At 45.2% G+C, this 224,656-nt stretch overlaps 12 protein-coding genes across 21 annotated transcripts; 11 read left to right on the forward strand and 1 right to left on the reverse strand.

Annotated features, from left to right (window-relative positions):
• Positions 1–235: 235 nt before the first annotated feature.
• On the forward strand, positions 236–28,116 carry STOX1 (storkhead box 1). Of its 5 annotated transcripts, none has more exons than XM_088059707.1 (4): positions 236–358; positions 22,307–22,459; positions 23,946–26,226; positions 27,250–28,116. In XM_088059707.1, the coding sequence occupies exons 2-4, from the start codon at positions 22,327–22,329 to the stop codon at positions 27,287–27,289; spliced, it is 2,454 nt and encodes an 817-aa protein (XP_087915833.1). In that variant the 5' UTR covers positions 236–358; positions 22,307–22,326; the 3' UTR covers positions 27,290–28,116. The 5 variants fall into 5 exon arrangements, with proteins under 5 accessions (XP_087915833.1, XP_087915830.1, XP_087915834.1 ...); XM_088059704.1 differs by lacking the exon at positions 236–358 and adding an exon at positions 2,285–2,412; XM_088059708.1 differs by lacking the exon at positions 236–358 and adding an exon at positions 8,981–9,100.
• A 372-nt stretch (positions 28,117–28,488) lies between these two features.
• On the forward strand, positions 28,489–39,808 carry LOC102113958 (nucleolar RNA helicase 2). 2 transcript variants are annotated; one of them, XM_005530508.2, is made up of 15 exons: positions 28,489–28,670; positions 29,157–29,426; positions 30,043–30,118; positions 30,831–31,009; positions 32,516–32,633; positions 33,502–33,687; positions 34,172–34,317; positions 34,994–35,143; positions 35,666–35,827; positions 36,546–36,665; positions 37,416–37,489; positions 37,688–37,847; positions 38,154–38,288; positions 38,668–38,712; positions 39,227–39,808. In XM_005530508.2, exons 1-15 carry the CDS (start codon positions 28,566–28,568, stop codon positions 39,452–39,454), a joined length of 2,154 nt encoding a protein of 717 aa, XP_005530565.2. In that variant the 5' UTR covers positions 28,489–28,565; the 3' UTR covers positions 39,455–39,808. The 2 variants fall into 2 exon arrangements, with proteins under 2 accessions (XP_005530565.2, XP_087916003.1); XM_088059877.1 differs by having other exon boundaries at positions 39,192–39,271.
• An 870-nt stretch (positions 39,809–40,678) lies between these two features.
• Positions 40,679–52,568, forward strand: LOC102102155 (nucleolar RNA helicase 2-like). 2 transcript variants are annotated; one of them, XM_014259244.2, is made up of 15 exons: positions 40,679–41,071; positions 41,195–41,479; positions 43,161–43,236; positions 43,971–44,149; positions 45,277–45,394; positions 46,034–46,219; positions 46,907–47,052; positions 47,311–47,460; positions 48,320–48,481; positions 49,067–49,186; positions 49,694–49,767; positions 50,540–50,699; positions 51,291–51,425; positions 51,813–51,857; positions 52,326–52,568. In XM_014259244.2, the coding sequence occupies exons 1-15, from the start codon at positions 40,679–40,681 to the stop codon at positions 52,485–52,487; spliced, it is 2,391 nt and encodes a 796-aa protein (XP_014114719.2). In that variant the 3' UTR covers positions 52,488–52,568. The 2 variants fall into 2 exon arrangements, with proteins under 2 accessions (XP_014114719.2, XP_087916027.1); XM_088059901.1 differs by having other exon boundaries at positions 41,198–41,479.
• Positions 52,569–52,997: 429 nt separating this feature from the next.
• On the forward strand, positions 52,998–64,432 carry KIFBP (kinesin family binding protein). 2 transcript variants are annotated; one of them, XM_005530509.2, is made up of 7 exons: positions 52,998–53,357; positions 55,649–55,747; positions 58,845–58,924; positions 59,045–59,228; positions 60,345–60,429; positions 62,155–62,267; positions 63,005–64,432. In XM_005530509.2, exons 1-7 carry the CDS (start codon positions 53,010–53,012, stop codon positions 63,881–63,883), a joined length of 1,788 nt encoding a protein of 595 aa, XP_005530566.1. In that variant the 5' UTR covers positions 52,998–53,009; the 3' UTR covers positions 63,884–64,432. The 2 variants fall into 2 exon arrangements, with proteins under 2 accessions (XP_005530566.1, XP_005530567.1); XM_005530510.2 differs by having other exon boundaries at positions 62,158–62,267.
• A 10,398-nt stretch (positions 64,433–74,830) lies between these two features.
• SRGN (serglycin) lies at positions 74,831–77,375 on the forward strand. The gene is made up of 3 exons (XM_005530512.3): positions 74,831–74,989; positions 76,746–76,893; positions 77,047–77,375. Exons 1-3 carry the CDS (start codon positions 74,899–74,901, stop codon positions 77,258–77,260), a joined length of 453 nt encoding a protein of 150 aa, XP_005530569.2. The 5' UTR covers positions 74,831–74,898; the 3' UTR covers positions 77,261–77,375.
• Positions 77,376–77,760: 385 nt separating this feature from the next.
• Positions 77,761–88,624, forward strand: VPS26A (VPS26 retromer complex component A). Its single transcript, XM_005530511.2, has 9 exons — positions 77,761–77,863; positions 80,450–80,599; positions 82,254–82,326; positions 84,395–84,551; positions 85,004–85,168; positions 85,598–85,704; positions 86,676–86,744; positions 87,302–87,444; positions 88,308–88,624. Exons 1-9 carry the CDS (start codon positions 77,861–77,863, stop codon positions 88,419–88,421), a joined length of 981 nt encoding a protein of 326 aa, XP_005530568.1. The 5' UTR covers positions 77,761–77,860; the 3' UTR covers positions 88,422–88,624.
• A 1,589-nt stretch (positions 88,625–90,213) lies between these two features.
• On the forward strand, positions 90,214–107,336 carry SUPV3L1 (Suv3 like RNA helicase). Its single transcript, XM_005530513.3, has 15 exons — positions 90,214–90,469; positions 94,786–94,863; positions 95,097–95,204; positions 96,774–96,888; positions 97,449–97,617; positions 99,043–99,154; positions 99,431–99,508; positions 100,569–100,660; positions 101,006–101,186; positions 101,612–101,705; positions 102,362–102,581; positions 102,966–103,046; positions 104,547–104,723; positions 106,283–106,431; positions 106,790–107,336. Exons 1-15 carry the CDS (start codon positions 90,214–90,216, stop codon positions 107,277–107,279), a joined length of 2,400 nt encoding a protein of 799 aa, XP_005530570.3. The 3' UTR covers positions 107,280–107,336.
• Positions 107,337–112,142: 4,806 nt separating this feature from the next.
• On the forward strand, positions 112,143–130,440 carry LOC102099289 (hexokinase HKDC1). Its single transcript, XM_005530514.3, has 19 exons — positions 112,143–112,268; positions 112,488–112,687; positions 116,098–116,260; positions 118,651–118,799; positions 118,879–118,998; positions 119,775–119,870; positions 121,123–121,222; positions 121,848–122,031; positions 122,342–122,497; positions 123,243–123,476; positions 123,928–124,232; positions 124,496–124,644; positions 124,735–124,854; positions 126,369–126,464; positions 126,557–126,656; positions 127,226–127,409; positions 128,095–128,250; positions 128,962–129,195; positions 129,811–130,440. Exons 2-19 carry the CDS (start codon positions 112,625–112,627, stop codon positions 129,953–129,955), a joined length of 2,754 nt encoding a protein of 917 aa, XP_005530571.2. The 5' UTR covers positions 112,143–112,268; positions 112,488–112,624; the 3' UTR covers positions 129,956–130,440.
• Positions 130,441–144,575: 14,135 nt separating this feature from the next.
• On the forward strand, positions 144,576–180,475 carry HK1 (hexokinase 1). The gene is made up of 18 exons (XM_005530515.2): positions 144,576–144,722; positions 151,156–151,318; positions 155,960–156,108; positions 160,839–160,958; positions 163,658–163,753; positions 164,912–165,011; positions 165,094–165,277; positions 165,488–165,643; positions 167,073–167,306; positions 168,948–169,252; positions 169,759–169,907; positions 170,008–170,127; positions 170,959–171,054; positions 171,763–171,862; positions 173,721–173,904; positions 175,659–175,814; positions 176,441–176,674; positions 177,364–180,475. Exons 1-18 carry the CDS (start codon positions 144,660–144,662, stop codon positions 177,506–177,508), a joined length of 2,754 nt encoding a protein of 917 aa, XP_005530572.1. The 5' UTR covers positions 144,576–144,659; the 3' UTR covers positions 177,509–180,475.
• A 1,774-nt stretch (positions 180,476–182,249) lies between these two features.
• On the reverse strand, positions 182,250–192,324 carry TACR2 (tachykinin receptor 2). Its single transcript, XM_005530531.2, has 5 exons — positions 191,706–192,324; positions 188,299–188,493; positions 184,985–185,141; positions 184,113–184,309; positions 182,250–182,937 (listed from the first exon to the last, which is right to left on the reverse strand). The coding sequence occupies exons 1-5, from the start codon at positions 192,107–192,109 to the stop codon at positions 182,742–182,744; spliced, it is 1,149 nt and encodes a 382-aa protein (XP_005530588.2). The 5' UTR covers positions 192,110–192,324; the 3' UTR covers positions 182,250–182,741.
• A 2,874-nt stretch (positions 192,325–195,198) lies between these two features.
• On the forward strand, positions 195,199–212,282 carry TSPAN15 (tetraspanin 15). 3 transcript variants are annotated; one of them, XM_088059975.1, is made up of 8 exons: positions 195,199–195,291; positions 201,101–201,286; positions 203,071–203,145; positions 204,831–204,926; positions 206,548–206,664; positions 209,360–209,407; positions 210,912–211,028; positions 211,306–212,282. In XM_088059975.1, the coding sequence occupies exons 1-8, from the start codon at positions 195,265–195,267 to the stop codon at positions 211,456–211,458; spliced, it is 819 nt and encodes a 272-aa protein (XP_087916101.1). In that variant the 5' UTR covers positions 195,199–195,264; the 3' UTR covers positions 211,459–212,282. The 3 variants fall into 3 exon arrangements, with proteins under 3 accessions (XP_087916101.1, XP_005530573.1, XP_087916100.1); XM_005530516.3 differs by lacking the exon at positions 195,199–195,291 and adding an exon at positions 196,548–196,680; XM_088059974.1 differs by lacking the exon at positions 195,199–195,291 and adding an exon at positions 196,691–196,946.
• A 10,005-nt stretch (positions 212,283–222,287) lies between these two features.
• NEUROG3 (neurogenin 3) lies at positions 222,288–222,975 on the forward strand. Its single transcript, XM_005530532.2, has one exon. It carries the CDS (start codon positions 222,433–222,435, stop codon positions 222,973–222,975), a length of 543 nt encoding a protein of 180 aa, XP_005530589.1. The 5' UTR covers positions 222,288–222,432.
• Positions 222,976–224,656: the final 1,681 nt, after the last annotated feature.

The following is a 224,656-nucleotide window of genomic DNA, read 5'->3' on the forward strand; positions in this document are numbered from 1 at the left end:
GACAAACTGGGTTTGCTGATAGCCTGGTTTGCAGCCGAGTCAGCGGGCACCTGCTGGGTCCACTGCAAGGTAGACTGGGCACTCGGCATTTAGGAAAAATGCGGTAGGAAGCAGGTTGGTTCCGGAGTTTTGTTGCAGGTAATGTTTCCTGGAAGTGGTTGGATATAATGTGTCTGGAGCCTGAGAGTGAAATGGACTGGAAGGTGCGTTCATAACCAGTGGAAAACTGAATTAGTTTCATTCCTCGTGGGAGTTTTAAGCAAAGCGTGGTGCACTGGAAAAAAACGCTGTTATGGATCGAGTCATCCCAAAGATTCCTCAGAGCAGAGAGCTGCAGAACCTGCTGCTGCTGGAGAAGGTAAAGACTCAGGGCACCGTGGGTGGGGTGACGGCTGCCCGCCGGGAAGCACTGTGCCACCTAATGCCGATGTGATCGTCTGAAATCAGCAGCTGCTTTTAGTCTTAGATCCTCTGGAAATGTTCACACACACACGGAAAAAACAAAAACAAAACAAAGAAAACACAAACAAGCCAAAACAGCCCTACAAAGTGATCTTGTAAACCTTTTCTAAAATAAAATTGGACGTGATTAAGTATCTAAAAAGAAATCAGGCTTAGATATATTCAAGTTGCTACCCTAAATAATCTAATTATTCACATTAATTTTAACTACATCATACCGGTGAATATTTATCCAATATTTTCATTTGCTGCAATTAGTACATATGCAATTGACTGTTCCAGTGATCTCTGCAGTCTAAAGAGACCAGGCTGCGATGAAGGGCTTGGTTTACACAGAAAGTGTAAATAATAATATACCCTAAATAATCTAATAATCTAATAATCTAATTATACCCTAAATAATCTAATTATTCACATTAATTTTAACTGCATCATACCGGTGAATATTTATCCAATATTTTCATTTGCTGCAATTAGTACATATGCAATTGACTGTTCCAGTGATCTCTGCAGTCTAAAGAGACCAGGCTGCAATGAAGGGCTTGGTTTACACAGAAAGTACAGCTGGGGGTTATCGAGTGCTCTTAATGCAAGTTTGCCACGAAAAGTCCTCTGAAATGTGATTGCAGAATAAACTCACCAGCATCACAATTGTGGGTCAGATTAAATTTCTGCTCCAGGTACTGACTGCTGCCTCACAGCTCTTCAGTTTTCACTCGGGGCTCTGGTTTTGGTCAGTAAATCCCTTTGCTGTTTGCAGTTGCTGCAGGAGGGCAGAATTCGGTATTCAGGGGTCATTAATCCTGGATTTACTCTTTATCCCGTGGGGCTTGTGTCGGTTTGTCCTGCGGAGCTGCTCTTGTCTCACCGACCTTCAGCAGAGGGAGACAATACCACAGGGCCTCTGTAGTTCCTGCAATTTTCTGTGCGGTTTGGGCATGGTTAATGAGGATTGCTCTCTGTGGAAAGTACTATAGGAGTACCAAATTCTAATTATCGAGCCTAATGCAGGTAAGCGATTCCTGAGCAGCGCAGTCCTTGCTTTGTGACAGCTCAGATATCAGATTTAACGTTTTGATGTGAAGCGCTTTGTGCTTTAACTTGCCCAAGACTAAAAGAAGCATTAAGCATTAATTAAGCATTAATCCAACCAGGAGATGCTGCAGTGGAGACGTTCGGCTCCGTAGTAACTGCTAAGTACTTGGTGATGTGCAAACAAATCTCTTTTCAGTTGTATTTCCAGAGGTTAACAGGGATTTTCATAGCTGTCAGTTGGAGATGTTTATTTTTAATTTTCCCGGACTGTAGCTCTGCAATCCTTTCTGTTCAGGGATTAATTATATCTTAATTCATGTTCTAAATTCATATTTATTCATATATTTGAATTCAGTTATATCCAGAAGTGCATTTTATCTCATTTCAAGCAGGACTGGATATAAGATAGCAAAAGCTTTTTGTTGAAGCTAACTAGCAATTCTTCAAGAAAAAAAATCAAAATTGCACTTTTTGTCAAAGCAAAAGAAATTGCCAGCTTTGGGAAGACCTGAGGAATTCTTAATGATGTGTTAGAAAATGTTTAACAGGAAGATATCTGATGTCTAGCCTGTGTTATCCTTGGCCAGCTCAACCTCTTTATTATTTTTTAACACTGTCTTAACTTAAAACACATCATTCTTTTTTTCCTGTTACTGGTATTTACAGTTCTTTCCCAATAATTTTTACAGAATAGCCACTCCCTGTTGTAGCCCCATTTTCTGACTAGAAAATTTCTCTCTTCATCAGTCATTTATTGGATACTTTGATAACTTTACCGAACTGGTAACACCAGCTGGAGTTCATCTTCCCTAATCACAAATTAACCTGCTGACCTCTTAACTCAAGCCAGGAGAGGTGTTATAGGGAACAAGAGTGGTTTGTTGCTCTCCACCTAAAAAGCAGTAACATCTACAGGTATGTTGGGAATGGTTATCTCTTACTATAGTTAAGTTTTATATCCACAGATGAAAAATTATACATTATTGCTGGTGTCCTGGGGATGATTTAGAGAACTTGACTCCATTGTTTGTTACTTCCTTTTGTTATAAATGCAAAGGCAGATTTGGGTTAAATAAAAACAATTTATTATAAAACAATTTCTATAAAAAAATAAACAATGAGGGAAAACCACAATAAAACAAACAGCGCAGCGCTGGGTGGACAGGGGTCTATACTCAAAGGTATAGGTGTTCCCAAATCCACGAAGGAGGGTAAACTGTCCGGGGTTTTTATAGGGATTTTTAGCCTTGAGGCTGAATTCCAGGCAGGCACCATTCATCAACAGTCCTTGATTGTCGTATGAATTGATTTCCTGGCATTGGAGAATAGAGTCGAATGGACGTCCGGACCGAGTCTCCTCATATGTAAAGAAATTCTGAGTGGCTCTTGTGGTTCAGGCCATCCGGATGGGATGGCTGGATCCGGGTTGGAGCCGATGAATATTTCGGCTGGATTTTTCTTTTTGTTTACTTGATGGCTTCCCCCAACGGTAGCCCGCAAGGCGAGGTGTTCGGGTCCGGTGATGAATATCTCGTCGGTGCCTCTCCGTTTTGGCTTGATGTTTCGTGTCCTGTCTATTCTTCCCCGTTGATGGTCACCGAGCCTGTCCTTGTCAGTTTGAGGAGTTTTTTTTTCTGTCAGCTTGATGGGCCGCGTCCTGTCTATTCTTTTGTTGATGGGCGCCGGCTAGGATCGTTATCCTTTGAGTGGGAATTCGTGGCTAGATCTGGGAAGGGCTTGTGTGTCATACTGTACTTTATATTTTATTTCGTTATTGTTATATACATTTATTTAGATTTTTACGAATTTTTACAAGTTCATTTCTCACAGTCCCCCACCTAATAATTCATTACATTAAAAATTCGTGTTATTTCATCTAATTCTGCAGGGGAGGACTATAATTTTTTTACTCACATTCATCTTCTTCCCAGTCTGTTAACGAATTCTCACTATATGCTTGTGCCAGGTTATATTTATTTTCAAACTTCTTTAAGGCTTTAATCACATTTTCGTTTTCTTTTTCCTCCTCTAATTTCATTAGTTTAGAGAGAGGAGTAGGTCTCCCTTGCGCTTTCTCAGGATCAATTGGAAGTGTGGCAATCTGCATTCCTTGCACAACAGAGTGAATTAGTCTGATGAAGCAAGGAATTAAGCAGGGAAGGAAAATGATTCCGGCAACTGAACAAGTGATGAAAAATACTAGCTTCTTCTACCAAGCCCCTTGCCCGAATATCTGGTCCCACCAGGAGGCTTGTAGGATTGAATTCTATTTTTGGACTGGCACATGAGCTACCTTTTTAATTTCAGCAGCCAATCTTTTTATTGTTTCTCCGTAATCGTCTATTTCCATACAACACTCGGATTCGTTGTATCTGCCACACACTCCTTCCCTCCTCGGCTAGCAGATAATCGAGAGCTAGTCTGTTTTGGTACACAAAAGCTCTCATTTGTGAATGTTGTTTGGCTAGGAGTTCTAGGGCTTCTGAAGTGTGGTTGGAAACTATCTTTACCACCGCTTGCAACTTGATAAGTCTGTTGAGGAGATAAATGGGGGTTCTGTAACCCCAGCTGCCATCATTTGCCTAAGTAGCGGCCCGTAATATTGAATGATCCTTTTGGCAGGTCATTCTTCCTCGTTCCACTTCTGGTTGTCTCCCGCTATTGGTAGTTTCCGTTTTAATTCTTTCCTTTGTCTGTTTAATGTCTCAAAGAGAGGGGCTCAATGATTTACTCTCTGTTTTAGGTAGAGTAAAGAAAAAGGACCGAATTATTCCAAGTGTGCAGGATCCTTTCCATTTTCTGGGTAGCTCGCTGTATGCCTTTTTCCACAAATTCAATGTATACTATTAGGAGCTTCCCAACCCTTGTTCAACTTTGCCGGATCATCTCAATATTCCTTCAATTCTATTAGCTCATGGAAGGGATTGGCCCCAGAGTTTTTGTACCAGTAAAGTTCAATTATTTCCATCTATTCACAGTTATTCCCTCGGGAGCGACTCCAATAGCCCGCGGGTGGTTCAGGTTGCTAGGTTTTTGTTTTGCTTTCCGAATTCACCGTGAGTGTGCTTACACACGGGGTATAGCCTACTAAATTAGTGAATTCTTTTCTCTCCGGTCTTGTTTTTGATATTTTAGAGCCTTCTCATTTTTAGAAGTTACTCTGGGGTTAGTTCCTCTCCCTTCCAAGGCTATCTTTCAGCTGATTTTAAACTGCCACAGATCTAACAGTTAGATAGACCTAATTCTGTGGCTATTTCTTGCATTAGATCTATGAAAAGATTCTGGTTGGGGTTTGGCAACCCCCAATTGCTGTATTGTTTCTCTAATTGCTCATAATGTTCACTAAGAGAGTTAAGCTTCTCCTGTTCTAACTTCTTTTTCCGAGCTTCTGCTTCTCGCCTCTTTAACTCTAGGGTTAGTTGTTTTATATTTTGTTTTCAGGGTCCACCCCTTCCTCATCCCTGGAGAAGCAGAATACTTGGTTGAATTGCAAACATACCCGGTCATCACTACTTTTTAACAAATCAAGGATTATCGGTTCATTATTAAAAAAAAAGCCTTTTTTTTCATGTTTTAAATTTCTACTTTCTCAATATATTTTCCCTCTCATGGTACACATTTTCAAATTCGCTTTATTGTAACATAAAGGGTTAACCGCATAATATGCCAAAAAGGTGGATTGTCTTTTCTCTCCTATCTAGACCGTTTTGTTACATTGACTGCAGATTGGAATTGGGGGAATCATTTCCACTTCTCTCTTATACCTGAAATGGGAATTTTCAGTCTTTCTTTTCATAGGAGTTTTAGACTGCCCGTTCTTAAGCCTTGCCCCTGAGTGGTAACACTGGACCTTCCCCTTTAATTCACAAAGATTATACTGAGTGCCGTTAGACAAACAACGTTCCGGAGGACAGTAGTTAACTATTCGTCTGGTATCTGTGGCAGTCTGACACTGCTCACACTTCCCCAGGAGACGCTCCCCGGAGGTACTTCGGGAATCATTCTCTCGGCCTAAGCCACACGGCTAGACTCTGGACAGTCAGGATTCCCCACCGGTGTATCCCTCTGCCTTGCCCTTCGCCCGTATAGAAATATACGGCGGGGATTACCATCTTCTCGGCAGCAAGGATATTCTTCAGGGGCCCTTGTAGTCCTTATGGCGTATCTCCTTTTAAAGGTAGCCCCCCCGAGACGACTTAATCGTGCCTGTCCTGCACGTTACTTTTACTGTCTTTCGGCACTCAATTTCCAAAGCCTCTGCCTTGGAGTCTAGTTTCCCATCTTATCCCCTTTTGAAAAAGTAGGAACCACTCAGGAGAGTCGAGTTCCAACAATCCCACCCTGGTGGCAAGTATTAAGAAACGGCTAGTCAGCTCCTGTTCTTTAGTCAGACAATTGGTACACAGTCTCTTAGGTTTGTACTCTCCCCAACAGTGGGTTACTCAAATTTGTTTACAACAAGCACATTTAAAATGTATAAATGGAAAACAATCACAGTTTGCGTTGATGTAACTTATCTGGTCTGCAGCTCTACGATTTTAGAACAATCATGTACTAATTTTCTGGAATAGAAACTGAGCAGGATTTTTTGTGCAGTGGTTTTCAATTCTAAAACCGGGTGAGCTGATTAAGATGGCTACATATTTTAGAAGCGTGGAATCAGTCAGCCACTTCTCTGCTTTTTGCTGCAATATGTTTTACACATCGTGGGGAGTGTAAACTACTAGGGGAGGAAAAGTTATTTTCCTTGCTTCTCTTATTAACAAGCCACTGTTACAATTGCTGGTAAACACGTAGGGCTAACCCCGACTGATTGGATCTAAGATCTTTGAAGCCTATAGGCTTCCCTTTGTCTGCCCATTCCTGAGTCAGGACTCCCTGTGCTGTGTGTTTACTCACATTCACGAACAACTGGAATTGTATATTCGTATCCGGGAGAGTTAGTTTAGTACTGGGGCAGTCATAAGAACAGTTTTTAATTTCTGGAAATTAGACTCATTCTGTTCAGTCTACTTCAGCTTGTCAGTGTTTAATCTTTCATACAAAAACTTCACTTTTTCACTGAAACCCTCAATTCACTGCCTGCAATATCTTAAGAGCCCTAGAATTTGTCTAATTTGCCTTTCTGTTTTTGGTGCAGGCAATGCAAGGATGCCTGCTACCCTCTTCGGGTCTAATTTTTTCTTTGAGATATCTAATGTCTGAGGTATTTTATTTTTTATTTCAGGCTCTGTGAATTGCAGCTTGGATTTTGATACTTTCAAACTTTTCTTTCTTAGAAAGTTTAACAAGGCAATCGTGCTTTTCTTCACACTCTCTTCAGTCGGTCCAGCTATTAGCAAGTCCTTTTACATACTGTGAAAGCTTTGTCCTGTCTTCAAGAGCAAATTGGGTTAACATTTGTTCTAAAGCTTGTCCGAAAAGGTTCGGAGACTCCACAAACCCCTGGGGGAGGACCGTCCACCTTAGCTGTTGCTTACGGGTTTTATCTGGGTCCTCCCACTGAAATGCAAAATAATCTCTACTCCTTTCATCTAGAGGGCAAGTCTAAAAAGCATCTTTCAAATTAATCACACTATACCACACATCTTCTGGTGTGAGTCTATTTAGTAAAGTATAGGGGTTGGCCACCACTGGGAATCTAGTCCGGGTCCTAGCGTTTACCGCTCGTAGGTCCTGGACTAATCGGACGCTATCATCCGTCTCTTTTTTTTTTTTTTTTTTTTTTTTTTTACAGCCAGGATGGGGGTGTTGTGTTGAGACATGCAAGGCTCTAAAGTACCCTCGTTTAGGAGGTCATCAATTATTTGTTTCAACTCCCTTCTCTCTTTGAATGCTATACTTCAGGGTTTATTTTCTCTTCATTTTTAGGAGTCAACTTAAATATTTTCACCACTAATTCAGAATTTTTAATCAAGATATTAATTTTTTTTAAAGCAAACAATCATGTCCCTTCCCAGTAAATTGTAATCTGCTTCTTCTACTAATAGCAAATTCCCTAAGCAAATTTTATTTTTAGATTCTCTTTCCACATTTTTTTATTATAGGTACTTCAAAGGGGTCTCCCTTTGCACCGATTACAAAAACTTGTTCTCTGCTAGCCACACATCCGTATGGCAATTTCTGCAGGGTACTTTTCTCTGCCCCAGTATCTACAAGAAAACTTACTTCTTGTCGTTAGGGGCCCACTTTTAATTTTATCAAGGGCTTCTTGGATGTTCTGGTCTCCAAATTAAAGAGCCCCTGACACTCTTAATCTTCTTGAAAAAATTTTCTCAATCTTTTATTCTTTGTTTACAATTCTGCTGAAAACGTGTCCTACTTTTTTACAGTAGTAGCATTCCGGGGGCTCTCTCCGTGGGGCCGGGGCTGCCCAGTGAGAACCTCGACTTTTTTCCGGGTAGTGTTTTTAAACTTACCCTGCATCTGTTCTTGTTTCTGGATTTTCTTTTACTGCAGTTACTAAAACCTTAGCCTGCAATTTCTGCTTCTCATCTTCTCTCCTCATGTATACTTTTTTTGAGCTTCTCTTAGGAGCTCCTGGAGGGCTTTTATCTTGCCACTCCTCGATCTTTTCTAATTTTCTCCTAATGTCCCTCCCAAGATTTAGCAACGAATTGTGTTTTTTAACAGAACCTCCCCCACAGGAGAGTTCGGGTCAGTCTCAGAGTAAATCTGTAAACTTCGCCGTAATCTCTCGATCTATTCAGTGGGTGGTTCCTTTTTTTTTTTCCTTGTCACTCTCTAAAAAAACTTTGCCTAATATTCTGTCCTCTAGGAACCGCTTCTCTTATACCTTGTACAATCATGCTCCTTAAATCCATCATGTTCTATCTGCTTTCCTCTGTTTGTGCATTCTAGCTCGGGCTTGCGCTAGGCCATTTCTGGTTACCTGGCATCCCCTGTGGATTGCGTCTGTCCCAGTCTCTGATCCCGGCTTGTTTAATCATTTCCTTTTCCTCCGGATTAAACAGTGATCTCAGGATTGCCATAAGATCGTCAAAGGTATAAATGCTACTCCTTAAAAATTCATCTAACCTCTCAGCCACTCCGAGAGGGTCATCTAACAACCGCCCCATCTCTTTTTTAAATGTTCTTACATTTCCAGAGTTAAGGGGGACATTCACAAAACTGATCACTCCAGGGGCCGTCGGTACTTCCCTAAGAGGGAACAACCGGTGCCCCTCTTCACTCTCTCCCCATTCATTATCTATCATTTTCGCTCTTAAACGGGTTCTACTTGCGGGAGGGGAATTGGTGATTGTGGGTTGCCTCCCTGTTATTAATTGTGGAATTTCTGCCGCCACCCGGTTGAAGGGAGGAGCCCCCTCCGTTGTATGGGAGGGTCCCGGTAGTGGCGGCTGGATCGGCAGGGACGGATAGGGTGATCCCCAGCCTTGTGCAGGAAAAACCTCCGAGGAGGTTGCTGTGGTTACGGTGTTTACAGGCGGGGAAAGGGGAAGGGCTGCCGGCATTGCTGCTGGCCCCGAGTCTCCCGCTTGAGACACACGTATCTCAGTGGGTTGGTCTCGGGGGCCCAAGGGTGCTGTGGGCATTACTTGATCTGCAGAGGAAGGTCCCGCTGGTCCTCGATACGGGGGTGGTAAGTGATCGAGGGGTTCCCAGGACTCAGTTTTCGACTCACGTTTTTCTTTTTGCTTTATTGGGAATAGCCCTACTCTGACATTTACCAGAGCTTAGCGTATTCCTCTCCTCAGGATCTGAGGGGACTTTGTTCTCCACATAGGAGAACAACTTGTTACACGTCCATTTTTCAAATGTGCCTAACACTGGCCAAGTGAGGTGACTTCTCAACTCCTGTCCTCCCCAAACCTCCATACAATAATGTATTAATTTCTCCTTTGATTTCCCCTTCCTCTGGGGACAATCTTCCCAGTGTTTTTAGCATCCACCCCAAGGGACTTTCCAGTGGGATGTCTGGTGATTCCTCCCCCTGATCGGAGGAATCTTTTCCTGTGCTTCTTCCTTGAAGCTTACTCTTTTTTCTGCCCTATACTTCGCAAATATATTCTTACCTTTCTTCGACTTCTCCGTGAGTCGATATCAGTTTCTGCGTTGTGTACTTAGGAATCAAAATTTGCCGATACTCACCTTTCAGCGAGCTGAGCTGAGGTCTCTTGTAATCGGAACTTTTGATTCTTCCCTGGACCTACCTCCGGGGCCCGTACTAAGAGGGTTTACCAGCCTCGAGCTCGACAAGACGTCCCTTCCCCTCTTAGTACCTTGCGATCAGTTCCCGAGACACCCTTTGGTCTCAGGTTTTACCAGTGTGTGTCGAGGGAAAAAAAAAACTTTCACTCTGTATCGCTTCCTTCGCGGCCGGCCAATTCCCTCGCGGGAGGATGGAAAACGCGACCTTGAAGTCCGCACTCGCTTCGTGATCAGATCACGTCTCACACACTCGCCCGATCGCCCGCTCCAACCAGCAGTACTTACAGCTATTTTCCTGCGTGGGTGTCCTTGTGCGCACTAGACGTTTTACGAGCAAAGTAAGCCGCGGCTCCCGAAGGCTCCGTGCCTTCCGAGCTCTCCGATCCGGATTTATCCTTTTTATGTGGTTTTTACCTCCGCCTAAATTTGGTTCGGATATCGGGACGTACTACGGGGGTTCTCAACTCACCAGGCCGCCAAAATCAGCGGGGGTACCCGTCCTGGGCAGCGAGATTCCCCGCAGTTTCTCCGATCCGAGTCACGGCACCAATCTGTTATAAATGCAAAGGCAGATTTGGGTTAAATAAAAACAATTTATTATAAAACAATTTCTATAAAAAAATAAACAATGAGGGAAAACCACAATAAAACAAACAGCGCAGCGCTGGGTGGACAGGGGTCTATACTCAAAGGTATAGGTGTTCCCAAATCCACGAAGGAGGGTAAACTGTCCGGGGTTTTTATAGGGATTTTTAGCCTTGAGGCTGAATTCCAGGCAGGCACCATTCATCAACAGTCCTTGATTGTCGTATGAATTGATTTCCTGGCATTGGAGAATAGAGTCGAATGGACGTCCGGACCGAGTCTCCTCATATGTAAAGAAATTCTGAGTGGCTCTTGTGGTTCAGGCCATCCGGATGGGATGGCTGGATCCGGGTTGGAGCCGATGAATATTTCGGCTGGATTTTTCTTTTTGTTTACTTGATGGCTTCCCCCAACGGTAGCCCGCAAGGCGAGGTGTTCGGGTCCGGTGATGAATATCTCGTCGGTGCCTCTCCGTTTTGGCTTGATGTTTCGTGTCCTGTCTATTCTTCCCCGTTGATGGTCACCGAGCCTGTCCTTGTCAGTTTGAGGAGTTTTTTTTTCTGTCAGCTTGATGGGCCGCGTCCTGTCTATTCTTTTGTTGATGGGCGCCGGCTAGGATCGTTATCCTTTGAGTGGGAATTCGTGGCTAGATCTGGGAAGGGCTTGTGTGTCATACTGTACTTTATATTTTATTTCGTTATTGTTATATACATTTATTTAGATTTTTACGAATTTTTACAAGTTCATTTCTCACACTTTCTTCCCAGTATCCTCTTTTCTGAGGCACAGGATGTGTGTACAAACGTAAGTTACTTTGGTAAATTAATTAGATTATTTCCCCTCTTGTCCTGTATCTTGCTGTAGTAACAGCCAACGGGGTTTCTTACAAGTTAAAGTGCTCTCACTTGTCTTTGTGAATTTCACTTTTTTGGTCAATTAATGTCAAAGTGACATTTTCATGATTTTACTTGAATTTCTGGAAGCTTAACTGAAAAAAAAAAGTTCTATTTGAACGTCCTTATTTGGGTGATTTTCTGATTTTAAATTACATATTCTATGCCTTCTCTTCTAAAAGGCATGATGATGGCCCTTTCCTGCTCTGCATTTCTCTTCTCCCATTTCTTAGATATATTTTGTACTAGAAAAGCAAGCAGCAACTTCCACAACTAAAATGCAAAAGACAATGTTGTTTTGGTTTTTTTTTTAAAGAAATGACAATGTTTTAAAATGAAGCTCTTGGTATCAGATTTGCTGTCTGTATATATAGAGAGATTTGACTGCATTTTTAATTTATTTGCTCTCTTGCAGCTGTAACAATAATGAGAAATTCAAGCCACTTGGGTTTTTAATGTTTCCTGACTAAATGCTGGGATGTTGGGAACCAAGCAATGTGGTTCTTAAGGAAACATTTCCTGCACGTGTAGCAATAACAGTATCTGCAAATTCCGGCAGCATTTGGTGAAATTTCAGAAATGCCCGGGTGTACCAGGTGTCAGAGATAGGAATCACACAACCTCCACTATCTTTATCCTTGGTTGTGGTACACGAAAAGGGTGGGAAAAGAGTTTTCAGACTCATGAGAATAATGAGCTGACGCTTTTGATGTTTTTCTTTTTAAATCCACAACCACTTGTTTGCTGGGCAATAGATGAGAAGCAAGAGCCGTTCGGCACCGCAGCGTTGATTTTGCCAAGTCACATTTCAGTGGAGAATTATCCAAACCCTGTTCCATGCTGGGTTTAAAGCCCGCGGCACTCAGAACTCCTCCTCTGCTTATCTCAAGGAGCCTTCCTGGCTATTTTTTGTCACCAGAAGACACTGTGGTCCCACAAATCGTTCTTGCTCTTTATCCCAGCAGTTCAAATGAGGTTTGTTCTAGAGAAACACACTGGAGCACTGGACACTCTGACTTTACAGAACAGGCTACACCTTGACTGACAGTAGTCACAGGAAATTTAGTCAAATAAAGGGAAAATTCAATCCCAAAATCTTGTAACTAACACAAACTGCCCTGCTGTGTTTACTCTCAGATAAAATGGAAAATGTCTCTCGTCCCCTCTGATGGGGATCTCATGGGGTGCATGGTACACACAGAACTGGGTAGGAGCTTTTATTTTCTCCCTGAGAGATGGAGGGGAAGAAAAGGGGAAAATCACGGCAATTAAAATTTCCCTCAGTGGGTGAAGCAGGGGCTAATTTTAAAGCCTTTTGATCGGATAACTGAGCAAACACAGCTCTCTGTGGACCATCTCCCGTGCTTAGCTGAGTTGTTCAGCCAATTGTTCACCAAACGAGGGGCAAAGTGCTCCCTCCCTCCTTTCCTGTAAGCCTGGGGGAATGCATGCAGGGAAGCTACTGGGAGGGGAATAGGGGACTCTCAGCTTAGATACAATTACAAATACTCGATTTGAGCGCACTGACCTCCTGAGCCTTCGGAGAGAGAAACTGGGTTTTTTCTGGTGAGAATGCATCTCAGCAGCTGCTTGCTTGTTGTCCTTGCTCGTCACCAGCTCGTTTCTGTCATCCCAGCCTGCCTTCTCTCGTGACAGCAGCATTTTCCATGTGCCTGAGCAGCCCGACTCCTTCTTCGTGATTCCTATCGAGTAGAAGAGAAAATAGCACAATGAAACTTTTTTTTTTTGCTTAGCCTCTAGAGGATGAATTTGCTGTCGGTTCAGCATCTCAGCAGGGTAACAAATCATTCACAAGGAAAGCTAAGAAAGCCCTGTCCTTTCCAGTAAGGCTGAAGCTGGGATGGGCATGCAGACTGTGACTTTTCTGTGGACAGGTAATGTCCTGGTCACCATTTCCAATGACGGCTCTGCCGTAGGCTGGAAATTTATATCTCTCAGGAAATATCCTATTGAAGAGTGACATTGAAAGGGCAGTACACTCTTCTGTGAAGTGTCAAGTTTTATACGTTTTTGCTGGAGGTATTGAATGAACTGGAATGAGATCAGACAGGGAACTGTTTTGTGCTCTTATTTGTGCATTTGTAGAGTAATCTGATAGGTCTAGCTCCTCACTTTCCCTTGTGTGAGTCTCCCACAGAACATAAGGAGAAGAGAAACACTCAGAGAAGCAGCTAAAAATGGGCAGATAGTCCCTGAAGCTGCTTTGATCCTCAAACAGAATCCCCGTGATAGGAGAGGGATGGAATTTGAATCTCCTGAAAATGTTCAGCAACATCTTAAGGAGTGAGGAACAAAACTTCTGCTGTACTTGTGGCTTGCAATAACCTTTCAAAGAGCTGGCACAGCTTTGGGGAGCTATATTATATAGTTATTTAGTGAGCTCAGCAGGCACTGGCTGCCTGGCTGTGGAGATCCTCATGCTCATCTCTGCATGTTTGTACCAGCTTTGGGGAACAGAGGCACCACAGTGGCACTGGTACACCTGGGCTCTATCTGCAGCTGGGTATTTGAGCATTTCCTGCTTATTAGCAATTCTCAACGTTGCTTAAAATGAGAGACAAATTCCTGTCCCCAAGCTACCTGGCAAGCTTTTAGGACAGATTTGTTTTCACTTGAGTAATTTAAATTTGTTCACTATCAGCACGGTTCTGCTGCACATTCATTGAAGCCACAGATGAAACCTTGTGAGTAGCTGATTTCTGTTTGGCCTACAAAAGGTCATGACTCTGGAGTGGATATTGTTTGTCAGGCACTGCAGTTACACACAGGAACAGCACAACCTTAATGAGGATGGCAGCTCAGCAAGAGGCTGGGGATGTGCCTCATGGCATTCCTTTCTTTTGGAGTCCCTTTCTCCCGGTGTCTTTCATCCTGCCCCACAAACAGGGATGTAGGTTTGCAAGTCAAAGGAGAATAATTTTGTACTTCAATGGTGATGGCTTCTGTGAAATGTAACTCACAGCGTGTGGTCATGCTTTGCATTGAACTGGTTAGGATTATTTAGAATTCTGTCTTTTTATTTTTATCAGGCCTGAAAAGAGTGGATGATGGTACTTTATTTTGCACTGCTGTGGATAGGCTGCCAAACACGAAGAACAGTTCGATTTTCTAACCATTTTATTGTCAAACACTAATTATAAAGTTATTTTCAGTAAGGTACTTAATTCAGAACTTACTGACTTGCATATTATGCTGTAATTGGGTTTTACCTGTTATCACAGTTGTTCCAGTGGTGACTGCTGATATATTTTAAGGAGGAAAAAGGGAAGAAAACATTTGTGCTCTTTGAAGGAGCTTTTTCTCTACCTTGCTATTATTTGCTTTTGATCTAATTCTATCTGTGTAATGAGTGTGTAAAACTTACATTATTTCATGATGTTTAGTACCTAATTTTAGCTGACATTTAGCCCTTACCACTGACTTCAGATAACGCTCCTGCACATTCAATGCATTTCCATATAAAATTCTTACGAAGGTGTTAGTCCTATATTATAGAAGCCCTAAATCTCAGTAGAATATGTATTGCACTAAACTCTAACTTAAACTACTGATTGAACTCACAGCAGCAGGGTACAGGGGGCCTGTGATGTTCTTCAGAACCCTGATTCATTTACCAGATCTGCTCAGGTTGAATTACTTGAAAGGTGTAAAAGCATTTGTGCATGCAATTTTTCCACACTACCCCAGCAGTAGTTTCTAATCACACTGTTTAGCATGTAGCACTGAACAGAAATGTATAATTTTTTTATAATAAGCTCCATTCAACTTAATTTACTGGTTTTTTGGTTTTTTAAAATAATCTCTAAGCAGATTAGTTGGAAAGAACTTGGTATGTGTTGTGTATTTCTCGATGCTAAAGACTCAAAAGGAAAAGCTATTGCTTCTGTCTTTTGGGTGAGAAAACAATTTCAAGAAAATAGGCTGAACTGTGCTATCTTGCACCTTGAATCGTGAAAGGCAGATCTTAACTGCCTTAATGCTCTTTTAGAATGAGGGTAATTTGAACAGGCCTAATTTTTTCTGTCTCAGAAAGACAATAGTTTGTGTTAATATCATGAAGTTAATGAAATAAATTGCATTAATTTGTAGTGCTTCTGCTCTGGTCTTTGATGGAATCAGAGACTTCTGTGAAAAATGAAGTTCATTTCAAGGCTACTTTTAGCTTTTTCTGTACTGCCATCTTGCTTTAGCACACGTCCCTTCCATTGCTGTGGAGAACACCAGCCCTAACAGAGAGCCTGTACATATGGAGTTCAGTTACTCAAAAAAAAGTTCTGAATACAGGAGCTGTTTATTTGGAGAGTTGAAGAGAAAACCAATAGTTTTCTCATATGGGTGCTTTTTGGCATGGCTTCATTAGCAGTGTGAGGAAAGTGTAACCTTGTTTGTTTAACTTGGTGTCACTCAAGAAAACTTCACAGCTCCTGGAGGTCAAAAGTGCCCTTGCATTGGGTGGTGAAGGCAGGGGGGTGAGGGTGGCTGTGGGAGGTACAGGTTCAGCTCCGGCTGAACCAGATGACTGCTGTTCTTTTTCATTGCTGTCCTACCTCCTGCTCAAAGCAGGGTCAGCTCTGGGGTCAGACCAGGTTGCTCTGGGCTTTGCTCAGTCGCAGCCTGGGAGCTGCACAAGTTCTCTGGGCACACTGCTCCACAGCTGTGCCGTCCTTAAAGGTGAAAAGGTTTTTGTATAGCAAATCCCAACCTCTGCTCTTGCAGCCTGTTGTGTTTCATTGTCCCTGTGCAGAGCCTGGCTCCATCTTCTCAGGGGGCTGCTGCCAGGTCCCTCCAAAACTACTTCTTCTCCAGGTTCTACAAGAGCCATTCCCTTAGCTGTGCCCCCCACGTGTTCCAGGCCTGCCCATCTTGGTGTTCCTCTGCTGAATTTGCCCCCATTCCATGCCTCATGTGCTTCATAGGCTGTACTATTTATTTTGGCCCTGGAAATTGTTCTACATTTGCAACATCCCACAGACACATCTCTATAATTTCCTTTGGAGGCTTCACTTTGGTCTGTGCGATTCAACAGCCCAGTATCTTCACCCTAAGGGTTCTGCTAAAGTGGCTTTTGAAAAAACATTTTCTAAATCTCCTGTAACACAGTGGAGTTGCTCAGTTGCTCTGTTGGTCTCCTGTGGCATCCTTCATGGCTGAAATTTGGATGAACTGAAACATGGAAAAGGTGTTTTATAGCATTAAAGCCATGGAGACAGGTTTGGGAGCTGCAGACTAAAGTCCTCGAGTTCAGACTAGTGCTGTTTAATCTGCAGTGTCCAAACAACTCCTCTGAGACCTCTTGTGGTGGTAAAGATGATGCTTTTCATTTCTAAACTGGTTTGTTTTATTTTTCCCTGAGGACCATAAATTCCAGTCTAATGAAAGGGTGCAAAAAGTTATTTCCAACAACGAGGACATCCTTAAAGTTGGATATTCATTTAGGAAGAGAGGAAGGACAAGTGGCTGTGCACATCCATCAACATCCCAGGTTTCCCAGGCAGGTGTGAAGCTGCCCCTATACCATTAAAATTTTGAATGAAAAACCTCCCTGCAATGGGATTTGTCCTAAAACAAGATCTGAGGCTGGTTTGGTTCCACTGTGTTGTGCCATGGTGGCTCCTGTCCTCACTCCAAGTGTCCAAGGGAAGCCACCCCTGCAGGAGCTCTCTGCCAGCTCCTGCTCCATGGGTTGGGATTGGTGTTCCCTGGCAGTGAGCTGTCCTGAGCTCTGCCCCTTGATTCATGATTTGCTGGAAAACCTCTGCAGGGAGCTGTGCTCTCTTTGGAAGAGCTCTGTGGGTGCTGCTCCTCTGAAATTCTAGAATGTGACTTCCCTGGGCTGGTGGATTTGTGAGCTGAAGCCAGGGAATGTGCAAAGTCAATTTTGGTTCGTTCTGGGGAGGGCAAACGTGACCATTAGGTGTATCTTACTTCCAAGCATTACATTGTACATTTTTCACGTCTGCATTTTATGTGACAGCACACTTCCAGGCAAAGGAGGCAGCAGGAATTCTGCAGCAGTTGGAGCTGACCTTTAGCTGTACAGGCACAGGAATGTACAACTTCATCCCAATGCTTTTATAGTCAATCTTTCACTCTAGAGGTAATTACCATTGCTGCTTAGAACAAAGGTTTGGACATTCAAGAGCTATTTGAATTTCTGAGATTTATTGCAGAAGAGAGGGCACAGCTGGAAGCAAGGAAAAGGCAGAGCAGTTTAGGTGGGGAAGTGCCAGGGTTGTGAAGGGCATTTTTTAGATGAGGCTGAGTGGAAAAGCTGTGCTTGTGTCAAATTCCTATAGCAGCACCTCAGGACAGTTAAAGACATTGCCAGTGGCTTGTTTATATTCCTGTTCTGTTGTTTGGCTCCATGGTGGTTGTTTTGCAACTTGCTTGGACCTGTTTAATTTTGTTATTTTTTATGTCCTTGCAATGAACGTTTTGAATCAATCTGCCTGACAGATTTTTGAATCAATTTTGAATCAGATTTTGAATCAATTAGTCTGATACTAAATGCTGAAACGGTTAAAGATGATTTTCCTTGCTGTGCTCTGTATGTTCAATGCATACGTGGACTGACTTAAAAGCCATCAGCATGCTACATGATAGGAAAAATAATTATCTGCAGCACTGCTGCTCACAGCTGAATTTTTCTGCCAGTTATGCAGTGAATGCCCCAAACAAAGGTGGGTGTGCTGATGCAGTTTTGCTTGCTGGCTATTGTGCCAGCTGTGGGGGTGAAACACAAACCTCTGGACACCCCTTGGGCTGTGTTCTCTTGAACAGTGCATTTGGAGCTGCATTCTTGCCAGTGTGTTCAGGCAGTACCTCTGGAGATGGGAACCTGCTCCTGAGATGCTCTTGGAGCATCCAAGTGGACACAAGTGGTCTTGCTAAGAGCTGAAGGGGTTAATCTCCTTGAAGGTCAGAGATACACATTTCAGTGGCAAAACCTTACCCACAGTGCTCATTTTGAGGAAAACTGCCACACTGAATGTATTGGTGTCTGCTGTGTGACGTGTTCCTATCCGGGGACTTGGGCAGAGGTTGCAGGAGAGAACTTTTCCTATTCTTCCTGAATCTTGCTTTGTTTTCACCGTATCTGCCTGTGGGGTTTTTTAATAGCTGCTGAAAGAAATGGTGGCTGTGGGTTGCCATTAGCACTAAGATTAGAGTAAGGATTCCATGACATCTCTTGGGTAGGAACCTTTGAAAGCACTTAGAGGTCTTATTCCCAAAAGTTCACAACACTTGAGTTTGGGAATAGGCTTTTATGTGTTGTTGGGAAGGCAGAAAAAGTGCTTGGTTTTTGTTGATTTTGCTTACTTCTTATCAAGTTGTATGGCATCATCCTTTGAAAGATTTAAGGAATAAAAAGTTAATAAGAACTTAATAAGTTAATAATAGAAAAAAAACCCTGAAATTGTGACCAAATGGAGGGCAGTCTTTGCTTAAATGTCCTGATTTGGGAGTGTCTGTCCTGGCAGGAATCAGTAGGTACAGAAATCTGACATTTTCATGTGTTTGCAGCTTCTTTGATGTCAACTGAAGAAGTGTGGGTGACCTTGAACTGGCACTTAATTGTTTCTTTGAGAGTTGGACAAAATAATCAAGTAATAGATATTGCTGGCTGTTCCTGAGAGCTTTTGTTTGTTATAGTAATAGATTGGACACATTACAAGATTTGAGAGTTTCATTTAATTGAACTTTCTACTCTTTGCTTCAGTAAAAGGGTGTTTCTGAAAACAGGACCTAGTGCAGCACTAGTACTGAGTACTTGTGTCAAAATAGAGTTTCTATGTTATATACTTAAAATTGAAAATATTAATCTTAACTGCCTTTCTAATTTACATAGAATTTTTATTATTTAATAAGAACACATCTTGTAAAATCATTAATGTTCAAAAAGGGTTTTGCTAGAGTTCCCAGCTTTCTATGATGTTCTTATTAACATTTCATTTATTAAAATTCTCTAACTATAACATGTGATTTTTGCTGTAAAATGTGATCATGATGCACTCTAGTCCATAGAAAAGCAGAAGCCTTGCAGTTGGTAGCAGTACTGTTCTTGCTTATGATCTTCCTGGTACAATTCTACAGAAAGTGAATTATATCAAACAAGACAAGGCTCTCATGCAGAGAGGCACAGGATCTGTGGCATCTTTTGTATAATCCATTCCATGATAGATAGATGCTCCCAACTACAAAACAGAAACATCAATCCTCTGTTATCACATGCTGTGTCTTCTCTGCCCAACAGATGTTTTGGGTATTTTTCTGGAATGGATTTACTCCTAGCCCTTTATTGTTCTGTAAATAGTTTACCTGAACTTTTAAGAAGTAAATTGAGTGCAGTTGTAATAAATGCCTCTCTGTTCACTTCCCCAGATTTAGCCTGGGTTTCACCCAGATTAACTTGTCTTGTATGTAAGTTTTCTGAAGAGCCCGAAGATGCAAAAACTCTGCCACTGTTAAACAACTCGGTGAAAAATGATAATGCTCACATTACAGAGGTGGAACAAAAATCACTTTGTGCTAGTCAAGAATACCCAGAGGCTTTTCTGTGCGCTGAGTTTTGTTACCCAATGCTCATATTACAGATGACTTCCCACACTGCAATCAGTAAGTGCTCTAAAAAGGGTATTCTTGGGCTTTAGGTGTCCAGGTAATGAGCAGAGTTTGAGCAGACCTGTAAAGCAAACTGAAGGATCAGAACACCTGAACCCTGGCCAGCTGCCGAGATCGGCTTTAGTTAATGTGGTTCTGCAAAGCCTGCAGAGTGTGGAAGGGGGGGAGGCTATATTTAAACCAGCAAGGGAGAAGCTCAGGTCCTTGCTTGACTGCTGGCAGGGTCCCTGCTCAAAGGTGTAAGCAAGGCCCTCCTAAGACTGTGAAGACAGCAGGAAGGTGATTGTCATCAGATTTATGTAGAGTAGGGAAGTGGCCAGGGCATTCTGCAGGGGATTTTTGAGTTGTAGGACAGATACTAAGGAGCTCCAATGAGCATGGTGCTCTGGTGATTTTGCATCAGGCCTATGAGACAGAGCTTGCACAAATTGATAAGTCTTCTCCATGTGCAAATTAAGGGATGCAGCTTTTAAGTATTTCCAACAAGCTTTGGATACTATTTGAAGCACAACAACAGTTATATAGCTATGCAAAGTAAATCTACAAAGTTTTTAATAAGAATTTGATAGACACTTGTAGGGTGCTGCCTGGGTTTTTACCCACATTGCTTATCAGTGTTGCCAATGATCTAATTCTTGCTTTCAGAATTTTAGATTTTATTTCAGAGTCAGGAGAGAATGAGATCTAATATTTATGTTGTTAGCATGTGTGGTCTATTGACTATGCAACATTTTAGACTTGTGTTCAAACATGATTTTAGATTTTTTAATTCCTTAAGTATCAAGATAGCTTTTGCTTAATGCTTTAAATATTATTCTGAAATTATTAGCCTTCCCTGAATGGATTTGATGCTGCAGGACAGATACAGACAACAACAGCAAGATAATAACTATAAAGATAAGGAACAAATTTGAATTAGACTCGGTATTTTACTCCTTAGCAGTCTGGTGCTCTGCAGGAACAAATGTTGAAATTGGCAGCAGCACGGTGCACCCACAGCAGAGACTTCAGAGAGCAAACTATTCACAAGAGTCATTACTGAATGCTGATAGGCTTTCCCATAGAAAAAGAAAGCTTGCAATGGTTTCTGCACCTGCAAGGAGTTTCCTAGCAACACCGCTGAGGAAACTGTATGCCAGGATTTTCTTTTCAGAGTTCTTTTTGTTGAATATAGCAGCAGTTGTAAAACAAAGGTCAAGAGCAACTTCAGCTCTTCAAAGCAATGTTGTGTATTACATTTACTCAGAGAAGTGTTTGTGTTGTAGCTCTCTGGCTAGAGGATAAATATTGGGTTACAGTGTCATCCAATAGACAACTGCAGTTTAGTTAAACGTGAACGTAGCTTAATCTAAAATGTCACTTTTTACTTGTGGGAGAATTCCTGTTAGTGTTTAACACCGGGTTACGGCTTGTGGGGGAACCAGGAGACCCTGCTGCCTGCCCTGGGCACAGCCAGGAGCTTTCTGTGCAGCACGGAGCAGGGGAGCACAGAACATCACCTGCTCGTGGGAATAGACCATTAGTCTAACTAAAAAAAAGGAAGAAAGGTGGGGGTCTTTGGTTTTTTGTTTTGTCTGAGAAGGTGTATGCTGTCATTGTCTCACTGTGTGCACAGACCTCAGGTGAGTCCCTGCTTTGTGCCTTGCCATCAACAGCTTTAGGGAAAAATACTTATTTCAACTACATCATAAACAGGTACAGTATCAGAAGTACGTGCTGGGCTTGTCCTTGCCCACCTTGGGGTGAGGTCAGACTCGATCTGTGTTTTATGGATGGGGGATGTGTTTTATGAGGTGAAGGACTAAGACACTTTTCAGCCCTCTGGGCTGGAGTTGCAGAGTTACTGGGGAAGATGGGCCCCACTGTTGGCCCCTCCAAACTTCTGCTTTTATCATGCACAACAAGAACAATGTTTTTGTCTCTTACCGGGACAGATAGTGAGGTAGCCTAAAAAATGCATCCAGTTGTAATATGAGTTTTTTGCTCTGTACCCAGTATACTAAATAATCTCTAGTTCTAGAACCCAGTCTAAAAGTGGCATTATACCATTTCTATTCAATTTTAAGTGCTAGACAAGGAACAAAGCCTGTTACTTGTATTTTTTTCCCTTGTGTTCTGACTTGGTGAAGACATTTTGTACTTAGATCGTTAGATGTTGACCCCATTAGAAATCTCTGCTTGGAGAAATATAGGTTCTGCATGGTTTAACATGTAAGCAGCCTTCTAAAAAAATCAGAAATAATTCTCTCTCTCAACTCCCTGTTTATTAATCTAAATGATGGCTTTGGCTGAAATTTTATACCAAACAGACTAACGTGCTTAAGGCAACCTTCTATTTCCTTCATTACAAAGGCTCTTGACAAGTGCTAGCACCACTTCCCTCCTCTCAGAAATATTTCCGAGTGATTTGCCAAAGAAAATTAACTGAGGATAAGGGAAGTTTTCAGCGGAAATTTTTCGCAGCTAATAGAAAAAATGAAACGCTATTCCACTCAAATAATTTTCTTTTCTTTTAGGTGATGTGACCCCTGCTGTGATGAATCCTCTCTCGCAGTCACGCTCTGTTCCTTTGGCAGAACGAATCTGCCGGACCATATCAGACATGAATGCAGGTCGTGTGATGGTCACTCAGGAAACTTTAACAGAGCAGCTACTGAAAAATTATCCAGGTAACTTGTTCGTTTCTACCTCCTTTAAAAAGTGGCTGTATCATCAAACTCCAGTATCTGATATTGGACAAGGGATCAGGGAATGTTCACATGCAAAGCTGGCAAGGGCAAGGAGTACAAGTTAAGAGGCAACTGGTAGAATACATGAATGTGCACACTTCTCATCCATCTGTGAGTGTCACTACACTGACTTGGATGCAATCCTTTCCATGGATTTTAATAATTCTGAGAATAAAAGGGAACTGACTGTAGTAGTGTGTTGAGAGTATGCCCTTTCTAGAGGATGGGAAAGCACAGAAGTGGTGTTTAGGTGCTAGGTATGGAACAGCATAAAATAGACTGTTAGATCACAGAGACTCTAAGTCCTCCTCTAAGTGACAGGAACACAGCTGACTTTAACTGCAAAGGGACTGGGTAGGAGTCTACATCTGGTGTTTGCTATCAAAAAATATAACCAGCCTCAAATTCAGGTTTGTTGGTCATATTCTAGCCCTTTCCTTCCTGAAAGTAAATTACTTACACTAAGCCATCTGTAGATCTTCACTTCTAGCCCAGTTGGTTGGAGCATGGTACAAATAACGCCAAGGTTTGTGTTTGATTTCCCATATGGGCCATTCACTTTAGAGTTGGAATTGATGATCCCTGTGGTCCCTTCCAACTTAGAATATTCTGTGATTCTGATGTGGTGGCAGCCTTAAACGTTTTCTGTACATCTGAAAAATATCCCATTTCCCTTAGATCTGCAATACCAAAGTGCTATTGTGTTTGAGACTTTGTGCAGGCTCATTCTGGTCCTCTCAGGAGGCTGCTTTGTCTGATACTGAGCTGCTTCTTTTGAGTCCTCTTAACCTTACAGCTCTGCAAATGTTTTAGGCTGATCTGGTAGGCATTTTAACCAGTGGGAAAATATTCATGCAGCCCCACAAACTGGCACAGAACCATGCCAGGAATGTGTTGCAGTCAGTAACCACAAGGTAGAATTCTTAGATCAGCCAGAAGTAGCATTCTCAAAGTTTGTAGGATCTTGAAGGTATTTCTTGCTGTGTTTTCACACAAGTTTTTAATTTTGTGGGCAGGAGGTCAGCTGTGACTAGACTAAGGACTCTGAGACTGTGACACCTGATGGAAAACAGTAGCTGAGACCAGTCTCAGTGAGGTAATAAAATTGACATCTGACCAAACTACACCAGAAACTTCAGAGTGATGAAGGCCCCTATAAAATAACATGCCAGAAGGGAAATGCTTTGAACAAGACGTTTGGTTTGTACCTGGCAGAAGGTGTCTCTCATGGATATCATATCCTGATAGACTCAAAGACAACACCCTTGCTTCCTCACAGTGGTGCTGCAGTGGCCTTTATCTAAATGCTTTGGGTATTTCATTTTCAGCTGATTTCAGGGCTGTTGTATGAGAGAGATGTTTTGGCCAGCACCCATTTTATTTGAAAACGTATTTCTGATTTGCAATATCTGTCTCTTTGTTGTAGGCATTGCAGTGCCCTCCCACAATATATTATATAATATCCTTGGCACTCTAATTAAGGAAAGAAAAATCTATCATACAGGAGCAGGATATTTCATTGTGACTCCCAACACATACTTTATCACAAATGATGCCATAGAAGACAACAGAAGGATCCTGTTGGAGGAAAGTTGTTGCTGTTCATCACCTTCCATCACTTACCTTGTAAACATTAAGCCCTGTGCAGACTTAGTGAAAAAAAACATTGCTACAGTATCCTGTTACAGATCCTGCCATTGTTTCCCTGACCAAAATATGCTCTGTGAACAAAGACATTGGCAGGTAATGAGCCATGAACCTAATGGAGAGAAAAAGAAAGGCTGCAGTGAATTGAAGCCTTCAAGTCGAACTCAAGGCATCTCTGCATCTGCTGAGAACCATTCCTGGGACACCACCAAATCCCTGACATCTGTGAAAGCAAAACTGAAAAGCAAAATATTTGGCCTTGGCCTTTTCTGGAGAAGTGGTTCTAAAAAAGAAAAACACAAGAAGGAGTACTCCACTTTTTCAGCCCAGTTTCCTCCCCAGGAGTGGCCAGTCAGGGATGAAGATGACTTAGACAATATTCCACGTGATATTGAACATGAAATCATCAAGCGTATTAATCCTACGCTTACAGTTGATAATTTGATTAAACACACAATATTAATGCAGAAGTTTGAGGAGCAGAAAAAATGTAAAGAGAAAAAAATCATCAGTAATGGTACCTCGGCTGAAGTGCCAACAGTCAGGCAAAACCATCTTTCAAAAGATCGTGTTCAAAAGGCACCAAGCAAAACAGCAAAACACGCCAGGAAAACCAAATCAAAGAAAGAAAAGCAGATTAGCAGGAGCAGCAGGAAATCTCACATACAGAAGATAATATCCCAAAACGTGAAACTGGAAGAGAACTTCTCACTCCCCATCAAAAACCAAGAGCCACCTGATGTAGCAGTGGAATCCCATGTGATATATAAGAAGCAGATTACCAATCCTTTTCAGGGTCTGCCATGGAGACCTCGCAGTTTTCCTGCAAGAGGGTACCAAGGTGTTGTTAACGGTCAGCTGAGGTGCCAGACTCGAAAGCGAGGAAGGGCTTTCCAAAGGCCACAGTCCTTGGTCTCCTCAGGCCCCTTTGGCTGTGAAACTGGATGGCTGGATGCAGAAAGTGAGGCTGACAAAGCAAAGCAAAACAACCCACTCCATGCTAATTGGTCTGGCCTTCAATTAAAGAAAGACAGGTTAAGTGAAAATGGTAGTTATCTACAAGGCAGTAATCTGCAAAGAGATCACAGAAGTAAATGCTTCCTGGAGAGTAATATTTCTGAAGAAAATGTCTATAAAAGAACAGCAGAAAACCCATCCCCTTACTCGTACACTGAAGATAATGGTGTGTGCAAAGAAGATGCAAAATTTCCATTCTGCCTGAAAGATGAGTACTGCAGATGCAAAGCTGACACTGCATGTGAGCTGTTAGATCGAACTGCCAGTGAATTTCAAAATGTCCATCTTTCAAATTACATGGCCAGCGTTAAACTGGCCCCAAAAAATGGTGTGAAATACAGACCAAAGACTGACAAAAAGAGTGAACTTCTATTTAACTATGACTGTGCCAGCCATCCTGGATCAATGGAGCTGGAAAGTGAAGGGTGTACTGATAACTTCCACCTTCTGTACCGGCGGGGACATGATGGTGACACCTGTAACTCGTCACATCTGGATGAGAATTCTGAATCCCCTGGCCATGCCTTTTCAGACACACAAGACTGGAGTACAGCTGTGTCCCTAAAAGCCTGTAAGGTTAGCACTCGCCCTGGCCAGCATGACACGACTGTAAATAAATGTGACTCTGGAGAGCACGGATATAAGGGAAGGGCCAGCCTTGCAGAACCAACAGATGGCTCAAAGGAGCATCCAAAACCAGACAGTGCAGAAGAAAGTTGGTTGTGCAGCCAGGTTCTTCTGAAAGGTCACAGAAAGGATGAAGAAACTGGCCTCACTGACTGTGGGGAGGGCTCAGCTGTGGCAGATTTCTGCCGGGCTGCCGAGGCTGACTCTGTTGCTGGCACTTTGCAGAACTTCTCCCATGAGGCAGGAGAAGGAGTAGCACACCGTGCTTTGGGCTCACAGAACAAACAAGTGAGAAACCCTCTAGGAAAAAAAGAGCAGGTTTTAAAGAATACATGCCCTGTGATCCCAGAACAGAAACACTCAGAAGGGACAGAAAACCACAGCATTACAGGAGACAGTGGAATTGACTCCCCAAGGTAAGAAAACATATGACACTAAGTTAGATGCTTTATCTTCAAGTTGAACATCAGATTTAGGCAGAAATGTTGTGGTAAATCACGAAACTCTTCCCCAACAATAAAATTATCTTTTTTTTTTTTTTTTAACTTCAGTGTTATGATCCAGAAATACTCAAACTGTATAGTTCTGCAGTCTTTTTTACATGAGCATTCTACCTAAAATGCTGCTGTTTGTATTTTGCATTTGTTTTCATCAAGAAAACAGTATGAGCTGTGTCCTGCAGGTAGAGATGAGCAAGGACAGAAATGTTAAGAAACATGGTGTTTGATAAACTCAGTGTTAAAACACAATGTTTGATAAGCTCCAGTTAGCAGCCAGGTTCAGCTCACACAGATCTCCCCCACATAACATTAGATATTGTCATAGATTCTCCACTTGTATATAAACAATAGAGATCCAGTAGAAATTTAAAGCAGAAAATACCATTTGACTTGCCCACAACAGACAGGATGTGTACATCTCCTGAGCTTTCACATTGCCTGTAATTACACCTGAAAATCTCTTTATGGAAAATAAATTGTTATGAAACAATCTTTTACACAGTTGTACATTGAGACCTCTGTCACTTAAGTGGCAAGAACCTATGTTAAAAATCACATCAATTTTTTTTTTACAGCAACACATATTCTTAATATCTTAAATAAGTGGTATTTAACTGTAATTAAACCATTGGAGTCCTGATTAGATTTGTACTGTCACTTTGAGAAGTCAGTATATGAAGGAACAAACAATAAACTACAGTTTCTAAGGGAATTCTGCTAATTGTTCATCTTTCCCTTAAGCAGCTCTTGGCTGTGCACTCTTCCAAGCACGTTTCCTGTGTATTACCTGGACATGAAGACTTGCACTCTTTAGCAAAGTGTATTTCAGAGGGTCATTTTGACTGTTTGTGCTGATGCCATCTGTGGCACTAAAAGCTAAGCCAACTCCGTTCATTTTTGGAATGTGAAGTCTGACTTCTAATAATTATATTATTTTAGGTGGACTGAAAAGAAGATGAAGCTTCCTGCCAAATTCTAAAAGTATAAATAACAATGCAAAAAGGAGGGAAAGGACAATTTCAACAGAATTCCTTACTTCATCTAACTCTGGTCATGAATATTTGATTATTTTTTAAATAAGATGGGTAAACTTGCCCCTTGTAACAAGATAACCACACTGTAAATGCAGCCAGTCATATCAGTGAGGCAGTCTCTAAATCAAAGCTGTTAGTTAAAACTTTTGACAGTAGTGTTTGGAGAGGTCATGTGTATTTTGTTTGCCCCCTTTATTTAAAAATTATTTTTTGTGTGTCCCTGTGATAATAAAAGTGAGAACTGGCATTCTTCATTCAGATCACACCGGTGAGCTGGAAAAGGGTTTGTGTTGCTCTAATAGGGACTGCAGTTGGACAGGGCTGTAACTCTGGAAAGTATTTCCTACCTGTGTCACAGAAATTTGCGCATGCTTCACCTTCCCTGCTAGAAAACAAAGCAAATGAAATAGACACGCACCTGGTTACCACAAAAATTCCTTCAATCCCAAGGTTCTCTGTGACTTGCAGCACTCTCAGCTATCCTCAGCCTACTTGGTGTGTATCTGTCAAGCAGAATTTAGTCTTTGGAAATGAAAATGTGCTGGCGGCAGGGTGCCATTGCTGTGGGAGAGGCCCTGCTCTGATCCTGACCTTCCCATTCCATAAGGAATCGACATCCCGGGCAGCTGCCAGGATTGCCTCACACATTTTATTTCCTAGGGCTAATTTTGTCTTATTCCTCTTGATTTATCCCTGTAGCTACAAGCAGATTGTGCTGGGCCCACGCTGCAAATCGCCAGGGAAGGGCTTGCGTTTTTTAAATCTTCAGTCGTTTGGTCATACTGCCCTTTTCTACTTTAGACTTTTCATTACTGAACGCTTCTGTGCGGTAGTGGGGGAGGCTAAAGTCATCAGCTCGTAAAGCTACCGAAGATTTCTTCTGGGGAAGGCGCGCTGGTAACAGCAGCGGGCAGGGCCGGGACAGGGGCGGCGAGACCAGCCGAGCCCTCATGGCGACCCATCATGGCGGCCGCCCCCTCACAGCTTGCGGAGCGTGCTGGGATTTGCAGTCCTCACGTTATCTCCCGGGGCACGCCGGGAATTGTAGTCCCGCGCCGACGGCCGCTGGCGATTGGCTGATGGGCGGCGTGGCCCCGCCTCCACGCTGCCGGATACGCCGTCCATTGGCTGCCGGGCGCCTCGGCCGCTCGGAGCGTGACGCGCGGCGGGCGCGGGGCTGGTGCGGAGCGCGGCGTGGCGGAGCGGCGGCGGCGAGCGGAGATGCCCGAGGCCACCCGGTGCAGCAGCAGCAGCGGGGCCGAGTCGGGCTCCGACTGCTCGATGGACACCGAGGCGGTCCCGGAGAGCGGCCGCCGGCGGCACAAGGTACCAGGGAAGGGCTCCGGGTACGGCCTGGCCTCGCCCGCACGCTGGGGCTGGTGACCGGCGAGTCTGGCCTCGGATGGCGGCCGCCCGCGCCGCCAGTGGCGCGGGCCGGGCGAGGCGTGCGCGGCGCGGCCGCGGGGCGGCCCGGGCCGGGCGGCCACGTGCGCGGGCGGGCCGGGCCGCGGCCTCGCCGCGCGTCGGGGCGGCCCCGCCGGACGTGCCGGGCCTGCCGGGATCCCGGGAAACGCTTTGCTGGCACCCGGAGCGGGGGAGAGCTCCCAAAACGAAGGCCCCAGGTGTCTCGTGGTCGGTAACGTGTCTCCTGTGCGGCGGCGGCCGGCAGGGATCTGTTGCCTTGTGTCGGCCACCGCCCCCGTCAGTAACTAGAACGTGCACTTCAAGCTTTAACTGTTCTGCGCCCTCTTCTCTGTTCCGTGTCGATTGGATCCACGAGCGTGTATTTTCATTTGCTCTGTGCCTTGCCAGAAGGAGAAAAAGGAGAAGAAATCTAAACGTCGGGACAAGTTTCAGAGGGGAAAGACTCAGTCAGATGAAAGCGAGGAATCGGATGAAGAGCGTTATGCCCCGAAACCCAAGAAATCAAAGAGCGTCAGTAAACAGAACGGTCACACGAAAGAGGAAAGCCTGGATAAATCGAGATTGTCCTCCTTTAGCAGCAAATCCTCCCGCAGAAGCCGACAGAGTAGTTCCAGTGAAACGTCAAGTGAGAGCGAAAGCGAGAGCGAGCAGGATCAGGTAAGGCAAATAACTGGTTTTAGTTATAGAGATGTGTTATTAATTCCTGCATTGTAACACGGCCAGATTTAGAAGGGGTTGTATTTCTTTCTAATCAGTCGAAAGTGCTGTAAATTTTCAAGATTTAAAGTTTTTGAATTGTGGTAGTGTTGGATTAGTGCATCATGGTTTCCTCACTTCAGCAGTCTGGTGCTGTGGTAGCTGTTGCTGGACAGACAGGTTGTACTGAGGTGGAACTTTAATATGATTCAGCACCACGAGGTGTATGTGAATTTTGGGGTTGTTCTGTAGAGAGCCAGGAGCTGGACTTGGTGATCCTTGTGCATCCTTTCTAGCTCACGATATTCTAGGATTCTAATTAAGAGTTTTCAGTTTTGGTTTGAGTGTTTTGCATTTACTGTGCTGTTAGCTGTGAAACAGCCTTAACCTACAGATCACTTCTCGTAACTTTGTCCAGCTTTGGAATATGATTGTAAAACAAAGAAGGCTCTTTAGCTGTAGCTGTGACACTGGCACTAGAGAATGACACCAGTGCCTATGCTGAATTTACTTGAATTTACTGACAGTTGTGTGATATTCACGAGGAATCTTACCTGATTTACTGTTTACCTAACAGGAGTTGACTGGAGAACAGAAAGAGGGTGCTTTCTCCAATTTTTCCATTTCCAAAGAAACTGTCCAGCTTCTTCAAGGTAAGCTTCTTGGCAAGGTGTGACCATAGAATGTCAGTGATCTCTGTCGTGTTTTTATGCACCCTGGATCAAGGCATAAGCTTTGAGATGTGCTCTGCTTGTGCCTATACAAGCATGGCTGCTGTGCAGGAGACATCAATTACCTGCTCTAAATACACCTTTGAACACAGATTTTCCTGTTTGCAGTAAAATTCTAAATGACATGAGCCAAAGAAAAATATTGATGTGTGATAAAATTTCAATTAAAGGTTATTTTGGTGTGAATAAAAGAAAACCAATTATATTTAGTATCTTTGACATTCAAATGATTTAGTATCATTTGACATTTATATGTGAATTAGTATGAATTAAAAGAAGAACAGAAGGGGCTTTGAGATATGTATTATTTGAAAGGAGGAGATTTTCACACGTATTTGAGGAGTGTTGCATTAATAAAGGCACAGTACTGAGAGTCTTTCATAAGGGCTAATAACTTCCTCTGTCCTAGCTAGCTGCCACCCACTGTGTCTGGTGGTGTGAAGTGGGAGAATAAAATGGACAGTCCCAGGGCAGTCCTTGCAGATGACTCATCTGATCAAATAAATCAATGGAGGTGATGATACAGTTCTGACTTTAGAGTTGGTAGAAGTTCTTGGAATAATTTCCACGTAAAAGTATGAAAGAACACTTGTAAAATGACCGTAATTAAGGAGATCTCTTGAAATTGTCACAGCTCGAGGAGTGACATACCTGTTCCCTGTGCAAGTGAAGACCTTCAACCCCGTGTATTCTGGCAAAGATGTCATTGCTCAAGCACGAACTGGAACAGGGAAAACATTCTCTTTTGCTATTCCCTTAATTGAAAAGCTTCAGGGAGAGTCACAGGAAAGAAGAAGAGGCCGTCCACCAAAGGTAACTGTGCCTGGCTAGAATCGTAATTTTGCTTTATGTCTCAATGATTCAGGTTTTTCAGCTGCTGGAGAAACTCTTCAGGTCTGTGCCAGGGGTAAGCTAACCCACATTAAAGGTGATTTGAAAGCTGTGTTCACTGGGCTTTGTCTGCATCCTGTGCTGCCTCCCAGCCCCTGATGAAGCATGAAGAGCACGACAGCTCTATTTACTTGTCAGTTCCGTTTTTTGCCACAGGGAGACCAAAACTACAGGTGGTCAACGTGTCCCTATTTAATTTTGGCCAGTCACGTTACCACTTCAGGGCCAGTGGCTACTGGATGCTTGATTTTCTCCTAAATTGCGAACAGATTAGTTACTAATTGTAGCTTGACAGCTTGATAAAAGCTGTCTACTCAAACATGTTTCTTTCTAAAACATGTAAACAGTGGGAGGTTTTAAAAATAGATTTCATTTTCACTAGGAACACCACCAAATGTTGAAGCTTCTGCTCCAGAGAATGCAGATTCATTATGAGCTGTGATCATTCTGCTAAGGCACACCATGTGTGGTTTTCCACTGAATTCTTACCGTGCCTCGAAAAAAAAATAGATAGGCCAAAGCTGAGCGTGTCCTCATTAATAATTTTTGTCAGTTTGTTTCATCTTGTCAGCCATCTCACTGATTACCTGAAGTGCCTTCCAAGACTAGTACTAGCAGTTTTGTGTGCATCTGCCCATCACATTGCTTGGCTGAGTGAGAGTGCTGTCTCTAGATTTGGCACAGCCTTTTGGAGAAGGAAGCGCTTTCTTCAAGGGAGCTGTAAGCCTTATAAAAGATTCCAGACCTCACTCTACCATAATACAGTGCTGTGTGCTTTTTGGTAATAGGTTTTAATGTTGAAAGAGGTGACAGGACAAGGATATTAAGGTTCCTTTTGTGAAGTGACTGACTGCCAGGTTGGAGAGCAGCAATCACGTTTCAAACGCAATTAGTTAACCTGCCTGCAGGGAGGGCTGCATGTTGGGAAGAGAGGATGGTTCCTTGATTGCCTCTGCAGGGATATGGATTAGCACAGTGGCTCTGCAGACTGAACATATGTTTCCCTGAGCCACAGGGAAGCTGAGAGACAGCTGACAGCTCTTTCTTACACCTTCTCACAGGACTGTGAAGCAGTATTGAGCAGGTGCAAAAGCCTTTTGTTACCCATCCTTCAGTCTTGTATTCAAACAGCGTATGTGCATGTAGAAGACAACTTGTAGCTGCTCTGTTCAGGAGCGAAAGTTAAATAAGATTTAAGTCTCTCCTTTCCTGTTTAAAAAGAAGCTAGCCTGTCTTAAATGAATGAGCATATGTTAAAGGAGTTTAATGATGTAACAAGAGACTTGAGTAAGATAATTATTTAAAACAGATTTTTTTTTTTTTTTTAATTTTACAAAGGGTCAGATCTAAATCAACAATCAGAAGTGTAGTGGTTTCTTGGCAGAAGCTATGCTGAGAAAACATCTGTTTTGTCTTTTTTCTGTGCAGGTTCTAGTTCTTTGTCCAACGAGAGAGCTGGCAAATCAGGTTGCCAAAGATTTCAAGGACATCACAAGGAAGCTGACAGTAGCTTGTTTTTATGGAGGAACTCCCTATAATGGACAAAGTAAGTGACTCTTAGGACTAATAGTTGAAATATTGATGGACTGCTATATTTAAGAAATGCATTTGGGTCTTTCCAAGCACACACTTATAGCTCAAGAGCTTGAGACTATTCATGGGAAATTCTGCAGTTCAAAATGTATCTTCTTAAGGAGATAAATAGCTGTGGCTCTCAGTTATATTCTTGGTGTTACTTATCTACTCATGTACCTTAAAGTGAAACAGAGTATATACTGTGTGTATAAACTGTATCTGGGTTTAAGTTCTTGTAAAATCATTTTCTTTAAAAAAGTTTAGCCTTACAGCTGTGACTGGGTATGTGTTTTTTCATGTGATAAGGGGTATATAGAGGATTTGTGAAGTGGAGAAGAAATTGTTGTGACAGCGTAATTTACTCTCTTGGTGGTTGTAAACAAGGAACGAGAATGAGCTCTTTCATTGTGATACATCTTGAGACATTAGGGAGGATTTTTTTCCACTGCAGAACCTCAGGGAGGAGTTGATTTCAGTAATTTGGATAGTTGAATAAATAAATTTGTAGAAGTTTTCCAGTTAAAACAGATAATTTGGGAAGAGCTGACTATTTTTAAAGAATATTAAACAAAGCTCATCCTTGCTACTTTAAATCACAGGCAGAGAAGGGAGGTAGGTTCTATTTTTTTATTACTTTTTTTTTTCCTTCAGGAAGAGCAGTGATTTTCTAAGTGATTTTTTTCCTCCCAGATTTTCTCTTCCAGTTCATCCTTTGTTCTCACTTTCGTAAGGAGAGTTCTTATGGATGCTTTAAGAGCTGTTTTGTTATTACCATGTGTTAACTGCTTTAGAGAGTGCTCCCTGGTTCACTGCTAACTCTTGTTTTCCCTGTTTACCAGTTGACCTCATGAGAAGTGGCATTGACATTTTGGTTGGGACCCCTGGTCGAATCAAAGACCACCTTCAGAATGGCAAGCTGGACCTCACCAAGGTGAAACATGTTGTACTTGATGAAGTGGACCAGATGCTGGACATGGGATTTGCTGAGCAAGTGGAAGACATTTTACGAGTTGCATACAAGAAGGGTAATCTCAATATTTAAACAAATAGCAGGAAATATTAGTATTAATTTCGTTTGGTAAAATTCAGGTGTAAGGTGACTTTGTTTAGAGATGAGGGAATATTATAGGTTGTGAATACATGGTAATCATTCACATAACCTTTGCAAAGCTTGAAGTCCAGTATCTAGAGATCTGTAAATAATTGTCTTTGGCACCTGTCTGAAGTTAGATTTCTTCAAATTGAAAGGAATTAGCTTTTTACCTTTTTCACTGCTTGAAAACAGACTGGATTTTTTGGCCATAGTAATTTTTTCATAATCTTGAAATTATTTAGACTTTCTAGAACATTTTTTACTGCAGACATCAATAATGCATGAATTAAAAAAGCTTGATTGGCTTCTTTACGTTAGGTACTGGTATTTAACCTCGTTTTTAATGATCAATTTGTGTACATCTCTGAGGTGAAATGTATGAACTTTGTGAAGCATTGTTCTGTTTTTTTGTTAAGATTCTGAAGACAATCCTCAGACACTGCTGTTTTCTGCAACTTGCCCACACTGGGTGTATGATGTGGCTAAGAAATACATGAAGTCTAGATATGAACAGATTGACCTTATTGGGAAAAGAACTCAGAAGGCTGCTACAACAGTAGAAGTGAGTAATCTCATGTGAAACGTTTTCAGGCTTTTCCCCCTTTTCTTTCATGCTACAAAAGGTTATCTCTTCCTAAGGTTCATCATCACAGTGATGTTGGAAGTTGTTTTGAGATTATTTTTCTAAGCATAAGGCATGTTAGAGCTAGTCAAGGCTTTTCTGGGTTTAGGATGTATCTTCTCACATGACAGGTAGAGAGAGGATTTTCTTGTCAGTTTTGTGGGTTTTCAGAGAAAAGCAGTGTCCAAATGTATCCAAGTTGTAAGCAAAACGCACACATGAACATCAGCCTGCTCCTTTTAATTCTCCATGGACATCTCAGTTGGCTTCTGGTATTCTGTATACAAGATACTTCTTTTCAAACTTCCTGTAGTATTTCACCTCAGCAGGCCTTTGCTTGCTGTGCTGAGAATACCATATCAAGGAATGTCATACTGCAGGCCTGATTTTCTCTTACTGTAATTATTTTGCTGAACATTAGACTAATTGTGGTGGGCATAAGGAAGAGCCTTATGGATTTTGTATGTTCCAGGATCGTGAGTTAGCACATTTTCCCCATCAGGGAGCTGTGTAATTCTTTACTGTTCCTGTATTTAACAGTTCCAAATGTATTTTAAAGGAATCTTAACTTTACACAAGCTAATCACTGGTTTTGTTTTTTTTTTTTTTCCCATAGCATTTGGCAATAGAGTGTCACTGGTCTCAGAGAGCTGCAGTTATTGGAGATGTCATTCAGGTCTACAGTGGCAGCCACGGGAGGACCATTGTCTTCTGTGAGACCAAAAAGGAGGCAAATGAGCTGGCTCTGAATGCTTCAATCAAACAGGTATTTTATCCTGTGTTTTAAGTAACAAAACCTCTCAGAGATGTATCAACCCTATGTTGATACCAGACCTATGCTGGTTTTAAAGACCTATGCCAAGTTTTAAAGAGTTTCAAAGTGCATTGGCCAAGCTTTTGTGTGTGGTCAGATAGGGTTTTACTCTTTTTTGTGGACATGAAACAAAAATTGTAGATTACTATTTTGAAACAGACAAGCATTGCATAGATGGTGCAAATGGTTAATTAGGGCAGAGTTCTCATATGTCACAGTAATTAAATACAGAGCTTAGCCACACATTGCAGTTCTGTTTTTCTGCCATTGTTAAAGGCTCTTGAGGTATATTAATAAGAATTACTGAGTACATATTGTAAGACACCTAAAATATAAATTCAGGTAATTCAGTTCTTCTTCTGTATCTTGCTACACAGTACCTATCAAATACCGAGATGTTGTACCCAAAACTGACCATAAAATGGAGCACTGTCTTGGATTTTGTTATGGTTCTAAAATAATACTGTTTTTCAGGATTGCCAGTCGTTGCATGGTGACATTCCTCAGAAGCAAAGAGAGATCACACTGAAGGGTTTTAGAAATGGTTCATTTAAAGTTCTGGTTGCAACCAATGTAGCTGCCCGTGGTCTAGATATCCCAGAAGTTGACCTGGTTGTACAAAGCTCACCACCAAAGGTAGGAGACTGTTAGGTAGGATGTCTTGTAATAATCTGTAGTCTTGTTTTCAAGTAGCCTAGGCTGTCAGCTGATGGTATTGACCACACAGAGTTCATTTCATCAGCATTGTGCCTGAGGGACAGAAACCTCCAGATACAAAGAAGCAGTTTCTTAGAGGATTTTTTGGGAGTGTGTCAGTCCCTACTTGTTTCCTTAAAACATCTTCTTACGAGTCTGTTCAAAGCCTTCCCTTGGAAGCTGGGTATGGTGATGGTGAGGCTGGGAGCAGCGGGATGAATGATTCTCTTCAGTGGGGGTAAATGTGAGGTATGGACCACAACCGTGAGAACATTATCAGAATTAAGAGGCTTTAAAAGAAACAATGTAGGTTTTCAGTGAATACACTTGCAGTACTGCAGTAACCACACTCAAGTGGATGTGCAGGAGGGTGAATGGGATTTTTGTGGAGGTACACACACTCTGAATATGTGCAGGTGCATAGAGAAAGGTTGATTCATGCTCATGGCTCTGGTTTTCAAGCCATGATTTTTAGATGATTATGGAAAAGCGTATTTGGTGGATATTAGTGAAACAATGTTTTCTAATCCAGTTCTCTGATACAGTTATTGTGCATTGTTCAGGCTTAGCTGTAGTGGCTTCTCCAAGTTATGTGGATGCACTGAATTGATGAAATTACAGTGAGTTAGGTAACTCATAAGACTCTCTGTTTCTGAAGGATGTGGAGTCCTACATCCATCGTTCTGGGCGCACAGGTCGAGCTGGGCGGACTGGGATCTGCATCTGTTTTTATCAGCGAAAGGAAGAATATCAGTTAAGACACGTGGAACAAAAAGCGGTAAAGTAGAGTTTTCTTCTAATTGCAAAACTCTTAATTTGTTCAATTCTAAAATGCAGTTCGTAAAGCACCCAGAGGATGTTCAGGTACCTTGAGGAGAGTGGGTGCAGTGTCAGTTACTGTGGAGCAGGGAGAGCATTGCAGATCTGCAGATTCTAATGCCCACATGTTTTCAGCAAATGCCAGTAAGGTTGTCCTTGTGGAAATGAAAAAAAAACTTGCAGTATTTTGGTGTAGTGTTCACCCTGGTTATCATCTGATCAGTGATGTGCATAGGTGCAGCTTTCCTGAGAACTGTTACTTGCATTTTTGCACTTTGTGCGGTGTTCCATATGCTAGTTTCCTCAACAATTATGTGGTGATTTATTCCTGGTACATAAAGCAGTGCTGCATTTAGACAAAGGCTCTGTAATTTGTACTTAAATCTAAATCTATCAGACTAAAAGTAGTAATGTTGAATTTGTAGGATTCAAATTTTCCCCAGAAATGTACCAAAATGTTTTCTGTTTTCAGTCTAAGGTCACTGAACCATTTAAACTGTTCTGGTACATAAAAGCCTTCTAAGTGTTACCCATTTTCCTGTAAGCTTAATCTTACAATTTTCACTAGGAAAAATTGGAAATTAAAAGGTGAAAATTAGAAAAATTACAGACTTAAATGCTTTTTCTGTTGGAGTTCAATACTGCTTCTTTAGAACTGAATTATTTATGGCCTGCAATTTTTATTTGTCTTTTGCCTTTTAAATTTCAGGGCATTACATTCAAGCGCGTTGGTGTTCCTACTGCAACAGACATAATAAAGGCTTCCAGCAAAGATGCCATGAGGTGTGTTTGGGGGGCTCAAGCCCTGTTTTACCTTCCTGCCTTCCTATTTCAGAAGGGTTGTTTGAATTATACTTTACTTAGTCTCTTTGAACTTTAGGAGCACTGTTGAAATCTTGGACTACTGGGGTTTATTTTTTTTTCTATTCCAGAGCCTACTGGTGTATAAATTGTTAATTTTTTTTGGCTTTAACTGCTTAGGTGCCTGGATTCTGTTCCTCAGACTGCTATTGAGTATTTCAGAGAATCTGCTCAGTTGCTAATAAAAGAAAAGGGACCAGTTAATGCTCTGGCTGCAGCCCTGGCCCATATTTCGGGTGCTACTTCCATTGAACAGCGCTCACTGCTGAACTCAGATGCGGTAAGGAAGGGGGTATGGCTTAATGCTTCTTTTGAAACTGGGAAGAAACAGCGCGCCTCTGTGTTGTCTGAATAGAGAATTATTTGTCTCATGACCATTTTGTTTGAAAACTATACTTAAGCCACTAGGATCTACTGATTTTGTTAAAAGCAACAGTATAGTGGCTGTAAAGATACTTGATGCCCTGTAACAGTACCTACTTGAAGATTTAGTTAATAAACTGCAAGTTAGCAGGTTTCTCCTTTCTGATATATGTGCTGAAGCTTATTCCTCTGCCCAAGTGGAACATGCCCCATTTCTTTTTAGGGATTTGTTACAATGATTCTACGCTGCTCTGAGGAAATAAGCAACATGAGCTATGCTTGGCGAAGACTGCGAGAGGTGTTGGGTGATGATGTTGATCGGAAAGTGAACAGAATGTGTTTCCTCAAGGGGAAAATGGTAAGTTTTTGTTTTGTTACTTTGATAATGGGCTTTTCTGCTTGCAGCCTTTTCTTAGCAATTGTCAGGGGAGCTATTTGGTCTTTTTCTCTATTCCAGGCACTGTTGGTGATGGGTTTCAATCTGTTTTTGTAGTGCTTAGGGCTCTGCTGACATGCTCAGGAGGTAGGATAATGCACGGCTATGGGGATAGCAGAACAGGTGAAAGGTAGGAAGTGTGTTAACTCTGCCTTAATGACAAAACAGAAAGGCATTCCTTAGGACAGTCAGCTCTGGTAGTGCCTGCCTGTCAGGTGTAGATTTGTGGGCTCTGTTGTTTCTAGTTGCACTCATTTAAAACGCTTACCTTGTATGCATTAAAATTGTTCTTTCTTTTTAGGGTGTGTGCTTTGACGTTCCTGTGGCAGACCAAAAAGAAATTGAGGTATGTTCACTGCAAATTCTGGGTACAGCAGGCTGAAGGTGAAGCTGGCTGGACTGGGTTAGATTGAAAACATTACGTAGCCTTTATCCTGCCTTTCTTAGTGGCAAAAAGGATGGCTTGGAAGGAATTGAAGGACAAAAAAAGCTCACAGTGTTTCTTTTCTAAGGCATTCCCCTGTGACCAAAAGTCTGTAACTTGAACCTTTTGCACTGAGAAAAGTGGTGCTGGATTCATCTTCGTAGGCAGCAAGCTTTATTCCCCTTTTCTCTATTCCCCGCCTCCCATTTTCACCCAGAATTTTCTCCACAGTAAAGTGAATTCAGAAAAAGTGTTTTGCTTTTGCCAATCTTAGTATTACTGTGCCAAAGTTATTGATCCCTTCAGTTAGAAGCTTGAATCCCATATATATTGGCTCACAATTTTTTTCAGTTGAGCAAATTTAATAATTATTATTACATACCCTGTATTTGTATTCCTAGAATCTAGCTTGCTATGTCTGACTTCATTCCGATAGGCAAGGTGGGAAGATTCAAAACACTGGCGTTTGTGTGTGGCGACTGAATTACCAGAGCTGGTAGAATCCATACGAGGAGGAGGAGGAGGAGGAGGAGGAGGAGGGAGTGGTGGAGGAAATGGACGAAGCTTCTCAAGCTCCAGGAACGGTCGGCGTGGTGGCTCTGGTAGAAACAGATTCAGGGCCAGAGGCCAGAAACGAAGTTTCAGCAGAGCGTTTGAACATTAACTTCAACAATCCAGAAGTGAGAAAAAAATGGGACTGAAGTATTTTATATTACATTACACTAGGCTGTTCCTGTGTGTTTGTACCATTGGGGAAAATACTTCATAAAGGTTTTTTTTTGTCAGTACTACTTTGCTCATAAGCAATGTTAATTTTAAAAAACGTGCAAAGCAAAAAAACCCGAAAAATCTGCAAGAAAAATGTTTCTTTTGTTTCTCATATTGCTCTTTGAATCTTTCCATAATATGTCTGTTGCATTCAAAACTGTAGCCTGGTTCACTGTATAATATATAGATCTGAATTGCTGCTCAAACCTGTAAATTTTCTGATAAAACTAAATATTGTTTTACAACTTCATATTTTGTTGTCATGTATTTGAAGCAGTATTTTGCAGGTGGAGATGTAGGAAGGTGGCAGATTGGGGAGCGTGGTAGCAGGAACCCTTGGAAGTTTCAAAAATAAATCCATTTGGTTTTTATTTTGTGGATTTGTAATGAAGCTCTTCTTTCCCTAAAACTTACTAGCTCTTAGTTTCTGTCCCAAATTGGACTCCTTATAAAAAGGGGTAGGAAAGGCAGTTTCCAAAGTTTGAGGGGGGGCCCCCTGAGGAGTGAGAACTGTGAGGGAGACCCATAACCCTTTTAGGGTGTTGCAAAATGTGGAATATGTCAAGATTATTATAGGTAAGGATGTTTTTCAATGTAAAATCTAATCAGCGGAACGGATAGCAGCAGCCCTTGCTCAAGGACATCCTGGAGCTAACAAGCTTTAAGGATGAAGTAAATCAGAATCTTGATCTATGCCTATGTATACGTTGTTGGGTTGGTGAAATAATCGGGATCTATGTGTCCTATGGGTGAACTGTTTTTTTAGTATTCTAACTAAAAATCGCAGCTATGGGTCAGAAAGACGCCTACCTAAAAGGAACCTGGAGGGGCTGTGCTGGGCTCGCTCCTAGCCCTGCATTTCCGTGTATGAACCATGGCGCCCGATGGTGGTGCTGCACTTGTGCAACGCCACCGAGCGCTGAAATCAGCACGGTCTCTCTCGGGTGTGTCATTGTCGGCTTGTGGAACGAGCCGGGCTCCGTGGGCAAGGAGGGGAGGTGCGAGACCGGCGTTCTGTTGCGCGCAGAAGGACGAGAGAGCTCCGTGAGGGGCTCATGGTGGCGGAAGGGGCCGGCGCGGCGGAAGGGGCGGGCCGGGGCGGGCCGGGCGCGGCGGCTGCATGGGGGCCGTGTGGGCTCGGGCGGCGCGGCTCGGGCTGCCCGCGGCGCGGGCGGCGGCGGTCCCGGCGAGCGGCGGCGGGCGGCGGCTGTGTGTGCGGTGCGGGCTGTGCGGGCTGTGCGGCACCAGGGCGGGCCCGCTGCTGCTGCTGGCGGCGGCGCTGCCCCGCGGGCCGGCCCGCCCGCCTCACTTCCTGCGCGCCGGGGCGGGGCGCGCGTCCTGGGGCCGCCGCGCCGAGAGCGGAGCCGCTACTGGCAGCAACGCGGCCGCCGCGCAGCTTCCCCGGGAGCAGCCGGCAGCCAGGCCCCCCGCCGAGCCCGAGCACAGCCCCGCCGAGCCCCAGGCGCCGGCCCCCGCAGAGTCGCTGCGCCGCGGCCGCCGGAGGAAGGTCAAGGTGGGAGCGCCACGTGCGGCCGCGGGTGCGGCCATTTTGTACGGGCTTGCGGGGCTTAAATCGGGCTGGGGGCGGGCAGGGGGAGGAAGGGGCTCCCCCCGTGTGACCGCGGCTTTCCCGCAGCAGGAGGAGACGCCGGAGAAGAAGGTGAAGCGACAGGTGAAGGCGAAGCGGCGCGGTAAGACCGAAGCCGAGCAGGCGCAGCCCGAGGAGAGCGGGCTGGGGGACGGCGAATTCGAGCCCCCCGTGCCCAAGAAGACGAAGAAAGTCAAAGGGAAGAGCAACGGCTTGGTGGGAGAGAACGACGCGTCCCAACACGTGGTGAAATCTTCCTCCGCTCTGAGCGGCAGCGTGACATCCCCGGCTGCTCGGAGCGTGGCTGCCGGAGAGCAGGACAGCGACGCCGAGGTAGGGCTGCTCTGCCAGCAGAGCCTTTGGCTTGGTTAATTAACGTTCTGATAGTAATCGGTGGGCTTAATAACACGCAATGTGCGCTGTGTGGAGACTTGAGCTGCGAGACGCTGTGGGAGCACGAGGCATCTGTGGCTGCCACATTTTGCTGCTGTCCGCCTTGGATGCGCGGCACTTGGTCCTGGGCACCGGGAATGCCGGGCATCCCACCGCTCATCCTGCCCGGCATCCTCTGGAGAGCGAGGCTCGGCACCAGCACCAGGGAGCTGCTCTCCACGTGCTTTCCCCCTGGAGGTAAATGCCAAGCGTTTGGTGCAGCTTGTCCCGCAGGGAAGGCGGCTGGCTAGGGGAGCCGCTTCCGTGTGTGCCACTCTTGGTGTTGTGAAAAGCGAGGTTCGCATATTTTTTATATAGAATTTAAAAGTTTAATAAAAAGACAACTAGGAGATAAAAATAAAGTAAAGTATACACATATGGCTAGATGCCTCTGCATTCAGCCAAGAGAGCACACCTTACTGACAAAGGATTGTCCCTTAAAAACAGAACCCTACTACATATCCATAAATTCTCATACATATTCACACATTCTTCTTAAGTTTTTGATGTTCCTTTGTTTAGTTTTTACCTTGCCCCCTTCCCAATAGATCAATCTTCTTGGCGCCACAGAGTTTTCCACCCTCCCATAAGGATGCAATAAATCCTTCTCTTGGAGGACAAGATAATTTTAAGAATGCAGGGGGGGGTGTCTCTGACTATCTTTTCAGTCCCTGGGTTATATAAACAAAAAGTAGTTTGTGCTTTAATATCATGTTATAGCCTAACATATATGTGTATTATACCACTATTTCTAAATTTCATCAATAACAGAAATAAAATAAACTATATTAGTACAACAGAGTTTTCTAACCTTATGCATAACATTCATTATAATATTTGTGAAAAGCCAATAACATAATATGCACTTACAACAGTGTCACAGCTTGTTTGTGTCTCGCAGCACAAAGCTTTCTCCCTGCTGCCCAGGCAGCCACTGTCCCAGAAAAGTGCTGTGTTTCGTGCAGTGATGGTGCTTTCTCTCTCTGATGAAGTGTTGGCAAAGTGTTCTGTAATGGAGAGCCACAGTTACGTTCATTAATTCCCACTTGTCACACAAAAGTGCAAGGGGGCCCTGTGTAGGACCTTTCTGTTGTGAGTAGTTTTGTGTCTAAGGAACCTGGATCAGGAGAGTGCTTTTTGTACCTCAGGTCTAACAATGTGACCTATTGGATCTCTGAAGTAAAAGCCAAATCTCGTGTTTTAACTATTTACTCATGCGTAAAGTTCAAAGCTCTTTTCATGGTGTACCACATAGGTGTCTTCTGGAGGGAAAATCCTGCTTTGCGCCGTGAATTTTGACACCAGATATGTTTTGTTGTGAAAAACAGTTTTCTCATGGTTTCAGAGGACTCTAATTAAGATTTTTAACAAATAGTTTCCATTTCCCAACTTGCCAAGCATGTATGTACAAGTGCCTACAGCAGAAGAGTTTTCTTTTTCATTAAATTGAACAGAGGTATCTGGTTAAATTGTGGTTGTAAAGCAAATTAACAGCTTTTATTAAGTGACTGTGTAAGGTATGTTCTGTGCTCATCTTGGAGGGCTACTAAGTCTTTTTTCTGTTTGTTTTTTATCCTATTAGGAGTTGACAGAAGAAGCAAAAGAAGGCGCCTTCTCTAATTTTCCTCTCTCAGAAAACACTATCAAACTTCTCACAGGTTAGTTCACATGGTAACAGACATTCCTGTAAACCTCTGTTACCTGCAAAAGCCAAGGGTAAATAGTCCTAAATTGTGTTATATTTGTATGGTAAGGATGACCTCAGCAGTCACTGTGGATTCAGAGATGCTGTTGTTAGTAGAAAAAAGTTTTCTGACTTGTTCAATTTCAGATGCCTTAAGATGAGATTATTCTTCATGGAATGGTTATTCCTAGATAAACATTCTAGAGACAAATTTCTCATCAGCATCATTCTGTATATCTTCTGTTCCTGTGTCTGCTGTCTACAATAGTGCTTCTTAGACGAGCCTAATGGAGTTTTGTATGTGTGGCATTTTCACTTCCACTGTGCAAAATCTCTTTGAAGTTTTAGAGTGTTCTGAAACAAACTCCATCACCTTCTTGCCTTCAAAACCCAGTTACCACAAAATCTTGAGCTGCATCAGAAAAAACATGTTGGGTTTTTTTTCCCTTCCTCTCCTGTTGTCTTAAGCTGTACATCTCAAAGAGGACTGTATTTCATGGTGGATATGTAACACTCACCGTGTGGGTGGAATATCTTTTGATCTAGAGTAGAAATAAAACATAAAGATACGTGGTTTCCTTCTAAGTTGCAATTCCTGTTGTGTACAGGATTTGAGGTGGTGTGCCCTTCATTTTTGGGCAATTTAGATATGAAGGCTTTTAATTGTTTGTTCACCTTTTAGTGAAACCTCTTTCAATTATCTTACAGCTCGAGGTGTAAAATACCTGTTCCCTGTGCAAGTGAAGACTTTCCAGCCCATATATGATGGCAAAGATGTAATTGCTCAAGCTCGAACAGGAACTGGGAAAACCCTTTCCTTTGCTCTTCCACTGATTGAAAAACTTCAGAGTGTCTCACAGGATGGGAGAAGAGGCCGTGCACCAAAAGTAACTTACACTTGGAGGTTTACACCAAAACCTTAGAGCATGGCAGATTTTGAAAGTGGTTTGACTGTTGGTTTGGGGTTTTTTGTTGGGGAATTCTTTGTCCTTTACTGGCTTTTGTGATACCGAATATTTGCTCAGATCAGGAGATAGTGTGACAGAGTTTTGCAGCATCACAGTAATGACACATTTTGTGTTTGGGCAAACAGGGCACTGCAGCAGTGTCAAGGGAAGTCCCAGGCTGCTGTCTTTGGGCATGGAGCATGCAGCTTTGGGGTTCAGTCCCCTGCCTCTTCTGAGATGATGTTTCAGTCACCTGGACTTAGCTGTGTTTGCTGAGGTTGTTTTTCACTAAAAATTCTGTGGCGATAACTGAAAGCTTTTGGGTTTTTTTTTCCCCCCTTCTCATGTCTGCATACTCAAGAGATGCAAGTGGTGTTTACAGAAATGGAATTGGTAACCAGATGCCAGTGATCAGATACCTGTTCCATTCATTGTGGTGTATATATTTATCATTAGACTGCAGACCTGTATATAATCTGCAGATTTGTTGTCTGCTTTATTTTTTTGTTTTATTAACTGTAAAAGCGATGTTAATTTTAAAATCTTATTGTCTGGAAGATTTTTAAGAGATGAATTCAGCTCTTTGTTTTATTGGTGTGTTCTTAAATAAAATGTTGGGGGGAAGGGTAGATCCTGGAGGAAGGCAGGTTGGTAGAGAAAGGGAAGGATGTATGGCTGGAGTGCATCATGCTGTGTATCTTTCAACATCTTACTACACCAGATTTAGTGGCTGTTCCTACCCCTGAATGCTGAGCTGCACCTTTGTTGCCCTTGGTAATGTTGTTGGAGTGTCTTTTATCTGGCTTTAACATAAGAAAGAAAATGTTTGTTCTAGTCTCAGTTATGTTGTAGCACTTCCCCTGACTCCCTCTTGCTGTCTCTGAGGCTCCTTGTGCAGGGTGGCAGGGAATGTTAATATTGCTGGGATGGTGGCAAGCTGTGGGCACCTCTGCAGCAAGTGTAGAATAAAGATGGGAGTGCATGCTGTTTGATATGAAGGAAACTCTTCTCTCCTCTACCTTCTCCCAAGCACAGCTGCAGTTTTGTCTGTTTGTCTCTCCCTTCAGGTGCTGGTTCTTGTTCCAACCAGGGAACTGGCCACTCAGGTAGCCAAAGACTTCAAGAATCTCACAAAGAAACTGTCAATTGCTTGTTTTTATGGAGGAACTCCATATAAAGAACAGCGTAAGTAACTGCTAAGGAATTTCTAATGGATTGGAGCTGGCTTTCTCTGAATGCACTCCATAAGTAAAAATGGGCTTTTTGCTCCCTCAGACTTTGAGTTCAGTCAGGAACTCAAATGGTGTGGCTTTCAAAGGAAGCACACAGCCTGGGTTGAATTATTTTAGTTCCAATAAATCTTTATGGAAAAGAATGGTTGTAGTTCTGTGAAGTGTCTAGTCCTGTTCATTTCTTATTTATTGTGTTTTTGTGTGGACATAGACTGGGACTAGGTGAAAAGGAAAGGGGAGAACTATGTATGTGCCTGTGGCTCTGTATGTCTCCAGAGGTAGCTGTGACAAAGGCTAGGTGGAAAATTGGAGTGTTTCCATGTATTAAAGCTCTGAGGGTTTCTAATGTCTGCTGATTGTTGCTTGGAAATTGATGTCTTGCCCTGTAACTTTAGTGAGGTTTGGCTGGTACTTCTGATAGAGCAGCTAGGACTGCAGTTAACTTCTGTGTCTGTTACCTTTGGATGTTGTGCTTTATTCTGAGGTTAAAGGGCATCAGCTTTTTGCTTCTAAAACGTTGCTGTGTACTGCTTACTTTTTATCATGCTGTCTCTTAGCAGTCTGACACTGTCCTTGTTTCTCTGTCTTCCAGTTGATCTCCTTAAAAGTGGCATTGATATTCTTGTGGGAACTCCTGGCCGGATCAAAGACCACCTTCAGAATAGCAAGCTGGAGCTTTCCAACGTGAAGCATGTTGTTTTGGATGAAGTGGATCATATGTTAGACATGGGCTTTGCTGAACAAGTGGAAGAAATCTTGGGATCGTCCTATAAGAAAGGTGAACTCGGATGTTGGGAGAGGAATAGGGGGAAATGTAGAAAACACAGTTACACTGCTTTAAAAACTTCTGGTGCACCTCTAACTTAAATTCTTTGTGTGATGCTAGAAAAGGACAAGGTAGAATTGGAAAAGATTCAAAGAGAGGTGACAGAAGGCTGAAGGGCTGGAGTGGCATCTCTGGAATGAGTGGAGTTTCAAAAAGGGGAAAAAAGCAGCAAACCAAACTCCCTAAGCCCTAGTGTTCCTTGTCCTGAGAGAGGTGACTTGAGCAGAGGGTTGTGGTTATGGTCTGTGTGTACATTTGTCACCACACAAAGCCGACAACTGCGGAGTGTTTGCTCTTTTCTGATATAGTGGGTGTTCAGCAAAGCTGTCAGGTACCAGGTACAAAGCAGAAGGAGGTTATTTTAATGTGTGAAACTCATTGCCACATTTCACTAATGCCAGAATTTTTGAAAAGGCTTGAATTACTGGAAATAGCAATCTCAATGATTCCTAAGAGCAAGACTTAGCACTATGGCTTTGTAAAGCACAGAAAGCTGATTGCTGGCAGTGTTTCTTCACATCTTGTACAGACTTACTGCACATAGAAATCTGTCAGTGTGTGAGCTACTCTTGCTTTTTTATCAGTTCTCAAGTGTCATGGTCTGTTGAGATGTCTGAAGTCAATGGCCTTTCCTTCCAGGCTCTGAGAACAACCCACAGACACTGCTGTTTTCTGCAACTTGTCCACGATGGGTATATGATGTAGCAAAAAAATACATGAGAGATGAGTATGAACAGATTGACTTGATTGGAAAGAAGACTCAAAGGACAGCCACAACTGTGGAAGTGAGTTGTTCTGCTGCAGAGCAGTGCAGGTCCTGAGAGCAAATGGCCTTGATAAAATGGGTCATGCATTGACTTTATAAATGGGGGTACAGAATGACTTCTCACATAGCTGATACACAGATTTTGTAAGCAAAGCTTTCATGAGGGGGCTGTCATTTGCAAGCTTAAAAAAATAATTAAAATGCTTTTTTTGTTCATTTTGTCTGTCCTTTGCATGGCTTAGGTTTAACATAGGTTTCTTGTTTCTTTCCCAAACAGCACTTGGCTATACAGTGTCGCTCAAATCAGAGAGCAGGAGTTCTTGGGGACATCATTCAGGTCTACAGTGGCAGCTGTGGGCGGACCATTGTCTTTTGTGAGACCAAAAAGGAAGCAAATGAGTTGGCTATGAACGCTTCACTCAAACAGGTACCAGGGCTGAGCAGAGAGCAGAGGTTGGGATAGTCAGGGGTTGAATGCCCTGGAATAAATAGGAGGTTGCAACTGTGTGGAGAAGATTGTTTCTCTGTGTGGTTTTAAGACTTGTGAAAGCTGTTTCTAAAAATTGAACTTTGAAGCTAAAAAAATATCCTCTTGGCAGAGATTACGAATTTAATCCTTTGGCTTTAAAATAGCGCAGAAAATGGATCAATAGGAAATACACAGCCTGTGCTGAATAACCAGGAGATAGTAATAATTGTAAGAAACAGGAGCTAGTGTAGTGGACATGTCCCATCTTAGATTAGTGTACTTTTTGGATTCCCATCTCTTAATGGCATTTGGTCTTTGAAGAGTCATTCAGGAAAATCTAGCTGATATGGTAAAATGAAATGTCTTGTTGTCCTTGGAAGGTTTGCCAAGAGTTTGTTTGGAACACAGGTGATCTATTGAGCAGGTCTCCTGTGCTTGCTTGAATTACTGACCTTTTTCTGAATGTGAGGAAAAATGCTACATATTTTTCAGAGAAAATCGTGTTTGGTACTAGATGCTGATTTATGGGGAGTGAGCAGTGGTGGGAATACATGGTTTGCCTAGTATTAGAGAAACCTCATGTACCATGCACATAAAAAACTTGCAGCAATCATTTCTGCCTGTTGGCCATGCTGCTTTTCACAGTAAATCCCAAAGAAGGATCAAACAAAGTAGGATGTTTTATATTCCTTTGGGATCAGCTATTTAATTATTTTCTGTTGCTCTGCGCAGTGTTTTGGGGTTTGCAGTTAATCTTTAGATGCTGCAGCCTAGACTCAACATTAAATGTCACATTAATTGCTTGTTGCACTGACAGGATGCCCAGTCCTTGCATGGTGACATTCCACAGAAACAGAGAGAAATTACATTAAAAGGCTTCAGAAACGGTGTGTTTGAAGTGCTGATTGCAACAAATGTAGCTGCCCGTGGTTTGGATATTCCTGAGGTTGACCTTGTTATACAGTGCTCACCACCAAAAGTAAGTCATTAGAGGAAACTAAAATTGTATTTACCTTTTTTTTTTTTTTTTTTTTTTTTTTTTGGTGCCAGAATGGTGGATTATTTCTCTGTTTCATCAGAAGTATGTTCTGTTCCAATTCACAAATTAGGTGAATTTTTTGTAAATGCCAGGCCTAAAATTTTGTAGTTATAGCTTTACAGTTTGAGCTTTGATTAAAGTCTTGGGTTTTGTTTACTCTGGAAACTTGTAAGATAGGTTTTGACATTGTACAACTTTTGTAAATTCTTTCTGAATGTTGCTGAGTTTCATAAAAATTCTAAAATATTTTTGCTGCCTTTTTCATCTTTTGAAACTCCAGTGGAGCTTTTTATTTAAAAAAAATTAAAATGTCTGTCAGCAGTGTTGGCTAAAGGTGAGCAGCATACTTTGGGTGGGGGGAGCACATGCAAACCTGAATGGTTTATATGTAGTTACAAGTTTGGGTATAAATACATAATGTGTCACTCCTCAGGCTTCTGAACTTGAATTTAACTTGTGTTTAATATGAAATGTCAGCAGTTTAAATAACATAAGGTTTTCTCATGTTGATGTGAATTTGTGAAGGATGTTGATTCCTACATCCATCGCTCTGGACGCACGGGTCGAGCTGGCCGGACCGGCATCTGCATTTGTTTGTTTCAGAGAAGAGAAGAAGATCTTCTGAAACAAGTCGAGCACAAAGCGGTGAGTCGTACCTCAGACCTCTGCTTAAGGAAATTAATCAGCTCCTGAAAGGACCCTGCCACTCTTAGACTTTGTAATTACGGGTTGCTGAGTCCAGAATGGGACTCTCCAGTCCCATAGACTGGTAGGCCTAAGGTGCTGATATTTGGTATTTGTAAATATAATGTAAATATATATATATATATATATATATATATATGCTTTTGTACTGGTCTGTTCTTGCATTGCCTGAGTTTTCCCGTGCTGGCAGACCTCTGTGGATGTCAGCAGGCAGGCTGGGACAGGAATGCATGAGGCAGACCATGCCCTGCATCACAGTCTGCATGTACACTGGAGTAGCTCCAGATGGGAGCTGGGAACTTACAAGCTTTATTTTAGCTTTAGAAATTACTTAGTAAAGAACATGTTAATCTTGCAAACAGTAAGTAGAGATCTTGGTAATGTGATTTAGACAGGATTGAATTGTAGACTGCTGAAAATACCTTTAATTTGTTCTCTTGATTTCAGGGTATTACCTTTAAGCGTGTAGGCGTTCCCTCTGCTACAGATGTAATTAAAGCTTCAAGTAGCGATGCCAAAAAGTAAGTTTATTTGCCTGTTCTTAAAAAAGGTTTAGAGATTTTGTTGCTCTAGATGCTTAGAGCTTAATGCAAAGTTTTAAGAGCTTAATGCAAAGTTTTAAGGGATCAGGCCTGTATGTGAGCACGGCTTTGCCTATGTTGTAGCAGTCAGCTGCTTTTTGTATAGACAACATAAAATGGTATCAGTAAATCTCTGTGTGCTGAACATAGATCTTTTCATAGAATATGATGGTCTCTAAGTTTTTGCAAAAAAATCACCTTTTTTATAAAATCAGGAATCAGTGACAGAAGAGGGAATTACTGTCACAAGGGGAATCTGATTTTGTCTGCACAGGTGACGTGGTGGAAGCAGCGTGCAAAAAGCAATACTTGGTATAATGAGGAGTTACTCTGCAGAAGTGAGGGTGTTTTAGCCCTGGCTTGTGTTTCTTGGTATTATTTCCGAGGGTTGTGGATTTTATTCCATGCAGCTCTGTTTACATTTGCTCCCCCTGTGGTGGAAATTGCCTTGAAGCAGATTATTTTAATTAGTGAGGATTTGACCAGTATAAAGCAGATGATGGGCATGGTGTTGGGTTCATGGTGTACTGAAAAATGATGGGGAAAGCTGTTGTACCAGAAATAGCATTACAGAAGCAGCTGGTTTTAGTTTCCTATCTTCTATTACCCCCTGTCTTTTTCAGAAATAGCCAGTTTAGGGTATGTCTTAAACATGGCTGCACTTCACATTGGCCCTTTCTTATCTCTTTAAACCCATCTTGTAATTGTGTAGGTTGCTGGAGGCCGTTCCTCCCTCTGCAGTAGACTACTTCAGAAAATCAGCTGAAGAGCTGATCGATGAGAAGGGGGCGGTGGCTGCCCTGGCTGCAGCCCTGGCACACATTTCTGGGGCAGCTCACATCCAGCAGCGCTCCCTGCTCAACTCAACAGCTGTAAGTATTGATGCACCCGTGGTAACAAGGATGGATGCGTGAATTGCTTGTGTTCAGGCCATGTGTGGCATCTCCTTCCCAGGCTTTTTCAGATGGGTTTCTGAATGGCTCTTATCCGCAGGCTCCTGCTGTGTTGCTTTTTCTGTAGCTGAAATCAGCTCTTCCCAGGAGAAACTTGAAATCAGTAAATTCTCTTGTGATGAAAATTGAAAGAATTTCTCCAGAGACTGAAGTGACAGAAGATTTTGATGCTCTAAGAGAGTTTAACTAATGACACTTTACAAGCAAATAGATTGGCTTGTGCTCTTGTAGTTTTCCCCCTTACCAGGAACCTTCTACATTGGTCATATTGCAAGTATAGCATGCGATTGCCTGATCTCAAAGAGATCTTGACTGAAGAAAAGTACAGCACTTCCTTTTTCTAATGCATTTAGGGAGAATGTGGCCCAAGTCACTGTGTGGTAACACAATTTCGGACATACTATGTGATTGAACTGCGGTTTTTGTATCAGTTTGGGGTTTTGTAATGTTTTCTAGCAGTAGGTTGGACCAAGTTTAGCCTCGTTAAACATTTTTCTCTGTTTATTGCAGGGCTTTGTGACCATGGTGTTGAAGTGTTCCATAGAGATGCATACCATGGGCTATGCCTGGCGGGGGCTGAAGGAACAGCTTGGGGAGGAAGTTGATAACAAAGTGTCTGCAATGCGTTTCCTCAAGGGGAAGATGGTACGGTGGCCCAGTCTTGGGAATGAAGGGATTTAGGGCTTTGTGTGTGTTCACACATAGCCAGTTTGTGCAGGGATTGAGGCTGGAGTTCTGAAGTACTGGTACCAAAATGTTGGTACTGCACTATCCCTACTCAATCTCATTTCTCAGGAAATGGTAACCTGTCATGAGTATGCTGTTTATGCATATGCTATTGGGGAAAAAAAAAAGGCATTGATACTAGTTGAGTGCTTTAAAAGGCATTAGAGACATTACTCCTAAATGATAATGCAAGAATTGCCCCCTAAAAAAAAAGGCATCAGACATATATATGTAGTGACATTGGTTATTGAGGCCTTTATTCTTTCATTGTAAATTTGTGCCTCTTTTTTGTTTTGTTTTTATTAGGGCGTGTGCTTTGATATCCCTGTTGGTGAACTGAGTAATATACAGGTATGTTAAAATCTGCAATTGCTATATAAGATTGAGTATGGGGTGGTTTGGGAGGTTTGTGGTTTAGTAAGGATTTTGCATAGGCAACAGAGTGATTAGAAAGAACACAGCATAGTCATTGGAAAATACCCTGGCATGCCTTTTCTCATTTCTGTTCCCATGATATTGCTTGATTTCATTAAACAAAATTCTTTGGTCTTTGGCTAACCTGTCTTTTGGCCTCTCCACTGTATTTGAGAGCTCACCAGTTTTCTTTTGACTTCTTTCTCTCTTGTCCCTTGTGATTGCTCATCCTTTGTCGTGGGACTGTGAGCATCTCCCAAGGGGGATCTAACAGCCTGTTTTGGCAGGGGTGGGATTTGTCTGGAAATGCCTTTTGCATTCAGTGTTGTTTCTGATGCTGCAGGTGCCTTGGACACCCCTGCAGGTGCAGGCACATAAAGTCTGGTTCCATTGGTCTTCTTTCAGGAGCAGTGGAGGGACACGCGGCGCTGGCAGCTGTCGGTGGCAAGTGAGTTGCCCGAGCTGGAAGAAAGTCCCCAGGAGCCAGGACGAGGGTTCTCCAGGTTCGGAAACAGCAGGCAAGGAGACTTCAAAAGAAACAGCTGGTTCAAGAGTGGAAATCGGTGACTTTAATACTCAATTAACCTCTGCTATAGATAATGGGACTGAGCTGAATTTTATGAGACAGTAAAACCCTGTTAGACACTCCTCTTTGTCTTTATTCCTTGATAAACATCCTGACTTTGAGGATGGCGTAAAATCACGTTTGCTGAAATGACTGGGTGTTTTGGGAGATTTTTTTTTTGCTGCCCAGCAAAGTACCTGCTGCCTGTAAGGGTGTCTGTGACCCAGTGGGTGTGCCTGGAAACTCAGCACTGCGAGAGAACAAAATCCATTCAAACACGGACAAGCGACCGCGCCTTGCCTCTTCAGCAGCGTGAAAAAAAATCGGGTTCTAGAATAAATTGTTTTCAGAAAAATTTGACATCAACCCCTGAGCGCCCTTCCTCGAACTCTGATCGCGGGTGTCCCTTGAGGCGCTGCCGTTCGCCGCCTCCCTCACGGCGCCGCCTGAGGGGCGCGGCCATGGCGGCGGGGCGGGGCCGGGGCCGGGCGCGCGCGCGCGGGGCGGGGCGGGCGCGCGGGAAGATGGCGGCGGCGGCGGGCGGAGGATGGCCCGCGGTGTGCGCCAAGTTCCGCGCCGCCCGCACTCTCTCGGCCGTGGAGTCCCTCAAGGACCCCGAGACGGAGCCGTACCGCTCCAAGTACAGCGCTCGGGCGCTGCTGCAGGAGGTGAAGCAGCTGCTGAGCGCCGCCGAGGAGGGCGGCGAGGCGGTGCTGGCCGTGCGGCGGGCCGTGCTGGAGTACGAGCTGGGCGTCAACCACACCGACACGGAGGAGCTGTCGGCCGGCGAGGAGCACCTGCAGCGCTGCACGCAGCTCCTGGAGCCTCACCGCCTCTCCCCGGACTGCGTGTCCCTCTACATCCAGGCCCAGGTGGGCTGGGAGGCCGCACGGCGTGTCCGTGGGGCGGGGGGCTCAGGCGGAGCGGGGCCTTGCGGCTGCGGGCTGTGCCGGGTGCTCTGCAATGGGCTGCCAAGAGATCCAGGGCGCTGCCCTGTCCCGACAGGTGCTGCTCCTTTTACCGTAATAAACACGGCAGCCCTGGCCTTCAGTTCTTGCTGGAAGGAATCATTCACAGGTGCTGGCTGCTGGAGGGGTGCTTTTCTGGTTCTGAGCCTCCTGCTGATGCCTCTGGGCGTGCAGAGCATCTAAAATATATTCTCACTGAAACTGGGTTTTGACAGAGCAGCGTGCTCTTCTGGACAGACTGAGACAAAACTTGTAAGAACTGTGCACGAATAAATTAGTGAAAGACCTCACTACGTCCAGAATTTATTTGTGATTCCTTAGCTCATTGGTTGTCATAGTGATGTTGGGAGATGATTTTATTGATGCATTATCCTGAAACGATAAATTGTTTGCTTTTCAGCATTGCCTGTTATATTTTCAGCTATTACATTTTGTCCCAGATGGGTAAATACAGTTTTGCTGGTGCTTGAAGTAATATTTTCTCTTTATTCTGAAGAAGGGAATGCTGTTACCAAAATTAGTTCTTGCTACATGAAGATTCACAGAAGGGCCTTTACTTGAGCAATCTGTCGTGGTAGTTGGTGTATATTTGGTATCTTAGGTGACTCTAGATGTACATGAAATACAGCAATTATTTAGATATCTCTGTCAAAAATGGTTGCCCTAATTAGAGAAGGCTCCATAAGGGTTCCTCATCAAACTGTCAAGGAATTGTGGGCTGACGTGGAAAGGTGCAAGTGGAACGATGCTTGTTTTACGCTGGTTAAATTAGCTGAGTTGTCTGTAGCAGTGAGGTTACATCTGCTCCTTGTCCTTCAGTGTGAGGGTTTGGACATGCTGCTACAAACCTGTCACCCTTTGTAAGGCAAGGAGATTGCTCCAGCTGAAATAAGATAACATCTTCCCACATGTTCCTGGGAGGATGTGGCTCAGGGGCAGAGGTTCCACTGTGCTTCTGAATTGGTGTGCTGGAAAGCAGCTCTTCTCTCTGTTAGCCCAAAGTCTGCATGGACTTCACTGTTTGGGGGCCTTCAGGAGCAGCAGGATAAAGTTTGTCATGCATATGAAGTGCTGTGCTCCAACAGTGATGGGTCTGCTGTTACCTGGCACTGTCCTGAGGTGTGGAGCTGGGCCCAGTGCTGGGAAATGAACCCTCAGCCCTCAGTCCCAAGGGCTAACAGGTTTGAGTGCTTAATTTAAACCATTTCTGATTTAAAAGCAGTGATTGTCAGTACTTCTCTGCCTTCTGGGATGTCTGGAGTGTGTTGCTGCAGCACTGACTGCTATTTTGTAAGAAGCAGCATTCCTTTTTCCTGCTGGGCCTCTTTCTTCAGCCCCACTTCTGAGCTGATTTCTGAGCTTTTGCATAAGACTGTGTTTCCCAGTCTGTGTCTAATGGAATCTGGTCTGTTCCACTGCTTGGCCTTCGGCAAAGTGTTTCAGTTCATAAGCAGCATGTGATGTGCTTTCTTACAAAAATAGTAGAATGGAATTGAAAGGGACACAGGGCTGGCATTCAGCTACACATTCTAATTATTTTGAAGGTTTTTGGGTTTTTTTTTTTTTAGCCCTCTTGAGTTTTGTAGCAGCACTGCCTAGGATTTAAGTTAGCACATCAGACATAGATTATTATTAACACTTTCATTTTACTAACAAAATTAGATGCACTTTTTGTCCAAGTTGGGTTCACAGATGCAGTAAGTTGCCATGTACATTGCTTGAACTTAAATCTGAAAGCAGTAATCTGTAGCTTTTGGGTCTCAGAGGTGCTTTTCATCTCTTTTCCATTGTTGAAAATATACAAGCATTCATTCCTAGCATATTTTTTTTCCTATTATTTTTTTCTATGGAGTCATGTTAACAAATTTCTGATTTCTTGTCTCTTTTTACGATATCTGTATGAATTGGATGCAGAACACACCCTGTGGAAAAAGCTCATTATTTGAACATTCTAGTCCTTATCTAGCAGTGTAAACAGAGAAGGACTGTGAGGTTTATTTTTAATGTGAAATTTGCTGTGTGAAAACCCCCTTCCTTTTGAGCAGCTCACAGTGAAGTGGGTGGGTACAATTTCTGCTTTTTGAAATCCATTGTATTGGAACACACATATAAGGATAAAGACTGATCAATTGTTTGGGAAAAAAATGTGTAATGTAAATGGAATGTGACTATTTTTTTTCTTCTTTTACCTTTAGAATAATCTGGGGATCCTGTGGTCTCAAAGGGATGAAATTGAAACTGCACAAACTTACTTGGAATCTGCAGAAGCCTTGTATAATCAATACATGAAAGAGGTACTGTGTTAATATCATGGCAGGTCTTGCTTTCACCTGCCACTTGCAGGTTAAGTGATCTTTGAAATAAACATGCAGTGGAATATTGAATTTCTGTGCTTTATACTGCCTGCTCTGATACTTTTGGCAAGTGATACGAATTGTCCTGCAGTATAGGACAAGGCAAATTAGAGCATTGCTTGCTAATTTCAACGTAGAAAATAATTTTGCCCAAAAATACTGGTTCCTTTTGAAAGCCCTTTAATAATCCAAAGTTGACACCTGGTAGAATTTGGATTTTAATGAGGACTATTATTAAATCTTATCTTGGAAATGAAATAAAAATGTCCATTGCTTTCAGTGGGAAAAGGAAACAAAACTAATATTTGCATGGTTTGCTCTGACTGTGCAGTGTTTTGCTGGGGCAAAAAGTAGTTTAGTTCCATATCCAAGAGGACAGTCTCACAGACAGCTAACACTCTCATGCATATTAAACAACCTTTTGCACTGTGGATTCTGCTATGTATCCTACAAAGGCTCCCTTGTGCTATTTTTAAGCTCTTTGCAAAGCTGTTCCTACACTGACTTGCCTCAGGGACAGTTCTGGAGTGAGCTAAAAAACATTTGTGGCCTTCAAGAAGCAGTAGCTGCATCTCAGGACTGCTGAATAGGTTGGGCAGACCTTAGTTTCATGAAATTACAGGTTCAGTTCAGGTTTTACCATGAAATTGGTTTAGAGTCCCAATTACACTTGTGGAGATTATTAGAATGGGTAAATCTTTATTGGTTGGTTACTGTCCTCTTGGCAGCTCTGTAGCCATGCTGGCCTGCAGTGATAGGAGAGGTAATAGATCTAGAAGAAATCCTCACTTGTGCTGAAAAGCTTATTTCCTGCCCTGTGGATCATTTGGGCTAACCAGAGATACTGCATTACTCTACAGACTCACTCTCTAATTAACTCCTGGTGTGCAGCTTTGATATTTATACCCAGCCCCAGCTATCACATGACTGCCAAAAGCTTCTGGCACTTGCTCCAGTGATTATGAAATTAAACTGATGCTATGATATAGTGGATTAAAGTGCTGCCAGATACTTCACATTTGCACTGTAGACTTTTCTGAAACTTTAAATTTTTGTTAGTATTGGTTACTGAATATTTCTTCTGGAGCTTTGCTGCCTGACTAGGGTTATACAAACCTGATGATGGCTTGCTGCACTTTTCCCCCCAGCATTATTTGCCACTTACAGGTCAAGGCATTAGTCACACATAACTATGCTTTTAGAAGAAACTACAGATTTATGCAATGATGTCAACATTTGTCTTTCAGAAATTATAAATATGTGAATATACTTTTCTTAACATTCTCCATTTTTAGGCTGTCAGGAAGCCTTCCTGACAGGGAGTCTTTGGTAAACTGCTGATGATGGAGACATTTTCCTGAGCTGGTGGATTTAGTTGTTTACTGACTGGGTCTAATTAACTTTCAAATTGGATAGGGTGGTTTCCCTCTCTAAAGCAAAACCAAGGCAAGGAGCTTGGGCTAATGAAGTCCACTTAGAAAGGAGAGTTGGAGAGCTCTTTCTGAGGGTAAGTAAAGGCATAAGGCTCGATATCAGAGATAGATCTGTAGATACAGGAAGGAGGCAAGAGTTTTGCTTACTGTGTCATTTCAGTTCTTTCCTTTGCAGGAATAGCTCTAGTCTTGCCAGAATATACTCCAAATCTTGTTAGAACATTTGTATCTAAAGAAAACAATAGAAAGAGTTACAAATTCACCTCTTAAAGACTAATGAGGTGTAAACAGAAACCTACAGATTAAAAGATCATATACAAAAATCTACATGCCTCTGGTAGGTTAAACATGCTTTAGTTTGTCACTACCTGTTTCAGGTACATTTGTTCATTTTTTAGGATGAGTAAAACACTTCTATTAAAAGCAAGTAAACCAGCCCATTCAGGGATTTTCAATGAGAAGCAGTCCAAACACAGCATGTGTTCTTCCCTGTAAAGTGAGTGAATTCTCTGCCCTTGTTCCTGTTCCTGCCTAAGTCTGTATTAACTCATAAAAAGTATTTATTGAGACTGATTTTTATTTGCTGCTTTTCTCTTGGGCTAAGAAAGAAATATGATTAGGAAAGGGCTAGACAAGGTGCACACTAACCTGGGCTTTGGCAGACACGTTGGACACCTCCAGGATGCGCTGTGTAATGGGAGAAAAGCTGTCTTTAAAAGATGGTTTCATTTGAAGTGTTAAAATTGGCACCTGAAGTTATTCACAATTGCAAAGGAAAGGGGATAAGCACAGGCTAATAGAGCTGTGCCATAAGCAGTGTTGATCTGTTGGGGTTGCCTGTGAGCTGTCTGGTAACATTAGTGACAATTGTCTTAAGGCAGATTTGGATACAGCAATGCCAGAAGGTGTATGGTTGTCTGTGTAAGGATTCTGATAAAACTCGTGGTTTAAAGAACAAAAAGTGCTTCTAATGGTGGGAATTACCATGTTTAATAAGTTGCATGTAGGTTATGCCTGATAGGAAGGTTTAGCAGCTTCATCCTTCAGAGATGATGTGTGTTGTCTCATTTGTCTGAGTAAATGATCTTGCCAGCTTGTGGATGCTTTGCAAAAGTTAGTCTTCACAGCAGCTCTGCTGAGCACTCTGCACTTCATGTTCTCTGCAGTACTTCCTGCAGGATGTTTTCTTGCTACTGATCAGTGCAGCTGGGCAAACGAATATTTCACACTTGAAGGCGTGCTTGGTATTAAATTGATGCCTCCAAACCCAGTATGTTATTGTACAAAATAAAGATGCCCAGTAGAGTCCTGTAGAATCCAGGCTGAGTATCTCAGGTGCAGGCAGCATGCATTGCTTTTGAGTACATAAGCAGAAGCCTCCTACAAGCTGTGAACCTTGCCATTCCGTGTGGAATTGTGACTTTCATTCTCTAAATCTCCTGAGTGTTGTGGAATTGCTCCAGAGAAGTGGCACTGAGAATGGGTTAAGCAAAGCTTTGTTAATTAGGGATTGGCAAATGGTAAATGATGTGCAGCCAGGAGAGGGAGCACCGTGCCACAGAATAAGAAATGTAGTTTGATGAATGTATCACGTACCCTTGCAGGATGGAAATCCTCCCCTGGATCCTAGTGAACATTTCATGGCAGAAGAAGAAAAACTCACAGACCAAGAAAGATCCAAAAGGTGAGTGTTAAGCAGCATACTTACATAATTATTACTATTTAAAAAAAAAAAAATTATGAGGGTGTATTTAGGGAGAAAAAAAAATAAAAAAATCTAAAGAGACTGTTGGTTTTTTCCCAGATTTGAAAAAGCCTACACGCATACTCTGTATTACCTGGCACAAGTCTACCAGCACCTGGACATGATTGAGAAGGCTGCTCAGTATTGCCACACTACTCTGAAACGACAGCTCGAGTACTGTGGCTACTACCCAGTGGAATGGGCACGTAATGCTGCCACTTTGTCACAGTACTATCTCTCCAAGGTAATATATCCAGTGCTTTTCTGCTGTAATTGTACCATTAATGTAACTGCCAACTAAAACAGTTGTTTAAACAGCTGTTTGAGACAGGGCTCCCTGATGAAGTAAAAATGTGCTCCTGTAAAACCACAAGTTTAGCACAAGATGCTTCTGACAGTTTTTTTCTGAAGGGGACATGGTGCATTTCCTCTGGTGTTGCAATGGCAGTGGGGAAGATTAACAGGGGTGTAGACATGAGAAAAGCTCTATAGCTAATGAAATATTAGCAGTGATGTGATGTCATGTTCATAAGTAAACTTTAGGGTTATAATAATTTAAGATTCTTTCTTATATTGTTCTCTTAACAAAAAGCATCTGAGGGCTAAGGTATGGCTTATTGTTTACAATAAATTATTGTCCTTTGTACCTTAGCATGTGCTCAAGAGTTGTTTGGACCTATGTGAACATTAAAGTGAACATGTGAGTTGGTAGCTGCTTGCCACGTGTGTGTTGATTCTAAACAATCTACTGTTAGGAAGTGCTTCAGCTTTATTTAGGAATTTCTATATTCCAGGCTATTTAGATGCTCTTTTCCGATGCTTAAAAAGATTCCTGCCCTTCCTAAGGCAGTTAATGCTAATTTCAGTAGTAACTCCTCTCGTTTCCATCTCTTTCTGATGCATTGATAGCACTTATTATTTAACACTGCACTGCCAAATATGGGTAAAGGAATCTAGATCTGACTCACAGTGTTGACTTGTATGTCCGGCTGGTTCCCACCAACATCCCGTGATGGTGTTTGCCACAAGGCATCACTTCCTTCACCTCAGGGCAGCCAGAGTAGCAGAGAACACAACAGTCAGAATGTTCAGTGTGCATAGCCAATATTCCAGGCAAGGCTTGGTGTTGTGGCTGTGCTACAGAAAAAAAAAAAAACAATTAGAAATTATTGTATTCGGCAGTAGGTGTGGAAAAATTGTGTTTTCTTCCAGTGCCTGGGGAATATGCTTCAGAGCCTCTCAGTTCTGTCATTTCCCTTGTGGTCATGTATGCTCACTCTTTGAGGTGAGGGGTTTGGCCAAGTGACAGCAGTGCTTGAGCTGCTCTCACCAGTGCTAAATGCTGCTCTGTTTCTCTCAGGAATGCTTTATGGAGGCTCGACACTGTCTAGCAGCAGCCAGCGTCATCTTTAGCCAAGCTGGACAGGTGCCATCTGCTGAAGATGGTAAGTTTATAAAAATGATGCTTATTGTGGATTAAGCATCATTATGTGTTAGTGTTTAAAACTGAAGCTTAACAACGTGTACAAAACTTACCCCAGTGTTAATTTCCTAAAATTCTATCCAATAAAGTTGAATGTTTCTGAAAAGCGACTGCTACTACAGCTACTACAGCTCAAGATTTCTGTAGAGCCTGTGAGAAAAACTCAAGTGCTTGTTTCTGGTGTTTCAGAAAGCATACCAGAATAAAGCTGGAATTTGAAACAATATCCACTTCAACAGTGGCAGTGTCTCTGTTCACCCATTTGGCTTTTGTACATGTGCTAAAAATGCATTTTACCTCAGTGATCAGAGGGCAGTCATTCAGTGAACCAAACCAGATGCTTCCTGGGAATAGCTTTAAAAGGGGGAGCAAAATTGTAGCTTTTAAAACCCCAAATCCAGAAGGTACTTGTATTGTCTTTGTTGCTGGATGCTGCAGCCTCATCAGTGGCTGTTTTTGTAGCTGCCCTCCTTGTTGTCTGGGCACTGATGCAAAGGAACAACTTGGCAGTCCAGTGTGAATAGCAGTAGAAGGAACTTTTAGAGAACTGACCTTAGCTTTAAGGACCTGTGGTTCCATGATAGTGTCAGTGCTCTGTTTTAGGCCTAGTCTTTAATTACAGCACAACCTTTTATGTCTGTCTTGGGCAAGTGGAAGCTTCCAGTTGATAGAGCTTTAATTTGTGGATAGGGTGCAAGTCTGAGTCAACTAAGTTCTGTTTGTTTTGGTGAATAATTGCTTATCCTACCTTCCCTTCCTTTTCATGGAACAGAGAGCTGGGCTGTGAACTTGCAGAAGGTTATAACTTACAGACAGACCAGTACACAGTCAGCATTGGCCATTCTCAAGCACATTCATTTTATCATGTTAATAGGAATATGAACTAACGCAGACATAATTAATAAATGTGCCTTTTCTTAGATTAGCAACAATTTGTAATTCCTTAATAAGAAATTGATTTGCTCTAATGAAAAATAACGAGTGCAGTGGGTCTGAGTCTGAAGTTGGCTTTTTATTTGCTGAACAGAAGTGCTGCTGTCCTGTAGGAATGTCCTCTCATTGTTCAGATAACTCACTGCTTTCTGCATAGACACTGGGAAATGAGTTTTCATTGAAATCTGGTTTATGAAAATGTTATCTTGAGACATCAGCAGCGCTGCTATTTATGATAGTGGGGAGGCTTCAGGGAGAAAAATACAGAAGTTGTAGGGCTAATAAATTTTATGTTTGTACCAGGTAGCTTAGCCAAAGGCAGTTTCCCCTATTTTGTTCCCTTTTTTGGTAGCAAGTCTGGGCCCATTGCAATACAAATGCCCTTATCCTCAGAAACAATTACTGGGCAGACAGCTGAATCTCAGAAAATAAATTATCCTGATTTCTTCCTCTTACGACAAAGAGACCTGGAAACCTTTTCCAGTAAAACACCTTGAAGATGAAAAGTCTTTTTAAAGATAGATTATGATCTATTTATTTTCAGATTCATATGTGACAGATCCATGTTAATCTATACAGGTTTCCACCAGAAATGACAGTTTACGGAACAATTACATAAACTAACATGGGGAGCATGTTTCTGTCTAACCATGAGGAAAATTAAATACAAGTATATTCTTTGCATGTAACGTTTGAGGGTCTTCCTGGAGTGCTGGACTTCTCTTAAAGTTTTTATGTGTTTATGTCCATTCAGCAGATGAAACAGAGCCAGACCAACAGGACCTTCCAGAGAGGAAAGCTGAAATTGCAAGGTGTTGGATTAAGTATTGCCTGAATCTTCTGCAAAGCGCTCGAAAGTTGCTTGAGGTAACAGAAAATCTGTTCTGTAGCTGTCATTGTCTAACAGCAAGCTAAGCCTGCATTGATTGCAAGAGGAATCAATTTGCAGTTGGTAACAAGGAATAAGCAATTTCCCAGTGAACAAAGCAACAAATGTGTTGCAGTTTCATGTGTTTTATGGTATGCTTTGACTTAAATGTTGCACTTAAGAGTAATCACAGATAGGGGATCAGCTCTGTACAGAGTGATCAGTGCATTGCTTTTACAGCAGCTTCACAAATCTTCCTCCTCTCTGCTGCATTTTCTTGCAGCTTGATTTGACAGATTCCTGCTTATTTAACTGCTAGTAAGAACATTGTCTTAATATGCAACAGTTTTCTGTGCTGATGTTCTCATTCATTCAAGCATTTGATTAATTCAGATTTGATTCAGTTCACTTAATTCATTTAAGTATTTCTTCAGATGTTTAAACCAACATTTGCTGAAGCACTTTGTGAAGCAGAGCCTTTGGGCTTAACATTTATTCCTTTGGCTATTTTGTCACACAGGGTAGGGAGACTGAACCACCTTAATTTTATGTCTTTTCAGAATTGATAATATAATTTACATGATTCCTTTGTTAATATAAGGCCTCATATATAGATGATTTCTCTTTTGTCTTGTTGCTTACTAGTTTATATTTCAAAGGTGGCTCAAAATGATTCAGTGTAAGTGTCTCTTTATAAGCCAGATCAGTTTTTAATTAGCATGCTTTCTCATTTCAGGATAACATAGGAGAGCTGGATCCAGACAGGCAATTGGAACTTAAAGCCCAAAGGAAAAAAGAAGAGGATGAAAAAGAGAAGGGCAGGAAAAAAGCTGTCCTTTTTGGGACAAGTGATATATGTGACTCTGTCTTAGCCATGGAGGAGAAAGTGAGCAGCGTATACCCTTTAGATTTTCAAGAAGCCAGAGAAATCTTCCTGGTTGGTCAGAACTATGTTCAGGAAGCAAAAGAGTTTTTTCAGGTTGATGGTTATGTTACTGACCATATTGAAATTGTTCAGGATCACAGTGCTTTGTTTAAAGTACTTGCTTTCTTTGAAGAAGACTATGAGAGGCGCTGCAAAATGCACAAGCGTAGAATAGACATGCTGGAGCCAATCTATGCAGACCTGAACCCCCAGTACTACCTGTTGATCTGTAGGCAGCTTCAGTGTGAACTAGCTGACACCTATTATGAGATGATGGATTTAAAAGTGGCTATTGGTAACAGGTTAGAGAAACTAGACTCGCACACAGTTAAAAAGATTAATTCTCTGGCTCAGTTTTCAATCAAGTATTATGAACTCTTCTTGGATTCTTTGAGGAACCCTGATAAGGTGTTTCCTGAAAAACTCGAGGAAGATGTTCTTCGCCCTGCAATGGTGGCTAAATTTCATATTGCACGACTGTATGGTAAGCTTATTACTTCAGATAGCAAAAAGCAACTGGAAAATATGCAGACATCATTGGAATATTACACATTTCTGGTAGACTATTGTGAGAAGTATCCAGATGCTGTCCCTGCCATTGAAACTGAACTAGAACTCAGTAAGGAGATGGTGAATCTTCTTCCAGCAAGCATGGAGAGGCTAAGAACAAAGCTGTCTTCATTTGTATAAATACTTGCCTTGGAGGCAATGGGCACTGTCAGAGCAGTTACCTGTCCAAGCCAGTGCTGTGGCACAGTACTGATTGATAGAAGTAAGGTGTCTGCAGGGACATCCACCTAGAGCCTGCATTAGTGTAACCCTGTGGAAAACTCCGAGCTCTCCTGGTCCATAGCTCACCCTCACTAACGGTGTAAACTCTAAATGTAAAGTATAAGTCCAGCTAATGCTTTGTACTGTGTGTCCTATTTGTAAATATCAACGTTTTCTCCCTCACAGCTTTTTCTTTGGTGTATGATTCAGTTTTTAAGTATAGTGCTGTATGAAAATAGTTTAAGAGAATCTTCTTCTCTAAGAAATTTTTTTCTAATAAACCTGAGGCACGTTCTTCCAACTAGAATGCATTTTATCTCTTCTAATGTCGGTCCCCAGGAAACTTTATCAATGTGAAGGGAACTTGTTTTCAGTATTTATTTTGTATGTTGCTTGTTGTTCTTTTCCCTTGTTAATCAAAACTTAGTTGATAGAAGCTCAATAAATGGATTAGCTTGGCTAAATGTTTCTTCAGGGTCCTTGGAATTCTGTTTCCTGTGTCTTGCTAAGAAACAATATACATTTTAACTTCGGCCAAAATAAAAAGTTGTGAAAGTGTTTCCATATGAGTGTCCTCAGTAAAAAACACATGAGCAATTGTAGTGCCAGAAGCCAGAGCAAGAAAGCAGCAAGCTTTCTTTGTGGTGGGAGGAGATACTCTGCTCTTAATACACTGTAGAGTATTGACAGGTTACAGGTCTCGTGCTCTAGTGCTGCAGACGTTTGCCTAACACAGCTTGATACCATGGGCGGCTTCTTACTTTGTGCTGCTCTGGGAGCCCAGGTGCTGTTTGAGCAGAAGCTGCAGTTGGGACCTCCCTGAAGTTGTTTTAGATGAAATGCAGGCAGAGCACATGGTCCAGCTGCATGGTAAGAGATGATGGCCAGAGATGCCAGGGGACATGAGGCAAGTGAAGGCACGGTGTGACTTTGTGCAGGAGTTCACCGGCAGTCTTACCACTGGCACGGTGACAGGGTGGGAAGATGTTCACAGCACTAGAGGGCATTGAAGGAGAATAGTCAAAACAACTGGATTCTCCTGGAAATTGAGGGGGAGGAAGCATCCCATTTGCTTAAAGGGTGTGAGGGGAAAGGGGGAAAACATGTATGTCTGAAATGTGTGGTAAAAATCTCTTCTGCAAAGAATTCTGCAGGGTAGACTGCTAACCACAAACAAACAGGCCAACAAATGGGTGCTGGAAATGAGCAGCAGCAAAACTCAAAACTAGACCAGCTACTTGTGTGTCTGTAGAATCAGGGAGAGAGTGAGTGCATGTGCCTGTGTGTGTTCTTTCTATTTTACTAAATAAATGTCTAGTCAGCCTCTAGGAGTTTCATTTCTGCAGGCAGATCTTTAATTCAGATTTTCCTGTGGCCTGAAAGTAAGACAGCCCTAGTTTCTCAGTGAAACATTTCTCAGCAGGCTGTATTGCACATTGTTTTTGTCTGATTTCAGTTAAAGCTAGTGTGCACTTTTACCACAAAATAAAAGCTTAAGTTTTTTCCTACTAACTTTTAGTTTCATATTCAAATAGAAGGCAGCAAAACATGTTTGGAGTAGTAGTTAGGTTTTTTTTCCTTCCGTATGTTTGCCTTTGAGCAAATTTTGTAAAGCATGGATTGTCTGCCTCATCATTAGTTTTCTTTTAATTTGGAGGAGTATAGTTTGTGGGCTATCCTAGCATAAAAAAAAACCTGGGGTTTTTTTGCCCCCTTCAAATACTGGTCTAGTTCCAGTCTTTGTGGAATAGTCTAATAGTAGTCTAATACTAGTCTTAGTTCCAATGAACTAAGTGTGAAAAGTTACCTGCAAGTAACTGCAAAGATGAACAAAGTGCAGGGTGATGTATCCTTTTTAACCGTCAGATAGATCCCTTTTAATCATTGGATACATCCATTTAACCATCATCAGGTGTGCAGAGAAACACCCTGAGTCCAGGGAAACCACAGAGAGAGCAGACAGGTAGGAGAAGGTCCATAGTTAAGAAGGGCTGATACAAGAGGGATCAGAGCTTTTTCAGCACAATCAGTGTGATTGGCACTGTGGCTTGGAGAGCTCTCTCCTCTGAAAATACCCAGAACATTTTGGCTTTCCAGCTTTTTTTTAAAAAATATATTTCATATAAATGCATTTGAAGTTACAGAAACCAATTATGCCATTTCATCTCCTAGACTAAATGTTCAGGGCTTCTGCCAGTTAATTATATTTTATTACTGGAGACTACATCATGCCAGATGCTTAGCACAAAGTACTGTGCTGTGCTTCTTTTAAGACATGTCTTTTTAAGCAAACCCTTTGAATAATTCCTGTTTGTTAAATGATTTGAGAGAATGAACTTATGTAAGATTGTGTATTTAGTTAAAAAAAAAAAAAAAAGGAGGTGGGGAGCTTGTTGGATTAGGCAGCAAAACTCCCTTCAGGAATGTTGAGTTTTAACTGTAAAGTATGTGTGAGGTCAGGCATTTGTTTCAAAGATTAATTGAAGATTAGGTTTCTGTGAACTCTGTTTAACCTGCATTTCTATTCCTTTCTGTACAGCAAAAAAGTCTTACAAGTGAAACCTCCTTTTTATTGTTCTAGTTCTTTCTCCTTAGCCAGCATAAAGCAGCAAGATTTACAAGAAATCCAAGTTTGTGCAGAATTCCTGTCAAGTGTGACATCAGAGCCATAACCTCAGTGTACTTCAAATAGCATGCAACACTCGTGAGAAGTGATTTGATTAAAACCAGTTTTGCTGTAATTGAAGCACTCTTAATTCTTATGCTGGCTAGAGTGTTATAAATGGAGTGATGGGGATGGTTGTGCTGTGCTTCAGTATTTTGTGAGAGAAAGAAACCAGTGCCTTGTTCTGTCTCCCTACAAGGCTGTCAGAGCAAGTTCTTTGTGGTTTTTTTCTCTCGAGGGGCCTGGAGGAGAGTGGCAGGGGGTGACTGCTGTGACCTCTGTTGCTCTTAAGACATCTGAAGCACCGGGGCAGTGGTCAGAAGCCAGCCCTCACTTCCCCTTAGCAGCAGGAAAGCAGCTCCCCTGTGTTGCAAGGGTTGCTGCCTTCTGTGTGGCAAAAGCTTCCCGGGCTGGTTCGCTTCATTCGTGCTCCTGAAAGCTCCCAGGTGGGGAGTTTTGGTCCTGCCCCAGCACAGGTTGGTGTGGATGGTGTCCTTCTCTGTGTGCACAGTGTAATGGTGCAGTGCTCACACTGGGTGTGATTACTGCTGCTCTTCCACGTCCAGAAATGCTGTGGGAGCCAGATTAGCCTTGGCACCAGACAATGACGAACACGTGGCTTTACCCATCTCACTTTTGTTTGGGCTCTCCTTTTCACTCAGCACTCAGAGAGCAAAGATGACCATTACTTGCGTGTTTCTATAAAAACACTGAGATAGTTTGGTGTTACCTGGATGATTTCTGTGGAACTTTTCATTATAAGATGCCCAGATGTAGTCCTGCAAAGGAGGACACAGCTAGTCTGGCAGCTCATGAGGCAAACCCTTCTGTAGTCTTGAAATTACAGAACTAAAGACAGTTACGATAAAGCCACCAAGTGCATAAAACTCTGGTGAGAAGCATTTGTCAACTTTCTTTCCTCTTGTATTGCAACATCTGTGGCTATTTTAGAGCTTGCTACGAATGATTAATTTTTGGTTTGAAAAGTGCTTTTACGTATTTCCCAGGAACTCAGTCCAAAGTGCCTCCTAGTGCTTTTTCATTTTTCATTTTGGTGGTTTCTAACTCTTCCTTGTCAAGGGTAGATGAAAAACCAGCGGTTTCCTGATGAGGATGACTTGCCTGGCTGCCTTTTTTCCAAAACCATTGTTTGGTTGTGCTTTTGCAGCTGAAGAGCCAGGCAGACTGTTGGGATATGAAACACAGCACCTTTGGAAAATGTGTTGCTTCCATTCAGAACAGAAAATGTCTGTGATACTGACTGTTTGTTTAGAGAGAGGTGGCTGATAAAGTGGTACCTTAACACCAAAGGTTTTAATTATATGGATGTTTATGGCAATATTTTAAATATCTAGTGCTTGAATTTTTGGCATCTGGTGTGCACAAAATACAGCAAAATTTTTTTACATGCTCATTGTTGCGGTTAAAGAGATTTATTGGACCAGGATACAAGGATTTCTCCGTCTGAGTTTTTTAATGCAATTTTCTGCATAAACAAAGAGGAATTGGATGAGTGATCAGTGAAAGACTAGGACAGGCATGCAATGAGTGAGCTGGTGTTAGTCACTGAATACTGTAAGAGGAGTACAAACTGCTTGTGTCAGAGTTACTATGAAATTTGTGGGTGAAATGCATGAGGTAAACAAAAAAATGAATGAACAAGATGATTTTCTGCATGTTTAAGTATCCTGGAGCAGAGTAAGAGCAAGAAGCTCCCAGGCAGGGTCTCAAACCTCTCTGAGGCCATCTCTGGATTGCTGAGTGGGTTCAGCTAACACCAGAGAAGTTTCACAGCAGCCCATGAGAGAATGCAGTCAGGTGGGCCCAGTGCCTCCTTCCACCAGAATGCCAGGACTTTTTAAACAATTGAGGCAGTGATACCCTAGAAGTAATTTCTAGTGCAGACAAGGAGACAGAAATTGAGATACTGCATCTGATTGCCAGCATGTGGTCTGCAAACAAGGAGGGGACAAAAACCCCAACATAATCCCCCGCTAGCAAAGTTTATTTTGAAATCAAATATTTGCCAGTGGCTTGTGCATGACTCCTGGGAAGTATCAGATACTGCTATCCATCTTGCCTGTCCACATCTGGAACTTTTGGCAAACAGGTGTCAAATAATTTTTAATGTCTACATGTGCTCTGCCTTAATGTTTTCTTATGGTACTGAGCAGCCAAGTTACATAGGGCTCATGGAAAGACATATTTTGCTTCTCTCCACAAAGGCACAAGGTAGTGCAAGTGCAAGGGTCTTGAGACTCTTACCTCCCTGGCCAGCCTGTCCTGTCCTCCCTGCTGCACCCTTTGTTGGAAATGTTGGATGAGGTGAATCTTTCTCTGGGCTTCAGCTTTCCCCACTGACTGACCCCTGAGTCCTTGAAGTAAGAAAAGACAAAAAATCATTTTTTCCTAGTTAATGCAAATTATGTTTTCAAAAGGGATGTGCTCATCTTGAAAGGGGGAAGAGCAGCTTTGTCAGCACTGCAGTTTCTGAACCTGAGGAACAGCAGTTTGGAGACTGTTGCTTCGTGCTGCAGCAGCATCCACCCAGAGAGCATGGAGCAGACCCTTTTGAGATTGGAGAAGGATTGAAGAACAGCTTGGAGGCCTGGGGAGTGCCAGTCCTCCTGGGGAGAGCCTCCTGTGGCAGGTCTGACTTTCCTGCTTTTCCCCTTTTTCTCTTCTGTCACATTTTGAAACAAAAGGATGTTTCTCCTAAATCAAATGTGCTTAAAACTAGCTAAGAAATGCCCAGCTCCTTTGGTTGATAGGAAAAAAAAAATCCTGTTCTCTTTTAATGTAAACATAATTTCACATCTTTCCCCAACAATTCAGTGAAGATCACAAAACTACGACTCCAGGCTGGTTAACTGGAGCCCAAACATCAGCTCTGCTCCACTTTACACACAGGATGGGAGAAACGGGTCTGGCTCATGGAGAGACCTCCAAAGGAGAAGCACTGCTTCCTGTTCCTCTTCATCTTCCCAAATCTATTGATGTCCTTTCTCCTTACACTGGTGTGAAGTTTGTCTGTGTCACCCATGGTGCTTGTACATAGAAATAAGTATGCACTTGTGCAGACAGTGCTTGGGGTGGATCTATGGGCAAGAGCCCCGGGCTGACAAAAAGCATCTAAAAGCTGCTGAGTAGCTCACTCATGTGAGGTTGTCCTGTGCTGGAGAAACCATCTGATTGAAAAGTAGCTGGATCTAGTTCCTGGGTAGCTGAGCTTGAGCAAATACCACATGCAGTAATGCCAATTGGTTCACAGTGAAAACATTCCCTGAGAAGCAGTGGAGGAACAGGGCACCAGGCTTTGCCTTGAAAACATCTTTGTCCCACCATCTTTCTCTCCCTTGTTAATTCCTTCTGGGTTTAGGGGCCTTTTCCCAACAAATCCTGCATGACCCCTGGCTCCACTGTGCAGGTCTTGCTTGCACTGCAGGGCTGGTGCTGCTCTGGATGGAGTTGTAAAGGACAGTCAGCCGCTGAAATTGCCTCCCTAATCAGTAACCAGAGCTTGGCTTCTGTGTCATGTCTTAACAAACTATTGCTTTTAAACTATTGCTTTTAAACTGTTGCTTTTAAACTGTAGTCTTGAAATTGCCAGCCAAAAACCTCCTGCTGCACTGTGCTTCAGCAGGTGGAAGCAGAAAGCATCAGCACTCAGGGAAAGCTGCTTTTTCCACCTGAAGGACAGGCCTGTTGCTTGTTAAAGCTTCTGGGAGAGAGGGGAGATGGCTGATCTCCTTTCTCCTTGGGGAAGGTCGTTGGCAGTTTCTTGCCTGTCAGCAGTTGTGCTCGATCTTGATGCAGCTATGACTTTCCACAAAGAAAAGATCTCCAGCAAAGATCTCCCCCTGCACTTGTTAACCTTCACCATGGGAAGAAAGGAGTTGTTCTTCTGTGAGATCTAGATGGCAGTGAGTGCCTCATTTCTACGTGATGAATGTCAGTGCTTTCTTACAAGATGTGAATCTTATCTGCGTGGACCAGGCCCTGATACTGCCCTCGGAGGAGAGAGGCAGTGGCACAAGAGGCCAAGGGATGCCATGTGCTTCCTGGGCTGTGGTGCTCTGGGGGCAGGGGTGAACACGGGTCAGGTGCTGAGCTCAGATGTGACCCAGGTTAAGAATTAATTTTTACTCAAGGCTGGATTTAGAAATTCCCCCAGCTGGACCCAAACCTCTCCCTCTGGGTTGCCAGCTCTCTGCTATTTTGAAGCAATGGAGATTTTTGTTTTCAGTCCCCAAAGATTGGTTGGTTGAACATGAGCTGGTGGCAAAAGGCATCCTTAAATTTAGCTGGACTGCCTGCCTGGAGGGGAGCTCACTTCTGTAGGGCATCAAGGGTGATTTTGGGCATTTACCAGGGCAACTCATGGGTACTCCCTGAGATGGACCAATGTGCTCAGGGCCCACTGGATGTCCAGGTGTCATGAATCTCATCCCACTTCAGCAGTGAGTATCAGGGGGAGAAAACTATTCTGCCTGCCCAAAGGCAAGATGGGCAGAACAAATGCTCCTTGTGATGAACCCAGCAGCCATTCAGACACTCTCCCCTGTGCTCTGTCTGACCCTATTTCATCCTGTTGCCATCATTCTCTCTTCACTCTGGTTTCCAGCTCTGCTTGTAGCAGATGTACGCATTTCTGTACCAGCTGCTTCCCAGAGCAGTGACCTGTACAAAATATGTATTTCTACTTTCTCAGCAGAGCAAATAAAGAGATGAGCATCACAGGCAGGGCCCAGTGCTTCAGGACCCCCCAGCTCCTCCAGCTGTCTGCTGGCTTTGCTGTTCCATGGAGATGAGTGTTTGAGGGGTGCAGGGGTCAGCTTGGATTCCCATGGAAGCCAGGGCCAAGCTCCCATCAGCTCAGGCAAGGGGAAACCTGACCCTGAGAGCAGAAGGACCCCACAGCAGTTAGGGTTTATCTGATTTCTGAGCAGTTGTCAATAAGAAACTTCTTTATCAGGACCTGCCTGGACAGATAATGCCTTGCCTGCAAGCCCTGCTGACAAGCACCAGGACTGTGGGTGCCCCTGCACCCATGGGAGTCCATCTGTCCATCTGGCTGCCTGTCAGGAAAACAGGCTGCAAAGTAAACCTGTGCTGCCTTCTGAGGAAAAGCAGCAGAGGGAATGACCTGACACTGCTGTGCCAGACCATCCTCTGGATCAACCTGTTCCATCAGCACTTACCTGGGCTAGAGCAGAGAAGGGGTTGCTGTCCAAAGAATTTGCTGGAACACCCCTGTGATGCCCCTCTGGGTTACTGCTGGGATTTACTTTTGCCCAATATTCTGCCCTTGTCAGCAGAGTGGATGTCCTCGTGCCAGGCACTCCTGCAGCGTGCTCCACATTTAGTGATGTTACTAAACTACTGATTACTCCTGAGGCCAGTTGGGAGACATGACAGCCCTGAAAGCTACTACTAAGGAGCAGCTCAACACTTGAGATTTTGAAGTGTTTATTGTAGTTTAAGACTACTCCCAGATTTTTCAGGCACATAGTGGAAAGTGCTGGGTGCCTGCTCAGGGGTCTGAGTGCACAGTGTCAAGGCAGCCTTCTCCCTCCACCTGCTCCCCACTCCCCAAATTAATGCCTTGCACAAATGAAAAGCAAGAGCTTTACACCTTAAGAAATCTGCTTTGCATGTGATTTGAAAATAATGGCAGCACTTCAGTGCAGGAGCTGTGAGCAAGGCTCCAGGAGCAAACTGTACTCTCAAATACCTGCTCCTCATCTATTTGCTTCTTTTTGTAGGCCTGCTCTGCTTGGATATTTAATCTTTCAGTTTACATACAAAGGATCTATGCAGGAAGAACATTATCCTATGAATCCTCCTCACAATTGATGGAAGGCAAGTTTGAGGTAGCTGACCTTGGTATGGTGACTGTGCTCTCCTCTGTGGATTTAAAATATTTCACTTAAAATCCTGTTTCTCTTAAACTCTGATAATCATGCCATGGCACATTTCAAGGTTAGTGTTCCAATATAGTTTAGCTCATGTGCTGTTCTCTATTTAAAAAAAGAAAGTTTGTTAACTTTCAGCAGTTTGTGGCTCTAGCCCAAGGTGAGATTTTTAAAAATCAGAGCTTATTATTTTCTTTGTATGTCTTGAGTGGTTTACAGATGGTGTTCCTTGGGCACCCCACAACACTCCACAAAGGGCACACTTTACTTTTAACACCTGCACATCCCAGACTGTTTCAGATCTAGGTCTCCAATCACTTCCATGTTTGTAGGAAGGTGTAAAACTCTTTACTTGCCAAGCACAGAGGGGTGTGGGCACTGGCAGAGCGCAGCAGGGCAGGAGATAGGCACAGGCTGACCCTCCTTGCAGGCTTCAGGGCCCTGTTACATAGATGTACGTGAGATAGGGGTGAAACATTTGCTTTGGATTTCCCACAGCTACCAATTGTAAAGCAATCTCATTTCCTGAGGTGTGCTGCAGACACAGAGGAAAATAACAGAACTGTGTGGCAAAACTGCCGGCACTACAAGTTCCCCCACCAGCTGATGGTACAAGACAGATAACTTGGCTCTGAGAGATCCCCCTCCAGATACAGGGAATTTGCTCCCCCAGCTGCTGCAAAATCCCCAGTTGCCCATGACTGTGCCCACTGGTCCCACTGGACTTCCAGTGCCATGGTGGAAAATGCCCTGGGCTGGTGGGAAGGGCAAAAATAGCCAGTGGAGTTTTGCTTTCTCACACTGGGGATGTTTGTGCACAGTGGAGGGGTGTGGAATGGGTCAGTGTGTACCCGTGATGAATGGAAAGTGAGAGGTGCTCTTGCAGGGACAGTTTCCACAGCCTCCAGCAAGTGGAGGTTGATCATCTCCCTCACGTGTTTGCCCAGCTTCCTATTGATGCTGAGCATTGCCTTAAACAAAAAGAAAAGAAAAAAGAGCTGATGCTAAAAATACAAAGTAGAAATGAGGGTGGTAAGAATAACCACTGCACACGAGTCCTTCTGCACCTGCTTGGTTTGAGTCTCCTCTTCTTCCCATGCCAAAGAAAAAAAAACCCTGTGCAGAGGCTCATAAAGCTGGACATGCAACTCAGTCCCTCAGCTGGGTGATAAATCCCAGCCTGGAGAGGTGAGGGAGCTGCTGGAGTCTTTTCTGCTGCTTCATGGGGTTTGGGTGGAACACCATGCCCTGGGGAAAGTCACTGCTCAGCCTAGATCCCCGCTGGGGGCCTCTGTGGACTTTCCACCACATAAAAATAGAGCTACCACAGACAACTTGCACTATCAGCCCCAGGACCGACAAGATGCTGCAGCACGTCAGGCCCACACGTCAGTGCCCCAGTTAATCCAGCAGCGCTCTGTACGACTGGGGAAAACCTCCACAGCTTTGATAACCTCGTTGTTTGTCATTTCTTCTTAAGTGAAATCAAGCCTGGTTTAATCACAGCCAAAAGGCAAGCAAAAAGGTATGAGCCAGCTGAAAGGCAGCTTCTATTTATCTGTAATATAAGAGCTTTCATGGCTTTTCAGATGCGCTCCTTGTGGAGCCACATGTGATCCAAACCCTTTGCCACATTCCCTGGGGCATTTGCACCACACAATGATGATCTGGCCAAACAAATTGGCTATGCCCTTCTAGAAAGGAGTTGATATATTTCTACCAGAATATATTGTCTAACTTAATACTTTTTATTTTTTTACTTCTACTGTAAACATCTGTGATTCTGCTTTCAAAAAAAACCCCAAGCCTGGCATGAGATTCCACAGACAATTTACTTCTGTGGAAAAAGATGATTCCCCAGTCGGTGAAACATGTACTGACTGTGAGTAGCTGGCTTCTAACCCATCTGGTGGACTGGTGTGGGCTCGAGGCAGGGGAAAGCAGTGCCAGTGCCAATGCAAATTTGCAGCTGACCAAAAATCAAGGAACGTTAAGCACTGCTTTTTCACTCTGGAGGCCTCTCAACATTGGGCAGAACTGGCTGGGATGCATGCCTTGACCACAAGCTGCCGGCAGCACCACCTTCGGTCCAGCTGGTGGGTCCTGGGTTTGCTTTCCTCCTCGGGCAAAACAGGAGATGAAGGCAGAGCAACTTTTAATTTGGATTGATGAAGGCAGGAAGGCCACAGTGCTGGGCTTTTCTGTTCATGTCTCACTCCCGTCAATCAGGAAGTGGTGACGCAGGTTATGGGTTGGGTTTGAGGTTTTGGAAACTTTTTCTAAAAGTTGATCTCCTCGCTCCGTCTTATTTCTGAAGTGTGAAGCTGTGGTGAAGGCTGGTTGAGAGCAGAGGGATGCCAGCCAAAATGCAGCTCCTTATCAGATGTAACGGGAGGATTTTCCTGGCTATTTGTTTAATCCTCTTTGTGGGATACACGGCACAAGGTAAAACGGGGCGGTTGTTTTCTTGGTAATCCTCTTTCTGGGCTATGCAGTGGAGGCCAAGTAAGCAGCCTCTGAATTTTACAAACTGGCCTTCTTTTGGGGGTAATGAGATGTACCCAGAAAGTCTGCTTTGCTAACATTTCCTTCTCTGGAGGGGGAATGGCAAGAAAATGTGCTTTTTGCAAGTGGAGCATTTCAATTTCTGAGAAAAGACTTCATAAAATATGTTGCTGCATGTGTGTATGCTTTCAGTCTAGGTATCTCAATATGTATTTTTCTAAATGTCCCTTTCACAATGGTCTGGTTACTGCTGTTAGTTACAGACATAGTATGTAACAGTTCTCATGTCATAACTCCTAGGGTCTGCTTTCTGGGGGGAGCAGGAAAAGAAGCTAGTTGTAAGTATGAGGAAACTAAACGGTTTATTCCGTAAAATATTGCAACATACACCAGTAAAATGACAAAAGGGAAATATTGATTCATGATGCCGTGCCTGGTGGACTTGTTTCTTGTGAGAGAAAAACTGCTCTTCAAGCATGTAGAGAGCATAATTTGTCCACAAACCAAAGCTGTGATAGTGATAGGTTCTCATTATGCCTTACCACTCTGAGGCTGATCTTTGAGGGATTATGGCCTGCCTGTTCCATGTTGCTTATTTTCAAATTTTTCAGCTGCAGCTGTTTATTTTGTTGCCACTGTTATTATTAAAAACCTTCTTAATAATAGGTGAGGAGAAGAAAATAAGCATGAAAAAGGAGTATACTGTAGAAGCAGCAGGAAATTACACCCGTGAGATCTTTTTTCTTTTACAGAAGAGTGTAGGAGGTAGCTGAAAGTCATCCAGTACATTATGGAAATATATAGGGCAATAGAGAAGTGTAATTACAGAAAGATATTCCCAAGAAACTGAGAAAAAAAAATAGATAAAATGCCAACAGGTTGAGAATGCACCAGGAGGTTTCTGAACAAAGTAATTACATGAGACCAAGAGGAAGGATGAAATGTCACTGCTCTTATCTTTATTATGTGATCCTTATTTTGTCGTTTTGGTATTTTTCGAAGACCCACATTTTCAGTGACAGCCCCAGTCAGGCACCTAGGGAGCCCCAGAACGGAAAACCTGGGTTTTGTTGTGTCTAGGAGACACCTACCTGAACTGTCTGTCCTCAGGCGAGTGCTCCCAGAGCCTCCATAAACCCCAAACCTACTCCCGTGGCACACCTTGAGTTTCTCACCTCCCCACCAGAGCTCATTGAATTTGAAGGGGGCAGAGCTGGAGCCAGCAGAGGAAGGAGAGCACAGGAGCCAGCTCTCTGAGGGTGCCTTGTCCCCAGAGGTTTCCACATTATTTTCACATACCTCCACCTTCAAGGAGAGCTGCAGGAGGCTGAAGCCCCAGGTCCCCCATGGTCGTGCCATACTGTGAGCTGGGCATGAGCCTTGCTGTGACGGCAGTGGTTTCCCATGGACTTCCTGGAGCTGGGTGTGAGGGGATCCCCTGGGGATTTTTCATGGATTTCCTGGTGCTGTGTGCGAGATGTGCCTGATGACTCCAATGACAAAAATATCTCTTAGAATGTCAGTAGCCGTTTTAAAAAAAAAGGCTTCAGGGTTACTTTCATGGAGGTTGAGCAATCAGGGCCACACAAATTACTTTCATCCCCTCCTTTAAGCCTTATTAGGTGCTCATAAAGTTCATAGGATCTGGTGAATAACGTTCTGGTCCTCGTGGACGGTGTGTGGCTGATTCCATCAGGTGCTCCGATGCAGAGGGCGAGGTACAAGAGGGTGAGGTGCCGGCCTGTCGCCTGGTCCGCTAACTGCATCGAAGAGAAGGGGCCCTGGTTTTACATGCCCACCGGTGGGGCCAACAGGATCCTTCCTCCCATGGCAGACCCGTCCTTGTAAGTTCATTTGCCACGTGGTTGTCATTAATGCTAGCACCCCAAAACGTATTATTCCTGCCTTGACAGTCCTGTCACAGCGTGGCTCGCCCACGGTAACGTGAGGCTTTGATGTGTTCACCTAAGAGAAAAAATTGCCACTCTGCATTTCAGGATGAAGAGATACCAGGAGCTGAGCGACGTATTCCCTCTCTCGGATGAGGACGCCGGCTCTGGGTCCAACACCGTGATGGAAGCAGAGCCAGCCTCAGGGTCGGGGCTTGGTGACAATGACAGCTTCTCTGAGGCGAAGCTGCCTGTCTTCCTGGAGAGCCTGCGAGGCACCGAGCTGAAGGAAGAGCTGTCGGAGGAGGATTTGCTCCTGTAGGGTTGGAGACGTCGTCCTCAGGTGCCGCTCCCTCGCCTCTTCCCCAGAGCCTGACCCGACAGCCATGAAGCGGTTTTAAACCAGCATCAATAAAAACTTTGCCTTAAGATCTTTACCCCTTTCGCTTTCTCAAAGCGCTGTTGTTCAGTCTGAACTGCCTTTTTACGTGTGTGCGTGCAGCAGCCATCCCAATGAGGGGAACAATAGTGACGGGTGCGCAGCCAGCTCTGTGGGAAAGTCGTCGTGCCCTGAGGGGATAAATTCCAACCCTTTGTGCGCTGGGAGCCGCCTGCACTTTTCCAGCAGTCAGCCAGTCGCGTATCCCGAAAAAGAGCCCGAAATCCTGCCGAAAGGAAACGTTTATTCCCGCGGTTATGTCCTGAGGGGAGCCCCCGCAGCGCTGCCGCCTCCCGGCCGCCAGGCGGCGCCCTCCCAGGGCGGGCAAGGAGCTGGAGGTCACGTGCAGCGGGGCGTGGTCCCGGCGCGGGGGTGGGCGTGGCCTGGGGGGCCGTAAGGTCACATGACCAGGGGCGCGCGGCCGGGGACGGCTGGTGCTGGTGCGCGCGGGGCCGGTGTCGGGCCGCGGAGGGGGCGCGTACCATGGTGAGTGCGGGGGGGGTGGGGCGCGGTGGTGGTGGTTATGAGGGGTGGGCAGGGGGGCGCGGAGGGGCGCGTACCATAGCGAGTGCGGCGCGGGGGGGGCGGGGGGAGGCAGCGCCGATCCGCCATCGCCTGAGGCGGCGGCGGCGGCGGCGGCCTGGGCAGGGCGGTGCCTCCTCTTCCACTCCTTCCTTCCAAAAGCCGAGGGTTTAGGGGGTTGTTAATTTTATTTGCGGGTTAAAAGTGCCCGCGTGACCTCGGTAGGGCGGGGTTTGGTCGTGAAACTCGGGTTCCGTGTGTTGCCGTCGGGGAGAGCGCACGGACGGACCTGGGGCTGTCGGTGGATCTTCCGGCAGTGCCGTGAGGCAGCGCTGGCAGCTGCGGGCTGCGATCCTCAAGGAGCACACCCTCCAGGAAACCGCGGCCGGGCTGGGCGAAGTGCTCGGTGTGCTCTGATGAAGAGGTTAAAAAAACATACAAAACATTGTAAAGAGTGGTCTGGATCGATGGCTTTGTGGTTCTGGGGTGTTCGGGGTTCCTTAGCTTGTGTCTCTGTGTTGCGCGGGCAGAAGCCGCTCAGGGCTCCGTGAGGAGCTGGGATTTCTGTGCCCTCTATCAGCCGCTGGCATTCCCACAAGTCCTTTAGTGCAGCTATTACACTTCAGGGCTGAACGCAGCTTGATTTTGGTCCTGATGTAGCAGAATCTCCAGAGTCTGTCTTTTGCACAAAAACAAGAGCGTAGCCTGGCATTTGGCCAGTTTCTGGAAACCCCAGTTCTCTGTGCATTCCCTTCAACTGTAACGTAATAAAGCCCTATGATGGCTATCTAAAATACTTCTTGTTTTGCATAGTTTTCCCACAGCAGTATCTTCGATAGCAGCTGGAGGAGATACCAGCTGTTGACTTCTTTATTTCATGTTCTTGTTCTCTCTGGAGGAGATCGTGGCTAATCTCGAAGGAGTGCAGTTGAAATATTTATGTGCAGTCTCCTGAGAAGTGGTGTGTTACCAATGTTTGGTCTGGTTGGCCATTTAAATAGTCAGCTTGTAATTCAGAAGGTACTGTGAGAGCATCCTGTATAGTTTGCTTAAACGTAATGTGCTTCCTTGTTTCATTAGAGGGGAGTATAAGACTAATCTGGAAAACAAGTATAGTTTCAAGGAAAAAATGTGACCATGCTCAAAAGTATCTTGTGTTTAAAACAGTCTACAATTTAGAATTCTTGTTGAAACTATTCTTTTTCTCTTGCCCTTCCCCAGAAGCCAAGAATCAGTAATGTTTCTAGTGTGCCCTGTTTAAAAAAACAAAAATATTTTTTCGGTGGTTCATACAAATCTGCGCTTGGCAGAGACTTGGGAGACATTTTGGTCTTCTGTCTGATGGTCTTGCTGGGTCATCTGCTGCTGCTTTCCCCTCAGAATGTGTAGTAGATATAACAGGTTTTCAGAGTTAAATACATCTTTATGGATTGCAGTGGGGCCGATTGGTGAAGGTTTGGAATATCCCTTTGGCTGGTTTGGGTCACCTGTCCTGGCCGTGCTCCCTCCCAGCTCTTTGGTGTACCTCCTCACTGGCAGAGTATAAAGCACAAAAAAGTCCTTGACTTCACAACAACTAAAACATCAGTGTGTTATCAATGTTATTCTCAGACTGAATCCAAAATCCAGCACTGTATCAGCTACTGAGAAGAAATTAAAAGAACTTATATCTTGAAGAAGTCAACTCCAGCCAAAACCAGGACAGACTGTTTTGTATATACCAAATTCATCTGGTTGAAGCAGATGTTCTCATGGAGAACATAGTGTAATTTCTCAAAAAACCACAAAAATCACACTGAATTAGTGAAGTGTCATCTGCTTTAGTACATCAAAGCAGATTAGTGCCTAAATCTTTGGAGGAAAATGTTGGCTTTTGCACTAATCTCACTGAGTTTCCCATAGAGCCACTAACTTGTTTTGCAGCTTCTTGTAAGAAGTGTTTGTGTAAGATCAAAGGATGATCTCTCGTGTTCTTGTGTTTGGTGCCGGTCAAAAGTTCGAGCATAGGGAATGCTGAGGAAAGGTGAGGACAAACATGCCTGAAGCAGTGTTACAGGTAAACTTGTGACACCCCCCTCTCTGATGGCAGCCTTGTGCAGCTGAGGTGGGCTGTGTGAAGAACTGCTGCCTCTCAAAGTTGCTAAGACAACTGTGGTCTGTAGGCAGAGGCAGCAAATAAAATCCCTATACTCCTTCCCCAGCGGGGGGGATGCTTTGGGCTTTACATTTTGTCCCCTGTTATTGTTTCCATTCTACTTTTCTCTAGTGTTTGGGTTTATTTAGAAGTAGTAATGGTAATTATGCTGTGTGCTTTTTATAAATATGGTATTTTTTAAGAGCTGTCACTGTGTGTTACTGACCTGACTTCAGTTATTTGCAAGATGAACAGCTGTCCTTTCTCATCACTGTTTCTTTGGTCTCTGATACATAAAGGCTTTGTTACTTCGTGGAAGCACAAATGTTTCTTCCCATTTTTTTTTTTCCTCCCAGCTACACAGTTAAAATGGAGTGTCCACTGTGTAGTAATTTGTCCTGTTCTTGTAATTCCAGAGTTTTCTTGGAAACCTTTTCGTTCCTGTTTGTGAGATTGATGTTGCACTTAATGATGCTGAAACAAGAAAACCTGCAGAAATCAAAACAGAAGATGGTAAAGTAGAAAAGCATTTTCTCTTCTACGATGGAGAATCTGTTTCAGGAAAGGTAAGTTTTTATTTAAAAGTGACTATTAATTACTGTTCTGATTCTGGCATGCAAATGCATATTGGAAGGTAAATGAAAAACTGCTACAAGAGCTGCATTTTCAGCTTGTGTTGTTATTCAAAGAGGATACTGTTTTGCTATGTATGGTTTTTTTAACCACAGTCATTCAGGCAGCTGATAAAACTCAACATTTTTGAATAGTAACTGTTTATTTATTTCCAGCTGTCCCATATTTATGAATAAACTTTTTGTGCAATGATGTGCAATCCTACCATTGCTTCTGGTGAGAAAAGTGTTTCAGACTGGATCCCCCTGCTTCCCCTTCCCTCTGAACTCCAAAATCCAGTACAGGTAACAGTAATTTTTGGCTGTCACAGTCAAAAACTTGCATGCCCTGAAGATAAGCCTTGCGTTCCATGACCTGAAGTGGTTTCTGGATTTCATCAGAGGAGCAACATAAGAAGTTCAGCTGACTGCTGTGTCAACAAGAGTTTTTCTTACTGGAAAAAAAAGACAGTGAAGTTGAGATTGCCAGAGGGAATTCTCTACATTCATTATTGCACCTAGGAACTCCTTGCCATCACTCTGTTTTACTGGAGCCATTCCCACTCTGAATATTTCTGTTATGATTCAATTTTCCTTCAGAAGACTTGAGTTGGATATTGTTGGGTTCTGAGACTGACTTCTGAATGCCTACTTTGATCTTGACTGACCTACATCACTGGGCATCTTCCTACTCTGGCAATACCTTTCCATACAAAGATCCTGCGTCTCTAGAAAGATCCTTCCAGGGATGTGAAGGGCCACAAGATGAGCCTCAGACCCAGGGAACTATGGGAGAAGCTTATTCTCACTGTATGGAGCGCTGTTTGTTTGTATCAGCGACGCCTGAGAGGTGCCTGATGAGTTTGGGTAGCACAGACACAGTGGCATGAAGAGATCTGGGAGATCAGAAGTTTTTTTGACAGCTTCCCTCTACCCCATCCTTTTTTTCACCACGAAGATTGTTCCAGTGGTTTACTTCCTACTCAGATGGTGGATTTTGAAGTACAGGAATCACTGCCTGATAAGAAAACATTCTATATGCTTAATATTGACATGTTTCAATACAAAGTAACCTTGTGGAATCGTTACTCGTCTGTTTTTGAGACTCAGAGTCACAAATGAAAGTCTTCATAGTAGGTTTCATTCTCTGTTATTTTTCATTGATTTAGCCAACACCAGTATTTAGCTGTCTCCCAGAGAAGGGACTGAAGCTCACTTGGCTTGAAAGGAATCAGTCTCATGGCATTTAATTTTTGAACTTCCAAATGGGACTGTCAGGAGGTGCTTTGAAGTGTCACGACTGGCTCTGCTTGAGCTCTGGCTTGGATACTTAATTTTGAGACTTAAAAGTTTCAATTTTAGTTGTAAAATTCAGTCTCGTGGATGATTAGATTTTTCTTGAATGTTTTAGTGGTGCCTTGGAAATGCTTAATTTCATGATCAGCTGTTTGATTTGGCTGCCTTCAAGCTCAGGTAGGGCTCTCGGGAAGAGATCTTGGTTTTCATAGGCATGTACTGATATGTTTTCCTTTTTACTGAGATCATGTTAGAGTGAAAATGTTGAAAAAATTTAACTTCTATTTGGTTTTGTTTTCTTTTACCTTGGTAGGTGAACGTCTCCCTTAAACATGGGAAGAGACTAGAGCACCAAGGAATTAGAATTGAATTTGTAGGACAAATTGGTGAGTTTAAGCTATAAAGGGGCTTTTAGGTGCTTGTGGTTTATGGAACTTGGCAGTTGTGACTATCAACAGTTCAGAAAGAACCAGTTCTGATCAGTGGATGATAAGGGCCAGAGGAAGGTTGTATTTTCCTTACTTTAAAGCAGGTGATGTGCTAATTTGTGCTTCTCAGAAAGTCGTTGGGAGAAAAACATGTACATGTGGGTTGGTGAGTATTCTGTGTTTCAGACTAGCTAAAAGTTTGATTAATAACCACTAGAGATTTAGGAGAACTAAACTTGTGGTCCTCTCTGAAAGAGAAGAGACATAGAAAGATATTAAGAGGCAGCCTATAGCAAAATACTTTTAAAATTTTTATGAAAAATTTTACGGTAGTTGGTTTATAAAACCTATTAGAAATGTAAATTTCTTATAACTACTGAAGTCTGCTTAGAGTTGAAGTATGAGGAATCTTTATTACATCTAACTTCTTATCAGTCCAGGTAATCTCTCTGCGCCCTTAGAATGATGCTAAAATTCCTTCCCTCTCAGAGAGCTCTTTGCATTATTGTCCCCCTTGGAAATAATTACTCAAGTTTCAGCCTCGTACAATTGACTTTAAATGTAATTTCACAAATTCCCTATTTCTCATCAGTCAGTAGGCTCCAGTAGTCTGTGTCTGAAGTGCTGTGTAGCAGATACGACTGAGACAGGTATTTGCTGCTTTATGCTTTGAGGTTGTGATCAGTAAGGCTGTAAAATTAAACTTGGAGGATAAAGCAGCACTGGGAATGGGATGATGGGAATGAGGCATATAGACAGGGGGGAAAAAAGGCGCTCAGCTTTGCCAGCTTCATTTAGTTTGTTGTCTTCCAATAGCTTTGCAGATTGTTTTTCATCTACTATTGACTTACACATTTTAATCTCTAGATGAATTTAATTTGATGTAGTGTTTCTTGAAATCCATGCATTTCTGTGACTTTGTCATGCAACATTGAGAAGTCCACATAATTATGCAGAAGTGGTTTGAACTACTGCTCTTTGTACTTGTCCATGATTTTTTGCATCCTTCCAAGTTTTAGTATAGAAATGCAGAAAGCATTCCAGTAGTGTGATCTACTACTTTTATTTGCAGACTAACTCCATATCAAAACTGTGTTTTAAACCAACTCTTCAGAGTACAGCTTTTCTGACTGACTGGCACAAAAACTATTTGGTATGCAGCATTAGATAAACTATGCATTAGATAAATGCTTGTCCCAGCAAACTAAGTACATTTTTAGACAATTGTGGTCATATTAGAAATTAGGAGTTACTGGTTAGTTTGTACCACATTGGCAGTGATAAATTGTTGAGTTGGTTTGTTTAGTTCATTTATTCATTTCTGGAAAACTTCAGTCCATGTAACACCAACTACCAATGCTGATGTTCAGTTTTGAATGGTAGAGAAGCTTATTTTTAGATACTGAAGTGTTTGGGTTTTGATTTTTAGGGTAATTTTTGGTGAGAATTGCACGACACATATCTAGGAATGAATAACTGACACTGCTCTGGGGACAGGAGATGCTGTTGCTGTGAAACTGTTTTTGTTTCCTAGAGACGGACTTAGGCCAGGGGTCATAATAAGCCATTTGATTGTAGATTAGGTGTAATAATAAATTATTTGCTAGATGTTGTTAATCTGCAGACCAGATTAGGATCACTGGCCTGTCCTAAATTAGGCAGTCCTGACACTGCTTTTGCTTTTTTATCCCTGCAGCAATAAATGCTGGAAGCCAAAACCAGGCAATGCTAATTACAGAGCATGCAAAGCAAGAAGTACTTATTAAAGCTGGCTAAACTGTCATTAAAAAGCTAGTGAAGCTCTCGATGTGTTCTCTTCATTCCAGATAGTTCTTTAGGGATGCTAACTGTAGGTTGGTAGAACTGAAGGTAATTAGAAAACCTGAATAAAACATTTGGTCAAATACATGTATTTTAAGTTAATTGCTTCTGTTATACTCTCCCACCTGCTCCTGCCAAATTAGAGACAATTTTGTTTGCTAAAAATAACACTGAAACATATTTTCCTTTAACTTTCTAACTTTAGAACTCTTCAATGACAAAAGCAATACCCATGAATTTGTAAACTTAGTGAAAGAACTGGCCTTACCCGGAGAACTGACCCAAAGCAGGAACTATGACTTTGAATTCATGCAGGTTGAAAAGCCATATGAATCCTACATTGGTGCCAACGTCAGACTGAGGTTTGTAACTCATTAAACCTTTTTTTTAACCACTCCTCCCCTGCAGAAAATTCATAATTTAGCAACTGTGCTGCCCCCTCTTCCTCATTTTAGTTATTACATAGAACATGTAAAAGCCAGTAGCTAGTGTGCCTTTATTGGAGTTGTGGAGATTTTAAGACAGTGTGATCTTTTCTACTTAATTTGGAATTGCTCAATGCTGTTTGTATAAATTAAATTCCTTCAGTTCAATCAAGTGAAGACAGTCTCTCCTTTAAAAAAAAAACAAACAAGCCATACCCACAACTGAAGAAAACACTCCCACATGTGAGTGTTTTGGTGTCTTACTCTTTTCTACTTAGCGTTATGAGATTTTACACTGATTTTTCAAAGAATATCTGTACTCCAGAACACGAGGGCTCTTACTTAGTCAGTCTGGATAATTCTGGCTAATTCAGTGGCTTTCTTCCTAGGTATTTTCTAAAAGTGACAATCGTGAGACGGCTGTCAGACCTGGTGAAAGAATATGATCTGATTGTTCACCAGCTCGCTACGTACCCAGATGTAAACAACTCCATCAAAATGGAAGTAGGCATTGAAGACTGTCTCCATATAGAGTTTGAATACAACAAGTCAAAGTAAGTGTCAGAGCAAAATAGATTCAAGTAAATAATATGGTATAAAAGGGTACAATGTGTAATGTGGGGTATGTGGCGACCAGCTTCACCTTCTGGACACTTAAAATGCGAAGTACTAATTGCACAAAGGCCTTTTTGAGATACAGTTGGCTGTTCTGTCTTCAATCCTAACAGGAAGCTTACTAGCAAATATTTAAGACTTAATTTTTGCATTTTCAGTATGACTGATAGCACTTCCTTTACTGATACTGGTGGAATGATGGAAGTGTTGTAGTTGCGCTGGTCTGGCTGAGGTGCTTAGTTCAGTGGGGAAGTAAGCTCCAAGTAGTTTCCAGGCAGAGAAGATAAATACCTGTGTGACTTGTATTCAAGAAAGTGTAAACCTTGTGTTTATTTTTTAACAAAACCCCTCATTTTGTTCTTTTAAAGGTATCACTTAAAGGATGTGATTGTTGGAAAAATTTATTTCCTCTTAGTGAGAATAAAAATTCAGCACATGGAGTTGCAGCTGATCAAAAAGGAGATTACTGGAATTGGTAAGAGAAACAAAGTCCAAATGAAATGGCAATTTGTGTGGAGCTCTGGCTAAACCAGTGCTCCACCAGCTTCTTTCTCACTGGTGTTTGACTACCATTTGCATTTTGTGCTTTGGCAATAATACTTTGTAGTCAACACTGTCAGTCCATTTAATTGTTTTGGGGCTGTGACTCTTGTGACTCTTCACAAATGTGAACCCTTGTAAATGGAACTTGGGCATAAATGTACAGTAGCTTAATCAGCCTTAATAGATAATGAACAAGGGAAGAGGTGTAAAATGCATCCTGAAATCTCCCTTGCCTCTGTAGGAATTAACTGGTTAAGGGGGCTTGGTAAACATTAGCGTGAATCAGTCATGGTCTAGAAATGTGTCATTTTCTGTCATCCTAAAAAAGTGGTATGATGGAAATATCAAGCGGCTTTGAAGCAGAAAAAGCGTGATTCTTGCAGATCAGGCTTATACTCACTGGAACAAGGCTGGAAGAGGCACTTCCTTCCCCAGTAGCTAGGGTTCTTGGGAGCTTCTTGTATGGAGAGTGAGAAAGCTTCTAGTAGAGGAGGGGCAGAAAGCTCTGCTTTATTTCTGGCTCTTGAGATGGCTGATAACCCTTCAGTTTCTAGTCTGAGCATGGCCTAGCAGTACCAGTTGCTGGCACTGCTCACCAAGAGGAGCAGTTTCAAGATTCCAGACCTTCTTGCTTACCCCTTATTTAAAGCTTGCATTTCCAGGGCTCCTTTGAAGCTCTGGTGCCTCTTCTGTTACAGCATGGTGTGGGGAGAGCAAGAAAGAGATATTCTGCCTGGGAGAGGGTTTTGCTTGCTTTAGCCATGTCTGACTTAGATGCAAGACAAAGGCAAAAATGCAGTGCTGTGTTAATTTAAGTGCTGCAGAATGGAAGTTGTTGCTATAAAACTTTGTAAATGTTTAAAACTGAAGCACTGTTCTCACAGTGAAAACTTGTTTCACCAGGACCCAGTACAACAACAGAGACCGAAACCATTGCAAAGTACGAAATAATGGATGGTGCACCTGTTAAAGGTAAATAACTGTGATTGTTTTAAAGGGTGAGCATTTAGTGTTAAAATCCTATTTAAAAGATCTGGGGCAGAAGAGAGCACTTACACATTTTTTTTAACTGGAAAAGCCACACTTCTCCTTAGGTTGCTGAAATGATGATGAATTTGCTATTTGGAGAAGACATTTTTATGGACTTAGGGCATTTCTTTGGGATCCTAGTAACTTCTAACCTTATTTACCATTGGAAATTCTGTGACTGATTCTTTCATCAAACCTGACTCCATGGTGTAGACCAACTCTAAAGAATTGAAAATCACTGATCTTTTTGGCTTTCCTGGCTACCATGCTTGCACTGAGAAAGGGTTCTCTCTTTTCATTGCAAACTTGCTTCTGTGCTCAGTGTCATATTTCTCATTTTTTGGTGGGTACACTCATTTTTTGTCTTGCACATCTGGGTTTTTTTTAACCAAGGAACAGGCACAGACAGTGCTTGGGAAACTGCTTTTATTTTGCATGCCTTCTGAAACTATTAATTATTCCAGTTGTAAGAAGCTAAGTGAGCTTTTTGTTTTTTGCAGGTGAATCGATTCCTATAAGATTGTTTTTAGCAGGCTACGACCCAACTCCAACAATGAGGGATGTGAACAAAAAATTTTCAGTGAGGTACTTCTTGAATCTGGTGCTTGTGGATGAAGAAGACAGACGATACTTCAAACAGCAGGTATGGTCTATAGCAGTCCTGTTGTAGAATTATCTGGGCTGTTTTACATGCTGCTTTGAACCTTCAGCAGGTTAGAAGCCACCTGTGCTTCATGTGTGGCATAAGCATTTCTGCTGGCAAGTGTGTTGACAGCTCTGTAGGTGATGTTACCTTGCAGAAAAGGAACTGAGGGGGATGCTGGATGGCATTCCAGCAAGGATAGGATGCTAGGTACCATAGAACTTACACCCACAAAACACTGGGTGGGTAAAATGAGCTACTGGTGCATTTGTTTCCTTCCTTAAATTCCTGCAGAGAAGTCTCCCCTCCTGCATTAGCCTGGCTTTAAAACTGCACAGTCTTAATAAGGACTAAGGCATTTGGCTGAAAATGTTAGAGAAGATGAGGTGGTGCTGAGGAAAGGTGTAGCCAAAAGGGACACTGGAAGAAGCTGTGTGGACTAGATCAGAATCTTCCTACTACAAAGTATACAAGACAGTATAATTAAACATGGAAAACAAGAGGTGGCTGGAGCATACAGTGGCTATGGTAGGCTTTGGATTTTGAGAAAAGGAGGAAGAAAAATTCCTTGAACTCTTGTAGACTATTAAAATTGGGGGTAGGATAGTTAAGGAAGGGGTGACTGCTCAAGATTGCAAGTATTCAAGCAGTAACTAGATCTGTAAACTGCATAGTGGTGTCTTTCTATTACTTTTATATGTGCTGCACTAAGTAATGGGAATGCATTTTTTTTCTGTAGGCTCTTGTGTTTGATTATCTTTTATATTTCCCTCAAAGTTCTAGTTTATGAGGAACTTAGGATACTTGATGCTGTTGCCTTAATGGTAACTGTTGATTTCAAGAGTGTTTTCTTCCTCAAACAGGAAATAATTTTATGGAGAAAAGCTCCTGAGAAGCTGAGGAAACAACGGACAAACTTCCACCAGCGATTTGAATCTCCAGAGTCACAAGCATCTGCTGAGCAACCCGAAATGTGAACTGGTCTAAGGTGAAAAACTTTGCAGTGCTTCAGCAGGTTAAAGATGGCAGCAGCCTGTGGGAAAAGAAGGCCAGAATTCCCATTACAACTGTCGTCCTTCATCTTGCAGTGCTGCGTTTACCATACTACTAAAGCGTTCTTCAGTTAAACATTCAAGTATGTATATACATTTAAAATAAAGTGCTTTCTCAAACACTGGAACTTTCTTAAGCTACTATTTTATACTGCACATTTACTTTTATTTGATAATGTTATATGCACTTGGGTATGCAAAAGCTTAAATCTAGTTATTTCCATGCATGGTAGGCTGGTATATTTGATTTTTGCTGCTCATCTCTACAGTGTAGACTGAAGCATTTCCCGTCTCTCATGTTGTTTATTGCATGTTTGTTTCCAATGTTGCTTATTTGCTTTGTTTTGTTTTGAAACTGCATTAAGACACAATTGACTAAATCACACTAAAAATCAAAGTTTATGGTGCATTTGTCCTAAAATCTCCTGATTACTGTGTTAGACAGGGTTTAACTGAAGCTGCATGTACATGCACTATGATTGGAGCCTTCAGACACCTCACCAGTGGTTCTAAAAGGCTTTGCATCTGTCAGTAACAAAGAATATTGGGAAACATCTTTGCCCTCTCTTCCCCAGTTCTCTCTCAAACTTCTCTAAGCCTTTCACACGAGTCACTCCTAACTTTTAGGGGCTCATTAGCCAGTAATTAGTGACTGTAGGGATGTCATGAGTTCACCTTAGGGTGGTGAGCGGGTAAAGTATTTGAACATAGTTATCTTATTGATGAAGTAAATGCTGGTAACATTGATTATTTTGCAAATATGTGAAACTGTGTTTCTTCCTGGCTTCATTGATTCCACTGTCTTCACAGTCAGTCTCTGTCCTGACAGGAGAGGCAAAATGTCCTCAAAGGACATCTTTCTGAGCCTGTTAGAGGGCAAACAAGCTTTTTGTGGTCTTCTGCAAAGATATTTCAAGCCAGGCAAGTCTTAAAACTTAAAAGCTTGTCTGGCACGGCAGATTGTTTGTCTTTATCATCATCTCGTAGGCATTTAGTGTTTGAAGAAGTAGCTTAAAGGAGTTAGTGTTCATCTGTTCACCACAGAGCGTGGGGTCTGTTACCAGACCTGTGGCTTGGGCACAAATCGAAGCCTGCTGTGAGGAAGGCAGCTTGCACTTCTAGTTCACTTGGCTTTTAAACCAAGGCTTCTCAACTCCGGTGCAAGTGTCATTGGTAACCTTACTTTATGAGTAAGTAAATAATCAAATTACATTTCTGTAAGAACTGTTTTATTACTGCGGCACTTTGATAAAGCAAAGACGCTGTGTACTTTATGCTAGGATACTCCTAACGCGGATATCTTCGGCTGAGAGCAAATCCAACTCCCTCATGTAAGTGCCTGTTCAGAAACTTAAAAGAATAAAGTTAAAAAAAAAAAAAAAAAGCCAAATATTTTCATGGTCACTTGCATGTCGTAAACCTGGGAACGATGATTTTGAATAACTTGATTGTACTTAACCAGCCTCAGATTGTGCAACCATGTATAACGAGCGGGGGGAAAAACATCCTAAGCTGCTATTTGAATTATTAAACCAGCTGTATTCTCACTAAACCCGACTCGTCTGTGTGTGAGGGGCGCTGCTCTCCCTGAGGGGGCCCGCCCTGGCTGGGGGGGGCGGGGGGGGGAGCTGTGCGGGCGGTGCTGCGCACGCGCGGGTGGGCGGGGCGGGCGCGCGGCGATGACGCGCCGGCCGCGCGCCGTCGCCCTTGTCCGCGGATGAGTCGCTGCGCGTGGCCGCTGCTGCGGCGGCTCCCGGCGCCCGCGGGGCTCGCGCTCCGGCATGGCGGCGGGCCTCCCCGCGCGCGCCCCGCCGCCTCCTCAGGATCGTTCTCATCGTCGGCCTCCTCCGGGGACGGCGGAGCTTCCCGCGCCCCCGACACCTCGCTCTTCGTGCCCGTGCCGCTGAAGCCCGGCCTCGGCGGCGCGGCCGAAGAAGATGTAGGCGCCGAGCTTACGCGGCCCCTCGATAAGGGTGAGTGCGGGCGGGACCGTGAGGGGACGGGGGGCGGTCCCCGGGCACCGACCGTGGGGCCTCGTCCGCCCTCTGCCCGCCAGCCCTGGAGGCGGGCTGGTGAGGCCACACCTGGTGCGCTCTGGGGCGCTCGCTTCAGGAAGGACGTTGAGGAGCTCGAGCTAGTCCAGAGAAGGGCAACGGAGCTGGGGAAGGGGCTGGAGCAAAAGTCTGACGAGGAGCGATTGGGGGAGGTGATGGGGCTCGGCCAGGGGGAGAGGAGGTTCAAAGAACACCTTCTCTGTCTCTCCAGCTCCCTGGCAGCCAGATGGGGGTCGGGCTCTGCTCCTAGGGAATGCAGCGGGACAAGAGGAAACGACCTCAAGCTGTGCCAGAGGAGGTTTAGGTTGGACTTCGGGAGAAATTTCACATCAACAGTGCTTAAACATTGAAAGGGGCTACCCAGCGAGGTGGTGGAGTCACCGTCTCTGGAGGTGTTTCAGGACAGACTGCGTGTGGTGCTTAGTGCTCTGCTCTGGCACACGAGGTGGTGTTCGGTCATAGGTTGGACTCGATGATCGTAGAGGTCTTCTCCAGTTTAATTTGTTCTGCAGCCCTCCTGAGGGCTGAGGGAACTGGATCCTGCTGCTCTCCTGGGATCAGAAAGACCCTTCCCCTTAAGAGCAGGGGGTGCTTCCCTGCAGGGTGTCTGACCAGTGTAGCTAATTGTGTCCGTGAAGGTGAAGTCGGATAAAGGCAGTCGGGTGAGATGACACCTGCATGTGGTTGGGATTTGGGGGGCTGTGCTGTGCAGGGCATGATCCGTGTGGGTGCCTTCCAGCTCCGACTATTCTGTGATTGACTAGGGCTAGTAGCTGTGCCCTGTGTGGAGGAAACACGGCTGGCCTGCTTCCTCCCTTCTTTTGTTTTGGCGAGAGGTTAGGGTAAAGGTGCTTGGCTTGGGGCAGGTCCTACAGCCAAACTACAATCTTGTGCATTCCAGAACCATAACTATATCTCAACTTAAAAGGCACAGTTTCCTCAAATATTGGTGTTACAGGAAGAAGAGATTGTCTGTGTATGAATGTGCCTAGATAAAAAAGCGGGTGAAGGGATAGGACAAGCGGGAATGGCTTCAAATGGACAGAGAGTAGGTTTAGATTGGGTATTAGGAAAAAATTATTCCCTGTGAGGTTGGTGAGGCAATGGCACAGTTTGCCCAGAGAAGCTGTAGCTGCACCATCTCTGGAAGTGTCCAAGGCCAGGTTGGATGGGGTTTGGAGCAGCCAAAGATATAGTGGAAGGTGTCCCTGCCCCTGGCAGGGGATTGGAGTGAGATGGTGTTTAAAATCCCTTCCAACCCAGACAATTCTGTTTTCTTAGGACTCCATGATCTTTAAAGATTTGGTAAATGAGAGACAAGTTCTTGATTCTTTTGAGGTTTGCTGATCCAAAAGCATTAAGGGTGCAAATAGAAATCTTTTTTATATCGTCATGTAATTAAGCGTTCTGGTGACATCTATCTTAACTGCAGAGTATAGGAGCATGGGAAAATGATCTTAATTGTTCAGAACTGTGGAGAAAAGAATCTGGCCTTGAAAGCTAAAAAAATCTAGTCAAGGATGAAGAATGCTGAGCAGCTGTAATGCAAAAATCTGTGTTGTCAGACTTGTCTTTATATGAATAGTGCATTCCTCAGGTGCCAACAAAGATGAGTGATGGCTTCTTACTTGTACATTACCTGTTGTCTCAGTTATTAGAGGAGCAGTTATGTTGGATTTCTTCAAAATTAACAACTAAAATGCTCTGGGAAAATAAGTATAGATTCTGTTTGGTCTTTGCTAAGTTGTTGCGAGAGAACAGATTGGCTAAAATTATGTATGCTCTCACAGGTGAAAATTAACTGCTTTTGACAGCCTGGTGTTCTTCCATGTGAGACTGGCAAGGAATAGCAGCCAGGTGACCTGTGTGGTGCAAATACTGAACTAGATTCAGTAAAGAAAGATGTGTATTTATGAGCTTTCTGGTTACAGCTTGTGAGAAAACTTTGTTAGCATAATTCCAGTGGGAATCATCTTGTTAGCTTGTTACTTGCTCAAGTGAGAGCGATTATAGTTTTCACACTAGTCAAACAGTGTTAGGAAGACTAAAGGTCTTTTTAGAAGCTTACTTTTGTAAAACCACTTTTGTAAAAACTTTATAGCAGACCTGGAATTAATTCACTGCTTCTGTTTTTCACGACTTCATAGGAGGTGTGTCCCTGTGAGTGCTGATGAATGCTTTCAATTTTGGTGTGTGTGTTATCTTCTGTATCAGTTGCCACTGAATGTCTGACCATGGGGCTGTGCTTTTCTTGTGGGAAGTGCAAGTCAGGAAAGACCAGGTATTGGCAGGAACAGGAGATGCCTGAACACAGGGCTTGTTAGATGCACAAATTGCTTGGACTGGACAATGGGAGTCTAATAGTTGGGGAGGAATTCTAAAATAAAACAGTTCAGCTGTCCCATGGTAGGATACAGCCTGACTGCAGTGGAGTGTTGTCATCAGAGATACAGGGAAATGCCTCAAAAGTCTTCCTGCAAACAGGGTTGAAATATCTAAATGAATCGGATACATTGGAAACTAACTGCAGGATTTCTGAGCTTTACTGCAGTTGGGCAGCCTTTTTACAGAGGATCTTAAAAATGCTGCTGAGAACTCATAGTAATTGAGGAGGGAGAGCTAAAACAGTTCTAGAACGAGAGAACGGTCAACACAGGGAAATCCCAAAACGGGAGTGAATGGTAAAAAGGGTGGCGATTGAAAGAGGACACAGATGTCTTGAGTGTGTATGTGCAGTTGGATAAACTCTCAGGGGCTGCAATGCCGGCTTTGTTTTGTTTTGATTTACCTTATTGTTAGGACAAGTGTTTGTGCTCGGGAAGGATCGTGACCTTGCTTGTGAGGTGGCATGGTCCCAATGTCATGTTGCCTTGGATAGAAACTCGTTCTGGCATTGACCTTTTAATCTTGTAGTGAGGCCAATGGGCTGTGAATGTAGCTGTGTGGCTGATGATGTGTTAATTGCTAGAGCTTCTTAGGGGCTCTCTCAGGAGCACTGAGCCCTGTGCTTGCTTATACTGCGCTGTTTTCCAGTCTGTCTTTGATTTCGGGGCCCTTAAACGTGAGTGTGGATGCCTTCCTAGGAAGTGTAATCCTGCTGGTTCCCTTGCTTCTTTGTTGCCTTTGGGAACATTTCAGAGCATGAGTTAATAATCCGTTGAGGGACTCCTGTAGCTGTGCACGGGGTATGGGATGTGCATTTAAATTTGCCATATTAATTTGCCATATTGTCAGCTGGTGATTTTCATTGTGCCAAGTGAACTGTCTGTTACAACTTTTTAGAGAGGCAAACTTTCAATAGTTTAAGGTTGATCTCATGGGAAGCTTTTCATGTCCTGAGTGAATTGCAGAGAGCAGAACTTGACAGTGTTGTATCCAGTGACTTGTGCTGGCACTGGGGGTGTGCTACATTTATCACTCTTAGAATGCAGGGTTCACAGGCTTGAGTTTTAAGAATAATGTAAGTTCATGAGTAGGTGTTAATGAAATTTGCTAGATTTTTTTTCATTAATTTCTGATCTACTGTAGATGGGAAGGGGACAAATCTTTTTGCTCTGTCATGTAGCTAACATTTAATGAACTAAAATCAGCATGTACTTGAGTAAATACAATTTTGTTGCAACACTGAACTTGCCTTTAGGGGAGGGAAAGAATTTATTAATAAGTTTATAAGATATTTTGTTCAAAGAAAGCTGAGTAATTTGTGATATGTATGAAGAAACTCTGTTCTTTTTCTTCCTTCTTTTTATTTAACCTGAGGAAAGAAAGAATTCTGTGTCTTGTTTACCTGATCTTTCTGAAGAGTCTGTCTTGGAAGCAGTGTGGAGGGAAGAACGTGCCTCAGGATGTTGATTCAAAGCTGTCACCAAGTAGTTCAGGCAGATTTGCTTTCCATATTAAAACCTCATGATAGGTGCTGATAAAAAGCAAACAAAAACCCACCCCAAAACATTAATTAGTTTGTTCCATGACTTGGTAACTGCACATTCCCATCTTTATGGTTTCCTGTCAAGTACCAGGGGAGATGCTGGCACCAAATTGATGGCAGTCTTTTTCCCTGAGAGTCCCAATCTCACTCATTGATTTTATTTGATTTAGGGAGGGTCCATTTGAGTCTATTCAGCATGGAAAGATTTCCTGTCTTCAGACTAAGGAGACTAAAGCCAGAATCTTTGGGCCAGGAGAATGTTACTTAATTTTGAGGAAGCTGAAAAAAAAATATTCTTTTTCTACAGGTGAAGTCCTAAAAAACTTAAACAAGTTCTACAAAAGAAAAGAAATTCAAAGACTCGGAGCAGAAAATGGACTAGATGGTAAGATGTTTTAAGTTTATAATATTTTAATGTGAAATCTGTTTGAATTCAACTGCTTCTTTATGTTGTCTCTGCCACTTAATTCAAATAACCTTTATATTTACTTTCAATAGCTTACATTAAGGTCTAAGTTTTAAATGAGCTGTTTTGTGTTTCATTGCGAGTTTACAAATAGACTTTGCTGATCCTGGCCACATTAATTTTGTTCTCTTTTTTGTTTGTTTTTTTTGCAGCTCGCCTCTTTCACCAAGCATTTATAAGCTTTAGGAAGTATATCATGGAATCCAGTTCTGTGAGTGCTGATTTGCATATTATTCTCAATGATATATGCTGTGGTGCAGGCAAGTATCTGGAGTGTGTGTAAAATAAAATGTGCACTTTTACTTGTTTTTTCCCTGTTTACTTACATACCTGTGGACCCCCTACTATGCTGTCAGAGAGATTAAAAATCCCTACTTCCATATCAGAAACTTTGTGCCCATCCTGGGGAATGTTCAGCTCTTAAAGGAACTGAAGAAAAGTTCCACTTCCTAAACTAAAGAAGTTCCACTTCTTCTGAAGTGGAAATTAAAGACGTGGAGGTGTTAGCAAGAAGCAGCCTGTTGTTGAACAGCATCTGTTCAGGGCTGAAATGAAAACGGTGCTGTTGTGTTTATTCTTCTCTTAAAAATCCAGTAGTCACTAGGGGGCACTTGGAGAGCTTTCTCCCGGCTGGTGGCTTCAGGGGCAGCTTTCTGACAGTGCTGTGTTTGCCTGTGGCACTCCCAGGGGTGTGTTTGCCTGCTTAGTGCATCCTGTGTGGCCATTAACAGCACTTCACTGAGAGGTGATGCCAGCTGGGAGCAGCAGAATCAGCTTTCTCCAGGGTTTGAGCTGCACAGTGTGTTTTTTAATGATGGGATTTTAAAGGTTGCTGTGGATGTTAGTTTTGTCTTAAAATGTAAATGTGTAGATTTTAAATGTTTGCCACCTTAGGAAATTGTCTCGTTTTATTTCTTGTGCCTAAAATGTTCCACAGGATTTTCTCATTTCCACTCTTTATTTGGTTATATATGAGCATTATGGTATATTAACTCATATACAGAAATACTGAAATTTTTTGAGTTTTGCTTGTCCAAAGATGATAATTAAATATATTACAGGTTTTTTAAAATTTCCACAATAATTTTTATTCATTGAATAATAATTCATAAGTTAACCTCCCCCAAAATCAAACATCCCCCCAACCCCCCAACAAAACAAAAACATTCCAACAAACCCCAAACTACTGCTTTTTCTTATTTTGTATGTTTGATAATAGTGGTGTTTTAGATCAGGATCGTTCTTTGAAATTCTATGAGAGCTGGACAGTAGGAGCGTGACCTGAAATGAGACCTTTAAGGCCCACGTCTCCTCTACAAACATTCAGAAGAATGAACCTGGGTTTCTCTTCTGAGTTGATTTTAATATTTTTGTTTTCTCTACTAGGGATTGGAAACTTAGAATTTGGAACCAGTATCCTAAGTCTCGGTAGCTTAAAGAAGCTGCAAATCTGTTTTTCCCTGTTTATTCATAAAAGCACTTTAAAAGATCCTTCCCTTTCCCTAGGACAGAAAAGTTATTTCTCATCCAGCTTTTCCACAGTTTCTCATTTTTACTTAGAAGTTCTGTAGGTGAGTAGGCTGAGCAGAGTGAATATATTGAAATGAGATGCATTTTTCATATTACTGCATCTGTTTTCCATCCACATGCACTTGTGTTAGTTTTCCTTTTTGCCACTGAGATAATTATTGAACTTTGTAGAGAGCCAGAAGTTGAAAGGATTACATAAATGCAAAGTGGAAGTAATAGAAAATTGTTTTCTAAGTTTATTATGAAGGTAGACGCTCAGACAGGCACACAAGCTTTCTGAAAAGGATTTGTTCTTCTAGGTCACGTGGATGATCTGTTTCCATTTTTCCTGAGGCACGCAAAGCAGATCTTTCCAATGCTGGACTGCATGGATGATCTGCGCAAGATCAGCGACCTGAGGCTGCCGCCCAACTGGTCAGTGTGCTGAAGGGGCTGCACTGTTTTCTTTCCTTAGTGTCACAGAATCTCACAGTCTGTGGACTTCAGTGTAATTATGCTACATTTTCAGTTCTGCTTCTCTGTTTTTACAGTCATTTGTGTCAGGAATTCTTGTATTTTTTGCAAGATGCATCACAATGAATTAAAAATAAAATAAGATTATATCAGCTATGAAAGTCACTGAGTTGGTGTGGCTTTTCCAGGAAGATGTTTTCTAACAATTTGTTTGGGAGGTAGCACATCAAAACATTAAAATATTGATAAGCTTAAGGAGAGGATTGCAGGAATAATGAGAATTACTTTGAACACAATGTATGAATTTCACTCAGAATCTTTGAAAGCATTGTATAACTTAGAAGATTAATGTGCAAGACACAGTAACCTCTTTATACTGTCTCTAGTAACTTGGTAGTTCTGCTTTCAATACACATTAAAATTATTAATGGATAAATGCTTAAGCTAATTTCCAGTTTCTCCTGAATCAGCATCCAGATAAATGTTCAACAGATCTGCTTTTTTTTTTGTCTTTGCTTTAGGTATCCAGATGCAAGGGCTATTCAGAGAAAGATAATATTCCATGCTGGTCCTACAAACAGTGGAAAAACTTACCATGCTATCCAGAGATTTTTGTCAGCCAAATCTGGAGTATACTGCGGTCCACTAAAACTTCTGGCTCATGAGATCTTCCAAAAGAGTAATGATGCTGTCAGTATGTCATATTACTTACCAACATCCTTAGTACTGGAACAGTCTCATGAATGCATGTCTGTAAAGTTCTGTAGTCACCCCAGGAGGTCCCTGGAGCCCTGTGCTTGAGCAGGTGCCTTTGCTTTGCAGTGGTGACAACTCATGGGAAATCAGTTGTGCATTTCTGCTTTAGGAGCAGAATGGAACACCATTTCCCCAAGTGGAACTGGGCTGTCCCCAGAGCACTTGCTATGCAATCATTCCTGTAACCTGCCTCTGTTGTTCTGGAATTTGTTGCTCCCTGGGTTAGCCAAGTTCTACTATTAGATTTTTCAGCATAGGGACCATGCCTTCTTTTGCCCATGACCTTTGTTACAGCTTGTACACAAAGAATTACCCTTGCTTAACTCCCCTCAACCTTCTGCTTCACTCTACAAATATATTTCACTTCACCTTGAAAAATTCCACAGATTCAGATGTGTTGAGTTGAAGAGCTGTATTTCACGTCCCTAGAGGAAATTCTCATTAGTGTTTTATATTGCTTCTGGTATATTTTTGGAGGCTCCTCACCAGTGTGTTTCCAGCTGCAGAGAGCTAGACCAGTTCTGAAGCACTAAAGCCCCATATCACATGTTAACACAGCTCAGTGTGTGTGTACAGTAGTGATGTTGAGATTTCTCATTTTTTGATGTAGAATTTGTAACTCCTGTTACCAGTCTGTCCCAGCAACACATCAGAAAGATTGGCTTGTCCTAGGAGATAGCTGTAATGTACCCCATGTATTTACAGAGTGGCTGTGATCACCACGCAGTGATGTTCCTTGCTAGTGGTTACTGAACTTTCCTTCCATGTGTTTAATGTCTGTGAGAACTTTTCAGTTCTTGGCTCCTGGATCATTTTTAGGCCCTAGGGTTTCCAGCAGGGCTCTGCAGGTGGCTGTAGGTATGGATGGAGCAGCCATCAGCACCAAGGAGTGTAGGGCTGGCAGGGTGGTGGCCTCAGCTGTCTCTCTCAGCTGATCCTCATGAGCTCTTGCTGTGTGAGTACAAGGCAGCAGGTGAGGCAGGGCAATTGCCAAAGGAGCTGGATTGGACTGGAGCTTGCAGGGCTCCTTCACTGCTGGGCCTTGCTTTATGAGTCCCTTGCACTCTTCTAACGCTTCTTTTGCGGCAGATGTGACAGCTCTGAAATGCTATGGGGAAGATGTAACCTCCTGCATGAGTAGGGGAAGGCATCTAATTACAGATACCACCTCTTCATTGAACCTCCACTCTGATAGGACTTAAATACAAGACACAAGTCTCTCAAGGCTGAGTAGTTATTTCCTGATAGCTTCTATCATACTGTGCTAGAAACTACTGTAAGAAGCTGGTTTTGTTCTTTTTGGAAAGGGGATTCTTTTGTGTTCAAGAAACTTAACCTGAGATTTCTGAATGCCTTTAGAATGTGCCATGTGACCTGGTGACAGGAGAAGAGCGTGTGTTTGCCAATGAAGATGCCAGACAGGCTCCTCATGTTGCTTGTACCATTGAAATGTGCAGCACCAACACACCTTGTAAGTACACATAATTGTTTTTATCCTGTGGTATCCTTTCGTGTGTTACTGCTTGGAGCTCTTCTTTTTCACTCTTACTTGAACAATTCTTAAACTATGATAGAGCAGTTCAAGAAACCAGGATCATCTCAGAATAGCTTTTTGGTGATAGAGGATTAGTTTTGTTTCAGCAACCTTTTTTAGGAAGCCCATGAGTTCCTTCAGTTTTCCTTCATGTTTTGTACTGCTGTTCTAGATGCTCTTCCTTGGTACATTATATGTTTCTTTTGTTTTAAGATGAAGTTGCTGTGATTGATGAAATTCAGATGATCAGAGATCCTGCCAGAGGCTGGGCTTGGACAAGAGCCCTTCTAGGTAAGCATGTTTATGTTGGCAATGAATTAGCTTAATGGCACATGAAATTCAAGCTTAGCAATCAGTATAGTCATTAGTGGTTATAATATGTGATGCAAAATAAAAGTATGTTCTCTTAATGTCTCCTCACAGCAAGTTAGAGAGATACTCTGCCTCGAAGGATTTGTCTGCATGTCAGGTGGACAGGACATGTCTACCTGTTGTGTTTTACTTAACAAACAGGTTTTTAAAATTTTGTTCAGATGCCTCTTTTGTTTTTCCTTCCTTGGATAACAGGGAGTCTTTACTACATTGTGCTGTCCTTTTACATTGGCTGTTTCCAAGAGTTACACTTTTCCATTCAATTAAAACACCAGTTTTCAAGAGACTACTTTTGTAGAGATTCTGCTAAATAATGATAACTTTAAATATTTTATAGTGTTGATTTCAAATGGCTCATTTATAGAGCTGCATCTATCTATTATCTTCTTAGAAGAATGCTTATTTTGATAATTTTAGAATTTTTCTAAAGGAATTTTTGAAACGTATTTCCTCGTATTTAGAACAGAAATTTGGAATCTGATTCCCTCTTGACCCTCCCTTTTGTTGCCTTTGATTCTAAGTTCAGCAAATTTGTCACACTTGCTGTACTTGCTGTTTTCCCCTTTTCTGTTCTGACTGTGAGGTGAATTCATGCAGAAAACAAAGCTCCTCAGTTTGATTTGGGAGTTGGCAAAACATGGGTAGTAAATAAAACAAACTTAAACCTTTGCTCTGTTTGTGGCTGAGAGTACCTCTTATTTTGGCTGAAAGGGTACAGTGAGCTATTGGCTGCTCTGATTATCACACTAATAAATTGTCAATATCAGCTGCTGGTAAGAGATCAAGAGCATCTATAGGAAAATAGTGTATGTAGGAGAGGCTTCAGGTGCAGGTTTGGGTTGTTGAAGGAGGTGAAATGCAATCTTCTTTGTGTTTAACAGCCAAAATACAATTTTTGGATACCTTAAGAGCCAGCTAAAGTCACTGTTGTATATAAATAAGTAACATTCTGCTTTTTATTTCGCTCGACCTTGTTCAGGCCTCTGTGCAGAAGAAATCCACGTTTGTGGAGAACCTGCTGCTATTGACTTGGTGACAGAGCTCATGTACACTACAGGGGAGGAAGTTGAAGTAAGTAATTCTGAGAAGCTATGAACAGAACATCAGGTTCAAGGGAAAGAAATGTGGGGTCCTTTTGGGGGATATCACTGCTCAATTTCTGTAAAGCAAAGATGTTGCAAAGCTTTTTCTTCCTCTTTTTAAATAGTGGTACTGTTTTTCTGAAAGAAGATAAGTGGTTTGATGAATTCCCTTCAGGGGATCCTGCAGCTGGTACAGGTGTTTATGGATTTCTACAGTTCCAATGTTCCAGGAGGGCACGGTCCTCTCGAGTTTGCTGACTTTACAGGATGTGTTGATAGTTAGTCTCAATATGATGGAATTTGAGTTTAAAATCTTTGACAATTTTAATTCTAGGTCCGAAACTACAAGAGACTGACTCCTCTGACTGTGCTGGATTATGCCTTAGAGTCCTTGGATAACCTCCGTCCTGGGGACTGCATTGTCTGTTTCAGTAAGAATGACATTTACTCTGTCAGCCGACAGATTGAAGCCAGAGGATTAGAATGTGCTGTCATATATGGCAGTCTGCCACCAGGTAAAGCACTCTTGTTTTTTTGCTTTTATTGTTAAGGGAATGTTCTGTTTCTTGCTGCTTTTCTTAGGAGAAAACCCCCATGTGCTGCTTTTTTTATTTTAAAATAAAGCAATGCAAGTTTCCTAATTTTGCTTCTCTATATAGAGAAAGTAATCAGCTTTCATTGGCTGGTGTTTTAATCGTGGGATTAGACCTTTATTATGTACTTAATTTTGATCTTCAGATAGATATAATTAAATGAGGTCTATCCACAGCTCTGGGAATGATTTAAATCCCTCCTGCCCCCATCTGCAGCCAAATAGCAATCAAATACCAATTTATTTATTTTTTTCCTCAGCCTATTATAATGACATTGGACTTAGTGATGCATTGTCTTTACTTTGTATGAAGTTTGCTATGTGAAGTGTTCTGTCATTCTGTTTTAGGAACAAAGCTTGAACAGGCAAAGAAATTCAATGATCCTGATGATCCATGCAAAATTTTAGTTGCTACAGATGCAATTGGAATGGGACTCAATCTGTGAGTACTTGAAGCAGGTTATGGTACTTCTGTTTTCCTTTGGGTGTGATTGCCACATTAATTTCCTTGCTTTTTATCTCCCCAGTCTGGTTAATTAATCTAATTGTCCGCTGTGTCTAGAAAACACAGTACGTACATTTCAATTTTCAAGTAGTGATCAATTTGGTTAGGCAGAACTAAGCTTCAATTTTAAAACTGGTTCCAAGAACTAAATGCTTCCCTTGGTCTAATTCAGTGTGATAGTTGGCTGTGGATGACAGGACCTGCTGGATCAACTGGAATCAAATGTTCTAGGTTGTCAGAGTTATCATTCTCTTGCATTTCTGAAGAACAGAGCAAGTTCAGCCCAGTGTGAGATGTATTTTATTGGTGAAGGACGTGCAGTCACATCGCTACAAACTACTGAGGCAGGTGGTGGTGAATGGATTTGGGAGGCCATTAGGGCATGATTGATGTGTACAGGGATGATGATTCTCCTGCAACTACTCAGTAGCCTTCTCCTGCTCTTTAGAATGTGCTGTGTCCATAAATAATATCTCTGATATCCTAATTTATAGAGGAGAAAAAGCTGATAAAAAAGCAGATGCTTTAATTCTTCATATTGGTGGTAATTTGCAAAAAAAGGATTCATCTTTGTTTTTGTTTAAATATTTCAGGTGTATAAGAAGAATAATTTTTAACTCCATAGTAAAGCCAACTGTCAATGAGAAGGGAGAGAAGGAAATAGACACCATTACCACCTCCCAGGCTCTGCAGATCGCGGGCAGGGCTGGGCGTTTCGGCTCCTCCTTCAAACAGGGAGAAGTCACCACAATGCATCGCGAGGACCTCGTGCAGCTGAAGGAAATTCTGAGTGAGGCTGTGCCCCCTGTCAAGGTGAGAGCCTCACTACCAGTTTATACAGTTTATTCAGGGCTGGCTTATGATATTCTGATCCTAAATTATTTTTCCTTCTGCCTGTTTGCAATTTAGTAAATAGAAATGGGTTGTGTTGTGCCAGAGTGGCTTTGGATATCTCAAATGGGATATACATCCCATTTGGAGACTTGCAGTGTTGCTTTTATGTTGAATCTGCTCTTTTCAGAATTAAAAGCTCTAGCACAAAAGTTCTTAAGTTTCAGCTAAGTATGCTAAATAAACTGGAGTCTTCAGGATGCTTTAGTTACTTGTATTTTGTCTTTCAACATGTTGTTTCTGGTGCATCAACTCCAAAACAATACTGAGAATTAATGGAAGGTTTTCTGTTTATTTTCCATTTAGGCAGCTGGCCTACATCCTACTCCTGAGCAGATAGAAATGTTCGCTTATCATCTTCCTGATGCCACTCTATCCAACTTAATTGTAAGAATGATCAAAATATTAGCTTCTGCTTTAAAAATGAAGTATCACTAATAGTCACTGCTTTGTACAAACCTGCCCTTGGGAGACCTTACTGACAGCCCTGCATTTTTATCAATTGGATTCTTCTCTCTTCCACACAAGTGTCTGCAGATAGGTTTAGGATGTTTAACTTTTCTGTGCTACAGTAAATTTGAAAGCTGTTGGAACGTGTCAGTAATTTTTACACGTGTTTAAAACTGTGCAGCAGCTTTTTCATTCCAGCTTTTCTGATTTTTAAATGTAGACATTTTGGTCTGAGGCTGAAGGTATTAGAGATCTAAATTTAGATAAATTTTTTGAAAATTCCTGGGAAACTGGTCATGTCAGATTTCCACATATCTGAAAGCTACCTGATTTTTTTTTTCCTGTTTCTGTGGATTTTGTGGTAAAACAGTGTGTTTGTAACTTCTAGAAAACTGATTTTGTGGGATCAATTTGATCTCCTCTTTAGATAGATACTAGTTCTTTTGGATGTACCTAAACATTATAAAGTATAAATTAATATTCCAATACTGTACTGAAAAAAAACGTTATCACAGCTTTTAGTAAACTGGTAAATCCTTGGCAGCTTTCATGGTTTTAAATGTGCATTATTGTTCCTGCTGATCTGCTGTTATGTAGCAAAATGTGTATTTCTAACCTTGAAATAAAAGGTTATACCTGGAGACTTCCTGGAAGACTGGTAGGGTAACAACACATGTTTAAAATTTTTAAATAAGCAATTTCTGGGCTAGCATAGTAGTATTAAGATAAAAAGCTTGTGTTGATTTTGATCTCTCAGATATTCAGTCACATACTTAATTAAAAAGCTCAGTGTTTCTTTAAAGATGCTTTTAAAAAAGATTTCAAAAGTTTACATTAGAGAAATAATTTTGGGGGCCCATAAAATTTCTCCTGCAGGGTGCACTGCATCTTCCATTTCTCCAAACCTTGAGTATCTCATGTTTTCTTTGAACTCCTTTTTTGGAATACTGTATTTAGCCTGTGGTTTTTATTAGTCCTAAAATAGATCTGATCCTGACACTGAGCTAAAAATGCCTCAATTATTGAATTGTATGCTGTAAAGTTAGCTTTTTGGGTCATGCTAAGTGACAAACCTGGAGAATTTTATTTCTAAACATAGTGGTTAGCTGGTTCCTTGTGATGGTGTTCTTTGTAACTAAAACATACCCTTCCAGAACTTTGTTATTTAGGAGACTGACTGAAAGTGTTTAAATGAAGTATGGTGTGTTATGTCTCTTCTCTGATCCTGTGTTGGAGAATTTAATGCAAATTCTGCTAAAAGAACAGGGGGAACTCTCCTGCCCACTTTTTTATTACTGTGGTCAAATCAAATGGTTTTTAATTGTTCTTTAAGTATAGCTAGTCTGTCAAACTCTAAATAATTTTTTTGTTTGGTAAGACAAAGTTTAACATCCCTCTCCTCTAATAACATTCTTATATTTGGTTTCATTTTCATAGGATATTTTTGTGAGCCTCTCACAGGTCGATGGGATGTACTTTGTCTGCAATATTGATGACTTTAAATTTCTAGCAGATATGATTCAGCACATTCCCCTAAATCTGCGATCACGATACGTCTTCTGCACTGCACCCTTGAACAGAAAAGAGCCTTTTGTGTGTACCACTTTGTTGAAGGTCAGTTATTCCCTCAAAAAATGCGGTGTTTATAATGGACCAAGTAGGTCTTGGTGCACTGAGACTGGATTTAGGTGATGTGTTTGTGTGGGTTTTGCCATCAAATCATTTGAGAGCATTCTTAAAAGTGCTCACAGGTAGTATAAGATACATAAAATAGCTGGACATGTATTTTTTCCTAATTGAATTCTTCACCATTTTTATAGACCAAAGCTTTTAACTTCTGAGAACTTGTTCTCATGATGTAAATTAAAGTTTGGATAGCTTCTCTGCTGTTTGCCTCTGAAAATCCTGCTGCTTCTCCTTGTATGTCAGCTCTGAACTGGGGGAGATCAGAGTTGTGTTCCCCGGTCTCTTGTGCACTGTTAAGCTTTGCACTGCAGTGTTCCTAAAAGCAGTCATTAAAAACCAAGTTCCTTTGAGCTGATAGCTTGTCAACAGAAGAAGAGAATGTGGGATTAAGGGTGATTGCTGATGCTATAATACAGTTGCATAGAATTTAAACCTCAGAAAACACAGAGCAGTAAGTTGCTCTCAGAATTACGTCACTTTACGTTTCAGGCCTGGATGAATTGTTTTTTTGCTGGGCCCCCAGAGTGATTATCTTGAGGAATTTGTAGTCAGCTGATTTTTCAGGTTTAATAATAATGTCACTTGAGACTGTTACTTTGTTAGACAGTATTGCCCTTGTTCCCTTTTTAAAGACTGCATTCAACTTTTACAATGAAATACTATAAAAATGAAACTGATGTGGTGCCCTCAGGTCACAAATGTTAGAACCTGCTTTTCAAAAATCCCTAATAATCTTCAAAAAATGTATGACTGATTAAAGAGTTGAAAAAAGTGCCTCATTAGGAAAATGCTGAGCTTTTGGATTCCAAGTAGTGAGGGTGCAGAGGGGCACAATGTGGTGTTAGAAGGAGGTAAGCTGTTGTGAATGCTTGTGTGAATTTAAGCCCCATTCCTTGCCCAAGAAAACCCACTTTAGTATCAGCTAAATAGGAAACAGTTATTCTAAGTCATCAGTACTCTTGAAAATTTTAGATTTAAATCTTACTTGACTTGTTTTTCTGTTAGTTGAGGAGCTGAAGTGTCTGGGTTTCAGAAGAGGGGATTTCTAGTGCAGATTAATCTGTTTGGTTTGTGGGTAGTGTGTTTCCTAAACCAGGGAATGCACGTAATATTCTAAATGCTGGCAACCCTGAAACAAGATAATTAACCAAAGAGGAGGAGGAGGAGGATTAAAAAAAACACAAAGTCCATCTGCTTTGCTAGATGAAACCAAATGCCTGCAGTGTTATGCTTTTCTGGATAGCTCTGTGCTTTTGTTGCTTAACTCTGTGCATGGCCCATGGACAAATTGTGTTAATGAGGCCCTGGAAAGGAGAGGTGACTCCTGTGTTGAGTAATTAAGTAAGAGAATGTGTGGCATTTGGGTTGTGTAAAACAAAGCAGGTATTTTATGGAGTATTCTATGTATGCAGACTCTGGGGAATTTAACTCTTTGGGGATTTCTTCTCTCCTAACTGAGGACCTGGCTGAATCTGTTTGTTTTTCAGTTTGCACGACAGTTCAGTAGAAATGAGCCTCTGACGTTCGACTGGCTCTGCCGGCACACCAAGTGGCCCTTGGCTGCTCCAAAAAACATCAAGGAACTTGTACACCTTGAAGCTGTGCATGATGTTTTTGACCTCTATCTGTGGTTAAGGTATTGTCTTTGAGCTTGAGAATTGGTTGGGTTTTTTCCCCCTATTATGTATGACTTACAGTCCTAGAAGTGCGGTGTCTTCAAGCCCATATGTATGTGGTGCAGGATGGGCTCCTTTGGCCTTTTAGAGGACCTTGACAAATGCAATGTTGAGGGAGTGAGTTCTGCAGACAGCAGTTTGTGACTGACAGAAAGAGAAAGGTAGAAAAGAGGTGATCCTGGACTGGTGCAGCTGAAATGCAAATTAAAATATGGTCACCTTCCCATGCAACATGTAAATAACACTTTTTATTTAGTATATATCCTGTTTTTGTCCCAATGAGAAGGTTTGATTGTGTGTTCTTTTGCCTCTCTCCAGTTACCGCTTCATGGATATGTTCCCTGACGCTGTCCTTGTCAGGGATATTCAGAAAAAACTGGATGACATTATACAAATTGGTGTCTGCAACATCACGAAGCTGATCCGAGCATCCCAGTCTGCTCCTGGCACAACTGAAGTAGTGTCAGAAGACTTTCCTCTGTCAAGGACTCAGAAGGATGCCAGGGTGGTTTCAGACCATCAGGGTGCAGCCTCCACAGAGGCACTGTCCATTGCAGTGGAAGCTGCAGGACTGAAAAGAGTGAAGAATTTGAGATCCTCTCGGCTTGGTAGCAGGCAGGAGGATCTGAAAAGCTACGGACGTGGATCTCTTGCCAACAGATTGCTGCGGGAGGGACTTCTGACACAGGAAATGCTGAGACAGCTGGAGAGTGAGTGGCAGGATCAGCACAGGAATGGTAGATATGGCTTTGGTTCAAAAAGAGATGATCAGCATAGTTCAAAGGAAACGAGGAAAAAGAGAAAATAGAACCATGTCCTAATTCTGTTTAGTTTTTATTCATAAAATAAAATATTATTTTAATAACTTCTTTGACATTTCATGTTTACACTGCTGCAGCTCCTTGTTGTTTTCCCTTGTCCTGTGACCAGTAATGTGAAGCACTCAGAGAAATGAACTCTTAAAAGCTCAGAGGCCAATAAGTTTGTTTTTACCACTCAGCTGTACACTCTTTCAATCATGGTGTTCAGCATAAGTGTATGATTTACTGCTGTGTGAAAATTTGAACTTGGTGTCTTCTTGCAAGATATCCTCTCATCAATAAATGTCAGATATTCCACTGGTAATGAATTAGCTACTCATTCCACCCCTTCTCAAAGGGCAGAGTTTGAGACACCACAAACAGGTAATGAACAGCCTGGAACAAAATTGGCTCAGAATGGTGATAGAAGTCATGTGCCTCTAACCATTGTGTCCCGTGAAAATGTGGAAGGAGGTGAAAAGCATTTGTGGTAATATATCAGGAGCGGTGGAATTCTGGCTTTGGAGTGGATTTGGAATTTGGAGTGAATTTCAGTTCTGGAATCTGAGGGGTAATTATGATGCTGTGCGATTTGGTTTTCATGTGAGCACCTTTAAGGTATGCTTTTGAGCTCCCAGTATGGATACTGGAGCGAGGAAAGAATCAGATGCTGAAACTGCTGTGTATTTACAGAAATGGGTTTCAGCACTTGCACATGTTGCTGGGCTGCCCTTGCCATGTATCTGGGATTGGCTGTGTACAAGTGCACAGGTCCTCCTTGTGTTAATGTTGGGAAACCTTTAAAATCCAGCTGGAGTTTGACTATCAAATGCCTGACTTCCTGAAGTGATCAGCTGTGTTTCTCTGCAGGCTGAAAGTTTGCTCTGAATCCCCTTCCCTTTCTCCTGGTATCATTCCTTTATGCTGCTGTTCAGAAAGAAATCTGCAGCAGTTTGAATAATGTTTTTACAGCTGTTTTCAGTGTAGTTCATGTATTCTTTCCTCATTGTTTACTGAAAAGCAAGCAGTGCGTGTGTTTCTAGTCCACATGATCTCCTGCTGGTTTCAGTACAATACTGGTGGGAAGAGAAAGTTTTAGGGAAAAAGCCACATCTTTTTTTCCTGCTCCAAGAAAAACCAAGCAGCTCTGTGTGTGTGGCAGTGGCCATGTGAGTGTTGTGGATTTTCTGCTTTGCAGATGAGTAGTTCAGCTTTGCTTTCCTGGAGTCCTGCTGTTGAACAGCAGCACCGCTCGCATGGTGCAAGCTTCCATTAACCCTTACAAATGTGTTGCATTAGCTACTATCACACAGCTTGTGTGAGGTGGGCTGTGTGATGGAGTGGTATCAGTTGCCTCCTTGGCACTCACTGGAAGGGAAGCAGGAGTTGCTCAAGCCTGCAGGCACATTTTGACCACATGCATTGTCCCACTTACCCCTGGGACTGCACTTTCCCTAGATCCAGGGTGGATCCACAAGCCACTGTTTGAAACCAACCCTGGCTGTCCACCATGGGCAACTCTGGTTTTCCCTGCCCAGTCTGTGTGAGACCCACATTGATACTGCACTTTGCTTCTGTTAGGTTGAATTTATCCTTTAATCATACGGTAAGCTGAGTACTAGCATATATTTTTGAGCAAGGAAAAAGTGTCTGGGACTTCAGGGTATAAGCCAGCCTTGTGTTTCAGCACCAAGCCTTGCAATAAAGAAGCTAAATGACTATAAGCATTCTTTTTTGTATTTTGCTGAGATTAGCACTTTGCTTAACTCACTGCTTGTTTCCATAGTGACTCCATAGTAACTGTTTTAGAAGCTCTGAAGTTTATTCAGGCGTTTCCAGGCTGACTTTATGAAAGTTTTCTTTTCTTCTGAGCTAATGGCGTGGCTGTCATTGACTCCCATTAGAATGGCTGCCAGATTGGTCCCATGTGGTACAATCTGGGCTGGTGTGGTGCAGAGTTACCCCAACTACCCATTTTTAACCTGCCTTGTGGTGCTGTGCTGAAGCTTTATTTTTAAGCAACAACAATGCTGTACTCTTGATCTGGGAGCCACGTTTGCAAAACTGTGTCAGGTGTTCAGATTTCCATTTTAATTTCAGGCATTGAAATTAGAGATGTTTGGAAGTTTATTCATTAATTGTTTATTTGCTGTCCTTCAGATGCAAAATGCTGATTGTAGCAGCACTGCTTGGTAAAATCCTTCTTTCTTTTAAGCCCAGCATGCTCTGTTCTGTCTGTGTTATTTCCATCTCTTCTGATTTTTCCCATCAGTCCTCTCAGGTGTTCTGCCTTACTTTATACGCTGATGTTGCACTAAGAGTGGCATATGCAGGAAGAATGAATATGGGGACCCCTTTCTCTCCTGAGCTTTGATGAACTTACGGGAGTATAATGGGGAATGAACCTGCTGCTACTGCAGGGAAGGGGGAATGTGTTCTAGGGATTGGTCTTGGAATCATAAACTATAAAAAAGAAGGATTTCCCCTGATGAATTGCTAGTAGCTTTGTCCACTGTCTCCTTGTTAACCTGGGTACCAAATGTAGCAGCCAGCATTGCTGCTGCCTGTTATACCTCACCAAAAATAGATGAGTTTCTCGCAATAAAATGCTTATTGCTACGGGGTATCTCTTTCTGGAGGTAACAAGGGCACGTTTAGCTGATGTACTTGACTTTTTTGTGAGTTTCCCCACTGTAGCTGAGCTCCTTTTCTCAGCAGGCCTTTGACTGCAAGGCTGCGGGAGGCAGATGAGCACCAGACTCTTCAGGATTTTCCATTGTGAGATGGGGTTTGGAGGCAGAGCTGCAGGAGAAGAAAGTAGAGAGGGGGGCATAACAATTTTAAAGTCTTGCTGGCCTTTGCAAAGCGGGGAGGAAAGGTTTGTGAATAACTTTTATTGACTGCAGCTCAAAAAAAAGGGAAAAACATCTCCTCAAGCTTCCAAGCTGCATGCAGTTGGAGCTGATTTGTTCACTTGGGCCTGGGCTGGTTCTCCTCTCCTGGCCAGGATATGTACAAAATAGCTGTAACACTTTTGGGTGTTGGGCACTTGGTACAGTGAACTGCTGTCTGTGTGGAAATGAGATAATGTCTTGTCTTTTCTTGCACAACAGCCTGCCGGAAGCTGGGATGCGCCCGGGATGAGAGAACAAGTTACGCAGTGATTCTGACACGTCAGGTATTTCACAGAGCCTGCTGCCAGTTTAGGGAACATTCAGATCTTTGAGACCCTTTTCCAGTGGTGTCCGTCAGAGAAAGAAAGAAAAGAGAGAATGAAAAATAAATCTACTGTATTACAGACACAATGAGCTCTGGATCAAAGTGGGATGGAGCTTGAAAGGTGATGTTTTCAATTTTGCTGGCCAGAGGGGTTGTGACTCGGGTGGCATGGGTAAACAATGAGGAGAGAGACAGTCCCTTTGGGAGTCAGTGTCTGACTTAACGAGCCAGCAGTTATTAAAAGATGAATAGACGAGAAGTGAACCGTGCTTTCTGGCTGGTAGTGTGGCTTATTTTCTTCGTTCTTTTCTCTTTCTCTCGAAGATCAAAGGCCTAATTTTAGAACAAGCCCTATTTATGGACTGCTCAGCCACTGTCTGCTTTACTCTTGTTCTAGAATAATGGAAAATAAATAGAGCTGGCAGGATCTCCCAGAGTCCAGAGCTCATCCCTGATGCAAGGCAGGAGAAAAAAAGAAAAAGACTTTTCCTAGCACAGGTTCTGTGTGATTTGTCTCTGCAGAGGGAGTTCCCCTCCCTCAGCTCTTTCAGTCTTTCCGCATGATCAGAAGCTGAAAATATGTGACCTGTGGCTGCTCCTGATGTTCAGCAGAGCTAACTCCTTCTGATCCCTGCCTTCTTGACGTGCCTTGGAAAAGAGTGCTCTTTCCAAGACTGGTGCTGAGTATGGAGTTGAGTCTTGGTTTGTGTGCCTGTGGACTATACTGTATATACAGCCCACCATGATCAGTTGTACTTTTTCCTTTTTATAATAGCATGAGATTGTTGGGTCCACTCTAGGCTATGAACTGATGTAGCCAGACATCCTTTCTACTGGCTAGCTGCCTCTGGATCCCTCTGTATCTCTAGACAGTTTTCTACCACTCAGCAGTTCTTTGTGTTTCCTCACATTACTTGACACTCCCCTCCCCCTTTCCTCTTCTCCCCCTGCTGTTTTGCTAATCTGTCAAAATAATTTTTAATTGTTACCTTGTTCTGCAGAATTCAGGGTGACAATTGTCTGCAGTAACTGTGGTCAGTTCAGCTGAGCAGGGTGTAAACACACTGTACGCAGGTGTAGTTTGAGAGTGAGCCTCTAATTACCCCATGGGAATGCCTTCTTGGGTTTTCTTCCCCCTCTCCTTTGTGTCAGCATTTCGCTTTCTTTGGATGATGTTTCCATAGTCCATATCATTTGATACAGTGACAAAATCCTGGAAACACTTGTGTGTTCAGAATGAATTTGAGAGTGATGGTTCAAGGCTGAGTCGAAATCTGATGGTGTTAAGGAAGCTGCTCTTGCTGTAGGTGCTCTGTGCTGCCAATTAAAGGCATTCTTCCAGTGGTGCAGTCTGATACCCACAGTGCTGCCTGCCAGGTAAATCTGTCCTCTCCCCAGGTTTTGCAGTACTGAGGATCTTCACTGGCCTGAAGCTGTGGGTGAAGGGAGAAGAATCAGTTCAAAACCTTTCTGCTGGGAATTGCGCAAGAGGCATTCCAGCTGGGGGCCGGGGTCTGTGTGTCTCTGCTCTTTTACACAGCTGAAGCTTAATTGGTACAAAGCTGCAGATAAGGGTGCATGTGCAGAACTAGAGTGAAGTTAATTCATGCAGAAGAGCTTGTCTCACAAGTGGGAGCGCTGAGCAGAGGGAAGAAGTCTCCTAAAACCTTTAACTTTGCAGATTCCCTGCAGCACTCGGCTGCATGCAGCAGCGGTGGGAGCCTGTCAGCCCCTGGAATGAAGCGGGGCAGGCTGCGTAGCAACTGCATTGAGAAGTGGTAACAATTCCCAAGTGGGGCAGTAACAAAATCGATTTTTCTCCCCTTCAGCTTGGCAGCTCTCCAGGTGCCGGCTCTGGCACAATGAAGTGTGTAGCTGGGGAGGGAGGGACTTTGGGTTGATGTTGGTGGGGGGGGGGGATGTGATACAAAGAGGCAGAAGTTTAATCACTGACCCGATCACACTGGATGGATTTATTTCTGGACTCAATTTCCCAGGAACTCCGCTATTCTACACTGGGGAAAATGCCTCTGCTGAAGTTTCTCTAGCTCCAGCTTCGTGAATAAAGGTCTGTCGCTTTGGAGTTATTCACAGCAGCTCTGTCACTACTGACTCATCCATCTGCTTCAAGAAAATGTTTGCTGTCCACTTGCTAGCTTTCCATTTCACAAAGCTAAAAGAGGATCAAATAAAAAAGGTAAGATGCAGCATCAGCTGATTGCTATTTTAAGTGCTGTGTTACCCAGATACGGAGGGGTCTGCGGTACCTAACACAGACCACATAATGGCATTAGCCACTAAAACCATTCAGCCAAATGGGGTAGGAGGTATTTAGACCTTAAACCACCTGACAAGTGTGAAAATAGGTCTGGTTAGTGGTTTTCCCTGCACAGTTATAAGTGCTCTCCCAGTAATGGAGCAAATTCTCTTCAGTAAGGGAAAGTGCTTAAGCTTTATCTGGCATGATGTGGTAGAGCCCAGAGGACAGAAAGGATGACTCTTGCTGAGTTGCTTTGCAAGTGTAGCATGAATTATGGGATTTCTCAGTCTGAGTAGGAATCAGGAGTCAGTCATGTAGCAGGGACAGGGAAAACACCTGTGGTCTTTGGTCTGGGTCTGCTGAGATTTGTGAGAGATTTCCAACTGGTGTTGGAGTTCCTGAGCCTCCTCTCTGGTTATCCAAAACTGGCTAATCACTCTGATATTTATAGGTGTGACCTTTAATTACAGTTGGAAAAGCTCGAGATGGCTCAGATCTGAAGCTATCAGTACTGGGAATGAGCTGCCTAATCTACTTTCATGGCCATGCTGAAATGGGTTTTTGGGCTTATGTCCATCATAAGACCATGTGAGATCTGTAAGCTTCATTGATCAGAGGTCCTCTGGTTTGTGGACATGTCTCCCCTGTGGGCCCCTCTGTATTCCTGATGTCTTCACTGAGTGCTGCCAGGCTCTGTCCTCTGCTTTTCCAGTCAGCAGGAGGTGGGGCTGTCTGCGGATGCATGGTGGGAGATCCAAGGTCCTGGTGCATAGATCTGCTTACATCACTGAGCTCATCAGCAAAGTGAGCCACTCTGGGTTCTCCTCTCTCTGCCCAAAACAGAGTGGAGTGGCTTGTTCCAAGGAAGAGTTCTTCCCTTAGTTCTGTTGTGGAGAGAGGCATTCCAAGAGAGGTACTGATATCTCGGCAATCAGGTGTTTCTGACTCAGTCATACCCTTTTATCCCTAGGATTTAATGTGATCAGAAAAAGGCCTCACTGTGCTTTTCCTCTGTGAGGAGCTCATCTCTTACTAGACAGTACTATTTCTTCTTTCTTTTTACTAAGAAAAAGACCTTGTGGAGCAGTGCTTGGATGTAGTGGGCTTTGCAGAAGAACATCCAGCTTGCGGTTAAGTGAGGACAGTGGAGATGAGGGAGCAGAGGAATTTTGGCAAACCCATTAAAAAAATCAAAGTCTTTCTGCAAGGTACAAACTAGCCCTTCCTGAAGGCAAGAAACCACATGCTACTCAGACTTCTCTTTTAAGTAGCCTAGGGCAGACTGTACAGAACAGAACTGATTTCTCCCTTATTGGAAAGAAGGAATATCTTCCCACCTCTCCCTCCCCACACTTATTTACTCTGTGGTGGCAAAACCAAGAGCCTGCCTGCTGTGAAAACACTGCAATTTCCATAAATGAGGCAAGCCACTGGTTTAGCACAGCCTGGCCATTCCTGTGCTGTAAATGGTTATGAGAACAGGGCCTTGCTCTGGTTGTAAATCAGGCTGGAGAACCAGCAGGCTTTCCTGGGCTCTGCCTTATCTAGCTCCTTGGAGAGACTGTCTGCTCCTGTAGTGGGTAAACAGGGTGGGGAATGCAGTGTCTGTGGACAGCAGGGAGCTAGTGCATGTTCTCTGCAAGCAGACACAGTAATTTATATTACTCTTGAGGGTTATTTTCCCCTCCAGGGATTTCTGTCACAAGGCTGTTTGGGTCTGTGTCAGAGTGCATGAGTGCTGTATGTCTCCTGTCACTGTATTTTCTTCAAAAAATCAGTACAGGTGCACAGGCTAAGATGATGGATCCTACACAGTGGTGAGGCCTCAAAAATCCTTGGAGGAAATCAAATGCTTGAGCAAACAAGGGCTACGAAGACAAATCTGAATAATGGCCTTTTCAAGGCACAGCTGTATCCAAAGGCAGCTGCTGCTCTAGGACAGTTGTATGTTGTAGTTTAACACTTTCTCCTCTGTGTGTGTTCAGTGAGGGCTGGAGTGACTTTAAGGATCCTGGCTCTTTCAGGTGGGTCACTGCTGACCATCAGTTTAAAACGGGACTGTGAATAGGTAATTAGCTTGTGCCTCATTAAAACAGGTGGCAAATCCCAATTGCAGCAAAGACCAATTTATCTACACTCTGCATTGCCCTCTGTTTAAACAATGCAACCTTTTAAATCCTGCCATATTGCTGATGAGACTTGGTCTGTGTCCTTCCAACCCTCCTGACCTCCCTGTGTAAATGGGAGTGATGAAATGCCCTGGACTGATAAATCACCATAACAACGTAGCCCATGGTGCAACAGCTGAGTGTCTGCAGCAGCAAAGCACTGGCAGCTGGCCCACCTCTCTCCCCTGCCCACCTCCTCTGGTCTCATGTACTGGGGAGTGGGATGTGAAAACAAATTACCCTTCAGGGGACATCCAGCTATTTGGAGCACACAATTATTGTGCCTGGATCATGTTAAGTCTGCCCAGTGGAAAAGCTTCTGGATGTTGACAGATGCCTTTTTTTTCCTGTGTTAATCCTTTGTTGTATCCAGCTATGTAGTTTCTAGGCCACACTACTTATAACCCTGCACAGATAAGTGTCAGTCCCATGGTCCTTAAGGAAAAAAACCTTTCACTTTGCCATGATGAAGCTGGTCATAACCACTGATTAGCTTCTCTGCCAGTGTATCTGAATGAGCTGCTTCATAGCTACTTTTGAATTCTTTTATATTCAACTGGCTTCTATTTTGATGTATTCTGTGAGTTGCAGACCTTTAACAAAGGGTACTGATTGCACCCAAAAATGTGTTTTAGATGTAATCCTAGAATCACAAGAGAATGGAGAGCAGAGCTGGAGTGAGAAAAAAGGCTTTGAGTTCCAGCCTGGCATGCCAACAAAGTTAATTGTCTGTGGAGTGAAGCAGTAGCTGAATAGATGTTTTTGGGTTGTGGCTGACACACTTGGGTACTGATGGCATTTTCTGGACCTGCCTCAGAGAGGTCAAATTCTCACCAGATTGAGATACTTTGCAGTTCTAGTTCATTACACCTCTACCAGGAGAGTATGGTGTGAAAACAACTTGTCAGGGCCTCAAGCAAATCTCATGAGCTTCCATAGATTGTCAAGTTACTGAGCCATCAGAAAAGATGGCAAACTTTTGGGCAGCAATTCACCAAGGCTGAGTTAAACATTTTCAAAACAGAATATTTTTTAGAAGAGTGACTGTCCTGATGATGACCTGGAACTTGCTTGCACTGCCAGCCACGAGATCTTGGGTGCTGAGGTTGGAAATGAAATGATGAATGCAGAGCACCAAGGAGCCTGCATGCCTTTGAGTAACACCTTCCACCTTTGCAGGTTGACAGGTACCTGTACCACCTGCGCCTCTCTGACGATGTCTTGCTGGATGTGATGGCTCGATTCCAGGCTGAGATGGTGAAGGGCCTGGGCAGAGACACAAACCCCACGGCCACTGTGAAAATGCTGCCGTCGTTCGTGCGCTCGCTGCCCGATGGCTCAGGTGAGTCCCCCTGCTCCAGCACAGCACTGCTGCTTCAGCAACGTGAGCTGCTGCCAGGAGAGCCCAGCAGAGACACAGGGCAGCCAGTGGCTCTGGGTTACTGCCTGTCTCATTGAGAAGGCACGTGTGTGTGTGTATTGAGCCTGGGGGAATGCTGGCAGAGTGGGTTTTTTTCCCTTGCACCCAGTGGATTTTGACCTAGTGCTGCTTGTTTGAGGAAAGGACTTGGTGCTCAGGAACAGCCTCTTCCCATCTGAGTGCAGACCTTGCTGTAGGAGCTGTGGCTGGACATGGCAAGGGCAGCCTCTACAGCTCAGAGCCTGCAGTGCAGTGTGCTGTGGCTGTGGGATGTGTGGCCTGGCCTTCTTGGAGCTACAGGGAGGGCAGGATGCTGCAGTGAAACCCCTCAAATTGCCAGCAACACAGAATGCTCAGAGCTGCGATCCCCAAACTCTGCACTTACAAATTTTACAAATTCCCCAAAAAGTGATCCCTTCTGCCCTTTCTTGCCTTTCTCATTGGGAAAATCTGCTTCTGGATGGGATCTACCAGGAAACTGCTCTGCTTCTTCAGCTGAGACTTGAACAGAGAGGGAGAAATTGCAGTAATGTCCTCTGGGAGGATGTGATGTGAGATAGGAACTAAAAGCCCATCTTGTTTGGAGAGGTATGCACATACAAAATAAGTCCTCAGCTGGCTCCTAGCAGTGCAACCTGAGAGAAAATTACTTTTTTCCCAGGTTTAACCAAGTTAATTTGTGTAGGATTTTATGTCTGGTCTAGGTCAGACACAGTGGTGTAAACAAGCTGTGCAGAAGACCAAAATGTTAGCTTTGTACCTCGTGTCCACGTGACTTCATTCCTTCTGAAGGTATTTTTCCTGCAGTTAAATGAGGAATAACAGTTTCAATGGCATAAAGAAGACATTTGAAGGCAAGTCCCTTGAAATGAGGCATGTCTGAGAGAAAATATACACAAGCTGACTGGATGGAAGGGGGCACTCTTCCATTGCTGCTAACTTCGTCAGAGAGAAAGAAGTACTTTCTTAACCCTTGCAATGTCAGTCACTGGTCCTGAGGTCTCATGGGCTCTGCTGCTGTCCTGGAACAGCAGGGAGCCCCTGAGGCCAGGAGACTTGGAAGATTGCAGGAAGATTGTCATCAGTGTTGCAAGAGTTAGTATTCTTCAAGGCCAAGGTTGGACAGTGCTCTCCTGGCCTTTGTGTGTGGCCTTTCCAATGTGTCAGGGACATGCTGCAGCATCAAGCTGGGCTGTATCTTATTGACACGTTGCCTAATCTAAGTATCACATAGATTTTTCTATATTTGCTCTCTTGAAAAGTTCTTGTTGTTTTTTTTGCTTCCAGACAGGTTAAAACTTCCAGGATGTTTAAACAGCTCAAACTTGGATGGTTATTCCCCATTTGCAATTGCAATTAACTTTGAGATTATTTTAGTGCCCTCAGTGTTGCTGCCTGAAATGACTCATATAGGCCATCTTCAGTTTTTCATTGTTTAGGGATTAATGGTCTGACTAATGTCACAGTTTACTGAGTAACCCAGTATGCCTCCTCACCTTTGATAGCTGACCATGGTATTACAGGTAGAATTTCCTGCTTCCTTACCTTTCAGGACCAGATTTAATAAAATTTAATCACATGTTTGGACTGTGGAACAAAGATCATGCAAGGCTAGGTACATACCACTGTGTTTTCCTTTTGGGAAGGGCATTTTCCTGTGTATGGGATAAACAATTGCTTTATTGTAGCTGTGAGGCCAAGCTGTCCTTCCATCTGAGGTTTGCTGCTGGAGATGTGTGTCTGAGCAAGCCTGTGAAACAAAATGGTACTCTCACAGAAACACCAAAAGACATTTGAAAAGGATTGTGCTGGTTGATTTTGGGTAGAAAATTAGCTTTGCCCCACTTGGAATTTGACTTTCGCACTAGAGCTGAGTTAACATATGCCTGCAAATCCTGCATCCTCTACTGGATACAGGTAATGGTCTCACATTCTGATTGTTCCACATTTCAGGTGACAGTTTTGCAGCCTCTGTGTGCTCTGGTTTGTTTTGCAGTTGCTTTGGGCCTTTCTTGCTGAAAAGCTCCGCCTTCTGCAGTGTGGAAGGAGCAGGGTAGGCAAACCCAAACAGCCAAATAAAAATTAAATTAGCTATTACCTAGCAAGCGGAAAGGAGAGACCTGATAGCCTTGCTTCCAATTTCCAGCTCTGTCTTGCTGATGCTCCCAGGCCCTTGGGATAAGGATCTGCCATGATGGGGCAGGAGGGGCTGTGGCTGTGGTGAGGGAGGGCCCTGGGCTGTGGCCATCAGCCTGGCAGCTGAGCCACTCTTTGTGGCCATCCCCAGTGATGGTTGCCCGCTTGTGTTGCAGAGAAGGGTGACTTCCTCGCTGTCGACCTGGGTGGCTCCCAGTTTCGTGCCCACCAGGTGAAGGTGTTCGATGATGGGAAGCAGAGCAGCCTGCTGGAGAGCAAGTTTTACCCCACACCCAAGGAGGTGACACAGGGCAACGGAGCCGAGGTAGGGCACTGCTGTGCTGCTGCTGTGCTGGCACACCCGCCTGCGGGACACAGCCCAAATGTGCTCTCTTTTTGTGCAGCTCTTTGAGTACGTTGCTGACTGTCTGTCAGACTTCATGGAGACCAAAAACCTGAAGCATAAGAAGTTACCTCTTGGCTTTACATTTTCTTTTCCATGCAAACAGACCAAGTTGGAAGAGGTAAGATGCATAAAGAAATGCTCTTGTCAAGCTGAGCTCCTCGCAGATTCTGGACAAGCTGTTGAATGCGGGTGTTATTACCCTGTGGCTTTTATGTGGGGTCATGTTTACACAGCTCTCTAAAGAAGGCATGGGTGACTTTTGGCATTTAACTAGACTACCCTTCAGCCATTCATTTCTCATCTCAAGGCAGCATGATCTTTAAGCTAAAGCTATTCTATTGCTTTATCAGTACCCAGTTCCACAGGAACCATGTGCTACTGTATTAACACTGTTAGAAGCAGACATGTCCTTTTGTGTCTTGAAGTATCTTTATTTTTTTTAATCACTCTCAGGTTTTATTATTTACAGTTAATTCTGTATAGGAAATACCTGTGGTTGAGCTGCTTGAGACACCCCTTGGGGAAACAAAGGGCTGGTTGCAATTATTTTGTGTTCTCTCATCTTAGCTTCTCTTATTTCTGTGTTTGGGTTCCAGTCCTGCAAGTGCTTTTTTGCTTTATGCTAGTAGATTGTGATCAGCATAGGAAAGCCCCATGTGCTTTAAATGAAGCACAGGGAGAAACTTTTACAGAACTGGGACTTTATGACTGTACCCTTTTGGTTGTGTTGGTACTGACAGGCACCCCAAGGTAAGATGTTCTGCTCTATTTTGGCTCAGTTTTATGGTGTGGAGAGACATAGTGGACTTCTCCACACACTTTGGTCTTGACTGGCGTTGTAGTTTGTGTGCTAAGCTTTGTGTGCTTTTGGGTCACTGCCCTGTTACTTTTCAGGGGGTTCTTCTTGCGTGGACAAAGCACTTCAGGGTCCGAGGAGTTCAGGACACAGATGTGGTCAGCTCTCTGCGCAAGGCCCTGCAGAAGCACAAGGCAAGTTTTGTACCTGCAGGAGCTGAGCCTGGATGGCCTCAGAACATCCTCCTGGGAAATCAGCTCTTGGTGTGGGGGTTCTTTTGAGAGTTGTCAGACATCCTCCAGGGATGGTCAGTAGCAAGTGCCCAGCATGCCTGTACATCTGGTAGATCTGAATCTCTCTCGCAGCTCTAACTCAGACTGCCCCGGTATCAGCAAGGGCAGCTGCCAGCTGATAACCCAGGCTGGCTGTGACAGCTCACCCACCCCACTGTCTCAGCCCCAAGGGAATCTCTTGTGAAACTACTGGGTGAGGTATAAAACACTCAGTAATTTCACACACTGTGTTTCACAGCCTGGCTTGTGGGATGGAGGTTGGCAGGGGGAAACTGTCATCTCAAATTGGCACACTTACCTCTACCAGGGCTAGCCTGTCCAGTCTGTAGGATGGAGCCATTGATTACAATTTTTAAGGTCAGCAGTAAGACATGATTAAATCTGGCCTTGAACTAGCATCTAATCTTTGAATAACACCATGTTTTATTATTTTGGAAAGCCTGGCTTTTCATGTTTGATGCTATTGATAACACCAGCTAAGAAATACAAGGCATCTTTCCATATCTTGATCACTTTGTAGGAAAGAGGAAATTCTGTTTTCTCTTGTGGTAAAAATCCAGCCTTGATTTTGGTTCACTTCTTTTTCTTCATCATCAGTCTTGTAGTTATTAGTAACAAAGGATCTGAGGCTTCCTGGGTGAAGTGTGGCCTCCTCCTGGTGTTGGCATCTGAGTTGCAACAATCCTTTGATAAATGTGAAAGGAAAACCGCACAGCCTTGATGGAAGGGCTTTTTACTTGAGTGTGGTATTGCTGCACAGCTGTAGCTGCATTTTGTGTGTTTCCTGTCCCATTTGGTGGGATCTGCTAAGGTGGTGGGATGTTATCCTTTCACACAGCCCGTAAGCACAGTATCACAACATTCACGCCAGTAACATGCCACTTTTCTGGCAAATGAGGTGGGACTGTGGAAAAACAAATCCTTCAAGCAAAGAGGCTGGTGAAACTCTTGAGAATTCAGAGATATTTGTAACCTTACAGGGCTGTGGGAAGAATGTTGTAAAAGGAATTATCGTCTTCCAACCGAGGAGTTTTCCTGAATGAAGCCTTCAAAGTGCAGCCCAAGGAGTATGTCTGCATGGTGGTGCTTTATCACACAGGAGGCTTTCTGAGCTTTTTTTTTCCTTGTTAATCACTCATCTTTATGCTATTAGGACATAGATGTTGATGTTTTGGCGCTGGTCAATGACACGGTGGGAACCATGATGACTTGTGGATATGATGACCAGCGCTGTGAAGTTGGACTCATAATAGGTAATTTTTTCTGTTCACCATGAAGGGTTTTTCCCCTCTTGTTTGTTGAATTACTACAAATCTGAAGTAGGAGGGAGTTTCACAATACAGGAAAAGAGCAGAAAGCAAATGGAAAAAACAATGGTTGGATTTTCAAGCCTGGCTGCCTCCTGTAAAGCAGCTGTTTTTATGCTGATCACATTGCTGTTAAATACCACAGTCCCCATTTTGTCTGGGCTCAGTTGTGACCAGCATACGAAACTTTTCTGCTGACTGTATAGAAAATTACTGTGTCTGTCCAGAGAAAGCTGAATTCCCCTCACGTCTGGTAGTTAGTACCAGCTATGCTTTCCACAGGTTTTCCATTTCATGCACTATGATGCCTTTTATTAGGCACACCGAAGTACATTCGAAAAAGAAAACATGTTTTTAAACAAGTCAAGCCTTAGAATAATTTCAGGTTGTTTTTTTTTTCCTCTCACTGTGAAATGATGATTTCACAGGTGCAGGTGGCCTACACCAGCATCCTGCGCCACACGGTTACGTGTTTGTATTTTCTTCCAAAGACAATGTACTGATTTATTCCCAAACATGTGGACTTAAAAAGCACACATGGAACAAACAGCAGTTTATCCAATACCCACAGGGACTGGCACCAATGCCTGCTACATGGAGGAGATGAGGCACATCAACCTGGTGGAAGGGGATGAAGGGAGGATGTGCATTAACACGGAGTGGGGGGCCTTTGGAGATGACGGTGCTTTGGATGATCTCCGCACAGAGTTTGATCGGGAGCTGGATCTGGGATCTCTCAATCCTGGAAAACAATTGTAAGTGATTCCCTGACTGACTTGCAGTCTGAGTTCTCAAAGTGCTTTTCCAGTGTTTGCCAAGAGCCCCTTTGGAACAGGAATTGTCTTAAGTGAACCTGAGGTGATTTGATGCTGGTTCTGTCTAATCCAGATCTTTCCCTTCTGGGAAGGATGAGTACTTTTCACACCTCCCTGCTTCAGGCCAAGGGATTGCTGCTCCAGTTGCTCATGTGTTGTTAAAACCAGAAGGTTGCTCTGGTATGATGCTGTGGAGGGCTGAAAAGAAGAGCTGGTGAACACCTGAAATCCTTCCTGTGCTCCATTCCAGGTTTGAGAAGATGATCAGCAGCCTGTATTTGGGGGAACTAGTAAGACTCATTCTCCTAAAAATGACAAAGCAAGGTCTGCTCTTCAATGGGAAAGTGTCAACAGCTCTGCTTACTAAGGGCAAGATTGAAATGAAACACGTGTCTGCAATGGAAAAGTAAGAACTTGTAATACGCTCTTTGAGAGTAGCCACTCTCAAACTTAGTCTTTCAGAAGCACAGCAGTGATAATGAAAGTGTAGTTAAAATCTGTGAGTGCTGGGAACAATCCTGAACTGTTCATCTTGATTTTGCTTTTGCCTAGGAGAAAAGTTGACCTTTCTGTAAGCAGGAGTTGGTGTAAGATAGTTTTAGCAAGCAGTTAGTTGCACAGTAGTGAGTATATTGGTAAGCATCCCAGATGCAGGTTGTTTAAATAAGCTCTCTGGAGACCTGAGTGTGTGGGATGATTGCTGCAGTTTTCAGCCTCTCTGAAGTGGGAATACTGGGGCTGTGGAGCTGTAGTACAGATTGTAGATCAGCTAATGGATGACTGCATGGAAAACTTGAATTCTGGTGTCTTAAAGAGGAATCCTGCTCCTCATGGTCACTCCAGGAATTATTTTCTTTGTTGTATTGAGTGAAGCTGTGTATCTGTTCTTGAGCTCTCCGTCTTTGGACTGTTTTATCCCTTATCTTCTTGCCTGACTGAGTGGTCTCAACAGATGCTGAACCCCAGGAAGCAGCCTCTCTCTCCTGGGTACTTTTGGGAATGCTGTGGGAAACACATTACTGGTTATATGGGAACCAATTATGGCGCTGTCTGATGGGCTGTGTCGTGGTCTCCTCTCATTTCTTTTTGAGCCAAGACATTGATTTATATGTTTTTGCATTTGGTGACGTACTCTTTTGTTTTGGGGTTAGGTACAAGGAAGGTCTGAGCAACACAAAAGAGATCCTTACGGGGCTGAACCTGTTTCCCTCTGAGGAGGACTGTGTTGCTGTTCAGCACGTCTGCACCATCGTTTCCTTCCGCTCAGCCAACCTCTGTGCCGCCGCCTTGGCAGCCATCCTGACCCGGCTCAGGGAGAACAAAAAGCTGCTGAGGATGCGAACCACTGTCGGGATTGATGGGGGACTCTATAAAACCCACCCCAGGTGAGTAACTAAAGAGGATTTGGGAATTGCTGGCCGTATGTTGTTGTTGCGAAGAGCCTCCATCTCCATGTGTGTGTGGCTTTGCAGAGAACTGCTGGTTTCGTTTCAGCTTTGGGGTGAGATCTAACTGGATTAGTTATTGGAAAGCTGTCCCAGCAGCTTTAGAATTTGGAGTGGAGTTGGTAAAACATGATACCTGGAGTAATGGTGTCAGAGAAAATTCAGTTGATTTCTCCTGGGCCTCTAGGGCGCTTGCAGTTCACTGTGGGTTTTTTCCTTTCTGTCTTTCTCCCTCCACTACCTCCCTGTTTTTGAACCCATGCTTTCCTAAAAGTGAAACTTTCTCCAGCTATTCTCCCAAACTGGCTGGAGGTCTGCTTGCAGAGGGAGATGAAGCAAACCATGCCCCAAAGGCCTGTGAGAGCCTAAAGAGCCTCTCTGTCCCTGCTAGATACGCCAAACGCCTGCACAAGGTGGTGAGGAGGCTGGTGCCCACGTGCGACGTGCGGTTCCTGCTGTCGGAGAGCGGCAGCGGCCGGGGGGCCGCCATGGTCACGGCGGTGGCACGCAGGCTGGCCACCCAGCGCCGGCGCATCGACGCCACGCTCGCACCCTTCCTGCTGCCCCTGGCCACCCTCCAAGAGGTGAAGGACAAAATGAGGGCTGAGCTGGAATACGGGCTGAAGAGGGAGACGCAAGCCGACGCCACGGTGAAGATGCTGCCCACGTACGTGTGTGGGACGCCAGATGGAACAGGTGAAGTCAGTTCCTGGTCACCTGGTTCAGGGAAGCTGCTTGTCTGTTTTGGAGGGGGGGAGGGAATATGCTAATTAATTAATGCTAATTAATGCACATGCCAGGAGGATTTATGTTGTCAAACCGGTGCTTCCTGCTGTGTTATCTGTTATCTCCAGCCCCATGATAGTAGACCTGATGGGATAAATGCCACAGGGAACGGTGTGCTACCATCAGCACGTCATTCTGAAGCACCAAAATGAAATACCTTTCTTCTCCTTCAGAGAAAGGAAAGTTCCTCGCCCTTGATCTTGGTGGCACAAATTTCAGGGTTCTGCTGGTCAAAATCAAAAGCGGAAGAAGAAGATCAGTGCAAATGTATAACAAAATCTTTGCCATTCCTTTGGAGATCATGCAAGGGACTGGAGAAGAGGTAAATCTTAAATGAATGTTTAACTGATCCAGCCAAGGCCCATTGTATGGGATTATTTGTGAGATTTATATGCTTCTTCTTTCCTTCCAGCTCTTTGACCATATTGTCCAGTGCATAGCAGACTTTCTGGAGTACATGGGGATTAAAGGTGCTCGGCTTCCTCTGGGCTTCACCTTCTCATTCCCCTGCAGGCAAGCCAGCATTGACAAGGTAGGAACTGCAGCACAGGATGGGTCAGATGGCAGCTCTGCATCTGCTTGGTAAATGACATCATTTTGGGCAAGGGTGACTTGTTGGTTTGGAGGATTCATTACTTTACTTTGCAAATTAGTTGTGTTTCATGAGAAAGTTATCCTCCTGTGTTAGCCATCTGCCTATGGGAGGCAGAATTTTCACTTCTTGTCTCTGGTAAAGTGGTGGACATGACTTGCTTTTGTTCTATAAAGATTTAAGCCCTCACGACAGCAAAATGAAGTGCTTATTTTTAATAACCCAAGAATATCCTTAACTCTTCAATGGCATGAGATAACAAATGGCTCCTTCTGCTTGCTCAGCTACAACCCCAGGTTGTTTTCCAAGGTGTGCTGCACAGCTCTGACTGTGTAACTTCTGCACTGCATTAACTTCTTTTTGTTGAGTGTCAGTGGACAGACCTGAACTTACTTGTTCAGCTTGGAAGAGTTGGCTTTTTGACAGATATCATATCTTTTATCTCTTCAGATCTTATGTAAGGAAAGATTATTCTTAGGAATTTCCAAGAAGGGCAGGGGATGTTGTGTTGCTTAGTTCTAGTCAAATATGTAGGATATTGGGGCAATGAGAGACTGCTATTTTATTGAATGTTTTTATGTCCTGGTGGGGTTCACAATAGCCTCTAAGCCTGGAAGCTAGTCTGCTCTGTCTCAATTTTCAGCTCACAGTTGAGAGTATACCAACAGGACTTGGCCTTTTGTGGAGACATGAATTCATATGCCTTCTGCACCCACAGCTTAGCATTTAGGTCTTGACAAATGATTAAGAAGCAAATTCCACATCATTGGTGTCAAACTGAGTGAGACACATCTGTGTCAGGGTCCCATAATATGTTGCTCTGTGTGTTTGGTCTTTTGCTGTTGCTAGAACTTGAGGGTGTTTCTTAATATTAGCTTTTTCTCCCAGTTGTCTTCTATTTTTTTTTTTTTTTTAAATTTTCTTCTTATTTGGACAGACAGTCCAGAGCCACTTAGGAAGTGTAAAACTAATTCAGGTAACCTGGAAATCAACTTCTGTCAGGCCAGGTCGTTGTCTGAAAAGAAACAAATTAGTGGTGCCTGGAGTTGTGGGATCATCCCAAATGTCCTTCAGTAAACGATCCAACAATTAACAAACGTTCATTAATGCTTGATGGGTGTTTCATGATTTATGGCATTTAAGTATTTTTTGCAGTCTTTCCCTCACAGGTAATAAAAAGTGGCTGTGTGCACAAGAGGTGAGATGAGGTTTCCCAAATGAGATTTAGAAGGTACTGAGTGGAATAAACTTGGAGCCACTACCTTCAGCAGTTGATAAATGTGCACACAGCCTGCACTAGAGATCCAAAGTAACCTGTCCAGGGAAACATGTTATTTGAAAACAAAAAAAGAAAAAAAAAAAGCATTGGGGTGGGAGGCAAGAAAAAGCTGATGCTTGCAATGTACAGCCTGCTCTTTGTCTTCACTTAGGACTTTCTTTCTCTTCTGTTTCAGGGAACACTTGTGGGATGGACAAAAGGATTCAAGGCAACAGACTGTGAGGGGGAAGATGTTGTTGATATGCTAAGAGAGGCCATCAGAAGAAGAAATGTGAGCTATTTTTTTCTGCTTATTTTTGGTGTATTTAATGCACCCTCCCTCTTCCTCTGGCATTCCACTAGTGAGCGTGACTTGTGTTTTAGGAGTTTGACCTGGACATTGTAGCGGTGGTGAATGACACTGTTGGGACCATGATGACTTGTGGATATGAGGATCCAAACTGTGAGATTGGCCTTATTGCAGGTACAGTGATGGTCAAGTGACCACGGTGAGAAGGAAGCACCTATGCAGAGCTGGGCTTTGGGATCTGTAAACCAACACCTTTTCTTTGAGTTTGATACATGCTGTTATTCGTTTCTTGGGGTTCTTGGCAGATTTGTGTGGTATTCAGCAGGAGACTTAATGACATCTGTGGCAGATAAGTTCATGAATCTGTTGGACTTTTGATCATCTCTCTGATGGTGTCTAACAAGTGTATGCAGGGTAAAAGAACACAAGCAGATAGAGCATGAATTCTTGTTTTGACAAGTTACTGTGTAGCCAGGTCATAGACCATGGCACAAGAAAATATTTTTAAAAATCTGAATGAATTCTTGTTGGGCTTTTTAGATGATTCCTCCAATAGGTTCCTCCAAGTTTTGATCCAGAAACATATCTAAGCATAGAATCTTAGAATGGCCTGTGTTGGAAGGGACCTTGAAATTTGAGATATGGCAAAGAGAACGTTGAGATGAACACTACAATCATCTTCCATAATTTTCTGGTGCTGCTTAACTTTTCCAGCTGAAGTCTTGTCATTTCTTCCCTTCTAGGAACAGGCAGCAATGTTTGCTACATGGAGGACATGAAAAACATAGAAATAGTGGAAGGGAATGAAGGAAAGATGTGCATTAATACAGAATGGGGAGCATTTGGTGACAATGGCTGCATTGACCACATCAGGACAAAATATGATAGAGAAGTAGATGAAGGCTCACTAAACCCAGGGAAACAGAGGTAAACGTGATGGTCCTGATGCCAAGAGCCTGCTGAAGTCAGTCTTTGAGAGACACTGGCTGCTTTTTAGAATGTGCTTAATGAATGAATAATCAGAAAGGAAAATTTGATATTGCATTTCTTTTGTTGCTTGATAAGTAACCTAGATAGCAAAAAAAACCCCAAAAAACAACCCTACAAAAAAACCAACCCACAAAAGAAAAAGTGTTACCAAACAGTGCAGCTTTTAAAGATCTCCCTGCAAAGTCTAGGCCATGCTTTGTTCCTTCTCTTAGGGTGATTTTTCAAAGGCAAAATACAACTCAAGCAAGATCATAAGCTGAACTGGACTGTTCTTTGTTGGACAAAGATTGATTAGGTGTAACTCACTGGTGAATGCATGTGGGGACAGGGAGGAGTTTCACTTCAGTGTGGACTCTGGCTTTAATGCTATATTCTGCTTAATATTGCAAGGGGTTTTTTTCTACTTCTGTTACCATTTGGCATAGGTAAATATATGGTAATTAATGTTTGCCCTTGAAGTCACTGCAAGAGATTTTTGATGATTGAAAAATGGAGTTTAATGGCTATTGCTCTGTAAGCTTGGACTGCATTTTTTGGAGTTGACAGGGCATGTACATACTACTAGTGCTAAACAGAGCCATCTCTTTAAATGTACATTTTTATTCCTCTTTTGACTCAACAGGTATGAAAAAATGACCAGTGGAATGTACCTAGGTGAAATAGTAAGGCAAATTTTGATTGACTTAACCAAACAAGGCCTGCTGTTCAGAGGACACGTTTCGGAATCACTCAGGAAAAGAGGCATATTTGAAACAAAATTCCTGTCTCAGATTGAGAGGTAAAGTTGTTAGATTTACATGGTTTAAATCCTTAAAGTCTTCTGGGACACCTAGAAAACAGTCTTTTGCAAGTGTGTGGAGCCCTTTCCTTCAAGGAGTCTATTAATTCAGTTATAGTTTTCTCCTTTGTGCATCCCCCGCCTCCAGAATAAAAGTTAAAAATGAGAAACTGGGGGAGTTACAGAATTATTTTTGTAATTATATAAATTATCATTTCCTGTCCACACAGCTGGGTTATCTTGGATGCCTTAGCCATCAAGCTATGTGTTTCTGTGGGACTTAAAACAATACTTATTTAAGAAAGCAAGAAGTCAGTGATACATGAATATGTGCTTACCTATATATCTGTGCATGACTGCAATGGTCTCTAGGCTGTCTGAAACTCTTTCTGCTGTGGAAAGCCTTGAAAGGAGTGTCTCAGCCTTGAGATCTAAGGTAGCAGTCAGGTGGCTGACCTGGTTCTGCTCCCTCACGACTTTGGCAGTCAGATGAATGACTGCTGTTCGTGCCTGCTGGACACGCAGCCTAATGTGGCAAAGGGCATGGCAGGAGCAGCTTTTCAATCTGAATTCAGACAGAAATCTGCCTTAAAAGACCTGGAGAGTGTTAGAGCTGAAGTGGCCCCATTTCCTTTGCATCACACTTTTGAATTTGGAGCTGCTGGAGCTTTCCCTAACACCTCTCTGCCCCGTGTGCTTCCCCGTGCGCAGTGACCGGCTCGCCCTCCTGCAAGTGCGGCGCATCCTGCAGCAGCTCGGCCTGGACAGCACCTGTGACGACAGCATCATTGTCAAGGAGGTGTGTGGAGTTGTGTCAAGAAGAGCTGCCCGGCTCTGTGGGGCAGGGCTGGCCGCTATTGTGGAGAAGAAGAGGGAGAACCGAGGTGTGGAGCGCTTGCAAATCACTGTTGGAGTAGATGGGACTCTGTACAAGCTCCATCCACAGTGAGTACCTTGGTACCACTTTCCCTTTGCTGTCTGCTCGTTTGCACTGTGAAAGCTTAACAAGCTGTACCAGCTTTCTGCTGAGATGATTAAAAACCTGAGAGGGGGTGAGGATCTAACACATTCCCCTGCATTTTGTCATCTCCCTTTCCTAGCCATAGGATCCAAAACTGTAAAGTCCAGTTACCACTGGGAAGGCTCTTTTCTCTGGGATGTTGGGTGAACCTCATACTTATTTTCCAGATGTTTTGGCAGATTTCCACAATATCTGAGTCTCCCAGATGGAAAGCTGTCTTGAGTTTTTGGAGTTGGGTCAGTATTCTGTAAGCAAGGTCTAGAAATAGGTGCATTAGCTTTTGAGTTGGGAGAAGAGAACCTCCATGATCTCTGAAGGTGTGGGCAGTGTGTGGCATCATGCTGAGCAAAATTTAGGTGGAGAAATAAAAATGAGAATCTGATTGTGTACAGAGGTTTGTATGTTTCATGAATAGGAGAAAAAGCAAAAGGAAGCAATGGCTGAGGTTATGGCTCCATGCTTATAGGGGAATATGAAGATCTCAGATCAGAAAGCAGCTGCTAAAATGTTCTTCTGTTCTTCTCTCCCTTCCCTTTCAGTTTTTCTAGGGTCCTGCGAGAAACAGTGAAGGAACTGGCACCTCAGTGTGATGTGACTTTCATGCTTTCTGAAGATGGCAGTGGGAAGGGAGCTGCCCTCATCACCGCAGTTGCAAAAAGATTGCATAATGTTGGACAGAAGTAGAAATGAGTGGTCAAGTAATTTCAGCACTGCCAGGCGTGTGCAGTAGGGATTTGCTGGGTGGTGATTCAAGATAGCTTTGCCAGACACCAGTACACAGGTACCTTTTTTGGGGGAGCAGCTGGTTTTGACCAACCAGGATTGTGGATTTTTGCCCTTTGGTAACTTGGGTTAGGTGTTTCTGCTCTCCTCTGGCATTATGTCTTGGCATACCACAGTCTGCTCAGTCCTGTACTCCCTGCAGCGCATCTCCAGTGCACATGGGAGGGTGAAAACAAAACAAACAAAATCAACCCAAATGTGTCTTTTTACATCTTAATTAAGCTACTGCACCACAGCTGAGTTTATCAGTTTCTTAGGATTTGTGTGCTTAGTTTTGTCTTGGCCTGGCTCAAAGAACATTGAGATTCTGATGTTGCCTCTGATTTAGTGGATATATTTGTTCAGTGCTTCACAGGTTTTACAATAAATTTGCAGGTTGAAATAAATGAATTGACTTTGGTCAGTGATGCTTCCCCCACTGCTGCACTGGTTGTAATACTTCCCTGAGTACAGGAGGCATGTTTAATAGATGAAAAGGAAAAAAATGTGATTCCACAGAATATCAGTTGGTGTCAAAATATGTCAGTGCATCTGAGTCATGTGAAGCTAAACCAGTGCTGGATGGATTCTGACTGTGACTGATTCTTTTGATACTGAAGGAAAAGGAGAATGCAGAAGGAGCTACAGAGTCTGCAATGTCTGTGTCAGGGCTACATAGAGGGTATCAAACAGGCCACCAAAATAGCTGTGTAGAGGGAAGAAAAAAATCACCTGAATTTCTGAAAGTCTCCTCTTTGCTTTTCCTCTGTTATCCTCTTGCACGTTCCTGAGAGAATTGTTTCCATTTCGTGCAAAGGAGTTTTTTATCCTTGGTTTTCATTTTCTGTTGCCTGCTGCTCTGCCTGTTTGTAGTCTGTTTGTAAATAAATCTGTGCTGTTGTGAGCCTTTGCTTCTCTGTCCAGTGCATCTTCTGAGTTGTGGGAACATGCAGGCAAGGGGAGCTTTCTTTAAAACCTAAATCTTTAAACCTAAACCTTTCTGTAAGAGTACTCAGCAGCACTTCTGTGATTGTAAAGGTGCTTTGTGGACAGAGCTTTGGCCTTGTGTGACCAAATGTCCCTCACCTGATTTACCCAGAACAATCCAAAACAATAATATGGTACAAAGCAGCAGCAAATCTGTGTCCTGCCTGTTCTCAAGGATTCCTGTATCTCTTTTAATCCTCTCTTTGTGGGTATTTGTTTCCTTGTGGGCTGACAGCAGAAAGTGGGGCCAAGAAATGTGCTTTAAGCCTAGTTAGGTCAAAAGTAACTGTGGTGCAGGGGGATAAGCAGTTTGGTTTATGTAATAATCTGTAACAAGGCCGCTGCTGGGTTTAAATTTAGCAATCACAAATGCAAAATTGGGAGGTACAGACTTTTGCCGTTTTGTAGCTTTTTGAAAAAGCCAAAATGTGCCAACAGCTCTGTGTCTGTGTTGGAGTTACTGGATGGGTAGAAGATACTTGCAAATAATTTTCACTTCTGAAGGAATTCCTCATGGTGCTGAGCTCACTGTACCGAGCAGTTGCGAAAAGACAAGCTGTGAACTCATATTACATTTAATGTTTTTCTCGTTTTGTCAAGAAACTTAGTATTTTACTTTTTCTTTATGTTTCAGAATCCACAGAGCTGCAGAAACCAAAGCTTCCAATGTAGTAAGGGCAGTTATCTGGAATAGAAGTTTGTTGCTGGTGATGAGCAGGTTAAATTTGGAGGGGCTGGACGTAGATTAAAAAAAAAATAAATCAGATATTGAGTCTATGTGGGGCCTAGAATAGCTCTTCTAGGCTGTTTTAGGCCCCAAAGGTAGAAAAAGGATTTTGGCCACTGAAATCTAGTACTGTGTGTGGTTTTGGGCCTTTCTGGGGGAGTGGAATCTGCAAAAGTGCACCTGTGAATGAAATATGTCCCTGTACATCTGGAACGAGGTGATGCAGACTTGCCCCAGGATGGCCACGTGAGTATGGTGCAGAACACCTTTTGTATTTTTATTCTAAAGCCTGCTCTGCACAACTGGAATGCAAATCAGTGACAAAACAAAGTAAACCACTCACATTTAGAAAGAAATCCTATCTTGCTTTGGTTTTTCTTTTTAGTCTTTTTGGGAAATGAAATACTCGCACAAAGTCAGTTTACACCTCCGCTGCAGTTATTCCTTCTTGTGTGGTAGATTAGGCCCACACAATAATATTTTTTTGCATGTGCAGTTATATTTTTCCAGTGAGTCTGTGGGTCACAAAGTGCTCAGTGGCTCTTGCTGAGGTTCCTGAAGGCCAGGCCATGCGTGCTCCCTCCTTTCCTGCAGGCAGCTTTGCTCTGGAGCTGGCTCCCACGCGACTCCGATCCACATCTTCTGGGCAGGGAGATGGCATCTGAGCTGGGAGGGCAGCTCAGGGAATGAGCAGAGCTTTGCTGGGCAGCCCTGGAGAAGGGCAGGATTATTGGCCACTGTGGGATTTTACCAGGGATGCAGACTTCACTTGTGGTTTCTCAATAAACACGCGACGCTTCGGCTTTCTCTAAACCAGAACATTCTCCGTCTGGGTAATGATGCAGCATCGAGTTCCTGATTATGTCAACATGTGGAAACTCAGTGACTGGTGCAAACTTGCAGTCCCCCTTGTACAGATATTAAACTGCTGCAGCAAAACACCTCTCTGCCATCTGTACCATCATATGTGGTGATTCAGTTGAAAGCCCTAGCTCGCAATGAAAGTAGAAATGTAACACAGCATATCCTGTGCTGAACAGTATGTGCTGCAGTTCATCACATGGCACTGTTAGTCAATACCAAATAAAATGGGATTGTTCTGGCTTCACATCTTAGATTTTTATTTTTCTACTTTTCTGCTGCTTCTTGGATGGCTTTGTGATGCTTCATTTCTGCTTGCTTTCCCTCCAGTTAATACATTTAGTGCTTGAATTTATCAATTTTGTTTCGATGCTGCTTGAAGACGTGAACATCTTTTTTCACATCTAGGTCACACACATAACTTGGAAAATGGAAAGATCTTTAAATCACAGGTGTGACAGAAGAAATTACTGAGAGAATGAAATAAGGTTTGTGCCTTTCAGGAATTCCCAGTAGATGGTTGCAGTTACCTTTTCATCCATGGGGAAAAAAAATAATCCTAAATATGTTTTGCCAGCTAGAGACACATTTTGGTGGCTGTAGATTTGGACAGCGCTGGCCCTTGTCTCATAACCCAGAGAAAATGCAGTAGCAGCTCAGTGGTGACATATTCCCTCTGACTCTGACAGAGTTCAAAAGTAAATATAGGATCATGTGGAAATCCTTCAGAAATCCTGATTAGCATGATCTCCCTTCTTGAGAAGTCTATATTATATAGGATTAGCAGATTAGTGTAAAGGAGTTTGAGGCTGAAATGTAGGTAATACCAAAATGAAAGTATTGTCTCTTTGAACCTTCTTGATTTGTTTCTTTGTGCTTGGTGAAATGAGCAGGCTTGGGCTTGAGGTCCCTGTAGGAATTAGGTGGAGGGGGGAGCGAGGCAGGGAGAGCAGGAGGCTTGGTGAATGTTGTCCTGTTCTAGATAAACTCAGAGTTTCTCTAGGAAGGATCACTGCTGCCTTGAGCTGTCATTGTGGGCTTATCCAGAGCATTTCTCAGACTACTTGTAAAGTCAGTAGCTTGTGAAGTGATAAATACGCATATAGATATAAAACAATAATATAAGGGACCTATTCCTGTACACAGGTGGCCTGTTGAGGTGAGAGGAAGAAGGGAAATAAGGCAGATATCTTCTTTGTCCCAGCACTGAAATCCACTCTGTAAAGCTGATGTGGAAAGCAAGATATAAAAGCACCAAAATTTTAATTAATGTTTTCCTTTCCCTCACTGATACTATCACCTTGCAGGTGCACACCGAAGGTGCTATAAACGTGATGGGTCATGTCTGTCTGAGAGAGGAATGCCAAAATAATTTTGATCATGTTGTGTGCTTTTTTAACACCCTCCAGATGCCAGCCCCATCCCTGCTCAGCATTACACTTCATCTGCACTCTGTGTCTGGGGGCCTCACACAGCCCAGGCACCTCTAGAGTCAGTAAAAGCTGTGCTCTGTGAAGAGAGAACAGATTTGGTAAGAAACCTGGTGAACTTGGGTTCCTCCAGAAAGCCCTTCCCACTGGCACAAGGAATTGGCTACAGGAAAATGGACCAAGGGCTCCAGGTGGGAGGATTCCTGTGCAGGAGCTGAAGAACCGAATGTTGGGGAATCTTGGCAAGCAGGAGCTTGCTGGGAGGAGTGGAAGGAGGTCCTGACTTAAAAATTCGAAATCTAAAGCAACCCAACCCTCCCAAAACAACCCAAATTATTATTATCTAGAAAAGTCTAAGTTAAAACCAGACTAAAGCTATATAAAAACTGAAAAGAGATGAGGGAGAGACTGAGTCTGTTTCACTGCCACTGTATTTTATTTCCTTCTTTTGCTGGGAAGGAGAAAGGCTGTTTGGAGAAGAGGGAGAGATGTGTGAAGAGTATGGCACATCAACAGTTAAAGCTTCCCCATAAATTTGTCACCACATATCAGAACAACTTGAGAGTAAGTCTTAATAGTGGAGAAAAAGGATGACAGCAGTTCAAGGTGTGAAACGTTAAGAGCTGTTAATTACAAGGACTGTTGGAGGGAATTAACTGAGTTAAGTGGTTAATGTGTTTACTGTTAATGGGGGGGAAGCATTGGGGTCCTTACCTTACCAGCATCCATTTTATTTGGACTTGGAGGTGAGATGTAGCTCCCAGCCTCAGGCATTTCAGAACAGGGCTCTGTTCTCAAACCCACCGGTGTTATTGATTCAGTTTACTTTTCTGAGGGCTGTTTTTGTGCTTTTCAATTTGCTGCTCGGATGTTCAGCTTGCCAAAGGTTTCTGTGCACCTGGGAAGGCCCCGTTCCCGTAGGGCTGGCTTGGCCAGGATGCCGCGCCATCTGCTCAGCCATGGTAGAGGACTGTCCTCATCCTGTCAGGCTTGTCCCCAACTGGGAGCTCAAAAAAGGCCATTCTGTGTTGCCACAAGAGTTGGAGAGCAGGGAGGTGTGGAGGGGATGAGATCCATGGGGCTGAGCTTAGCCCAGGCTCACCTGTGGGGTGAGCTGAGATGCTGGGGCAGCAGCCACCTCTGGCCCCAGAAGCGTAAATAAAGCAGGATTAGGGCTGGGATGGAAGTGGTTAACGGAGCAGACCAGCTGGTGATGGACAACTTGGTCCTAGAGGGGAGCTCTCAGCAGGAGGAGAAAATGGATGGCTGGAAAGGCACGGAGGGAAAGCCTCTGAGGGTCTGAGCAGGTAAACAAGGAAGGTGCTTTCCCATCAGGCACGTCCTGAATACTTCAAAGCAGAAAGTTACGGACGCTGATTTGGAAGCAGCTGATTCTGGAAACAAATGGGATAAATACTGGCATGAGAAAAAAAAAAAAAAAAAAGTTGAAATGCCTGAAGGGCACATCTGCTGTGGCCAGCGATTCTGCAGGAAATGCACTGAAATCAGAGAGTGGAGGAAACTGGACATGAACACAGCTCCCAGTGAAGCCAAATGAAAGCCAAGGGCCTGGGAAGTGCCTGTGGTCGTGTGCTGAGAATTTGGCTTTCTTTCCATGGCTCTCCAATGAAGTAGCTGTGTCTAATGTGGGCCCGAGTCTGGCTGTGCTGAAGGAATTGTAAAGGTGTTTTGTGTTCTGAACTCAGATATTCTGCCCCTGAGCCTTTTCTGTTGCTTTCAAGTGTGTGTTTTCAGAGCAAGGTTTAAAAAGGGTTTTCAGAGCTGTAGGTCTAAAGCTCAATCTGTTAGTCTGAAATTTGAATAATTGCATGGTCATTAAATTTTGCACAAAAAGGAATTGACTCTAAAAGCAGCTGATATGTTATCACGATTACAGCAATAGCAATGCCTTCTTTCATCACTATGAAGTTACATTGTTAGAGAGCATAATTGACATTTTTTATTGAAAGATTAAGAAGAATTTGTTTACAGCTCGCAAACAAAGAGGTTTTAATTCAACAAACTGCAGCAGGAATAAGCAGTAAGTGGCATTTTCATCTGCTGGCCGGCTAGAGCTTTAGCTGCAGAATGCTGTGGATAGAGAAGTATGAAGGAATTTGCAGCTCAATATCTGCCCAGTAAAGCGTGCACCACGCTGGCAAATGCCAGAAAGCTGACGGGGAGAAACCTTGAGTGCAAAGAAACAAAGGGCTATAGTTAATATCAGCACCTTTTGGGAAGACACCATGGCTTTTGGAGACCAGCTTGATGCCACCCGTTGTGCAAAGGTCAAGGTGTGGCATTTCTGAGGATGCTTTTGTCACGGAGCCCTCAGGATAACACCTGTCTACTCAACTGGCTGCTAAAGTAGGTATCTGGGGTTATTTTTGTTTCTCTGGGTTCATTGCTTCATGGTCTAATAGGCTCAGGAGCTAAGTGGTACTGGCATTTCAAAGTGGCATGTTGTGATTGGAAGGGGGTGCTGTGGAAGTGTTTGGAAAGCAGATCCAAATGAAGCACCATTGTCATTCGACTGCAGAGAGGCTCTTTTGCTTTTCAAATATACTTGGGATCCTGTTTGTGCTGGTGGTTGTGTCTTACTGTCCACAGACTGCTCTCCAGATAAAGCCAAGGGTATGTGAAAAATTCGGGGTTATTTTAAAGCAAATTCCTCTCGTGCAGTTGGAAGTCATTTGGATTTATTGTCCCAGCTCTGGTCAAATTTCAGAGCCCAAGTCAAACCCTGCTGTTCTGAATATGCAGCACTGCAGAGTGAGAGAAAGTCCCCTCAGGGCACATGGGGTGCTGACAAATCTCTGCAAGGAGGGTGCTGATCCCAGCAGCCAGGGGAGCATCTGTTACACCACCACGTGCAGTGACTCTGCTGCGAGGGGAGGGAAGGGGCTGACCAGGCTGATGCTCTAAAGCAGGAGAGCTCCTCACCTGTGCCGCACCTGCAAGCTTCGTGCTGGCAACCCAAATGTGCAGCACCTGATACGGAGGGCAGGTGATAAAACAGCTGAGGGTGTTTTCTGGGTCTGAATGTTGACTGATTGCCAGAGGCTGTTCTTGCTGTTATCTGTCCAAAACAAGGTTATAGATAAAACTTGTGATTAAAACATTTTTTTTGTGTCGATGTCAAATGTCAGAGTAGAAATATCCTGCTGGTGGATGCCCATGGGTCTGTCATGACCCGTGTTCTTTTTGTGTCTGAAAATCTGAGAATGAAGACAGGGATCCAGAATCTCTTCTGGATTTGTATTTGACCTGGTGTGGCTACCTGACACCCAGCCAGCCTGCCTGCAGTCTCTCCCTGAGTGAGACAGGGGACAAAGTAGGAGGAAGAAGCTTGTGGATGGATACGAGGATGGGAGATGGGTCACCCATCTTCACCACGGGAAAACGTGATTCCACTTGGGGAATATTAATTAAAATGGATTTGGATGGTGAGAAACAGAGACAAAATTACTGCAACACCTTCCCCAGTGTAGAAGTGTTACTAGTGTGCACCAGTACCCCCCAGTATGGATACCTGTGCCACCACAGTCTTCCCATGGAGCTCCAGCAGCACAAGAGTCCAGCTTGGAGCAGTTCCCACTTTTCCTCACAGAAAGCCTTCCATTCCACTGCCACCCTGAAAAACCTGAGAGAGTCAGAGTGGCTTGAGGGAAGAAATGTTGGGGTGGGGAGAGAGGACAAACCCAGACACACCACACAGGCTCAAGGACCTGGCTGGGGCTGACCCCTCTGGGTTTCTGATAACCACTCTAAAATGTTTCATGACAGCAGCCTGTAAAGTTGAAGAAACCAAAATTTTGCTCAGTGGTGTGCTGTTTGCAACTCCCTCCAGCCTCTGTTAAGACAGCTCTGGACTTTACCCAAAAAAATAAAGAGTATCACAAGATTATCACAAAGCAGCTCCAAGTCTGCGGTTTCTCCTGGATGATGCTTAGCTGCAAGCCCAGCATCTGTGATTGTCTTCCTGTACTGACTTTTAATGTGAATATTTTGGTTCTTTCAAGGCTTTGTGTGTTCTTTTAATTAGAATACAAACTGTTAACAGGACTCAGGTGTTTTATTGCACATTTGCTTGCTCAACCTGTGTGTGGCAGGAATCTCAGGGCACCGTGGTCTCTCGGGGCTGTGCAAGGGCCAGTGTCTAGCTGCCATGTTCCCTGTTTTCACCATTCTTCTGGGTCACACCTGTGATCCACAGCCCATATGTCCCAAATTCCCTCTCTCTCTCAGAGTGATGTTAGCTGTGAATGTGCATCTCCTGTGTCCCAGCTGCTGGAGGCTTTTTTAGGAGAGCTCCTGTCTGTGGGGTGTTTGGCTTTCAGAGACATCTTGATGCTGTGGAGGGAGATGTGAAAACCTACAATTCTGCCTTTTTTTTTTTGCTGACAGTGCCCTGTGATGACCATGTGATGTAGCAAGTGGTGCTCCTGCTATGGCCACAGGGAAGGAGCCAAATGCTGTGGACGTACCTGGCTCCTGCTGCTCCCCACTGTGCCAAGTGAGTACCTGCTTTCCACCCCTTCTGGGCTAAAGGGTGGAGTGCCTTGACCTGCCCCACCTTGTGAGAACACTGGCCTGGCAGGAGAGCCCCTTACACTTGGGTCTTGCTGGAAAAGGAGCACAAACCTGAGGCCTCAGCAGTTAAGACCGGCACCTCTGTGGGTCTGGGACTTGTGATACAAACTGATTTTTGCTAGCATCAAATGCTAGATCAAGGAGAAATGTGTATCCTTAATGGAAACTGGCCTCTTAGGCTGCGTTGAGAGGTGTCATCTTGTTTGGTGTTAGTGGAAAGCCAAAAAAGAGGGGTGGGTTGTGTTCCCTGTGCTGAAAGTAGAAGCTCTTGGTTATGGATTTAGTGCTCACATAACAAAGGTGCACACTGCCATTCAAACCTTCTTGGGATAGTGCACAGAAACCAGCTGTCTGCTGAGGTTATGGTTACAGTACAGTAAATTAGGCTGTATTTTCCTTTAAGTCATTGTAACTGCCTTGTCACTTAAGTGATTGCTGGTTATGCAGCCATTCTTCAATTGGTATTGAACTGCATCTTCTGAAGATAACATTTGAATCAAACAACTGAAAATACTTTAAACTTACCCCTTTTGAAATTTCAAACCAGTTTGTGGTCTATATTTTGCTCTTTTTTCAGCATAATTTCTTTAAAAATTGTTTACTAGCATTGGACATTTAGTAAATATAAGCTGCTTATATTTACTGCATATATTTACTGCTTATATTTATGAATCTGCACTTGTCCTCATTTCATTTTGCTGGTCAAGAGATGTTTTATGAAATGAAACAAATGTTTCACCTTCTGGTCAGGAAAGGTGGTTCATTGACATTGGGTTCATCTCCCTGACACACCAATGCCCTTACATTGCCTTACAAACTGAGTTTGTTGATACATTTCTGTGTGCATAAAAATATGTGTGTAAGGTCTACTTTATGGGTATACAAGCTGCAATAATGACTTAGTACCAATGCACTATAAAAAATGCTTGCTTGATGCAGCAGTTCTCACCTCAATGGAAAAAATATTTACCTAGTGCAGGGCCCAAGCTGAGTCAGAAAACTGGAATTGTTACTGCTTTCCTTTGCAGAGATGTAAAATCAGTTGTATTTCTGACACTGGAGAGGAAGAAGGTGCAGTGGTGAATAACTAGGACAAGAAGGGAAGAAAGGAAGAGATGAGTTTGGTTGGGTTGCACTCCTGTTTCACTTCTGGTGTGTAAGGGAAGAGCAAAGTGAGTGGACTTGCATGCAAAGTGCCAAGGGATGTCAGCAGGCTGGACCTGTGCTGGAAAACCTCAGTGGGTTGGAAAGCAGCTCAGGGTAGCTCTGCTGTGCAACACTGGATCTAGAGGTTTTGTGGTGCTGTGACTCCAGGGAGCAGTTTCCTCTTTTCCCCACGTGTGTGCAGATGTGGGAAGTCCTTTGCAGGATTGCTCACACAGCCCATAGCTTTTGGAAGTAGCAGTTAACTGAAGATGGAGTAGTTTGGTTTGTCCCCAGCTTAATGAACCTTGCAGTCACTAAGAGGCTGAGAAAGAAATCGTCATCCAGGCCTCCCGAATAACGGGGCTTAATTGTAAGCTGTGAGTTTGGGGCTTGTGTTTATCTGCTTTCTGGTTTTCTTGGTTTTGTGGGGGTCATGTTCTTTGCATCCCTCCGATGCTGAAGAACAGCAGCTGGTTTAGAAAAAATAAAAGCTCAGCTGATTTTCTGCTCAGGTATGGGAAGCTGAGGCATGGAGCATCTCCATCTTCCACCAAGAACATCTGTTCTCATGTGAATCAGTAGACAACACCCCTCCTTTGCTGGATATGCTTCCTTCTCCACTGCCCTCTCATCATGGCCAGAGTCTAGACATGGCTGTTTGTGATCCTTAATTGCTTAGTACACACCTGACAGAAATACTGCCTTGTCTTTGGAGGGATTTAAGTCTTGAAACCCACAGGCCTGGGTAGTGTCTTCAGCCCTCAAATGCTCAGTGTGGTGAGCAGTGCTAAAACCTTTCCAAAAGGACTTCATTAAAAAGTAGCACACCCTTCCCCTGGAGCATCTCTGGAAGAATGGGCCAAACCCCTTTTTAGTCTTTGTGCCTAAAACATCTTTTGGAAACATACTCTGGGAGTATAAAAACCACTTTCTAAGTGTGCAGTGCTCTGTTGGCAGGTGGAGTGGCCTTTCCTGAGCATGGAATGAGCTCCCCTCAAGGCATTCCTAGCTAAATTGGTTTTTTCACTTGGAAAACATGAGAGAAAGCATCCTGGTTGGCTCTGTGGTTGTGCCTGCTTGCTGTGGCTCCTGGCAAGGTGAAATTGCATATAATGTAGTTAAACTTGTTCAACTGAATTGCTCATCAAACTGATACATCTGCTGTTTTTAGATTTTCTTAGTAGTTTCTGCACTAAGTTCAGCACAAAGGAATGGTGATTTCTTCTGTGCAAGCACTTGGTTTCCTACCCTGGAATAGGAGCTTTCCCTCATTAGTCAGAACTGCTGCCACAGACTGGGAACTTAGTGTTTATTAGAGATGCTGCTTTCTTTCACTTTGAGAACTGTGAAAGGAAAATGCAATGTGGGAGAAAAGGGGATTGAACGTTTTCCAGACACCTAAAAAAAACCCCAGCAAACACAACTACAACTTTATTTTTTTCTTACAAAAGTAGGAAGCATCTATCAGCTGCGTACATCAAAAATATGTGATAAGATTTAAACCAAAAAGTCCCCTCATTGTATAGTTCAATCAGAATGCTAACTTGTATAGGGCAGTGAACATTTCATGAAGAAATAGGCAAAGGGGGGTAAAAAATCTTACCCACACCCAGGAGAGCTGAATCACAGAATTACTTCAGTCAGCTGAAACACTTGGGTAGCGTTAAATGGGGCCAATAAGATTAGAGTTCAATCAAAATAGCTGCAAGTCATCAGGTGTCACGTTCAGCCTCCAGTAATTTGTCTTAAAGGACAAATTTGAAAGTGGCTTTCAAAACAGCCTGCTGGATGCCTGGCACAGCACGTGAGGTGCCGGTAATTAATTGGCTGCTGAATTGATCCCTTCCAGTAAAGCAGAAGGGGAAAGCCAGGGCTCGATGCTAGGGCAGTACGAGACTCACACAGAGGCAGAGGTGAAGAGCTGGTGGCTTCTGCCTGGCAGCCTGTGCACAGCTCCTCCCAGGCCCCCCAAAAATAACAGCTGTGCCTCACTGCTGGCCTGGCAGTGCAAGGAGGGCTTGCCAAGGGTTGGGGTGTCCACAGGGATATTTGGCTGCCCTTCCAGCTCTCTGGCAGGGGGGAAGCTCATTCATCCCAGTGCTGGTTACAGCATCAAAGCTGGTCATGTGCTCTCATCCCTGCACAGAGCACTTTAAAAATACCACACATTTAAATATTGCAGCTCTTTTGCCTTGGATGGACTGTTACATTTTCCCCAGTGGCTTTTACTCTGTCAAGTTCATTTTTCCTGAATGCCATGCTCAGCAACTGAAGACAAACCCAGTTATTTTCAATACTTGTTTAACCATCCCTTATTTGCTTTTGACTGTGTCACGCGAACCCCCTCCTGCTCCAGTGTAGACTTAATTCCTTAATTTATTTGGGGGGTTGTGATGTGTGCAGGTTTTATTTTCATTGCACAGAACCAAGAGGGCTTGTCTAGTGATGTTTTGAACTTAGTTTTTGCTTCTTGTAGCTTGAAGGAAGCCCGAGGCTGTTGTTTGTGAGTTTGGAAATACGTTATAACACAAATGATCAGGGAACCAAAGGCCACTTTAGTGATCTGCGACATCCTCAATTCACTTCCAAGTCACAATTTTGGCAGACGAAGAAAACAAACGTCCTCCTCTTGCGTGTTCCTACAACAGGTGTCATGTTAAAGAGACCACTGTGAGTATTTTAGCTGTCCGGTTCAAATTCTTTGAGAGCCAGAGGGGATGCTTTGAATTCCTTCCATTTGGTCAAAGATTAGTTGAAAAAGACTCGAGCTTGCATCCAAGTGTTTTAAATGAATAAACATTCCTGCAGCAAGGTGACTGAGGGGAGATATTGTGTATGTAAGGGGTGCTTAGGGTGTCTGAGCTGGAGGAAGTAGATAGTAGCACTTGCAAACCTCATGTAGAGGCAGCCCCACTAACATAAAACCTGTGGGAACTGAGCAGTATCAGGCAGCATTCAGACCAAGAAGAGCTAAGTCTGTCTTACCTAGTGAAGCAAAAGCTGTGAATGTGTAGGGTTACTTTCAGAGTATTTATAGAAAGTGAACACCCGAGAGTGAGGAGAGTGATTTCAGATGAAAGATAAGGCTTAGCAGATGACAGATGGATTGAAAACAGGAGCAAGCCTGGCTGGGAATTAAAGACAGCTCCTGACCAGCAGAAGAGGAGGAGCGTGACTGAGCAGTGAATCACATCTGAGGCACAGCTTGGTCCGTCTGTGTTAGGGATTGGGTGACGTTGCTGGACACTGGGATGATTCAGCTCAGCCCCATGTCCCTGTGCCACCCGTGAGCTGCAGCTGTGCTGGTGGCAGGGCGCTACCGCTGTGCCTGCAGTGCCTGGCTGCACTGGGGAGCACGGCTGGCTTTGCTCCTTAGCTTGCCAAGCAAGTGAGCAGGAGTAACACGTGCGGAGCAGGGAAACGCTTGATGAAAATCTCTCTGAGCTTGGAGCCAGAGAAGGAAATCCTGCCCACCCTGCCTGCAGTGACTGGGGCACTAGTTTGAAGGAGGATGTGTCTGCCAAAGCAGCTCTTGATTTTGGCCAGTGAAAACATTTAATTAAAGCAGCACTGAAAAGGGAGCCGGAAATTCAAGAAGCAGATTTTTAATCGCTTAGACTGTGCTAGACAATCTTTATGCAAATCACACCTCCAGCATCACCACCCTCTGCATGGGTGTGTGTTCCTGTCCCTGTGCATGGACAGGGTGCAGGCAAGAGAGCCCCATGGGCTGCTGAAATGTGTCACTTGCCATCTGTGAAATGTGTCACTTGCCATCTGCATTTGGCCTTTAGCTTTTTCAGGGGCCCTGTGTCACTTGCCTGATGTGTGTGTGGGCCCTCCTGGTGCTGGATATCTCCTTGGGGTGCTGGCAATGTGCTCCAACATGGCAAAATTGCGGGCAGCACACGTGGGGAGGAGGAGCCCTCTCCAGCAGCGTGTTAACATAGAATCACAGGATATCCTGAGTTGGAAGGGACCCACAAGGACTGCGAGTCTGGTTCCAGGCCCTGCACGGGATCGCTGTAGGAATCACACGATGTGCCTGAGAGCACCTAGGCCCAACACCACCATGGCAGCTAAACCACAGCATGAAGCGCCACGTTCCAATCTTTCCTTCGACATCTCCAGGGAAAGTGGCTCCACTGCTACCCTGGGCAGCCCATTCCAAAGTCTCATCAGCCTTTTCAATAAAGAAACTCCTCCTAATGCCCAACCTAAACCTCCCCTGGCACAGCTTAAAGCCTGATCGCCACATGGCCTCCTGTCAGGGAGTTGTAGGGAGTGAGAAGGTACCCCTGAGGCTCCTTTTCTCCGGGCTCAACACCCCAACTCCCCCAGCCGCTCCTCATCGGATTTGTGCTTCAGACCCTTCCCCAGCTCCCGCTGCCTTTCTCTGGACACGCTCCAGCGCTGCCCTGAATTCGGGGGCCCAGAACTGGACACAGCACTCGAGGTGTAGCCCCTGAGCACAGGGCGAGAATCACTTCCCTTCTCCCACACTATCCCTGGCACGGCCCAGGATGCCGCTGGCCTCGGCCACCAAGAAGAGTTTTTTTGTTTCTTTTTTTATTCTTTTATTTTTATTTATTTTTTTCCCTCAGGGAAGCCCTCAGCAGCCCGTCTCTATGGCTGCCGTAGAGCCCCTCTGGAGTACGACGGGGCACTGCCCTCTTCTTCCTCCTTCTCCTCCAGGCCAGGAGCAGCGCCGGCACGTCCCGCCGGGCGGGGCTGGGCTGGGGCCGGGCCGGGGGAGGAGGAGGAGGAGGAGGAGGAGGAGGAGGAGGAAGGGGCGGCGCTCGGCTCGGCGCGGCTCGGCTCGGCTCGGCCATCCGCGGGCCCGCATCGCTGCGTGCGCGGAGCCGCCGCTGCAGCCGGCAGGATGATCGCCGCCCAGCTCCTGGCCTACTACTTCACGGAGCTGAAGGAGGACCAGGTCAAAAAGGTTAGCTGGACATCCCTCGGCCGAAGGCCGCCCCCCGCCCACACCGCTTGATTTTAATTTTTTAATTTTTTTTTTTTTAATTGTTTTAAAAAATATTTTAACTTCCCCACCCCACCCACCCCCCCGCACGTTGGTTTTCTTGCATTGTCCTCAGAGCCACCCAGCTGAGGGAGAAAGGAGGGATAACCCCGGGTTTGAGCCCTCCAGAGCATCGCCGGTGGGGATGGGAGTGGGATGTGGGTGGATGGATGCACAGAGGCCGATCAAGCAGGACCTGAGGGGCTTCGGCAGTGAGGGGTGGGCATGATGGCTTCTCCTGGTTTTCGTAGGCACCAGCATCCCCGGAAAGGGGATTTTCCCTTCTTTCCGAGGATGCCGGTGAGCATCCCCACTCCAGCAGGCGAGGAGCAGGTAGTTTTTGAATTATGTGCCTCTGCAGGATCGGAATTTACAGGAAATGGTTGTCAGTTGTGCTTAAAAAGAAGCGTTTCCATAGGCTTCTCTTCCTTCAGCATTAGGCGGTTGCTGCTGTGTGGTTGGTACAGCCCTGGGATCGAGCACTGCCACAAGGAAAAGGGTGCGGAGCACAGGATAAATAAAAACATGGCAGTTCGGTCCTGGCTGAGCATATTGCAGAGCTGTAGGGAGCGGGGAGCCTGGGGCTAGGATGTGGGGACACAAATTGGGAAAATAATTGCAAACGTCGATGAGTCGGGCTGACGTCAGGAAACAGAGGCTTCCCCTCTGCCACCTCCTCAGGCGCTGCCGTGTGACCCACCTGGGCGTGTGGCTGAAGGCATCCCTAAGATATTTCGGGAAAGCCTCAATGACAAGCATTAGCAGTACTGATTTGTCGTGTTCTTGGGGCTTGAGAATCTCCTCGGCAGGAGGAGAGCACCTCATCCCTTCTGGCTTCCGGCTGTGCCTGTGGAGACCTCAGCTCTGGTGTGTGGGTGACCCACCCTGCCCCATTCGAGACACACTCAGCCATGCCCACTCCTGCCTCGGAGAAAACCTGAGACAGCTTCCCACGGTTTCCACGTCTCCTTCTGTGCTTTAGGTCTTTTGCTTTTCCAGCCGGCGGCTCTCGCGAGGAGCCAGAGGCTGCGCTCAGCCTGCGGCGTTTCTGCACCTCCTGGCCCCACGTACGTGGCTCTCCCTGTTGCCCAGGCTCACTGTGTTCCTTTTCCCGCAGGATTTCTGAGTGCTGCTGCTGGTGCCAGGCGTGCATGCCTGGGTAAGGCCTTCTCTGTCTCGCTGTGTTATATTTAGAACGCCAGGATAAGCACGAGTGTGTGGAGTGGCAGAAGGGCTGTGGGGAAGGCACAGGGGGAGCATGCAGGCGCAGGGAAACTCTGCGGTGTTCTGGGGGTTATTTATCGCGGGCTGGTTTGGCACCATGGGGCTGCTATTGTCTGACAGCATGGGAAACCGTTTGGCCAGGGAGCTGTAAAGCATTCTTATGGATCAATCCGGTTTTGTCTGGAAAAGTGAAGGAAAAAAATAAAAACCACTTGAAAAGTCAAAAAAGCAAGCTGCTGTTTTTAGAGGACGTAAGACATCTTTTCCTGTTTGAATCCTTTTGGAACGGATATTGAGCCTCCTCAGTTTTGGCTGTTCTGTAGGGAGGATGCCTGTGGCAGCCAGAGGCTCTGCTGGGAGCTGGTGAGCTCCATCCCCTGGTTCCCTGTGGGGCAGAAGTGCTCTTGCTCCATCTCAGCCTGCTGCTTGTGAGGTTTGCTCTCCATCAGGGTGCCGCTTCTAGGGATATACGTGCCTGCACGGCTTCGTTTCAGGTCCCTCCCTCTCCTCCCCGCTTCCGGAAGAGCTGCACTTTCTGCTGGTACGTGCTTGTGGCTGAGGGCTGCCAACCAAGGCGTTGGCTCTGCTCTCCCTGCTGCCCCGTGGGGCTCCTGGATGTCCTGGCTGCTCCTCTGCCTTGCTGGTCCATCAAAGCCATCAGTCCAGCAGGCAGGCAGCTCACCTTCAGGATTCTGCTGTGGGTCACAGGTTAAAAGTACCGATGAGCCAAGGCTGAACATGCTTCTCTTGTGATCTGCTTTTCCTTCTTTTTCTCTTTTTTTTTTTTTTTCAATTCCTGTCTCTGTGTAGCACTAACGCTCTGCAGCTGCCTTTCTGTGGTGGGAAGCCTGTCGAGGGGCCTGGATGGGGCTGGTGGTTTCAGACCCTGGGGAGAACCTGCGTCTAAGAACTAGTGCTGTTCTGCTGGGTTTGTGCATACCCCCTCAAGTTTCAGGGTGGGTTTTTTCAAATTTGTCATTTTCTTGGAATGTTTTCCAAGATGAGTTGTGGCAAGGAGGGGGAGTAGGCAGGGTGGAGGTGTAGTGTTGACATAAGGGGTTGTTAATGGCATGAACCCTGTGGCCCCTGCAAAGGAGCATTTTCCAGCGAAACCACTCGTAACGGCACTTCCATGTCACCTTAGCGTGCAGCAGCAAGCTGGCAGTGTGTGATGCCCTGTGTGAATACACCTGTAGTCCAAGCAGCTTAAATTATCCAGATGTTTTTGCAGACATCTGTTCCCTGAACGTTTGTGACATTCCAGGGGCAGCAGCAGGAGCTCAGCACCCTTGCTCGGACAGGGGACTTGGCACAAACTCAGCTGTGGCCTTGATTTCTCCAAAGAGCTGACTCCCATCCTGAGGGATGAAGGAGTCATGGAGCATCCCTGGCATCTGTGCCAGTGGCCTGTGTACAGGAGAGCTTTGTAAAATGCTTTTTGTTTCCAACAGGTTTGTACCTGCCGTAGCTGGCCCCAGCAAAGGGAGCCTCTAGGTGTTGCCTGGTTTCTGTCTGTCAGGGGAACAATATGTTTTTGTTGTCTTACCCGAGTGAAGAAAAAGTTCTTGCAATCCAGGAGTGACATGTAGATGTTTAACCTTGAAAAAAACGTGATGGAATGGAGTATTAAAATGTAACAACTGCTGTCCAGAAGAGCCCTGTATTGGTCACCTGCCCCTATAAAGGCTTTTTAGGAACCAATCTGATAAATCGTAAGTAAGCACAAACAATTTCAAAATGTCTAAACTACTTGTTTTAACATGCTTTGGCTCCTGGTGAATCTTCCTCATGCTGAGAGGAGTATGATTAGCTCTGCAGAAAGATGCTTTCATGGTGAAGGGTTTTTGGTATGAAGGCTGTGTCAGTGAAATAGGTGCTAATGATTTCTGAAATTCTTGTGGGAGTGCTCTTTTCTTGGATACCACTGACTGTGGTCAGTGTCCGGGGAATGAGGCATGTGTTTAAGGAATAGCCCTTAGGGTCAAGCTTTTAGTGCTGCCTGTTTCATTTATAATTATTCACAACTGCTGCAGTGGCTGGATTCTCTGAAACTTCTTTTCCCCAACTACGAACTGTGTCTTTCCTATGAGACCAGGAAAAATTACGTGAATGTGGTTCAGATGATGAAATCCTATTTTTAAAAAATTGTTCTCAGATTCTGTCTCTGGTTTGTTTTGGTTTGGTCTCTTCTAAGAAAAGGAGGGGAGGGAAAAGTGATTGAGCTGTTGGAGGACTCCCATAGTGGCAGACTGGGAAGATGCCCTTCCTTGGGGGGTGACTCTGAGGTGGCAGCTAAATAAAGAAGTGTTTTCTGCTCCTTGCCCACACAACTGTCTGTCTGAAATTGTTCCTGCCCTCTTCCATCTCCTGGGAGGGGCTGGCACCTGTCTCCCACGGGATCCTCACTGGGGCTGCGGGTCTGCTTGTGTGTCCTGGGCAGCCTTTCCACAGCTTCCCCGTGCATACGGCTGAGATTTGCTTTGTGATCGGCTTTTATTGCCGGCAGAGCAGGGAGTTATTAAACCTCCATCCCATAATCCAGCCTCCGGCTCCCCCCCGCCTCAAGTTATTTATGGCTGTTTGCTGGGAGTTTTCCCTTGGAGGGCTGCACTTACTCCCTTGCTGCCACACTGCTGGAATGACTAACCTGCCTGGGAGGGAAAAAAAAAATACCAAAAAACTGCCTTTTTTTTTTGTGTTTCCCCCTAGTTTTTCGTGGTTTTGGAAGCTGTAACACATAGGAGTGAGTTTTTTTTTCAAGCAGAGGCTCAGTGTCCCCGCCCCGGGAATCTCAGCGGTGGAGATGGATGGCCTCGGTGCCATAAAACGCGATGCTCGCTGCGTGCAGGAGGGTCCAGCCCAATTATGTAAGGGCGCTGGCAGCGCTCATTGGTCTTTCACGGCAGCAAAAAAGAGCCCTCCCTCCCGTTTTCCCTCGCTGCTGAGGGCAGCACAGGGGCAGAGGTGGGGAGAATGGGCTCGTCAGTCCTGACTGTGCAAACGCCACAACCTGCGCTCACAACAGGGCTTTCGGTGAGCGGGAATCCTTCCGCCCTGCTTTTGGGAGGAGGATGCAGCAGTGGGGCTTTGTAGAGGGGTGTATTAGGTGCACGGTGAGGTCTGACTGTGGATGATGTTTACTGTAGCTTTCACTGGGAGTTCTGGGGAATCGTCCCTCTGAGCGGCAGCGTGGGCTGCTGAAAGCTCAGCCTGAAAAAGAGGTTGGTTCCCCCTCCCTCTCCTTTTGAAGGGAGTATCCTCATGCTCTGACATCATGGCTTTACACACTCTGCTAAAAAAAACAAACCCATGGCAGGGTTTGCCATGAAGGAGAGACCTTCTTGCTTAGCCAGACTCCAACCTCTGCATCCATCCCCACGGCGTTTGGGGCTGCAGAGAGGGCACATCTCATCCAGGTTTTTATTCTTGGAGTGAAATGATGCCAGTGACTGGCCGTGGTTGTTGCTGTGAAGGGGCTGTCAGCCCATGAGGGCGGCACAGGACACAGCAGGGATGTGGGGATGCTGTCCTGGGGTCTTGCATTTGGCCTCTGTTGCAGAGAACCTGAGCTCAGCTCTTCTACACTTCAGCTGTACGCCTGCACCGTCACGTCACCGCTTCGTGGGGAAAATGCATGGTCTCATTTCGTCGTGGTATTATCAATCATGGTATTGTTCCTCTGCAAGCAATGACATTGAAAAGTCTACAGCTTGTACAGCCTCTGGCTGTGTCCCCTGGGGTCTAGGCTTGCCTGTGGTTTGGGATCAGGCTGGGTAGTTGTGCCCAGCAGCACTCTCCATGCCTTCTGCCTCGTCTGTGTAAATAAGTGCTGGGTCATGGCAGGAGGGTGTCTGGCTCGGGGAGATGCTGTCTTTGGGGAGACCTTGAGTAGGGCGGGCAGGAGCACCTTCTGTATGAGCAATTAAATTGGTGCCGGTTTTATGGTCATTTTAGGGTTTAATGACATTTTGATTGCATTTCCTTTGCGAAGGGCGTTGTTCATTGCTTCCCATCTCGAAGTCCCTGGTATACGGAGCACTTGCGTACGTGTGTTTCACATAAAATGTTTTATTGTGGCCTTGGTCTTGTAAGACGTAATGCCAGCTTGGAGATGAGCTGCTCTCAAAGCTTCCAGGGCAGCCAAGGAGACACATGGAGCCTTGGCACAGAGCTGGCCTGGGGTTTAAAATGAGGTGGCTTTTCCAGTTTTGCTGAGGACAGAAAACATGGGCAGGGCTTTATTTTTTTGGTCTTGCTGAGCTGCGAGCAAAAGTGATCCCAAAGGTGTGGCTTCGATCTAAGCCATTTGCAGAACCAAATTTCCAAGGCAGGTAAGGAAACAAGGCAAGAATAGACTGGCAACTGAAGTAAAAAAGGTGGGAGGTGTGTTTGGCAAGAACCCCTCAAGGCCATGTTGTATTTTTCAGGCATCAAAGCATCTCTCAGTCTTCTGAGAGACAGTGAAGGTGGTTGCAATATTACAGAAAGCAGTATCATTGGAAAACTAGAACTGCCTCCTTTTTCCAAGGAGGTAAAGCAAGCTCCTGTCATTAGAAGCCACAAGGGACAAGTAAACAACTTTTAATTTGATGTTTTGTCTTGAGAAGGAAGGTGCTGCCTGCCCACTGTCAAGTTCTGTCTTTCCAGACCCTCTGGTTGTTACAGCTTTGGAGTGGGATAGGGAAAGTGGTCTGCTGCAGGAAAATAATTTGTCAGCCTGTAACGCAGCCCCAAAAGTACTGTGGCAAGTCCTTCCCAATGTGAGGCTTTAAACAGAAAGCACCTCTGACACCCACATCACCCCAGCTGGGACAAGGTGTCAAAAGAGGGATTTTAGCTCCAGCTGTTTAACTCCTGGACAGTCAGGAAAGCTGAGAAGTGGGGCAAGGGCTGGAGGTGGTGTTTTGAGGCTGTGGGCAGATGGTTTTGTGTGGAAGAGAGGAGGCAAAGCTCACTTCAGTAGGCCCTAGACTTGTACATTTTCTGTGATTTTGAGTCAGAAGATAAGGCACGAGGCGTGTGGCTGTGTTGTCAGCTTGGCCAGAGCCCTGGGACCATTCTGGGGCTGTACACCATCCGTGCAGTGAGAAAGGACAGCTTTTCACCCCGGGCTGGTGTGTGTCTTCCCCAGATTGATAAGTACCTCTACGCCATGCGGCTCTCTGATGAAACGCTGCTGGATGTCATGGCTCGCTTCAGGAGAGAGATGAAGAATGGCCTCTCCAGGGATTTTAACCCAACAGCTGCGGTGAAGATGCTTCCCACCTTTGTGAGGTCCATTCCTGATGGTTCAGGTAAGGAGCTGAGTGTTTGTTTTCCGTATTAAACGTGGTGTGCTTTGTGGAAACCTGTTACAGATATACAGCATCCTACCAAGATCAAGATGGATTTACTTCCTGGCAAGCCCAGACAATGTTTAGAAGGCATCCTTCCCTCTGTGTGCAGGTCTGTTCCCGCAGATGCTGGAAGATTTTGTGATTCCCTTGTCAAAGCCACTTTGATGGCAATGGAAGGGCTCTTCCTAGCAGTCAGTTCACTATCAGTCAGTACATTTACTCTGAGACCTGTCTGCCAACAATCAATACTTCACATAGAATGGTTTTTGATTCATGCAGTCCACACTCATGTGGCCTAGAGCCTTAAATACAGTGGCTTTTAGTAATTTGCTGTTTCTCTTAGCATCTCTGCTCCTTACCTTTTCCCTAGTGTGAAAGGCTTCCCTGTGATTACAGGCTGAATTTGAGTTTCCTGGCATTCATTTTGCATTTTGTAGCTTCCTCTTCCAGACTGTCTTAGGGGAGAACTCACAGAACTTGAGGAGGATGTAGTGTGTGCCTCCAAAGCTGCTTCCCTGGTGTGCTAAGCTTTCTCCATCTAGATGCAGGACTTGTTTTTTTCCATGCCCGCTGTACCAGATAAAAGAGGCACAAACAGCTATCAGACACCAAAAAGGTGTTTTGTTGGTAATTGAGACCAAGATTGCCTCTATTACTTATTACTTAAAAATTACTATGTGTTTGTAAAAAATACCATCTATAGAGTATCTAAATGTATTTATAAACATTATATATAGTGTTTATTATTTAGTAGTAACACTGGGTTTCCCTTTCATGTAGCATGAGCTAGTTAACTAGTGTGGCGCCTACCCCAGATTAACTAGTTTGGTGTGTTACCTGTGTGCAGGGATTGCAAGAACTTCACAACAGAGTTATTACCTATTCTGAAGCTTTCTTTTTTTTTGAGTTAGAATTAAGAATTTATTGGTGGAATAACATGGGGCCAGGTGCTTTGTGAAGCTTGGTGCTGCTGTCTGGCAGGTGGAATTCTTTGATAGCTTTGCTTTGCTGTTGCTTTCTGCCATCTCAAGCTTTTTAGCTGAGATGTGATTTGCTGTCTGAAAAAAAACAAGGGGAGAATGTATTTGAATCCTGTGTTTCCCTTAATTTAGAATTGCTGGCTGTTATGTTGAAATGCTGTGTTGAAATTTGCAGCCTCTTGAGAAAGCCAGAAGCTGCCACACGCAGCTGGGTCACGGGCAGAGGTTGCACTAAAGATTTGCACATGAGGTGACTTGAGGGTTTTTGTGTGGAATCCCAGCGTTTCTAGTGGCTCCAAAAATCCCTCTTTTTTCATTCATGCTTGTTTTGAGCTCATTTGAGTAGTGACTTGTCCTCAGTTCCTTACTTCATCAGGCACTGCACTGTATCAAATCTGAGCTGCTTGCAGTGAGTCAAATAATTTTGAAAATTGTTCCATCCTACAAACTGTGAATATTTAGAGGTGGCCCAGGAAAAAGGGGATCTGCACATGGAGAGGTGTGAGAGGTTGCTGAATGTTGCTGGGACCAAGGATGAGCCAGAGCAGTGAGCAGCCCTGGTTGTGCGTAGGCGTGTCTGTATGTCAGGGCATTAATTTCAGATCATGCATTACACACCTACTTAAAAAAAGAACCTTGTGAATTGTGTACAGGGCGCTCAGTTCTTGATCCTGTGCCCGCCTGGCTCCTGCCAGCCTCTGCAGGTTGGGCACACTGCTGGCAGTGCTTTGCAGCACGGATTAGAGCAAGGCACTGCTTTGCCCTGGACAGTTTCTGTAGAACTCAGTGGTGATCTGTATGTGTAGGTGGTGAGAGCCTCTTTGGATGGGTGTTAGAAAAGCAGGCAGTGCCATTCCATTCTTTCCCTGGAGGGGCATGTTCTGACCCCAGGTATGAACAATATTTGCTGTCAGGGGGTGTTGTGGCATTTCTTTCCCTGACTCACGTCAGGGAGTGCCTGTCACGTCTGGCGCACGGATGGAGCCAGGACAGGCACAGAGCCCCCTTCCCTCCTCCTCCAAAAGGTTCTGGGGGGCTCTCACGGATGTGGCTGTGTGGATGTGCCCAAAGATGGCAATTTCTGCCTTCAGCTGTCCCTCCGTGAAAGCCAGGGGCTGAAAGCCTGCCCTTTTCTCTGGCCTGTCTCTAATTACTGCCTTGTAAGCTCTTTCCTCTGAGTCCAATTATTATTATGGGAGCTGACTATTCAGAAAAATACTGTTGTTTAGTTTCAGATCTGTGCTTGTGTTCTTTTTCAGCAAGGAGTTGGTGAGCAGTAATTCTAGAGACTCTGGAGGTGTTGATGTTAGCAGTTTTTTTCCCCCCTTCTTTTGGAGTTGTTTAATTTACAAAAGCCATGAGGTTTTTCTGTCCACAGTGCCCAGAATGGTGCCTCAAGCTAATTCAAAATGCTTTCAAAGGCCAAATAAATTCACAGCAGGTTTGATTGCACCTTGGTGTTACAAAGCACAGATTAAATGCTGCTACTTGGGTTTAATTCCTCAAGCACACTAAAAGAAAACTCCAGCTGCATGCAGAAAGCTTTACACTCTAGTTCAGAGATCTTTTAAAGGGCGAGTGAAGGATGATTCTTAATTTTTTACCTTGCAATGAGCTTGATGGTGCTGGAAATCAAACACCCTGACCCATTAATTTATTTTCAGGGAAGGTATTTCTGAAGTGTAGTGTTTGTTTGAGGTATGCACTTAGGCTTGAAAAGGGGCCATCTGGTCCAATGTTGCTTTTCCCATTAGTTATTGCAGGTAATGGCTTTGCACTCAACAGATGATACCCATAAGATAAAGCTTATTTGAGTATTTGGCTTAATGAGAAACTTGTGGTCAGTGTTTGACTTCCGGAGTTGCCGCGGTGAAGTAGGTTATGAATTTTTTATGCTGAGCCAAATAAAGGGAATTGCCTCTCCAGTTTGCTTGTGCTCATGTTTTAAATGACATTTGTACTGGTGCAAAGCAGTGTTTAAAGCCACACTGCTCAGAAACAGGTAGTGAAGCACTGCAAGGTCTGTGTTTTGGCAAACTTTTGGCTTGAGCAGCAAGAAGGAGAAGTTGCTTTGTAGTGCAGTAAAATTAGGAGGTATATTAGAAATTGTGGGCTCCCACTGTAATTTTGCTATGTTTTTCTGTATGGAGTTTATTGTCCTTTGTGGTTTCTCACATGACAGTGTTTTGTTTCTGTATTACACTGCAACCTTGGAAAACCAAAAGGACATTTGCGGTGTGTTTTTGCCTCTCTTGGTCTGTTTCTGTTAAAGATCCCTGATGATGTCCTGAGAGACACCTTGTCCAGTTCATCAGCTTTGCTGAGTGGGGTGAGGCAGAGGTGCTTGGGGTGATGAGGAGGAACAGCTCACTATGTCAGATTTTAGGAGTTTGATACGGTAGTGGATAGAGTAATCTCAGAGGCTGGTATGGCTCTGGAAATCCTCTTGGATAAATTGCATACATGGAATTTTGGTGATAGTCTGGGGTCAGAAGGCTCTGAGAGCTGAGTGCGTTTGAGGTAACATGTCAGAACAATCTTCCCAGCTGCTAGAGGTTTTTCCACTTTGAATTTAGGTAGAAGTGGAAAAATGGTGATGTTAGGAGTGGCCTTCTGAAAGTCACAGCTGATGAGGAAGCACCGCGTGCCTTTGCTCTGCTGCCCTCTGAGCAGCCTCGGTGAGCCCGGGGATGCCGTGCACAGACACAAAATGCTTGCCAAGAGCCCTGGTGATTATCTGCAGCCTGGGCACACACTCCTGTGAGAGGAAGTTGTGCACACTGCTTCCCTAAATAGTATCTTTTTGCAGACTTTGATGATTGCTGTCTGTGCTCCCTCTTCGATAAGGCACGAGATGGCACGAGCAGGTCAGTCAAATATGTTTGCCTTGCTCTCCAGGGGTGTCATTCCTCAGATAGCCAGGCCACGTGCCTGGAGTCTGTGGAGATTGGAGGGTACTGGATTGGCTTCAGCTCTCTCCAGCACAGAGGGAGATGCAGGTACCCCAACTCTTTCCCTGGCTCCTGTGCAGATATTAGGAGCCCTATGCAAAGCATAACAACTTCTGAGTAACTCCTGCAGTAGTACTGGGCTGTTTTTTTAGGCTGTCGTTTCTCTGACTTCTCTTATCTGTTTGCAGTGAATCTCAGCCTTTCTGGACATGAGATAAGGTGTGGTTCCTACTTTAATTACATCTGTGTGTAATTTGTTGATTTTAGAGCAGCTGCCATTCACTGCTATTTGCCAGAATGACACAGGTTTATTTAGAGCAAAAGGCTGCTTGTCAGTGGTCTGGCATCCCTTCATTTTACTGTCTCTATTTTCAACATCTCTTTTGGCTTTCTCCCGAGATCCTTGCTTCATCATGAGATATGGATACAGAGTGTCCACTGTTTTGGATTCTTTTTGGGTAAACCTTCATTGCAGTTGCCATTGCACCAACTTCATGTTAAATTGTAGGGAATCAGATCATTGGAATCAAGTTCACATAGATGCAGCTGGAACTCCTTTGCTGTAGGGACTGGACATTTACTTCAGCGCTGCACTTAACCAAGCTCGATGTTTCCCAGATTTGTGCTGCATGCAATTTTTAATCACTTGTGTCTTGTTTTCCACATAGAGAAAGGAGATTTCATTGCGCTGGATCTCGGCGGTTCTTACTTCCGAATTCTTCGGGTAAAGGTATCGCATGAAAAAAAGCAGACGGTGCAGATGGAAAGTGAAATTTATAATACCCCAGAAGACATCATGCACGGGAGTGGAACACGGGTAAGCACCTCTTCCTTGGCATATCTCTCTGAAAGATTGGCTGCTTAGATTTTAGAAAACCCCCACAGGAATGAGGGTAACATCTCAACAGCTGTACCTGCAGCATGCAGACTCCAGGGTCAATACTGAAAGTGGATAAGCAGTACTTAGTGTAACAGAGCATGCATGGGTGCTGCAAACCTGCTGTCAGCATGTGGGAGGCTTCTGGATAAGTTAGGGGAAAAAATGGCTTAGAAATAAAAATTCTGGCTTTTATGGTGAACTTACTTTCCATGAGTACAAATGGAGAGCAGGAAAACAACTTGGTCTTTGTAAGCAATGAACATGACCAGCCCTGCAATTGTAGTGTTAGATGAGGGACAGAAATCCCCATGACAGCCACATCTCTGTGCTGGCAGTCTGAGCAACTCAGCATTCATGAAAAGTACAAGTACATTAGAAAAATTACGGGAATCTGATAGAATGTTTTGGCACAGCTTCAACTTAAGTTTTGCTGAGTAATTGAAAGTTTTTTTTTTTTTCAGTCTTCCCTGTTCCAAGAGTAGAAAATATTTGTATCCTTTCACTTGGATTTCAAATTGAGTTATTTGAAAGATTTTTTTTAATTTTTTTTTTTTTTTTTATGATCAGGAAGTCAGATTTGTCTCCGTGTCAGCATAAGTCAAAACAAGTCATATTCATTTTTGGAAACAGCAAGGTTTTTACACTTTTTATTAGAATGAAGTGCTGTTCAGGAGTACGAGACCTGCAGGAAACTCAAAGCTTGTTTCAGAAGAATAAATAAAAGATGAGAAAAAAAAATTATAGGAACAGCATTTCTACCTTTAATATATTTTCTGTAGTCACCTTAATCTCTTTATTGTCTGTATGTAATAAGTGCTTCTGCATTCTCATGCAGCAGTGAGTGTAAGGTGGCGATCATGGCTTGTCAGTAGAACTGATAAAAGCATTGCTGTGATATCTGAATCACAGCAGTAAAATAACCCCCTTGTAAGGACTTTTCCTAACCTTATTGCTTCGTTTTTGGGCCAGAAGGTCATGCAGTGGCTTTCCCACAGAATGGTTTTGGAGGGGAGCTGAGCTGAGCTGCCTGTGGCTGGCCGAGGCAGGGAAGTTGGGTGGGCAGGCTGGGAGCAGGGGAATGCTTGTCCATGGATGGGTGTCAGGAGCTGGAGGCTGGCAGGCATCAGAGCTGTCTGCACACCCAAGTGTCTGTCCTGAGGAGGCAAGGCAGGCTGGCTTTAGGGGATTCTAGATGGAGACATGATAAGGGTGGTAAGGAGAAGCCGGGAAGGGAGATGTCAGGTCTGCTTTCTTTCCATGTCACTGTCATAGCTGTGTTTTAATTTTTCACTATCCAAAGGCCATTTGGCTGTTGGGAGGCAGCAGTGTGGAGCTCAGGCTGATAGGCTTTGTCATGGCTGTTAAGCTGAAAGAAAGGCAAGCAAGGCTTCCGCTGACCCCATGGGCACAGTATTCAAGTACCAGGAAAATGAGAGCAGAACTTGGAAGCATTATCAGAATAGCACTCGGGTTTGAAGTTGTTCCATGACAATATCCAGTGCTTGCTGTGTGCCTTCAGAGGGAAGCATGGGGGGTGCCCAGGAGGCAGACAGGCAGCTGATGGTTTGGTTCTTCTGACCGATGTCTATCTTGAGGTTTACTGAATGTCCGAGCCAGATTTGTGGAATACTTGGCCTGAGCTGCCTGTGGAGGGTTGGCTACTAATGATTTCCAGCAAGCTGTGTCATTAACTTTGCTGAGTTACACTCCTGAAGCTTAGTGCATAATCAGCTTATTGAAGGATTGTGATTTATGGCTTCATGTCTCCCTAGCAAGGTTCCTTTTGATATTTTCTACTTTGTGGCATTCAAACTTCCATTTTTGTTTGTCTGTCAGGCATGGGCTGACAGTTTTACCAGTCAGAGACAGTTCCCTATCAAAGTGAAGGGCAAAACTCTCATTGACTTCAGCAGTGTAATAGCAGGTGTAAAATTTGTAAGAAGCCTGTCTCTTGTGTCAGCTCAGTGAATGGGAATGCATCTGAAACTTGATTTTGGTGTTGCTTTTTGTGTTCTGCCACCACTAGGGCTAGCTTACGGATTTGTGGCCATCCTCTGGATCTGAAACTGTAGTTTCCTTGCTGCTTAAATCATCCCCATTGAGGGGCTTGGGCCTGGATCTTCAGCTGCTGGTCCAAGTCTCCTGTCTGCCAAATGCATCATTGTGGAGACTTCTTGGAGCCAAACTTGATCGGGCAACTTCATGGTCAGGAGAATTAAGCCTGATCTGTTGCTCAGGGTCTCAGGCTGTATTGCTTCAGGTCTGTGAATCATACTGGTCCTTTCCTCTTGGCTGTGGCATTCCCTCCGTCCTTCTCTTTAACATATGATAAAATACTTGGTTCACACTGTTCCCTACCGCAAATCTGTGGGTAAAAGAAGATTTTGATTTTTTCCTCTGTGCACCTTCCCTACTTTAATGAAATTCTGCTGGATCTTTGTAATGTTGCCTCTACTGTCCAGTCAGAGTCATTTGGCACTGGTAAGGTTTGGATATTAATATGGTCATGGGCACACACAGACGCTTCCTTGAGTCTCCTTAGGAAAAATCTTACGAGCGTCAGTGGCAGCAAACCTAATAAATGCCTGTCTTTTTTCTGCTTTTGAGCTGTGCCTTCCCTCTGCGGTGTATGAACAACAGCAGCACAGCCAGGCCGTGCATCACTGACTAGACGCAGCTCCTGTAGTGCCCAAATTATGGCTAATAGTTAATTGCATTTCCCTGCCCTCCCAGTGTACTGCTAACTCACATAGGTGAGCTTCAGCAGCTCCTGCCAGGACTGCGTGGGCAAACACAGCAGGTGCGTGGACTTTTTGGAGTCTATTGGGAATGCCCAGGAATTTTTTGCATTTAGACTTACAAAGCAGATCCCGTCTTTTCTGTATGCATTCGTAGTTCGTTGCATGGGAGGGATTTTTCTAACAACATACACAGTCAACATTTCTGCTTCCTGTTCTCTGAGCTCCCGAGGGGTTTGAGGTTGGCCCCTGGTTTTTGTTTGTAATCCTGGAAGCAGCTGAAAGTTTAGTAGGATTGAGTATTCAAACAATATTCAGTATTCAGCAAGATACTTTCAGATGGAAAGTGTAATCAGAACACACACTCTTGCTGTTTCTGCTTTCCTCCTGGAGAAGTTGCTGTGTTTTTTTATGTAACTGTAGTTCTTTTTGTGACTCCTCTGTCCCTCATCTGGACAGCTGAAAATTGTCTTCCAGAAGTGCAGCGGTGTGCATTGCATTCCCATGTTGTTTCTCTGTGTGGGCTCAGGAAAATGTCCTTGATCTGCCCAGGGCAATGAATGGCAAAATTCTCCCTGGGAAACCACTGTACTTTTCCTTAATCAAATCTGACCTCATTTAAGGCATGAGTTTAAGGTGTTCAGTTTAATTGTAACATTACGCACGCTGCTTCTTGACCTGCTTTGAAGGACAAAGTATTCCTATTCATCATTTATAATTGCTGCAGCCTGTCTGTAGTACATTCCTGTCTCTCCAAGACTCTAAATTGTTCTTAATAAAGCTGTGTGGGCTAATTGGAGCCAACAGATGTCTTTGTGTACTCCCTCCCAGTTATCCCCAGTCTTCTAGGGAGATTACCTGCTCCCATCCCACCAGTGCTGCAGATAGGATTTGGTTTATTTTGTTTGGGTTTTTGTTTTTCAGGGAGTTAAAATGTGAGGCACAGTTATATCCCAGGGCAGGCAGTGACTTGTTAACAGCTTGCCATCCATCTGTGGTATGGGTCAGTTGAAGGCATGTCTGGCTTTCTGGTAAATACAAATGTGTGTTTTTGTTGCTTCAGTTGCCCAGGCCTGATTTCAGCTTTGAGCATTGCAGTGTACCTGAGGGGCTTTCCAAATGGCTCAGTGTGAGAGGCCTTTGCGCCTCCCTGGTTCCTGGCCTGGCTGACAGGGACATGTAGTGCCGTGGTCACAGATGCCATCGAGGCATCTGGGTGGGAGTTGGTACCCACAAGCCTGGTGCAGGCTGCCTGCATAGTTCAACCTTTCAAGAAATGCAGAAAATATCCCTGTTTTGGGTTGTTTCTCCAAACAAGGAAGATATACTTAGATGAATCCCTTGGGTTTCCTTTCTGTTTGTTTGTTGTGTGCTTTAGGGATGATTAGGAATGGATTTGAGAGTTGATGTTCTTCTGAGTGGCTCCTGCAAAGTGCTGGGTTCTCTGGTCTCAGCAAAGCTTGAGCGAAGCAGATGTTGTCTTCTCTACATCACTGTAAGAGTACTCAGCCTCCTGTGGGACTGGATCCCAAATGTTCTTTTGACTCACTCCTTCCTGTTATAGAAAGGTTAAAAGAACATTTTTGTTCTCATCAAATGTTAAGTGGAAGGGTTACAGCAGGCTCGAGAGCCACGAGCTTCTTGTTTCAGCAAGTGTTTTTATAAGGATGTAAAAGATGCCTGCAGAATTAGGTGTGTAAAAGGACAGTCCATTTCATAATATATTACCTATTAAGGTGTTAACATGCCTTGCTTGAGAGTATTTTCACAGCTATGCCATTTATATGTCTTATATAAAATCTAAAATTAAAATCTGGAGAGCTATTTTCCCCTTTCCCTTCACTCAGAGCAGTTTTCATATGGAGTTTGAAACATTTTCTCCCTGAAGCTGTATCTCTAATCATGGTGGTTTTATATTTTTTCTTATAGCTTTTTGATCATGTTGCTGAATGCCTGGGAGACTTTATGGAGAAACAACAAATCAAAGACAAGAAACTGCCAGTCGGGTTTACATTCTCCTTCCCCTGTCGACAAACCAAGCTAGATGAGGTAAGAAGATTTCACAATTTTCTTAATACACAGAAGAGCTGCCATGTTATTAAAACACTGCCATGAAAGCAGTATCCCAGACAGGTCTCATTTTGGGGATAAATGAGTATTATATTTTGCTGTCAGACTGTGTTTGTGTTTATGTTTCTGTCTGAAAGAGCTGGGTAACAAAAGGGGAGGAGACAGCTGATGTTTTGTGCTGAGCTTCTCTGTGTTACAGTTTACCCTCTAAACATGGCAGTGGTTTTCCCCGCCTCCTGTGCAGCCTTTTTCACCTCCCCACGGGTGTGATTGGGAAGGAGCCAGCCCAGCAGGGTTTGCTCGGGTTTTGCTGCCCCTCACAAATACACACGGATCCAGATCCGGGTGTCCCTGCCGAGCAGCGATCCCGAGCCGTGCCACCAGTCAGACAGGTCACCTGGAACCAGCCTGCTTTACAGAGAGGTGGGGATAACCAGCCTTGGGCAGTGGCTGATGAGATTGCCAAGGACAAGGATGCTGTGGTGTTTTCCTCCTTTTGCTCCTTGTACCACAAATGACTCAGCAGCCTCCCGGTACAGCATTGCCATGGTGACCGTGTAGCAAATGGATACAGGAAAGTTAAATCTACACAAAACACGCAGAGTTTGCCCTGTTAAAGCACGACCTGCTTTTCCAGCTTGCAGGTCTCTAGGTTAGCCTGGTGCAACAGCCCCCCAGATGCTGGTGCTGAGGAGGGCCAGGTGAGGCATGATTTTCGTTACATTTCATACTCCTTGAGCAGTGCTGAGAGCTGAACCCAAGGGTGCTGACTAACTCAGGGTCTGAGAGCAGTTCAGAGCAGAGAGCTGCCTTTACCTGCATCAGATCAGAAGACATGAGTTGACCTTGGGGCAGCTCTCCCATCGGGCCGTGGTGCATGGTAAGGCTCAGGCTCCTGACCACAGCGGAGCCGTGCTGGGGATGTGGTTGTGAAGTTGAGTTGCCCTTGGGAAGGTTTGCTTAGCTGCATGATGAAAGCAAATGTTTGTGGGCTGGTCTGCTCCAACCAGCTGGGATGGAACTGCGCTTGTGTGGGGTAGGCAGCATGTGGGGTGCCATGGGGACACCTGAGCAGTGGCAGAGTGGAGTGGGACACTAAAGAGACAAGGGAGGAGGGTGTTTCTTAAAGAGAAAAGCCGGCAACGTTGACAAATGCCGGCAAAATTGACGGTTTTGCTGATGTGTTTGGAGTGTTTGAAAAATATGGTTTTTTCTCCCCTGGATTCTGTGGGCCAGGTTTGTTCTTGGATTGCTGCTTCTGCGAGGCCGTGCTTGCCTGGGTGCTGTTTTCTTGTGCTTGGTGAGCAGAAGGAGGCAAGGTGGTCCCCATTTGCTCCAAGGGTGATAAGATGGGCACCGCATGGTTGGGCCCCACTCAACTCTGCTGCATTCCAAGGGCTCCTTTCTGCTGCCAAGGCTTTGCTGGTGAAGGAAAAATTTCTTCCAGCACAGTGGCCAGTAATGCTGAGAGGAGCTGCTCTTTGCCAGTGTGGTTTGACCAGTTTCTTAGAAATGTTTTGTGAAACAAGGTGCCCTTTTTGCCCGTGAAAGCCGTGCCAGCAGAGCAGGCTTTGCTCACAGTTTCCCTGCACAGCAGCACGGAGCTTTGCTGGGTCTCTAAATGATGGCCACGAGGGCAGCACACTGGCAAAACTTACACAAACTGAGTTTGGGGTCTAGGGGTAGGAGAGATCTCCTGGTCTGGAAAGAGCTGCCCTGACCCTCTGTCCCCTGCAGCTATCTCAGTTTGGAGGGAAAATTTGATTTTTAAGCTGAGATATGGGCAAACGTACACCTGGGCATTGCCTGCTTGTGCCTACAGGCTTCAGCTTTTCTGGGTTTTAGCTTCTTGGACTCCTGTTGTGACAGATGGGAATATTGTGGTGGGTATGGAAAGCTGAGCTGGTTTGAGTTGTCTTTCTGTCAGTTGGTTACTGTCAATGCTCTTTTCTTTCTTTTATTATTATTTACCTGTACACTGAATGCTCTGATTCAGCCAGGCATTATGTAAATAGCAAAAGATCAGTGTAGTCATTACCTTGGGGGACTTGCAGGCTCTTCATGATGGTTTGCAGACAAGGAATTCAATACCAGGATTTCCTTTTTGATCTGTGCTGTAAAATAGGGAAATAGGGACGTGCATTATTCCATCTCCAGTATTGTCATTTGCCTCAACCCATAAAAACCATCCCACAGTTAAACGAGCCCACACAGATGGGACTCCAGGCAGTAAATGTGCAGCAGCCCGATCCCCACTGCAGCTGAATCCTGGACATGCCAACATCATATCCCTGCTCTGTACTCAGCCCTGTACAGTCAGCTGTTTCTGAAAGCAGTCTATTTCCATGGCCCAAAAGGATTAAATGGTTTTCCAAGAAAAACTATCGAGGAGTAGCAGGGAGAAGAGTAGGCTGAAAATACAAAATGCAAACACACCATTTTCTAGCAAGGGAGGGGAAAAGAATTTTCCATCTTTCAGCTCATTGTAATTAGAATTTAAGACTGCCAGTTGTCTCAGGTTGGGTTGTTAGAGGTCATGTGAGAAAAAAAGACCTGAAGGTTCATTTGAAATACAAAATCTTGTTTTTAAAAACAAGGAGAAAAAAAAAATAAAATAAATCAGTGTGTGTCTTATGGTTTAATCCTGTTGAATGTTGCTGTCTTGTTTTATTTATCAGGGTATTCTGATAACCTGGACGAAGCGCTTCAAAGCGAGCGGAGTAGAGGGAGCAGATGTCGTGAGGCTGCTTAACAAGGCCATCAAGAAACGTGGGGTAAATTGCACTTCTTTTTCCTTTGTAGCTGTGTCTCAGCTTTGTCAGGGACCGCTCTTCATGTCACTCACTTGAGCAGGTGGTCTGAGTGGTGGTGGAGCTCTGCTTTCTTGCATGAAAATGCGTGGGTTTGCTGGAAAAATGAAGCGGCGCCAGAGCTGTTGTGTGGAAGCTGTGATTTTCCTCACAGCACAGAACTGAGTTGCTGTGTCGTGGCTTTTTGCTGGCAACCTTCAGTGATTTTATCACTCTTCAGAAACTGAAGAAGTGCTGTGTGGCAGTGCTGTGGCTTTTCAGTGATACCAACGCGTCCCATTCCTGAGAAACTTGTTTCTCATGGACTGGACTCAGCTCAGTTGTGCACCTGCTGTGCGTGGGAGCAGGAGAGGAGCTGAGTAGAAGAGAAGGGGATTTCAGGCTCAGCAGCTGCTGCTTCCTGCAGTTTCTCAGTTTTGACTTTATAGAGAGTGAAGGTGACCAGGTTGCTGATTTAAACAAATAAAAAGGCACTGAGCATGAGAGGGAATTAATTTGGTTTTGCATAATGCTCGCAGCCAGGTCATATGTTGATTACTCAGCATCCAGAAATTCCCTGGAAACTGTGAAGTATTTCCTTTCTTTGGGTGGTTGTGGACTCCAGCAAACCTGAATTTTGCCGTCACCAAGCAGCATTACTAGAGTCAGGTACTGTCATTAGTCTTGGCAAAATCACACACTGAAGAGCCTGGAAAAAGGAATGGCTGCATTTCATTTATCAAATTGCATTATTTTTGTATTAAAATCTTCACTTGAAATAAAACACACTGATGATTTAAATGAATCTACAAGAAACATTTTCCAGGTTGAGTCCTCAAGCAGCCGCTTCAAAATCATTCCATGACGTTTCAGCCCTTTCCTTTCCTGCCTAAGTGCTTATGTGAGAGCAGGCCTGTGCTCTCTAGAGTGCTCCTAGTGCTGTTTCATTGCTTGCATTAGTCTGCTCTGCCTTCTTGGGTACGTGGGATGAGGAACTGGCAGACGGAACAGGGAAGTATTTTAAAAGATGAGCTGTTAGTATTCAGACAGATTATTTACCTCCTGTTCCTCATGAAACTCTTTGCTGAAAGCAAGGCTGGTGAGGCCCAGCGTTTTCCCGAGTAACGATTTGCTGCTCCCCAGGACTACGATGCGGATATCATGGCTGTGGTCAACGACACCGTGGGGACCATGATGACCTGTGGCTTCGACGACCAGCGCTGCGAAGTCGGCTTGATCATTGGTAACGCTCGTCGCGGCCGCGGGGCTGCTCTGCCTCGGCCCGGCCGGCCTGCTCAGCACCTTCTGCTGTGCTTTCCCCCAAGGCACCGGCACCAACGCCTGCTACATGGAGGAGATGCGGCACATCGACCTGGTGGAGGGGGACGAGGGCAGGATGTGCATCAACACCGAGTGGGGGGCCTTCGGAGATGACGGCTCGCTGGAAGATATCAGGACCGAGTTCGATCGAGAGATTGACCGTGGATCCCTTAATCCTGGGAAGCAGCTGTGAGTCAGGCAGTCATTTGGGAACATTTGCTCTGCTGTTTTCTGTCCTGTGCCCCGTTTCCCGCTTGTGTTAGGAATTCTGCAGTTCAGTAAAGCTTTACCTCTGGTGAGGCAAACCGCTGGCTGGGCTGGGCCTTACGGTGGCACAGCTGGGCTCTGCTTCCCAGTGATGCTCCTGGATTCGTGGGTGACTGCTGTCCTCTCCTGCAGGTTTGAGAAGATGGTCAGTGGGCTGTACATGGGGGAGCTGGTAAGGCTCATCCTGGTGAAGATGGCCAAGGAGGGGCTGCTCTTTGAAGGGAGAATCACCCCTGAGCTTCTCACCAAAGGGAAGTTTGAGACAAAGCATGTTTCTGCCATTGAAAAGTGAGTAATCTATCCCTTTTCACTCCTTGGGCTTCACAGTGACTCTGAATGTTAATTTTCCTGCTCTTTTTGCTTTGTGGGGAAGCCTGCTGCTTTAGTGGTTCTCTGCTGCCTGTGCAGAGCTGGCATGTGGGGACCCCCAGCAGACAGTCCCCTCCTCCCCAAAAATTTTCTCTCCTTCTGTGTTGGGAGGAACCCTAAAGTCTGCCAGTCCATGCAGCTTTCAGGCTACGAGCTGTAGTACCTCTCTCACTGCTCACAGAGTGCAGCTAAACACGGGAGTGAGTTGGCTTAGTGCCTCCTAGCAAATACTTGTGCTGCTCCTTGCTGTATCCCTGGGATTGCTGGGCAGAAAGAAAACAAGTGTGACAAGGCAGAGCATTCAGTCTCGTAGGCAGGGCCGGGTGCTGCACAGTGACCTCTGAGCTATGTGCCAGTTGGCTTCTTAGAGTGTCATCACCCCTTTGGTCAGTACTTAGAGGCTCTTCCCCCCTCTGTTTTTAAAATTCACATCACTGGGATAGTTTGTACCACAGTCATTGGGCTGGATTTTCTTTTTGAAATGGCAATATGACACCAAGGGAACATTCTATAATGCCTCCTGCCACAGTTTACTCCTGTCCTTGCAGACCATGTTATCTTAACAGCTTTGCATTAAACGTGTGTGTTCATTTGTCTTAACCACAGAGGTCTGTATTGTGGACCAAGGTAATGTTGAACAGCAGTGAGAAGAATGCAATTATTGAGAAATTCAGTTATTAAGAGGAAAAATTTGCCCTGAAATCCTCCTACCTTACTTCCTGAAGAGACACTTTGGTTATAAAGTGGTTATAGGGGGCACATCCCTGTGCAGCTTCAAATTTCTAGCAAGGTGCAAGAGTCCTTAAAAACAGAGTTAGGGATGACAAGATATATACCCCGTGTATTTTTGTCTGGGAAATGACCGAGCTGGACAAGGAGAAGTTTTGCCAGAAGATTTGCTCTCAGGCTGGATGCTAATGAGGATAAAACAATGCAAGAGGCAAAGATTCAGTGGGGCTGTAAAAGCCTGAAAAGAGGCTTTTAGGATTTAAATTTTAGGATGAAATTGCTTAGGCAACCTTTGCTCAGGGTTTTGTTTTTTGCACTGGGCTTAATTTATCAAGACATATGAGGGAGTGAGTGTGGGATTAGGTGTGTGCTCAGGCCTGTGCTGAATTGTGGGGCTGAGAGAGAAGCATCATTGTAATGAAAAAGCATTTTAATTCCTCCAGGTCTTCCCCATAGTGCGGCTGCACGTTTTATTTCAAGCCTCACAGAGCTTTCTAGTCCAGATCTCTAAGAAATGTTCTAATTTCCTCAAACCCCAGGCAGGGACACCCGTGTTTGGATGTGCCTCAGTCCTGCAGTCCAGTCCATGCCTGCTAAGAACCCCCTTTGTGCTTTGCAGGAGCAAAGAAGGTTTGAACAAAGCCAAAGAAATCCTGACCCGGCTGGGGGTGGAGCCGTCCCCCGAGGACTGCATCGCTGTCCAGCACGTCTGCACCATCGTGTCCTTCCGCTCGGCCAACCTGGTGGCCTCCACCCTGGGCGCCATCCTCAACCAGCTGCGGGATAACAAGGGCGTGGGCCGGCTCCGGACCACCGTGGGGGTGGATGGCTCCCTCTACAAGATGCACCCACAGTGAGTCCCTCTGCTCCTGCCACGGGCTCTGGTTTGCAAAGGGGTGAGCATGGTGAACGTGTCATCCCAAGACATCACCCGGGCAGGCTGGGAGATGATGAACCCAAAGCATGGGCATGAGGGTTTTGGTCTGGAGCTGGGGGGCTTGGGGGAAAGGAGAGATGTCTTTGGAGTGAAGAAAAGAACCAAAACCCTGAGTATCTGGATAATGCAATGTCAGGGAAAACTGTGGTGGTCTGGGTAGATGCCTTAAGGTATCACCAAGAAACCTCTTGGAAGGAGAGGTTCTTTGTACAAAACACTTCTTTGTGCCCATGGGTTGGGCTGTGAGGAGACCTGCATTAATTCATCTCCATTTCCAGTTTAATGTCCATGCCTAACCCTATTTTTGCCAGTCTTTTCTGAAGATATGCTTGGAAACCAGGGGAGGGAAAAAATAGTGCTTAGATTTCTGTGGCCTTTAAAAAACTGGCTTTGTCTTGTTTCTGCCTATCTTGAAAGTTACATTTTTAGTGAAGCAGCTGTATAGATTTATGTAGAAATCAGAAAATTATGTTTATTGGGGGAACTTCTGAAAAGAGAAGTGTGCTTAATGTTTTATTTTCAGTTTCTCATTATTTGTTGAAAAAGATAATTTCTTCTGTTAAAGAAAACCATAGAATTTCAGGAAACAATGAAGTTCCCAAGGATGCTGTTCTGACTAGCTTTTCCAGATTGGACAAGGTCTGGAGACTGTTAAAATAATGAACATGGGCAGTTTTGGTTTCCTAACTGTTTCCCACACCATCTAAACCAGTGAGTTTGGGAGAGGACCGCAGGAGAGGGAATCAGAGCAGAATTGCAGCCAGGGAGTTTCTCCCATCCAGGAACAGGGGATGAGACAGATGCTCTCCCCTGCTTTTTGCTGGCTTTGCTTAGAAATTCAGGGAGAAGGAAGCTGTGGGGAAGAACTGCTCTTCCCTGGCAGTTTTCCTTCTTGGGAGGCTGTAGCTAGTTTGAGCATGGTGAGTTTGCCCACTCCCCTTGCATTGGGTTGGTGTCAGCAGCACAGATTTGGGGGGATGCAGTGCAGATTTTGGGGGGAAGGGCAGTGCAGATTTTGGGGGGTGGCAGCACAGATTTTGGGGGGGTGATGCAGTGCGGAATTTGGGGGCAATGCAGTGCAGATTTGGGGGGAAAGGGCGGTGTAGATTTTTGGGGGAATGCAGCGCAGATTTTAGGGGGAGGGGCAGTGCAGATTTTGGGGGTGATTCAGCACAGATTTTGGGGGTGATTCAGCACAGATTTTGGGGGCATGCAGTGCAGATTTTAGGGGCAATGAGTGCAGATTTTGGGGGGTTGATGCGGCGCTGATTTTGTGGGGATGCAGTGCAGGTTTTGGGGGGGGATACAGTGCACATTTTGGGGGGATATAGTGCATATTTTGAGGGGGGATGCAGAGCTGATTTTGGGGGGGGAGGGAATCAGCACAGATTTTGGGGTCGATTCAGCACAGATTTTGGGGTCGATTCAGCACAGATTTTAGGGGCGATGCAGCGCAGATTTTTGGAGGGGTGATGCAGCGCAGATTTTTGGGGGGGGATGCAGATATTGGGGCATGGGCAGTGCAGAGGCCTGGCTCTCAGCCTCCCCTCCCCACAGGTATGCCCGGCGCTTGCACAAAACCACGCGGCGCCTGGTGCCCGACTCGGAGGTGCGGTTCCTGCTGTCGGAGAGCGGCAGCGGGAAGGGGGCGGCCATGGTGACGGCCGTGGCGTACCGGCTGTCGGAGCAGCACCGCCTCATCGACGAGACCCTGGCCGAGTTCAAGCTCACCCACGAGCAGCTGCTGCAGGTGAAGAAGAGGATGAGGGCAGAGATGGAAGCGGGGCTGAAGAAGAAGACTCACGAGACGGCCAAAGTGAAAATGCTGCCCACCTTTGTCCGCAGCACGCCGGATGGGACAGGTAGAGCGTGCCCTCACTGCGGCCCAGTGCGGGGTTTGGTGAGGCTGAGCAGATCCGGTGTGACCAAAGAGGAACCTGAGCTGTGCAGAGGAGGAGATCTCAGCACTGGCCCTGCTGGCCTGTGTTGGTTGCTGGCAGCCTGGTCCTGTGTCCTTGCCTCAGGGCGCGAGCAAAGTCACAGCTTGAGGGGAGAAAATCACAGCTGGGATCATAAAACCACAACTGGGATTGTAAATCCAAACCCACACGAAGCCTGTTGACGTTACTCGGGGACTTTGCATTTCAGGGTGGCTGGCCAAATGTCAGCTTTCTCTCAGGGAACAGTTGTGTGGGTCCTTTTTCCCTTGTTGGTTTAAAGTAAAACAAAATAATCAGAGCAGCATCTAAAATCCTCCTTTGATGATGATCTTCCCAAGAAGCAGATTTTCTATCAAAATATTTCGAGAGAAGCATTTCTTCAGATTTTACTTAGGGTTCTTCAAATAAACACACATATTCTTTTGCAGAGAATGGAGACTTTCTGGCACTTGACCTTGGAGGAACAAACTTTAGAGTTTTGCTGGTGAAAATCCGCAGCGGTAAAAGGAGAACAGTTGAGATGCACAACAAGATCTATGCCATTCCCATAGAGGTGATGCAGGGAACAGGAGAAGAGGTATTTGTGTTTCTGTTTGGCTGCACTGCTGCTTTTTAAATAACTCCTTAAGAGCACGTAACACATGCAACTTCAAACATGATGACTTTTCTCTTCAAAGCTGTTTGATCACATCGTTACCTGCATTTCTGACTTCCTGGATTATATGGGGATAAAAGGCGCTCGTCTTCCTCTTGGCTTCACCTTTTCCTTCCCTTGCAAGCAGACCAGCCTGGATGCTGTAAGTTCCTTAGTATTTTTTGAATCTGCTTCTGTGCATATGCCAGGTCTGGTTTCTCTGCCTTCGTGTCATCCACGTGACAGGTACAGGAAGGTTGTACGAGGGGAAGGTTCATGCACTGACCCTGACCAGTACAGCTGCTCCTATAAATAGTTCCTTTAAGGGTAGTAATGCAAATGCTGCTCAGCCCGTGGCTGTGACAGATAAGAGCATTTAAATTTTCCATGGTGGTCATGTCCCTTTTTTAAGGCATTGTGTTTTTTCCAGCTGTGTAAACCTGCTGGTCTGTGACACTTCCCTGGTTTTGCAAGCAGTAAGCAAAAGTCCATCCCTGCTGCCAGTGCCTATTCCCAGCTGATCTTGTCTCACTGGATGGAGTAGTTGCACCAGTCTGTGGGCTGTGTCACCCTGAGGGTGACGGTGTGGCCTGCAGCACACCCCTGACAAATGGACTTGTGTTCTTTGCACTTGTGTGTTTAACTTCTTCACTGCCACGTACTTACACCAACCTCTACTGCTGTTAATAGTTTCCTGTGTATTTAGCTGGGGTTTATTTTAAGAAAGGCATATTTTCTATAACACTTTTTGGGGTTTTTGAGTTTGTTGTTCCTGTCACACTTTTTTTTAAAAAAAAAGTTTGTTGCATTGCTCTGGAAATGTAGAGTCCGATCACAATTAATTGTTTTAGATGCAAATTCAACATACTGAGAAGATATTTTCTCAGAGACTCTTCTGTAAAACATCACACTAAAGTATTTGAAATGTTATGTGCACAGAATAACATTTCAGTCCAATTTTAGCAACTTGATAACCTATTTTCTTGCTTTATAGGGTATCCTTCTCAATTGGACAAAAGGCTTCAAAGCTACAGACTGTGAGGGAGAAGATGTGGTATATTTACTTAGAGAAGGAATTAAAAGAAGAGAGGTGATTTTTCTTTTTTTCCTCATTCTACTCCTCTCCAGACTTGACAGACCTTGTGGGTCAGGCTGGGTCCCTCTCACAGGATTTGTGTGCCTTGTAGACACAGGCTGTGCCTCCTGTCTTGCACAGAAGATTGTTTTTCCCCAGAGGCTTCCAAATTTGCCAGAAATTTCAAGGCTTCTTTAGAACTCTGTGTCAGTTTCCACATGCATGGAGAAAGAAGGAGTTTTCAGAATGGTGACTGTAGGAATGTACCTCAGTTCACTCTAAGACAGTTTTCTTCTTCTTGATCTTGGAAGTTTAACCAAAACTTTCTAGGAAGGGAAGAAAAATAGCCTGAGAAGGGTGTTAATTTTGCAGTTTTTATCAGCCAGTCCAAAGGAAGTCTTAAAACCTTTTTTACTGGAATTGCTGCACAATTGCTGTGATGCTGAATGTTTGTACCATGTGCCTGTATAAAATGATAGGTCCTTAAACATTCCTAAGCTGAGGAGACCAGCCAGGGATATACTTCATTCTGAGGATGGTCTGTCATAGGTAGAGCATACACCTTAGCTGCCTGCTGGTAGATTAGGTTCCTGTTTTTGCATTTGTGAAATCAGGCTGTTGATTTCAGCTGTTTGTCTCCAGTGTGTTTCTACAGCATCCCCTTTGGTGTGAGGGACTGTCCCCTAGCCCAGAATTCTCACTGCTGTTTCCTCTCCCCCACAGGAATTTGATTTGGATGTGGTGGCTGTGGTGAATGATACAGTGGGCACAATGATGACTTGTGCTTATGAAGATCCAAACTGTGAAATTGGGCTCATTGTGGGTACGTGTTAGAGCTGCTTTTTATTAAACAGCATGTCCACACATCTGTCTGTATTCTCTTGGAGACATCCCTGTGGTTAACTGAAAATAAAGCTAAGATATCTAGGAATGAAAGAGAGCAAAATTCAACAGCCAGATTAGTTCTGTCCACAGTCAGTTGAGATAAGCAGAAGCTGTGATGCACAATAAATCCTGCCTGTTTTATCTGGTAAAGGCAGAGTGCTGCCTAAGAGGAGGGCAGATGTGGGCTCAGGGAGCCTCACCAACTCCTGGAGTTCCCATCAGTTTATCCTGTAAGAGCTTCCCTGCTGGGGTGTTCCGGTGGCCCGCAGCTTTCCTCAAGCTTGAGGTCTCTCAGAATAGAGTTGCAAAGCGCAGCCACAATTCCCAAGTGGCGTGTGGTGGAGAGCTCTGGCAGACTGAGTGCAGCGACACGCAGCTCCCTTCCCAGCAGTGAGGCAGCTGAAGTCATTCCACAGGCGACTTTGCAAATGCCACGCTTGGGGAGCCTGAGTCACGGGGCAGTGTGAATTCCCAGAGCTCTCCAGGGACATGAGTTTTCCGTGGGAGAGAGGGGGAGGAGGCACCTGCGAGCTTCAGGAGCGCTCTCAGTTGCGAGGTGGCTTGTGGGAAAAGAAAATGCCACCAATTTCTCCTCCAGACAGTTGGAAAATGTCCAGGATGAGTCAGCACAGTGCAGTGTGGGTAGGAGGCCGTGTCTGCACAGCTCAGTTGGTGGCGTTTTCAGGAGCCAGAGTTGCCTACAGGAAGGGCAGCGTGTCCTTGGGGTGAGGAGAACATCCCCACTGCAGCCCTGACAGATCTGCTGTGCAGCTGGCGTGTCAGTGTGCAGAGCAGGGTGTCAGAGGTGGCCTGGCTACCTCTGGGATAATGGGAATGAAAGCCCCAGGGCTCTGACAGCTCCCTCTGCCCTGCCTGGATTGCCTGGCTGATGGCACCTGAGGGAGGTTGGATTTGATCTGGTTTGGTCCTGCAAACCTGGCTCTCAGCCTTCAAACCCAGACGTTCCCCTTGGCAAACCCTGTGCTGTGGCTCAGCTCTCCTGCTGCAGGGGAGTACTGGGGGAGGATCTATTTTAGCTCAGACTGTATTGATATGATTCCCTAAAGAAATGGCAAAGGAAAACAGACCTGCTGTAGCAACTGGTGCATAATCTGGGATGCAGGGTTAAATGAGAGCTTGTTAAGTAACTTCAAGAGAACTTTTGCCCTGGTAGCAGCTAAAGCTGCCTCTCTTTGCTAATAAAGCTTTACTCTCTAAAGACCTCTGTGTACATGGAGCACTTTGCCACACTCCTTAGGATCCTCTTTGAGAAATACCAGATATGGACTCATCTCCACATGGAAGTAACCTTCCTGCTGGAGAACATAAGCAATTAAAATCAGAAACCCTCCCCAAGCAATCAGCTGGTAAAACACCTGCTGCCTAAAAACTTCCTGAGGTTTTCAGTTCAGCACATTTTCCCCTGAATTCTGTGGCTCCATGGGTTTTGTGGAAGGTGGTTCCCACCTGCAAAGCCCAGCTGTCTGCTTCCTGGAGTTTTGTGTGCCCTGCTCTTGCTCCCTGCAGCGTGGGAGCCTCAGCCCACCTGGCCTGGGTGAGCTTTCTCTTCTCTGAGCCACCCTGAGCAATGCTTCACAGGAATAATGTTCTCCTTCTGTTTAGGACTGTTGAAGAGTCAGGGTTTGGGGGTTTTTTGGATGATTTTTCAAATGATTGAACTACTTCTTTCAGAAAAAATCACATTCAATATCGCTCAGGTTTGTCAGGGCCGTGGTGCTGGCTTTAGTGTTGTTTTGTTCCAACCAAGGAGTAACTTGGGTGTCTGTTTCTTTCAGGAACGGGCAGCAATGCCTGCTACATGGAGGAGATGAAAAACATAGAGATGGTGGATGGTGAGCAAGGGCGGATGTGCGTGAACACAGAGTGGGGAGCGTTCGGGGACAACGGGTGCTTGGACGACATCAGGACAACATATGACAAAGCAGTGGATGACTTCTCACTGAATGCTGGAAAGCAAAGGTACTGCAGGAGAAATGGTGTGCTATGCATATGATGTCAGGCTGCCTTAAGTGCTTTTAAAAGAGAGATGGATTTCTCAGTTAAGAGTGGAAAATGGCTCCAGTCCTGCTATCCTGTGGGATCTCCCCTTTCTGTGCTTTTCCTGGACACTGCTTTTTTGTGACTTATTTGCTGCCATGGGACTCCACAGCAGGGCTTTTGGTGAGGGCTTCAAAAGTCTTGAAATTAGGGAGAGACCCTTTTTGTCATCCTGTGCTGTACTGAGGGGGATAAGATGGGTAGCCATTCTTTTTCTCTGGGTCTCAGGTTAATATCTTTCAGCTGAACTCTCTTTGTGGAGGGCTGTGCCTATGGAAATCCTGAGCTTACACCAGCTGGTGTGGTTAAAGCTTGGAGCTACTCACTGTAAAGCAGTCAGGAGCTCTCTAGCAGTTGCAGACAGCTCTTATTTCAGACAATTTTCTGGATGGGTAGGTCATGTTAAAGGGCCTGCCTTCCTTGCTCCCAGAGTTTGGTCCCGTTTTTGGGGCTCAGCTTTTGTTTGGGCAAGTGCTTCCCTGTCCCCTGCAGGAAAAAGTTGACAAGGAGGTGTGTACCCAGCACTGATGAAACTGGGCTGAGACTGTTGCTTGCTAGGACTAGTTTTTCATCATTTCTTTGCAGCAGTGCTTTGATGCCAGGAGCTTTTAAAAAGAGTTTGTGACTAGAGTAAATCTGCCCACAAAAACCTGAGGAATACAGACAAGTTGGCAAGTCCTTTGGGAAGCTGTTTAGAAGCTGAGGCTGAAACAGACTCAGAGGGGCCGACGTGAGCGAGCCTGACGCAGCAGCAGAGATGGCATGGAGTAACCAGCCAAAGGCAGTAGTGGAGTCTGCCAGGGGAGTAATTTATTCCAGAAATAGTTAGGCACTCAGGAAGGAGGACTCTTGCTGGGTACAAGCTTGAGAGAGTTCATGGTATTAAATGGACTGCGTGGCCTGCTTCCAGCAGGATGGCACGCTGGGCTCTGCTTGATCCAGGGCACACAAACCCTGCTGTAGAGCTTCAGGAGGTGAAATAAAGGATGTGTCACTGAATGCCCTTCTCAAGAAATGGAAGTGTTCAGTTCTTGTTGGTAAGGACACAACTCACAGACCCAAAAATGCTCCATTCAAACCAGAATGATGCTGGAAGGGAGGGAGTGCAAAACACGGCTGAGAGCTCCAAACAGAAAAAGCTCAGTGGCTCAGTGCAGCAAAATTACAGGGAAACCACAAGGTACAGTCACTACAAATGCAGTGTTTTTAAGGGAGTCCTGTGCTTCAAAACAAACCCTCTGCAAGATAAAGGGTGGGAAAAACCACGTCCAGCCTCTTCACAGGACCACTGACCTGTAAGTTGACACACTGGTGGTCCAGGGTTGGTTTATGCCCTTCAGTTAATTCAAGTAGGAAACTTCAGTTAATTCCAGCAGGAAACCAGTTGTCCCAAAACTCCAGGGGGGAACCAAGCTGTCTTGAACCCCTTTCAGTCCCCAACTGTGCACACAGGACCCAAGTTTCCCACTTGGCAGTCTTGCCTCAAGCTAGAGCGAGGAAATGCCTTCCACCTGCAGACCTCTGTCTAGCACAGGATAAGGAGTGTCCCAGGAGGGATGCTTAGCACTGGTACCTGCAGCCCTGTGTGGGTAACACACAGGGTGATAACACACCTGTGATGCTTTCTTTGCAAACATGGGCAGGTTCCCTCTGAGCTGGACTGTCTTTCCTTGCAGGTATGAGAAAATGATCAGTGGGATGTACCTGGGGGAAATAGTCCGCAATATTTTGATCGACTTCACCAAACGGGGTTTCCTGTTCCGAGGCCAGATTTCAGAGACACTGAAGACCAGACATATCTTTGAAACCAAGTTCCTTTCTCAGATTGAGAGGTAAGAGCACTGCAGGGGAGGCTGCTTAGAGTGAAATAGCGTAGTCGTGTTTGTCTGGTGACGCTGCTGGCCAAGAGGGACAGCTGGAGAGCATTGCTTGCTCCTCTGGAGAGAACTGGAGTTTTAATCTGTGCCTATGCAGGAGGATTCTTTACAATATCCTCTGAATTTCTAGCAATGCTCACTTCTAAACCCTGGGAAGGGCTGTCAAGGATTCCCTCACTCTAACATTTTATTTCCTTGTTTGGAAATGAAGCCGTTTTCCTGGGCCCCTTGTGTGTGTTTAGCTGCAGTTGTGGAGCTGAATGAACACTAGCTGAGTGAGCACTGCTTACTGGGTGTTTTTGTGCTTTTATTGCTTGGACTCTGTATTTTAAAGCTTCTCTGAGGCTTTACGGGGGAAAAAATACCCCAAGGTCATCATTAAAAATATTTTCCTGGAATGCCTCATGGTAAGACAAGAGAAGGTGGGGCAGTGTGGAGCTGCCCTTGGAGCCTCTGTTGCTGCTTGCATGCCCCTCCTGCACTGCAGAACAGTGCAGGGGTGAGTGAATTTACAATCCCATTGCAGCGTGGTTCATGGCTTGGCTGAGGGAAACCTGTAACGCCGTGTTTTCCTCCCACAGTGACAGGTTAGCCTTGCTGCAGGTGCGAACCATCCTCCAGCAGCTGGGGCTCAACAGCACCTGCGACGACAGTATCATCGTCAAGACGGTCTGCGGGGCAGTGTCGAGGCGAGCAGCTCAGCTGTGTGGCGCTGGAATGGCTGCCATTGTAGATAAAATTAGGGAGAACAGAGGGTTAGAGCGCCTGGAGATAACGGTTGGTGTGGATGGCACTCTCTACAAACTCCACCCACAGTGAGTATTTGCCTTCTGTTCGTGTTTGTGTTGCGTGTACTTCCTTTCTTTTGATGCTTCCAACTGGACTCCCTCACTTGCTGGGATAAGAGCCAGGAAAAAAAATAAAAAGTCTTAATCAGGGGGCTCAGGGCTTTCTGAAGGGCAATGAGAGGATCGAGAATGACTTGTGAAAGGTTCTTGGGGTGGTGACAAACTGAAGGGGTCACAGCTTGCTGAGTGAGTTGGAAGCTGTGTGGCAAGGCAAGGATCTCTTGGCTCTGGACAGGCAGTGACAGAGCAGTGCTGAAATGCCTGGTGCCTCTTTGGAGGATGTTTCTATTCCGTATCCAGCAGAGGAGCTGCTGCAGAGCAATGCAGGTGGAGACGGGAGGAGAAGAGAACTAGTGCCCACCTCTAGTGTGCATGGAGGGAGATGGGTGGGATGGAGAGGACTTACGTGGTCTGATCTTTTCTCTTTGCTGTGGATCAGTGATCCCAGTTAACCTCACACAGACAGCCAGGGCTGGGATACAAGTGCTTTTATCCCTTAACTCCTACTGCTCCCAGGCTTCAAATCCAACCTGGTTTCCAGCATTTTACTTCTTATCCTGACGAAAGGGGACACAGCACAAATGCCCATGGCATTTGCTCCACCCCACAGTTGCTGCAGGACCTTCCTCACCCACTGCCCTTGTTTCCTTTCACAGCTTTTCGAGGATCATGCACCAAACAGTCAAAGACCTGGCACCCAACTGCGACGTGACCTTCCTGCTGTCGGAGGACGGCAGCGGGAAAGGGGCAGCGCTCATCACAGCGGTGGGATGCAGGCTTCGTGAGGCTGAGCAGAACTGAACTCCACAATCCCGGCCTCAATTCTGTCTTGTGTTTCTCATAAAGCAGCGACTGCGTAGTCAGAACTGGTAAAAACCCAGAATTCACTGCTTTATTGGGGGAAAAAAAAATTACAACTAATGACATAAAAAAAAAAAAAAAATAGGATACAAGATAGAATGTGTGCTGTTAACAATATCTCCTGTTTCTGGACCCCAATCTGCATGTTTCTTACTCACCTTGTCGGTACCTTCCCCATCTGTAGGTCATGGAAAAAACCAGTCTATAATTTCTGCAGTTGTCAAAAATCAGATGTTGTCTGAGACGAATTTGCCCCCAGGTGATGTGCGTTGAGAGCTCCCGTTGCATCGTACCAAACGTGTTCCTTGCAGCATCCCTGTTAAGCGCACTGCCAGCACGCTGACCACCAGACCTGGGTGTTGATGCTTTTAAGTGAAGGGGAAGCAACAGTTCCCTCCTGCATTATCTACCTGCTGTTGTTTCGTCTAAAGCGGTTGTGAAAACGTTCCGGTGTGTCAGCACTGTGCACGCACGTAACTCTATAGTGGGACTTGACACCGCGACTTACTCGCTTCCTTGATGCCTCTTGTCATGGTGAAAGTAAACACCCTTGTCCCACAGATCTGGTTCCACTGGTACTCCCCATCGCTTCTGTGAGTAGTGTTGTGTTACTGGGCGAAATCTGTCACGTTTTGGCGAGAAATCCCTAAAGAGTAAAGCCAAGCGGCTGGTGACTGGGGTAATCCAAATCTCCAGACCTGTGAAATCGGTAGATCTGTGGTCCCCACATGGCTGTGCTGTATTCTTCTGTCTAAGGGTTCTTACAGAAAGTAGTTCCTCTCTCTTCTTGTTAGTCTGGGTCAGGGCACTGCAGCTGCCCTTCCACCAAACCCGCGGCTCAACCGCGTGCCCCGGATGCGCCTACTTCCGTCTCTCGCCTTAAATGGGTATTTGCTTCCACACAGAGCTTTAATCTTTAGTGCTGTTCAGCAGTCACTCAGAACACAAACACTCGGCCAGAGTTAGTGCGCAGAAAGGAAGAGGAGGGTTGCGTTTTGAACCTTGCCTTTGAGGACCCGGGTGCGAAAACAACCCCCAAAGCCAAAATTGGGTGCAGCTTATTCCAAGGACGAAAGCAACAGCAGGTCATTTACACGTGGTGTACCCTGTCCTCTGTCCAGTCGATGCCATTATTATATTTGCATCCCAGTTGCATCACTTAACTTGAGAAGCAGTTAGGAAGGTACATGTCGAGTAACATTTGTAAGTCACACCACTTTCTGCAAAGAGGGAGACCACACAGTAGTCCTTAATTCCCACTCTTCTACCAAAAATGAATTTGAGGTGTCCGCATGGTTTTCCCTGCTGCCTTTTCCTGCAGAAAGTAGATGGGAATTTGCAGGCTACTCTTCTCTGTTCTCGTTCCACTCCCTAAGATTTGGATTGCCCTACCTATCGATAACATTTCAATATGCATTATGGTGCACTGTGAGTGAATGTTGTAAAGTAACCTGTAAGTCACAAACAGTCATTGCAGCTTTAAGTGTGTGTCTACCTGAAAAATTGCATGCCTAACTGGTTTTGCAAAGGTAGAGGGTCTTTTTACTTTGCACACTAGTAGCTCCGGTACTAGTGTTACGTGATACTTGTGAAAATATTAAACTTTTTTGATGTGCGTTAACTGGTGTTTAGTGGTTCTTTCTGGAAGAGGTGCTGTTGGCTGTTGGCTTAGTGCTTTGGGAAGAGCTATTGTGCAGGGAGAGCTGCAACCTAATCCCAGTGGTGCCTGTGTTTTGTGTGTGTGTGTTTTTATTCCCGGGCATTCGGGGTCAGATTCACACAGGTCCCCGTGCCTCGTGTTTCCTAACGTAGTTCAGCAGAGGCACAGCGCTGACAGCGCCCAAATCTTAGGGGCCGTGTGTTTTGTCGGGGTGCCCGCCCTGCCCTGCCTTGTGCAGGGGGATCTGCGCTGCAGGAGAGCCTCGGGGGCTGCACCGAGGCCGAGGTGTGGTTGCTTTAGGCTTGTGATGGATACCACATGTCCTGTGTGCCTAGGGTCTGCAGAGTCTGGTGCTCCTGCACCACCGGCTTGTGCTGGAGTTGTGGTAGATGAAAGCCCCTTTTGCCTACACTAAAGCTGTGCTTCTCCAATAACCCATTTTACGTTGCAGCTTGAATAGTCTCTGACAGCCTTGATGTGCAGCTATGACCCCAAACAGGAGACAGAAGAAGGTGAGAAACTATTTGGGCACAGGGGACACGTTGCATTTGAATTGCTTGAAGGTTTGCAAATCTTGTGCCTGCCGCTGGCAGTGCTGTAGGGGTGGTGTGAGCTGTGCCTGGGGACCTGGGCTTGGAGCCCTGAGGGCCAGGCTCAGTGCAGGATAGAGGGTGAACGAGAAGTGGAAGTTAAACTTGGTCTCAGGGTGACTGTGAATTTTGGAGATGCTGGCATAGGTCGTTTTGTTTATTGGATTCAGCTCATAACAAATAGGGAGTGAGTTTGCGTTTCTAACTTTTCCTACCGTGGACCGTAGTTGATGTACACGATAAGACACGGCAGTTCTTTTCCAAAGGGAAACATGGTGGGATTTTCATTTCCAGACTACTTCTTACCCCTAGGAAACTGTTCCAAGTCAATCACAAGCTATAACTGTCTGAAGAAATGTCTCCAATGTTACCCAAGCAATGACTGAGATGTCTTTCTTAAAGCTTTTAGGCTTGGTGAATAAGATCACAGTCCTCTTAACTGTTAAGCTGTAATTACTGCAATATGAACACAAAAATCTTTTATTTCCTGGGGAAAAGACCATTTGCATACCACTGTTGTAATGTCATCTGCTCCTTACTTCTCTGGGGTTCTCTCAGAAGCCTTTTGAATGGGTTTTAAAACAAGCAGACCTTGTTTTGTTTTGTTTTCTTAAGAAAATAGCAGAAGGCAAAATAAAGTGTTTCTGAACTTCTGAACCCCGTTCCGTGCTTTTTGTTCGTTCCTTTGCCATAAAAATGAGATTCTTCAAGTGTTTTTCTTCACTGACTGCAGGGACTGCTTTGCTTCTTAGAGCACAAGTAAACATGCAGGGGAGGGATTTACTGCTGACCTGGATGTCTTTACTGCTGTGTGGTATTTGATGCTGTCTATATTTATATGAGGAATTGCGTGTACTTGGTGTTCCTCGTGTATCACAGGAATCATGTAGCCTGCCTTGGGCAGCCTTAACTATTGCTGTGTCTATGGGATGAATCTGGGCTGTGAGTCCACCAGGGCACAGGGAATTCCTGTTGGTGAAGAAATCATCCTCTGCTTTCTGCTCCCAATAAGAGAAGGAGATGCCTTGAGCTGTCAGAAAACGTCGGTGCCAGTCAGGGACTGCACAGGGGGATGCACTGGCGGCACGTGTGTGACACTGGGACATCTGGAACAGGCCCTGGCTGGCTGTTCAGGTGTGCTGGAAGAGGGAAAGGGGGAAGGTGGGATGCTCAAGAGAGGCCTGTTTGGTCTAAAGAGCTCTGCATTAGAAAGCTGCAGAGTTTAAAGGCCTTAGACTCACGCCAGCTGGGCAGGGGGAGTACAGCTCATTTTTTCCAAATACTGAGCTCTGTGGGCAGATGTCCTTCAGTTCCTCAGAGCAGGGGTCTGTGCCATGTCTATCCTGGTCCCAGCGATGTGTGCCTGGCAGAGCATCTCACCCAGATGGTTCTCAGGCCCTTTGGCACAATGACTTGGTGGTGGCTGTCTGCAAATGCCACTGCCCAGCAGTTACAGCTGTGGGGAGAACAGGCTGGCCTGGGGAAGAGGGCTGGCCAGGGAACATCTGGACTAGAAACCATCTGCTGGAGTGATTTAAAATTGTGAGCTTTCTCAGATTGGGTTCTCTTGTCCCAATAGTGGGAGGAGTTGCATAACATAATTGTTCTCCACAGAGCCAGGGAGGTGGAGAAGTGGAGAAGGAACATGTATCCCACTCCAGTATTGAAACAGGCTTGGGAAGAGTCGTATCCCTGAGTACTCCTTCAGTTCAAGCCTGGATTTCTCTGGATTTACAGCAGAATTTAAGCCTGGCAGCACTTTGTAGTTTGGCTTTCACAGAGCAAAGGAGAATATTTCAAATAACTGGATCTTGTCAACATTACAGGGGCTTTTTAATTGATAAGGTAAGGCTCTGTGATATTTACAAACCTGGCATGAGAGGTGATTGTGAGGTTCTAACTTACCACACCACTATTAAATGCTGTATTACTTTTACATAATGTTTATATTTCAGCTTCTCCTGTTCTGTGTGCCTGCACATAATGCCTCAGGCTGGGAAGATGACATATTTCAGCCTTTATTTTCATATCTGGGAAGAGCAGTGAGGATAAATACGGGGTAAGTCTGGAAAGGGAAGGTGAAGGGACTATCTGGGAAAAGACAGCGGTGGGTCACTGCTGTTAGGATTAAAAGGATGTAAGGAAGGTGGATTCTGGTTGGATCCATGAGCCCTGAACAAGCCAGTGGGCATCCCTGGCTCCTGACTGAGAGCCTTCTGGGAGCCTTGCTCTCCAAATTAGGCACCACAACTCATGGGAAGAAGGAATCACTTGAGCACGGTTTAATAGGAAAACAACATTGTTTTGGGACAAGGTTATAGAAATCCATGCGATGACAACATGTTCAGGGACTGTTTCTGCCGGTGAAATCACAGGCATGACAATCCCAGAATTCAGAAAATTCTGAGGGCAGGCTGGATTTTTCAGTCTGGATGTGTTAGTATTTGCCTTTGCTGTAAACAGGCTTTGGCCCACGGTGTTATCTGCCTTGGGGCTGCCCACACAAGGGTCCATCCCAGCTGGGCCACTCGAGCCCCAGCCTTTCTGCTCCATCGCCTCTTTTCTGAATTTAAGTGTCTTGGTGGAACAGAAATCAGGAGATGACAGTGTGGAAGAGAATAATTTATATTCTACTGATTGGCACTGCCTCAGATCTGCTCTGCTGATTTTTTTTGACCTCCTGGGGCTGATGTCTGTTCTGTATTGCAGCTGTTGATGTAAGGGAGGGCTAAACTCGTATCTGTAGCTGGGTGATATTTGGACCTACATGGATATAAGAATTATCAATACACTGCCTTTAATGCTGATGGCATCCAAAGAAGTCCTGTAGGAAACAGTTGGTCCAGAGAAAAAGACCTGCCTGAGTCTTCTACAGATCTGCTGCCTTGGCATGGTGTACGGGGATGGAGCCAGAAGCAGGAAATTAAAGTGGTGATTGGGTGAGGGTAAACAATGTCTTCTCTTTCTCATTCAGCTGAGTTTCTGTGTTGAAACTTGTTGTCCTTGACTTCCTGTGGGTTGTCTGGTAGAGAGATGGGGACATAAGTTTAAGTTTGTCTTTTTCTGTTGCTTTTATGCACGGACACCACCGGAAGGCTAGCTTGAAGCCAGAACGAAACCTGTGAAAGTGAGAAGAGCAATTAAAGGGTGAAATGATCTTCCTAATTGCTCAGAGAATGAACAAACTCGAGATTTGGTTCTACCTGTGAATGACTACAGAAATAAATACTTCTATTGAAGTCAAAGGAATGAGGTGAAAAGCTAAATGCATAAAACCACAGAGGGAGGTGTATTAGGAGTTTATGATCAGATTTCCTTGTATTTTAAGTAAACATGCAAACTCAGTGAAAGGGCAGGGTGTTTGATGCACTCAGTAGTAGCTGGTAACCACATTTGTGAGACACACAACATCTGAGGAAAATATATGTATTTACCCACTGGGAGCTTTTTTTTTTTTAAAAAAAACTATGAATAATTAAGCTAGGAAGCCGTCTGCCTTCTGGGAGAGGAGGGGGGAGGACACATTTGTGTATTTCATGTTAAATGTAGCTTGGGTGAACGGGCTGCAAAACGATTCTGCGAGTTCACTGAAACATTGGAAGGAGCGAGCCTTGCAGCATCGCTCTGGAGTTAAACATTGGGTGAAACTGCACAGGCAATGTGCTGATAACCACTTCTTGCCTTTGCAGCTCCACGCAGCGAGGCTGAAGAGGGATGGGGGTTATGGATGCAGGATTTGGCACGGAGACCCGCGGGCAGCAAGAGCAGCTCCCTGCGCTCCGCACTGTGCAGCCCTCCCAGCGCAGAGCAACAGGGACATCTCTTGGCACGCTGGGGTTGTGCTCCCCCAGCTGCTCCCTTGTGGTGACACGTCCCGATGGGACCTCCACAGGTCACCCGTGGGCTGCTCCTGCTTCCCACCCACGGGGGTGAGCCCAGGACTGTGCTGGGGAGAGCAGGTGGCTGAGGCAGCCCAGCATTAGCTCAGCAGAGGCGATGCAGGGATTGCAGACTCCTCCCTTGGAAACAGGATGGTCTGCACATGGAAATGTGTGCAAATGTGGCTGTGCTGATCCTATGCCTGCTGCCTGTGCTTTATCCAGAGACAGAAAATACTCAGGGCTGAGTTAAAATCTCTGAGTGTTTCCCATCTCACACTATTGGCACAGGGTAAGTTGTCTAGTTGGCCTGGGGACTGCAGCTGAAAATCACAGCTGTTCTCACCTCCAGAGATTTATGTTTTCCCAGGCTGAGGTTTCAGTTTTCTCTGAGCACACGTGTCCACACTACTCACCTCTGGTTCAGGCAGCAGTATATGATGGGGTTGTACATTGTCGAGCTCATGGCAAGGAGGAAGACTGCGAGATACACCTGCTGAATGTATTTCTGCTGGTAGATGTCCTCCTTGAAGCTCCCCAGGATGAAGTATATGTGATAGGGCAGCCAGCAGACAGCAAAAATGATCACCACTACCACCATCGTCTTCACAAACTAGGAAAACAAAACCAAGGGGTTACTCCTGGGCTCTGGGTGATTGGGTTTGCTGGGGCACTGGGAAGTGCTGGTTTCACTCTGGGGCTGGTTTGCCCTCCCAAAATGCCGTGTGTGGAATGTAGACCTGGACTGCTATGGCAAAGAAACCAGCCCTGGTGATGAGAACTGGGAACAGGCAGGGAGTGCCCTGGTGATGGGAACTGGAGCAGGGAGGGAGTGCCCTGGTGATGGGAACAGGGTGGGGGTTAAAGCAAATGTTTCCCAGGGCATCGAGTGGACTCTGCAGAGGATCTGCTTGCAGCTACACCAGGGAGATGAGCAGGGAAACGAGGTCGCTGCTGTCACACCGAGACTGCTCTGCTCTCTCCAGAGTTTTACCCTGGTTTATCCTGCAGCATGTGGATTCTCTGGACACCAGGCTTTACTCTCTAAGGGCTGCTGGCAGCCAGCCTGCTGCTGTGAGTCTTTCTTCCTTGAACGCTGGCTGGTGCATGCAGTCACCATTTTTTTAAACTTGCAGGCTGATGCCCTTTACCCCAGACCCCGAAGTGTTTTGTTAACCTTTCAAACCCAATCCCACAAGATTTTGTATCAAGCACAAGCTCCATTTTGGGACTGGAGCCAGTAGGGCTGGTGTGCTGGGGGTAACTATACTTAAGTTTCACTTCTGACCTTTTTTTTGGCGTTAACTTGGTGTTCGTAGTGGACTCTGTTCAGGTGGTTGCCTGCAGCTGCGCTGCTCCACAGGGTAACTCCTATAATGCTGTATGCAACAAACATCACCATTAAGGGCAGTAAATAAATCAACACAATCACAGCAATGTGATACCTGGAAGAGAAGAACAAGCAGTTTGTCAGTCAGTATGGCTCTTGGAGGGCTCCTCCAGAAACTGTCTTTTGGATACATGTGCTGGCTCCTATTAGCAAAACCACAAAGAAGAAATTTTGTCTCTAATTATTGTTACAGGGACTTCTGTAAACAGCAAAATCTCATCTCTCTAATGGTGTGATGAGGGGTTCTTGGGCTGGATTCCCTGCTCTTTCAAGACAGAGTAACATCATTTATCTTTTAGCAGAGGGTTGCAGTCCAGGGCCACCTGCACTGGGCTTTGCTATCCCACTGCAGCTGGGGGAGAGAGAGAAATGCTGGTTAAAGTACAAACCCTTAAATCACAGGTATGGGAAAGGAATAGTCCAAAAATTACAGAGTAACTTGATGAATGTAGTAGTGGCAGTGGTGGAAAAGAGCCAGATCAGGGACTGCAAAAGGTATCTGGCTGCAAACAGGGTACACAAAGATGCAGACAGTGAGGAAGGGATGTAGCCTGTATTTGTGTAGCTGGCTGGTTTTATTCATTTATTTACTTATTATTTATATTTATTTATTTCTATTAATTATGTAATAGATTATGTATATTGTAGATATATATATTATCTATTATGTATATTATATGTATATTATAATATATAATCTATTGTGTAATATATTATGTAATTACAATATATTTATTATGCATTTATTTATTTTTCATTTATTTTATAATGTACCACCAACAGGCCACTCAGTCACTGCTCCAGCTGAAAGCACTGGCATCCCCTTAGCTGTATTTTAACCTCAGCCCTTTCTTGTTTTTTCATGCCACAAACTTCTGCTGGTTCCCTCATGCTGGGGGCTGATTAGTTTGAGCAACCACCATTTATGGGAAGGGAACAACCTGCTCTCTCCATCACAGCTGCTGTCAAGTTAACATAAACATGTGAGAAGTAGGATTGGGCAGGAGGGCTCCAGCACACGTTGCTGGCAGTGACCCCAAAAGGCTGGGTGGGTGCAAATGGCCTTTCTCAGTCTGACAGGGCTCTGGGGTTACTCCTCACATCAGAGCTTTGCTGTTCAAATGGGTGTTTGTTCCTTGGGGTGGCTGCATAAAGAAAAATATTATATTTGTGAGATGTGGCGGCTTTGTCCCTGCCTGTCTTCTGCTTTTTCCTATTGTGCTCAGAGGGGTTCCTCTTTGGGAGGTCTGAGACTGTGTGTGGAGTGCAGCAAAGCCCTTTTAGGGTTCCCATCCTGGGAGGAGGAAGGGAGGATGGGAGCCAGAGTCTGAGCACAGGTAAAAAGAAACTTTGTCTCGTAGCTTTACTACTTTGCTGCAAAGCTAAACTGTCACTAGAAGAAATATCCTCCGTGTTTCCTTAACCTCTGTGGTTAAGGCTCTTTATTCTGGTTAAACTTCCATATCCTTAACATTCAATATTTATCAGGTGCTGGTGGTCTGTAGTGCCTTGTTTGGGGTTTTAAAAATTATTATTAATATTTTTTCTAACTTCTTTCTGTCATAATTATACACATCTTTCCTGCAGAAAAGGATTTTCCTTTGCTCTGAAGTCTAGAAATCTTGAAAGATGGGTTTACTCAACTGCAAAGGATTCAGAGGACACACAGTCAACACAGGAGCCCAGTTCTCAATTTTTTTTTGTTTTTCTTTTGGTTTCTTAGTATTTCTCTTCCTTGTTATTTGGACTAGTATATGAATGGCTGCACATTGCTTTTTCTCCATGGTCTATGTTGCAGGCATCTGTCCCAACAAATCCATCACTCAGTATGATTTCTGGGGAGCAATGATTCCAACTTGCTTTCTAAAACAGAGACCAAAACCAGTGGATCTGAAGCTGTTTGGGGAGGGAGAGCTGGTGAGTGGGGCATTGTGGTCAGGAGCTGCTGCTCTTCAGCTGGAGATCCCAGGAAGGATCTGCCCTGCTCTTTGCCACGTTCAGGACCAGCCTTTCCAGCTCAGAGGTATTTTGTCAGCATGCTGAGGAACTCATTTGAATCCTTTCCACGCCATGGATGTGGGAGAAATAAACCTCACACTTTTAATCTGAATGAAATAATCATCAGTGACTCATGTATTGCTGGTTATCTGTTCTCCCTCCTCCTCAATCAATGGGAGCCTGGCACACTTTGCTCCCCAGCAAGTTCCAAAGGGTACCCAAAAGGAGCCCCCAGGAGGAATTTCACCCAGCATGAGAGGTTTGAGAATGATTTTACTCTTGGAACAACTGGCAACCACTGCCTGAATATAATGCAGCCTGGTCAGAGTTACACAAAGGTGGTGGAACCTGGCACGTGTTAGTGTGAAAATCAGTTGGTTTGGTAATAATAAATTGAGGAGGCATCCAGCTGTCTGCCAGAGATGAAGACTGAGCAGGGAAAATGTCCCACGTGCACGGAGCAGGGCAAAAGCCATCACAGTGGGTTTTGGTTTGAGAAATTATTTGTGATTTGTTAATGGATTCGTTCCTTTTCCTCAGTTCTTCCATTGCTACTTGGTATAAATATGTTCTGCTTGGTAAATTTCTGAAACGTGCTTTGAATGATGAGCAATCACAGCAGATCCCCTGAATGCAGGGTACAGCCTGTTTCATCTGTTGGAACAATCTTGCTTTCAAGCAGGAGGAAATCGCTCTGAGGCTCAGGGACTTTCGGGAGAGCAGATGTGTGCCCAGATAAATAAGTCTATAAAACCTTAGGATGTTTGAAACATGCTGCTCTTGGCTTTTATATTCCTTCTACCCCCGCAAAGAGCAGCATAATTTGTAACTTATTATGTGGCTTCTCAGCATTAAAGATACCCAGTTTCCTCCTGCCTGATGGAGAAAGAAAATCCAGAATCTTTGAAACCAGGATTTATTGATTGTTTAGAGACTTTTTACACTGCTTTCTCTTAAATTCCCCAAGCCCTGTGTGTAGGGTTTTTAGACATTATAACCAGTTTTCAAAGCAGGGGAGGATGGCAGGTTCAGGATTAACCTGAACCATGACCACCTGGCAGGTTTTTCCACAGTTAACTGAGTTTAGATGGGCTGCCCCAGCCCCACATTCTCCTGCTCTCTTTCCCAGCACTCTCCATAGTCAACAGCTGGGAGATGAAATGATTTTCCTGGTTAAGTTTTGCCTGAATTGGGAGTTTTATCGTGTCTCTTACGTCAGCTGGTGCTTGGATCCCACATCATCGGGCCAGACCACGATGCATTTCATGGCTCCGTTGTCCATCGTGATCTCGGCGTAGAAGCACTGCGGGAAGGCAAGCCCGAATGCCACCAGCCAGATTATCCCAATGATGACTCTGGTGCTTCCAGCAGACAGCCTGGGCTTGAAGGGGTGAATTATGGCCACGTACCTGCAAGAAACAGGTAGTGCTTTTACAGTGAAATGGTGAATTGATTGAAATTTATACAACAGATTAGATTGAAATCTATTCAACAAACGCAGCAAGTGTAAAAACTCACCAGGACAGCATAGTGGGCTTTATAATATATATATATTTTATATATGTTAGATTATATATTAGATTAGATATTATATCTAATAATTGTATTGATATAATTATGTTAATATAATTATATTAATATTTTGACAGGTTCCAGGTAGTAAATAATAAGGCACTAAATTCTTTCTGAAGAGAATGATTGCAAGTCTTGGGGCAGGATTTATTAAACCCACATGCATGGATGCTTCTGGTGTGAGGAGGAAGCAGTCCTTCATGTCTTCTGCACGTGGTCTTTGCAAGCATTGTCCTTATGGAATTTCTCATAGAATCCCAGAATGGTTTGGGTTGGAAGGTGTTTTAAAAATTACCTACTTCCAGTCCCCAGCCATGGGCAAGGACACCTTCCACTGTCCCAGGGTGCTCCAAGCTCCATCCTACCTGGCCTTGGACACTGCCAGGGATGGGGCAGCCACAGCTGCTCTGGGCACCCTGTGCCAGGGCCTCACCACCCTCACAGGGGCAGAATTTCTTCCCAGAATCCCATCTAACCCAGCACTCCATCAGCGTGAAGCCATTCCCCCTTGTCCTGCCACTTCAGACCCTTCCAAAAAGTATTCTCACTCTTTTTTTTTTTTTTAATGTTACTTTTGCAAGTGCCTTACCAAAAAAAAGACCAGACAAGCATGCTTTTTCCTCCTAATTATGTCAATCTCTGATGCTTCATATTAGCACAAGAGCAGACTGGGGTCTGGAGTATCCTTTACCCTGATATTTTCCACACTGATTTTTAGCTGTGGAAAACTGGTGCTGTCTGCCCCTGTCTGTGACTGCCTGAGCACTCGTGCTTGCAGCAGAGGGAAGGGCTGACCCTTTCATCCCACACCTGCTCAGAGCCCTCATGGCACATCTGACTCTTGGATTACTCATGAGCCAGAGGCGCTCTCTGGTTTTAAGTTGCCTGTGTGGAAATGCACGGTGTTGTAACGAGTACATAATCAATTATTCATTTCATGTCATGCTTTCCCTATTCTTTGTCATGGTTGCTACAAAGGCAAAACAGAGTGGAAAATGCCCATTGCCTCCTAGTTTTCATAGTAAAAATCTGACAAACTGTGCTGTCTGTTGGCCAGGCTGTTGGTCGGGAGCTCTGCCCAGCTGCTGCTGCAGGACAGTGAGCAATCCAGGGCTGCACAGCAGCAGGGCCTTATTTAGCTATAAAATTTTCATGTCACCTCTCTTTAGCTTGCCATAGGCAGTGTTACACAGTGCTCAGGGAGGAATCCACCAGTGGATATTCAGAGAAGTGCCTGAAACGATGATCTGTGGCCCTCAGTGAATGGCAAGTCCTGGGAATAAATGATGCCAGCCACTGTGCTGTTACTGCAGCCATCAAAGGTGTCACAGGGCTGGGTGGAGGCTTTCCCACTGTGCCAGCTGTGCACCCCCGAGGCAAGCTGCGATTTTAGGCGAGTTCCTGCAAGTTGGGAGATTTATCAAACCTGCTGAGATCTCCTGGCCTCTCTTGCTGTGTGGCAGCACAGCCTTTGCCCCCCTGGCTGCTCGTGCCTTCTCTCCAGTGGCATCCCAGGATGCTGGGACTACAATCTCAGCCCTCTTTCTCTGGTCCTCAGACATGTAGACAAAACATGCTGAATTTTGGATCCTCTTGGGCATTTCCAAACAGGTCATAGGAGACAGTGCTAACGGGAGTGTGAAACCGGAGCCGATCGATAAGACTGCATTTCTGCCTCGAGCTCTGCACTGGGAACAGCTGCTCTGCTGATGGGGAAACCGAGTGACCCTAAACCCAACCATGAGCAATATCACCAGAGACTTCTCCCTGGCAGAGAAAAACGACTTGGAGCTGTCACTTCTTAGCCTCCTTCCTTAAAATAAACCACTTCAGAAGATGTTGTTTTTATCGAAGGTAAACATTGGAGCTGGAGGGGACACGAGTTCTCTTAACAATAAATGGAAGCGTCGAGTTTCCAGGAGACCGTGTCAGGATCTATTTTAAGGCTAAGCAAAGAATAGCTAAATATGGTTTGCAGTGAGGTGCCAAGTTTTCTTTCTGATCTGTGCCATGTGACTAAAGAGGTTTTGGCTATATAGGTGCTTTCACCAAAAATCCCCGGGGAACAAGAGTAGGAAGACATGGCAACAGGCTGAAACAGCTTTTAAAAAATATTCTTTGTCAGACAAGGTGTATAAAATAGCAGTTACCAACAAGCCTTGATAAGGAGCACAGGAAACCTGAAGGAAAACTGCAAAGTCAACAGCAGGGCTTTGATAAAGGAGTGCTGGACACTGGGTCAGGCTGCCCCAGGGAAGTCCTTCAGCGTGAGGCTGCAGCAGGGAGAGGGAAGACAGGAAGGATGGAAGGAAGGAGGGGAGAGAGCCTAAAGGGAAATAACTTCCTCTGCTTCTTGCACACAGCATTGCCTTCAAGAGAGGAAATTCCCACAGCTTTTCGGCCACTTTCTAGTAAAAAGGAAAACAGCTTCATGCTATTTAACAATGAGCTGTAAACACAGACAGACTCCAGAAATTAAAGCTTAAGTTAAAGTGATTTGGCAGTTAGAAGTGAATTTTATGAAAATACCAAATTGCCCCAGAAGTCAAACAGAATCACTGTCATTACTTCCCTCCCTCTCAGAATAAATTGTTCTAGTGAACCAGGGGAGCAGACTCTGCCATTTCTAATCTAATTCACATTATTTCTGGTGGTTTGCTGGAAGCACAGCAGGATTAGGGCTGCTGATAGTTTCAGCAGCCTCCAGCATATTCTCCTTTTTCCATATATATCCATCTCAAGGTTTAAAAAAACCTGACAAAGCCACAAAAGAATTTTCAGGAGGACTGAGAAACAATTTATGATCAATAATGTGGGAACAACAAAATACCAGCCACTTCCACTCGTTACAGATTTGGGTGTGATTCAGACCAGGGATTAGAAAAACCCCAGAAGATCACACCATAATTAGTATCAAACCCCACAATCTGGCACTCCTTCCACTTTGCTGATAAGGCAGCTGACAGAGTAGGGGCACAAACTACTGCCATGATTTTTTTAGGACTTACAGGGGATCTATCAGCCCTCATCTTCTCCATTCGCCTCTTACCTCTCTGCAGCCACGGCTGTCATGGAGTAAATGCTCACAAACACTGCAGTGATGGGGAACCAGTTCTGAAACCTGCAGAATTCCTCTCCGAAATACCAGACATTGTGACTGGCATAGATAAAATTGAAGATGGTGTTGAAAGCGGACATCAGCAGGTCCGAAAGGGCCAAGTTAACGATGAAGTAATTGGTGGCGGTCCTCATTCTCCTGTGTGCCAGGATGATCCAGATGATGGTGATGTTGCCAACGATGGATGTGATAACGATGAAGGAGTAGGTGATGGCCCACAGAGCAATTCTCCATCCTGGCTGGGTGAACTGGGTCGCCGCCGTCCAGTTGTGGCTGTCCTCGAAGGAGCCGGCCTGCGAAACGTTGCTCGCGTTAAAAACGGGAAACACGCCCATGGCTTCTCACTTCTTGTAAGTGTAAAAGAAAATTTGGCATCTGCTCATTTCCTTGCAGTAGATGCTGGTGGTGTGAATTTCCCTGCATTTAAAAAGACATCGGGATGAGCTGTCTCATGTCCTCTCGTCCTGTTTTCCAAGTGGTGCAATGCAGTTCCAGGAGGAGATGAGCGATGCCAAGGGCGGCCTCCTCCTTCCCTGGCATTTTAACCTATGCTTGAAGAGCAAAAACTAAAGAAAACTCACTTCTTCAAGTTTCCTTTTCCTCTAAAACAGGAAGAAAAAAAAAAAAGGGGAAAGGAAGGTGTTTTCCAGGCCAGTAGCAAGCGATGTCTTCCTTTAGATTACTTTTAGGGACAAGAGAACACTTCAATCCAAGCAGAAATTCTTTGTCAGGGCAGCAGTTTTCTAAAGCACCAGGTGTCTGAATCCCCTGCAAGTGGGACTGGGGACTTTTTTTTTTTGCTGTTCTTTCCCTGTGTAACTATTCAGCACAAAGCAGGAGCTGCACTGGGAGAAAATCTCAACAGGTTTTAAGGGGACTTTGAAAGGAGGTGGAGTCTCTTGCAGGGGAAAAACTAAACAACCAATTTGACATCAAGTGAAACGTGGCTAAGAGGTATGTGAAGCTTCCCCCCCCTGCTCCACTCAGTTTTGAACAACCTCTGCAATGGCCACGCTGCTCTGTCAGGATTTTTCAGGCTTACATGCAAGGGTAGTTACTTTGCCAGGTTTGCCAGTCCTGCAGCCCTCGTGTTTCCAGGACCCTGCCCGACTTCCCGTGAGCTCTCACAGCGAGAGAGAAACCACAGTCGATGCTATTCAGCAAGATCCTGCCCTTTGGATGGCTGCACCCCCTTTCCCAGTGTGTGCTGGAGGAACTCGGTGACCTCACACATGCAGAAACTTTGGGATCTTGTAGGAAAGAGGAACCCCTGACTGCTCTTGCTTGCTGTCAGCTCTAAGGCAAAGGGCAGAAACAGAAGTGACACACTGAGGCTGAGATTTCCAAGAGTACTTGGCACTGACTCGTGCCTGCTCGACTGGGAGCTGAAGGTGTTTCAGGTACAAAGAGCCGCCTTCAGGATTCAGAAGTGTACTGGATTCAGGATTCAGCCTGTAGTGCTGGGATGGCAGTGCTTTTCCAGCTCCCGTAGCTGCTGGAGCTGCAGCTTGTGCCAGGCTTTCCTGCAACAGGGCAGTGTTTATCAGTTCAGGATCCTTTGCACCAGCTCAGCCTGGAATCTTTCCTTGCTTCATAAATTTCTGGAGGCACCCTGAGTTAACCCATCACCTAACCAACTCTTTCAAGCAGCTTTTCTCTGTTACAATATTGCCCTAGTTTCACTTTTAAAGAAATCAATACCTGTAGTCCTGCATGTAATGTCTCCTTCTCTTCACAACAGACTTCCCTGCAGGTAATCCCTCTCATTTCCCTGCCCAGAAACTGAAGAGATACACTTGTACCTATCTTCTGACCTGCACTGCAAAGCTCTTCCAGGTGCTTCTTCAAAGTGTTACGCTGACACCTCATTAAACAGCTTGGGGACCTTCCACTTTCCATACACAGCTCAGGAGGGCTGTTTGTAACTTCCAGTCCTAATTCAACAGCTCATAGGTTCTTCAATTTATTTTTTTTTAATATACTGTCTCAAATCCCCACAAATTTGAAGGAGAATGAGGGCAAAGACCTCCACACATTTCGCTGGGAGGGCACTAAAGTGCTTTATCAGTGACAGAAAGTAGAATGGAAGCGAGTCCTTAGAAAAAGGGCTGCACTTATTGACCCTCCAGTGGTGAAGCTGCAACCTTTCTCGGCTGACTTTGAAGACTGTCAAGGTGCTCGGGTTTCTTAGGAACCTCCTTGTGAACCATCTGCCCTGGTCCCTGATCTGTTACTCAGGTGATAATCGAAGAGCAGCCACCCTTTGGTCAACATCTCATCATATGAGTCAGGAGGGATTTGCCTTCCTGTATCCACACCCACACCTTTTATTCGTTTGCTCAGTTGTGCATTGACAAGGTTATCATCCTGGAGCCTGGCCAGAGATTTATTGTGTGCTATCAGCCTTTTGACTTGAAAACTGGAGCAATTTTTGACACAGGCCGGCTCCAGATTCCTCAGGGAAGTCACATTTGCCTGAGACAGTGGGTAAAACCTGCCTCTCCAGTGGTTCTGGAGTTGTACCAGAGAAAGGGACCACCTGAGAGCAGGGGGGATTTGGGTTTGGCTGGTTTCACTGTTGTTTTTATTATGGGCAGGATTGTCAAGGCCAACCATTACCGTGCTGAGTCACCAATCCCAGGTCAGAGCAAAGGCTGAGAGATGCAAACAAAAGATGTGGGTCTGCAAGGTCAGTGGATCGAGGGGTGTTGTGGAAACATAATCCAAGGTAATACAGGCAGTAGAGGCTTTAATCGTATTTATTGCAAGCTGGACCCTCCTTTTGGAGGAAGAGCCTTTGTCCAGGGAACAGCTCTGAGAGCAGGACATGAGGACCATGAGCATCCCCCTTGGGTGGGGCAAAGTGCAGCTGGCCTGCAGCTTCTTCAGCCAGATGTGGGCTGGAAGGAAGCAGCAAAAATGCCTCTGGCAGCACTGAAAAGCTTTGGGTCTTTCTGACATGGTTTGGTGCAGGGCTAGCTGTTCACTTCTTTCTGCAGAGCTCCTAAAGCCCTGGGGCAAGTGCTCTGCAGTCCTTGGCTTTTGGTGTCTTTAGGACAGCCCCTGGCGATGAGTGAGGAAATGTGGAAGTTGCTGATCCTTAATATGAACAAAACCACTGCCAGTTGCGCTGTCAGATGGTCCCAGGACCAGATGCTGTAATGAACAATCTGCCAGGCTCTTCCTTGGAAAACTGCAGCCCTGTGCTGCCCTGGGCTGAGGTGGGGAGAACACAATCACCGTGGAGCCCGAGGCTGTTCATAACATCTTACTTTAACCTTTAAATTTGCTGCTAAACTATAATTGTGTCCAGAGATCTTGCCATTTGCATAGATAAAGTCTGGGATTCAGGAAAAGAAAGGGATTACTCAATTATTGTCATGCAGTTTCACAACAGGAACCTGTTTCGATGCGTTGACTCAGTTCTGAAGGAAAACAACACTCCTTTACTCAGCTTCCCCATCCAGCAGGATGTGCCCCGAAATTTTATATGCAGGAAACCAGCACAAAGGACAAGGTAAGGTATTAAAAATTAAGTCCAGCCAGAACAATTAATTTAGTTAAATACTCAAACAAGGAAGATGCCTAAGCGACAAGAACATGTCTGGATGTGAATGAAACCCATGAGACACGAAGAGCACGTGACAGACACAAATTCACTAACGTGATGGGATTTCCAGCCTGTATGCCATTGCCGAGCGTCAGGGATATTTGCAAATCTCTCTGAAAATTGAAGTTGTTGATATTTTAGAGGATGAATGCTCTAGGACATTGTACTACTGTCAGAAACATTAGGGGTGAAGAGCTACGAACGTCCTGGGCTGGGTTGTTTTCCAGAAGCAGAATGTAGTGGCACTGCAGGCAACAGCAATGGTACTTTTTATAACAGAATTATCCAGGGATATTTTTTAGCCTTTGGAAACGAGGTTTTGGTGTATTGCATGACCTAAAGAAATGATGTGTGACTGATGTTTACACAGTTCTCATACGCAGCTCAGAGGTTTTCCAGTCTCTTTGCTAGGTGACTTAAGGATAAACGCTGCCCCACTTCATCTCCTCTGACAGCAGACACTGATTTTCACTTCCATCTGTCTCTGCTCCGGGCCAGGATGAAACAACCAACTCTGTGACAGTTGTCTGCCACTTTGAATGAGACTTTTTTTTTTTTCCCCCCGGGGGAAAATAGCCCTTTGTGGGCGAGGAGTGCAGCACTGCGGGCTTGAAAGGGCTTATTTCATCTCGGAGGCATGAATGGCGTTCGCAGTTCATGATCGCTGTGCCAGACCCAACAGGGACCCACTGCCACAGCAGCGGGACGTGGATGAAGGTCGGTGCGGACACAAAACGTGGCCAGCACAATAAACCCAGGAGCTGATGTCAATCCCCGGGCTGACACGGAGGGAGGTAAATGCCCTGCTAACCCTTCCTCGTGTCGGCGCAGGGCGTAGCGATTCTCCTTTGCCATCTTTTTGCCCGCTCCACCGAGAATCCGAGCGGCTTCCCGTGCCCGTATGGTTTTGTTTTAGCCGCGGCGGTGGCAGAGCTCTTTTGGGCTCGCATTTCTCCTGCCTCCTCCGGCTGCGGGGCGAATCCCCACCGAGCGCCCGGGGGAATTACAATAAAAAAATAAATCAATAAAAGGAAAAAGAAAGGAAAGAGAAGCGAGGAGCAGGACGAAAGGCCGAGGCGGGCAGCTCCCCCCGTGGGCGCTGCCGGAAGCGGCCCCGGGCCCGCCCGGCGGGGCGGCCGCTGCCAGCGCCGGGAAGGGGCGGAGGGCCCGGCGGGGCAGGGCGGCAGGTGCCGCGGGAGGATGGCGGCTGGAGACCCGGAGCAGGCGAGATACTGCGGGAGACTCTCCTACCTGTGCCTCAAGCTGACCCTCATCACCTACTCCACCACGTTCTGGGTGAGCGGCTGGGAGCGGGGGTCCCGCAGCCCTGGCTCCGGCCTTTGGCAGGGATGGATCTCCCCAGGCTGGCACGGCCGCCTGGCCGAAGGACGGACAGACTGCTTTTGGCGGATGGGGTTGGAAGTTTGAAGGCGGTGAAAATCATCCGTGCATTAATTAAAACGCAGCTCTGCCCCGCGGGGGAGGTGGGCGAAGGGAGCCTTTGCCCTGCAGGTCTCCTCGGTGCGCTGGGCTTGGCCTGTGCCGGGCCCCGGCAGGGTGAGGTGAGGCCGCAGAGCTCCCGGGTGTGTGTGGGGCATTTGCTGCAGAGCTCCCCGGGTGTGTGTGTGTGGGGCACTTGCTGCAGAGCTCCCGGGTGTGTGTGGGGCACTTGCTGCAGAGCTCCCGGGTGTGTGTGTGTGGGGCACTTGCTGCAGAGCTCCCGGGTGTGTGGGGGGCACTTGCTGCAGAGCTCCCGGGTGTGTGTGTGTGGGGCACTTGCTGCAGAGCTGCCGGGTGTGTGTGGGGCATTTGCTGCAGAGCTCCCGGGTGTGTGTGGGGCATTTGCTGCAGAGCTCCCGGGTGTGTGTGGGGCACTTGCTGCAGAGCTCCCGGGTGTGTGTGGGGCACTTGCTGCAGAGCTCCCGGGTGTGTGTGGGGCATTTGCTGCAGAGCTGCCGGGTGTGTGTGTGTGGGGCATTTGCTGCAGAGCTCCCGGGTGTGTGTGGGGCACTTGCTGTCCTCATCCAGGTGTTTGGTAAAGCCAGGGAGTCCCGGGGGATGGGTCCAGACTATGAGCACTGACTTGTGACACGAGGTAAATCCACTGCTGGGCTGGGAGGAGCCCTTGGGGCCCTTTGCAAGGGCTCTTTGTAAGCACCGTGATTTTTAAAGGTGCTCTTTTCAGGCTCGGGGATACAGGGAAGATGCTGGCTTCAGGTGCTGCTGATATCAGAGGTGCTCAGGCAGGGTTTTGTTTTGTTTTTTTTTTTTTCTGCTTAAGTTCTAGTTTGGCTGGTCTGTGTTTGTCTGACTTGGTATTTAGCAGTTGGGAACATAAGGCTTTTGCTTTGCTGCATGGGAGAAGAGGCTCAGATCCACCAGGTTTCGATAGCGAGTGTCAGATTCAACCTATGATTCAATGAACAAAGATTGATACACAAAATGCTTGCGTGTAATTCAGGCTTTTTGACATCTTGGATACCTTTTGTCTGTCTTAGCAGACAAACCAAGCCTTGTGTTTAGGCTCCTGATGCTCCCTGTGTTCCTCCACGACTATTCTACGGTCGTGAGTTTCAGAAAAGGGAAATTCAGATCTGTTGTGTTATTTTTTAACCCTTTTTTTTCCTTTGTTTCGCGGCGAAGGACCGCGCGCATTGTCTGCTCCGCGTTTTCTGTCGGTGGGATGTAAACATTCATCTGGTGGCAGAGAAAGGGCCCATCTGAAACCATCCTCGGAGCTCCCACAGAGCACAAAGCCTCTTTCAGGATTTTATTTACTCTTTGTAGTTGCTCGCTCTGGGTTTTCCATGCTCTGCCCTCGTTTATAAGCGACAGCTTCCATTTGTTTGCGCCGGGGAGATGCTTTGCTCTGGGTGGGGGGAGGATGGGGGCTGGCAGAGGGGGCAGGAGCCTCAGTGAATGCCAGGGAATTGTTTTGGGATTCCCAAAATCAAAAAATTCCCAAAAAGACTGGCACAGGGCAGCATCCTGCTGGAGCTGGGGCCGACCACGCGCCGGGCTGTGCGAGGCGTGTGGGCTTCGCTCGCGGAATTTGCTTTTATTGCAGATCTCATCAGCTGTAAATGTCACTCTTTTCAGCACTGCTATTCTTTGCTGAGTTTGTTGGCTTGGTGTTTCTTTTTTTTTGGGGTTTTTTTTTGTTCCTTCTTTTCCTTTAATCAGTGTAAATGGAATTAAAGCTTGGCTGTGGGAGCGTTGGCTTTCTTGAATATTGGGTAGTTTGTGATGTTCTGCTGCTGTTTGGGGCTTTGGATGCCCCAAAATTGAGTTCATTCGATTCCCTCCCTGCTGTTGCAGTTCTGCTACGATATGAGTGATGAAGTCCCAGATTTGAGTCCCCAGGATGGCTTTAAACCACCAGGAACTAAATCCCAGCCTTATCCAGAGCAGAAAGGAAATTAAAGCTTTGCTGGGAGTGTCAGAGGTGATGTTTGCTACAGGCCTTGTGGTCTTCCCCTGTCACCCAGGCCTTTTTTAAAAACTAGTTTTATTCTTTTCCAGACAACTCTTTTGCTGGTGAATGGGGCTGTAATGTAATTTTCTTGCCCAGCTGAAACAAAACCCAGCATTTTTAAGCATTTTAAGCTGTTCTTGAGCTTTATTTAAGAAAAAGAACTGTAAATACAGGGTTAAACCTTCTGCTTGTAAATAAGTAAAGAAATGCTTCTCCTTTCTCTTGGGAAAGCAACTTCTCTGTGTGTGTGTGTGTGTGTGTGTGCAAAAGCCCCAGAGAAATCCCCTGGTGTTTGCTGGGGGATGCTCATTTAGTGTGAGTCAGGGCAGTTAATTTTCCCTGTGTACACAGCTGGAATTGCCAAACTGGGAGCTGTTGTGAAGGATGCAGGATGTCAACAATGCCTGTGAGTTCCCACCCCAGGAAGGGAGAGCACAGATCCCAGGGGAGGCTCGGGTGGGATGGCTGCTGGCTCAGCACATCTGCTTGCTGTAGTTAAATGCTGCTGCTGGTGTTTGACCGTATTAAAGGTTTAAAAGGTTTTTATTAAATGCTTAAGAAAATAGAAGATAATGAAAGCAGAAATCTTGGAGGCTGTGGGAGCCCAAATGGAAGTGAAAAGGGGTAAGGATATGTGTATATAAAGATGCTGTATGTGTTTATGTATCTTATTTTCTTAAAGTAGGAAATGTCTTGTATTTTACTCACAATTTTTAGCCAAAACCCCCCTGAAATTTAATGCTTTGATGAGAAAACCATGGTTAAGAAAAAGACATTTCAGGAAAAAGTTAAAATCTTGAAATACCACTCTTCTGAGGTTTTGATAATCCCTATCAAGCTTTCATAGCTGTGGTTTATGTCCAGTGTTTTTTTTCAAGGGATCTACCAGGCAAGAATTATTGTTATTAATGACACTTCAGTGTTTGCAGGAGAATTTGGTTTTGGGGATACTCTCAATTTGGTCAGTTTTAAAGTTGCTTTTTAAATAGCTTCAGTATATTTACTTTTATGAGAATTTTCTCTCTTTAAATGACAAACTGGTGGCATTTCCTACGTATTGTCCTTTGGCATCGTTTTTCATTTCCATAGAAAATCAAGAACTTCCAGTAAGTTGCTATTTATTTTAAGATATCCCATAATTAAAAAAGGATTTCAACTGTTTGGCTCATAAACTCATAAACTCATAACTCACATCATGTGTCTCTCTAGCCTTTTGCCCAGGATATACTGCATCACATCCAAAATTAAGAAGTGAAATTTAAAATTAAGAAGTATAATTAAGAGTTTCCCGTAGAAATGTCAGGTCAGGAAAGGGGAGGGTTGTTTATCAGATTGCCAAAATGATTGATTTGTGTCTGGTCTCTTCCCTGACGATGTGTCTGGCTGTTGGAGCCAGCAGCAAAGTTTTTCCACTGCAATTTTTGTAATTAAATAATGTGGGCTATTTTTAATTCTAATTAATTCAGAGTAATTCAAAGTGATTTGCTGCAGCACACAACAGTTTTAATATCAAATGATCTTGACATAACTGGTTATTTTGATTGAAGTATCTTTACCTTGTTGAATGAAATATGTCCCTTCCTATTTCACTTGTCAGCTTTATCTGGTGTTTGCTCAAGAAAGCGACAAAATTTCAATCTTGGATTTTTTTTGTTGGCTTTTAAAATTTTTTTAGTTTTTAATCTGGTGCCTGATGGCAGGAGGAGTGGAGGTATAAGAAATATCTGTATTTACTGAGCCTAAATAGAGTGGGAGGGACAGATAAGCTGTTTGCAGACCAGCTAAAACCTGTGTTATGTTAGAGGCACATCCATGTATTTATACATTTATGCACACAGAGGGAAGGACAGACAGACACGCAAAGGAAACTCATTAATGCCATGGCAGTTACTCATATATGTAATAGATGTGATCTCAGATGGGTAATAAATTATATTTCAGCCAGTGATGTATATTTTAATTAGCTTAACTTGCAGCATGTTAAAACATGATGAAATATATTTTTTGAAATGAACAAGTTTATTTTATTTTTTCCCAATTCAGCTCTTTTTCCGCTTTAATCTTTGAGGGTTTTTTTTTTTTTTTAATTTTTTTAATCCAAACTTCTGCTTTGGGTGTTTCATTGTTTATAAGAAATCCTGAAGTGAGCAGTGCCAGGTTCCTGTGTACTCACAACCTGTCATCTTCTGTGTTTATTTGGAGAAAGAGTAACATCCCTGCTCTCCTCTGTTTCTGTTCCAGGTGATCGGAGCCCTCGTCCTCGCCGTTGGGATTTATGCAGAAATTGAAAGACAGAAGTACAAAACTCTAGAAAGTGCCTTTCTAGCCCCAGCAATTATTTTAATACTTCTGGGCATTGTAATGTTCCTGGTATCCTTTGTGGGTGTACTGGCTTCTCTAAGAGACAATTTATGCCTTCTGCAAGCAGTAAGTGTTGGAATTGTTATTCCCTCTTTCTAAGGCTTGTTACTTTTCCTTTTCACCGTCCTCTGAGTACACATCCAGAGCTGTGAGTGCACCGAAAAATATTTTAACCAAGCTGCTTTATCAAAAAAATTTAATTAAATCTGAGTTTTGTGGGCTGTGGTCCCTCCCTCGGGGAGCAGCAGCGCTCGGTCTTGCGGCGAGGGTCTGAGCCCAGCACTGGGAGAAGCTTCCCAGCAGTTCAGGTGTTGTGGGAAATAACCAGGAATTATCCTGAGTGAGTTCCTGTGTATCTTGTGCAAACTCAGCTGCTGACCAGATGCTGGCTGCTCGTTTTTGAGGGTGCAGCTCAAGAGAGAAACCCTGGTTCAGGCAGGCTGGTGTGTCTGTCTGTCCTCCCCTGGGCAGTGGAATGTAGAGGGGAGATGGGAAAATGTGTGTCCAAACTTAAACATGGAGCTTGGGCCTTGGGGAGAAGAGCCCTGAGGCTGAAATGAAAGGGACAAGGTTTTTTTTCCTCCCCAGTGCCTCTGGAAAGGTGGATTTTAGGGAAATTCCTGGGTAACACTTTGTTTTCACCTGCACAGAGTCACAGGGAGTTTGGGTTGGAAGGGACCTTTCAAAGGCCACCTAGTCCAGCCCCCTTGCAATGAGCAGGGACACCTTCCACTGGAGCAGGATGCTCAAAACCCGACCCAGCCTGGCCTTGTCATGTCAGTTCAGTCTAACAACAAGCTAAACACGTGGTTTGTTATGGAGGGCAAAGCCAGAAATAACCATGGATTTTGAAGTTCTGCTGGAATTTTACCGAGAGCCCCTCCTTAGGCTTCTTTCCCACTGAGCGTGGTGATGTGTCAGGTGCCAGGAACATTTTCTGTTCCCATTCTGGTAGCAAACCCAGCTAGGTATTCAACAAAGCAGGTCCCTGATGCCAGCTTCCCAGGCTGATTCCAGATTTAGCAGGAGAAAAGATACCTGGCTGGTGAATTCCTGACACTGAGCACACAGAAGTTAAAGCAGCTTTCAGAGAGGAGCTGATTTAGGGATTATTTTCAGACGAGGGATCTTAAAACTTCGCTCCTGACGGAGTTCATTGCTACACAGCAGACCTAAATTTGCTTAACACCTGTCTTTTATGCCTGGAGGGTTGGATAAACATTCCAAGTACTGGCATGCTGCAGCTCTCTCACACTGCAATGGATTTCTTCACATTTTTCACATGTTTGCACACGGGGTTGTGTGTGAGTGCATTTGTGAGCACGTGTATGTACACAGGCAGATAAATGTGGGAAGCAGCACACTAAAAGGTACCAAGCCTGGAATTTTTGCTTTGATTTAGCACTGGCAGAGTAGTAGAAGGTGATTTGGATCATCATATGGTGTGCTGCTTTATCCACTAATTGGAAGCTCAAAGTTCTGGTTTTGTGGGAAGCATGGAAACATGAAGTGTGGTGTGGTTTGTAGCAGGCCATCAGTCTGCTTCTCTGGGATGCTCTTGTGGAAAGGAGTATCTTGGCAGGATAATTACATCTAATGGACTTGAGTCTGTTCAGAGCAGGAAAATAACGTGCTTGCCAGTTGGGCAAAACCCAGAATAATTTAAGTGAGGAAAAAAAGGCTTTCTCATGACATTGGCAGTTTGAACAAACCCATCATTTTATATTTTCATTTAAAATGCTATGCTGAAAGCCAAGTCTATTGGCAGTTGAATGCTAGACTTAAGGGCACTAATTGAAAGAGTAATTGGAGTTCTGTCTAATGCCTCACTTGCACTTGTTTTCCTGCAGTTCATGTACATCCTGGGCATCTGCTTGCTGATCGAGCTGACAGGTGGAGTGGTGGCCCTGATCTTCAGGAACCAGGTGAGATGCTTGCTTCAGGTTCTGATAGGATTCAGCTCTGCTAAATAACAGCTGGTCAAGCTCCTGAGCACTCCTTGATAGAGATCTGGAGGCAGGTCCAGGCTTTTCAGGGTTCAGTGACCACGCTGGGGCGTTGCCACCATTCCGGAGAGAAATTCCAGGTTAACGAAGATCCGGTGACTACAAATGTGCAACACAAGCAAAACGAGTTTCCAGCTCTTTGTGTATGACAAAATGCTTTCTTCTGCTTTGCCATCTGGGTCTGACTGCTAATTTGGGAAGTTTCCAGATGGATTTGGAGACTGTTGTTTTTTTCAGTGGCCAAAATGTTTTGCCTCAGTTGAAGGACAGCTCTTCCCTGCCCACATCCATAAAAAATTTATATAGGAGACTCTATCATTGACAAGCTGTAACTGTGTTAGAGCCTTGATTTTTCTGCACAGAAAGCAGCAGACTGTTTTTTTTTCAGTTAGAAATGCTTTGAAACATAAATGTATTCACTATGGCAAGTACTAGATGTCTATGCTTCCATTCATAGCAGGACAGCCACACTTAGGGACAGGTTTCTTGTTTTTCAAGGTTAGTGGAGAAGTTTGGGTTAGTATGGGGAGGACAAGAAAAGGTTTATGGATGCTTTGGGTGCTAGCCTTTATTTAAGTCCTGTTAGTTTTGCATGTCATGCATTTTCCCCATTTCTTTCTCTACTTCCTTTTCAAATCTGTAGAGTCAAAATTGAGGTTCTTGACCAGTTAGGAGGGTCCTGTATTATTTCTCATCACTGATGTGATCATCCTTTTTTGTTCTGGTTAGCTTGTAAGTGCTGCAGTTTGTAATACTGAGAAGATGAGTGGGTGTATTTCAGGTTTTCTTGACCTATGAGGCTTTAAATTTTATCCATTTCAGCAGCTGGATTGAAAGGAAAGTTGTTACATTCTGTTGTGATTAGACCCTGGTTTTGCTGTGCTGAGATTGTGCTGGATCTTAACTTAATAATATTTTTTTTTCTTTTATCTCATCTTCTGAACTTTAAAAACACTTTGTTGATTTAATTTATAATAAGCCATGCTGAGGAGATTCCATTTTATATCTTGCCTCACTGCTGAATTTCTCAACACAACCACTGTAAAACATGCAGATACACCTTTTTTCCCACTCCATGTGGAATAAAGCTCTCTATCTGGCAATTATGGACTCTTTGGAAAAATCAAATTAATAAGAAAATTCATGGAAAATAAAATCCACCGATGGTGGTGACGCAGTCACGTCTCGTTGCTCGGGGCGTGGTGCAGACCACAGTGCCAAGATCCAGCACCCAAACCCACTGCTGTGACATCCAGAGGATGATGAGGGTCCCCAGTGCCAGGGATCCTGCCTGGGGATAACAGGAACATCTCTGGGGGATGCTTGGAGAGTCTCAGCAGCGAGAGGTGTCACACTTCGCAGCCCAGACCCAGCAGTGAGGCTCCTTCTGCAGAGGAGAACAGATGGCTGGTCCCTGCAGGGCTGTGCTAAAATTTGTTTTTAAGAAGTGCTTTGTTTTTTTTCTCTTAAAAAAAAACCAAAAACAAACCTTTTCTTTTGTTCCCATCAGTTACAATTTTGACTTTAGCCTGCTCTTCTAGTTCTGTTCCAGTCCATGTGCCCATTGTGCAACCCATGAATCTCATTTTCCTTTTGCTTTCTAGACAATCAAATTTTTGAATGATAACATCAGAAGAGGAATTGAGAATTACTACGATGATTTAGACTTCAAGAACATCATGGATTCTGTTCAAAAGCAGGTTTGGTTGGGTTTTTTATGGTTTGTTTTTTTTTTTCCCCCCCTGGACTAACTCAGCAGCAGCTTTGAGTTTTTCCAGTGATATGACAAGCGAGTTGTTAGTGATGAGATCTTGTGTGTCATCTCTCATGGTGTTGCTGCTGAGGTCAGGGCTCATCCAGCATTCCAGCTGGCATTTAAAGCCCTCTTACATCACTGCAAAAAGAGGGGGCCAAAATGCAGCTTTTGCCTTGGCAGGTGCAATTCAAATGCTCACAGGCAGATCCTACAAACCTGTGGGTTTATAGTGGCCCCACAGCTGGATTCAGACAAATTCAGCCTAAATTCCACCCATGGCCTTGCACTCAGCATTTCTGCTGGCTGCTCCAAGGGATTGAGAAGCACTTTTTGTTGACAGGAGGCAGTGGATAAAGAGAAATTTGGATAAAGAGAATTTGGGCTGCCACAGCCTGGGCCGTTGTGTGGCTGCTCGAGGGCAAGCACAGAGCTCTTTAACAAGGTGGTTATTGGAAGGAAATACCAGTGGAAGAGTATTTACCTGTAATTAAAATTACAGAAACTGTGGTGAACCCAGCTGGGCATTACTTAATGGCACGTGGCCTTGACTCACAGCCTTTTTTCTTTTTTTTTTTTTTAATAAGGCTGGTCTGTTGAGGTGTTTGTTGGGTTATTGGAGAGTTCTGCCATGCAGTTCAGAGACTGTAGAGGAAGCAAAAAGCGCTCAGAAATGTAATGTCAGGGCCCATGTGATGTCTGTGACCACGCCAAGTAATGGTTATTAAAGAAAATGGACTTAGGAAATGATACATGTATGCTAGGACATCGTTATGGAGATGGCAGCCTGCTTTGAAAAACAAAGTTAGCATGGAAAGTCTGTCAGAAGCACACCATCCTGAGGAAATTTTGTCATTAGACTTTATAATGCTTTAAAGTTTCCATGCACTGCCCAAAATTATGGATACGTACAGCAACCGTACACGTTAGTGGTTAAATGAGCCCCTCCTTTTCCCTTAGTTTAAATTATAAAGTGAATATTTATATTAAGTCAGTGTAAACTTACAGTATTTGTTTGCCATCTTTCAGTTCTTCTAAACTACACCCACAGCGTTTTGCTGAGATTAATTTATGCCTTAGAGCAACGCTTTTGTCTTTTAGATCCAGTTGGAAATGCAGCTGTAATCCTTGAAAGAACTGCAGAGGTAGATGACAGGTCAAGATGAAGTCAGTGTAAAAACACTGCTTAATGATGTCCAGAGCTGGAAAGATTAATTTTTCAACCCAGAAAAGATGGGAGGTGGAACTTAGCACCGAGCACTTTGCTCTGGCACCTTGGGTTCAGCGAGTGACAGAGGACTCTTAGCTCTACTTTTAATTCTTTTTAATTGTGTTTGTCATATGCATTCATACATGCCTTGCTGATAAAGTGACAGGACTTTTTGGTAGCTCAGGGCTTTTGAAATTGTTTTATTCTTACTTTGTTTTCTACTTGTGCAAAGAGTTTAAGGTACAAATTGTGTTTTTTCCTTTTCCTTTTGGAATCATAGAACCCTTTAGGTTGGAAAGGACCTTTAAGATCATTAAGTTTTGTGTCTTTTTTTTAATTATTATTATTTTCTCTGCAGTTTAAGTGCTGTGGTGGGGAAGATTATAGAGATTGGTCCCAAAATGTGTACCACAACTGTGCAGCTCCAGGACCACTGGCCTGTGGGGTGCCCTACACTTGCTGCATCAGAAATAAGGTAAGTCCTGGCATCACTGGTGTTTGCTTAAAAAGGTACCTGACTTTAGGAAGTCTGGGGTAAGCAGTGAAGAAAAATGGGTCCTTTCCTCCCCTAATGGATCTGTGGGTCTTGACAGCTGGAAAGGGAGAAAACAATGGATTAGATGTGGTCCATTTTACTGACCCACATCCCAGCCCCAGAGGGGATGTTGGCAGCTCCACTAATCTGAATGAACCAGACATGCTTAAAATTCAGTTTTGCTGGTGTTTTCCCATGGGTTTGCTTTGCTCCAGCTTTGCCAGGAAGCCTGGGAACTGGTGGCTTCCGTGGGTGGGGGTCAGAGTGATGTGCTCCAGCTGCTGTGTGAATTAAAAACCCAACAGAATGACCTTGTCATCTCCAGAATAATCCAAAAATGTGGGCAACTGGTCTCAGGGTCAGGCAGGTCTGCCCCAGCCTAGCCTTGAAAAGTACCTGCCTCTAAAATCCTGGACGGGCTGGAGTCTGAACCAGTTTCTCAGTCTGTGCTGAACTGGTGCTAACTGGTGCTGACAGCACTAGGAGCAGGCATTGCTTTTCATGCAAATGTACATTTTATTTAATTCTGTGATTCACTGCTCTTCATTTGAGGGGTGCATGTAATGCTGAATTTGATAAAGAGCTATTCCTCAACTACTCCAGTACAGGCAGTCCCTGCCTCAGTGGGTTCTGGTCTCTAGTCTGAACACGAGACAGAGATGGGGTGTGGGTAAGAGCAGAGCTCATGGTGGATATCCTGCTGCTGCCTGCTTTGGGCTGCCCTTTCAACATCTGCCTTGAGTGTGGCTGTTCAATTAAAAGAAAGGAAAAATGGATGCAATGGTGGTGTCAGTAATCCTGCTAGGTGTTGCTGAGAAATGTGTATCATTTCGTGTTTATTACGTGTGCTCACACATTTTTGGTGTGTGGGAATGAGTCTGTTTAAATCTGTGATGAGCTTTGATTTATTCTCAGAAACCAAAGCTGAACCGCCATGCTTTGAGTCCTAGGTGTTTGGGAGCAAGAATCTGCAGCTGGATGGAGCAGAGCAACTCAGGATTTTGCCTTCAGGAAAGGGAAAGCACCGAAATAAAAACTTCTCCAGGGAAAAACAAGGAGTATATTCTCCCTGTGCTACACTGGCAGCTGGGGAGGGGTGGGATTAGGCTGCTTGTAGCCCATAAAGCCCAGGGCAATAAATGGAAAGGCAGGAAGGAGCCCCAGATGGAAGCGTGGTTCATCCAGGTGAGGGCTGGTGGCTCTGCAGCGGGGAGATGCTGTTGCTGTGCTCGAGGCAGGGTAACACCAGCACCGGGGCTGTGCACGGCTGCCTCGGGGAGAAAACCGACCACAAGAGGCATCAATCTCATGTGTTTGACAAATCCTTCCAAATACAGGCTGGTTTCTGTCCTGGAAAGCTACAGATATGGTTTGTGATTACTCATTGGCTTTGTAGTCATGGAAAACTCCCGCTAATGTCGGTGCCTGGGTTCTGATCCTCTGTAAAAACCTCCTGCTAACACCAGCCAGCTCCTACTTGGGTAGGCTCTAAAGGAACTATGTCTAAGTCAAATTATTTATTAAAGACTTACACTAGTGTAGCAGGTAGAAATCAGTCCCAAATGCCTATAAACCTCTGTTTCCAATGCATTTATCTATGCTTATGCCACGGCGTCCTGTTAGCAAATTCTGCGTTTCGAGTTAAACGAGGGGGCTGCGTTCCTTGTGGTCACGTATTTTGGGAGTGACCACGTGTCAGCTGCTCAGGCTTCAGCAGTTTTGGGAACATGAAATCACTCACAGGCAGCACAACATGCTGGTGCCTGATACTGCTGCTGATTTCCAAGTGTATTTGTGAGCTGTGGTTGGCAGATGGGTGCCCCACACGGTTTCCCAACAGCCCTGTGGAATAGTCCGAGCTTTTTCTTCTGGGAATGTGCTGAACCTTGTTTGTCAGCCAGTTGTGTGTTCAAGGTGAGAGCCCAGCTTTTTGGGGGGCTTAAAAACTTCCCTTTTCCCTCCATGTCTTTGGCTCTGTTTTCTATTTCCTTTGATGCCAGTGGGTTTTTTACATGGGATGATTTTTAAATGAAGGAAGGTATTTTTCAGGCTGGCTTTTCCAGGCTTTCAAGGCAGAACCTTGGTACCCACAAAAGGCATGACATGGCTACAGAAAATGCATTAATAATCTGTGGTGAAGGCAAGCCCTCAGTCTCTTTTAAATATATAGGTTTTATACTCAGTATATAATGAAATGTATGAATATCATAATGAGCTTAATCTTGTAAAAAACCTTCAGTTATGGAAGTTATTTGAAACTGAAGATATTTCTGAGCTTAAATTTGTCATTGTCTTGGCATGAAGGCTGTGTTAACCCCTGGTTTTATTAATAAGGTGTGTTAAGTTATGAAGGCTTTAAAAGGAAATCCAGCTGTGGAAACAGCTGTGTCACACAGCTCTGTGCAACCCTGGTTTTTTGGACAGAAATGGTTCCAGTGTCTTGTGACACACTGACAATACTCGTTCCTCTAAAATCTGACTGAATCTGACCCTGGGGCTGCTGGGATAAACTGGTGTTGGACTGGGAAATAACCCTGTCGTTGTTTCCACGTCAGCTGGGTGAACACGGAGTAAAAAGAATATTTTTGTGATTCTCATTTCCTGCTGCAATTCATATTTGTTGTTTTCTTTTCAGACAGACATTATCAACACTATGTGTGGATACAAAACCATTGACCAAGAGGTAACATAGCCAGTGCCCACCCTGTCATGGCAGAGGGTGCTGCTTCTCTGTGGTTTTTTATTGTTGATCTGTTACAAAAGTGTTTTTTCTGTGTGCTTTTTTTAATCTGCCAGGAAGTTAAATTGGCAATTTAAATGGTTCTTTTTTCCTGGAATAATTTCCATATATGAGGAAAAACTAATCTGGTTTGATTTTTGTCTCTTCCCTTCTTTGCATTTTCTAGGATTCCTTGTTTGTTGACAACTTCCCCAAGCTAATTGCACAATTAACCCACAAAAAGCTGCTTTCAAAATCTGAAGCAGTGCCTCGAGCTGAGGAAAGCTTTTAGTACTTAAACGCTAAAGTTTCTCACTGAGTAAAATTGGCATTGATAAAAGCCAGCTTAGCTAAGTATTTTATATCCCAGGAGTGGGTGTTTTATTTTAAAGCCTGTGATAGTATTTCTGGAAGAGAGTGGGACTTCCCTGGTCCAGGAGTGGGATGGGGCCTCCTCCTTCTGCCTTTCCTTTCGGGAACAGCCCCAGTGACTCCAGAGGAGAAGCTGCCAGCTCAAGGCAGTAATTGCAGAGTGATGAAGAAGGGAAATCGGTAATTGGATGTGTCCTGAGTTCTCCACTCCTGGCTTTGGAGCGCTGGGATGAGGCAGGGCGGGGGCTGGTCTGGAAAAGCTCCTCTCCCCAGCTCATTTGAGGCACTTGGAGCACAATGCCGGCCTCGTTGTTGGTTTTTGGGATTACAGGTTACCTTTAAATACAATTTGTCTCCATTTAGATTCATTGATTTGTGGCTTAATCACCTGAAGGCCCCAGGGAGCACTTCAGCATCTGCTTAACTTCACTCCATTCATCTGCTTAGGACCCTCTGCAGCCTCAAGTGCTTTCTAAATGATGGGTTGGGGGTCACAGAGCAGCACAGCTTGCAGGACTGAATCCAAAATCCTCTTGTTCCTGTCCTCTTTTGGGGTCTTTTTACAAAGCACTTGCTCCTCAATTTGTATTTTTCCACTGCTGGATTTTCAACTTGGAAGCGTTGAAAAAGAAGAGAGGCTTCTCTGCTTTCCAAGTGGTCTTAAATGAGATTTGGGTGCATTTCTTATTGAAAAATAGCTGCAACCAGCAGGTTTAAGACAAGGAAATTATTATTATTATTATTATTGTTGTTGTTGTTGTTGTTGTTTTACTATTATTATTATTAGTTATTATTATTATTGTTGTTGTTATTATTATTGATATTATTATTGTTGTTGTTATTATTATTGATATTATTATTGTTGTTGTTATTATTCCTCACTCAGGTGTGGAATAGCTTTTGAAAAATAATTTGTTGAGGTGAGGAGCAGCTTCACAGCAGATTGGAAGAGTTACTGCTGAGCTCTTTGTTCAAACTCAGTGGGTTTATAGAGGTGGGAAGGCAAACCAAGCCTGCCTCACTGAATTTTGGGGTTGCCTCACGTGTCACAGCCCAGTGGAGCTGCCTGCTGAGCCCTGGCTCTGGTGTTTTGCAGCGCCTGAGTGTTCAGAACGTTATCTACGTCCGAGGGTGCACCAATGCTGTGCTCATTTGGTTTTTGGACAACTACAGCATCATGGCTGGCGTGCTGCTCGGCATATTGCTGCCCCAGGTAAGAGAGGGACGCTGTGCTCCTGACAGGGAATGCCTGATTTGTTGGTGTGGGAAATCTCCTTCCACTGCAAACATCGTTTTCTTTTGGAATTTAGTGTAGCTGACGAGCTGAGGTGGCACTCAGGTAATTTAGGAGCATCGCTGTGTAGGGTTTGCTAATTCGCTTTTGCTTGGGGGGGGGTTTGCTTTTTGGGGTTTTTTTTGAGGGGGGGGTCCTCCCTTAGCTGTGACAACTCTCCAGTGCTCCAGTGGGATAAGCTGCGTTGTTTTGGCAGTTCCTGGGGGTGCTGCTGTCCCTGCTGTACATCACCCGGGTGGAGGACATCATCACGGAGCACAAGCTGAGCGAGAGCCTGTTCGGAGACGCGCGCCACAGAGCCGCCCCCGAGTTTGCCGGAGCCGGCTGCTGCATGTGTTACCCGGGGTGACTTGGGGAACCCAAAATGCAGCTGAAACCAGGCAAACCCAGCAGCTTTGGTCCCTGCTGGCTGCTGCAGACTGTGGGGGTGGTGAAGCAGCCAGCAGCCGGTTCCGGCGACCCGGGACGCACCGGAGCGGCCCCGCACTGCCGACGGGACCGGAGGGTGCGTTAAATCTCCTGTGGGTCTGTGATCTGTGGGTCATTAAACCTCCTGTGGATCTGTGATCTGTGGGTCATTAAACCTCCTGTGGATCTGTGATCTGTGGATCCTTAAATCTCCTTCTGAGTGATTGCTGAGTGATGAGGCAGCCAGAAATGAACCGGAGCAGATTTGAACGTCGATTTCTAGGAAGCGTCTTTGTGTCTCGGGGTGTCGTATTTAAGTTTTTTGTCCTCTTTGACTTTGTTTTCTTACTGCTTCCAGAGAGATTTCTTACTGATCCACAGGGTGAATATGAAACATGTGTTTGATAACGGGGTTTTATGCTAATCATGATGAATTTACTGACAATAATGGATGTGATGCTGATCGCTTTCATTGCTCAGTCTTCTGTGCCTTTTAATAATGGGGCAAATGCCAATGTCAGATCAGTCAGGTAATGCTTGATCTATTTTTTAATGCTGTTTGTTACTGTCTGGCTTTTGTATAAACTTAGAGGATGTTTGAGTCTTGGATGTACAGTATTTTTCCCCTTTAGTAAATTAACTAGGTGATTTAAGACTTTATATTTTTTTGGAGTTCTGTATGTCAAGATGTTTCTAAAATTTACTGTCGAAATAAAAGCAATGAGTTGTTTTTCTTAAAATAAAGCACGTGGGTTTTGTGTTGAATTACTTTTATTTTCTCATGTAAATTAAGCCTGTCCCTCCAATGCTGAATCAAAAGGTAGAAGTGGCAGGAGCTGTGATTCTGGCTTGGGTGCTGCCTGCCTGGGGTTTTGGAGAGTCACTGAACATCTGTGCCTCCCTTGCTTCTCTTAGTCCACCAAGAGCTCTGGGGGTTTTTGTTGGAGTTCCTTTGTCCTGAGCATTTCTCTGCAGTCTCTCCAGCCCCAGCCAGGCCTGCAGGCAAAATGCAAAACCTAATTATCATGTTTCAATTAAACCAAAGTCAGGATGAGAATAAAGCAGGTTTATATCCTGAATGGAAATCTCTGCTTTTCAGAACACTCCACTGAGGAAAAACAGGGCAACATCTGATATTATTTCCTCTTTGCTGCTTTTTGTTGCTGTTTATTTTTAAAAATTTTTTTTTTTCCTTGTCCTGGACATTTTTTTCTGCTTTCTTCAAAAACTCAGCATTCTCTGCTTAACTCTCTGCCTTCACCAAGAATTTCTGAGCAAACTGCATGCATTTCCAGGAGCCAATAAAAGGACTCATGCAGTTCTTCAGTGCTCCTGGTGGTTTCTAGGGAGAGAAATCCTGCTCCAGCCTACACAGCACACTCTAGAGTTGGGCCCTGCGCATGGCTACCACTTATTTAATTGCTCCTTGTCACCTCAGTTTTCCTGGTCTCTGTCTTGAATAATGTGTTGTGGTAAGTTAAGAAGCAAGGTGTGTTTTAAGGGTGGATTTGTGTGCAAAGAGAGGAAGGGGGAAGCTGGGGAAGGATGGGGAAATTGAAGTTGGTTTGTGGCAGAGACTGGGCTGGGAAGGTGGGAATGAAAAAGGGAATGAAAAATTACAAAAGTAATTTTTTTTTTCCTTTTTCTAATAGTGCTTTGTAAATGTGGGGGTGGTGTGAAATATGAGCTAGCCCAGAAACCGGGAGGTGGCAGAAGCACGGTTAAACTTCAGGTGGTTTAAATGAAATGGGGGGAATATTTTGGGATACAAGAGAGCAGTTATCCCTTAAGAAGAAAATCTGTGGGCTGTGCTGAATTCTCAGCCATCCCCGGGGTCATTCACAGTGTTTGGGTGGGAGTGATGTCAACCTGATAATCACAAAGTAAACCCTGTGTGATTTTTTTTTTTTAATAAATGATTTATTCAAAAGCTATTGACCCTTCCCATTCCCTAGGATGTGAGGGAATTGGCTCTTGGCTTCATGGTGACTGGAGGGAGGGATGATGCCTATTGGGAGGTGGCTGCAGGAGAGAGATGCAGCAATTCTCTGCTCAGCTGCCTTCTCCAGAGAGCTGATGAGAAAATCGTCTTCAGATGGGAGAAGAATGCTGATCTAATTTAATCCCAGTCCTCCTGGCAGGAGCAGCCACAGCTGGGCTGCTCCTCACAGATGCATCCTTTAACCTGATTGAAGAAAATTCCCTTTGGCTGCTCCTTAAAAGACTGAGACAACACCAAAAATTCCCAGAATTATGGATTATTCCGTGTGTGTGATTTCAAAGCGCTCTGACGAGTGTGAGCTGCCCTCCATCACCATTCAGAAAAAGAGATTTATCTCTCTGTGTCATGAGGGCACGGACTTGGCACAGAAACCTGGGCGAGCCTGGCTGGAGCATCGTGTGAAGTCCCTGCTGTATCTGCTGCTTGATGAAAACCTTGAATTTAGCGCAGATCCGGAGGAGAAGCGCCGAGCAGATCTCCCTCTGCTGGTGTGGATCCGCCACACACTGCAGGGCACTAATTACATACTGATTAATTACTAAATTGGGAATTAAATCTCTGCGTCCACACGGCACCGGGGGTTTCCTCAGTGGCCCTTTCCCCTGCTCTGCTTCCAGAAGCTTCTTTTTGCAGGCACAGCTTCCAAGGAAAGCCCTGCATAGCTCCACAGGGATTGTCATCTGTTCGTGAGGCAGCTGCTGGTTACAGCTTCACCTTCATTCCTCGGAGGTGGAATCAGCTAATTTCCCCCTGACAGGGAAAAATAATCAGTGTGAAAACTATTTAGCTAAAAGTTGTAGATTTTTTCTCTTTTCCTTCGCTAGGGCTTCCCAGCGTTCACGACTTTTCTGGTTATTCCAAGGTTCCCGTGCGGGTTCAGGAATTGGTTTTTGGGAAGAAATGATGTGCTGGGTGTTGGACTGCAGAGGGCAGGTGCTCACCGGGATCCTGTGGGCTGTGCCGAGCCAGGGACATCACCTCGAGCACAGGAACACCAGGGAGCTGCTTTGGCTTTGCATCCTCACTCAATGTCTGTGCCTCTGGGGGAGAGGGCAGCATCTTCATCTGCGGTGGGAGAGCAGCGCTGCTGTCTCGTCAAAATCACATTCACTGCATCGGGCTGCCCAAAACTGGCACGGCTCCATCTGCCTGTGCACTCGGGATGGAAATCCTGCTTGGCTTTGGATTCAGCTCCTGGCCTGAAGTCTGTCTCTGCAGCTCGAAGGGATAAGATTTTGCCCCGCAGCAGCGTTCAGAGCCCTGGGCAAAGGCAGCTGTTAAATGCCCTGAGGAAAGTGGGAATCCCGTGTGTTTCCAGCCTGCTCCTTTGAAGGAGGACCTTTTCCTTTTTTCCTGTGGGAAGTTTTGTCCTTGATGAAGCGCTGAAAGAGAAGAGAGGAGCCCGACTTGCCTGGGATGTGCACACCAGGACAAAGCCGAATCCTTCTGGGCATTTGGGTGCTGGCTTTCTGATCCCAGCCCCATCTCAGTGCTTGGACATTCCTTGGGGGTCAGCACCAGGGCTTCTGGGATGGGAGGTTTTGCCTGGGCAAGCAGAAGGAGCTCCTGGCACCAGTGCTCCCAGTGTTCCCAGTGTTCCCAGTACACTCAGGGGCTCTGCGGTGGGACCCGCTCAGGGCAGATCCCTCGGGCTGGAGCTTGGCTGGATGAGTCCAGCCCCCTGGAGAAATGGCCAAATCCATGGCAGAAGGGGAGGAGATGCAGGTAGGGAACTTCAGTGTGAGTTCCAAAAGCCTTGTCCCTCCTGATCGCAAGAGTGCAGAGCCTGCAGGAAGTGTCCCTCAACCCAAGGCAGGTCCATCCCCTGCTGGTCTCCAGCTTTCCATCACTTGATATTTCCTAAAATAGTTTCAGTTCTCTAGGAAAGGGAGGAGAAATATCCGAGCTCCATCTCGGGGCTCAGCTGTTAGCTTATTTCCACAAAAAAATGCATTTGTGCCGCAGAAAGCACCTGATGCACCCGAGGGAATGCTGAGGCCTCTGAGGAACTGTCCCGGCCCAGCACACGTGTGGGGTCATCCCACAGCCCCATCCCAGGAACGGGGGGGATGCTTGAGCCTCCCGTGAGGCCAGCAGTGGGAGGAGAGGTTGTCAGCAGCACCCCTGTCACCCCCGATCCTTCCATCCCAAGCCTGGAACCTTCTGAGAGGGGCAGGATGTGGCCCTGCCACCCCCAGCCCGGTGACAGCAGCAGCGGCACGCCAGCCCCCCACCCCAATTATTGCTGACATTGAAAAGCAAGGAGGAGAGCTGTGAAGAGGGTCATTTTAGTGGCTCTTTCTCTCTTCTTTTTTTATTTTTCCACCCCCCCGAGAAGGAAGTTAGAAAAGCAGAGCCCTCAAAGCCGCATTGAAAGGGTGACAGAGACGGGATAATGCGTAAGACCGAGGGAAGGAATCTCAGAGCGCTCGCCACGGTGTTTTAATGATCTGTTAACAATTGCCCCTTTCAGGGGAGAACATATGGTAGATGGTTTGCTTTTAAAATAAAAAAAAAAAAAAAAAAGGACAAAAAAAGAAAAAAGAAATTACTTCAGAAACTTAAATGATGGTGGAAAATGGTGGGGATTGCTGTGAAGAGCTGGGGGAGGGAGGCCAAGCCCCCCGGACTGAGGGATGTCAGATGATGAGAGGATGGCAGATAATGGATCCCTGAGCAGCGGGGCTTTGCTGGAGTCCGAGACCCCAAAAAACGCTGCGGGGAACTGGGGCTGGATGTCTGACAGCGAAGGAGAAGGATGAGGGTGCCGATAAAAGCCAGGAAGATGCCGGGACCCTTTAGGACATGAGCTGGAGCGTTCCCCCCAGGCTGCGGGCAGGGCAGATCCTTGAGATCCTCACTCCCTCCCACTGCAACCTGTTGGCACCAGCTTAAATTGTGGCTCACCAAAAAATCACACCCACAGACCAGCGGTAACCTGCCTTGCAGAGCTGGGCTGCAGCTAAACTGCTGCATTGCACACTGCAGTTTGTGTGAAATTATTATTACTATTATTATTATTATTATTATTATTATTATTATTATTACTATTATTATTACTATTATTATTATTATTATTATTATTATTATTTTACCATTATAATAATTACCATTATTAGAATCATATTTATAAATATTTATAAATATATTTTATATCATATTTATAAAATAAAATTAAATTTTACTTTATTATAATTATTATTATCATTATTATACTTATTATCAACATTATTAATTTTTAATTTTTATTATCATTATCATTATTGTATATTATATATTATATTATTATTAATAATAAATATTATCTATTTAATAATTATTATATTTTTAATTTTTAATAATAATTATATTTTTAATTTTTAATTTTTTTAAAATTTGTTGCAAATACATGATTTTTTTATCGAGATCCAGGAGTCAGGCTCAGCTTCACAGAGGTCCTGCCGTGGGCTAGCAGGAGGGGCTGTGCTGCTCGTGGGCTCCCCAGGTTTGTTATTCACCTGGACTTGGGGGAGCAGATGGTCCCATCTGGATACAAAACCTTCTCCTACCCAGCCCTGCAGCAGTGCAGGACAGGAGAAGGCTCCAATTCAAAGGAGTTTGGCAGATGGAGCCCAGTGCTGGATGAAGGGTTGGGAGAGGGGTACCAGCAAGGGGTGGGTGCAGATGGGCAGGAAAGGCTGGGGAAAGCTGTGGTGGGACACCAGTGCAGGATGTAGCAGAAGAAGGATGTAAAGATGTGGGGAAGGGAGCAAGGGAATGGCAAAACCAGAGCAGAGGAAGGGGTGATGCTTCCCAAGGCTGCGAGAAGAGCCCGTGCTGGCACAGGGCTGCACCAGGGTCATGCCCCAGGAGTGTGGGGACTACAAGTGCATTAAACCCTGTGGGTCAGTCATCACAGCGCTGCAGGGTGCCAGCTGTGGGTGGCATGGCCAGTGGGAAAACATCCACGCCACACGTTTGAGTCACATCCCTGCTGGCAGCGGGGGTTTGGCTGGAGCAGTGAGTCCTGCACCACACTGAGCACTTCTCTCGGTGGTGGCAGCGACCTGGCACCAAATTCAGTCGGCAAAGAAAGGGTTAAAATCCCCCCATCTCGTTCTGTCTCGCTTTGAGGGCTTTGCCGAAGATCTGTAGAGGGGTGGGTGGTGTGTGAGTCCATCGGGGCATCTCTGACCTTTTTTTCCAGATTGGGCAGGGTATTTCCTTCAAAACTCCTGGTTTTTGGCAAGTTTTTTCTTTTTGCTTCTCAAAAGGCAGCTCTGGTGGATTCTGGTGTGTTCAAAGTCTGACCGGTGGAGCCTCTTAATCAAGAGAGGAAAACATCTTTAATTATTTTGGGGGGGCCATTAAGGGCCATCTGTTTGATGGGCAGTTGTGAGTGAGGAGTTTCAGAGAGAGCCCATATGACCAGTTTGCTGTGCTTCTAACCCCATCATGCATTAAATGCCAGAAGTTGTATTTTTATCCTTATAGGAATGAAGGGCTGGTCAGGAAGGTGCAGTCTGAGCTCAGCATGTCCATGGGCTGTCATTATTCACTGGTGGCCAAAGGAGAGTTGATGCAAACGAATATTGAAGCCTCAAGTTTGTGTTGCCCAAATGGTGGCTGGTAAATTGACCACTGGTCTGAGTGCTGCTGTTGCTGCTGGATTCTGCCACAGCTCACCAGAAAACTGGTGTAAAATTTAAGGAACTTGGAAAACCTAAGTGAAGGAGATGTGTAACTGCCCTGTCTGCCCAGGGTGGAGGAGAAACCCTTTGTTTCTGGCAGGTGAGATGGGCTGGGGCAAGGAGCCACTCGCCACGAACGGGGAGGGGAGCAAGCCTGGAAGAGCTGGGAATGACAGGAGGAGACTGGCTCCCAGAGAAGTGAGAACCATCCTTCTCTGGCTGGGGAGATGCTTGGATGGCTGAACAAAGGTCACAAGTTTCACAGGAGCCACCTGTAGGCATCACAGACCAGTACACAACTGATCCTTTAGTACTTGGCATTTGTTCCCTGCCTTCCCTCTCCATGGTATTTCTTTTCCTTTCCTCTTTTCTATCCAGAGATAATCCAGGTTTTTTCTACGCTGAAGACTGTTGCCTTCTGATCCAGAATGTCTCCAGAACAGCTGTCTGCTCTTGCAGCCTCATGAAGCCATCTCCTGTCTGGCTGTTTTGAGGGCACCTAAGCACGGAGAGAGGTTTGTTGTAGAGTGGGATTGCACACTGAAAACCCTCGGGCTTTCTATCAGGGCTTCTCCTCTTCTGGTGAAGTGACAGCATCCCTTATCCCTGGGCTTATTTCTCCTTGCACAGAATCATAGAATTATAGAATGATTTGGATTGAAGGAATATTAAAGATCATCCTTCTCCACTCCCTGCTGCCATGGGCAAGGATGGCATCCACTAGACCAGGCTGCTCCAGGCCCTGTCCAACTTGGCCTTGGACACTTCCAGGGATGGGGCAGCCCCAGCTTCTCTGGGCAACCTGTGCCAGGTCCTCACTACCCTCACGGTGAAGAATTCCCTCCCAATATCCCGTTTAACTCTGCCCTTTGTCAGTGTGAAGCCATTCCCCCTTGTCCTGGCACTCCATGCCCTTGTCCCAAGCCCCCTCTCCGGTTCTCTCTGAGCTCCTTTAGGCACTGGAAGAATCTCTAAGGTCTCCCTGAAGCCTTCCCTTCTCCAGGCTGGACACCCCCAGCTCTCTCAGGTTGTCTCGTAGCAGAGGTTCTCCCAGCCCTTGGAGCATTTTCGTGGCCCCAAGCGACATTTGGGTGCTGATAGCAGGTGCTGAGTACTGCTCACATCGGCTCGCCCTGGAGCTCCCACCCCTCAGCTGCCCATTGAAGGGACAGACCGTGCTCTGTCGTGTCCAGGTCAGCGCTCAGAAGGTACTGAAGGACTTCCCGAGGCGGCTCCTTCTGTCCCGGCGGGCATTCCTGGCCCCTGCCCGTGGCCGATTCCCTCCCCGCTGCGCCCGCCCGTGCGCTCCGTCGGGCGGCTCCGGGGAACGCGCTCCAGCCGCCGCTCGCCGGGGCTCGCCTTTCCTCTCTATGTTTTTTTTAAAAATACATACATATAAATTTCTTTTTGCGCCTCTTCTTCTCCCACTCTGGTAGGAAAAGGAGGAGGGGGGGGGGGGGAAGGAAGGGAGAAATATTGTTTGGATTCACAAAGGGGGGCATCTGGTGCACCTTGCGCCTGGCATCTGTGCTCCTTGTGTCCCGAGCAGCGCGCTCGCACCGGGGCGAGGGGCAGGAGGGGCCGGCGTGCATCTGTCTGCCACAATAAAGTCACAAAACAGCGGCGCGGGCCCGGCCCCGCCGCGCTGCCCTCTCAAAGGGGGACGCGGGGCTGAGGCTCCCAGGTATTATGAGCCGGGAAGGTAGGGCCGGGGCAGCAGCTGCTCCGCCGACCCGCCCGACATATGGCAGCGCAAATCACGGTACCTCCTGAGCAGCCCGGCCGGAGGGAGCGGGGGAGGCACGGGGCGGCCCCCGGGGCAGGTGTCTCCGCCGTGCGCCCGCCGCTGCCGCCGCCGCATCGCCGGCCCCGCCGGAGCGCACCGGTGGCCCCGGGGCGGGCGGAGGGCGCGGAGCGGCCGGCGGCCCCCGGAGCCTGTGGTCACCCCCAGGATGGAGAGCGGGCCCAGCCTTATCTGTCCTCCCCTCTCCCGAGCAAACAGCCCCCGGCGGGCGGGCGGACGGGCTGCGGCCGAGCTCCGGCTCGCCAAACGTTCCCGACGCCTGGCAGGCGAGGGATGCGCCGGGGCCGCTCTGGTTACCATATGTTTTCAATAAAATAAGACAAATAGGGCCGGGAGATAGGGATTGCAGTAAAGCTGTTATAAAGCAGCATAAACCAGGCCAATGTAAACGGCAGCAGGGCCCCTCCTGGAAGGGCCGTTGGGTGCCAGCTCCGCACCGGGCGGCCCGGCCAGGTGTGAGCAGGAGCCCGCAGCGGTGCCCCCGCAGGTTTTTATCACGTTCGTGGTAATATGGTGCTTGTTATGCTAACTATGAGTAAACATCCCCGGCCGGGCTTTGTGGCGACGGGAGGGAGTTATCGGAAAGTGGCAGTGGGAAGGTGATTTAACAATAAAGTTGTCTTGTTTGCCAGCAGGTGATGTCTGCCCCCAGCCCCATGATTAATGCTTCCCAAAGTACTCCACTTTACAATCTCTTGTAATTATTTATTAAACGAAATCTATTTATTATTATTTTAGCAAACAGCGGTACCAGGTGGGGCTTTCTTTTCCTCTTCAGCTTTTGTTTGAAGGACGTTTGAAGTGGGCAGTCTGAGGCTTGGAAACACGCTCGCCAGATTTTTTTGTCATCCAATTGCACAGGCACAAAAAAAAAAACCCCAACCCCGCCGGGCCCTTCCTATTCATCCTCCGCTGTCCTCCGAGCCGCCCCTCGAGAAGGGGCGCCCGAGCCGCGGCGGTGGCCGGCCCCCCTCGGCAGGCTCCCCCGCCCTCGCAGCGGGGCTGTCCGCCCGCCGCACCGCGCTCCTGGACGGGCAGCGCGCACAGCCCCACACCGCCGCGCATCGCGCCTCCCGGGGCCAGCCCGTGGGGCCGGGGGCCAGGCCGGCCATGGGGAGCTGCCCCCCGCCCCGCCGCGGCCCAACGGGGCCGCTCCGGCCGCTGCCGGCACAGGGATCCCCGACCGGGATCCGCCGCGCCGCTTTGGTGAAGGAGAGGGGGGACTCTCGCCCCGCCGGGGCTGCGCCCTCCCGGCGGCCCTGCCAGCACCCCCGGGGGCGTCGTGCCGTGCAGGGGGAGCCCGGCCCCGGTACTCCCGGTCCCTCGCCCTCCGCCGGGGAAAGATGCCCGGGACCCGGGCCGCTCCCCGCCGCCCGCCCGAGCCGGGGCGCAAAAGTCCCCCGCACGTTTTGCGCACCGAGCTCCGGCGGGAGCGCGGCTGCCCCCGGGCCCGGCGCCGGGCCGACGGGGCGGGGGTGGCCTCGGGCCTCGGGAGGGCCCTTCCCCCGAGGGATCCAGCCTCCGTTTCCCTTGTGGGGGCAAAGCCAATGCGCGTGTTGGGGGTGGAGAACGGCGTTCTGTCCCCTCCCGTGCTGGCGCTCGCAGCCCGCAGCGCAGCGCAGCGCTCACAGCTCCGGGGATGTTCCTGGCGCTGCAGGGGCGAGGAGGAGGGTGACGGGAGGCGGCGGGGTCCCCTCGCTCCCGTCCGGGATCGGAGGGGATGTGTCGGGAGTGCCCAGCTGTGCCGGAGCAGAGGGAAGTGGCTGTGGCCGTGCCGGAATGGTGCCAGCTGGACCCTCACGTCTGGCACCGGAGGAGACACCGCCTGGCCCGGCGGTGCCTCCTCGGCCGCTCCGGGGTCCCGGCGCTTCCCCGCGTTCCGCAGCCGAGAGCTGGGGAGCCCTCTGTCACCGCGGGGCCCCTTTACCCCCGCCCCGACCCCCTCTGCAGCCCGGAGGGGTCCCGGAGAGCGCGGCCACCCCGGCCGTGGTGCAGCCCCCCCCGGGCGGGGTCGGCGGCTCGGCCCGGGGGTCCCGTCCCGGGGAGGGCGGGCGGGCAGGGGCGGGGGTCCCGGGGCGGCAGGACGCGGCGTGGAAGCCGGCGGGGTCTGGCGTAGCGGGGCCGGGGCAGCGGGCGGTGCTGGGCCGGCACGCTCCCGTCGGGCTGATAAGATAAAAGCGTGCCAAGGGGTGGGTGCGGGCGGGGGGGCGCACACGCCGCCCGGCCGGGAAATCCCCATTGTCTGCCTGCCCTATATATAGGGGCTTAACTGCAGTCGTGTGCCGGCGGTACAAGCTCTCCTGCCCGCACTCGGGGGAGCGGCGCAGAGAGCGCAGCCAGAGCCGCATTTCTGCCCCGCAGCCTCGGCCGGGCTCAGCGCACACAGCCGCGGGGGACAGGGCTCTCCCGGGCCGGCCGACGCGGGGTTGGCTCCTCAGGATGGCCCCGCAGAGCGACCGCTCGCCGGACGAAGGACAGCCGTATTTCGGTGGAGCCGAGGACCCTTCCTCGGCGGCCGGCGGGGGCTCCACGGGCAGCCGGGGAGCCTCCCCGGCCCGCACCGCCCTGGCCCCGCGGGACGCGGCCGCCCGCAGGAAGGGGAAGGCTCGGAGGGGCCGCGGCAAGGCGAGGAACGAGGGCTTGCTCAGCAAGCAGAAGAGGAGCCGGCGCATGAAGGCGAACGACCGGGAGAGGAACCGCATGCACCACCTCAACTCCGCCCTGGACGCGCTCCGCAGCGTCCTGCCCACCTTCCCCGACGACGCCAAGCTCACCAAGATCGAGACGCTCCGCTTCGCCCACAACTACATTTGGGCGCTCACGCAGAGCCTCCGCCTGGCCGAGCAGAACCTGCCCGAGCCCCCCGCGCCACCGCCAGCCCCCGCCGCCGCCTCCCCCGGGCCCTGGGACTCGCCCTGCCCCGCGGCCCCGCCGCCCGCCGCCCTGCGCCGCGGCCCCGCCGCCTTCCCCGCCTTCCTCTGAGCCCTCCGGCCGGCCCATGTCCCCCGGCTTGTGGCCTCCAAGGAGCCGGCGGGGCGGAGCGGGGACTCCCCGCGCTGGGCGCCGGGGGACGGCCGGAGCCTCGCTCCCTTCCCCGCCCCGTCCCGCTCGGCTGAAAAGCGCAGCGGGAGCGGGCGGACAAAATCAAATCACGGTTTTGTACTCGTTAAACGGTAAATTATATTAATTTGTCGCTATCGGTATTTATTGATTATATTTCGTACCGTATACGGATTTTGTATATAAGAGTATTTTTAGCAGCGGTGATGCAGCTGTCTGTACCCGCGGCTGTATTTTGGGTTTTCTGAAGAAAAAAGAAGAGGAAAAATAAAGCGTGTCGCGGCCAGACCTGTGCGACGCCGTGTTTTTATCACCGAGGGCTCTCCGGGAATTTCAAAACCGCGCGGACCAGGGGAGGGCAGCGCCGGCCCCCGGGGGCTTCCTCGGGTGCCCGGTGCGGGGTCGCTCCCTCGCGGGGGAGGAGCGGCGATGGAGAGCGGCGCAGCGGGGTCCCGCACCTGTGCCCAGGCTGGGGCTGAAATCCGGCCTCTCTCTGCAGGTGCCTTTTCCCGCAGAGCTGCGGCGGGTCCCGTCCCACCGTCTCCAGGTGTGCCCGGCTGCGGGGCCGCTTTAAGGACTTCCCTGAGGCACAGCGCTCCGGCACCCGGAGCGGCGCTGCTGCCCGGGGCAGCGTCGCTTCAGGCCGACCCCGTCCCCCCCGGGGGTGACTTTAACCGGGGCAGGACCAGGGGCAGCAGCCGGGACCCTGAAGCCCTGAGCGGGGCGGGCGGGGGGAAGCATCAGGCCAGCTAGAAGGGCAGGAGATGGGAAAGACGCTACCTCCCATGCCACGGTGAGAAGAGAAGCCGCGTGAATTCCGGCCCTCTCCTGCCGGGACTCAATTTGTAGCTGGTAGATTTACGGCCAGGCCGCCTCCCCTCTCCGCGCTGCCCCGGCGGGGCGGCCGCCGCTAGACAAAGCGGCCCGCGAGGCCAAAAGCCTATTGTGATGCTAATTGTTCTCAGCTGAGCCCGTTTGCCCGCGGCAAAGAGACGCTATTGAGGCAATTTGTAGAAGAAAAGAAATTTGGTTACTGGAAACAAAGCTGCACGCACAAACAACTCTTCCCCCCGCAACCCACCCTCAACAACCTCCCCTTCCCGCACCGCAACGAAAGAGGCGAGAGCGGAACCTGAGCGGGTACGGCATCCCGGACTCCTTGTCTCGAAGCTTCGCCATCCCCCGTCCCGCCGACTGGGGGGCAGCCGAGGGGAGCCCCTTCCTTCCCCCCGCGTCTCCTTCCTGCACTCTGCCGCCGCTCCCCGGGGCCGTGGGGCGGGCAGGAGTGGGGCAGCCCCGGGGCCGTGGGGCGGGCAGGAGTGGGGCAGCCCCGGGGCCGTGGGGCGGGCAGGAGTGGGGCAGCCCCGGGGCCGTGGGGAGCGCTGGGTGCGGTGGGAGCACGGAGCGATGCGCGGAGCGGCTCCGGAGCCCCGTCCCGCCCCGGAGCCGCGGGCTCTGGCCATGGTGCTGAAGGAGAGCCGGGGGCACGGCGAGGTTGTCCCCTCGGCGGGGCTCAGCCCTCGGGATCTGCCCGAGCAGACACGGGGTGATGCGGAGCCTCTCCCGATGTGTCTCTCCCGGGAGTTGCTGGGGTGCTGCCCGT

The sequence above is a fragment of the Pseudopodoces humilis genome, chromosome 9 (assembly GCF_049639895.1).
Source record: "Pseudopodoces humilis isolate 2021_Gansu_Grassland_sample_001 chromosome 9, ASM4963989v1, whole genome shotgun sequence".
Lineage (NCBI taxonomy): Eukaryota > Metazoa > Chordata > Aves > Passeriformes > Paridae > Pseudopodoces > Pseudopodoces humilis.

Excerpts from the sequence above, each read along its gene's own strand:
- STOX1 (XM_088059707.1), top strand. The coding sequence starts at position 22,327 with ATGAATCCTCTCTCGCAGTCACGCTCTGTTCCTTTGGCAGAACGAATC. Across the intron at positions 22,460-23,945 it reads GCTACTGAAAAATTATCCAG|GCATTGCAGTGCCCTCCCAC; the intron begins GTAACTTGTTCG and ends TCTTTGTTGTAG. Across the intron at positions 26,227-27,249 it reads AGTGGAATTGACTCCCCAAG|GTGGACTGAAAAGAAGATGA; the intron begins GTAAGAAAACAT and ends ATATTATTTTAG.
- LOC102113958 (XM_005530508.2), top strand. The coding sequence starts at position 28,566 with ATGCCCGAGGCCACCCGGTGCAGCAGCAGCAGCGGGGCCGAGTCGGGC. Across the intron at positions 29,427-30,042 it reads GCGAGAGCGAGCAGGATCAG|GAGTTGACTGGAGAACAGAA; the intron begins GTAAGGCAAATA and ends TTTACCTAACAG. Across the intron at positions 37,848-38,153 it reads CACTGCTGAACTCAGATGCG|GGATTTGTTACAATGATTCT; the intron begins GTAAGGAAGGGG and ends ATTTCTTTTTAG.
- LOC102102155 (XM_014259244.2), top strand. The coding sequence starts at position 40,679 with ATGGGGGCCGTGTGGGCTCGGGCGGCGCGGCTCGGGCTGCCCGCGGCG. Across the intron at positions 44,150-45,276 it reads GAAGAGGCCGTGCACCAAAA|GTGCTGGTTCTTGTTCCAAC; the intron begins GTAACTTACACT and ends CTCTCCCTTCAG. Across the intron at positions 45,395-46,033 it reads AACTCCATATAAAGAACAGC|TTGATCTCCTTAAAAGTGGC; the intron begins GTAAGTAACTGC and ends TCTGTCTTCCAG.
- KIFBP (XM_005530509.2), top strand. The coding sequence starts at position 53,010 with ATGGCGGCGGCGGCGGGCGGAGGATGGCCCGCGGTGTGCGCCAAGTTC. Across the intron at positions 58,925-59,044 it reads GACCAAGAAAGATCCAAAAG|ATTTGAAAAAGCCTACACGC; the intron begins GTGAGTGTTAAG and ends GTTTTTTCCCAG. Across the intron at positions 60,430-62,154 it reads GGTGCCATCTGCTGAAGATG|CAGATGAAACAGAGCCAGAC; the intron begins GTAAGTTTATAA and ends ATGTCCATTCAG.
- SRGN (XM_005530512.3), top strand. The coding sequence starts at position 74,899 with ATGCCAGCCAAAATGCAGCTCCTTATCAGATGTAACGGGAGGATTTTC. Across the intron at positions 74,990-76,745 it reads TGTGGGATACACGGCACAAG|GTGCTCCGATGCAGAGGGCG; the intron begins GTAAAACGGGGC and ends TGATTCCATCAG. Across the intron at positions 76,894-77,046 it reads CCCATGGCAGACCCGTCCTT|GATGAAGAGATACCAGGAGC; the intron begins GTAAGTTCATTT and ends TCTGCATTTCAG.
- VPS26A (XM_005530511.2), top strand. Across the intron at positions 85,705-86,675 it reads AAAGGAGATTACTGGAATTG|GACCCAGTACAACAACAGAG; the intron begins GTAAGAGAAACA and ends TTGTTTCACCAG. Across the intron at positions 87,445-88,307 it reads GACGATACTTCAAACAGCAG|GAAATAATTTTATGGAGAAA; the intron begins GTATGGTCTATA and ends TTCCTCAAACAG.
- SUPV3L1 (XM_005530513.3), top strand. The coding sequence starts at position 90,214 with ATGAGTCGCTGCGCGTGGCCGCTGCTGCGGCGGCTCCCGGCGCCCGCG. Across the intron at positions 101,706-102,361 it reads ATTGGAATGGGACTCAATCT|GTGTATAAGAAGAATAATTT; the intron begins GTGAGTACTTGA and ends TAAATATTTCAG. Across the intron at positions 102,582-102,965 it reads AGGCTGTGCCCCCTGTCAAG|GCAGCTGGCCTACATCCTAC; the intron begins GTGAGAGCCTCA and ends TTTTCCATTTAG.
- LOC102099289 (XM_005530514.3), top strand. The coding sequence starts at position 112,625 with ATGTTTGCTGTCCACTTGCTAGCTTTCCATTTCACAAAGCTAAAAGAG. Across the intron at positions 121,223-121,847 it reads TGAAGTTGGACTCATAATAG|GGACTGGCACCAATGCCTGC; the intron begins GTAATTTTTTCT and ends CAATACCCACAG. Across the intron at positions 122,032-122,341 it reads CTCAATCCTGGAAAACAATT|GTTTGAGAAGATGATCAGCA; the intron begins GTAAGTGATTCC and ends GCTCCATTCCAG.
- HK1 (XM_005530515.2), top strand. The coding sequence starts at position 144,660 with ATGATCGCCGCCCAGCTCCTGGCCTACTACTTCACGGAGCTGAAGGAG. Across the intron at positions 167,307-168,947 it reads CTCTACAAGATGCACCCACA|GTATGCCCGGCGCTTGCACA; the intron begins GTGAGTCCCTCT and ends CCCTCCCCACAG. Across the intron at positions 169,908-170,007 it reads TGCAGGGAACAGGAGAAGAG|CTGTTTGATCACATCGTTAC; the intron begins GTATTTGTGTTT and ends TTCTCTTCAAAG.
- TACR2 (XM_005530531.2), bottom strand. The coding sequence starts at position 192,109 with ATGGGCGTGTTTCCCGTTTTTAACGCGAGCAACGTTTCGCAGGCCGGC. Across the intron at positions 188,494-191,705 it reads ACAGCCGTGGCTGCAGAGAG|GTACGTGGCCATAATTCACC; the intron begins GTAAGAGGCGAA and ends TGTTTCTTGCAG. Across the intron at positions 185,142-188,298 it reads GGATCCAAGCACCAGCTGAC|GTATCACATTGCTGTGATTG; the intron begins GTAAGAGACACG and ends CTTCTCTTCCAG.
- TSPAN15 (XM_088059974.1), top strand. The coding sequence starts at position 196,734 with ATGGATCTCCCCAGGCTGGCACGGCCGCCTGGCCGAAGGACGGACAGA. Across the intron at positions 203,146-204,830 it reads CCCTGATCTTCAGGAACCAG|ACAATCAAATTTTTGAATGA; the intron begins GTGAGATGCTTG and ends TTTGCTTTCTAG. Across the intron at positions 206,665-209,359 it reads CTTGCTGCATCAGAAATAAG|ACAGACATTATCAACACTAT; the intron begins GTAAGTCCTGGC and ends TTTTCTTTTCAG.
- NEUROG3 (XM_005530532.2), top strand. The coding sequence starts at position 222,433 with ATGGCCCCGCAGAGCGACCGCTCGCCGGACGAAGGACAGCCGTATTTC.